At 40.4% G+C, this 269,445-nt stretch overlaps 36 protein-coding genes, 6 long non-coding RNA genes and 1 pseudogene across 60 annotated transcripts; 17 read left to right on the plus strand and 26 right to left on the minus strand.

Moving 5' to 3' along the window:
• Positions 1 to 23,373: 23,373 nt before the first annotated feature.
• On the minus strand, positions 23,374 to 29,350 carry LOC130692357 (3'-5' RNA helicase YTHDC2-like). 2 transcript variants are annotated; one of them, XM_057515472.1, is made up of 16 exons: positions 29,274 to 29,350; positions 28,906 to 29,074; positions 28,758 to 28,848; positions 28,494 to 28,681; positions 28,283 to 28,428; positions 27,378 to 28,218; positions 26,963 to 27,318; positions 26,676 to 26,894; positions 26,513 to 26,607; positions 26,309 to 26,456; positions 25,939 to 26,245; positions 25,501 to 25,852; positions 25,272 to 25,435; positions 24,951 to 25,195; positions 24,038 to 24,870; positions 23,374 to 23,948 (listed from the first exon to the last, which is right to left on the minus strand). In XM_057515472.1, the coding sequence occupies exons 2-16, from the start codon at positions 29,021 to 29,023 to the stop codon at positions 23,816 to 23,818; spliced, it is 4,236 nt and encodes a 1,411-aa protein (XP_057371455.1). In that variant the 5' UTR covers positions 29,024 to 29,074; positions 29,274 to 29,350; the 3' UTR covers positions 23,374 to 23,815. The 2 variants fall into 2 exon arrangements, with proteins under 2 accessions (XP_057371455.1, XP_057371448.1); XM_057515465.2 differs by lacking the exon at positions 29,274 to 29,350 and having other exon boundaries at positions 28,906 to 29,254.
• A 664-nt stretch (positions 29,351 to 30,014) lies between these two features.
• LOC130692654 (acid ceramidase-like) lies at positions 30,015 to 31,952 on the plus strand. The gene is made up of 8 exons (XM_057515796.2): positions 30,015 to 30,061; positions 30,132 to 30,282; positions 30,363 to 30,406; positions 30,497 to 30,581; positions 30,652 to 30,935; positions 31,007 to 31,373; positions 31,466 to 31,702; positions 31,776 to 31,952. The coding sequence occupies exons 1-8, from the start codon at positions 30,030 to 30,032 to the stop codon at positions 31,863 to 31,865; spliced, it is 1,290 nt and encodes a 429-aa protein (XP_057371779.1). The 5' UTR covers positions 30,015 to 30,029; the 3' UTR covers positions 31,866 to 31,952.
• A 311-nt stretch (positions 31,953 to 32,263) lies between these two features.
• Positions 32,264 to 33,614, plus strand: LOC130692865 (endoribonuclease CG2145-like). Its single transcript, XM_057515951.2, has 5 exons — positions 32,264 to 32,456; positions 32,515 to 32,653; positions 32,742 to 32,847; positions 32,906 to 33,232; positions 33,300 to 33,614. The coding sequence occupies exons 1-5, from the start codon at positions 32,381 to 32,383 to the stop codon at positions 33,549 to 33,551; spliced, it is 900 nt and encodes a 299-aa protein (XP_057371934.1). The 5' UTR covers positions 32,264 to 32,380; the 3' UTR covers positions 33,552 to 33,614.
• Positions 33,615 to 33,746: 132 nt separating this feature from the next.
• LOC130693283 (uncharacterized) lies at positions 33,747 to 34,709 on the minus strand. The gene is made up of 3 exons (XR_009001651.2): positions 34,624 to 34,709; positions 34,226 to 34,342; positions 33,747 to 33,972 (listed from the first exon to the last, which is right to left on the minus strand). It is a non-coding gene; the product is annotated as an uncharacterized LOC130693283 (long non-coding RNA).
• A 1,738-nt stretch (positions 34,710 to 36,447) lies between these two features.
• Positions 36,448 to 44,623, plus strand: LOC130692333 (histone-lysine N-methyltransferase, H3 lysine-79 specific-like). The gene is made up of 19 exons (XM_057515427.2): positions 36,448 to 36,868; positions 37,020 to 37,060; positions 37,382 to 37,450; positions 37,512 to 37,575; positions 37,814 to 37,951; positions 38,022 to 38,207; positions 38,281 to 38,455; positions 38,517 to 38,609; positions 38,673 to 38,779; positions 38,837 to 38,893; positions 38,959 to 39,220; positions 39,280 to 39,608; positions 39,671 to 39,820; positions 39,876 to 40,034; positions 40,096 to 40,182; positions 40,291 to 43,294; positions 43,371 to 43,595; positions 43,657 to 43,827; positions 43,898 to 44,623. Exons 1-19 carry the CDS (start codon positions 36,779 to 36,781, stop codon positions 43,921 to 43,923), a joined length of 5,433 nt encoding a protein of 1,810 aa, XP_057371410.1. The 5' UTR covers positions 36,448 to 36,778; the 3' UTR covers positions 43,924 to 44,623.
• An 804-nt stretch (positions 44,624 to 45,427) lies between these two features.
• LOC130693164 (vitellogenin-like) lies at positions 45,428 to 53,089 on the minus strand. The gene is made up of 17 exons (XM_057516291.1): positions 52,924 to 53,089; positions 52,511 to 52,809; positions 51,998 to 52,427; positions 51,793 to 51,938; positions 51,570 to 51,707; positions 51,348 to 51,512; positions 51,049 to 51,288; positions 50,421 to 50,947; positions 50,192 to 50,360; positions 48,352 to 50,118; positions 48,043 to 48,262; positions 47,503 to 47,984; positions 47,268 to 47,441; positions 46,927 to 47,200; positions 46,711 to 46,859; positions 45,974 to 46,630; positions 45,428 to 45,861 (listed from the first exon to the last, which is right to left on the minus strand). Exons 1-17 carry the CDS (start codon positions 53,072 to 53,074, stop codon positions 45,718 to 45,720), a joined length of 6,132 nt encoding a protein of 2,043 aa, XP_057372274.1. The 5' UTR covers positions 53,075 to 53,089; the 3' UTR covers positions 45,428 to 45,717.
• A 2,169-nt stretch (positions 53,090 to 55,258) lies between these two features.
• LOC130693175 (vitellogenin-like) lies at positions 55,259 to 62,868 on the plus strand. The gene is made up of 17 exons (XM_057516301.2): positions 55,259 to 55,376; positions 55,504 to 55,793; positions 55,981 to 56,422; positions 56,482 to 56,627; positions 56,713 to 56,850; positions 56,908 to 57,072; positions 57,132 to 57,371; positions 57,473 to 57,999; positions 58,060 to 58,228; positions 58,305 to 60,065; positions 60,147 to 60,366; positions 60,454 to 60,935; positions 60,996 to 61,169; positions 61,237 to 61,510; positions 61,576 to 61,724; positions 61,807 to 62,463; positions 62,576 to 62,868. Exons 1-17 carry the CDS (start codon positions 55,313 to 55,315, stop codon positions 62,717 to 62,719), a joined length of 6,042 nt encoding a protein of 2,013 aa, XP_057372284.1. The 5' UTR covers positions 55,259 to 55,312; the 3' UTR covers positions 62,720 to 62,868.
• A 794-nt stretch (positions 62,869 to 63,662) lies between these two features.
• LOC130692532 (uncharacterized) lies at positions 63,663 to 67,012 on the plus strand. The gene is made up of 4 exons (XM_057515664.2): positions 63,663 to 64,463; positions 64,889 to 64,951; positions 65,019 to 66,554; positions 66,629 to 67,012. Exons 3-4 carry the CDS (start codon positions 65,022 to 65,024, stop codon positions 66,866 to 66,868), a joined length of 1,773 nt encoding a protein of 590 aa, XP_057371647.1. The 5' UTR covers positions 63,663 to 64,463; positions 64,889 to 64,951; positions 65,019 to 65,021; the 3' UTR covers positions 66,869 to 67,012.
• Positions 67,013 to 67,662: 650 nt separating this feature from the next.
• On the minus strand, positions 67,663 to 73,891 carry LOC130693218 (mRNA export factor GLE1-like). Its single transcript, XM_057516344.2, has 11 exons — positions 73,374 to 73,891; positions 73,127 to 73,290; positions 72,857 to 73,072; positions 72,448 to 72,798; positions 72,210 to 72,360; positions 71,876 to 72,156; positions 71,758 to 71,816; positions 69,677 to 70,157; positions 69,315 to 69,619; positions 69,073 to 69,194; positions 67,663 to 69,021 (listed from the first exon to the last, which is right to left on the minus strand). The coding sequence occupies exons 1-11, from the start codon at positions 73,579 to 73,581 to the stop codon at positions 67,766 to 67,768; spliced, it is 3,594 nt and encodes a 1,197-aa protein (XP_057372327.1). The 5' UTR covers positions 73,582 to 73,891; the 3' UTR covers positions 67,663 to 67,765.
• Positions 71,038 to 71,763, plus strand: LOC130692950 (rRNA N6-adenosine-methyltransferase METTL5-like). The gene has a single exon (XM_057516051.2). The coding sequence runs from the start codon at positions 71,054 to 71,056 to the stop codon at positions 71,702 to 71,704; it is 651 nt and encodes a 216-aa protein (XP_057372034.1). The 5' UTR covers positions 71,038 to 71,053; the 3' UTR covers positions 71,705 to 71,763.
• On the plus strand, positions 71,327 to 91,398 carry LOC130692311 (vitellogenin-like). Its single transcript, XM_057515395.1, has 17 exons — positions 71,327 to 71,331; positions 83,565 to 83,610; positions 83,697 to 83,998; positions 84,135 to 84,558; positions 84,650 to 84,795; positions 84,866 to 85,003; positions 85,061 to 85,225; positions 85,290 to 85,529; positions 85,603 to 86,135; positions 86,197 to 86,365; positions 86,429 to 88,666; positions 88,733 to 88,952; positions 89,026 to 89,498; positions 89,571 to 89,744; positions 89,813 to 90,241; positions 90,316 to 90,975; positions 91,051 to 91,398. The coding sequence occupies exons 2-17, from the start codon at positions 83,574 to 83,576 to the stop codon at positions 91,237 to 91,239; spliced, it is 6,537 nt and encodes a 2,178-aa protein (XP_057371378.1). The 5' UTR covers positions 71,327 to 71,331; positions 83,565 to 83,573; the 3' UTR covers positions 91,240 to 91,398.
• Positions 74,094 to 79,632, plus strand: LOC130692348 (DDB1- and CUL4-associated factor 1-like). The gene is made up of 12 exons (XM_057515453.2): positions 74,094 to 74,217; positions 74,403 to 74,524; positions 74,610 to 74,757; positions 74,822 to 75,497; positions 75,599 to 76,527; positions 76,602 to 76,850; positions 76,914 to 77,135; positions 77,192 to 77,347; positions 77,407 to 77,720; positions 77,785 to 78,671; positions 78,739 to 79,477; positions 79,551 to 79,632. The coding sequence occupies exons 2-11, from the start codon at positions 74,412 to 74,414 to the stop codon at positions 79,455 to 79,457; spliced, it is 4,413 nt and encodes a 1,470-aa protein (XP_057371436.1). The 5' UTR covers positions 74,094 to 74,217; positions 74,403 to 74,411; the 3' UTR covers positions 79,458 to 79,477; positions 79,551 to 79,632.
• LOC130693093 (uncharacterized) lies at positions 79,618 to 80,259 on the minus strand. Its single transcript, XM_057516219.2, has 3 exons — positions 79,944 to 80,259; positions 79,728 to 79,880; positions 79,618 to 79,671 (listed from the first exon to the last, which is right to left on the minus strand). The coding sequence occupies exons 1-3, from the start codon at positions 80,127 to 80,129 to the stop codon at positions 79,618 to 79,620; spliced, it is 393 nt and encodes a 130-aa protein (XP_057372202.1). The 5' UTR covers positions 80,130 to 80,259.
• Positions 91,399 to 91,705: 307 nt separating the features above from the next.
• Positions 91,706 to 94,635, plus strand: LOC130692516 (vacuolar protein sorting-associated protein 33A-like). Its single transcript, XM_057515634.2, has 12 exons — positions 91,706 to 91,858; positions 91,927 to 91,965; positions 92,040 to 92,233; positions 92,293 to 92,380; positions 92,468 to 92,572; positions 92,650 to 92,944; positions 93,019 to 93,145; positions 93,208 to 93,368; positions 93,432 to 93,586; positions 93,650 to 94,034; positions 94,095 to 94,217; positions 94,292 to 94,635. The coding sequence occupies exons 1-12, from the start codon at positions 91,799 to 91,801 to the stop codon at positions 94,384 to 94,386; spliced, it is 1,827 nt and encodes a 608-aa protein (XP_057371617.1). The 5' UTR covers positions 91,706 to 91,798; the 3' UTR covers positions 94,387 to 94,635.
• On the minus strand, positions 94,023 to 95,371 carry LOC130693054 (centromere protein V-like). The gene is made up of 5 exons (XM_057516177.2): positions 95,225 to 95,371; positions 95,029 to 95,152; positions 94,741 to 94,801; positions 94,500 to 94,631; positions 94,023 to 94,202 (listed from the first exon to the last, which is right to left on the minus strand). Exons 1-5 carry the CDS (start codon positions 95,320 to 95,322, stop codon positions 94,171 to 94,173), a joined length of 447 nt encoding a protein of 148 aa, XP_057372160.1. The 5' UTR covers positions 95,323 to 95,371; the 3' UTR covers positions 94,023 to 94,170.
• Positions 95,372 to 96,865: 1,494 nt separating this feature from the next.
• Positions 96,866 to 98,828, plus strand: LOC130693085 (uncharacterized). Its single transcript, XM_057516214.2, has 6 exons — positions 96,866 to 96,999; positions 97,053 to 97,124; positions 97,183 to 97,322; positions 97,393 to 97,576; positions 97,639 to 97,984; positions 98,056 to 98,828. The coding sequence occupies exons 1-4, from the start codon at positions 96,972 to 96,974 to the stop codon at positions 97,546 to 97,548; spliced, it is 396 nt and encodes a 131-aa protein (XP_057372197.1). The 5' UTR covers positions 96,866 to 96,971; the 3' UTR covers positions 97,549 to 97,576; positions 97,639 to 97,984; positions 98,056 to 98,828.
• A 5,510-nt stretch (positions 98,829 to 104,338) lies between these two features.
• On the minus strand, positions 104,339 to 108,764 carry LOC130692390 (exportin-4-like). The gene is made up of 13 exons (XM_057515497.2): positions 108,572 to 108,764; positions 108,396 to 108,501; positions 107,719 to 108,336; positions 107,185 to 107,640; positions 106,655 to 107,127; positions 106,472 to 106,598; positions 105,829 to 106,404; positions 105,589 to 105,764; positions 105,309 to 105,521; positions 105,025 to 105,255; positions 104,892 to 104,963; positions 104,736 to 104,828; positions 104,339 to 104,655 (listed from the first exon to the last, which is right to left on the minus strand). The coding sequence occupies exons 1-13, from the start codon at positions 108,617 to 108,619 to the stop codon at positions 104,461 to 104,463; spliced, it is 3,384 nt and encodes a 1,127-aa protein (XP_057371480.1). The 5' UTR covers positions 108,620 to 108,764; the 3' UTR covers positions 104,339 to 104,460.
• A 149-nt stretch (positions 108,765 to 108,913) lies between these two features.
• Positions 108,914 to 109,959, plus strand: LOC130692884 (gastrula zinc finger protein XlCGF7.1-like). The gene is made up of 3 exons (XM_057515971.2): positions 108,914 to 109,564; positions 109,624 to 109,753; positions 109,827 to 109,959. The coding sequence occupies exons 1-3, from the start codon at positions 108,988 to 108,990 to the stop codon at positions 109,957 to 109,959; spliced, it is 840 nt and encodes a 279-aa protein (XP_057371954.1). The 5' UTR covers positions 108,914 to 108,987.
• LOC130692701 (folliculin-like) lies at positions 109,700 to 111,640 on the minus strand. The gene is made up of 6 exons (XM_057515803.2): positions 111,371 to 111,640; positions 111,159 to 111,305; positions 110,687 to 111,088; positions 110,506 to 110,625; positions 110,241 to 110,448; positions 109,700 to 110,174 (listed from the first exon to the last, which is right to left on the minus strand). The coding sequence occupies exons 1-6, from the start codon at positions 111,524 to 111,526 to the stop codon at positions 109,948 to 109,950; spliced, it is 1,260 nt and encodes a 419-aa protein (XP_057371786.1). The 5' UTR covers positions 111,527 to 111,640; the 3' UTR covers positions 109,700 to 109,947.
• A 1,436-nt stretch (positions 111,641 to 113,076) lies between these two features.
• LOC132088577 (uncharacterized) lies at positions 113,077 to 114,980 on the minus strand. The gene is made up of 3 exons (XR_009422060.1): positions 114,838 to 114,980; positions 113,226 to 114,506; positions 113,077 to 113,173 (listed from the first exon to the last, which is right to left on the minus strand). It is a non-coding gene; the product is annotated as an uncharacterized LOC132088577 (long non-coding RNA).
• LOC130693026 (uncharacterized) lies at positions 114,167 to 115,593 on the plus strand. The gene is made up of 3 exons (XM_057516129.2): positions 114,167 to 114,264; positions 114,338 to 114,533; positions 114,816 to 115,593. Exons 2-3 carry the CDS (start codon positions 114,339 to 114,341, stop codon positions 115,110 to 115,112), a joined length of 492 nt encoding a protein of 163 aa, XP_057372112.1. The 5' UTR covers positions 114,167 to 114,264; position 114,338; the 3' UTR covers positions 115,113 to 115,593.
• Positions 115,594 to 118,866: 3,273 nt separating this feature from the next.
• LOC130692428 (polycomb protein Sfmbt-like) lies at positions 118,867 to 123,298 on the minus strand. 3 transcript variants are annotated; one of them, XM_057515550.2, is made up of 11 exons: positions 122,454 to 123,038; positions 122,305 to 122,391; positions 122,021 to 122,244; positions 121,801 to 121,936; positions 121,608 to 121,728; positions 121,299 to 121,529; positions 121,081 to 121,236; positions 120,197 to 121,019; positions 119,497 to 120,122; positions 119,295 to 119,411; positions 118,867 to 119,214 (listed from the first exon to the last, which is right to left on the minus strand). In XM_057515550.2, the coding sequence occupies exons 1-11, from the start codon at positions 122,510 to 122,512 to the stop codon at positions 119,209 to 119,211; spliced, it is 2,586 nt and encodes an 861-aa protein (XP_057371533.1). In that variant the 5' UTR covers positions 122,513 to 123,038; the 3' UTR covers positions 118,867 to 119,208. The 3 variants fall into 3 exon arrangements, with proteins under 3 accessions (XP_057371533.1, XP_057371541.1, XP_057371525.1); XM_057515558.1 differs by lacking the exon at positions 122,454 to 123,038 and adding an exon at positions 123,161 to 123,298 and having other exon boundaries at positions 118,867 to 119,411; XM_057515542.2 differs by having other exon boundaries at positions 118,867 to 119,411; positions 122,454 to 123,037.
• Positions 123,299 to 124,975: 1,677 nt separating this feature from the next.
• LOC130693231 (ecdysone-induced protein 78C-like) lies at positions 124,976 to 134,588 on the minus strand. Its single transcript, XM_057516359.2, has 9 exons — positions 133,962 to 134,588; positions 131,471 to 132,303; positions 128,471 to 128,607; positions 128,061 to 128,202; positions 127,291 to 127,676; positions 126,669 to 126,813; positions 126,436 to 126,599; positions 126,159 to 126,338; positions 124,976 to 126,034 (listed from the first exon to the last, which is right to left on the minus strand). Exons 2-9 carry the CDS (start codon positions 132,021 to 132,023, stop codon positions 125,840 to 125,842), a joined length of 1,902 nt encoding a protein of 633 aa, XP_057372342.1. The 5' UTR covers positions 132,024 to 132,303; positions 133,962 to 134,588; the 3' UTR covers positions 124,976 to 125,839.
• A 533-nt stretch (positions 134,589 to 135,121) lies between these two features.
• LOC130692906 (uncharacterized) lies at positions 135,122 to 185,350 on the minus strand. 4 transcript variants are annotated; one of them, XR_009421936.1, is made up of 4 exons: positions 185,181 to 185,350; positions 182,570 to 182,689; positions 179,321 to 180,274; positions 135,122 to 135,137 (listed from the first exon to the last, which is right to left on the minus strand). XR_009421936.1 is itself a non-coding variant. In XM_057516004.2 (3 exons), exon 3 carries the CDS (start codon positions 180,252 to 180,254, stop codon positions 179,469 to 179,471), a length of 786 nt encoding a protein of 261 aa, XP_057371987.1. In that variant the 5' UTR covers positions 180,255 to 180,274; positions 182,570 to 182,689; positions 185,181 to 185,350; the 3' UTR covers positions 179,155 to 179,468. The 4 variants fall into 4 exon arrangements, 3 of the variants coding, with proteins under 3 accessions (XP_057371999.1, XP_057371995.1, XP_057371987.1); XM_057516004.2 differs by lacking the exon at positions 135,122 to 135,137 and having other exon boundaries at positions 179,155 to 180,274; XM_057516016.2 differs by lacking the exons at positions 135,122 to 135,137; positions 182,570 to 182,689; positions 185,181 to 185,350 and adding an exon at positions 180,544 to 180,711 and having other exon boundaries at positions 179,150 to 180,274.
• LOC130693342 (uncharacterized) lies at positions 142,231 to 143,791 on the plus strand. Its single transcript, XR_009001669.2, has 6 exons — positions 142,231 to 142,302; positions 142,356 to 142,427; positions 142,485 to 142,624; positions 142,695 to 142,878; positions 142,941 to 143,285; positions 143,357 to 143,791. It is a non-coding gene; the product is annotated as an uncharacterized LOC130693342 (long non-coding RNA).
• LOC130693386 (uncharacterized) lies at positions 147,099 to 147,470 on the minus strand. The gene is made up of 3 exons (XR_009001681.2): positions 147,391 to 147,470; positions 147,266 to 147,337; positions 147,099 to 147,214 (listed from the first exon to the last, which is right to left on the minus strand). It is a non-coding gene; the product is annotated as an uncharacterized LOC130693386 (long non-coding RNA).
• Positions 147,963 to 158,397, minus strand: LOC130692608 (serine proteinase stubble-like). Of its 3 annotated transcripts, none has more exons than XM_059497287.1 (11): positions 158,261 to 158,397; positions 157,147 to 158,206; positions 155,364 to 155,575; positions 154,021 to 154,305; positions 150,522 to 150,707; positions 149,579 to 149,655; positions 149,396 to 149,496; positions 149,227 to 149,326; positions 148,981 to 149,149; positions 148,725 to 148,882; positions 147,963 to 148,648 (listed from the first exon to the last, which is right to left on the minus strand). In XM_059497287.1, the coding sequence occupies exons 2-11, from the start codon at positions 157,149 to 157,151 to the stop codon at positions 148,493 to 148,495; spliced, it is 1,449 nt and encodes a 482-aa protein (XP_059353270.1). In that variant the 5' UTR covers positions 157,152 to 158,206; positions 158,261 to 158,397; the 3' UTR covers positions 147,963 to 148,492. The 3 variants fall into 3 exon arrangements, with proteins under 3 accessions (XP_059353270.1, XP_057371740.1, XP_057371741.1); XM_057515757.2 differs by having other exon boundaries at positions 157,147 to 157,423; positions 157,494 to 158,389; XM_057515758.2 differs by lacking the exons at positions 150,522 to 150,707; positions 154,021 to 154,305; positions 155,364 to 155,575; positions 157,147 to 158,206; positions 158,261 to 158,397 and adding an exon at positions 151,315 to 153,319.
• On the minus strand, positions 158,827 to 162,247 carry LOC130693263 (mitochondrial folate transporter/carrier-like). 4 transcript variants are annotated; one of them, XM_059497290.1, is made up of 7 exons: positions 162,058 to 162,247; positions 161,107 to 161,327; positions 160,898 to 161,051; positions 160,642 to 160,836; positions 160,409 to 160,583; positions 160,188 to 160,333; positions 158,827 to 158,944 (listed from the first exon to the last, which is right to left on the minus strand). In XM_059497290.1, exons 2-7 carry the CDS (start codon positions 161,282 to 161,284, stop codon positions 158,842 to 158,844), a joined length of 951 nt encoding a protein of 316 aa, XP_059353273.1. In that variant the 5' UTR covers positions 161,285 to 161,327; positions 162,058 to 162,247; the 3' UTR covers positions 158,827 to 158,841. The 4 variants fall into 4 exon arrangements, 3 of the variants coding, with proteins under 3 accessions (XP_059353273.1, XP_057372374.1, XP_059353272.1); XM_057516391.2 differs by lacking the exon at positions 158,827 to 158,944 and adding an exon at positions 159,444 to 159,797 and having other exon boundaries at positions 162,058 to 162,246; XM_059497289.1 differs by lacking the exons at positions 158,827 to 158,944; positions 162,058 to 162,247 and adding exons at positions 159,444 to 159,797; positions 161,780 to 161,801.
• On the minus strand, positions 163,134 to 168,009 carry LOC130693186 (polyamine-transporting ATPase 13A2-like). The gene is made up of 13 exons (XM_057516312.2): positions 167,735 to 168,009; positions 167,369 to 167,667; positions 167,105 to 167,309; positions 166,970 to 167,042; positions 166,805 to 166,909; positions 166,701 to 166,727; positions 166,322 to 166,635; positions 166,065 to 166,253; positions 165,815 to 165,980; positions 165,549 to 165,727; positions 165,091 to 165,490; positions 164,581 to 165,020; positions 163,134 to 164,514 (listed from the first exon to the last, which is right to left on the minus strand). Exons 1-13 carry the CDS (start codon positions 167,975 to 167,977, stop codon positions 163,456 to 163,458), a joined length of 3,699 nt encoding a protein of 1,232 aa, XP_057372295.1. The 5' UTR covers positions 167,978 to 168,009; the 3' UTR covers positions 163,134 to 163,455.
• On the minus strand, positions 166,402 to 172,101 carry LOC130693046 (lysozyme-like). 2 transcript variants are annotated; one of them, XR_009421946.1, is made up of 5 exons: positions 171,721 to 172,101; positions 171,157 to 171,345; positions 171,012 to 171,085; positions 170,679 to 170,936; positions 166,402 to 166,414 (listed from the first exon to the last, which is right to left on the minus strand). XR_009421946.1 is itself a non-coding variant. In XM_057516164.2 (4 exons), exons 1-4 carry the CDS (start codon positions 171,785 to 171,787, stop codon positions 170,787 to 170,789), a joined length of 480 nt encoding a protein of 159 aa, XP_057372147.1. In that variant the 5' UTR covers positions 171,788 to 172,101; the 3' UTR covers positions 170,637 to 170,786. The 2 variants fall into 2 exon arrangements, 1 of the variants encoding a protein (XP_057372147.1); XM_057516164.2 differs by lacking the exon at positions 166,402 to 166,414 and having other exon boundaries at positions 170,637 to 170,936.
• LOC130692960 (invertebrate-type lysozyme 6-like) lies at positions 168,707 to 169,681 on the minus strand. The gene is made up of 4 exons (XM_057516062.2): positions 169,525 to 169,681; positions 169,075 to 169,272; positions 168,941 to 169,014; positions 168,707 to 168,873 (listed from the first exon to the last, which is right to left on the minus strand). Exons 1-4 carry the CDS (start codon positions 169,619 to 169,621, stop codon positions 168,727 to 168,729), a joined length of 516 nt encoding a protein of 171 aa, XP_057372045.1. The 5' UTR covers positions 169,622 to 169,681; the 3' UTR covers positions 168,707 to 168,726.
• On the plus strand, positions 172,403 to 174,628 carry LOC130692990 (protein LZIC-like). Of its 2 annotated transcripts, XM_059497272.1 has the most exons (7): positions 172,403 to 172,628; positions 172,689 to 172,824; positions 172,897 to 173,052; positions 173,121 to 173,241; positions 173,316 to 173,667; positions 173,761 to 174,096; positions 174,166 to 174,628. In XM_059497272.1, the coding sequence occupies exons 1-5, from the start codon at positions 172,537 to 172,539 to the stop codon at positions 173,366 to 173,368; spliced, it is 558 nt and encodes a 185-aa protein (XP_059353255.1). In that variant the 5' UTR covers positions 172,403 to 172,536; the 3' UTR covers positions 173,369 to 173,667; positions 173,761 to 174,096; positions 174,166 to 174,628. The 2 variants fall into 2 exon arrangements, with proteins under 2 accessions (XP_059353255.1, XP_059353263.1); XM_059497280.1 differs by lacking the exon at positions 174,166 to 174,628 and having other exon boundaries at positions 173,761 to 174,149.
• A 540-nt stretch (positions 185,351 to 185,890) lies between the features above and the next one.
• Positions 185,891 to 188,206, minus strand: LOC130692837 (doublesex- and mab-3-related transcription factor C2-like). 2 transcript variants are annotated; one of them, XM_057515926.2, is made up of 3 exons: positions 187,474 to 188,206; positions 186,418 to 187,101; positions 185,891 to 186,344 (listed from the first exon to the last, which is right to left on the minus strand). In XM_057515926.2, the coding sequence occupies exons 2-3, from the start codon at positions 187,070 to 187,072 to the stop codon at positions 186,103 to 186,105; spliced, it is 897 nt and encodes a 298-aa protein (XP_057371909.1). In that variant the 5' UTR covers positions 187,073 to 187,101; positions 187,474 to 188,206; the 3' UTR covers positions 185,891 to 186,102. The 2 variants fall into 2 exon arrangements, with proteins under 2 accessions (XP_057371909.1, XP_057371903.1); XM_057515920.2 differs by having other exon boundaries at positions 185,891 to 187,101; positions 187,474 to 188,004.
• A 9,178-nt stretch (positions 188,207 to 197,384) lies between these two features.
• LOC130692798 (uncharacterized) lies at positions 197,385 to 205,897 on the minus strand (annotated as a pseudogene).
• Positions 205,898 to 216,675: 10,778 nt separating this feature from the next.
• On the plus strand, positions 216,676 to 218,123 carry LOC130692744 (protein HGH1 homolog). Its single transcript, XM_057515829.2, has 6 exons — positions 216,676 to 216,815; positions 216,871 to 217,294; positions 217,354 to 217,475; positions 217,538 to 217,728; positions 217,790 to 217,923; positions 217,986 to 218,123. Exons 1-6 carry the CDS (start codon positions 216,731 to 216,733, stop codon positions 218,077 to 218,079), a joined length of 1,050 nt encoding a protein of 349 aa, XP_057371812.1. The 5' UTR covers positions 216,676 to 216,730; the 3' UTR covers positions 218,080 to 218,123.
• On the minus strand, positions 218,112 to 225,275 carry LOC130692373 (bromodomain-containing protein DDB_G0270170-like). Of its 2 annotated transcripts, XM_057515493.2 has the most exons (5): positions 225,146 to 225,275; positions 224,742 to 225,066; positions 220,369 to 222,201; positions 218,876 to 220,297; positions 218,112 to 218,783 (listed from the first exon to the last, which is right to left on the minus strand). In XM_057515493.2, the coding sequence occupies exons 3-5, from the start codon at positions 222,184 to 222,186 to the stop codon at positions 218,430 to 218,432; spliced, it is 3,594 nt and encodes a 1,197-aa protein (XP_057371476.1). In that variant the 5' UTR covers positions 222,187 to 222,201; positions 224,742 to 225,066; positions 225,146 to 225,275; the 3' UTR covers positions 218,112 to 218,429. The 2 variants fall into 2 exon arrangements, with proteins under 2 accessions (XP_057371476.1, XP_057371467.1); XM_057515484.1 differs by lacking the exons at positions 224,742 to 225,066; positions 225,146 to 225,275 and adding an exon at positions 223,773 to 223,899.
• Positions 225,276 to 227,440: 2,165 nt separating this feature from the next.
• LOC130692579 (uncharacterized) lies at positions 227,441 to 230,588 on the minus strand. 2 transcript variants are annotated; one of them, XM_057515718.2, is made up of 13 exons: positions 230,158 to 230,588; positions 229,986 to 230,096; positions 229,695 to 229,913; positions 229,526 to 229,633; positions 229,296 to 229,415; positions 229,122 to 229,229; positions 228,879 to 229,007; positions 228,705 to 228,812; positions 228,517 to 228,642; positions 228,347 to 228,451; positions 228,206 to 228,282; positions 227,992 to 228,137; positions 227,441 to 227,917 (listed from the first exon to the last, which is right to left on the minus strand). In XM_057515718.2, the coding sequence occupies exons 1-12, from the start codon at positions 230,434 to 230,436 to the stop codon at positions 228,128 to 228,130; spliced, it is 1,500 nt and encodes a 499-aa protein (XP_057371701.1). In that variant the 5' UTR covers positions 230,437 to 230,588; the 3' UTR covers positions 227,441 to 227,917; positions 227,992 to 228,127. The 2 variants fall into 2 exon arrangements, with proteins under 2 accessions (XP_057371701.1, XP_057371711.1); XM_057515728.2 differs by lacking the exon at positions 227,992 to 228,137.
• A 1,345-nt stretch (positions 230,589 to 231,933) lies between these two features.
• On the plus strand, positions 231,934 to 232,795 carry LOC130693062 (ribonuclease P/MRP protein subunit POP5-like). The gene is made up of 4 exons (XM_057516189.2): positions 231,934 to 232,033; positions 232,205 to 232,356; positions 232,419 to 232,588; positions 232,653 to 232,795. The coding sequence occupies exons 1-4, from the start codon at positions 232,014 to 232,016 to the stop codon at positions 232,755 to 232,757; spliced, it is 447 nt and encodes a 148-aa protein (XP_057372172.1). The 5' UTR covers positions 231,934 to 232,013; the 3' UTR covers positions 232,758 to 232,795.
• LOC130692996 (mitochondrial import inner membrane translocase subunit Tim22-like) lies at positions 232,748 to 233,711 on the minus strand. Its single transcript, XM_057516100.2, has 4 exons — positions 233,337 to 233,711; positions 233,082 to 233,269; positions 232,984 to 233,019; positions 232,748 to 232,925 (listed from the first exon to the last, which is right to left on the minus strand). The coding sequence occupies exons 1-4, from the start codon at positions 233,548 to 233,550 to the stop codon at positions 232,809 to 232,811; spliced, it is 555 nt and encodes a 184-aa protein (XP_057372083.1). The 5' UTR covers positions 233,551 to 233,711; the 3' UTR covers positions 232,748 to 232,808.
• Positions 233,712 to 234,100: 389 nt separating this feature from the next.
• On the minus strand, positions 234,101 to 236,057 carry LOC130692826 (transaldolase-like). 2 transcript variants are annotated; one of them, XM_057515915.2, is made up of 9 exons: positions 235,773 to 236,057; positions 235,565 to 235,637; positions 235,331 to 235,454; positions 235,132 to 235,239; positions 234,932 to 235,063; positions 234,718 to 234,843; positions 234,524 to 234,660; positions 234,257 to 234,464; positions 234,101 to 234,185 (listed from the first exon to the last, which is right to left on the minus strand). In XM_057515915.2, the coding sequence occupies exons 2-9, from the start codon at positions 235,623 to 235,625 to the stop codon at positions 234,119 to 234,121; spliced, it is 963 nt and encodes a 320-aa protein (XP_057371898.1). In that variant the 5' UTR covers positions 235,626 to 235,637; positions 235,773 to 236,057; the 3' UTR covers positions 234,101 to 234,118. The 2 variants fall into 2 exon arrangements, with proteins under 2 accessions (XP_057371898.1, XP_059352508.1); XM_059496525.1 differs by having other exon boundaries at positions 235,701 to 235,776.
• A 579-nt stretch (positions 236,058 to 236,636) lies between these two features.
• LOC130693359 (uncharacterized) lies at positions 236,637 to 238,174 on the plus strand. The gene is made up of 7 exons (XR_009001674.2): positions 236,637 to 236,719; positions 236,773 to 236,844; positions 236,903 to 237,042; positions 237,121 to 237,296; positions 237,359 to 237,453; positions 237,540 to 237,713; positions 237,817 to 238,174. It is a non-coding gene; the product is annotated as an uncharacterized LOC130693359 (long non-coding RNA).
• Positions 238,175 to 239,778: 1,604 nt separating this feature from the next.
• Positions 239,779 to 241,311, minus strand: LOC130693372 (uncharacterized). The gene is made up of 6 exons (XR_009001676.2): positions 241,154 to 241,311; positions 240,956 to 241,095; positions 240,702 to 240,877; positions 240,545 to 240,639; positions 240,285 to 240,458; positions 239,779 to 240,182 (listed from the first exon to the last, which is right to left on the minus strand). It is a non-coding gene; the product is annotated as an uncharacterized LOC130693372 (long non-coding RNA).
• Positions 241,312 to 242,609: 1,298 nt separating this feature from the next.
• Positions 242,610 to 266,842, minus strand: LOC130692788 (uncharacterized). Of its 2 annotated transcripts, none has more exons than XM_059496522.1 (7): positions 266,720 to 266,842; positions 256,696 to 256,929; positions 246,103 to 246,280; positions 243,744 to 243,892; positions 243,556 to 243,669; positions 243,240 to 243,467; positions 242,610 to 243,152 (listed from the first exon to the last, which is right to left on the minus strand). In XM_059496522.1, the coding sequence occupies exons 2-7, from the start codon at positions 256,927 to 256,929 to the stop codon at positions 243,015 to 243,017; spliced, it is 1,041 nt and encodes a 346-aa protein (XP_059352505.1). In that variant the 5' UTR covers positions 266,720 to 266,842; the 3' UTR covers positions 242,610 to 243,014. The 2 variants fall into 2 exon arrangements, with proteins under 2 accessions (XP_059352505.1, XP_057371852.1); XM_057515869.1 differs by lacking the exon at positions 266,720 to 266,842 and adding an exon at positions 262,587 to 262,917.
• Positions 266,843 to 269,445: the final 2,603 nt, after the last annotated feature.

Below are 269,445 nucleotides of genomic sequence, written 5' to 3' on the forward strand. Positions count from 1 at the left end.
AAGCGTTTATGTTTTTCAATCCAACTAGCGATGGGTCATTGTTTTTTTGTTTTTTTCTTCGTCGCCTTCGTTATTGTCTTCAACTGTAAATATTCGATAGCCCGCACGGATCTTGTGATAACCGATCGGACACGCCAAGTTGAGTTGCCCATCTGGCCCACCTGTTCACGGCGGACTCGGTCGTCCGCTTGCCATCCAATTCGATTGTTCGTAAATCATCATTTAGAAAAATAAGGAAAGGAAAAATATATATAAAAAAGAAAGAAAAGAAAACAAGAGAGAAAAAAAGAGAAAATAAGACGGCCCCAGTTACCCCCCGCCGGGTAAAAATCCATTGTATTCCCCAAGTCCCGAATTCCACAAGGCGATGTGCCGTGATTTATTTCGACTGGCTATCTTCGCAAAAGATAAGCCACAGGAGCAAAATGGGAAACGTGTAACACATAAGCTTGGTAGGAGATTCACAAGTGATAACATCTCATAAAAAGAGTTACTGAACACAGAAAGCTGTTTGTGGGACGCATACTTCCAACTTGAGAAGTCCGGTGAAGAGAAGAGGACGGCGTGAATAATTGGAAACGACACGTCACAGAGTCGCACAGTTCAATCAAAAAAAGAAAAATCCAGTGAGATGGAACCAAACCGAGGATGGAGCCAAACGTTTGCTCAGCCTCGCCTATACGCCTCATACATAAGCGCACACGCATGGATAAATAGCTAAACAAACATCGGCAATATTTAAGTATCCCTTTTCCCTCAAAAATCTTTGCATAATGCAATGCTAGTTTTTTTTTCTTCCCTTTGTCTGTTGGTGACATTCGAGTTTGACATGACTACATTGGAAGTCATTGGAATAAAAAAAAAGAAATAGACGATGGCATAATGCGACAAGAGAACACATGAGCGCGTATAATATTGACGCAAAAAAGTAGGCGAAAAAACAAATCCTTGCCATTTCGCAATCTTTTTGGCGAAACAAACTCTCCAAAGAGTGGGCCATATCTCTTTTGTCTGCTGTCAAGGAGAAACGAAGAAAGTCGAAGAAAAATTCAAAACTTTCCATTTTTTTTTTCTTCTTTTCGGCTGGCATGGGTTTTTTTTTGGGGGGGGGGGGGGGGCTCGAACAATTTTCAGCTCCGGTTCCATCGAAGAGGAAGAACAATGACACTATTCGGCCAAAAAGAAACATCTATGCAATATTCAAAAGCGACATGACGATCCCTTTGACAACATCCCCGTTGTGATGCGACATTGTCGCTGTGATTCCTTCGATGTACTTTTGCTGAATATTCTATTTCTTTAAAAAAAAAAAAGAATTACATTTTGTGTCCCACATAAGCCGCGCTTCGTGACCCCTCTGGTGTCAATGCCGTTCATCTTCCGTTTTTATTGGAACTCTGAGGTATACAAGCGAGAGTGCAAGAGTCAACGGGGCTGCACCGGCGATCCGATTATCAAAAAACGAATAGGGCCGGATAGCGTTCACACGAACCAATCACACCGAAGCCATTCACGCTAGTCTCTCGCCCTGCAAGCAAAAATGCGAAATTCCTTTTTTCGATATTCGAAAGTTGGAGTTTAACAAGGTAACGACGGCCTGATCAAACGAAACAAATTGGCCTTTTGTCGTGTTGCTTCTTTTTGACGTCAGTTAAATAAATTGAGGCTTGACACGCATGTTAAAAAAAAAAATCGATGACGTTTGCCTCGGCATTCAAAATGGCCGATAGTTGATTGCGAAAAGCCGTTGTTATGCGGCCCGATGGTCGCCATTTGATGCAAAAATTCGGGTATAACATGCAGATTTGACAATCACGACCTCCTCTCCGCATTGAGGCCACGGAATTAATTTAAGAGCATGTGCAGGTGGCGTGATGTCATAAGGAATGCGAAAAAGTGAGGAATATAAATTTACGATGCCAAAGAAAAAAAAAATACATTTTTGTAACTCTGCGAAATTATTTACATTTTCGTGATTTCCAATTGTTATAAAGCCCTGATTGGTGAGAATGTTTCATGCAGTCCTGCCTCGGCGAAAGGTACATCTTTGATGACGACAAACGTTCGAGCCACGCGTCTCACATGGGACAACGATGACCAAGAAGTACTTTCCATTTCAAGAAACAGTGACAATATGTAACCCATGATCCAAGTAGTGTGGCAATAAGAATGGCGAGGGTGCACAAGTCACGATTCCACCATTATTTTTTGGCTCTCCCTAAGGTAGGTCACCTGCCAGCCAGACGTTCGTGCCTTCATACTAACTTTTTCTTCACGTTCTTTCACAACTGGGATTTCTTTCTCATCTCAACCGTTTTACTATTTGTGACTAGAATCGTTGCGTAATTATTCAAACTTGTAGAAGCTTCCCCCTTTTTTTTATACCCTATTTTCCATCAAACATCTTTCAATATGCGAAGAGACGCTGTTCGTTCGTATCCAATATTTTTTCTGTATCGTTTAATGCATTTGGCGTTTGTGAGAAATAAAAAGTACGACACGATATAACCTCGATACGATGTCTTTTATGTTTTTTGTTTGTTTGCTTCTATCTTTGGCTTTCTTCGTTCAAATAATCGCAATGGCATTGTGTCTATTTTTTTTTTTTTGCATCCTCTCTATTGTTTTGTAATGCTAAAGACCATTGTCTTCTTTTGCTATCCATCCGACAATGAAGATGCCATTTTGTCGCAGTTACGCTGCCATCCATTAGGTCCCTGTCAGACCTTCTGAAGGTCGAAGTTTTGCTCAAACGGTCAACGACTGTGCGTCTCTACGCATTTGGGCTACTGAAAACGCATAGAAAAAAAAACAAAACAAAAGAAACGCCATCGAGCTCGATGATCCCTTCACGCGTGACAGTTCTAGACATCGTGCGTAATTATGAAATATACGTGAAGGCGAACGAACAACAGGCGAGGCCATTGAGTTCGTCCGGGATGATACCGACTTCCGTGTCGAGAAAGAGAGAGGATCTCAAACTCCAGCTCGGCATCTTGGCTGTGAATAACCTTCTCATATTTAAAAAAAAATTTTCTTTAAGCACTGACCAGTTATCTATCTGATCGTTTGACGTATGAAAATGGAAAATCATTCGCTTTTCTGTGAAGCTTTTAAAAATATGTTTTCTCTCATTTATCAATTGTTTTGGTTTTCAACGGAGTGCACAGCAGGTCGCTTACGAAAAGCAATTCATTTTGTTTCAAATAAGAATTTTTCATAACCTTGCCGATTGCTATGATAAAAGAGGGCCATTTTTGCTCATCTGTCTATTGGCAATGCAAGGCATCATTGTCCTTGTATTTTTACCCATTTTCGCAAGTTTTTTATTTCTCGTAATTCTAGAGATATTTCGTAAGTGTTTCTAGAGAGCTCGCCCACACAAAAGAAGAACCTTGCCACGTCAAATGGGCTTGCATGCTGCCATCCTTGTTAGTCACTGTGGCGCCTTTTTCGTTCGAAAACGGACGTAAACGTTGAGGCGCTTTGAAGAGCGAACAACAATAGAGAACAAGAAATAAGACGAACATTTTCGACGACACGCTCATGGCCGACGATGGCGTTTGCTGCTCTTGGCAAGGTAAAAGACATCATTCCTGCCCTTCTCCCCATACCTGGAGATGGCTACAGTCATACAGCCGGAGAGGAGAGAAATAAGAAGGAGCACGAATATTACTTGGCACGTGACCTTGCTGATGAAACCCTAATCGAAAATGGAATGCTTATGGTTTTAAAAACGTATTTATCAGACCATAAGTCCATCCAGTCATCTCTAAACTGACCAAGAAGCAAGCTGCAAGGTCTGGAAAACCCAGCATCAAGAGCAATCCGAATGCCAAAGTATTTTCCATTGATTGTAACGTTCCCGGAAAAAACCGAGACACGTAGAAAAATTCCTTGAAGTTATTCGTGCCACTATTCTTCTTATCGTTCAAATTGCCGCCTTAACAGAGTCCCTCCGCTTACGAAACGGTTGAATGGGCAACCCAAGGCCTTGCTGGTTTTAGTATTTCCCTGTCGCTTTTGCTCCCTCTCGTAATTCCGTCATTTTTTTACGTGTATTGCATATACTTTTTTTTTTTCTTTATTGTCGTCTTTTCCCTTTAACCAATTGCGTTTTGGTTGTGTGACCTGCCGAAAAGAAGCGACAACCGTCTGCTGAACGTAGCTCACAATGGGATCGTAAATCACAACACCATCGTCGTTTTTTTTTTTCTAGGGCTCTCTTCTTGCATGTGTGTACGCGCCTCTTAATATTTTATGCCGTCGCGTGTCTCGAGCTGATTCTTCATCAAAACCCGTCGTGACGGGACGACTGGAAATTTTGTTTCCTACAGTTTCTTTTTTTTTTTTTTTTATTATTATTATTTTTATCTACGAGAATTTATTTTTTCCGCTTGCCATAGTACGATCCATCCAGTGCGGATGGTAACATGCTGCGCTGAATCTCGTCGATGTTGCCTTTCTTTTTATATCGCCCTTTCCGACTAATTTGTACGATTTATTGCTGCAATGCTTTAATACGAAGAATTTAATTCCGTTTGCTTTAATGCGTGCCTCATAAAATTGTTAAATATCTAGCGTGTTGTTTTTTCTTCATTGTTCGACCTCTAATCGTAAGAGCACACTGCCACTCCCACGCGCAACAGAACTCATTCGCTTTGTGTTTTTTTTTTTTTAATGGTTGTCTCTAGTCTCTCCTCCCCATTTGCAATATTCCATGCACTTTCCACTATTTCGCGTGCCTCGTGTACATGTTGTAGACGTAAATGTTGTTGGAATAATGCGCGGTTATGGAAAACAGGTGCGGTGCCGGTCGTTGCCGGCCTTGGTCTCGAAAAGAGTCGTTCGTTGCACGGCAGTTTGGAGGAGAGAAAAACCAAAATTCCAAATTCAGCGAGTTGAAACGTTGAATCAGCTCAGCGTCGACTTGTAAAACGAGTTGACGCGCGTCGGAAGACGAGTTTCGACATCCAACACGGCTGGCTTATTTGCCCGTGTTGGCTCTATGCAATGGCCCTGACGCCGAACGGATCCGTGAGAGTATTAGCACGGCACGCACGGCCGCTTCTTATTGTCGTTCATTCCGGCTACACAAGCGCAATACACATAAAAACGCAGCGGATACGCGCCTACTCCGCTGGCTGTTCCGCCATGACAAGGCATAGAAGATGGACCAATTCTCTCCCGACACCTGCTCGCTTGAAGAAAAAGGGAAACCAACGTGTTGGACACACACAGACACACAAGCGTTACTCATTTTTGTTGAATGATGATCTTTTTTTTTTTTGCGGCTAGAGAAAACGGTAAACGTCGTGCAAAGAGCGAGCGTCCTTGCCTGATGTGTTTCGACCTAGAAATGGCTCAAAACAAGAAAAATTCCACACAATTGATGAGCCTCTACGAGCTTGAATGTTTACGACGGTAAGGGCTGATGATATTCAACAGCAGCAAACGAGCCATCGTTAAAAGGTGGATCTCTTTTTACATCGCGATTTCCCTTGGCCTTCACTTGCATCGCTCAATGCATTCGTTTAGATTTTACACGATGACACATCTTCTTCAGATACATGTTTATTTTGTAATTGATTACATACGCACGATGTAATCGATGTGTATTAAGCTATTTGTTTCTCCAGTTTGACGATCAAGTCACGTAGACGTCAAAATGACGAGTTGGGCCGACTTGATAATCACTACCGCCATAAATAAACGTAAAATCAAAATAAAAAAATTAAGGAGGTAGATCAAACAAAGTGGTGGAAGACCTTCTTGTACACCCTTTGGTGGTATTGTTTACCCTCACGACCAACAAGGAGAGCTAAACAGAGGCATCAGTTTTTGGACCGGTTGCCAAACGGCTTCGGGGGAACGGCCCTCATCTCTCCGAGTAAACACCGAGGCCATGAAAAACAAAAAGCCCATCCGACGTGAGAGGAGGACCGGTAGGCGTTGGGAGGAAGAAGGGGAATTCTACTAGGGGTCGGGAGTGGGATGGATCTTCGTCCAAAAAGTGAAAGTAGTCCGCAGGGGAAGAGATGCTCATCTCCCAGCCGCAACTGCGATGCGCTTCGGTTGCAACTCCACATCGTCGGAGGAGGAAACCTTGAAACTTTTAATTTTATTTCTTCTTGGGATTCTTCTTCTTTGTTAGCCTCACTTTATTCACCTCATTCTACAGTTTTACATACTAAATAATGACAACATGTCCTTCTTCATTTCTTTTTTTTTTTCTTTTTCTATCTCTAAAATTCCTTTCGTGAAGTCTTTGGCTTTGAAATGTTTCTCTACACGGGCCATAGGGAAAAGCGTGAAAATTAACGAAGCAGCGAGTCCATCTGTTGCTATTTCCATTTCGCCAAAAAATTTACCTCTTTTGGTTGCTATTTTTATTTCCATTTCTTTTTTATTGTTATTGGCTTCTCGTTTCTTCCCCACTTGGTCGACCTTCTTAACAATGGATTTAATTGGGCGCGTGGCACAACCTTTAAGGTTGCACGATTTTCTGTTTTCTTACGTTCATTCAATTACGGCTTTTTATCGCGTTCTTGTATTTCCTTTCAAATGAGTCCACATCTTATTAGACAATAAAATGACAAACAAAACTACCAACAACGATCGAAAATAATAGAAAATTGCTTGGATCCTAGCGCCGATGGAACAGCCGCACCGATAAAAACGCAACACGTTGTTGCGTAACAATTTTTGTAAAAAATATCAGTCACGGCTATTTTGCCACTTGGCGTATTTTTGTTTAAACTGCGACATTGCAACCGGGAAAAATAAAATGACGCAACACACTTGAACGGGATTATAAGATGTCGCCATCAAAAAATTTCTCTCATGTCAATTGCCAAATATCAGCATGCATATTTGTTCTTTGGCCATTTAGTTCTGCTTTTTCCCTTTGCAATAGCCGAGCCCATCCACCACGGCAAACGACCATCCGCACATTCGTCATTGGCGTGATGCGATGCGATATAATCTTCGATTCTAAAAAAAAAAAAAAAAAAAAAAATAGCCCGTTTTGTAATATCCCGTTCAGCCTGTTAGCCTATGACAAGCATCACTCGAGTCGGCTATCCGTATCGTCGTAAAACGAAACTGAAAAAGAAAAAAAGAAAAACGTCGTTTAAAGAGAAAGTAATTGACGGTTGGCTCAGTAAGGATCGTCTCTCTCTCTTTTTTTGCGTGCCGCAATGCATAATTTAATAGACATAGAAATACAAGCCATTAAGGGGCAAGGCCTTTCATGTTGAATTTGTACGTTTGGTGAAATTTGCCGAAAGGAAAACAAGGCAACTGGCAATGACTATAGAAGAATAGAGTAAAAGAAGCCGCGATGAAATGTCATCGGCAAATGAATGGCAAAAAATTATAAAACGTTTCTAAATATATGCAGAAATGCCAGATTACAGTGTACACACAATTTTGTGGTCCGTTTATAGTTCGTCGAGTACACGGGGGTTGTGCGCTATTGTTCTGCTCGATTTTTTTTTTTTAATTTTCGGCTATTACAATTTCGCTTGAGGCATTTAATCGTTTACCGTTTCTTTCAGATTTGACATGTTAAAAGCTTTCGAAGAGGAGAAAAGAAACAGACGTAATAAGCACTCTCTCCTTCCTTTGAGTTCGCGCACGTGCGATGCTGTGAAAATCACGCACAAGTGACCGAACATCGTGTGCATCACGCCAATCCGCGGGCTATGAATTAAGTGTCTAGCAAACACATTCGAGCGATGATAAGTCTTTCCGCAAAACAAAAGGGAAAGAGAAGAAAGTTTTTTTGATATCATCTCCTCTTTTTGCGCGTGTTTTTGTTTGATTTCTTTCGTTCATTCACGCGCGTTCGTCATTTTCTTCATTTGCCTTGATGATTCACACCTGAGAACTTTCCCTCCTTTGAAAAGAGTGTTGATATCAACACAAAGAATAAAAGAAGGCTTCGACAAAGTAATCGAAAGGGAAATATTCATGGATTCAAACGACAGTGAGGGATGGCTATTTACCCATAACATGCACCTGTGAATTTGAAAAATTCTGCGCCAGAGGCAGCAAATATTGGCAATTCGGAAGGATATCGTTTAAAGAAGAAAACAAACAGAGATGGACGTCAAAAGGCCTTTCAAAGCAGCCACGTCGTTGAACAATTTTTTGTCGAATCATTCTTGATCGATGTTGATAAGACCCACATGCAAAACGAGCGTCTTGTTAGTATAGTTTGATCAGATCTCAGCCGCGATCGAAGCTATATCGAAATTTACAAGGCGATTAGGAATGTTATTGGATTTATCGATTGTCCCCTTACGTCGTAAAGATATTAAATTCAAAGAAAAATGTCTGTGAAACATAAGAATTAATACTATTTCGTTGGTTTGATTTGTTTAAGTCTGGTCCAATCTATTTTTCAAACTCGGTCTTGGCGCTGTCCGGCAGCAGGTGCTTAAACCGGAAAAGCCACAGAGCTCCTATATCCTTTCCCATGTTTAATTTGATTGCAACGATGTTTATTTCATGAAATCTCCTTGGGCCAATAATTGCGGCACCTGCATAACACCAGCTCGTTTTAGTTGCGTCGTCACATGACCACCGCACGAGCGGAAAATGTTATCGTGCTTCTTCGAAAAAAATTGCAATGCACACCACTACATTCTCTTTATACCTTTCCTGGATGTCATTCTTTGTTTTTTCATTTTCATGGACGCTTCTTCGATTATGAAATGAACTGATCAAGGACTCGATGGTGGCCAGCGGGCGCTCACGTTTTCCCGTTTCGTCCATTATCCTTTTCCCGATACCGTGTTGCGGTATGCATATTTTGACACAGTCGGCAGCATTGTCTATGACATGAAAAAGGAAAAGTTCGAAGAAAAAAAAATGGAGGCAAAGTGCCATGTCACGGACGACACTACCGGTGAGTTAAGCCACCGACATTTTTTTCGGGAAGGTTTTTTTTTTTTTTTTTTTGAGGGGGGTTTTCTTTATCAGACGAAACTCTAGAAATATTCCATAAAAAATAAATAAATACTGCTTCATCCTGTGTGCGACTTTCACGTCGTCAAAAGCAAACAGCTTAAAAAAAAAAAAAAGAAAAAGAAATGTGTATTCATCAGAAGGGTTGGGTGCTTTAAATATACATTTTCTTCTTCCATTCATCGTCCGATTTTTTTTCCCTCTTTTACAAGACACGATTGAATTATCGTCCTTTGGCCGATTCACGCCAAATCAAAGCCGAATACCGCCTCCTTAACAAATGACCAAGCGACCATTTTTTCTTTTTATTGACTGAATTCCAGTTTCATTTCTATTGATGATAAATCGGTTTTCTTTTTTTGCAGTCATTCTTCTAAATGTGAGGCAATTTATAGTTATATAGAGTTTTTTTTTTGCATGCTCTTTCAAAGTGACCGCCGAGTCATCAAATCACCCGCTGGCATTCTTACATAGCTTTATTTAAATCAATTAATTTTTAGTTCGAATTTTGTGGATTATGACGTGAAAAACATCACGACATAACTGAAATGTCCATTACTCTCATGACTGTAGATTTTTAGTTTTAAAAAAATTTAAAGGATTTTTTTTTTCTCTATTTTTCTTTAGTTAAAAGCAGTGCTTCATAGGAGAGGGAGGGTGTGTTCTACTATCCCATAATTTCTGTATTTCTCACGCTTTGAGAAGCCACCTCACCGTTTTGCCGCCACTCTATACTACTTGTGGCTTTACTCTTCGTATAGTCTAAAAATACAGAAGAAAGTTCACGCCGTGACGGATGATTAGCGTGATTCAACCTTGCATTCAAAAGCGTAGAGGGTAGGTTAAACCCCACGCCATGAGAGCCGCCGCCAAAAGTCTATGTACAAAATGTATGCGGATGCATAATGTTATCAAACGTTATTCTGTTCTCTCCCTCATGTGGAACTCATAGTTTTTTTTTTTTTTATTGAATTATTTGTAAGGAATTTTCTTTTCCTCCTTGTTGTCTATATTTTTTTTTATGCGTCGTGATGACGATGAATATCGTAGAGGCAAGAGGCCGGCAGACTGGCCAGCGGGGGGAAGCGTGCTTCCATGCGGACCCCTCATCACGGCACGGATACAAAAAGAAAATGGATGTAACAAGAACAAAGAAATGTGGGTCATCATGACACTTCCAGTTATGTAGATGCAACACATATTTTCTCCTTCGTCTTTGGAAGAAAACGAATGATCTTTAAACGCAGGAGAATTTCGTTGTCGAATCGTGATGTTCTTTTCCGGTTACTGTGTATCATTTATTCAGAGATGTAAAGAGAAAACGATTGTATTATGTACACCTTTGAAGACCAAGGACAATCAGTACACAGATTACCATCAGCAAATTCGAAAGAAACATTTGATGAGTTCTGAATTTTACAAATGATGTACTTGTAGTAAAGATGGTGAGACATGCAAGTACACGGAGTACGTGTTCCTTTTGTATTTTCTTTTTTAGAAACATTTCGTGAGAAACAAACTTTAACAAAATATAGTTGCGTATAGCATTGTATTCGGAGGTTTTTTCTAAACGCCCCTTGACGAGAAAAACATTTTAGATCGGACATGATTTAGAAACTTTGCCAATTGTACTGCATTCAGACTGTCGTCGGGAGAATGAAAATAGAAAAACAACTCGCTTCACTTTTCTCCCCCATTCATAAGTAAAAGATGTCAGAAGAAGACGAGAGTAATGACAACAATCAACGGTGGGACTGTTGAAGAATGACGACATAAGCAGGTGGACTTGAAGTACCGCTTGTTGACACGGTCGACATGTTCCCAAAAATTATGCCTTTTGCTGTTTTTCTGTTGACGTCCTTGGTCCGAATGCAGCGCTCCGTAACAGACCGTTGTTGATTCCGTTTTTCGTTATCCCTTTTTTGTTATAGACTCTCGTGTACTTCGTTTTGTTGTTTGGTATGTAGCTGACGCGCAACAACAGGGTTGTTAGCGCATCCAACACAGCGCGGGTGAAAACGCAACATTCACGAAAATGTAACAACGTGATGTCAGGAAAGAGTTCGTTTCACTTGAACATGGCTTCCCTGCTACGTAACCAAACACGAAAATGATGGGTCTGAAATGTTGAACAATAAATCAAGACGAGGCGTGTTGATAAAAGGAAAAAATTGTCAGGCATTATATTTTTGAAGCAGGACCGTCTGTGCCGTTTCATTTACTCTTCGGTTTATCTGATTTTCAATAGGGAAAGTATTGGCATTTGGTTTTCTACACGTTTTGCTTCGTTCCCTGTAAAATTGCCGGTCGGCGTCTATATGTGATTAGCAGCTCAGCCATGAATTTGAATAACCCATAAGCCATTGACGATGGTGCCTTAGTAGAAGCTGGATTATCAGTAAGTAAACAAGACAGAGTCTCTACAAAAATGATTGAAATGAACGGCAAACCAGAGAAAAGAAATTGTCTATAAAAAATGGGTCAACTAGCGCTGCATAGAAGCTATTGCACGCAACCCCTATTTCAGAAATGTATTCACAATCAGTGATATCACGTGCATTTAAAGTGAAAATTGTCCCACGATGGATTACCATCAGCTGACCAACAGAGCTAAACCAACAGAATATGGTAGCCAAATTCACTTTCATTTCCTGGCAACCTTTCCTCTCTGATGGCTTTGTTTCACACACGTCGGACCTAGGATACTTTTACCATGTTGCTGTTCAGCTATCTACAGGAATGTTTAACATGTCTTAGACGTACGTTACACTCATCACGCAAGGAAGATTTCCCTGCGCATAGCAAAAGGATCTAACGCAACAAACAGTTAATCAGTGTAAATCAACAGAAACTTAATTCTGATAAAATGCCATTCTGCAAGGTGAACATTCTTCCATGACAAATTTCAGCATTAAGGTCATGTTTAAGCCTCATCTTGCCAAACTCAAACGACATGGATAAGCGCATCATTCTTTTTTTTTACGAGATTCAATCTTTTCATCTTTTTATGTCGACGCTGACATTGCAGTGAATGTTATAGAAGCCAACGCGATGGATTTTAAGAAACGACGATGAAATGAAATGTGCATTGAAAATGAAAACCTACTATACTCTCCCAACACAACTTTCGAGAAAAAAAAAGTTAACGGGACATAATGAAGACCATAATGAGCACAATAAAATTGCGACTTATTCAAACTAGCCACAAAATACGGACCTGCACACTGAAATACCGTGACGAGCAAAACGTATTGTTTACGTTCGCGTTACCTGCTACATTTATGCACCGAAATAGACAGTAGTGAAAAGGAGGATTTATCACATTCCAAAAGCAAGGACGAAAGAAATGGAAAGTTTTCCTTCTAGTTCATCTCGGACCCACTAAATTTAAATCATTGGTTATGATGATTCATTCAAAAAAGGGTGGAAGGTGCAAATACGTCTTTGTTACTTCTGTTAATGAGCAAAATTTCCCTTTAGAAGAAAATACGTCAACTTTTGGTACCTCTTTCATTGAAGAGCGCAATGGCCGCAAAGCTTTTTATGTTCAATCCTCGGAATTTTAAACAAAGGAAAGAAAGATGGAGGAGCCTGGTGTCTGATCACAAACGCTTAATGCGTATATATTTCTAGTTATCAGGTTTAGTCATTGTGCCTAGAAGAACTGCAGGACTTTCTTTCAAAATTAAAGTCATTTCAAAAGGATCACACAAGGAATAACAAAGAAAAGAGCTGTACATTTCCACGAAATCTGCGAATGAGGAAAAACGAACGTGATGAATCTTTTATCACACTATTCTTTTGGCATCGATTGTGTTCTTCTCTTACGGGCATTGTGCACATCGATCCCTATACTTTGCGAGAATAAACACAGAGAGAAGATTCGGCAAAAAGAAAATAACAAGGCAAGAAAAGAGAAACCTAGCGCTCACAAAGTGAACGTTCCCGATAAGAAACTTTGCCTACAGCAAACAGCCAAATAGCTTCCCATTCGTTACGCAGTCAGTAAGACGGAAAGCGAATATTTGCACAGACATGAAGATGCGGAACTTTTTCACGACCGATGCTTTCTTATTTGTTGAACATTATAGTTCGTTTATTTCAATCGGCTTCCAGTAAGCAGAAATGCTAATTTTTTTTCTCTCGCGAACTAATGTTACTACATCCGTGTCCAGGAGAGACTGGGCACGACAACATGCGACACTAAAGCCAGTGGAGTTTGGTGGAATGGCAGGTAATAACAGCGTGAAAAGATTGTTCTTTTAGTTGGGAAGGAACAAAACAATATCCCTAAAGAAAAAGCAAAGCCATATAATTTTCACTGGGAGAAATTCGTTTGTGAGAAAAAGAAAATGAAGAATGACATTGCCGTTCGCTCACGCACCGTACACGCTCCAGTCACTTTAGCATGCCAGTTCATTAAATGATTTCGCACGTTCGACGTAAAAGAAAGACAAATAACGATAAAAAAACACGCACACAAAACCGTGGCTAATATATTAATATTTTGAAAATGTTGAGAATGAAAAGTATACGAAAGTGACAATTCAATCGCACCAGCAGCAAAGGGCTTATCCCGTATGAGACATCCTGGACCATCTTATACGCCCCAAAACACAGACAATCGTAAGTAAATATGATTTGTATTGTGGAAAAAAAAGGTTGCGGGTATTGAAGAGGGTCATTGCTCGATAATTGGTTGCCTGCCCCACCTTGTTGGAGATAGAAGTCTAACGAACAACCTACAAGCTACCAGTTCTCCACCAAGTTAGCGGATTCGATCTTTATTTTGTAGTGGACGGTACTACTAGATCGAGGATCGTCTGTAAACGTGTCGAGTTGTTGTGTAAGTGTTATACGTGTTGTAATTCCTTTTTCGCCTTCATATTAGGCGAAGAATTGAAGCATATCCGTTGAAGAATGGTAGTTGATGAGCGTTGAGGTGTAGAGTTCGATGCGGTGTCGAAGATGTTGAGCGATGTGTAGAGATGTTGAAGCGTCTGTTCCCACGAAGAATGATGTGACAAAGGTAGAAATGGCAAGAGGGTGGGAGGGCATGGAGGGTTCGGGAATTTGGAGGAAGCGGGAATCGAACACGGGACAACGAATTACAAGTGGAGGACTATAACCACTGTGCCAGGACCGCACATCCAAATCAAGTTTGTTTTTGATCGACACCTGTTCAAATAGAGGTCGCTACTACATATTATACATTGTTGAACTGTCGTAGTGCCACAGCTTGTGAATGCCACGCCATTTACCTAGGTTCAATTCTTCCCGACTCCGTTCTGTAGTGTGGTAAGTTAGTTATTTGTTTCAAGCACTGAGAAGCGGAATGTAATCTTTTAGTGGCATCAGATATATTCATGCTAAAGTGTAAATAACGCCCTACACGAGAAGGTAACATTTCAAAATTCTCTCTGCCTCTGTGTAAGCAACTGAAATAATTTAGAAAAACCTTATGCATGAGATTTGCGTGTTACTCCAACAAAAGATTTTCTTATTTCATGTTACCGAAAATGGTGAAACAAAATGATCAAGAAAATTATAAAGCGTTTTGTTAGTTGGCTGGGGGGCCAACTAACAAAAATTAATACAATGTTAATGGGGGTTAACATTGTAATAACACCGCTCGCACAATATACTTCTACTACTTTGCTGATCTGCCCTCACACTGGAATACAATGAGATAATTTAAATAGCATGTCTCGTTATGTAATACCCTTCGTTTTCCGTTGACAAAGAATGGCGCAATGCACAATGCAGACAAGGATCCAGACAAAAAAAAAAAAGACTCGCTAAACAGCTGTTGGATAATGTGTGCGTGCCCGGTCATGCGACGCTCTGGATTTTGTCGTCCCCTTCCTTTTTTGCTCAGTCGTAAACAACAGTTTTTATACAGCCCGAGCATAATAAAAAAAAATGTTTAAGATCTTGAGAAAGGAACCAAACTAAAGAAAAATGAGATTGGGCTCTGTAAATCCCTCATCCACATGGCCGTGTATGTACACCACACCAGTAACGACTTGTTTTGCTTTTTATTCTTCTGAATATTAACTTTATTTTATTTCTATAGGAGCACTTATTGTTTTCGACAACCCACATAGAGAGTCCCGTATTTGCGGCGGGATCCAACTGAGCTAATTGGTCATTTGTTCGCTTCGCTTCTGTGATTGGAACGGCGGCCTTCTTTTCGATCTCTACCGTGCTCTTTTGCCTTAAGCGCTACACCAAACAATGTTATTTAAATATCATAACAACAACCAAAAAGAGGGGAAACAACAGTGAAAACATTGAAAGTCATAAAAAGGGAAAACTAACGATATAGCAACGCGTTCAACTCGCGATTGCCACGGTCTAACTATATCCGTCCGCCCCCCTCTAAAAAAAATATACGTGTTATACAAAAGAAACAAAATGCAGGCGACATCAGGATTACATAATAAGGACACTGGTAGAAAAAGATGCGGAGAGAGATTTGCCATTTCACGCAACGGTGCAACAGATAGTAAAATAAATAGTCCTCGGGAAAAACCAGTGGGAATTTTTCTTTTGCGTTGCTCATAACATCATCTTTTCCACCTTGCCGAACACCAGGGCGAATAGGAATATGAAGGTGTAACAGTCATCGCAAAAAGAAAGATGAAACGATTTATTATGGACAGTAGCAGCTTAAACTCATCAATTCACATCAGACCTTTTTCGGTTTCATTGTCCAAATCCAGAATGTTTTTTTTTCCTCCTTTTCTTAATGGCCTCTCAAAAGGTAACCAATAAAAATGGTCAAAACAAAAACACAACGACAAAGTTTTTTTTTCATATCTAACAAAAAGTGTGTCTGTTCCGTATAGGACGGCGTTTTTCTTTCTCTCTGTGGAGCTGAAACACCGCACGATATTTCTGTGATAACACGAAAGGTTCGTTTCCCGGCTACTCACAAAAGAGATGCGGTCATCCCTTTTGTGATTTCTTTTTCATATTCCGTCTTTTTTTGGAAGCGACATCGACCATTTCGGATACAACGGCCGCGAAAAGAGCTTTCGTTCATGTCACAATCGTGTGCATCAAAGAAAACAAATGGATATAACGGGGCGAAAGAAATCGTCTCTCCTTTGTTTCCTTTCTCTTTTCTTTTTATTCTCGAGTAAATGGTCTTCATCGCAATCATTCGCTTGGCCAACAACTCCGAAAAAAGACAAAACAAAAAAGGGCTATGATTATTCGATTTGACGTGGACAGACGTCGGTTTGATACCGGGACACCGACTTTGCGTATCGTGAGTTTTATCAGACGAGTCATGCCAAAATCTATTGTATTCACTATTCACCTGTCCCTTTCCGAAGTTCATAAGTCAATCGTAAAGAACTTATTTTAGGAGATATCCCACGGCCATATGTTTTGAACATTTTAATTTTTTTTAAGGATTTTCAGTTTCTAATTTACACGGCTCTGTATAACTAAAATTCTTAATGATTTTTTGACCAGAGAAAGGCAAGAAAAAACTGTAGATTAATGACGTAATTATGAAACGTTTTTGCATCTGGCTCAGCGTGCCAGTTTCCAAAACGGCGAAATTCAAATTCAACTCTACTCGTCTCTGTTTTTCCAGAAGATTACGACAGCGTACAGCCTTGACCCAACATTTTCTTTTATGGTTGTACGTATTTTTTTGCAATCCTCGTTTATATGCCAACACGTTCGGTTGCCTAGTTACAAACGAAATTCGACATTACGTGATGTGTTATGCCGATAAACGCTTTGAAGTTGGACGACTAAATGACATATAGATGTCACCAAATAAATATAGCTTTGTAACACCTCGATAATTTGCTATCGATGCTGTCTAATTATACTACATAAAATAATTAAAGGACACGTCTAGCATCCAGCTTGTAAAAGAAACTCTTTCACGGCCTTGAATGCATCCTGCTGTAATTTCAGAGTGTGGCATGTATCACACCTTCTGGTGGAAATCGCTCCTAGTAACTAGCGCACCCGAGCCCTCCTCTAAAACGATGTTACGATGGATATTTATGCATGCAATATTGGTTAGCTCTTGTGAGAAAATCTCCAAATACCGATAACTGCGGCACCTTTCGATTTTTTTTTATAATGATACTAAAAATCTGGTTTTATTACACGCATATTGCTCAGCTTGCTTGACTGCTTTTTGATGTCCTATTTTTTGTTGCCATAGGTAACGGCCGCACCTCTAAAACATTGTGAAATTCTTCATTTTCAACTCAGTGGGATAACTGTATTGTAGGGTATAAATCGCACACTCTAATATTACGAATCTATTATGCACTGTACATACAAAATGAACCGCATATAGGCGATGCCATACAATTTTTACGTGTATTTCTTTTGTAGCATAAAATTTATCTCCGCCAAAACAAAAAAGCAATCACCAGCCTGTAATAAGTGAAAGTTTTTTTTCCAACAGGAAAGCCCCTCTTTAATCTAACGCAATCTTCCAATCCTCTTATTTTCCCCCTTGTCGGTCTCACCGTCGATTGGCTTTTTCAATCGTTGTTCCAGAACCTCACCGATAAATCTTATCACATACATCTATCGTCAAAACGCCTTCAATATCATCGCATTACACAACGTTACTTTAACTTAAGTGAATACACAAAGCCGTTGGAAATCACGTTCCTTTTGTGATTTTCTTTCTCCTTAGGGCCTTTGTTTTCTTTTTTGAGCTACATCATCTTCTTTATGTCCACACGCGCAGCCTGGTAATATATTTTCTTTTTACCTGGACCACCAGAAGCAAAAGAAAGAGGCCGAGTCATAACCCGTCAACGACTGGCGTCATTAAATCTCACCCCTGAGCAATGCTAGCTGCTACTTTACCTCTAGTACACCGATGGCACTTTTTCGTAAGGTTGAAATGTTACCAACACTGTTACGTGCGACAGTAACACCCACGCACCCACCCGCGTAGTCATCCACGTCTTTCTGCGTAAGTCAGTTCTTGTCTTATCGATCAATGTATGGTACATGGCAGCAGTAAGAATCCAAATTGTCACGCAAAGCGAAGAGTTTTAAACACTCGGATACGTAAAAATTGAATACAGACGAATGATAGATGACATAAAAATACGGAGAAACGAATTGCACGGCGCGTTAACCTCGACACAGTAAGGAGAGATTTCAACAGTTGATTTACAATCTAGAAAGTGACCGATAATTATTAGTGACATGCGAAAAGATTGCTTAGTATCCATCAAAGATTTGCGCCTACACTAAGGGAAAGGATGCCTGCCGGCGATGTTAGCGCTCTTCGGTACATTAGCAAGCAAAACTATCATTCTGATAAATGAACAGACGGCATCAATCAAATCAAATACATTGAGACGGTTTTGAAGACTCATTGCAATCACGAGCTCATCATCAAAGCAATACAGTAGATAATTGGAATCTTACCAACGGACGTCAATCAGTCACGCTATGCATCCAAATGGCTTCATATATTTCAATAATGGCTCATCGGTTTTTTGGTTCTTAGCCATATTAGGAATTAACGTTTTGGGCATAGGCGGCGGTTGTTTAAAATCGGGCGTTGAAAAAAAAAGCATAATTGGTAATGAATTCTTTAGCAATTGCCCTACAAATAAAGATAGCAGGACATACACTTGTTATATGCGATTGCATCACAGTCACTTCTCCGAAATTTATGCAAATTGCTTTTTCGGGCAGCGATCGCGTTGAGATAAACCACGACCTTTACACTGCGTATGAGTCAGCTTGTTATACATTTCTTCGTGAGTCGGCAGCGAAGATGGACCTTGCCAACGCAACTTTCTAATCGGATCGTCGCAACCATGTCATCAAAAAAAGGAAGAGCCGGCAGCTGCAGTCTTCTTGTATTAGATAACCATACAGACGTTCATCCTTATCGAGGCCTTGTATATATTCGTAACAGAACAAACAAGGCGATACGCAAAGTCCAACGATGGCCAACGGTCAATGATAGCCAGGAGGTAGCCCACGATCAAAAGAGCCAAACAGCAAATACCCAAAGGCAAAGAATCAAGTCGATGGGGTCTACGGCTTTTCATCGTTATTCAAGACAGAAAAAAAAAATTAATTGGTCAGCTTTTTGTTCCTGATGCTACACGCTTATCTTATCTTTTTCAACGTTTTTCGTTCTGTCTTGTTCGCTAATTTTAGCAGATAGACGTTTTCCGCTTAAATATATGTTTCCATCATTTCGAAGTATTCGAATGATACGCCCAAAGGAAAGGCAACTCGTACTACGTTCAAATCTTGGGCAGCATCTTCACAACTAATAACTCTTGTCTACCTAATTAAGCGGCCTTCACGATAAGCCTCGTCAATGCGATAAATAATTGCGAAAAACACAATGCAGAGAAAGACGTGGAAGATTAACGAATGACTATCATTAACTTCTCCTGGCCGCACCTGTTTTCCTTTAGTTGCTGTTTATTTATTGCTTCTCTTTTCACGAATAGGCATTTCTTTTTCTCAGAAAGCCACTGTGTCTTGTGATATTACGTGAATGTTGAAGCGGGCTATTAAAAGAGTAGCTTCAATGTTTTGTTGTAAGGTCAACTACATAATAAGGTGAAAACTTTTCTTTTCTTTCCTGTACCTTATCATTTTTGGAAATTTTAGGCTGTTGGTCAACTTTTCTTACTGCCAAGTGTGTGACATCACTGTGAAAATACAAATAGAACAAAAGATGGATGGGTGCGACAGTAGTCAAATATATGGTATTGACTATTCCGGCCAAAGCGATTGCTATGTTGCACGTTTGTCGCTGTTTATCCTTGATTACAGATCCCGACCGAGACTCTAACAACGAGCGTGAATAACTGGCTGGTGGCAAATAACACGAGTAAACGACTTTTTTTTTGGAAAGAGAAAAGAGAGAGAGAGAGAGAGAGCTACTGGAGAAAAGGAGACTTACAAGGTAGATATTTACGTAGAACGAAACTGCTGATGGCGCACAATAAGATAATAGAGTCAACATCACTTTCACTCGCACGTTGGGCGATATTTAAAGATTGCTTCTTCATCCACCAAGCAAATCGCCCTACACGGTGGTCATTCTAATGAAGGAACAGCGTAAAAAAATTTCATTAAAAAAAAACTTGGTCCATTCAAGTGAATTATTTCACTTTTCACTACTATTATTATAATTTTCATTATTTTTCTTTTATTTCCGGAGAGACTTTATGCTCGCTACGTGCAATAATACGCACCGTTAGTCAGCTGCCGTCTCATGTTGCGCATGTGCGTATCCGAACGCTCTATTTGCATTTTTCTCTTCATAAAAGGAATGGCCTTCTTTTAGAAGGGATACTGCACGCTAGTTTCACCAAAGTGTTGTCTAATGACACTGATACATCTGCTAATATTACCACCTTCTTTTTCTCTTCGGTTGATGTATTGAACACTTAAGGATCTTTCGCTTTCTTTTGCCCTCAATTCCAGTTGTCTGAATTCTCTTTCTTCTCCGTCTGGAACAATATTAAATGCCAAAATTAAAATGGCTCTTATTTACCTAGGGCAGTAGCCGTACTCGACAGATAAAAAATCAACAAACGGAGTTCAGACGTGGCTTTTGCCGCAACATCTACACAGAGGCACTGATTGAGAGCCGCATTGTCGCAAGTCCGACGGGATTTTCCCTAACTAAGCGTTGATAGTGTTATGTCTAGCGGACAATTTTTCGTAGCCCTCAACTTGTCGCTGACAAAGACGGACCGAGTCATTATAATGAATGCGGCATGTTCAGAAAACTAAAGCAATTAAAAAGCAAGAAGAAAATGGAGAAAATTGCGAAAAGCTTGGAATTAAATTAATGCTAGTCAAATCAAATTTTTTTTGCCCGCTGTGAATGACCAATCGTACTCGACGAAAAAAAACATTGCGTTGTTGAATGCAAGGGGAGGCAAAAACGTGATGAACAATGCGCAACGCTTATTTTGAAATGTCGTAAAAACAAAAGGGCGTGTTTTAAGGCTGCCATCCATCAGAAATTTCGAAGGCCGACCGCACCGACGAAGATGACATCAATGCCTTCATACATCAGTAGCACGCATCATGAACAGGAGCTCCCAAAATGTCGAGCTGGCGTGTTTGCCAGCCTTTGGAACGCGCCCAGTCTCAACGACAGTTTTCCCTTTCTTCTTTGTTTTCGTGACAATAATGGCTAAGACAGTCGACGTCACCAAATTCGAATGCAGAGAGTTCTAATGGCGTTTTGCTCAAAAGCTTAACCGGCGTTTCATGTACATGCAAAACACGTGAATGCAATTGATGTGCGTTTGCATGCAAAAATATCGAAGTGTAAATGAACTAGCGCTTTGGGAGGCTAATTGGAAACATCATGAAAAGAATATTTGATGTTGACCCTTTGTAACCTCTGCGCACTTCTCTTGTCGCTTCTTCTGTGCGCAATTACGTACCTTTCGTGATATTTCGAGTACCATACTCGACGGCTGCCAAAAAAAAACCACAAGAAACTAGTTGTGTCCTTCCGCTTGTTGATACCTTAGTTACAAATTCAGTTAGCTCTTCACCAAAGATGTGGGAAGCTGTACGAAAACGCGAACAAAGTTCGCTTCGTAAAATCATAATCCTACTGCGCAAGTTCAACAAGTTTTATTGAATTCCTATTAATTTCGATTCAAAAATTTGTGTTTTCTTTCCGGTGCAAGTCAACAAAGACCAGACGAAATGGATACAAACGCGAAATGAAGATGCAAGTAGTTAAAAACTGTGCACCGGCATTGAATGCTGAGTCATTAGAAAATATCGGAAATTCCATGTTTTCTCATTATTCTTTTTCACGTTGCCTCAATGGCTTTAATAGTGAATGTAATTTGGATGACAATGTTCAGGCTCTTATAATGAGTCACTGCCCCAATCAACTAGGACGACACAATTAGATTGAAACGATGCTGGTTCTTTTTGCATATTTCTCTCGACATCCATTAAGAGCCTTACAAAACGAATTCTCGCCCTCGTCTGCCTTTCTCTTTCCCGCGTTCGTGCGTACACACAATCTCAACATTCTTGTTGCTCTGCTTCTCATTCAACTCGACTTCGTCATCTTCGTTATAGGTTTCAAAGGCTTCCATATATCACGCATTTTTAAAGCCGACTCATTCACTAGCGGCTCATCCGGACGATCCCACGTGTCAAGAGAGAAAGTTTTTCCCATTCCTCTAGATCACTTGTGATACGCAAATTTCCTCGTAGCCATACAGCGTCTTTCTGTTGACTCGATGACTCTCTCCTCCAGTTTTCACACACGACTGGCTATTTCATACGTAATTTTTATCTTCTCCTTGCGGGGTCCCTATGATGCTTGAAACATTAAAAGTGACTTCGAATATTTACAAAAGTGTAACAGGAGAAACAGAAAAAAAAACAGGAATGTGACGGAATAAAACTTAGGGTAGAATTTTTGTCAATATCTTGAAGCTGGTTGCTACATCAGTTTGCAAATTGGTATCTCGTTTTCCTTATGAGCATGAAGACCCAGAGGTTAAATAACTGTTGGGCCATTTAACAGCGTTTTCTCTCTGAGATTGATTAAGGAAAAGTCATGAAGTTCATGCAGTGTAGAAACAAAATTCATGAATTTATTCGACATACAAGAACAATGTAGATAACACGGAAAACTTCTTAGAGACACCAGACATCCTTAGCAACGGCGAGATTGCATGATTTTGTGAAAGCCATGTCATGGTGGTGTTGGAAAACCGAAATGTGTGGCGCCGTGTTACGCAATTTCGGAAACCACGGTAACGCGGACGTTTAATTTTGGTTATCTGTCTGTCGACGAGTTACAGAATGCTTAATAAGAAGCGGAGAAATGATGGGGATGGCCTGAAAAGTAGGCCAAGGCGAAGACGAAGAAAAACATGATGGAACTGTATTTGGGATGATATAATCAGTATTGCGCTCACGTTACACGAAATGCCAGTTCTTTTCGTTTAATACCGCAGGACGCGTGGTGCCGTTCGCTAACGACAACGATATGAAATGTTTTCTTTCGCCAGTTCTTTTTGCTTTTCATCTGCTGTGTGATCCAATGACCGTTGGCTGCCTCCTTTTTCTCTAAAACTAATTGCGAACTAAGGCGGAGGCGGCAACGAAGATGATGATAGACTTTCGTAGGGATGCCGTCTTCTGAAGGTTACTAATGACGACTGTTGGCGCTTGTCTGAACAATTTGGAAATGTACAACTAGTTGATTTGTCGTCAATCAATTGGCTTGGAAAAAAGAAACGTCGTATGTCAGTTGAATGATTCATTAGATAATAAACGGCTGTGGGTGATTGAATTCTATCAGTGATGTAGTGGTCTAATTTGCTTATTAGGTAGTCATCAAGTGGAACAGTTCGCAATGGCGAATTTTCATAAAGGAGTTTTATCTGTATTATGTCTAGATTAGTGACAACACACGTCAGACAAACCAGAACCAGTACAGATCCAAGAATATACTGGAGAGAGAACAAACGCAGATGACTTCTGAGTTACACATTCAAAATTTCATAAAAAACCAGGCCCAAGGCAATATGAAGAAACATTACAACAGGTCGAAGGATCCATAAACGACAGACAAAAATGATGGGCCCACAACAGCATGGGCCATCACCTTTCAATTTATCATGGAGTCATATGGGGGTGATGCTGAAGGTTCCACTTTGTTTTGAACGTTTTCCTTTTTCAAAAGATTTCTCCGATTTCGATTTTTTTTTTGTATTTTCTTTTTGAATTTATCGGCCCGTTCGTGCCCTTTTTCTTTCCTCTTACCTTTCTCAAGTGACGAAATGACGATTAAGCAATTTAAAATTTAAAATGGAGTGGGTGGATGGACAACATTTAGATCTTTCCGTTTCTGTGGCCTTTTTCTATTCTTTTTCGATAACTGAATATTCGCATTTGGTTCCTGGATCAGCTCGTCGGTACCTCTTTCTTTGGGTTGCCTAAAACAGGGAAATCCATTAGCATCCACGAAACGCAAGACAAATGGATCTGCAATTCCAGCTAACAAAAAAGTGATTTCGGTACTTACCGCGGGAAATAACCTTGAGCATTCTCCTTTGGAACAATCCTTTTGCCCTGATCAGGTTGACGTTTGTTCGTTTGGCTTTCAGAAGCAACTTTGCTAGCATGCTGTTCCAGCCTCGGCGGTAATGGATCCCTATAAAAATGGGACGTTAGATTTGCGCTGCCTTTCCCGGCTGTAAACTGATTTTTCGGCTTGGCTTTCGAGTTGAATCCATTTCTGTTTCCCGCATCCACTTCGTTCCTCCATGCTTTATTAGAAGCGGATGCGCCGTTGTCATAGGTTGCTCGATTTGTGCCGTTTCTCGACCACTGCCCACGCTCTTGATCACCGAGATTGCCTCCAGTTTGCGGTATGGATGAACGCGTCATTAAATTCATATCTGCATTGCCAGTTTGGTATCTCAGATTTCCAAGATCCTTGCCTTTAAAGCCTTTAGGAAATGCGTCAAATCGATTCATACGGTAGGGCCCATTAGCGTTGCGGGCAGAATTAGGACGTGAATTTTGATCGAAATTGTCATCTGAAACATTTGTGGAACGCTGATTGCTCTGCCATGAGTTTGGCATCGAATGGAGCCTAGGGTTGGGCGTATAATTGTTTTTAGATTCCAAGACCGGGTTGATATCGTTAGGTCGGGAATTAGGTCGGCGATGTGTGCGGAAGTGATCGGATTTGTGTGGACGTCGGATATCGGCGATGCCTAGGAATTCGGGCGAAGGCGGTAGGCCAGAGGCCTCTTCTTCTTTTGAAAGGATGCTTAGGAGTGCGTCTAATACTTGTTTATCACCTTCCAATTCGGCGCCAATAGGATCGCGCATTCGGCGAGTAAATAGGGCCTGGAAGATAAAAAAAAAAATTATCGATGCAACAAGTTTCTATAATTGAAAGAAAAATCAAAAATAGAGCTAAACCGCACCTGCCATTTTTGGCGTATTGCAAACAAATGGTGAGCAGCGTTGGTTTCCATCTTCAAACTAATCCATTCATCAAGATGAAATTCACTTGTTGCCTTTGAATTGTTTTTCTTTTTTGGTTTGAAATTTCTTTCGTACGGAAGAGGTGAATGACTGAACTTCTCCGCTAGTTCCAAATCGTCTAAACCCTCACTCAATTCTTTCAAGAGGGCCTCGTCAATGTCCTCCGATTCCTCAGAAGAGTCGTCTGTACACAACAAGAAAAATACGAACAAAATGCAGATAAAAATTGACAGTTAATTTAAAGGCAATTGAATGACTACCAGTCGTCCAGTCATCATCGTCGTCATCCCCATTTTCGCTTTCGGACGAAAGAACAGGATCTTTCAGAGATTCGCTAGATAAGCGGCAATGGCCGCCAAATATAACCAATGCTACCGTGTTAACCAACGTAACACAACGAAGAGAAGCCACAAGTCCACCATACCTAAAAACGGAATGATTTCGAAGATGAAACCTCCACACTGGCGCAGTAATTATTCAAGCTGTTACCTTGATATTTCTTCGTAAACCATCCACTTGCTTGGAAGTTGGCTGATGGCCTTTTTTTGAGAACCATTGCCATTTTCGCCCAAGAGTGCCGATGTCATATGCAAGCGCACCGAGGGTTCACGACGGGTTGTCAATTTGCCAGATCCACAAGCTCGAGCCACTTGAGGGTAGAGACCAGAGAGAATGCATGCTTTAATGGCCACCCAGCTAGAAGCGTTTCTGTTTAGTTCTTGCAAACTGCGAACGAAGCCCGATTTTCGTAACTGATCTAAAATCTGGATGCGTAACTGGTGGATGATTTCCATTGTTGCCGATGACAAGAAGTGACGATGACAAAATTCACGTTCTTTTCCTGTGATTTCGAAAGTAATTAAATGAGCAAGCAAACGAAAGAAAACAAAATGGTAGAAAAAAGACGAGTTAGGAAAAGAAGATTACCATTGGCACGGGCTGCCAGCCACAAATTAAAAGCTCGAAGCATGGCCATGTGGTCGCTGAGGGTGCCTGCGGAAAGTTCAAGCTTACGCGCGGCGGCCACTTTTTTCTCATTGGGTTCGGCAGGCAAAAGAAAAGGATCTCGGTGACTCAAACAGCACACAATAGTTAGCACGGGATCCAGGCAATGAAGCACCGTAGCGGTAAGTAGCATTTTTCCAGCTCTAGGTTCTACCGGTAGTTCCAATAATAATCGACCAAGGTCGGTGACATTTTCCCAAGGATCCAGGGCATCCATCCATTGCAACATCTGTTGAAATGAAAGCATGCATTTTAAAATTTCGAATTGCAAGCTGGGAATAATATATTTTACCTTAACAGCTCGCTGAATTACGTGCAATTTGGGGGCTTCTGGAACTTGGCCAATAAACTCTGCAATCGACAAGCCGATCGGCGCCAAATTTTTAGACTGAAGACATAGTTCTTCAAGTGGAACTCGAAAGATTTCGGGAATCTGGTATCTAATAGAATACATTAGTTCTGGCACTGACAATTAATACTAAATTTATAAGCACACTTCTCAAATAACTCGTAGCGTTGACGGGAGTAAAGATGATAGCAGATTCCTTCCCTGCAACGACCTGCCCTTCCTTTGCGTTGGATGGCTGAAGCCTTTAAGAAAAGAAAAATAAAGGATTTACGGCTACCCTCAAAACGTAAGTGAAATGCTATGTACTTACCTGTGGAACCCATTCGGCTTTTAATGCCGACACACCGGAAACGGCATCAAAAGATTTGACTTTGACTTTACCGGTATCGATAACGTATACTATGTCATCAATGGTGATGCTTGTTTCGGCTAGGTTCGTTGAAAGGACAATCTTGCGTTTGCCGGCAGGCGGTCGAAAGAAGACTCGCCGCTGATCCCCAGATTGCATACTCGAGTGCAGTGTATACACCTAGAAAACATAACCATCAGTTTTTCAATTTCACAACACCATTCGTGAACAATCGTGCGGGGTATCACCTCGAACTTTCCTGATGCCGCGAAACGAGAATCATTGTACATGATACGATCACGAATATTCATGATCTCCTCATATCCGGGAAGAAAGATTAGTACTGCCCCTTCAGAGCTCTGCTGTGCTATCAGATGGAGCACATCCAAAACCAGGTCCACATTAACAACCTCTTCATCGTGGCGATCCTTATAGATTCGTAACAAAGACTCTGCTTTGTCTGACTGGTGCTTTTCCAGGACATCAGCAACGGAATGATGCTGCATGGAACGAGCTAGTTTGGAAGCTGTCCATTGCCCTGCTGTCTGACCTGGATCAGCGCCAAGCTGTAAAAAGCTGTTCACCAAATCTAGACGTCCTCGGGCTATTGAACGACGAAAATTATGAGAGCTGGTAAAATAAGCTAGCTTTAAGAAACGTTACCGGCGGCAACCATGAGTGGAGAAAGCCGCGTTTGGGAATGCCGATAATTTACAGGCAAGTGTGTACGCATCACTGCCTTGCAAAGCTTTTCCATTGCATCGGCATTTTCTATTATAAAAGCTTCCTGGATCCAGCAGTCAAATGTCAATCGGGCACCCGAATCCAAAACACATGGGTTGTTCTTCTCTAGCTTTGAAGTTCGCGGGGCTTGCCCTTCACGGGTTATTCCAACTGCTTTTGTTTCTGTGCTTTTTATTTCGCTTTCTTGCCACACTCCAATTTCCAATGGCGATGAATGGCCGAGATGATCAGTCAGTTCTAAAACATCTTCCAGAAAGTACTCGGTAACAGGAAAACATTTCCCTTGTACATGCATAACTGGACAGCTGCTAAAGTAGTTCGAGAACACGCTAATGTCTAAGGCCGCCGACATTAGAATAAGCCGTAAATTTGGTAGCCTGGGGAGCCGCGATTTTAGTACTCCAAGCAGGAAATCGACGAAACGATCTCTTTCATGCACTTCATCAATAATCAAATGAGTAACTCTTTCCAGATTGCCTTCTTGGTACATCAGTGTTCGGAGGAGAATTCCGGTAGTGCAGAACATTAGCGCAGTTTTGGATGACATCCGACTTTCAAGCCGGATCTGATAGCCCACAGTCCCTCCCAACTGCTCTCCGCGTTCGTTGGCAACTCGCTCGGCGACCGAGATTGCAGCAATTCGTCGTGGCTGTGTGCATATGATACGAACTGGCTCATTTTTTTCCGAAGAAAGCTCCAACAGGTACTGAGGAACTTGTGTCGTTTTTCCTGATCCCGTATCACCGGTTATCATAACCACCTAGGATGAAGTATATGGAACCAAAATTAGCGGATAAATCGAAAGCATATCGAAAACAACTTGCCTTATTCTTTGATATCATATTTAGGATTTCTTCTCGGTGACTCCAAGTAGGAAGGGATTTTCGCTCAGTGAATAAGGCAGAGGCTTTCAAAGGTTGTGGAATGATAGGCATATGATATTTTATGCAATCTGCATGGGTTTGTTTATCTGAAAAAGATTTTTTTTTTAACTAGATAAAAACATGTGTTGGGATAGCAAATGAGTTGACCAACCAGTGGTACTATTGGTGGCTTGGTTTTCAAGTGGCAGGACATCTTGCAGTTCTTCTGTAGTCAAGGGAAACTGTTGGAGTAGTTCAGTTGCCCTTGCAACTGTATTAGGATGTATGTTCAATTTGGAAACTTTGCCTTTAGCATGAATAACTATTTTTTTTACAGTTAATTTCCTCTCACTTCCTTTCCTGGAAAGCAAATTTAAATTTGACCATAGGTTAACAATGAAACTAGGAAACTATGGTAATCAGGAGTTTGAATTACCCTTGACTTCTCGATATCATTCCCATTGTTGGTGCACAAGCATGGATATATGCACGTTCTTCAGTAGAAAGAGTAGATGAAAAAGTATACTCTAAAACATTATGTATGTTACCACTGGCAATAGATTTATTTACCCATAAGACAGTACCTGTTGAAGTGTCATCATCACGAAAGGTCTTCAGCAGAGTATCAAGTCCTTTTTTTACTGATTCATAAATATGATGTTTTGAATTACCCCTGCCATTTTTATTCCTGGCAAAAGCCATAGCAGACACAGAAAGATGTCAACTCGACCGCGTGAATGATTCTTTCACAATCTAATCATAAATCAATTTAAAAATTAAACAATCATGAAGAAGCTATTGTCGTGAAATAGAATGCAAGAAGCGGGGAATGTGGAAGTTATTCAGAGTTCTGAAAATTTAGACGACAAGACAAAAGCATTTGCAATCAAACAACATAAATTACTGTTATACAAATCAAATTGTTACACGTAATTGGAATCACCGACATCACCTTGTGTTGCAGATTCAAGTTGTAGTCATTAGTAGTTAGTCTGCACTTTTGTTTTCAACGTTTCGGTGTTGCCAAGTTTAGTCCATCAGCCATTTAAACCATGGTGTACAAGGTATTACGTTACCTACCGACAACTTTAACCAGTGCAAGTTTGATAAGAGACCTACCAAAAAATCATTTATTACGTAATTGGTGATTTACATTATAATTGACTACGATTTATATTGCCTCCAAGAAACTCGGGTAGGTCATGGGTCCAAAAACAGAAGGGCTGTTACCCATCGGACCAATATCTTAGGACAAGAAGACCTACTACCCGTAAGGCCCAAATACCTACCCGTTAAGACCATTAAAATATTGTAAATCTAATTCTAAATTTCTAATCATTTTCCTGCTGACGCGATGAGGGAATGGTATAATAAAGCATCCGAAATTCAGATACAATTAAACAGAAATACGATATGTTTGCGGTCGTATCGATAAGAAAGCAGAAAAGACAGGATCAGGCTCTATGCTCTATGAGTAATGTAAGCTAATTGAATTCCAAAGAAATTGCCTAAATGGAGAGATTCCAGAGAATTGACGAACAAGGAATGGGCTACTGAGTCAGGTGGATATTTATATACATACTGTATATGTATGAAAAAAAAAGTACACATGAAGAGAGGCAAATTCCGAGCAACTTCACAACGTAGCCCAACGTTGCGCAGTTTTTGAGAGATAGTTTTGTCATTATGTTAAAAATGTTATGATAACATGGTTCTCATTCTGGCATTAACAGTAACTCGGTACTAGTGAAGCTGTCTGGCCGTTTTGACATCGTCATTTGAATTAATTGAGATCGTTTACAAATTGTAGATTTTGTTCTGACATGATGAAGTCGTTTAGCTGGATGCACAAGTTCAAATTGTATCCCATGTTAGTTGTTTTCATTTTCCTTCTGCCTACTCTTTTTACACAAGTTTGGGATCAAGATTTTGACAACGAAAACTTGTTGTATAAAATACCGGTAAGTTAGATTTACTGCTGTCTGCATTTAGAATTGAGAATATTTTAATTAAAATTGCTGAATTCCACATTATATTACAGGAAAATGTCTCTTGTGCAGATAATCAATACCCACCACTTGCCAGGTATACATTTCTCAAATCTGGTTTATGCTGCATTTAAGAAAATTCATACTGAGAGTATTCATTTCAATCTTGTTTTTTTTTGTATTAAAGTGACAGAGTTCCAACATATGTAATCAATCTAGATTTGCCACCGAAGCTACGTTGGGCTCAACTTATGATTGATAAAAAAGAAAGTGTAAGTTACCTTTTACCATTCCATGAAATAGGTTGTAACATTTCCAAGTAATTCACCGCTTTTGCTTTAGGCTTTGTATCTACTGCAAGACATAAAAACTTATACTGATTCATTCTTTCGTGGGAAACTCTTTCCTTTGCTTGACAAATACCTCCCTTTAATGGCAAAGACTCTTCCTGAACCATACCTTAGTGAACTGAAGGGAATTGCAGAGGTCACTGGAATTGAATTGGGAGAAATCACCCTATACAACATCTTCTATGAAGTGTTCACCCTTTGTACATCTGTGATATCACAGGGAGCAAATGGAAAGATTTATCATGGCAGAAACCTGGATTTTGGACTTTTTTTAGGGTAAATACCTTCTTGTAAACATTAGGTTAAGTTTACTAGAGCCGTTATAAAATTTATGTACCATTATTTAGTTGGGACGTAAAAAATCACACCTGGCAAACCACAGAAGCTCTTCGACCTTTAGTTGTTGAGCTCGACTTCCAGCGTGGTGGACGCACCGTCTACAAAACTGTAAATTTTGCTGGATACGTAGGAGTGTTAACTGGCATGAAGCCTGGACGCTTTACGTTAACCTTAGATGAACGCTTTAGCATGGAAGGCGGGTTTGTGGGTATCATCCGTTGGCTTTTAGGTGACCATTCGGCGAACTGGGCCGGATTTTTGATGAGAGACGTTATGGAAAAGGCTGACAGTTATCAACAGGCACTCACTACGCTGACTACAAGCAAACTGTTGGCACCTGTTTACTTTATCCTAGGAGGGAACACCACTGATCAGGTATTGTGTTTGATAATTTTAACACTAAGGTGCTCTTAGTTTCTTCACAAACGTTTGTTTGATTGCCTGTCTCTTGCGGGGTTTTATGTCAGGGTGCTATAATCACAAGAGGAAGAAATGAAGCAGACGTCTGGTTTATGGGCAGAGGTAGCGTCAGCCAGGTTTCGACGTGGTATCTCGTGGAGACAAACTACGATCACTGGAACCAGCCACCGTTCTTTGATGATCGACGGACACCAGCAGTTCACTGTTTGGACAAAATGGGGCGAGAAGCAGCTTCCCTTTCGGGACTTTTTAATGTCCTTGCCACCAAACCAATCTTTAACAAGGTTTGTGTAATTTCGTATTGGCTTTTCAAAGAGAATTAAATTATTAACGAAATTCCTACTTTTACTCCTGCAGTTAACTACTTACACTTGCCTTATGGATGTATCGACTGGTCAGTTCGAATCTTGGATTCGGAATTGTCCAGATCCTTGTAAACCCTGGTGATTAGAACTATAGTATCCACTTTTCAATCGCATTCCGTGCCTTTCGGTTATATTCCTAACAAAAACTATTAAGTAAAGTTTTCGTTTATACGCTGTTACTTTATGTTTATTTAGGTTGCGCAAAAAAGTATTAATTTACATTCTTGTCATTTCTGTATTAAATGGACGGTCAATACAAATGAGCTTCCCGGGAAAAATATTTTTCATGTTAGGCTACAGGGGAAGGTCAGCAGCGGCTCGAAGTGTGAGATAAATTATTTAAATTTCTCCTTTTTAATTTGTTCTTTCCTCTCACCAATTTCTAATCTCTCTCCACAATAACCTTGGGCTTCAAAAAGGAAAGGCTTAAACTGCTTGTTTAAAACCTTGATGCGCTGAAGGAAGAAGGCAAATGTGCAGCCCTGCTGTTTCTGACTGAATTAGTCGTTGTTTAACCACGGAACCGAACGCAGTGAAGCTACCGACGTGTTCGCAACCGAAATCTCATTCGTCGGCAACACCCCCATTCATTCCAGAATGAGTCATTTCATTTTTACTGCGTTATTAACAGTATGTGCTATTATCTGCACTTCATCCGGCCAGCAGAGGAGTGGTAACATTTATACATGGTTTCTGAGATATCATCATAAAATTTGCCTTCTCCTCCTTAGTTAATGTGACGGATGATGCCTTGTTGGAGATTAGTAGTCGCTTATACGCTTTAGATGTGAATGGAGCCTATGATCAACTAGAACTCAACCTTCAAAGCAGAACGTCTTCAGGCAACCGAGTCGACAAAGCGCCACTACCGTCAGTTGGTTTTCTTTTCTGATTATTTTGATAAGCTATCTTTTAAACGAAACTTTCCCGTTTCCTTACGTACCCGTTCTTAATGAAGATTATTTAAAAACGGCATACCGAAGAATGTATTTTCTCGACCGACGTACGCTAAAATGTTGGCGCTGTTCGACAACTATCTGGCATCCGTTAATGAGACCGAACAGGTAATTGTATGGGAACTATTTTGGATTTGCGCTTAACACATCCTTCTCTTTGTAACAGGTAACGCCTCAGGAGAAGGCCGAAGAGGCTGCTTTCTTCGACGCAGTATTTGCAACAGAAATCATTAAAGCAACTCATAAATTCCTAGTCGCCCAGCGGCTGGCAGAATCCAATGTTGAACGCTTCAAAGAACAACTGAGGAACATTTGGTTCGGTCTTTATCAGAGGGCACCCGGCAAGCAAGGATCTTCTGGTTTTGAACACGTTTTCCTCGGCGAATTTAAAAATGGCATTTCAGGGCTGCATTCTTGGGTGCGATTTGTTACTGAAGAAGCTAAAGGAGATATTAACTATTTGGGTTACGCAAGGACGATGTCTATCGGCAAGGTTTAATGATTAGTTATAAATTTAAAATTATTTAAGGGACTTAATACAATTTTTCTTGTTCTCACAGGGTCCTGTAGGGCTTATAGAAATGCCAATGAAATTTCAAGGTATATTCAAACCCCACTCAACACTGATGATTGGAAGTAGTCCAGAACTTGAAATTGCATTGTATAGCATTTGTTTCTTAACGAGACCAGATTCGCTTTGTCCAATTAAAGGCGACGCTGCTAGTGGGATTTCTACTCGATATCAAATTCAAACATTTGTATCCAAGTTTCAGGGTAGGCGTTTTTTGGGATCAGCGTTTCCTACCTTTTAACAGTTAATCTGAAGAAGTGGTTTTCGGATTGTTGGCACAGTGCATATTTACTTAGGAAAGCGATCGTTCTCCTTGGTTATTAACTACGCATTTAACTGATTTATAACATGATTATTGTAGAATTTAGTTAATACAATATAATCTATAGAAAATTTCAATCAATATAATCAAGTAAATTTATTCTGGTTGAGATTTTCCAATATTAAAATAAGTCTGAACTGATATTTCAAAATGGTGTAATATACCAAGACATTTCACACTATACTCCTTTAGCTTTCCATACAACACTTTCTACTTTTAAAACACTTCCACATACAAACTAATTGAAATTTAACTTACCTTAATAGTATTTTTACTTGAGCTAAAATGATATTTCAATTGATGAATTTCCACCTCCAAGCCACATGGTTTTTAGGGTACCCTAAAAACAGAAGATCATTAAAACATCATCGTATCCATTAGGCAGTATACCAATCAGAAAAGGAAATGTGAGTGAGGTGAAATGACTTGCATCCAATGCAAAAGATGCTTATCTTGGAATTCATTCAATTAGTTTAGCAGTTGCCGAAATCATATGCAGCACAAGTTAGCTGTTCTGATATTTTATAGGCCATATTGCAATTCATGCACAAGACAAAAGTTCAAAATTCACTGTTTAATACTTTATTCAATACCTTATCTTTCCAAGAATTAAATCCAGTTTCCACTTCAAATTTTATAAATTTTGGATTTGATCCAAATTAACTTCCCATTTTATCAGCTTGTCATTATCTTCACCGTTGTACATCGTCCTATAAAATCGAAAAAAGCAATATGAAATAAGCAATATTAAACAATTTTTTTCTACCACAACTAAGCCCCAACAACCGACTACTTACACATAGTGAAGTATCCAAAACACTAATTGTAACAGTTATTGCTTAAAACAATGTACCACGTTGAAGCAATGGGAATTTAGATTAATAAAAAAAAATATTTTCTATCCAGCCATTCTACACCATTCGATTCCATTGATTTTACTTGTAATGCAAACGAAAGATCACAGCTTTTAAGTAGAATCCGAAAAATTTACCAGAATTTTTAAGTGTACAGATGCCATCCAGCAAGCGTGTTGAACAGGGATCTCGAAGCGAAACACACGATGCTTTATAAGCTAGGTAGAGGACTGTACGTCCATGCGTTTGCGACGTTGTCGATTAGTGAAACTCAAAATGAAAATAAAGTTGTTGTCCCCAAATAAGAATATGTTTAAATATACAAAATTAATAAACAAAGAAGCATTAATATAATGATTTATTGTCATATTTTATTTTTGTAGTGTGTATTAACACGATCTTCAATCGCTGGAAACCAGAACATTTCGAAGTTGATCAAGAATTATAGACAATGACTGCATCTTGAAAACCCATACGTTTTTTTAACCCAACGAAGTAAAAAACTTCTCCATCAGATGGTAGGCATTTGAATTGCGAATCAATTGATTAGCACGAACAGACAGTAAAGGTGAAATTGTTATAAGTAAATAGTTTGGAAGTGTTATTTGTCATGCCACCAAGACAAAGTTAAAAAATCCAATTCTGTGTGAGACCAGTAATTTAAAACCTTAAGTAATGTTAAGGAAGAAAGTAAATCAGACAAGCAAAATTTGACTTTTTGTTTTCAGAAGTATACTCGATGTCTTGCTTCGATTAGCTCTCGGCAGAAACTACATTTTTTTATTTTTTGGTCACAATTTTCACAGTGAAAGGGCGACAGGGCGACTAAAGTTGACACCAATTGGTCTAGACAAATCGAGCAGGTGCGAGTATCCGGCGATTGGGAGTCTGCTGAAGGTGTCAGAAGCAAGACAGATTTCATCTGTGTTTGCCCGCCTAGAAAGGACGGACAGAGTGCGTTCATCTGCAGGGCACGGTAACAGGAAGAAGATATATTTTGTTTTGTTTTGTTTTTTTGTTTTTTTTTCTTTCAATTTTCAAGTCAAAGATTAGTCAAACAATCCAAAGCCCTATTACCACATGATCAAGGCTGTGAGTCTAATCTTTAAGTAGCTGCCCAAAACTTGTTGCCCCAGCAGCAGCAGCAGAAGCTGTAGCCTGCACAGTTAGTTGTCGAGCAGCAGCAAGTTGCAGTGCAACACTCAATGCTGGCTTCTTTTTTTTTTTTGTTTTTGGTGTGTTGTCGGATAAAACCAAAGTCAAGGAAAACTATAGATGACGGAGTCCTCTAGTAGGATTCAAAGGAACAAGGAAAACCCGAATTCCGCATGCTAGATGGCTTTCGTTTCGTTACGTACAGTACACCCATTTATGTCGCAGGCGCCTGTTTGGAAACGAAAACATACCAGTCGTTGTGTAATCTTTTGACCGACTCTCACCTTTGTTTCTTAATAGGGGAAAGAAAATCTCGTGAAGCTTTCGGGCAAGAGTCATCGACCGAGGAAGTGCACTCTCTCTTAAAGTACCTCTTTCGTGGTTCGAAACAAGAAAAAAAAAACGAATGATGCAATTTTCCTTATTCTTTCCTTACAGTCAAAAACAAATACTCTATGATGTTGCCTTAGTGCTTGTACATAAATGAAGCGAATAAAATAAATAAGTGCAACGTCTTTTATTTGAGAGTTTTAAAGTAAAGAGCAAATACCCCATTTTTAAATTCCATTACAAATGAATCAATACGATACTACTGTACTCAATCACTAAATGTCGCCTAGTAAAACGAAAAGGCTTTAAAGCAGCAATTTTTTTGCCTTATATGAAATGTGTATTGAAAGGGTAGGGCTTTGACGGAAGGCTTCCCTTCAATGGAATAAATTACGCTCACGTTGGGTTCGGTCATTCCCTCCTGAGGGTCAATGTCGAGGCTTGAGAGGCAACGCTGCCCTTGGTCGCCCGCTTTTTATACTCTGTCTGTAAACCTATCGTGTAAAAGATGGCGCTGTTGTAACGCTTACCGTATCATCCTTTGAGTTTTTCTGTGAGATGTGGTTGTTTTGATCGGAAATGTTGTCTTGAAATAGACAAGATTAAGTAAAATTACAACATAACTAGCGATTCGGGGGATCTGTTAGATCCCAGCCAGTCTGGAACCTCACAATTGGCCTAAATTTTCAAAATCAAATCTGCCCGGGAGGATTTTTGTTTATACAAACGTTGGAGCGATCCTTTTTTACCTTGCTTGTTTGTGAAAAGAGTTATACAGACTCGATTGCTTAACTGAAGAATTACATTATGGTCATGGCATTGGAATTAAGATTACATAGCCCTGCTGGTACAGAGCCCAATATCTACAAGTGGCCATTAACTTCTGGACGTGGAGCTGTAAGTTGTAACTGGTTTCATTATTGTTTCTTATGATTTCTGTTGTTTAACTCAACCTATCACTTAATAGTATAACAATAAATATTCTAGTTTTAGTTCTTCAAATAGTATTTCTTTTCAACTTATATATTTATATTATCTTCGTTTACAGGACAAAATTGATGGTGCTATAGAGCTAGTGGAAACGATACGGTAAAATTTGTTATAATAACATTGCTTATCTATGTTCTGTTCTTCATGTAAATTCTCTCAAACAAGTTTTTCATATGGGGATACTAAAAGCATTTGCTGTGTAGTGGAATTCACAAAATCCCTCACAAATTTATCCTTTCATTTTTATGTTATCCATAATTATGTGATAATGTAAGGTACAAGCAAAATATTGAAACACATTTGCAGCATTTTTGTTAAGGGTTACTGGGCAATTTTTTCAAATTCACTTGCATGCACCAAATTTTAGTTTTGCTGATGCTGTGTTTGTTTGTTCTTAATGTTTGCATTATAAACGTGCAGATTGGTGTGCGAGGATTTCCCCGAAATGGCCATGGAGAATAACATCCTTAATAGTTACGATACAAAAAGGTATCTTCCTTAAACTTTAATCCGCTTCGTAAAAATTCAGTCGTGTATATGAACCTTATAGTTATGAGAGTATGAAGAGCTTGGTGGACACGTACAACAGGGGTATCGACGCCATCCTCCAAATGGTAATTCATCGTTCTTCTTTCTCATAACAATTATATTTCCACTAGTAGTGTAGAATGCGGAAATAACATTTTAACTATGAGTGTCGTGCGCAAGAAAAATTAAGCGTAGTTTGGCCTTATTTATGTACAAATAAATAATCTCTTAGTCTTGTACAGGACGACGATCTTGAATTTTACTCGTTAAAATTTTTTCGTTGTATTTTTACTTATTAACCTCTTGTCAAACTGTTGGTAACAGGAGGAAGAAGGGGCTCGGCCAGAAAGATTAGGCCGTCGTCCTTCGCGAGGCCTCTTACGTCACATACTCCAACAAGTCTACAATCAGGCAGTGACAGATCCTGATAAACTCAACCAGTATGAGCCGTTTTCACCTGAGGTTTGGCATCAGTTTTTCTTTTATTTTGAGTAAACGAATTATAAAATTCATATCCATATTGTCTCTGCAGGTATATGGTGAAACGTCCTACGATTTAGTCTGTCAGATGATAGAACACGTTAAAGTGGCTGAGAACGATATTTTTATTGATCTTGGTTCGGGTGTGGGTCAGGTAGTTCTACAAATGGCAGCGTCCACCCCTTGTAAAAAGGCCTGGGGTATTGAAAGATCTGAATGGCCCAATCGCTACGCGGAGGTAGCAATTAACTTTTACAACTTCTTAGCCAGATATGGTGTATCACTTTCTTATGTTTATTGGTACCCTACAGAATATGGATTTCCACTTTAAACGGTTGATGCGCTGGTGGGGAAAGCGCTACGGAGAATACAAACTGATCAAAGGGGACTTTCTGGACAAATGCCATACCGAGAAGGTCAATTCTGCCAACATAATTTTTGTCAACAACTTCGCTTTCGGCCCCAATCTCGACCATCAGCTGAAAGGTCAGTACTGCTCTAGAAACCATCTATGTAAGCTGTTGCTGACAGTTGTGTATCCGTACAGAGCGCTTTGCTGATCTCAGAGATGGTGCGCGTATAGTTTCATCCAAAGCATTCTGTCCTCTTAACTTTAGGATAACCGATCGCAATTTAACTGGTAAGATTAAAATTGAATACTTTTTAAATTGTATGGTCGTTACTCATTTTTCTCGTTTTACAGACATAGGCACTATCATTCATGTTTCAGAGTTATCCCCTCTTAGAGGTTCTGTTTCTTGGACTGGGAAACCTGTATCGTACTATCTCCATATAATTGATCGAACGAAAGTAATAATATATGACATTATATTATTCAAGTAATCTTATACTGATTGTGTAATTTAGTTGGAACGTTATTTCAACCAACTGAACCACCATCAGGTGAAAAAACCCAAAATCAAGGTAAAATTAATAATTGGGCAAATTTTATTCCGTTGGATTACACTTATTTTTCTCTACATTTTCAGGAAGATGAGAATTCTGTAATAGTAGGGGTTGGCCGCAACAAAAAAGATATTAACCGAATGTTACAGAGCGATACCTCGTCAAACGATTCCGTCTCACAGACGCAACCAGCACTCCGTGTTGATTTGGAGGACGGCCTTAGCATGCCCATGACGGAAACCGGTGTGAATGCAGCTGGAGGTCCAACAACACGAAGAGCGTGGCAGGACTGGTGTAAGAGTAGCAATAATAGTAATCATGACAGTCAGAGCGAAGCCGATGAAGGTATGAAGTTAACATCGTATTTAGCAAATAAAAAACTGTAATCGTTTTGGTATAAATAGCAAAGAAAACTGTCAAGACGAAGCCAGGCAAACCTAGTGTTGCAGCTAAGGGCGGGCCAGGTCGCAAACCCCGCGGCCGAATCGGCAAAAGAGGAGGAGGCCCACGGAACAAAAGAAAAATACAGATCACGGGTTTGGACTTGCTTCATACTCAAACATTGCTCAGCACGACTTCTCCTCAGGGTCAAAAGCTCCCGCCTGCACCAGGGTGTATTGACCAACAACTACCGTGGAACGTTTTACCTGGTGTAATTCCTGTTCACGAGGAAATTCCGCCAACGCAACACCTAATGGCTGATGATGCAAGGAATATTCCCCGCGCACTTCAGGTATTTTCTACTTGAATTTGTGTTTTGGCGCAGAATTTCTAGGTTTGAGCCTATCGATTCAGGTGTATCTGGATACAGTCCGTAATCAGATGATGGCGGCAATATCGAAATTCAAGGATCCAGAATATCGCAACACTATATTACGTGAAATAGAATTCGAACGCGAAAGGAAGAATGCATTGAGCTCACAGGCAGCACAATTAGACAAACAGGTATATTATTCCTCTAAAACGAAGTGATTTGTGTTGTTAAAGCAATGTCTTTTAGGTCCAGAAATTAATTGATGACAGCGTAGCGTTATTGCGTTCACGGTTTGCTGAACTAGGAATAGAATTTGAGAATCCTACTGACATCTTAAACAAAGCCAATGAAATCGCCATGCGCCACAAGGAATTGCGAGCTCAAAGCAATAATTTGCAGCATCAAGTAAAGAATAATATTTTGTTATGTGAAGCCAGGACAAAGTAACAGCATGTCTCTCTCTTAGATTTCGTACTTGATGCAAAACGAGAAAGAACTTCGACAGCAACAAGAAGTAATGAACCGTGGCAGAAAGTTGAGTCGGCTTAATGGGGTAAGTCACGAAGAATATTGTGTCGTTCTGTCTTTACTTTTTCATATATTTATATTTTTAACTTTTATTAATATTTTTTGTTTTCTTTTTTATTCTTTTCTTCAATAGGAGATTTCAGACCCTTCTACTGTCAGTCATGAATCGGTTCTCAAGGAGATTTCGATAGCCTTGCATCAGCGCAAAAGGTTAAGTTGCCAAGCGAGCAAGTTAACTTCAGAAGTTACAACTTTGGAACGCATTACCAGCGTAGCTCCTGCGTTCATTTCGCGCCAGACTGTTTCTACCAGTAGCGTATCGCTCCCGAATAGCGTCTCTTCTCCGGGTCCATCGCAAAATGGTTTCACAGTCAGCGGCACGCAAGGTCATGCCCAGCAAGTGCCAATTGTTGCAAAGCCCCCGACTGCTTTCCAGCCACCACCCCGTAAGCCTAATTCAGCAGGAAATATTCGCCGGAATCAAGAATGGCCAGATATACCTGAGATCGGCAAGATTGACGAAAAAAATCCAGAAATACTTGCGAAGAAGATACTTGAAACGGGTAGGCAAATTGAGGCGGGCAAGTATGGCACCGAACTAACATCTCGTGGACAGCAGACAGTTACCGAAAAGAAAATTCAGGCACCCGAGAAGAACCGGAATTCCACCAAAATGCCTCGCCCGCCAAGTGCCACTAAATTACCCAATACAACGATAGCGCATTCGCAGACACCTACTCCGCCACCGTCGCTGCCGACCATTAACAAAACCGTGTCAGTATCACATGCCGATAGCACACCTCGTGGGTATGATTTTGAGGATCGCTTAAAAAATCTCATCACCAGTGTATTAAATGACAAGACTAATCCGCCTACCGCGAGCCTTGGCACACACGATCCATCCGTTTCAGCTACATTATTCAAGCAGTGCCCTACTTCCAAGTTTGCGGAACCGGAACGTGAAGGACTTTTTGCCCGTGCTCCGCCCAAATCGTCTTTAACATCCCATCATCAACAGCTAACAGCACAACAACCTGATTATACCCAGTTTTCACCAGCAAAATTGGCCCTTCGTCGCCATCTATCCCAAGAAAGATCCTACCCACCTCATTATCAACAAGGAACAGAGTCTGACTTGAGCTACATTCGGAGCATTGGAGATCTGGTTACAGGGGAAATTGAGCGTAGCTTGGAATCTTCGGGAAATCTTACAGTTCCTAACCAGCATTCGATGGCACGGCAAATTTACTCTCCGATTTCTCGTCCAAACAGCACTGATTGCCATACAACTACAGCGACTAATTCGTCCAATCATGCTAATTTGCATGTCGTTTCACTTCATCCTTCAGCTGCCACCTCGTCGTCAGAATGCGTTGAAGGATTGGCTGCGTCGCTCCGCGATTGCTTAAGAGCTCCTTCCGAAGAAATGCCAGAACCTGTTGATTCTTCTTCCACGGTTATCGCAAGGGCTGATCAAGAAGAGAAGGCCGTAGAAAGGGGAACGGAAGAACCACCGGGAAAAAGGAAACATCTTAGTGAATGCTCTAATCCTGATGTTTCTAAAGAGAAGAAACACAGTGGCGAAACGCACACGCAGAAGTGGCAAGATAAATTTGACAGCAGATTTGACCGAATTTTTACATTTGCGTCGACGGAAATGGACAAGCGTCGTCAAAGCACAGAGAGTTGTTCGCCGCGTACCGAACCGTTTTCATCACCTCGCGGTAAAGAGGCGATGGCAGTGATGCCGAATGAGACTTTCGTTAACGAAAGAACGCCAGACAGGAAATCTGATTCGAAATCGAGTCACTCTTCGCGAAGTAACAAGCCGAAGGAACAAAAGAATTCAAAAACGTCCGAGAAGAAACAAGACAAGTCAAAAGATCGTGACAAGAGCAGCCGGAGCAAGTCGAGCCGGGAGAAAGATCGAGAGAAAGACAGAGACAAGGAGCATCGCAAGCACAGCAGCAGTAGTGGCAAGCATGGTCAGAATCACGAAAAGAAAAAGACTGAATCCAGTGGCGTGGATAAAGAGAGAGAAAGGGAAAAAGCCAACGAGAAGGAAAAAGACAAAGAGAAGGTCAAAGAAAGAGACAAGGACAGGGACAAAGATAAATATAAGGACAAGGACAAAAAGGAAAGCAGTGAAAAGCGATCAGACGACCGTGCGGAGAAGCACAAGCACCGTGAAAGAGGCAAAGAAAGAGAAAAACATCGAGATAAGCATCGAGATAAACATCGTGATAAAGAGTCCAGGAGTTCCAAAGAAACGAAGCTGCCCAAGTTGAAAGAAGAAAGAAAAGATGAGAGCAGCTCGACTGTCGAGTCGATTGAAGTCGTTGGAAATGTTCCTAATCAAAAGGTGGTTTCAAAAGAGGAGCGAGTCGGCAACGAGGCACATGGTAACCAACTATTACATTTGGAGCCAAGACAAAATGTTGCCAACGAGGATCCGGCCAATGGCAAAGTGAAAATGGAAGCAGAATTAATAGACGAAAGATCGCAGGAACACAACAATGAAGGACATCACCATTTCAAAAAGCGCATGGTCCAAAGTCAAATGGACTGGCAAGGTGCAGATGCTGAACCGCGTAAAGAGGTGAAGCAATACCAAACATTAGTAGACGTGAAACCCGATGCAAGCCGTGCGTTGTCGTCCACTTCCTGTGATGCCACGACTCCATCGGAATACAACAAAGGTGTGTCTGGTCCTGCTGATAGTGATGGCCAATCCAAAAAACAAAATTCTAAGAGTAAACATAGTAACTGGACTTCGCAAATAACCCCGACAGCTCCACAGTTAGATGCGTCAGATCAAAATAGCATGTCTTCTAGAGCGGGTATGACTGTAAAAGCCAGTCTGTCGCCTACACATCATCAAACCAATTGCAATTCATCACATGGAATTTCAAACTATGCTGCGGGAGCTCCTGCTCTGCATCCATCATCAACGAAACCTCAATTGCATCCCCAGTCCCAGCCACCTATTCCTTCAGTTCCAATGAGTACTTCATATTCGACGTCTCACTATGATCATCTGTCGTCTGCTGAAATGAATTCGCAACCTTACTCACAGTACCAACAACAGTCCTGCAGTAGAAGCGGACCTCAATACAGTGAACCAAATTACATAACAGGTTGGTTGATTGCTCGCTCTCCTACGGGGAAGCTCAAAACTAATGTACGTAAAAAATCCTTAATTGTTTTTTCTAGTTCCAAAACCTGGTTATTACCCACAACAACAGCAGCACGGATACGCTGCTACGTCACAGCCATTTTCCGGTACAGGAAACGTGCCACATGGAGGGTCCTCAGTTTTTTGCAATAGTACGATCAATGGTAATCCTTCGAGCCAATTCTACAACCCTCCAAACCAGTCCGCAGCTTACTCCGGCCACCAGTCACATTATCTGCAACATTCACGAACAACCTCAACGGGTGAGGGAAACAAGAATTATGTGTGATGAAAAGCATTCGTTACATATATTTTTTTTTTCAGGCGCGTACGCTGGTACCCCCAATTTTTCGCGCTCCGTATCGGCAGCGCCTGTACAAATTCCTCAATTCCCCGAGTCCAGTCAGGCAATTTACGGAACTGCCCCGTATCGCAGCCGGGAAGCCCCTAGCCAACCGCCTGGTCCCCATCATGCTGGATCATCTCACGCTTCAGGTAAACAATTCTTTAAATATTTTTCTTGTTAGTTTACGCATTTCATTTTATTTGTGTCTTTGAACGACAGGCCGTCTTCCATTCATGCATCAGTGAGTGCCAGCCTGCCCTCAAACGGGTTTAATCCGTGAAGTTTCTTCACTTGCCCCCTCCCTCAAAATATACCGTTTGTGTTCCGATTGCTCAGAGTTGTATCGCGTTAAGTACAGTGCTCATCACTGCCCATTCTGCCGTTAAAATAGCATTGATTCCTAATTTTGAAGGCTAAACATGAAAATGGAAACAAAGCCTTATAAAACGACGAGAGTGGTTTCTTTTGAATGATGATAACTTGATTCATCTTTATGCCATTTTGCTCCCTAGGCATTTTTCTTCACGTTAAATTTCCCTGTATCCCACAGTTTTCTGTTTCATCCCCAATTTGCATTCTTGTTTGTTAACACTTGATACAAGGCACACCATACGCTCGTCTTAAGTGTCACCTCAGGCCGTGTATTGTTACGCGAATTTCTCCGATCTTGTATGAACTGTCGAACAAGTCAGCACAGGCTTATTTCGGTGGGCCTATCTTTCTCGACAGTTACCTAATTCTTTGCTAACACTGACTATCTTGTTTCTTATCACCGTGTTTCTTAATTGAACCATTAATAATAATTTATTCAAGACCAATTTTTTTTTCGTGAATCTGTTAAACTTTGCTCTGTTTTGATCCACCATCGAATAATGACGATCTGTGCTGCCCAGGGATGCAAAATTTGCATGCCAGATAAGAATAAATACACAATATTGTTACTTACCTTTAATAAGTTAGGAAAACATACCTCTCCTTTTGTCGCCATTTTAACTTTTCTAAATAAACTAAGATGTTGGCAATGCAAGCGTAGCAAAGATCAATAATTTAGTGTCAATCTACGTTCTCGTTATTAAGCTACCACACAACTAGAAACTAAACTTGAAATCCGTTACCGTCGTCCCATAAACGAAGTAAGCCTGATTATGGATTATGATTATGGAGCCGTTGAGTATTGTGCTGTACCGTGCTAGCGCATCAATATTTGGTACCGTTTTTTTCCATTTATTTCAAAAACGTCTAACCTCATGGAAAATAGGAAGACAATTATCGTGATTTTCGTTCATATCGAATCTAAAACACATCTCTTCATTGCTAAATTGAAGATTTTAGAAAAATACAAAATTGGGGGAAAAGTCGGGATTTTTTTTTTTGTCGGGCTTATTTTCAAACCCAACAATTTGATGAAAAAGATATACCACTTCGACACAGGTTCAGAAATGTGTTTTGCCGGTTGCCATGCAACGGCCCCGAACTGATTTTGTTGTGCAACGTCACGTTTTCCGATTATTAACTGCCTTCATTGCACGCAGCAATGAAGTTTAACTTTAGGTTTGCCAAATGTTCGTGGCCGCGGCTAGATGGAATTTTACTTGAAAACGTTGCGCCGGGTAATTTAACCAACGGAAACATATGAAGTATGAAAGCTAAAAGAAGTAGTAAGAGTATCAGTACTGAATGAAGAAATTTACGGTGAATAACGAAAAAAGTTAATTCGAATACCAAAGAACAGGTAGAGAACAAAAAAGATTTTGGATTTTGTGATGCTGCTTCTTTATTTATTGTCTTGGAATATGTTTTTTTTTCATATAGATTACATCACCCTGGCGTAGTAACAACAGTAACTGGGCGCCTTTAAAACAATTCCATACCTTGAGTACTCTCGATATAATGAGAGTCTATCCAACTTCTAAATTAATATATCTTAGCATTTTCATAGGTCATTATTTGACGTGGGGTAGCGGGGTCGTTAGGGGAACACGGAAGAATGTAAAAAACAATTTCCTTGCTCGTACAAAAAAGATATTTGATTTGTTGATTTAGAAGGGGAGGCAAGCGGTGGGGACCGAGTAGACACGGACCATGTCGACTTGCTTGCCCATCAGCTCATCAAGAGGACGGCGGAAGAGCTCCTCGTTCAGCTTCTCGGACAAGGCGTTCTGGGGAATGCAGTGGAATCCCAACTAGTGTAGAGAAAGTAATGCATATTTAAAGCATTGATAATGGAACTAACGGCTGTTAAACGAATTAAAATCATAATTTAAAATTGCCAAATTTTGTGGAGGCTTGATTTACCTTCTTCTCAACAGTCTCTTGGGCACGAGCACCCTCAGCGCACTTGGGCACTGACTCGGTGGAGAAGCAACGCTTGTTGTCTTGGACGACCATCTTGTTACGGTAGACAGTCCACTGAGAAGGGCGGCGGAAAGTCTGGCTGGACAAGATGTTTTGCTGGAACTTGGGCAACAAGGGAGAGACATCAGAAATGCCGAAAACAGTCTCAGACTTCTCCTTCAAGCATTCCTCCTGGATGCGGCGGAGTTCAGCAACATCGCTGGAAGAGATATCGCTCTTGCATCCGGCGGGTTGTCTCAGCTCGTAGGCAACATTCATCAAGTTACGAGGAATGGAGCACTGGCGGGGGCCGGTAAGATCGGTAACCTTGTCGCCATTCTGGGAGCCGCACAGACCACAGAGACGTCCGCGGTGGATGGGGGAAGCCAAAACAACGACTTCCTTGGCATCGGTCAAAACACGGATCATGTGAGAGATGGGAGAGTCGACTTCAATGAAGTTATCAGCGGTTTTCTTGATAACAGCCAAAACTTCGTTTTCGGCGTTCTTGACGGTGTAAGATTCGCTGGTTACGGAGATATCCATACCGTTGACGTTGACCTTCTGCTGAGCGGGGAAAATCTCGATTTTCTCCTTGTTCAACAGGACAGTGACGATCTGTTGGAAAGCAAATCGTTCAGTAAGATTGATTAGTAAATAGTATTGTATGATGGTAAGAACTGATTCGTTGCTTATACCTTCTTGTCTCCTTCAACGCGGGAAAGGACGGCGAACTTGTAGCGGCCAGAGCAATCCTTGGTCAAGACCTGATCGCAGCCAGCGAAGGAGGCGTTGTAGAAGAGGCCATCGAAGGTGGTGACGGTCTCGGCGCCAATAACGCAGACACCTTCATTGTACGAAAGGATAGACAAAATGATAATAGTGTTTTCCAGATGAGTTTTTAGCAAAATTACCAGGGGCAGCCAAAACAGAGCGGGGAACAGCCATACGCTTGGGCAAGACGACTTCAGCAACGGGGTGGATTTCGATTCCGCGGAAGAAAACATTGGAGTAAGGCTTGAACACTTTAACATCCATGGATCCAGCCAACGGGTAGTAGACACTCTCGACGGTGATCTGGTTCTGAGTGTTCATAACCTCGACTTGGTTGTCAGACATGTAGGGACCCAACCAGTGGCGGACGAGGTTGGAGGCCTTAATGGTGGCATTGCGAACAAGAGCGGGCATCTAGGAAAGTGCAGTATGGTAGTTATACAAACATTCTGATCTTCAATATTTCATTGCTTGGTACTACCTCGTTGTACTTGATGGTCATGATGGCCTTGTTCAGGATTGAAGACAGACGGCGAGCAGCAATGCATTCATCGCTCATACCACGGCCCAAAGTTTCCTGTTTCTGGCACTGGGTCTTTTCCCATTGGTTGCGCAGGGAAGGAGAGATGTCTTCCTCGCTGCGAGTCCAGGTGGTCTAAAAAAAAAATACATTTGAAAACACTGTCGTCGTAATGCATTAAAACTGAAAAGCGTACAGCAACAGTAATCTTGCGATCATCAGTGCAAGACTTTCCGAAGCCAATCTTGATGGTAGAACGACGTTCAGTTTCATCCTTGATCAGTTCTTTGCGTTTGAAAACCAAGTTATCGGGGAATTGAGCGTCAACTTCAGCGCAAAGCACGAAATTGTTCTGGCCTTCAACTTCATCGCGTCTCTCAACCATAAGACTTCCACGGTGGGACTTTCCGTCCATGCCGTAGACGATGGAGGAGCCGATGCGGCGAGCCTTAATCGATGAAGACTTGGGGAGAAGTTCGGCGGTGAAATCCAAAGAATATCCGGTGGGGTTGGTCAGGGTCTGGAAGATGTGTTGGAACTTCTGCGATTCCCATTGGCTGTCCTGCTGTCTAACGTAGTCCTGGTTCATGATCTGCTCTCCGTAAATGGTGTCGAAGAGAGACTTGGCGTGGAGATGGCCGGCGAGGGGAGATTCGAACTTGGAGTCGGACTTGGTAGCTAATGAATAGAAAAAAGTACTTAGCAACAGTGGTGCAAAATGAAAAACACTGCTTACAGAGAGCCCAGAGGGTCTTGATGGTCTTGGTCTCGGAGGAGGCACCGTCGAGGTACAAGCTCCAGTCGCGCTGGCGGATGGTGGAAGGCATGGACCAGAAGGCCAAAGTACCGAACCAATCCTTGGTGTAAACTGATGGCTGAACAACAGCCAAACGTTCACCACGCTCAACGAAAACGAAGTTCATGCCGAGGTGTTCCTCACCGAAAGTGACCTTGTTCTATGATAGACAGTAAAATGTTTTAAATTTAGCTGTAAGATTTTTTGTTGTAAAATAACTTCAATGAATAATTGAATTTCGAACCATACCTCTTTGGGCTCCTCGACGTAAGAGATGCGCTTGGTCTCGGAGAGGAGGATAGCGGGAGTGAAGTCGGTGATCTTGCGGATGGTGGTGAAGGGGACGACGGAGTGCTTGACGATGCGGAGCTTCTCGCCCAAGGTTTCCCAGGAAGTCTGGATCTTGCCAGTCTTGACGTCACCTTCAATCAAGAAGCGACCGGGAAGAGCAGCGGCCCATTCCAAGTCAACACCGGTGGTGGGGTAAGAGCGGGTGAAGGGAGTCTCGACCATCAGGCGGGTGGTCATCTTGGAAACGATGACGGGCTTCAAGGCACCTTCCAACTTGGCGCTCAGGGTGGACATGCTCCAGCCACCTTCAATCTGGGACTTGACGGAGGCGAAGATGCTGTGGTGGCTGACCCAGGAGTAAGCCAAACCCATGGAAGAGGGGATACGGGCGAAAGAGTCCAAAAGAGGCAAGTATTTGTGGAAGTTGATCTCCATTTTACCGGCGTTCTCGCGGAATCCCTTCTGCAAGATCTGTCTCTCGATCATCTTGAAGACGGTGCTGGGGTTGACGGTGTAGAAGCGCTGGTAGTTGTCCAAGAAGTTCAGGTAGATGTAGAGCTCAGGCTGGCCAGTGGCGCGGGCCTCAATCTTCAGCTCTTCGTGGATTTTCTCCAACTCGGGGCTGATGATGGAAGACTCGTCCTTGTTCTGCTTGAAGCGGAGTCCGGGCTTGCCGACCAAACGATCAATGAATTTCTCGGCGTGCTTGCTGTCAATGGTGATTTCCATCAGCCTAGTGAACCAGGGGCCCATGGCGACGGACAAGCTGCTGTAGTGGTGAGAGGGGATGAAGGACTCGAAGCCGGGGAAGTTGACGGTCTCGGTCATGTAACCAAGACGGGTCTTCTCGGAGTAACCAGCCTTCTGGTAGTTCAGGGCAGCGTGGGAAGTCCAGAACATGGGCTTCATCAAAGCCATAACGGACTCGGCGCGGACAGTCTCCTCGCGGTCGATGGGGTTCTTGTTGGCGACCTTGCTGGCGATGGTGGTGTAGATGAAATGGGAGATCTGGTCGTTGGGCTCGTACCAGGTGCTCAAGGCAACGCGGGTCCAGAAAGCCTGGGGAGGGTTGCTGAAGAAGAGCAGGGAAAGAGCGGCCAAACGGACCTCGGTTTCCTCAGCCTTGTTGAAGTAGATGGGCATCAGCAGGGTACCGACGATCTCCTTCTTCTCAGCAGCCAAAGTGGCCAAAGCGAAGATAGCCTTGGTGCGGACGATGTTGCAGATGGCCTCATCTTCCCAGTCCTCGGATTCAGCACGGGAGAGAACGATATCTTCCTGCTCCTGTTCGTACTTTTTCAAGTTGAGAGTCTTCTTGGCTTCGATCCACTTCTTCCTCATCTCCTTCTTGGACAAGTTGACCAAATCGCGTTGGTTGCGCTCGTACCATTCGTTTTCGTAGTGAGTGCTGGGTTCGCAGCTGGTGATGAAGGGCTTGACGAAGGGAACGATCATCTCGTGGCCAATGTTACCCAAAGCGGTCAGGAAAGCGATACGCTCACCGGCGTCAGTGGCGATCTTAGCCTGTTCGGCCAAGTAGGGAACCAACTGTCTGGCAACGATGGAGTCGCTGGGGTTGCAGAACTCGCCCATAACCAACTTGGGGAACATGTTCAAACCAAGAGTGGTGTTGACGCAGGCCTGGTAGACCAAGCGGGACAGGGAGAGAGCGGTGGTGATCTTGAGCTGGCGGTGGCTCGAGACAACTTCGGATTTCAAGAATTCCTATGCAATGAGGTGAAAAGATGTCGTTCATTGAGATGTAAAATGTTTGAAATTTCTTTATTCTTTCCCTTACCATGAAGCTAGCCAAAAGCTCCTTGGTGGGGGTCTCAATGGTGGGGACGAGGGCAGACATAGCCTGGACGGCTTGCTCACCAGTGATCTTACCCTGGAGGATGTATTCGCGGACCAACATCAACGATGGGTTGGTGCCAGTAAGCATCAAAGCGTCAACAACAATTTGGCTGCATATGAAAACTCATTAATAAAGTTGAACAATTAATTTATAAGCTAATGAAATTTACTTGGAGGTGCTCCATTCCTTGTTTTCCCAAACCTGGGCAACGAAAGCCATCAACTCGCTGTAGTCGAAAGAGGCCAAAGCCCTGCGGAGCATGTTGATCTTGTCGGAGGTGTGCTTGGTGGCGGGGTCGACGTAGTAAGACTCGGATTCAATGTCGCTGACGATTTCGGTCAACAGACGGAAAGCCTCCTTCTTGAGGACCTCAGTCTCGACTTCCATGATCATGGGAGAGTTGACATTGCGGAGAGTGGGCTTGCCCATCAAGGGTCCGTGGGTCTTGTAATCATCATCGTAGGAGTAAGCGAGGGTCTGGTAGATGTGGACATCGGGGGAGATGCGGGAAACCAACTTGGAGTAGCCAGTGGGGGTGGCAGATCTCAGGGTCAAATGCTGGACAGTCAAACCTTCGGTAGCTTCAGTTTCGTAGCTGAAAGGCTTCACGACCAACTTGTCAATGGACTTGATGCGTTGGACGATGAAGTGTCCTTCATTGGAGGTACAACCGATGATTCTAACAGTGTCAGAGTGCTAGAGGGAGCCAATCGAATAACCAATATTTAAACTTAGATATAAGACACAAAAAAACTAGACAAATCCTTATGCCCAGCCTATTGTGAAAATCCAAGTACCGACATTTCGTTCTCGCAACCGGCGCCATTGACCAAGTTGCATTGCAGACCCTGGTTGCTGTTGTAGTTGAAGATGGGCAGAATGCGGCATTTGTCCAAATCGCGGTTCTTCACGATCTCGTAGATGGGGAAGTTCTGGCAGAGCTCGGGGGCGGGCAACAACCAGGGCTCAGCTTCGATAACCTCAGTGGGCAGACGGCTGATGTGGTACCAGGTCTGGCACTCACCAGTCACGGATCCCTATTAATTTCAATGAATTAGCGTTTCATGACAAGTGACTATATTTAGCAGCATATTACCTCCATAGCGTGGTAGACGGTGTTGTCGGCGTAGTAGTTGTCGTATTCACCCTGTTGGAAGACACCAGAGGTACCATCGAGCTGGAGCTGGATCTGGGCAGCCAAAGCGCGCTTGAAGTTAACGATCCACAAGGGCTCTTCTTTGCCAATGGCGACGCTCTCGACCTACAGAAGTATGTTTTTGAAGTGACCATAATTCGTTTCATTTGAAGATGGGTATACCTTGCCAGAAACAAATTTGACTTGGAAGGGTTTCTCGAGATGTTCTTGGTCGATGATGCGGACTTCCTGTCCCGGATCGACTTCAGAGTATTTCTCCATCACGTCTTCGTTGAATTGCTTACCCTTAGTGGCAAGCAACTAAATTTCGGGAAATATACACAGTCGAAAATCATGAATTAGTTTCTTAAGTAAAAGTACTAAAACTGAATAAGTATCCACTTACAGCAACAACGGCGGTGCTTTCATCGACGGGCTCAATGGTTAGACGACCCTTGATGGAACCACCGGAAACCTTGGTGCTGATGCCCATGATACCAGTTGAAGTCCAGCCGGCGTAATCGTATTCGTAGGTGTAACCGGCCATCCAGACTGTAAATTGAAAACACCGTTTTAATTTGAACTAGATAGTTATAGAATAATATTTTTACCTTTGCGGGTGGGGGCAGCGGTTTCGAGGGTCAACCTGTCGACGCTGATGTCGGGGCGTTCAATACCTTCCAAGTTCAAGTTGGAGGGGACTTTCTGGCCTTCGACGGCACCGAAATAAGGGTGACGGACGTTTTCCCAGGACTGTTCACCGTTCAAGATATCCTGTTCGATCTTCTCGAAAGCTTTCTCAGCTCCGTAGGTGGTTGATTCCTTATCGATGGAGATAGGTTCCTCAATTTGAGACAGAGTGAGCAGGCCACAAGCGATCAGACGGTCGTCGGAGCCGACCTTCTTGGAGCGAGCCCTATCGTCGGGGAGTTCGTGGATAACGACGGCACGGCCCAAGATGCTGCGCGGGCTTTCTTCGTACAGGGACACCAGCGAGGAGATCAAGCTGATGTCGGTGCGGGAAGGAGCACCCGAGAAGGTCTAAATAAAATTTGTATGTTTAAGCTAAGTTGTTCACCAACAGTTTCAGCATCTTTGTTATATTTTTTTGCCAAACATTTTACCTTGATGTTGCCGAGATAACCGACAGAGCGTTCGCTTTCGTACTTGTCAGCAGGAACGAACTGACCGCCGACGTTGTCACATTGGTCACCCAGAGTTGTTCCAGCGTGGACGTGGAGACCATGACGACCGGGCTCCAAACCGTAAATGACACCACGGATCTTTACAGGGCTAGAAATCGAAGCTTGTTCCATCATCAATTTGCCACTGATGTCCATACCCTCCATAGTAACAATGGCACGGCGGGGACCCTCAGTGGGCTTATGGGGAGATCGGGCAGCGACACATCCGAGTGCGAAGACTATGCAAAAAACATTTGGTAAAGTAAATTATGAACATAACAAATTATTTTATATTATTCAAAAGTTATAATTGGTAAAGACAAATTAAATTAGTAAAGAAATCTGGAAATTACCGAGGAAGACTGTGTGAAGACGCATCTTGATCGTGCCCGAACCACTGGGTAGGGTACTTGACACGAAAATGGCTTTAACACAAAAGCCTCTGTGTTCTTCTTGGGCTTTTATATCACTGGAAATTGTTCTTACTCGGCAATTTATTTCCATTTGTGTAAAAGAAAATATAGAGCGGATGGCCTCCGCTCCCGCCCTCTTCGTGATGTTTTCGCCACCCCTCAATCACCCAATCAAAGCAGTTGATGTAGCATTTTAGGGAGATTTATACTTGCGAACTTAGCAAAATATCATGATGGTTTATGTCGGAAAAATTGCCCCGTCAGGCAAAATGACTTGGCCCTGTTGGCAACTGAAAATGTATGCACCGTTATGGAACTGAAAGAAGATTTGGTTTCATTTAGTGCCACAACCGTTAATCAAACCAATCAGTACTTAGTTACTATACAAGGGAACCCTATACTCTTCAAGCGTTTTATCTGTAATTGATACGAATTGCATAGATTGAAACTATTTGAAATCTTTTTGTTCCGTAAAACACTTAATTTGGCCGACCAATACTTTGGCATATTAAATTTGGTAATAATAATTGGAGAATAATCAAATTAACAGAGGCATTTCGAAACAATTGCCTGTTCATTGCATTCGAAGGTATCGAGAAAAGATATACATGGGCAAATGGCTTGCGATTTACTATAACAATAGACCTGTATATAACCATTTTCTTTTACAACTATTTAATGAAATTTACAAAATTCGAGCGATGCGAATAAACTCTGAAGTGATAAGAAAATGCGTTTTCAAAATATGCCTGCAGTGGGTAACGACATCCGGTGTTGATCGTGGAGATTTAACAGTGCCAATGCTGACACGTTTTAATTTTATGAAACATGATTCCCGCTATTTGGAATAGAGTAACGCTTTCCATCCCCCGTGCTTGCGATAAACATTCAGTCATATGATACTGCCACTGTGTGGTTATAGAGTTACAAAGGTCAAGCATGACGAAAATGATTAGCAGAACTGCAACGGTTCCAATTGGTGTACTCAAAAAATTTGTTCTTTTAGAATGTTCTTTTAAATAATTGCCAGCCAACTAATATTAGGCCTAAATGTCTACCCCATTTCTGTAGTATCGAAAGGCTGAAACATTCATAAACTTTGCATTCATTGCTTGTACGTATCTCTCTCTGTACACCTCTCTCTGTATTTACCTCTCCCGAAATGTATTTAGTGGTCAAAAATTATATATACGATTGAAGAGGGAAGTAATCGGTTTTGCTTTTTTGTAATTTTTCGTTCCATGGTATAGTAAAAACGATGAAACCGGGATTCAAACATAGTGCATGTAATTTAAAAAAATCAAAGACGGTGATATGTTATATTCTGCATTAAATTCAGATGCCCAATAGGTGGAAATTTCATCTATATACATCAAATTATGGTTTAGTATTGTAATTGCTAATCTTTCTTGGTTTGGCTTTTTGTGTCAGAAGAATGGTCTGCAATACGTCGTTACATCATACTAGGGTACACCGCTAGGCAGTATAAGAATTAATTGCCGTTTATTTATTATCCCGGTAGAATTACTACCATGAGATGCGAGCACAGGCATGGTGAAAATGCTGTGCCCAACGGTGAAAAAGCACGGATTTTTTTATCACTGCGTAGCTACGGTGGCGCACGCCATGGTAGAGATAACAAACACGCCTATGCGGTAAAAGCGTGAGGTGGATGCGGCCCGTGAGTTTACACCCCGCGCAATCCCTAACTCCGCGTCATGGAGGCGTCCTGCTAAGCGTACTTAGAGGCTCGTTACAGCAAAATAAATCAAAGAGGATTGCGCAATTCATATAGGTATACTGGTTTATCCTATCCTGCAATTGCTATGTTCCTTTAAAACCTTCTCCGTTGTTGATTGTGAAAAACACATTTCAAATGGAAAAATTAAAACATTTCTTAAGAGGATAAAATACAAAAGATGTTAGCCATTGATAAAGCTAATAAGCTCATGTATAATATTGGCCTGAGTAACATTCGGGAAACTGCTTCGGCAGCAACTGACGGACTCTATAGTGCTATTAACTGTTTAGCAATGCAAAAAGCGGTCGATGACAGGAAATTTTAAAAATTGTCGTCACATAATTTTATCAAGCCCTCGTACGGCTAGGACATACGATATGATAACAAAAATATTGTGCGCAAATTGAACACGCTGTTCATAAGCGATAAGATTTAGATGACCTCACCTTCTTTTACCGTGCAGCGCATACGCCATTTCTTGGTTTCTTGGACTGTTATTCATGAAAATATGGAATTGCTGAATAAGACGTCTGATTAGACTATATATTGGCAGTCGGTAGAGTCAGAAAATTGTAGTTCATTGAATTCATGCCAAGTACCAACACCGAGTGGTTCGGGCTGATAAAAATGAAACTCCTTGCACTCTTTCTCGGTATGTTATACGGCAGTTTTTTCAAACTTGAACGCTCATTTTTTTAGATCGTGTATTTAGTTGAAATTTAGAATATAGAAGACGATTAAATTCTTCTATTGCTATTTCATGTCTTCCCATGATTTAGTTATTGCCGTTGGATGTTGCGCTGGAAAATCTGTTGAGGGCCCTCGTCGTGCTTTGGTTACCATCCAGGGAACTGGTGATGTTAGCGGCAAACTCATGATGGAACAGGCTTCCGTCAGCAGCCCAGTCAAGATCCGCGGTGTCATTTATGGCTTGGAGCCCGGTCTCCATGGCATTCATGTCCACGCTGGAACATCATTGGGCGTTCAGTGCGAAAATGTCGGTGAACGACTTTTCGATGCTGACAAGCGTGAACACGAGAAATTGGCTGGCCACCTAGGCAACGTCAAGGTGATAATCCCTAAAACTTTAATGTGATCAAAGTAGTAAATTAAAATGTAGTGAAAATTTCTAATATCATTCTTCACTTTGCTCGGAATAGTTTTGTATCAGCAGTAATTGTAATAATTGAAGACCACATCAAATACTTTTCTAGATTAAAAAATTAATGCAATTCAAATGTGATTTTCAATTTTAGACATTCTCGGGTGTGCCTTCTCGCACCGACATCAGCCTGATTTCCTCGTTGGTGTCCCTGTTTGAAGACCATTCTCGCAGTGTTTTGAACCAAGTTCTCGTCGTCCATGCTCTTCCCGATGATTTGGCCCTCGTCAACAAAAAAGTCAAGGATTTGCCTGAAAGCCACATTTTGGCTTGCGGTCTGATCCTCTCCAACAAAGTTGAGGCTTTCCAGTCCATCGAGAAGGAGTCTATCCTTTTGGGTTTGGAGGCTCCATTCCAAATCGGCAAGATCGAACAACGCATCTTGAGTGGAGAACAATCGTGGGAAAATGTTCGCCATCCTCATTACGGAGCCACCGAAGGTCAGAAGGTACCCTCCAACTTGAATTTGGAAGGTATCGAACGCCCCACTAACGTCGATAGCCTGACCCTTGAAACTGCTGCCCCGACTCGCAAAGGTAAAAATATTATTCTATAACGATCTAGTACAAATTAAAACGGTGTTTTCAATTTATAGTCTGGATGGCCGGTTACACCTACGAATACGATTACGCCGGCTGGACCTCTACTGGTATCATGGGCATCAGCACCAAGGTTTCCGGTGGTTCCATCAAGGGACGTTTGACCATTGAGCCCGTCGATGAGAGCACCGCCGTTGTTGCTGTAAGTGGATACTTATTCAGTTTTAGTACTTTTACTTAAGAAACTAATTCATGATTTTCGACTGTGTATATTTCCCCAAACTTAGCTGCTCGCCACCAAGGGCAAGCAATTCAACGAAGATGTCATGGAGAAGTACTCCGAAGTCGATCCCGGACAGGAAGTCCGCATCATCGACCAAGAACACCTCGAGAAGCCCTTCCAAGTCAAGTTCGTCTCCGGCAAGGTCTACCCATCTTCAAATGAAACGAATTATGGTCACTTCAATAACGTACTTCTGTAGGTCGAGAGCGTCGCCATTGGCAAAGAAGAGCCCTTGTGGATCGTTAACTTCAAGCGCGCTTTGGCTGCCCAGATCCAGCTCCAGCTCGATGGAGCCTCTGGTGTCTTCCAACAGGGTGAATACGACAACTACTACGCCGAGAACACCGTCTACCACGCCATGGAGGTATGATACTGTCAACTAAGTTCATCCAACGACAGGTGCTAATTTATTGAACACAATAGGGATGTGCTACTGGTGAATGCCAAACCTGGTACCACATCAGCCGTCTACCCGTCGAAGTTGTTGAGGCTGAGCCTAAACTTCTGCCCGCCCCCGAGCTCTGCCAGAACTTCCCCATCTACGAGATCGTGAAGAACCGCGATTTGGACAAATGCCGCATTCTGCCCATCTTCAACTACAACAGCAACCAGGGTCTGCAATGCAGCTTGGTCAACGGAGCCGGCTGCGAGAACAAAATGTCGGTACTTGGATTTTCACAATAGGCTGGGCATAAGGATTTGTCTAGTTTTTTTGTGTCTTATATCTAAGTTTAAATATTGGTTATTCGATTGGCTCCCTCTAGCACTCTGACACTGTTAGAATCATCGGTTGTACCTCCACTGAGGGTCACTTCATCGTCCAGCGCGTCAAGTCCGTTGACAAGTTGGTCGTCAAGCCCTTCAGCTACGAGACTGAAGCCACCGAAGGTTTGACCATCCAGCACTTGACTTTGAAGTCTGCCACCCCCACTGGCTACTCCAAGTTGGTTTCCCGCATCTCCCCCGATGTCCACATCTACCAGACTTTGGCTTACTCTTATGACTCCGACTACAAGACCCAAGGACCCCTTATGGGCAAGCCTACTCTCCGCAACGTCAACTCTCCGATGGTCCTTGAAGTCAAGCCTGATATCCTTAAAAAGGAAGCTCTCCGTCTGCTTTCTGAAATCATCAGCGATGTTGAGTCTGAGGCTTACTACGTCGACCCCGCTACCAAGTACACTTCTGACAAAATCAACATGCTCCGCAGAGCTCTGGCTTCACTCGAATACAACGAGCTTATGGGTTTCGTTTCCCAGGTTTGGGAAAACAAGGAATGGAGCACCTCCAAGTAAATTTCATTTGTTTATAAAGCAACTGTAAAAAATTACTGATCCGTTTTCCTTTATAGCCAAATTGTTGTCGACGCTTTGATGCTTTCTGGCACCAACCCTTCTTTGATGTTGGTCCGCGAATACATCCTTAAGGGTAAGATCGTTGGTGAACAAGCCGTCCAGGCTATCTCCGCCCTCGTACCGATTGTTCAGACTCCCACCAAGGAGCTTTTGACCAGCTTGATGGTAAGAAATAGATTGACTAAAGATATTTTATCAATCCCATTACAGTGAATAAAATCTTTTCACCTCATTGCCAAAGGAACTTTTGAAGTCCGAAGTCGTTCAGAGCCACCGCCAGCTCAAGATCACCACCGCTCTTGCCGCTTCCCGCTTGGTCTACCAGGCTTGCGTCAACACCACTCTTGGTTTGAACATGTTCCCCAAGTTGGTTATGGGCGAGTTCTGCAACCCCAGCGACTCCATCGTCGCCAGCCAGTTGGTCCCTTGGCTCGCCGAGCAGGTTAAGGTTGCCCGTGACGCTGGAGAGCGCATGGCTTTCTTGACTGCTTTGGGTAACATTGGCCACGAGATGATCGTTCCCTTCGTCAAGCCCTTCATCACCAGCTGCGAACCCAGCACTCACTACGAAAACGAATGGTACGAGCGCAACCAACGCGATCTAGTCTCCTTGTCAAAGAAGGAAATGAGGAAGAAGTGGTTGGAAGCCAAAAAGACCCTCAACTTGAAAAAATACGAACAGGAACAGGAAGATATGGTTTACTCCCAATCTGAGGACTGGGAAGATGAGGCTCTCTGCAACCTCGTCCGCACCAAGGCTATCTTCGCTTTGGCCACTTTGGCTGCTGAGAAGAAGGAGATCGTCGGTACCCTGCTGATGCCCATCTACTTCAACAAGGCTGAGGAAACCGAGGTCCGTTTGGCCGCTCTTTCCCTGCTCTTCTTCAGCAACCCTCCCCAGGCTTTCTGGACCCGCGTTGCTTTGAGCACCTGGTACGAGCCCAACGACCAGATCTCCCACTTCATCTACACCACCATCGCCAGCAAGGTCGCCAACAAGAACCCCATCGACCGTGAGGTGACTGTCCGCGCTGAAGCCGTCATTGCATTGATGAAGCCCATGTTCTGGACTTCCCACGCTGCTCTCAACTACCAGAAGGCTGGTTACTCCGAGAAGACCCGTCTTGGTTACATGACCGAGACCGTCAACTTCCCCGGCTTCGAGTCCTTCATCCCCTCTCACCACTACAGCAGCTTGTCCGTCGCCATGGGCCCCTGGTTCACCAAGTTGATGGACTTCTCCATCGACAGCAAGCACGCTGAGAAGTTCATCGATCGCCTGTTGGGCAAGCCCGGACTCCGCTTCAAGCAGAACAAGGACGAGTCTTCCATCATCAGCCCCGAGTTGGAGAAGATCCACAATGAGCTGAAGATTGAGGCCCGCGCCACTGGCCAGCCTGAGCTCTACATCTACTTGAACTTCTTGGACAACTACCAGCGTTTCTTCACCATCAACCCCCGCACCATCATCAAGATGATTGAAAAGCAGATCCTGCAATCAGGCTTCCGCGAGAACGCCGGTAAATTGGATATCAACTTCCATAAATTCCTGCCTCTTTTGGACTCGTTTGTCCGCGTTCCATCTGCCATGGGTTTGGCTTACACCTGGACCAGCTACCACACCGTTTTCGTTTCTCTTAAGTCCAAGATTGAGGGTGGCTTCTCCATGTCTTCCTTGAACGCCAAGTTGGAAGGTGCCTTGAAGCCCGTCATCGTTTCCAAGATGACCACCCGCCTGATGGTCGAGACTCCCTTCACCCGCTCTTACCCCACCACCGGTGTTGACTTGGAATGGGCCGTCGCTCTGCCCGGTCTCTTCTCCGTTGAGGGTGACTGGAAGACTGGCAAGATCCAGACTTCCTGGGAAACCTTGGGCGAGAAGCTCCGCATCGTCAAGCACTCCGTCGTCCCCTTCACCACCATCCGCAAGATCACCGACTTCACTCCCGCTATCCTCCTCTCCGAGACCAAGCGCATCTCCTGGACTGAAGAGCCCAAGGAGGTATGATCGCTTTTCATTTATTCCATAATTTAAATTATTTCGCAAACAAACATTTACAACATGTTTTTATAACATTAATAGAACAAGATCACCTTCGGTGAGAAACAGCTCGGCATGAACTTCGTTTTTGTTGAACGTGGTGAAACCTTGGCCCTTGCTCAGCCATTTGTTTACAGCAAGGACTGGTTCGGTACCTTGGCTTTTGCTGCCTCGCCATCCACCCTTCGCCAGCGCGAGTGGAGCTTGTACCTCGACAATGCCTCATCTGAGACCAAGGCTATTAAGACCATCATCTCTATCTGTAAGTAGACTGAACATGAGAAGTTAAATATGCTTTGTTTTTTTTTCATGCCTACTACGTCTCTAAAATAATTTCAAAATTCATTAGCTACCAAGTCCGACTCCAAGTTCGAATCTCCCCTCGCCGGCCATCTCCACGCCAAGTCTCTCTTCGACACCATCTATGGTGACAAGATCAAGAGCAAACAGTACTTAAAACAGCAGGACAGCCAATGGGAATCGCAGAAGTTCCAACACGTCTTCCAAACCCTGACCAACCCCACCGGATATTCTTTGGATTTCACCGCCGAACTTCTCCCCAAGTCTTCATCGATCCAGGCTCGCCGCATCGGCTCCTCCATCGTCTACGGCATGGACGGAAAGTCCCACCGTGGAAGTCTTATGGTTGAGAGACGCGATGAAGTTGAAGGCCAGAACAACTTCGTGCTCTGCGCCGAAGTTGACGCTCAATTCCCCGATAACTTGGTTTTCAAACGCAAAGAACTGATCAAGGATGAAACTGAACGTCGTTCTACCATCAAGATTGGCTTTGGAAAGTCTTGCACTGAGGACCGCAAGATTACTGTTGCTGTACGCTTTTCAGTTTGAATGTATTCCTACGACACTATTTAAAAAAATTTTTTTTTTTAGACCACCTGGACTCGCAGCGAGGAAGACATCTCTCCTTCCCTGCGCAACCAATGGGAAAAGACCCAGTGCCAGAAACAGGAAACTTTGGGCCGTGGTATGAGCGATGAATGCATTGCTGCTCGCCGTCTGTCTTCAATCCTGAACAAGGCCATCATGACCATCAAGTACAACGAGGTAGTACCAAGCAATGAAATATTGAAGATCAGAATGTTTGTATAACTACCATACTGCACTTTCCTAGATGCCCGCTCTTGTTCGCAATGCCACCATTAAGGCCTCCAACCTCGTCCGCCACTGGTTGGGTCCCTACATGTCTGACAACCAAGTCGAAGTTATGAACACTCAGAACCAGATCACCGTCGAGAGTGTCTACTACCCGTTGGCTGGATCCATGGATGTTAAAGTGTTCAAGCCTTACTCCAATGTTTTCTTCCGCGGAATCGAAATCCACCCCGTTGCTGAAGTCGTCTTGCCCAAGCGTATGGCTGTTCCCCGCTCTGTTTTGGCTGCCCCTGGTAATTTTGCTAAAACCCCACTGACAAACACTATTACCATTTGTCTATTTTTTCGTACAATCAAGGTGTGTGCTTGATTGGTTCCGAGACTGTCACCACTTTCGATGGTCTTTTCTACAACGCCTCCCTCTCCGGATGCGATCAGGTTTTGACCAAAGATTGCTCTGGCCGTTACAAGCTTGCCGTCCTCTCCCGCGTTGAAGGAAATCAGAAGGTAAAAGCAATCGATCAGTTTTTGCTATTGTATTACTTATATTTTATTTTTAATTCTAACGGTTCAATTGCTGCTCCAACAGATCGTCACCGTCTTGTTGAACAAGGAAAAGATCGAGGTCTTCGCTGCTCAGCAGAAGGTTAAGGTCAACGGTATGGAAATCTCCATCTCCAGCCAGTCCTACGTCGTCAAGAACGCCGAGAACCAGATTTTGGCCGTCATCAAGAAGACCGCCGATAACTTCGTCGAAGTTGATTCTTCCGTCTCCCACATGATCCGCGTTTTGACCGACGCCAACGAAGTCGTTGTTTTGGGCTCTCCCATCCACCGCGGCCGTCTGTGCGGTCTCTGCGGATCTCAGACTGGCAACAAGGTCACCGATCTGACCGGACCCCGCCAGTGCTCCATTCCTCGTGACTTGATGGATGTCGCCTATGAGCTGAAGCACCCCGCTGGATGCAAAAGCGATATCTCTTCCAGCGATGTTGCTGAACTCCGCCGCATCCAGGAGGAATGCTTGAAGGAGAAGTCTGAGACCGTCTTCGGCATCAGCGACGTCACTCCTTTGTTGCCCAAGTTCCAGCAAAACATCTTGTCCAGCCAGACTTTCCGCCGCCCTTCTCAGTGGACTGTCTACCGTAACAAGATGGTTGTTCAGGACAACAAGCGTTGCTTCTCTACCGAATCTGTCCCCAAGTGCGCTGAGGGTACTCGCGCCCAGGAGACCGTCGAGAGGAAGGTAAAGTATATTTGCAAAAACATTTCTTCAAGAGGAAATGACCTGAATGCATTCAAAAGCCGTTAGTTCCCCTGTCAATGTTCTAATTATGAATTTTCTTTTGTATTCATAGTTGGGATTCCACTGCATCCCCAAGAACGTCTTGTCCGAGAAGCTGAACGAGGAGTTGTCTCGCCGTCCCCTTGATGAGCTGATGGGCAAGCAAGTTGACACTACCCGTGTCTTTAATGTTCCAACCTTGTGCATTCCTTTCTAGACTTCACAACTAGGACAAAAAAAAGAATGTAGTGGTAGTAGACCTCTAGGTAGCATAGAAAATAATATTTACTTAATGTCAGAATTGTCTTAGAAATGTTGAGAACGCAAAATAAAATAATATCAAGTATAACAAAGAGAAAGTGTCAATGGTCTAACTTGAGATTAGTACTTCTTTCCTATGGAAAACCTATGGAAACATTGAAGACAGCAAAGCTCACGGTCTTCTGTGTTTTGAATAAGATGCAAAACATCCTTAGGAAGAAACAAAATATAAAAAAACAAACAAACAAAAAAACAAGCTGATTAACAGTTGTACCTTTAGAAACGGGCAGAACTGCCCAACAGCTGGATAGGAGAATATCTGCTAAAATGGAAGATCAATAGACCACACCGATTTAAAAATCCGTTTCTCATCCCAATACATTTCTAGCAAAGTGTGACGTTCCACTGAATGCGGCTATTTGTTTTAAAATAATGGGCACAAAAAGAAACATTAAAAAAGTCCGTAAACTCGTTTTACATTCAACAAAAGCTGTGAGCTATACAATACCAAAACAGTTTATTTCGGTATGGTAGATTGGTAAATTATGTTTTAGCACCAATTCGCGTTTTAGTCGTCAACAAATACACCTGCACACAAATGCGCCTGCAATAACCTACATTGAAAACAATAGGTTTATACTGTTGTATTTATGGAAATGAAAGTATACACCAGCAATCAACAAACGTTGGGGCGAGAGAAGGGAGAGAGATAGATAACACATCCGTAGCAACCATTTAAAATGCTTTTGTATGCCTTCCTCCGGGGCTACAGGAAGAACGATTTCTCTTCTTTCGTTTGTTTACTGTTACCGTATACGTGCATCTTAGTTCTTAAACAGGGAAGTGAGGGAGAATGTAGGTCAGTAAGGCGCGCTAGTGCATCCATGCGTAACATACCTGTGCCAGCGAACCGAGTGTAATATATTTGACTACATTTTAATTTGCTTTGTTAGACGCCATTTAGCATACATCAATGCCTTCATCTCTGTGGCACTCTGAAAAACTCAATGTACGAGAAATGAAACGATTGCACGTTAACCTCATTGCCAACCTAATTGTAAAAATCCGAAATGTTGTGGAAATGCCATTAATTTTGTTCATATCCGTTAAGTTCCAATTTTCGAAATCCGGCCAAGTCACGCGCACAATGGACGGCTCTTTCGAAGTGATGTCATGTTGTATAGCGTTTTTTATTTCCAGTTGTGTGTACACCCAGTGTCCATCGAAAGATGACAAAATTGGGTCAGTGCCCTAAAAGTGAGTCAGACAGCAACTACCGCCTGCTGTTGCTGCTTTTTGAGATTGAGGCAACGACTGTGAGTTTCTCTTTAGACTTCCTGGCGTTTGATATTTTCACGGGAGAGTGCTAGTCTTGTACATTCACAATAACAATTTTACGGTTTTCGGTTTACTCTTGGTGATTAGTTGCTTCTTTCCACACCCCCTCAAGTTCAAGGCTTATTTTGTACCAAACTTACAAGTGAGTTAGTCGTTGATTACACACCGGGCAGTTTGGACGCAGCTTAAAACTAGTGGTAGAAGTCGCTAGACCATTTCGAACATTAGCAATTGCTGAAAAGGATCAAAGTTTTCAAAGGCCAAAAAGTGTCTGTGCGGTTCCATACGGAATATTGATCAATGTGGACAAATAGAACGAAAAAACAAAGAGAAAAACCGATAGAGGACTAAATTGTCCAACGGTAAATTATCGCAAGTTCTTGTCTTCTTTTTTTATTTTACTAACAGTATTCGAAACGGCTACGGCATGAGGCCGATCAGACCGGTCGCAGAGCACAAAACGGTAACATGAATAACTTGACTGTTCTTTTTTCTTTGCTCCCTTTGTTGACACAGTTGCATTTCTTATTGAAAACTGAGTTCTTATTGGTTCCGATCGGAAACACCGAGTGTGTTTAATCTCAGTGACAGTGTAAACATGAAGCCAGTACATAGCAGTAGCTGGTAGCTAGCTCACTTCGCTAAAGTACAAGAACATCTTTGTGGTTGCTTGATTACCTTTATATGTGTCTAACGTCATTTCACTTTTATCCTGCCATCAAAGTGCCAAATTCGCTTAACCACTGCAGTTTATTTCCAAAAATAATTGTCATTCTCATTACTGTAGATTCAATTTCCCTGCAGGAAAACCATTTTCGGAAACAAATACCGACAGCATTCAACGTGTAAGGTATTTTCAAATTAGTTTTATTTATTATAACCGCTTCTTGTTCTTATTTTAAAATACCGTTACAAAGAAAATGGGACGGCTTTTCGCGGTGTTCTTGCTGTTTGCCATTTTCAACTTACCAGCGTTGACTGCTCACCCACTAGACATACAGGTTGGCATTGATCCAAACCGACCATTGGCCTTGTATGAGGGTCCACAAACATATCGCCGCGATGCGCGTGGTCGACCTTTCAAATCTATCATCCTGACGTCTTCCAAGTTATTTGGTATTGGTAGCAACTTGCTGCGGGATAGCTCGACATCTTCTTCAACTACCGCGACAACAACAACCACAACAACGACTCCGCCACCACCTCCACGAAGTCCATTAAATGTTGGTCAACGACTTAAGCCATTCGTCGTTACATCGAAACCTTTCGGTTTCGCCAATCCCGCTAGCAACTTGTTGCGTGAAAGCACTACAACTTCTACAACGACTCCTTCGCCATTCGCTGACAAAGCCACACCAACAATTCCGTTTTTCAGCATATCGTGTACTGTGGGCAGTTCTTGCTCGCAGATTATTTCAGCCCGTCAGACCCAAACGGCAAAGCCAACTTTCAAACCTTATACAAAAGAAGAAATAGACAAATTCAAGGGGGGTTTAGGCTCTCGCTTCCCACCCAAGATTGGATCTTCTTCCGTGAATATTCAAAGCCCAAACGTCAGCACAACTGAAAAACCATCCACTGAAAAGTTAAATAGTTTGTGGAGAATTAGAACAACATTGCCACCGGTCCCTACTATCACATCTTCCACAACAACGATTAGGCCAAATCCAGTCAAAAGTAAACCGGCCGACAATTGGAGCAGTGGATGGAAATGGCCAGCCCATATCGAAAGCGCTGCGTCTGAGAATCATAAACAAGACGAAATCGAATCAAGCAATCAACGGGTGGAATCAGGGACGTCTGAATGGGCTGCGGTTAAGCCATCCTCGCAAGGTCAGACAGGCTTCTCTGTACACCCTGTTCGAACAAACATTTTTAGCGCAAAACCATATTCTGCGAAAGAAAAACATGATTACGTTAAAGGCAGTTCTATTCTGCATAGGCCAGAAGGAAACATGAAAATACCAGCCACAGCTGGAAGTAATCATGCAAGCTGGCTTTCGTTGCTGGCTGCGTCGCTGAGTGTTTTGCATAACCAGAATCATTCGCAACGACCACACTCACATCTGCAAGAAACCAGAACTCCTCCTCCTCCTCTTCCTCTTTCAGAACCTTTTCCAATGAAGACTACTAGCAGACCGTTCAAACTACGACCGGATTCATCTGTTGCCCCAGTTGAGCAAGATAGGTGGCATTCATTAGCTTTGACCAATAAGGAAGAGGAAAATTCGTTGATTGAGCCAAAAAAGCCATCAGGAGTAGTAGGATATTCCATATCGTTGCCGGAGAAGGAGGAGGATTATCGGCATCACGAAGTCATTTCCAGCAAGGGAAACAAGATTTCACTTATCACAGGAGCACTGAATCGTAACAAGCAAACCCAAAATCCTGTGAAGGCAGTACAAAACAACCAACACAAAGCTAATAGCGCTAATCTTCCACCTGAGGTTTCGGTACGGTTGAATAGTGGAACACCTGTGTATGATTTAAAACATTTCGTGTTAAGTATTTAAAATTCTATATTTAGGTATCGAGTCACGTAATAGGATTGCGAATCAAACCCAAATCACTTGGAGGAACCGCTTTTATCGAACACGTACAAGGGACGGCTTTGGAAACCGACGGAGAAAATGTTAACCTGAGCGATTTAATAATGAAACATGATCTTCCCCAACGTCCAGCTCGATTTTTGCCGCACAGACAACGCAGCTTCGTTACGTTTGATGAAAAATCAGGATGGCGGCCGGTACGCTTTCCTAACGCTTAAGTATCACACGGTGAAATGAATCATTTTGAATTTTCTTTTTAAACGATGCGATAATTTTATATGGACTGTACGTGGTTTTATTCGTTTACTATGTCTACCTGCCGGTCCGCAAATATACACTTGGTCGAAAACCAACAATATAAAGTGGTATTGCTATTCATTCTGAGTTCAATTTCTCATTTACGGTTTTCGCTATTGCCATTCTATTGTTATGTAGTCGTTGGGGGGTCTGGGATATAATAGGTGCAATGTACAGTATTTAGAATACGGTACTCATTCGAAGTATAATGCATCAAAAAAAAATTACAACTATTCGGAAATGAAACATCTGTAACGATGCCATAAAAAGATGGAAGGGTTTAAGGGTGGGGAGAGAGCCAAACAGAGGGCCGAGATAGTCCTATTGGGATGTAGCAGTGTTAGGAATAATGTTTCTAATATTTGTTGCGATTGTAAGTGGCACTGGACTTTCCTATGTAGTGTTCCTCGAGATTTGGTAGTACTTTGTAACAGGTAAAAGTGTGTTTCCATTTCTAAAATTGGGCCAGAAAGACCACCAGAGACTAATACGAGGCTGTTTGTTCTCAACACCTAATGTTGCGTGACAACGGCGATTTCAACGAGGCCGTAGAAATCGGCATTAACATATAAACAGGCCGACAATAGCATCCCTCCGGTTACGATTGCTTTTGCAATATGCTTTTTCCGATCTACTTAACACGTCTATAGTAAGCATATTATATATAGAGACTAGGCCGGATTGAACAGCAGCTCAAAAAACACGTGAATAACCGTTTTTCCTTTTCTGATATGTGTAAACAGCACAATAATGGAATTACACAGAAACACTGAAGCATTCTGACAAACTTTACATACAACAATACAAGTTAATTTATTCTACCAAAATCGGGGAGAAAGTTGCCCGGCAGGCGGTGCAATGCCTCCTTTTGTGATAGATTCATGTAGAAATTCTTCAAGTCGAGTAACTGGACCTCCTCCTGAACCTTTGGGGGTAACGTTTCGGATCATGGTAAAATATTCGGTACAGATCAGGTGAAGCATTTTCTGGAACTGTTTTCCGTATTCTTTTGACATTGCAGAACCAGCTACAGTTAAGAATTCGACCAAAATAGCGGATGTAATATCGTTGCGCGGTGATAAATTGAGGAGAGCGGCTAGGTATCTCCAGGCATGTTCTAACCCATGAGGATGAGGTTGATTGCGTCTTGGTAAACTAATTAGAACGGCCGCATACAGACGTACAACCCCCGACATTCTTTTCAGATACGTCGGTTGTTGCTCCACTTTTCCACCACTGTACCTGTATCCTAAAGACTTATAGTAGTCTTCATTGCTTTGGCCCTCTTGCTGGGGTAAATAATATGGGACAAGATATGGACATTGGCGATAAAAATGGGCAAGTACCAAGCGACCAAAAACAGGAAATTCTAACCAAAGTTCGGTAATTATGGCAGCAATTGGAAAAGCTGCCTTTGGATTAACGTTCACTTGATCCTCTCCTTGAGCTACCATTCTTCTCGCCAGCAAGTTAGTGCAATATTCTAATCCTCCAGGATGCTCGGTAGCCCTTACCATTCTTGACCCGACATGCACAGCGTTACCTTGCAAGAGGCTTCTGAGTCTGTCGAGCTTATCCTGAAGGTGCTGCCCAGACTGGTCTGATATTTCGTTGACAGGATGAAGGACGGCTTTCTGTAATTCGAATCTCAATGTCTTCAGTGATGAATCACTGGAAAAGGCAGCAGTGTTGGCTTCATACTGACGAAGTTCCGCTTGCAGTTGTGAATACACTAACAAATCTTCCCTTCTAACGAAATCAAGGTCCTGATGTCCTCCGTTCGAGTCACAGGTCTTCTTCTCAAGGCGACCAAGTTGATCATTTCGCTGTTCTTGCTTTACCGCAGAAGAGGTAACTGGCATTACTGCTGACGAAGGTAAGGCGGGCTCTGGCTGTTGACGCTTAGACGAAGCATTTTTCTCTTGAACAATGGCATTATTTCTCGCAATATCGTCTCTGATGACTTCAACAAGATCTTCGACCTGCTTAAGGATGTCTTCACTGCGTATCGCGCTGTTGAGGGGATCTTCATCGTTTACATTGTTTACAACAACCTGAAACTGAGCTTTTAAAGCTAAAACGGAATTTTAGTTAAGGAAACCACGAGGAAGATCAAATAACGAACCAGCTACGCGGTCGACTTTCATTTGAACAGTCGGAAGAAAAGAATCCCTTTCCTGGCATGAGGTTATGGACTCGCTAAGAAATTTCAGAAGCGATTCCAATTTACTAGAGCTTATTTCTTTCCTAAAAAAACAACAGAAAAGCATAAATAAAAATGCATACTTGTGTAGATACAAACTACATTCAGAACTAAATATGGTACACCAGCAAATACAATAAATAAAGTAAATGCATCGAGAGTACCGTCGTTTTGCTTCCGCTCTATGCAACTCTAACGTCTTCTTCTTCAAACCTTCCTGCAACTCTTTTTCCTGAATCGACTTTATTTCTTTTAGTTTTTGATCAAGTTGATCTTCTTTCTGTCGAAATCGCTGTTTTGCTTCATCTTGAAGGCGCTGGATGGTCCTTTCAACATCTACCTGAGACTCTCTTTTTGGCACGAGTCTTTCTTCAAGTTCTTGCTTCTTCCTAAGACATTCCTCTTCATCACTTTTCCTAGAAACTTCTTTGAAATCTTCTATTTTTTTCATGAAGCTGGTTGCTGTTGACTAAAAATCAAACAAATAAATGAACTCAGATATCAACTGGAATCTCAGCAAACTTACCAAACGCTGTTGTTCTCTTAGCTCAAACAACCGCATAATCATATGATTGCTCAAGTTATAGACTGGTGTTGTTTCCTCTAGCTGATTAGTATTGCGCATCATTAAGAGTTCTTGTTGCCATTTAAACTGGTTGATGCTTTTTTCAGTATGCTGTACCGGAGTATCCATTAACAAGCTAGGTCTGTTATTCAAACCAGGATTTGGATGGTGCACAGAATACTGATGCTGAAAGTATTGACTATTAATAGACTTTTCTGGTGATGGAGCAGGGTTTTGGTCAAATATGTTCTCTGACAAAAGGACACCGGATTTACTATTTGATGTTGATTGTTTGATGGGTTCCAAAGGATCACGGTCATATACTATTTGGCCCTTAGGTGTTCTACTTAATGAAGTCATAGTTTCCTTTAAAGGAGATTTTGCCATTTCGTGCCCATTATTTTCACTCATTTTTGAACAAGTTTCACTTACAACGATAAACCTTAAAAAATGTAAAATAACTTGTTAACCTGCTCGCCTTTGACAACTTCCTTTCAGATAACCCAGTACACAGCATTCACTACAGTAAACAAAAAAGTTTAAAAAATCATTGTCGTCTGTTTCTAACGTTGCCTGATATTTTTTTTGTTTTCTTATACAAGTTTGGCCAATTTGGCTATTAAATTTGAAAAGAAAAACAGACAGAAATAAATTTTTTAAAATAACAATATTCTCCGCCATTTTTTAACAAATAGCACATGTTATCTATATCGATTGAACAGATTAGTCGCTAAAGCACAGAACCAAATTTGACATGAAATCTTTAAATGTTTTATAACAGGTTGGTAGATGGTAGCACAATCGCAAGCTTGCAAGTTGGAACAGGTCTATGCACATAGTAGCCATGAAGAGGGATGTTAGTTTTATTTTTTTCTAATTGGCGATTGCGGTATATTCTTCTGACTGCGAAGAGATAATGACGTTTCAACCTCCAGTTACCCGTCAAGGTATTCTTTTGTCTTAAAATGGCGTGTGATCCGAAAAGTCATAACTTCTTCTAAACATATTCAAGATCAAAGTCGTAAAGTACTTGAGGAAGTCCAGCTGCAAAAAAAAATTTTGTTAAAACAGGGTGCTGCAGTTACCCTGAATCCCACACCAGCCTCTACTGCTATACCTGTGAGTTAAATTTTCCCAACACACTTTCAGTATGTTAACTGTTTGTTATACACTTTGGCAGAGTACATCTGATTCACTGAATCCAGCAATACGCCATGCTTTAACTCATGCTCACACTTCTTCCTTTGGATATTTTGTGGCCCAAGACTCTTCATTTGGAAATTTCATCTTACCAGTAATACCCAGGCTTGAAAAAATTGAACCAACCAAATAAGTACCATGGCTAAATTAATGAAGAGAAAAGAGCTTGAGCAGCATCTACAAGATCTAGATGGATTTTCAAAGCCAAAAATCCTTCTTGAGCAATATGAAACAAGAGCTCATATAGCTGCTTGTATGCTTCACACTATTGAAAGTGCCTATGGAGATTTGTGCCAGAAAACTGTTCTAGATCTAGGATGTGGGTGCAGTGTCTTGGGAGTTGGATCAGTGTTACTAGGAGCATCCTATGTTTTAGGGGTGGATATTGATGAAGAGGCATTGCAAATCTCAAATTCAAACATAAATCAGTTTGAGTTAAATGAAGTTGATTTGCTACATGCAGATGTGAAAATTTTACCTCTGATTTTGGGAGACAACAAAAAATTTGATACTGTTGTCATGAATCCCCCTTTTGGAACAAAGCATAACAAGGGATTAGATTCATTGTTTTTAGAAATTGGACTTCAGTGTTTGAGTGACAAAGGAGTATTGTATTCCTTACACAAATCGTCGACACGCGACTATTTTCACCGGAAAGCGCCTAGTTGGAAAGTGGATGCCCGCGTTTTGGCAGAACTGCGATACGATTTACCAGCTACGTATAAATTCCATAACAAGACTTCTGTTGACATTGAAGTTGACTTTTGGAGATTTGAAAAGAAAAATTAAGTGTATTCCAGCTCACACACACACAAATAATAATAATAAATGACGGCAATCACATTCGATTTTTTATCTTCTTTAGCATGTTGTTCTGTTCTAGGGCTGCTTTTCTTTTGCGCTAAACATAAAAAACACATAGATTTCCTCATATTTTAATCATATTTTGTTTAAAGTTACCATAGGTGTGGCAGCGGAGCCAACAATGTCGATGACTTCAGACAAAGTTTTCGGTCGGGTCGGAATCTCTTCAGGCTGAATCGTTGGGTCATTATTAGAAAGCAAGGAGGGTGGAATCTCCAAGGTTTTTCCAGGTGCTAAAGCCTCATACTGATGTCTTAGAGCTTGCAATTCGTATTCACATGTCGAGAGACCCAGTTTCAATTCGTATAGAAGGACCAAGTCACTACGAAGTTCGTTGAAGTTTTGGCATATATCCTCGGTAGGCATTGGGTTCAATTCTACGCTCAATAAAATAGTAACATGCGAATAAGATGAAAACGTATTTTCTTACCCAATCCAAGTTCTGTCAACATTTGTTCGATCGCTTTTGATTTTTTCTGGCCAACACTAGGAGGTAATTTCATCCGTTGTGAGCGCAGAAACACACCACTGGCTTTAAACTCCGGGAATTTAATTCCAGTATTAGGAGTCTCCACAGAAGGCTACTCTCCGTCAAGTTTTACGATTACCATGGAAAGAAAGAAAGATGAGCTTATGCACGTTGTAGAAAGAGAAAATTGATCAATTACCAGAAGCTCAAGTTTGGCTTTTGGCGTAACAAAAGGGGTATTTTTCTTTCTGATCTGTTGTTTTTTGTCAGGAGGGGTTCCTCGATGTGTTGAAGGGGAATGATCTGTCGCAGCACCCGTGACAGAGCCTCCACTGTCTGCAGCAGTGATAAGTTTTTGAAGATCCTGTGTTTTTCTTTCTCGATCCTTTTTTCGGGCTTCAATCTTTCTTAGCTCTTGAAGTAAGTTAGCTTCCTCTTCGACTTGCTCCGATGTCCGTTCAAATAGTCTTTTCAATTGTTCCTTCCGACGCTTTTCATTATCGGCATCATAAGCAATATTCTTAGGTTCGGGACCTGTAGTATGCCGAGCCTTCAGAACATAAAATTTGCATTACTAAATGACAATGTTAAACAGAAAGGACCCATACTTTGTTTAATATATTGCAGATATCATAATATCTTTCTTTCAATTCTTCAATTGATCTTTTTGAATAACGAACACTGTCCCAGCGGTCTTGGATAACCGTGAAACGTAAATCGAATTGCCGACAGAGATCGAACAAATGATCTGTTTCTTGCCTTGTCCAATTATCTAGCTGGAGTAAATGATACTCTTGATCCGTGTAAGAACAGACATGAACTTGCTAAAAATAAAATATTGTTGAGCTCTGAATTGATTTTGAACAATACAAGCCAACCTTATTAAATTTGGCAAAAGGATATTCTTTTCCTTCATCTGCTGCTCTACGCCAATGATGAAAAATTGCTCCATCCTTCCTGGCTGGATTGGTAAATGGCATCCATTTCCATGGTCTCACTTTACGAACTCCTAATTGAGCCTTTGTTTGCTTGTAACCTTTACCTGTGCAAAACATTTATTATAATTAAGCTCCAGTAAATTTTTTCTCTTAAAACTGATAATCACCAATACAAATAAAATTTTACCTGTATCAGTGGGGAATAGCGGTGCAGAATCTTTACTGTCATTGACTAAGAGATTGAAAAGCTCTCGTGCCATTCCCTCCGGTTTGCGTAAAACTTCATTTTTGGGTTTGTATTTCGGTTTCGGCTTTTGAGTTCCCATAATACTTTCTTTCGTCACCTCTGGTGTTCCCGGTCTCCCCAACTCCAGAATATCCAAAACATCGGCCATTTCTTCTCCTTTTTTTCAGTATCAACTTTATCGTACTACGACTAGCAATACTGACATAAACACGCAAATTAACTTTCAATAAATGAAATGCTAGAAAGAAAGGTATCACAGCTACAAACTCTAAGAAAGTCCAAAAAGCTTTTACAATACAGGTGATACAGCCGACAAACAATAATCATTCAATACGCCATGCGAAAACCGACAGTGCTGTCAAGTCATGAAATCAACTTCTAAATATGTCTTGGTTCTTGAATAACTAGTCTGGAATAACACATAAATAACCCCATGAAAATATGAAAAATGCACGAATGAGATGAGTTGGTCAGAAAATCTTCAATAGAGGTTAAATTCAGTTTTCCTTCATGAATTAAATTATATCAAATGAGATGACAGACGTTGTTTTCTGTGCTTCAATTCTAACAAAACAGACGAAACACAGCACCCAACACAGCAAAAAGAGAAGCAGGGAATACAAAAGACAATGGGAAACAACAGAATCCCTTAAACCATAGTCTGGCAATGCTGTTGGAAGTCTAGTAACAAGAAGAACGTGGTTGAAAATTGGTTCTTTCCTAAAGTTAAAAAGTTTGTTTAATAAAATTAGTTGTGATTTCAAGTAGACACTACTGTCTGAAGGTGAGTTGTTTAACGTTCAACAAGGATACTAACTTTTATATTTCAACTCCTACAAATATCGATAGAAATTGTTTGACTGTGGTTGTGAGTTTGCGGTTGGTTTCGAACGAACATTTTCATTCCTGATTTCAGAATACTTATGATTATAGCCTACTTAAAGTTGCTTAACGTAATCTACTTATTAGAAAATCAGAATGGCTAACGACACCGTCAATCTGACTGAAATGTCAGATGTCAGTGCTATTTTGAGGTTATTTGAGGAACACCACATAGCACCCACATTTGATCCTGTTCCATACCTGTCCAGGTATGTTGTTTGTTTATTTGAAAATGTTATCGTTACTTCATTTAATATCTCTCATTGCGTTTTTTTTTTACATCTATGGTATCAGACTGGCTGACCTTTTGGAGATAGAAACAGAAAACTACCTGAAAATGGATCCAGATCCTTTTGATGACCGTAACCCTTCTAGAAATCCGAATTGCAGTTTTGGACACATGCTGAAAGTCATATTCAAGAAGGAAGTTTTTATGCAAAAAGTATTGTCGTCACCTTTGCTAATCTTAAATAGAATTTTAATGAAAAATCTTTTTGTTGGAACAGTTAGTTGGAGACTATTTACGTGACACTTACTGGACAAGGTTAGGCATTTCAACCAGAGACTCCCGTGAACTAAATACTGCTGCAGCGCGTCTTGTGCTAGATTTAATGCCAGGATTAGAAGTGTCTGTTGTGTTCCAAGACACTGAAGGGCTGATCAACAGACTTTTCAGTTGGGCAGAAAAGGGTCCTGAACCACTTCAAAGCTATGCTACAGGATTATTAGCTGCTGCCATGGAGTTACAAGACTTGGCAGCAAATTTTCGCGAGTTAAATGCTCATTTAGCACCACTTATGTTGAAAAGGTTGTGGGAAATCCAAACAAAATGTCTCGAAGAGAGGAAAAAAGATGATCTTCCAAACGTGAAAAGGTGTTCGAAATTCTTGTGCGACCAACCAAGTACCTCGAGCAAAATTATTAAAAGTACAGGCACGAAAGGCAAAGCAACTTCTAGTTCAAAAATCCTGAAGGACGAAGATGCTGAACTCATGCCTGGGCCAGCCACTGATGATTTGGCCAGTGATAAAGGGAAACTACAAAAGAGTAATAAAGGAAAGAAATTTCAGGGAAGGATAAAAGCAGCCAAAGAGAGAAAGAATGGAAATGCCTCTTTAAATGGATCTGCATTGAATGACTCTAGTAACTCTTCGTGGGCTGAAATGGAATCGTATGTCATAGGTAAAAAAAAACTTCATCCAGTCAATTTTTTTTCATGCATGTATTGTATGTTATCGCATATGATACCATGACTAGGTTCAATACGTTTTCTTTCTATAAAGGAACATACCAAATGCATCCATTGACAGATTCAACTCGGCAAATTTTGATTTTGCGGTATTTAACACCCATGGGCGAATATCAAGAGTTACTAGTCCACATGTTCGAGCAAAACGCCCTCAAGCTAATTCTCAACTATATCAACTTTAGCGCGACGCGAGATTCACGTTTGTCGTTCGAAGCCCTGAAATATCTCGGAGCTTTGCTCTGTCACAAAAAATTTGCCATTGAATTTATTCATCATCAAGGACTACATCGCTTGCTTGAAATTCCACGGCCAAGTATTGCCGCCACAGGAGTAGCCATGTGCCTCTACTACATTGCGTATTGTGAGGATGCCATGGAAAGAGTGTGTCTCTTACCAGATCACGTTATTCAAGATCTTGTCCGTTACGCCCTTTGGCTCCTAGAGTGTTCTCACGAATCAGGACGATGTCATGCCACCATGTTTTTTGGAACATCGTTTCAGTTTCGCATCATTCTGGAGCAGTTTGATGCCCAAGACGGACTTCGCCGGCTGTACAACATGATAAGCACGTTGTCTATACTTTCAATGGAAGATGCCAACGATTTGTTGGATGACGATGAATCTCACGCCGCTCGCCAAACCGTCCGGCACGTGTGTTCAGCATTGAAGCGATACTTCGAAATCCATCTTGCTCTAAAAGTTGAACACCTTCAACGCATCAGGGTTCGTGAAATGGGGGGCTCTCCCCATCCGTCGACGCCGCCATACAAAGCAATTAAACTGAACCCGGATCAAATTATTGACTTGATAACAACGGCGCAAGAACTGCTTCCGTTTCGTGCTAGTTGGTCGCCCGTTAATGAATTTGTTAGCCTTGGTGGTATCCCTCTGCTTCTACAAGTTATCGCCATATCTTATCTATGGAATTTCACGGGCCGGGCAGAAACTGTTCGTAGCGCATTGGTAAATAATAATATATTTTTAAAAAGTTGCAGTACACATAGTTGACAATGAAACTTTTAATTAATATTTCGCAGGACGTTTTAGCGGTTTGTTCAGTCTCGTTCAGAGTTCAGATGCTATTTTGTGAGCATATTCAAATACCTGATGACGCCAACGCTGTAGGCATTAATATTCTGCTTGGGGCAGCCGAAGGAGATATAGTGGCTGATCCAGAAGTCCAGCGCGCCGCCCTTTGCGTGCTTATTCATTGCGTCTGCGCACCTGTTCATCGGGTTGGGGGTTCTGTTGGCAGATTCAATGGTAGCGCTAAAAGGCGCAGTGTGGTAACGTACTCCCTTATTCATATCAAAGGCATTCGATATTTATGGTATTTTTACTTCGTCTAGGCTAGCCGAACGAGCGAGGAAGTTCTCAACCAAGTTTGGGAATGTGTACGATCCCATAACGGAATTATGGTGTTAATGGATCTTTTGTCTGTTAAAACACCCATAACGGATGCCGATTCTATCCGCGCGCTAGCATGTAAGGCCTTACTAGGTCTCGCGCGTAGTGAAAATGCCCGACAGATCATGGGTAAACTACCTTTATTCACCAGCGGCCAGTTACAGGTAAATTACGTTAGTGAATGTTTTTCGAGTTGTGACTGATCATTTACCAAATACAGGTTCTTATGAGGGAACCAGTGTTGCAAGATAAACGTCAGGAGCACGTAAAGTTTCAAAAGTATGGACTTGAATTATTGGAACAAGTTTCCGGTCGAATCAAGTCCAATGTTAACGAGTTTGAATTGTCCTTAGCGAAGATACACAAGGCGGACGTGGTACAAGAATATTTCAAATATTGTATTGTTCTTTTTATGAGACTGACGTGTCGTATTAGGTGGCTCAAACGCGAATCCAATTTAATGAAAAGCAGTTGCTTCAACTAATCCATCAGCATCTACTAAGCAAAAATATGGTTGAATCGGCCTCGATATTAATAAAGGAAGCTGGACTCCCTCCCCTTCCCATAAAACAAGCCAGTTCTAACTTTCCACCCTACCGCGCTACAGGAAGCACCCCAGCTACACCTAGTAGATCAGGTCGTGTTAATTCGCAAGGGGCTGTGACTCTCCCAACAACTCCTGTTGCAGTTCCATCGACTTCAACCCCTACCCAACAAGCCGGAATGATTAAAGTGAATTTGGCCAGCAGGTAAAGCAGCATTTATTATGACAATGTATCAATGCTATTTATATTCCCAGCCTTCTTTTAACAGTCGACGGTTGCGGCCAGGAATGCCATCTCCTAGCACACAGCAAGGTAGCAGTACGCAGCACAGAGCTCTACAAAAGGTCACAAACTGGGATTCTCCTACAACGATGAATAAATCGATTAGTGGAGCCAATGGTGGAAATGCTGAAACTTCTCGTGGCGTTTCGTTAGATGCCATTGTCACCGAGTACTTGATGAATCAACATGCCCTCTGCAAGACGCCTATGGTGACGTGTCCACAATTCGACCTCTTTCAACCACATAAATGTCCAGATGCCAAATCAAAGAACACAGCACCAACAAATTTCGCAGTTAGAGTTCAAAAACGAGCAATTCACCCTCGATTTGGTGGATTAGACGGAGCAAGAATGGATCGCAAACTGGTTTACTCCCGATTCCGACCTGTTCGGACCTTCCGCAACGACTCCGAGACGTTTACTTGTTGCGCGTTTTCTCCTTGTGAGCAATTCCTTATGATTGGAAACCAAACAGGCGAGTTGAAGCTGTACAACGTCAACACAGCAGCTGAAGAGGCAACATATCAATGCCATGAAAACTACCTTTTCAACATTGAGCCAAACTGGACGGGCGATCTTTTGCTGACGTCGGGAATGTACCGCCCGCCTTTCTCTTGTTTGTGGGCTGTCGGTGATTTTTTCGACATGAAGTACTCCTTCGAAGAAGAAGAGTACGTCGAATTCAGCAAAACTGTACAAGACAAAATTGTTGGTACAAAAGGTGAAACCGCCACTGTGTATGATGTAGCTACTGGTAAAAAGCTGTTAAGCCTGACGCCAACAACATCCAACAATTATTCGAAGAACCGTGCCACTTTCCATCCCAGCGACGAGTTGATTCTTTCCGATGGTGTTCTATGGGACGCTGTGTCAGGTAACTTTTTCTAAAGCAAATCACTTTATCATTATGAATAATAACTGATTTATCAACTGCCTTTCAGGAACACAGATTCACAAATTTGATAAGCTGAATCAATCGCTGAGTGGAACTTTCCACCCGAACGGCTTGGAAATTATCTCAAGCTCCGAGGTTTGGGATATTAGGACCTTCCATTTGCTGCGAACAGTACCAGCACTTGACCAATGCCAAGTCACATTTTCAGCCTCTGGTGACGTGATCTACGCCGTCCATTTAGAAGAGGAAAGTAGAGAAGAACCCATGTACGATTCATCCTTCAAGACGTTAGACGCCGGGGACTACTCGTCTATCGCCACGATCGATGTCAAACGATGCATCTATGGGTTGTGTTCCAACAAATATGACACTCAGATAGCTGTGGTGGAGAATTCAAGAGAGTTCAATACCCCCAGCGAGTCTATAGTGCGACTCTATGATGTGGGTAGGCTACGGGATGACGAGGACGTTGGATCCGAAGTGGAGGATGAAGAAGGAGATGACGATGGAGGTGCATCAGAGAATTCCGATGAAGATTTGGAAATGTTAGATGAATTGGTCAACGGCGGTGGTGATGAAGATGGCATCGATGTGGAAATTGGTTCTAGCGATTCCTCCGACGGTGAACAGTTTGATGACGGTGATTCTGATGATGACGACGATGACACCAATTCATATTTTGGTTCTTCGGATGACTCTGAGTTCGACGAGGAGCTGTTTTCATTGAACGCTGACAGTAACAGCAGTGGCAGTAGTTCAACGTGAACAAAAGTCAGTTACGGATTGTAAGCTTCTAATAATACATTGTCTATTGTTTTCAATCACAATTGTATTTGGCTCCTTAAAATTTGATTTCAGAAGGCTGAATCACAATTCTTTGTTCTAGTTCTAATAATCACAATAGGTATGGTGACTCAGTAAAGGTCTATTTAGTGCCACCTCTTTCAAACTGGAGCCTGGCTTGATTTCCACGATTTGGCTGCAAAAAAAAACATGGTCACGATAGGTTGTATAATTCATTTGTATGATCCTTACCTTAACAATATTGGCATGTCTGGCCAATTCTTCATCCATGAGCTGAGATTCCCACTCATTGCCACTCTCTTCGTGTTCCACAGAATAATAAACTGGGGCAAACTGACGTCTTGATGCTTGTTTAGTGGTTCTTCTCCGGATTACAATAAAGATCTGTGTGAAATTATAAATGGTTATGTAAATCATTCAAGAAATAATAATTTAAATTTCATTTACTATTGCCGCAAGTGCAAGGAGGAGTCCAATAATTGCCAATGGTATTAGAACTACGCTAACAGTGTCATCGTGTGCAGGTGAGCCTGCAGTTTGATTGAAAAGAGTATCTGTGCTATTTCCAACATCAGTGGTTGTAGAAGTTTCGTTACTAATTGAAACAAAGCTGCCATTGTTCACGTGATCCATAGTACACTTAACAATACTTTTGTTCACCAGTCCCTTATCCGAAAATGTGAGAAATGAAAGTGCAACCAACAGGTCAAAAATATCTCAGTCGTGGATAACGGTGTTGTTATGTTTATATACTAAAACGCCATCTGATGGTCAATTTTGGTATCGTTTTCGGTCAAATTTCTTCATTTTTCGTCTCTCCTTAATGCTTGAATGTAGTTCTAACAGTTGACGTCTAACAGGTTATTGGAACAAGAGAAGAGGAAAACTACATAAAAATAACAGGCATAGAATACCACATGAATATTAAATGAACAGCCAGCATGACATGAACAGTCCTAGGTGCCTATCCTATACAGCATAAATGTTACTGTGGACTTGGACCTTCGCTTCGTACGGAAATACTGGAGATTATTTTAGTACATTCATGGGAAGGTTACACGGGAGCCCAAACAGAAGAGCTCTTCTCCATGCCTTCTAAAAAACTTCCAGCTGAAAGTGAAAATGAAAGATGGTTTTTGGACCTCATCGAAGCCTTAAAGGAAAGACAAAAATGCTTCGAAATAAAATGTCGCAACTTTCTGCATGGTGTACTAGCATGGTGTAACAACTCTTTGTTATAACGGCCTATCTCGGCTGAAGCCTGTTTGGGGTCTAGGTTATATATTGTCAGAGACGCCTAGTGGCCGATATTGAAGTAAAAGGTAAAGGCTGCACCTACTTGAAAAAATTTCTAAGTCCAAACAAGGGGACGTGTCCCATTATCCCATTACCTGTTACATATCAAAATTAACTTCTAACCTTTGTGTAGTTATATTATCGTATTTTTATGTTTAGTTGGTATAAAATGTGGAAGAAGTGGGAAAAAATCTTGTTTTTACTTGTTGTTTGTACGCGCCGCGCGTGGCCAGGTTACGTTAGGAAAGGAGAAAAAAGAAAGATTTATACTGGGTTTGAACTCGAGACTCCCGTACTGCAATCGAGTGTTCTATCCATTAGACCACTGTATTTGTAATCACTTTCCTATCGCGGTACTAGTATATCTCCTCAGTACTTCTAAGTAGTTCCGATGGTGGCGTCGGCTATATCTAACCTCAGTTAGGCCACACCCACCTCGTCAGAAAACAGGCTTCATTGGAGATAGGCCTTAAAATGGAGAGTTGTTACACCATGCTAGTACACCATGCTTTCTGCAGAAAAAAAAGATAATGGCAACAACGCTGATTTTGAAAATAGGCAACGTCCAAGCAAAGCGGCCTATTGTCATTAAAAAAAACAGTCTTCTGTGTCTTCGTGGGGAGTCACTATTTCTATGTGCACTATACAGATAGATCTGCGTTTTTTTTACAGAAAATACCATAGCTCAACTAGCTTCACCACGAGGTATTGTTCGCAATTTGTGAAGTTCAGCTCAAGGTTAGTTAATGTCTTACATACGTGGAATAATACAAGTAATATTTTACATTGGATATTCTAGGTCTTATTGCAGTACTTTGTTACTTTTGACTGCAAACAACATAATCCAGCTAGACCACCACCTTTTGATCATAGTTTTTGAAGTTGAGCTTAAATACGAATAAAAAAAATACCTGAAAAATGTGTCTTTTTTTTTTTTTTTTTTTAAATTAAGGGTTGCAATTTATACATAATAATATTTCAACGAAAAAAAAGGAATGGATACAAATGGGATGTAGGAGTGTTTCGGGTAGTCTTCTGGAGGTGGGAGGCTTAGTGGAATTTGTGGGAAGTGATACCGGGAGCTCAGAGAGATCCGTTTGGAAAGATTACATCCATTCCTTAGGATGCCCTTTTCCTCCCGTAGAAGTTGCTAAGGCGTGTTTTGTGCCGTCTGAGTAGTTCATCGGGCGATGGAGAAACCGGAATCATCTATGACGAAAATTGTCAACATCTCCATTTTACATTCCTGCACCCAAAGGATAATCTTCAGTTACTCATGGTAATCTTACGTTTATGGATAAATACAGTAAGGTAGTCAGTTAATAGACGTTGATAGTAAAAAAACGTAAGGCGTATTACGATGTGTCAATCCAAAATGGTACAAAATGTTGCATTTTTATATGAGTACGATCCGTTCAGTGTTAGTTGACATCGGGAAGTGTTAAAATAAGTTGTGATGGTGACCAAAGATAGTCAGCTAAACACACTACTAGCTATTGGAACGAAAAGGGAAAATTTGGAACAGGAAACAGGATGATTTGATAAAAACTAAATCCTTCGTCTTCATTCCGAATATGCCGAAAAATATACATTAAATAAGTATTTTAAATAATTAACAAATGTAAAAATAAGTACTGTCGTTCACAATCGTCGAGATAAGTGTCGGGGGGGGGGGGGGGGGGTTACCTTTAAAAAAATTCCAACTTGGTGAAAAAGTTTGTACGATTTGACATTTTTTTTCTCATGCTGTTGACAATATGCTCATCCTTCTTCCTGCTTCTAAAAAAGTTCTATCCACCCTCCCTTGCCTCGTGAGTTTTTTATTAGAAAGTGGTTGCAGTTATACAGATAAAGTTATAGATAAAGGTTTTAGTGTTACAATGTGTCTTCTTTGACTTGACTACAAGTAGCCAAATTAAAGCCATTTGCCGATAAAAAATCGTTTACTCATCCAAACTACTTTGTCAAAAATTTTAGTTCAATAACCGGACATTGTCAGGAAGACGTTGTGTTATTTGATGTGTTCAAAGTGCGCCATTCGAGCTTGGACGATTGCACGCTTGCAAAATGTAAAATAAATAATAATTTTAAAAATCCCTTGAAAGTGAGAAGCATCTTAATGGGACAGACTTTTCGAGTTGGGGGGAAGTTGTTGTGGAGTTCAGCACGCAGTTGGAAAGCGAAATGAGATCCTAGATAATATGGACCGGAAATTAGCTGTTTTTACCAACATGATTCGCCATCAGCGAGGCAAGTACACAGATGAAACTGAGACTCGTTTGCTTTTTCAGGTCATGCGGGTTTGATGGTCAAACCCACGCTGCGTACAGCGCAACTGGAGCTTGATAAAGACGAAAAATTATGTAGAAATTAAAATAGACAACTAATTTTGTTATTGCGGTTCCTCGCGTTTGTCTACAATCGCCCTTGCAAATTCACTGTACACTGATCCCATAATTGGTAAAAGAACCTTTTGGGAAAGCAATGGTGGTGTGATTCTGTAATCGATGAGCTGGGCACACACAGCTAAGCAAATTTTGGAAGCGCAAAGATGTGGAAATTTTAAATTGAAGAGATATATGTCGAGCAGTCTCAGCAGCTCACGATGCGTTTTTTTTTTGCGCATGACCTCGTTATATTAGAGGTTATCTGTGAAGCGCATACGAGTCTAGTTGAAATCCGCTGATGGGCCATCTTTGAGGAAGGCTACATAAGGCGAACTTTCTCACGTGCCACAACTGTGTTTCGTCTCTTTACCCATTGCCGCAATTTTTGAGGCACATGGTTACCAAGATGCGATTCTTCGCTCTTTTTATTGGTATTATACTAATTCATTAATTTTTTTTCTTTTACTTTTAAAATAGTTTTCCTTAACAAACCTGAACATTGCACTACGAATTCTAGTGATTGCGGTCAGTGCCTGCGCTGGCAAATCCGTCGAAGGACCCCGCCGTGCCGTTGTATCGATTTCGAATGATGAAATCAATGGCAAAGTTATCTTTGAGCAGGCTTCTCCTAAAAGCCCGGTAAAGATCCGCGGCACCGTCTATGGCCTGGAGCCGGGCATGCACGGCATGCACGTGCACGAAGGTCACCAGCTGGGAGCCGATTGCCACCAGGTTGGACCTCATTTCAACCCGACTGGCAAGCACCACGGAGGACCCCGTGATCCTAACCGTCATGTTGGTGATCTCGGTAACATCAAGGTAAGCTTGATATGCTATCTGTTGTCTTAAGCTATTGTAATATTGTTCAAATACTGTATACGAACAATTATTTTATTTTATCAAACGATAGTTTTTTCAATTGCTAAAAAATTATTATGATGACAAACAATTACAGGCCATACCATCCGGCCAGGTTTCTCGGGCAGACATCAGCATCTTGTCCCAGGTGATGTCTTTGTACGAAGACCAGCCAAACAGCGTCCTCAACCGTGCTCTGGTGATTCATGCCAATGCCGATGATTTGGGTCGCGGTAACGGCCCCGAAAGTCTTAAAACTGGCAATTCGGGTGCTCATATCGCTTGTGGTCTCATCTCTCTTGTCGACGTCGATGAACAAAATATCGAAATTGACGAACAACTAGTCAGTGGTCATCACCAACATGGACACCACGGACATAACCATAGCCAAAATGTTAACACACGCTCTGCTGAGAGCAAGCCATTGAAAGGTTTGGAGGATTGGTCTTCCTTTGAAACGATCAAACCCACTAAACCCCACGATGGTTTCGAATTGAAAACTGCTGTTCCTACTCACAACGGTATTTAATTTGTTTTGTTTTTTTCTTTTGTTAACGTTTAAAAAACAAATTTTAACTAAAATTTTTCTTACAACAATATTGCTGAAATTAGTTTGGAAAGTTGGTCGCGTCTATGAATATAACTACTCTGGTTTCCTTTCAACCGGTATGATGGGTATCAGCCCCATTATCTCTGGAGGATCAATTTCAGGCCGTCTGACCGTTGAACCCGTGGATCACAGCACCATCAACATTGCCGTAAGTTTTATTAATACACAGTAACGGCAAAAACAATTCCCTCTAATTTGACAAAAAATCAATTTACCAGTTCACCAACTTGAGTGGAAAAATGTTCAATGAGGCTGTTTTAGAAGAATTTATTAAGGCCGATCCTGGCACCAACGTCCCACTGATGGATAAGGAACACCTTATTAAACCAATTCAGATGAAGATTGTCAATGGCAAGGTAAAAGAATATTTGCAGTTTTAAATTTGAAGATGATAAATTCTTCTGTCATTGTAGATTGAATATGTTGCCATCAGCAAGTCGGAACCTCTGTGGACCGTCAATTTCAAGCGCGCCGTAGCCGCTCAACTGCAACTGCAGCTCGATGGAGCTTCTGGTGTCTTCCACAAAGAAGAACACGGTGCCTACTACGCCGAGAATACCGTCTACTACACAATGGAGGTAATTTGGAATGCTTTTTAGTCGTTTTTACTCAGCATTTAACTATGAAAATATTCCATTTCAGGGTTGTACCAGTGGTGAATGTCAGACCTGGTATCACATTAGCCGCATCCCCAAGCAGCAGTTGGTTTCCAATCCGCAATTGCTGGCTGTACCTGAGCTCTGCGAGGGTTTCCCTGTTTACGAAATCGTCAAGAACCGTGATTTTGACAAATGCCAAAACCTGCCCGTGTTTAACTATATCAGCACACCTGGTATGCAGTGCGACGTCACTAGCGGCGCAAGCTGTCAGAACGAGTGGGCGGTAGGTGATCAATTTGCTTAATGTGTATTCAAAATTTGTATTATTCATGATTTTCATCCTTTTTTGTTATTAGCATGTGGACCTTGTTAGGATTCTCGGTTGCAAAATCAACGAAGAAACTTTTATCGTTCAACGCATCAAGACCATGGATCGCTTGGTTACCAAGCCTCTTGCTTATGAAACTGAGGCCCTTGAAGGTTTGACCATTCAGAAAATCGAGTTGGTGGACATCAAGAACCAGAAAAGCGATCATACCATGATGAAGATGCCCGCTGATATCCAACACTACAAATCCTTGACTTACGCTTACGATGAAGAGCATGCTACGGAAGGTTCCCGTATGAGCCAACCAGGTCTTCGTGATATTAACACTCCGTTGGTGATGGATGTTGGTAACGAAAAAGCTATCGAGGAAGCTGATCGCCTCTTGTCGGAGATCCTTCGTGATATTGAAGGCACCGAATACTACACTGATCCCAGTGGCAAGTTTGTCGCTGATAAAATCGAAATGATGCGTAAAGCCATCTCCAACTTGGAGTACCCTGAGCTTTTCGCCTTTGTTTCCAAACATTTGAGCAAGGAAAGTGACGAATGGAGCCCCGTCAGGTAAGATTACTTAAAAATGTAAAATCAATTTCGTCAAGTAAATTTCACTTCATTCGTGCAGCCAAGTGATGTTGGATGCTTTGGTCATTGCTGGCACCAACCCATCTTTGATGGTCGTCCGCGAATGGATCCTCAAGGGCCGTCTTCAAGGCGAACAGGCCGTCCTTTCTATATCCACGCTTCCTGCTACCGTCAAGACCCCCACGAAGCAGCTTTTGATCAACTTAATTGTAATAGAAATTTTTACATTTTTTTCTTATTCATATTACACAATCTGGTTATTTTGTCAATAGGAATTGATGAAATCTGAAGTGGTCGCCAGCAACAGAGACTTGAAATTTGCCACAGCCTTGTCCGTTTCACGTCTCGTCTACCAGGCTTGTGTCAACAGCACTACGAGCACAAATTTGTTCCCCAAGATGATTATGGGCGAATTTTGCTCCGTTCGCGACCCACTGGTGACTCGCCAGTTGGTTCCTTGGCTCAACGAGCAGCTGAAGAAGGCTAACGATGACATTGAGCGCATCGCGATGATGGCCGCTTTGGGTAACATCGGTCACGAAGTTATTCTGCCTTCCATCTTGCCCCACATCAGCAGCTGCGAGCCCAGCAGCCACTTTGAAGCCGAATGGTACGAACGCCATCGCCGCTCCATGCGCGACGACGAAGAGCCGATGATGAAGAAAGAATGGAGAAAGAAGTGGCTGGCCTACAAGAAGAAGCATCACAATAAGGATGCCTCCGTCGAAGAATTGTTGGACCAATTCGAAGAAGAACTTCGCAGTGAGATGGAGGAGGAAAAGGCTGGTAAAAGCCATAAGAAGACTCACAGGCCAGAACATAAAAAAGAGAACAAGAAAGATAACAAGAAATCGGCCAAGTTGAGCAAGAAGGATGAAAAGAAAGAACGAAAAGCTGCCAAGAAGGATGAGAAAGAGTATGAAGAATTAGAGGAAAATATCAAGATGGACGAGAAGGAGGACAAGGAAGCCTTCAAATCCGCCAAAAAGGAAGAAAAAGATGAATTCAAATCAGGCAAAAAAGATGAGAAGAAGGAAATCAAATCCATGGTGAAAGAAGAGAAACAGGAAATGAAAAAGATGAAATCCGAAATCAAGACTGAAAAATCCAAGGAAAAGGAATTCGAACTGTTTAATGAATTCACTGACGAGGAAGACGTTGTTACCGATTTTGAAGAAGCTGTCGAAGAAGAAGAGGATTCGCTATCGATGGAGGATGTTGAAGACAGGGCTGCCTGCAACATTCTCCGCACCAAAGCCATCTATGCCCTCAGCACCATGGCCGTCAACAAGGAGGAGATCGTCTCCAAGATTTTGATGCCCATCTACTTCAACAAAGCCGAAGAAACCGAGATCCGTTTGGCCGCTCTGTCTCTGCTCTTCATCAGCAACCCTCCCGTCGCTTTCTGGGAACGCGTTGCCTTGAGCACCTGGGTCGAGCCCAACGACCAAGTCTCCCACTACATCTACACCACCATCGCCAGCTTGGTCAGCAACAAGGACCCCAAGCGCCGCGACATTACTCAACGTGCCGAGGCCGTTTTGCCCATGATGAAGCCCATGCGCTGGACTTCTTTCGTCTCTTCCAACTACTTGAAGGCCGGTTACGAGGAGAAGAGCCGTCTCGGTTACATCACCAAGACCGTCAACTTCCCCGGATACGAATCCTTCATTCCCTCTAACCACTACAATAGTTTGTACCTCACTTTTGGTCCTTGGTTCACTCGTCTGTTTGACGTTTCCATCAACAGCAAGCAGCCAGAGAAGTTCCTTGACAAATTTTTGGGCAAAACTTTCCTCCGTGGAAAATCCGACAAGGACGAGTCGCTGCACACTCATCCCGATCTAGAGAAAATCCAAAAAGAACTGAAAATTGAAGCTCGTGCCACCGGTCAACCCGAAATTTTCATCTACGTCAACTTCATGGACAATTACCAACGATTCTTGGCCATCACTCCTTTGACCATTGAGAAAATGGCGGAGAAATTGATCCGCAGCAGTGTTGAACGTAGTGTTAAGAGCGAATCTTCCTTCAGCGTACACAAAGTATTGCCCATGATCGATGTTTTCGTGCGCGTCCCATCAGCCATGGGTCTCGCATATTCAGGCATCGCCCAAGTCCGTCTCTTTGCCTCCGTCAAGACCAATATTCGCACCAATGTTGACTTCAAATCGATGAAAACTTTGAAGGCTCAGACCGAAGGTACCATCATGCCCGTCTTCAATTTGGATATCTGCAACAAAATCACCCTTGAGATGCCTTTCAGCCACTCATATCCGACTGCTGGTGTTCATGTTGAAATGATCGCTGCTATGCCTGGTCGTTTCTCCATCATTGCCGATATGGACAAAGCCAATATTGAGACCACCTGGGAATTTTTGGGTAGCAAATTGCGTCTGGCCCGCCATGCCGTTATCCCATACACCACCATCCGCAAACTGGGTGATTACACTCCGTCTTTGCTCCTACCTGAAACCAAACCCATCATGCTTCTGAACAAACCTTTGCAGGTATTTTATTACTCGTTTTCATGAATATCAAAGTGTCATAAACTAACGATTTTATTTTCCATTAAGACTGAAACTTCTTTCGGTGGACAAGCATTGGGCTTGAACATGTTGTTGACTGAACGCGGTGATGTTCAGGCGTTGCGAGCCCCCAACGCTTACAACCAAGATTGGTTCGGTTACTTGCTCTTCAGCGCTCTGCCATCCACTCTTCGCTATCACGAGACCAACCTCTTTTTGGACCAGGCAAAATCTGAGACCAAGATCATCAAAAGCTCTTTCTCCATTGGTAAAGTCATCGTAAAATATCTATGAAAAATAATTTTATTCACTTTGACATGAAATACGTCCTCCTGCTCTAGCTGTTAAACAGGGTGAAGACGTCAACTCTGAGCTGCTAGAAGAAGAAGAACGTGAAAACAAGGGTCTAATGAAGAAGATGAAAAAGGTTGATGAAAGAGACGTCTTCGAGGAATTCGGTAGAAAAGAACGCAAATTCCAGGAACTTTTCAGTCAGATGGCAGAGCCTGTTGGCTATTCTCTCGATATGGCCGTTGAGTTAGTTGGCAGTGCCAGACCCCGTGTTTTCGGTACCTCACTTTCTTACGGAGTTGGAGATTACGGTCGATCACACCGCGGTAGCCTCAAGGTGGAGAAACGCTTCCATTCGGAGATGGGAGAAAACTTTGTTTTGTGTGTCGATGTTGACGCCAAACTTCCCAGGCCGTCTGTAGTCCGTCGCGAAGAATTCTTGCGTGATGATATTTCACGCACATCTTCCATCAAGATTGGTTTCGGCAAATCTTGCACTGACGATCGCAAAATCATCATTAACGTAATTCCCCTATATAAACAAAAGAATATTCGTAAAAAATTATGGTGATTAAACTATTGTACACGTTTTTAGGCTCAAATGGCCCGCAGTGAGGACGAAATTCCTTCAACCATCCAATCCAAGATGCAGGAGCGTGAATGCGCTAAGCAAGAACTTTTCGGACGTGGGGTTAGCGAAGAGTGCTTGTCTACTCGCCGCTTGGCTTCGATCCTGAACAAGGGAGTTATGACCATCGACTACAACGAGGTTTTTAAGAGAATTTTTTTTTGTCCTAATTTTCAATGCAAAGAATTTGAACTAATTTTCAAATGTAGATGCCCGGATTCGTGCGCAACGTGACTACCAAGGCGAGCAACCTTTTCCGCCGCTGGATGGGCGAACACATGTCGGACAACCAGGTGGACGTTAAGAATACGGCCAACCAGATCCGCATTGAAAGCGTTTACTATCCAATCATTGGTTCCATGGATCTGCGTGTCTACAAACCTGAATCGAATACATTCTACCACGGCATCAATATCCATCCTTTGGCCGAAGCCGTCCTGCCCTTCAATCCTCGTCTTACCGCTTTCCGCGCTGTTTATGGTGGTCCAGGTCTCTGCATGGTTGATCGCGATTCCGTTACTACCTACGATGGCCTCACCTACAATACTTCTATCGAAGGCTGCGATCAGCTCATCACCAAGGACTGTTCCGGTCGCTACAAAATGGCTGTTTTGGCTCGTGAAGAAAAGAACGCAAAAGTAAGCGTCGTTTTAAATGCCGAATGTTGAAAATTGTTTTAAAGCATGGAATTTTTGTTTGTATATTTTCTTAGGTTGTGACTGTGTACTTGAACCGTGAAAAGATCGAGATCAACCCCGCTCAAAAGAAGGCCAAGATCAATGAAGTGGAACACGTCTTTAACGACGTTTCCCGCGTTTACCAGGTCAGGGATGTGGATCAGAACATTATTGCCCTTATCCGCGTGACCAGTGACGGATTTATGGAAGTGGATTCACCAAGCCATATGATCCGCGTAACTGCAAGTGCCGAAGAGGTCATCCTCCTGAACTCCCCCATTCATCGTGGACGCTTGTGTGGCCTGTGTGGTTCCCAAACAGGCGATAAGATCACTGACCTGGCTGGACCCAAAAAATGTCCCCTGCCTGAAAACTTGATGAGTGTTGCTTACGAGTTGAGGCAACCGGCTGGATGCAAGAGCGCTCAAACACCCGGAGAAAAAGAGGTTCTGCGTCGTATTCAAGACAAATGCATCAAAGAAGAATCGCATGCTGTTTTTGGACTCACCGATAGACGTCCCATGGCACCCATGTTCCAGCAGCACGTCCTATCAATGGGCATCCGCAGTGCCGAAACTGATTGTGAGCTCTCCCGCAACCGCATGATTCATCGTGGACGTAAGCGCTGTTTTTCAGTCGAGCCAGCCCTGAAGTGTTCACCTGGATGCCAGCCAGCTGAATTTGAAACTGTCAAGGTAGAGTTGAAATCTTAAAAATGTGATTACCATATCCCATTAAACTTGAGTATGTGTACGAATTCGTATGAATAGATGGGATTCCATTGCCTTCCAAGCGGACCGCTATCCGATCAGCTGAAGGAGGCCCTACCCATTCGTCCATTGGATGAGTTGGCCGGAATGGAGGTAACTAATATGGCTGTTTTGCGCGTGCCGTCGTCCTGCGCTCCCTCTAGTATCCGTGTGGAAGATAAAGAGCCTAAATCGCATCGTCGCCATTAAAATACTAAAGTGAACTGTTTGAACTGACTTAGACTACGGAATAATGGCTGGTTCACCCCCATTTATTCTTTTATTTCGAGAAAAATAGTAATTATTTTAACGTGTATTGTAATTGGGGAAATCTATGGAAATATAATAATATACAATGAAACGTTTTAACATGCGAAAATATTTTACCGAGAAAATTACAGTAGGTATGCTTTTCGTAATAATAACCTCTTCTAGGGTCTCTTCGTACAAATTTACTTCCATTTTTCAATAAGATGATAAAACTGAACCACAGGTCTATCACCTCTCAGTTGGCAATTAGTCGTCAACTCAGAGAGCCTCTGTCTATCTAAGGTGGTGATTGAAAGAGACCTAGGACCCGCAATGAACCCCACGCTTTCGCCACCTTCTTCCGCACTCCGCATTCCCACTATTTAATGTGAACTACACACTAGTTAGGGTTTGTTGACAGTTGTTCGCTGCTGTCATCCTGGCAATGTTTGTTAAGATTTTTGCCATTTATTAAGTTATCCATAAATCATTACTTGCTATATAACTTCACGTAAAAGCAATGGCTCACTTATCAGCTGGTAAAGTAAACTTCAGCGCGCTTAGAGAGCTAGCCAGAAAGGTATTGTTATTATTAACGTTCGAAATATGGGAACACACTGATGTACTTTGATATTGTTTGGGTCACAGGATCTTGTTAGCCTTTTGGAGAAATTTAATGGAACAAAGGTAAAAATTTCTGCTTATTCAAGCTTCCAAGACAGTACAGTAAAATTTATCTGTTTGGGTTGCAATTGTGCTAGGCTATTTTTTGGGATGAAGAGCTGACGGGACCCATTGGGTTGGTGGCTGAATACAGCTTTCTAAAAGAACTCGATGTTGTCAAAATGTTCCAGCTAAAGCGGGGACGCATACCTTCTGTCTCTGTTAAAAATATATTGTTCATTACAAGACCTCAAATTGAACTTATGGATTGTATTGCAGATAATCTGCATTGGTATGATAAATTAAATCATAATTTCAGTTATTCTTAAGTCTTACATGTTCTAAATGCAGTGAAGAAAACCAAGGTCACTCTGCCACCAAGGAATATCAACTGATTTTTGTGTCCAGAAGATGTGCAGTGTGTGAACAGAGGCTGAAGGTTGGTCGTAATTCCTTTAAAATAATAACTAAGAAAAAAAATAAAACATACTTCAAAATTAAAAAGTAAATGCATATTAATCATTAGGATAAAGGAGTTTATGGAACACTCACTTCAGTTGATGAATTACCCATTGATTTCTATCCACTAGACAGTGATGTAATTTCAATGGAACTTGATAGCATTTTCAAGGTAAAAAACATTTTTTTTGAGTATGAATCAACTTTTAAAAGGAATGCCATTTGGGAATTTGTTAACTCGCCCCCCAGGATTTGTATGTTGATAACGATACCAGCTCTTTGCACCAAATTGCTCGTGGACTGATGACCGTTCAAAGTCTCTATGGTATTTTCCCTAACATTGTCGGTAAAGGCCGCCATGTCCGTAACATATTCGAATTGATGACGCGAATGCGACGTGATATCGGAGTTGACTGCGATCCTCCCATGTCTCCGTTGTTTGACACCCTGATGATCATTGATCGGACAGTCGATTTGGTCACACCTGTTGTAACGCAGCTAACATACGAAGGTTTAATTGATGAATTTTATGGAATAAAACATAGTAAGCCTGCTTGTTTACGTTAATTGGGAAGTAAAATACTAATCTTATTTCTGTTTTCTGTTATTTACGTTCAGATACCGTCAAACTCCCAGGTGAAAAGTTTCAAGCGGGAGCCTCTGGAGGTCAGTCACCTCGCACAGATGACAGCACAGTTAAATCCATCGTTCTAAACTCAGCTGAAGAGCTTTACGCTGACCTAAGGTGACAATCTCTGAGAATTTTCTGTTAGTTTTATGCCTAATCACTGGTTACTATTTTAATAGAGACAAGAACTTCTCTGCCGTGGGCACCACCCTGAGTCGCAAAGCCAAAGCCATTTCAGCTCAGTATGAAGAAAGGCATGAAGCGAAAACAGTTAGCGAATTAAAGCAGTTCGTAGCAAAGTTACCACAGATGCAAGCTACCAAACAGTCACTTGCTTTACGTAATTGTTAAATAAGATATTTCTAACTATTAATCAAGTTAAGTAGCTCGAATTTCTTTTTAGATACATCAATCGCTGAATTGGTTAAGGAAATCACAATTTCGGAAGCTTTTCAGGAAGCGCTTCAGGTCGAGCAAGACCTTCTCAATGGAATCGATACTGACAAAGTATGTCCTTACATTGAAGATTTTATTTGTAAGCAAGAACCTTTGACAAAGGTACGTAATACTTTAGCTATTGACTTAAATGCAACGTGCTATTTTATTTATTTTTAACAAAAGGTTTTACGCCTAATTTGCCTGCAATCGGCGTCCAACAGTGGCTTGAAACCGCGTGTCCTAGAACACTATAAAAGAGAAATAATCCATGCCTACGGATTTCAGCACATGATCACTCTTCATAATTTGGAGGCGTGTGGTCTCCTTCGGTTGCAACAAAGCAGTCGTCCTTTTACTGTAATAAGGAGGGCGCTGAATCTCACTGTGGACGATGTCAATGAAATAACACCGACTGATATCTCATACGTGCACTCCATTTATGCGCCGCTGAGCGTACGATTGGTTCAATGGGCAGCCAAGCCTGGATGGAAACAGATTTCCGATGTCCTAAATTTGATATCAGGACCTTTAGTTCAAGAAACTCAACCCATTTCCATGGATTTAAGAAGTTAGTAGTATTACATTCTTGATGAAATTATTAATGACTTTCTTATGTTTTTGGTTTTAGGAAATTCGAAGAATAGTATTCACAGTTCGATTGAAGAAACAAAAGTCACGCTAGTCTTCTTCCTTGGTGGATGCACTTATGCCGAGATCTCTGCTCTACGTTTCTTGTCTAAAAGAGATGATGGTCAGTATTCTTCGTCGATCGCATGTGCTATTGATATACTGGTATTGCTAATTGTTTTTTTTTTCTTTTTTCAGCTCCTACAGACTATCTAATTGCCACCACAAATATCACAAATGGTGAGAATTTTCTAAATAGCTTGTCAGAAACTCTAAACAATTCTCTAGTCTGATACCGATAAAGTTGCACCGTTATTTTGTCTTTCGATAATCGATAAACATCAGGTAAAATGCGCGTTATATTTTTTTTGGAGAAATAGTGCATTCTGCGTTTATTCCATATTACTTGTTGATGGGTGTTGAGAAAATTTTTTTATCTCTGGAAATTTTCCCATGCTCTCTTCCCATTGTTGACCATTAAACGTTTTAGTGAGGACTTCCGCAATTGTGCCTTCATCAATACAGTGAGGCATTAACCCTAATTATAAGAGAAAAAAGTTTTTTTTTTTTTTTTTTTTTTTTTTTTTTTTTTAGCTATCATCATGGTTGGTATAGAAGCCTCGTTATGTTTGAGTTTAAATAATTACCTATTCCGTCAGGGTTAGATCTCGGTACATAGAAGCTTTGGACACCACATGTCTTGCAAAACTGAAATCAAATGAAACACAAGTTCGAGGTATGATGAGATGCTCTGAAATCGGGTTACCCGTGAAATAGGACTGGAGAAAAAGAATTTGTGGATGGGATTGACATTTTTAACATTCTGAACGGTGCTGTTTCTCCCGCATAAATTGGATTGAAAAATTCTGGCCGTTTCTCTAGCACAGTTTCAGTCCTATTTCACCGCCGATCTGAAACGGTCTCAAATGAATCACCTGGTGCTTAGCTTGATGTGTGCCAAAAGTGTATGTCGTCAGATGGTTCTCTCCTTGGAGCAAAGTAAAATCGGTCGACGGAACGATGAAATGCCTGTTTTGCTTTTTCGTGCATATGCTACAGCTATTAACCAGACGAACCCATATGCATCAATGTACACAAAATGTAAAGAGAACATAAGTAAAATAACAATACTTGCAATCAAAGACAATTACGGTCGAGGGGGCTATTACTTTGAAACGAATTTGACCACAGTGGCAGCCTCCGTAATGAGTTACGTTGGTTAAACTCATTATACAGCAGAAAACAATGAAACTTTCTGTTTAAGTGTAATTTTTTATAAATATTCTTATTCGATGTTGCGAGACTACGATTGCTAGTTGAAGGCCGCGAGCTTTTGTTGGCAGTCATTTTTTGTCCACGTGTCAACGTCCTCTGGTAAGAAAAATAAGAAGCCCTTCGCCTTTATGGATCAGAACTTTCTGATGTCTATTAAATCAGCCAATTTTAAAATAAACTAAAAAAATGTGCTGTTTTGGCATGTTGCAATGCACCGAATCGAAGAACTTACTAGCGCGCCAGTATGCTACAGCATTAGCGTGACACATCAAAGTTCTTTACCAAGCCATAAACTCTACGCAAAAACAAACTTCATTTTCGTCTTCCTTGTTAAATTTTGAATCTAAACAATACATAGTTATCTAGATTTAATAGCATAATTTTTAAATGAAAAACCTGGTGTTCACCCTTATTTGTCGGACAGTCGCTGTGACAAAATATTTTCGCGAAACGACTTTTTTTGTTTTTTACCGTTTAATTAAAAAATATAAAATGAAAAATAAATTTGGCTTCGTGATCAGCATTCAATTTTCAATCGAAATCATGTATTTTAAGCTAAATTGGAAAATTGGCCAAAAATGAAAAAGTGAGAAGGCCTTCCCACTTTTGTCAAAATCGGCTAAAAAACGAAATCTCTTGGAATCAGATGAAACTCACACCGTATAATGAAAATTAAACGCTGATATCGACTCAGCAGTTAGTTTTCTCCCTAGCCCAGCCGTTTTGAAAATAAAGAAAACAAAGTGCTGTTGGTGATACTTTTTTGCGCCGTAACGTACTGGCGCGCTAGCATTTCCAATATTCGATGTATTTAAAAAACGATTGATTTAATGAAAAAAAGAACAATTTTCCCGGAATCAGCATTCAATTTTGAGTATATTCTGTGATTTTCACCCAGTTCCAATGGGTGTCAGTTTTTGCAGGATAATAATTTTAAGCCCGTCAAAATAAGCCCGACAAGATAAGCCCGACTTTTTTTGTTTTTTAGTTTTAATTGAAAAACTATATGGCCAATTTTGTGATTTTATTATGTGACAAGCTTGATTATGTGACAAGCTTGATTTTTGTGATTAGCGTTCCATTTTGCATCGAAGTCATGTATGTTAAGCCAAATTTGAAATTTGTCCAAAAATGAAAAAGTGAGAAGGCTAGCCTTCCCACTTTTGTCAAAATCGGCCAAAAATGACATCTCTGTGAATTCGATGAAAATCACACTGTATAACCAAAATTTAGATTCAGAAACGTTACTCGTTTTCTTGTCAAGTTAGCCGTTTTTAAATTATACCAAATATTCGTGCAAAATATAAGAAAAGTCGGGTTTATTTAGTCGGGCTTATTTATTCGGACTTCAAATATTTTTCGGCGAAAACTGCGCTCATTATGGCAATCTGTTTTACACACAAAAAAAAAAATTTCGCCAAAAAAAAAAAAAAAAATCACACTTTTTTCTTTTTTTCCGACACGTAGACTACGTGACGTAGTCATCTACCGCTCAGACTCGTTATTACTGGCGTAGGCAATTTCAGTCCATTGGATGCCATTCGCAGTTAGTTAAGTAGCGTGGATGGAGAGAACAACGCGTGGCTGGAGGAACAATTGAAAAATGGATAAGATAATACAACAAAAGGATGGTAAGTATAAACATTATTATATTGGTTTTCAATTATTAATTATTGTTTATTAGATCAAATTATGAAGCTGCAGGCCCAGTTATTGGAACAACACAAAATATTAGATAACAGCAAAGCTAAGGATGGTAAGGCCTAATATGTAATGATTCTATTCATTTGCTTTTATTCATTCGTGTTTTGTAGCTCAAATTTTGAGTCTTCAAGCTCAGCTAGGGGAAAAGAACAAATTGGAACGGAACAGTTTCCAAACAGTGAAGGAGGTTTTTCAAAACTCATCTCTAACTGAACGTGAGGATGAGTTGGCATTAGGTGAACACAGCCAGGTACCTAAAGTTTTCAAATAAGAATTCAAAATAAGTATAGAATTTTAAAAAACAATTATTTATTGCTTAGTTATTCAGTCCACCACATGACAGTGTGTTAAATTTAAATTCTGTTAGTGCTGCACTAAAAGAATCGTTAGTAATAAGCTCATGCAGTGAAGGAACTGAACAATTGTGGGAACGTATTTGGGCTGAAAATGGGTGTGGTACGGAAACCCAGAAATAGCACAAGTTCAACATGAAACATGGATTAGGTACTTTTCGGTTTTTTGTCTATCGGAAAAGTATTTTTAATGCTATTATTTTGCATTCACAGATTTTAACGGGGGATCAAATCAAGTCTGGAAGTGTTACAGGATGGAAGAGTGAGCCTACAGATGAAAAAACACTGAGAGTGCATTACCGTAAGGTGTGAGGTAAATTAATAGAGTAATGCAAATTGCCTAATGAGAAGTACCATCTTGTGTTAATGAATCCAGTACAACAGCAATCCTTTATAGTTCTGTCACAGCTAGAAGCCTCAAATAATTCTGCTTCTCTGTCTAAAGAACAACTTGTCCTTTATGTTCAGAGTGTTGGGGAAACTGGGTATTTAAATGGCCCTAAAGATGTTTTAATTTTGCTGCTATTGCAGAGATGAACATCATACATGGACTCTTTAGGTATGAAAGGATTTTTCTTCAAATAATTTTGAATTTATGACGAAGAATTTCTCCTCCTTTTTGCCAACCAGGTCTTATCTACCAAAAAAAATTTTATCCAATAGGAAAGGATTTTCATGTACTGGGAAAACAACTATCAACAATGCAACATTCTACAGGTGCTAGTTTATCATTCAAGAGCCTTATACAATGAAGTTAATCTGCAATTTGTATGTCCTTTCCCAAGCTTCCACCAGAAGTTGAATCTATGAGTCATGTAAGTTCCATGATCAACAATTGATGTGTTTAACGGTGTTGTTTTTCTTTTCTCAATATAGGTTAATAGTAACATTGGATCTGAAAAGATTCTTGGTTGGGGCAAGACACTGAATAAATTGTATTGATTGGATGGATGACATGACATTGCTATACTTAATTCGGATTCCCCAGACGGTATTTGATATTTAAAAAATTGAAGTGCATATCTGGGCTCCCTTCTTTTCTGAAGCCCCGTTTCCCCTTGACTCATAATAAGCCCGTAGGGGGTCATGCCCCTACTGTACGGTATATATAAAAACAACATATACCGAGGTTTGGAGGGCTCTGGCCGGAAAGGGGACGTGGGGTGCCGCTTAGTCCGATGATGTGTTCACGGAGGGTGATGTGGCTGCCCACAAATCCGAACTAAAGGTTAATCGCTCCTGTAAAAATGTTCCAAATCTTCAGCTCTTCTTCCGGCTTCTCTTAGCCAATCACCGGGTAATCTCCCCGGTGGGTCAACAAGGCAGTGTCTCCCCCTGCCTGGGTTGACGGCAACTTTTGAAAGGGCTATTGTGCCTTTTTAAAGTTGCAAAAATAATTGTAATGTGCAGAGAATTGTCAATAAAATTTTTTTTATAAAATATGTTTTGCAAAATTCGTTTCTTTCATTGTCTGTGTTAGCTTTGTTCACACATTACATTAATCAATTTTTTTTTTTTGGTGTTTTATTGGTTTTTGTCACATTTGATGGTAAGATGACGTGTATTGGTTTATCGTTTATCTGTAAGCATTCTATTATTACACAGGGATCGAACCCTGGATGTTCGGCATACCTCGCCGATGCTCTACCAATGAGCCACGAATCATATGATTTTAAGTTGGCTTTTTTTTCTAGTCACTTGTGGACTTGCATTTACACTTAGAATAAAACTGAAATGCAATTCTGCAATATACTCTTGTACAATATTCTACTTCATTTTTACACATATACTGAGGTTTGAACCCAGGGTAACAGGTATCGCAGATAAAAGCTCTACCACAGAGCTAAGAACCTTATGGAAGCAATAGAAAGATAAACATATAGTTGTGAAAGACTGCATAAACATCCTAGACGATAACATATGATATGCGATAATAAAAAATTTAAATATATCTCGTAGCTCAATGTTAGAGCATCGGCGTTGCACGCTGAATGTCTGGGGATCGGTTCCCATACGAGTAAAACAAAATACAAAATTACTTCATAAAATATCCAGATTGTTCCTTGAATCTAAGTTGAACAGTTCAAAGAGTGTAATAAATAATACTTACAGATAAACGATAAACCAATGGAAGCAATGCTTACCATCAAAGGTGACAAAAACAATAAAGGTGAATTAAGCAAGCTAAATATAAAAAGTGTAACGTGTGAACACAGCGAATACAGACAATGAAAGAAACGAATTTTGCAAAAAATATTTTATAAAAAAAATTTTATTGACAATTCTCTGCACATTACAATTATTTTTGCAACTTTAAAAAGGCACAATAGCCCTTTCAAAAGTTGCCGTCAACCCAGGCAGGGGGAGACACTGCCTTGTTGACCCACCGGGGAGATTACCCGGTGATTGGCTAAGAGAAGCCGGAAGAAGAGCTGAAGATTTGGAACATTTTTACAGGAGCGATTAACCTTTAGTGGATTTGTGGGTAGCCACATCGCCCTCCGTGAACACATCATCGGACTAAGCGGCACCCCACGTCCCCTTTCCGGCCAGAGCCCTCCAAACCTCGGTATATGTTGTTTTTATATATACCGTACAGTAGGGGCATGACCCCCTACGGGCTTATTACGAGTCAAGGGGAAACGGGGCTTCAGAAAAGAAGGGAGCCCAGATATGCACTTCAATTTTTTTAATATCAAATACCGTCTGGGGAATCCGAATTAAGTATAGAAATGTCATGTCATCCATCCAATCAATACAATTTATTCAGTATCTTGCCCCAAACCAAGAATTTTTTCAGATCCAATGTTACTATTAACCTATATTGAGAAAAGAAAAACAACACCGTTAAACATATCAACTGTTGATCATGTAACTTACATGACTCATAGATTCAACTTCTGGTGGAAGCTTGGGGAAGGACATACAAATTGCAGATTAACATCATTGTATAAGGCTCTTGAATGATAAACTAGCACCTGTACAATGTTGCATTGTTGATAGTTGTGTTCCCAGTACATGAAAATCCTTTCCTATTGGATAAAATTTTTTTGGTAGATTAGACCTGGTTGGCAAAAAGGAGGAGAAATTCTTCGTCATAAATTCAAAATTATTTGAAGAAAAATCCTTTCATACCTAAAGAGTCCATGTATGATGTTCATCTCTGCAATGGCAACAAAATTAAAACATCTTTAGGGCCAATTAAGTACCCAGCTTCACCAACACTCTGAACGTAAAGGACAAGTTGTTCTTTAGCAAGAGAAGCAGAATTATTTGAGGCTTCTAGCTGTGACAGAACTATAAAGGATTGCTGTTACACAGGATTCATTCACACAAGATGGTACTTCTCATTAGACAATTTGCATACTCTATTACTTTACCTCATACCTTAATGGTAATGCACTCTGTGTTTTTCAACTGTAGGCTCACTCTTCCATCCTGTAACACTTCCAGACGTGACTTGATCCCCCACTAAAATTTTGTGAATGCAAAATAATAGCATTAAAAATACTTTTTCGATAGACAAAAAACCGAAAAGTACCTAATTCATGTTTTATGTTGAACTCGTGCTATTTCTGGGTTTCCGTACCACACCCATTTTCAGCCCAAATACGGTCCCACAATTGTTCACTTCCTTCGCTGCATGGACTTATTACTAACAATTCTTTTAGTGCAGCACTAACAGAATTTAACTTTAACACACTGTCAGGTGGTAGACTGAATAACTAAACAATAAATAATTGTTTGTTAAAATTCTATACTTATTTTGACTTCTTATTTGAAAAGCTTAGGTAACTGACTGTGTTCGCCTAATGCCAATTCATCCTAATGTTCAGTTAGGGATGAGTTTGGAAAAACCTCCTTCACTGTTTGGAAACTTTTCCGTTCCAATTTGTTCTTTTCCCCTAGCTGAGCTTGTAGACTCAAAATTTGAGCTACAAAACACAAATGAATAAAAGCAAATAAATAGAATCATTACGTATTAGGCCTTACCATCCTTAGCTTTGCTGTTATCTAATATTTTGTGTTGTTCCAATAATTGGGCCTGCAGCTTCATAATTTGATCTAATAAACAATAATAATAATTGAAAACCAATATAATAATGTTTATACTTACCATCCTTTTGTTGTATTATCTTATCCATTTTTCAATTGTTCCTCCAGCCACGCGTTATTCTCTCCATCCACGCTACTGAACTAACTGCGAATGGCCTCCAATGGACTGAAATTGCCTATGCCAGCAGTGTTTCCACTTTCCGCAAAGTGGTATCCCTAGAACGTTGCCAGACTGGGGACATAAATCCCTATTAAAAAAAAATAAAAGCCCCAGAAAAATCCCTGTTACTTTCATGGCATACTCACAGTGTATTGGATTTTAACAAACCAAATCATCAAATCCAATCAAATCCAAATCACATCATTTGTGGATGTGGATTAAATTGGATTTTACTGCTGAGGTTAGTTAAAGCTAGCTTAGGTTAGTTTAGGTTATGTTACTCGAGAACTTTTGCTGTCTTGAATGATTTAAAGATCCAATGCAAATCCGCAAAAAATTGGATTTGCTTCGGATTTCTTTGTTTTTGCGGATTTGATTGGCCAAAATCCAATACACTGCATACTCACATGGCCTACTATAATAACGGCCTGTCAGCGCGCAATACCTCCAGCGCGGAGGTACCTAAAACTGCATTGCCAGAGGGGCGTAATACCCCAACCGAGCTCCACTTTCCACTGTTTGGTAACGAATGCAGAATTGAAATGTGTGGGAAAAACAGTGGAAAGTGGAACCAATGACTAGCGCCGCGCGTGGCCAGCTTACGGTAGGAAAGGGAAAAAAGAAATGACTGAGGCTAGATTCGAACTCGGGTCTCCAGCTTATATATAGCTTGTTATATCGCCAATAAATAATATTACCATAAAAATTCTCTATTTGCACTTACAAAACATACATACAGCTACTTACAAAACCACTCTTCGCTCCAATCACTCCACGCTTGAACTCGTCATCAACAACTAAAATAACAACTAACAACAACTAAAATAAAATTAGAAAATTAAATTTAAAAAAAAAAAAAATTAAAATTTAACTAAAATTTAGATACAAAAAGCAAAAAACAACAAAAACTTACGGGTAGCGAATTGGGTCACATATCCCGATGATAAGCTGCCTGCATCCACGAGCCGTCTTTCAGGCCGTGGGGAGGCTAACGAACAACCTACGTTCAACGATCACCTCTTCTCTACCTTTCAGTTTGTGGTTCGATCTTCAAGGTAGTGAACAGTACTACAGATCGATTTTTAGCCTGGCAAGGCTATTTTTTGTCATTTTTAGCCTGACAAGGCTTTTTTTGGTGTGCCATTTAGCCCCTTTATAGTAGGCATGGCTCTTCTTTTTTCTCTTTTCTTTTCTCTCTTCTTTTTTTCTTTCTTCTTGTTTTCTCTCTTCTTTTTTTCTTTCTTGAGGGCGTAGAATCTTGCGTCTTGATATGTTGTAGAAGCTTGCGTAATCCGATGAATCTTGCGTATCTTGAATGAAGATTTGGAGGGAAAGGGAGGGGGGGGGAGTTGGCGGTGTCGGGACTTGAACCCGGGGCCTTCAGAATGCGAAGCGAAGGTGGTAACCACTGTGCCAGGACCGCACATCTCAAACAAATTTATTTTTCATCGACCTTCGTTCTAATACCGGAGCTATATAATATGTGACTAATAGTATTGTCGCGCTGTGGTAGGGCGCTGTGGTATAGCACTGAGATCATACGTCGACTGTCCGTGTTCGGTTCTTATAGACGCCATTGCTTCAAAAATTTTTTTATTATTTTTATAAATGTAAATAAAAAAAATAAAATAACCCATTTTATTTATTTTAGAACAGTATTAAATCGAACACATTTTTAAAGCAATTAACCAGTGCCCGTCAAAGCCAAACAAGTTACCAGAAAAATTTAAATTGGCTATGGAAATAAAACCATCGGATTGCCCCATCATATTTGTTTAGTTAAGCAATAAAGATATGGTTTTTTCCAAAAATAATTGTCATCGAACTTTCAACGTTATAAAGCCTCAAGAGAATCACAGCGTTTCCCAATGAACAGTGTGTTGCTCACTTAGATAACAAAATTGTGTGAGAGGCCTCGGGTTCATCATGTCTCAACAACAAATTGTTCATCATGGTTGAACAAAATAGATTCGTAATTCCTACGTATATATTCAAGGAACTCTCCCCAGCTTTTGCAATTGGGTCAAGTGCTTGTCAGAAATTCAGTCGGAGACTTGAGTCTTAAAAAATTCGGCGTGCGATATGTTTGGCACAGACGTTTGGAGGATCAAATGGAGTTCGTGGTGTATCCTAGTCAGTGTTACTTTCTGAAAAGCGTACCGTTCACCATTGTCCGCTTTGTGGCTCTTATTGAGGAACGTTTTACTTTTGAAGTTGCATAGAAGCGCCAAAAGCAACAGCGGTTTGGCCAAAAATCTCAAAATCCCGAGAAATCCCCAGAAAATTAAATAGACCCTGGATAATCCCGGAAACCCTAGATTTCCATAACTGCACCCTAGATTCCAAAAATTTTCCTTAAATCCCCCTAAATAGGGTAATATCCCTAGAAGTGGAATGGGTGTATGCCAGTAATAACGAGTCTAAGCGGTAGATGGCTACGTGTGGGAAAAAAAGAAAAAAGTGTGATTTTTTTTTTTGGCGAAGTTTTTTTTTTTTTGTGTAAAACGGATTGCCATATATAATATCAGTCATCTACACAGAATCCCTATGGGCATACTGAAAAGATTTTGAATTCCAATAACTCAAATACTATAAGTTTTACCTGAAATGAATTCGACGAGAAAGTGGGTAACGTCGAACGCTCCGACCTATTGCCGCTATTGAATGCTGGATACTTTTGCATCTACGGTAGTCCGATAAAATTAACCCGCAGTGTATTTGCAAAGTTTACTTTGAAAAGTAGGAATTTTTAAATTGAAACATAAACAAGCAAATCAACTGGCTTTCTTCCACAAAAAAGGCACAATAATTACATGCAATCATTTGACAATCAAAAGACTGCGAACTTCCATAATAAAGGCATCAAAGTTGTCGCGGAATTTCATCCGCCCTATTCGTTCAGCATTCAAAGGTACCCCAACAGTCAAATTATTGAAAGCGTTCACTAAACGATTTCGGCAGGCTTCTTCTTCTTGTTGAGATAACAATTCCTCAACTAGAAGTTGATATTCAGTCTAGACAAATTTCAAGGTTATTTCAGTGTCAACATGTCGTTGAACAGATGTGGGTTATGAACTACTTTTATTCATATTACCTGGTATGCACAAATCAATGCGTAAAAAGTTCCACTAGCAACGTTAAGAAGATCCGAGCTTATTTGTTGATAAAGTATCATCTCAAGTACAATCTATTAGGCATGAAGCATACTTTTAATACCAATCTGCTAAAACAGAAAATCCTAACATGGTACCTTAAGAAATGGCTTCATAGCTTCATAGGCAGAACACGTCCTGTCATTCTTTGCTAAATGAGTAGACAAAACCTGAAAAACAAAAACTTTGTTACACATTACGACAAAGCTTTACCTATTCATTTTGTTTTACCTGGATGAACTCGAAACAAAAAGCAGCGACGTCAGAGCCAAAAGAGTTCATACCCAGTTGCAATGATGCAAAAAGGTTTGATAACATGTCGGATGGTAAAGACACTATTTTCGCAGGACATATTTCACAAGCGAAAGTAATGAGCTTGTAATAATGCCAACATAACTGCGGGAAACGAAGTAGCTCGGCGTTCATCAATGGCATCAATAAGTTCAATCCATGGAGACAAACCTATCATTGATTCATGTGAGTAGGAATCACAAGTACATTCACTATAACCGTACCTCTGATGCAGAAATAGGGGTCCCTTCACTGGCAAAAGGACTAAGGTCAATAATATCTTTGGACAACAAATTCATGAGTAACTCCATAAATAGCAGCAGGTCACGATGCGCATCTTCTTCAGCCGAAGCTTCACGCGTGATTCGCCCACTAGTACGTGTGGCATACGCTTGCGTTGCGGACAGAGCTAAACGATAAAGTTTTTCACTGTCAGACTGAAAATAGAAATGCGTGTTACGAAGATAAAATTATGCATACAAATTTGTAATGTTGCAACCCTACTTGAGATAAGAAAATGAGCATTACACGAGCACAAGTGCTCAAAAGCTCCAGAACCAACTCTACTATGAGATTGTAATTATGTGCTGCGTGGATAAGTTTGGGTAGTTCACGAAGCACAGGTTGTAGCGAGGCAAACAGCATCTGAACGGTTGCCACCTGACTTCCCATCGCGACACCTGAAATTGCAGATCGATAAAGAAAACAATTTTAAATTTATTTATTTTTGTCGAATAAGCATACCTATAAGTGATTCCAATCCTGTGGTAATAGCGAATCGAACATCGTCTTGGTGAACCAGACGATTAAGACTCTCGGACTGTATGACAGTTATTAAACGATCTTCCAATGGCTTCAACACTTGATTCCAAAAATAATTCTGATCACCTAGCCCAACACAAGTGGGGCTATTAGCGCCAGCACCAGCAATCGTCAATGCCTGAAAGAATTTTCGTCTCGCAATCCCCCCAAGCTGGAGAAGCTCGTTATTGTTGTGCATCCGAACTAGGGTCCAAAACGGTCCACTGTTAATAACGACGTTGCGCTTTTCTCTAGTGTCGACCAGCGCCATTAGAAGCTTCAGGGTTTCATTCATTAATCCCGCTTCGGCCGTCTGCGTTCGTAGGTTGGATTCGACTTTATTCAGGAGAAATCCTATTATCCAACTGGCTCCTTCAGAATCACGCCCAAAGGCAGCTGAAAACGAGGGACTCAATTCAATATATAAATTTTCGTTTGGTAGCATGTAAGTCAGTGCGAAACGACGCAACCACCACACAATAGTAGAACCCATTTCGGGGCTCATAAGATGTGCCAATCCTAATAAAAAAAAAAAAAAAAAAAAAATAGATATGAAGCTAAGCTGACACTTCACCGATTTGTATACCAGCATCCGACGCGCGTCGTTCTACTTCGCACAAGCGCAATACCGCCGCAATAAGACGGGCCACGTGGTCACAGGTTTCTTCCATTCCAGCAATGTCAGTAGCACGGTTACCCGGAGAAGCAATAACCTTCACAAAAAGTTTTCTAATTCGAGTAAAATTGTATGCCACTAAGAGACAAATACCTTGAGCGTTGTTTCTACACTGACGGTCGGAGCCTGAGCAATACTGTGCTGCAGAATTTCTTGTGGTATAACAGCAGTTTCTCCATCCGAATCTAGTGTGAGAGTATGACCTGAGATGAGTAAGAGCCAATGGAGATCCTCGAACAGAGATCCTAGCATGTGCTGATCGCTTTGGCTTAACGATTGCCCATGCATTCGCTGGAGTTGCGTGCTGAATCGCGTAATTCGATCTTCCAGTAAACGGGCTAACAAAAGCAAACTGTGGGATGCCACGGAGCGGCTGAAGGTACCGATGCTATTTAATTGGTCACGGAATTTGGTTTTATCATCTTCCTCTGTTTCGTCAATTTCTTCTTCTGTTTCTTCGTTTGCTCCCTCACCTCGGATACCGTCAGGCGCTCCTAAATGACATTTGATAAATGTGTTAAGGATTTCAATGCGCCATTCTTCTTTAATGAACGAAGAGTCCACGCCTAAATATTTAATAAATGTAATCTCCGACATTCTCAATGTAAGATTATGTTAAATACCTAAAGAATCCCATCCTATAACCATATTATCAAAGGCTTCCATATAGAGATTGTCATCAGGCGACAAAGTTGATTCTCTTTCTGCTTGCTCAGCGAACTTGCATGTCAACCGCGTGCAATGCAGAAACACTGTCTGGAGTAGATCGGGGTTCAAAGCTGCCAAAGTGTCAGGTGGAAAGAAGAGAACGAGCTTCCGGAAGATGGAGGAGACACCTAGGGATTCTTGGGGACGTAATTCGGTTCCACCAACAAGGTGAACAAACTGAGTCAGGAAATGGGAGACGTATGAAACGCGTACATCTTTGTTGGCCAGCACTGGTCCATTTAATGAAGCTAATTGAGTGAGGCAGTTCAGGGTGTGATGGCATAAATCTGGCAAATGGCGAACTTTATAGTGAAGTTGATAAAAAAGTTCTACCACATTCGGCTCCATAAATACATCTGACCACTGCGGCCCTAAGGTTGGTTTAAAAAAACATCACAAAAATCTGTTTACTTCGTTTCTCTGTCTTAGTAAATTGAAACTCTAATTACCTGGTCTCAGGGAAGGGTTCTGATCAGCCTCAAAAACGCCAATTAATCTTTTTGGTAGCATAGTGGACGGTACGAAAAACCAGCTAAGGACGGATTCTGCAATGGCAAGTAATCGGCTCAGCAAAAGGCAAGATTCTCTGTTCATTGGCCTATCGTCACTTCCAAAGGTTCGAAGAGCTTGGATAACGAAATGGAAGATCCTTTTCAAATCGGTGCCTTCAAATTGGCGCTTGACCCTGAAGTGAATTTCCCAACGCAAACCCACATCCGACGATTTTACTGAACTTGAATACTCCTGCATGATAGCTGCCAAAACACTACATGCAATCATCTGTTGATTACTATCACCACTGATGACAAGCTGCTCCACATCATTTAATATTTGGCCCCGGTCTGCTCCCAAGTCCTCCACACTTCCTCTTTTGACCATAATTGCAACAACCTGTAGGATTCTTTCTCGAACATAGGCAGAAAGTGTGGTTCTTTGCACCACATAGTTAAGTAGGTATGTTTTTAGACTTTTTAGATCCTGCTCTGACACTGAATTCCATTCTCTTATCAATGAGTCCTTAAGCAGGCCTGCTGCCTCAAAAAGTACCAGATCAGAGGTGCTTGCATCTACGCAGAACTTTTGAAAGTTAAATTATTCAATTTCAATATCAATAGCTGTAATATACCCAGAATGCATTTGCACAAACCAAATGGTGATTTAACTTTGCGAAAATTCATGAAAACTTCTTCTGCTCCATGTCGTTGTTCGTTCGTCACACAATTTGGGGGTGCCTAGAAGAAAGGAAAAATACAGTATTCAGTAAACATTTCAAAATATAGAATTCTATCTTTTGTAGACAACCAGCAGCACTTCGGCAGCAGCTTCCAGTTCGCGTATGCCTTGTTCCATTTTCCCCTCAACGATTGATTGTGTTACGTCTCCAAACTAAATTACGTTGATTCGTACATAAGTGAATCTTTTGAAAAGACAGCTGCTAGTAATCCATATTTTTTAATAACTAATGTTTTGTATAGGTGAAGAAGGAAATTCAGAACAAACGACACAGGAGAAAAGGCACGTTTGCCAAGTCTTTTATTCTGTCTTAATTTCTGTGAAATAGACTTCGACAGGACTTGCACTTGCATATGAATTTGGATCTTTGGATAAGAGAGTCAGCTTCGGATTTGCGCCGGTAGATGGTGAAATTCCTAGCAGACAGAAGAGAAAGAAGGTAAAAAAAAAGAATACCAGTGGAATTTGTTGTGACATTTCGTGTTATGAAAATGGAAGAATTTGGAGAGATTCCGGTTGAAGTTCAATTAAATATTGATTCACCTGCTATAACTGATGAACCTGACAATACTGAACAACCGAGTGATATTAAATCGTCGTTTCAACCAGCCAGAAAACAAAGACGAAGCAGGAGGAGCAAACCGTCGCAGAAATCAGAATTAGTTAAAATGGAATGCAACTTGTGCTCATTTGAAACGATAGAAGGTCGCGGTGCCTTACAGATTCATTATCTCGATGATCATTCCAAAGAAGACCTGGCTTCTACATTGATATCCATTACCTATCCAGATGCACTAGAAGATAGTGCCAATGAATCACCAGATTCCGGACTCAGGAGTAGTGCTACAAAGAGGAGTGCCTCCCTTCATGCCTGTCCAGTATGTCAAAAGAACATAGCAGGAAAGAACAATTTAGAAAAACATTTGATAAGACACAGTTCTCAAAAACCCTTTAAATGTGATGAATGCAAAAAGATGTTTAGCGCCAAAAGAGACCTTCAACTCCATGAAATGAGACATCATTCAAAAGAAAGGCCTCATGTCTGTCCTACTTGCAACAAAGGTACTGCATTGTTCAGCATTAGATCTAATAATCCCCCATTAAACATATACTGTTTTCAGGTTTTGTTGACAAGGCATATTTAAAAAAGCACATGACCTTCCATGATCAGTCAAAGTTCTATGTTTGTGAAACATGTGGAAAATCATTTAACAATGTATTGGGGTTACAGAAGCACTGCAAAACTCACAGGTATGGCACTGGAACTCTTTATAAGGCTATATTATGTTGTAAGAAACTATACTATATATATATTTCTTTTAAGTCAAGAGAGGCCTTACATGTGTGAGAAATGCTCCAAATGCTTTCGGGTCAAGTATGATCTGACTGTCCACAAAAGAAATGTACACAAGGAGGCTCAAATTCAACAAAATGAACCAGATTCATCAACAGTATAGACTCCAATGATGAAGAATGTCAAGGTCTCCTGAGTCATATCCAAAAGACTGAAAAAACTGAAGCACTTTCTGTTGATCAATGTTCTTTAACTCTTGCATTTTTTTGGCTGCAACAAGCAATTGTTCGCGTATGTTTGTTATTTGCTTATGTATGAAAGAAGGCGAGACGTCCTCGGCCAACAAAATGTTCTCCAAACGAGTTACAATACAAGATGCTATTGAAGGAAAAAAAATCAAATACATATTTTTTTAAATTCATATATCGCATAAAACCGTCCTACCTTTATCGCTCTCCTCGCAGCTGTTAAGTATGCAGGTGATTTTTCGACCTCCATTAGAAATCAAGAGACAAGGCTGAGTTGTGGTCTGTAGTGTATGCTGTGAAATAATGAAGCTCTTGGTAGTTTGCACGGGGACTAGGTATTGGAGGGCATTAAAACAACTTTCTTTAAAGTACAGTTCATCTGAAGATATGGATGTACATCCCCCCTATAATGAACACTATGAATAGAATATCACATGTATGATTGTGTTCCGTTGCTTTACCTTTAAAATATGCTTGGCGAAGGCCTTGAAATGAGGTCCGATTTCCTGGCAGATTCTGACCAATGCTGCAATGCTGCTTTCTATCGTATTGGTCGCGGGTACAGTGACTTTTGATTTAACCTTTGTACAAGCATAATTTTAAAAGTAAGATTTTTGATTCAACAACGTTACACTATCGTACTAGATGTTGGGAACAATTGGCGAGCAGCAGTAACCGTGAGAATTGAATGTGTAACTTGAGCAAAATCGCTGGATTTCCTAAGATATCTTGCAATGATCTTGCTGCCCCAACATTAGCTATGTGGAAATTACTTCTCAGCATTCTGTGTGAGCATTGTTCTTCTTCTCTCTTGTAAACTTCAGCTGCCATTTGCTGAAGGTCTTCTATGATACCTTTCATCTCAGGCACAAGGGTGTTCCACATTTTCAATAAGACAGTGCTTTCAGAGGCTAAAGCAATGACACTAAACCATCTTTGAAATCCTCTTGCTGAAGAGTCTTTGAGGAAGAAAGTGTGAGAAATGACATGGATTTCTATGCCTGAATCACTGAAAAAGATTGGCTCTTCCTTGGAAGGGCTCACCTGGATATTCATTGAAGTGAACACTTTCATTAACAAATTGAATTTATGATAGAGGCAAAATGAGGCATACCTCAGAGCTTAAACTTCGAAAACATGCTTGCTGCAGCTTATTTTTTACAATTTCAGAGGTGTACCTGTTTGAGCTTACCATACATTTACCACTTGTTGGTTCTTTGCTAGTAAATCCTGGATGTTCATTTCCAAATGGATTGCACGCCTATAATAAGAAAAGAGAAATGCTACCAACATATGTAGATGGTTATGCTTTGGTATACTGAGCACCCCGCAATTAACAGATGTTGATGACGATGAAAGTTTGTTAGCAGGACTTTCAGACTCGGTTCCCAGTCGGGTGTGAAAAATTACATTTGGTCCGTGATGTTCGCAAAAATGACAGATGGCTATCACACATTGACTCGTATACTGGCTCACTTCCATAGTTAGAATCTACTACTGAAGCATACCATGGAAAAGGTTAACAACACCAAAAATACACCAAAAATACACCAAAAAACACCAAAAAAATACACCACAAATACACCAAAAAACACAAAAAAAAAACACACCAAAAACACCCCAACAACAAATGCAGACGAACTATTTTGGGTACCCTTCCTTTGTTGCCATATTGATAGTAATTAATTTGTCACTGAGGTAAAATTGTAAATTTATTTTGGAAAAGTAAAGCAAAGTCATTGAGGAGATTCTCTCTATGACTCTGGTAAAATGCCAGTAGTAGCTGGCATTAGTAACTATCATGTTTAAAACATTGATTTATTGTTTTTTGTCAAACGGATAAAACCTAACACGCTGCGCAACAGCAATTCGCTGGTGTCCTAACAGATTGTGGATATCGTGATTTTTCACAAAACAGTTCAAAATACGGAATACAATATTATATAAATAAGTAATTACTAGTTGATCATCGCACATGTGGCTTTTGTGCTTGAAGCGACATTCTACGAAAAAAACGCACAATAACATATATAGTATAATCACTAAAAGCAGGTTATAAATAAACAACACGTATTTTTATCTTTCGCGATCAAATGTTTTCAGTGTTCTTTTGGCACGGCTGACAATTGTTTGATTATATATGATATCAGAATCTATTAGTTATAAAGCCTATCACGTACTGTCATCTATTTATAATTCCCTGACGTACAATGGGACACGGAAACGCAGACATAGAAGAATAGTCTCTTTATTCTTTACTCTACTCCGGTAGGAAGATTACAGCGATTTTCAATCGGAACACGACTTTAGGTACGGATCGCGACTCCTCTGTTTTTGATTAGTATTGGTTATACTACGTTTATGTTTGCATTGGTAGTATTACTAATACTACACATATACATTTTTTCAATCGGTTTTATAGCAATAATTACCTATAACTTTTAATTTTGAAGCTCAAATAAAAAGCAATTTCACTGAGCTGTCATTGACCTATTTCATGTAACGGCCTACTCCTGGCCAACTCTCTTTGGGCAAGGCAATAATTGTTTGACCGACAATCAAATGTACTTCACATCCCAATTTGCCGAACCAGCTAATACAAAAATTCCCTTGGTGAAAGAACTTTGTCTTGCCGTGCACGTATGTGAGTTGCGTAGGAAGATTATTTTAGGCGATAATATAGCTTCATGGCCCCCTTTTCCGGTTCGCTGTCTATCCATTACTGTATTATGTCAATATGTCATCTATCGGCCGACTTGGATGTGATGACAAGAATCGACGTGCTGACAAGTGGTGCATGGGCGCTCATCAGCCTGTTGACTACTCACGTCTCCTCTTTATCAAATTACATTCGACGAACAATTTGGACGTCCACCCCTAATACACTTCGCTAATTTCATTTAGACCGCTTCAAGTTACAATTATTTTACTAATAAGGGAGAGTTTAGGCAAAACGATGAAGTTAGATATTATTAATAGAACGTACCTTCAATATCTTGTATCTATGGGAGGCATAAGGCTTTCAAAGGGAAAATATGGCAAAAGGCAACAGCAGATATTTTTATAATTCATATCGTGTCGTGTAATTATGCTGAGGCGATTGATCAAGATGCAAGTCTACGTCAGCACCTATAATAGGCCAAGTTAGATTATGTTTCACGTGCATTGTATATGTAAGGACCTGTATGAGCCGACACAAGAGGAAAGCCCAATATTAAGCCGAAGAAATGGATGGCTTCTTTTGATTGGAGGCTCTGGTACCATTTTGCTCCAAGCTGCCTTGTATTACCATCGTTTTATCTTCATCCACTAATGACCAATTGGGTTCACTTGGATTAGTACATTACACGGTGCTCAGCCACCGACTTTTACAAGAGTAACACAGAGTGTCCCGAAGGGCTACGAACGGTGCTCATCCAATCTAGATTTGAATTAGGTTGTGTGATTACTAGTCTCGACAAGTATTTTTTTTAAAGGCCAATTACCCCAATTATCTTGCAATATAGTCTGATGAGGAGCATTAATCTTCAAATGACTCCACAACGCATTGATACAATACCAAACGTAACTACCGATGTAAACTAAAAAAGGACAATAAAAGCATTCAACGTCAAACTTTAATGATAACCCACGCAGACACTATGTGGCAATGAGTGTCTTGAGACGTATCGTCCCATGGCGAGGTTACCGTCCAATCCAGGGAGCGTGACACCATATATACTTTATGCTGCATTCCCAAACTCCCACCCACCTTGTTTCTAGTCGGAGAGAGGAACAAGAGCTAGAGAAAATTGTTTTGTGTTGTTCCTTGATGCTGCACTGACTACCAAAGGACTGTAAGGCAGTGTCAAGTAACATGAGGTACGAAAAAAAATAAATAAAAAACTAGAGAACGTGGAGGAACGAATGTCAGAAAAAAAAAAAAAAAAGATGGGAGAGATGGTGTCTCGGAGGATTTCAGGATCAGCCAGTCCTCCGATGACGTCCGATGCGCAGCTAACGGCCGCCGTCGTACCAAACCAGCCTATATTCTGCTTGCAGACAATGCAACAGCCAAGCACAAAGTACCCGATCGTCAGGGTATAAAAAGGGGACGGCATCATCCAATCTAGCAGTCATCTCCTCTTGTGTGACGAGACGATCTGTGAACAAACTCTTCAATCAAGCTAGTACACTCCTGACCGCCTGTGGAGTTCTAAAAAAAAAGACATCCATATCAGGTATGTTTTCTATCAAATAAGCTACGGCTACGAAAAAAAAAGGCAAGTTCACTTAATTTGTCATCATCTTCAGTATGAAATTGGCTATGTTGGCGACGATGTTAGCAGCGGCTCTCGTGCTTGGAGTGGAGCAGGCCGCTGCGGCTCCAGCCGATTCTTCATTAGCAACGAGTCGCCGTCTTTTGCATTCGTCGAATCCGACCTCGCACACCAAATCAATGGATTCATGGCTGCGTTGGCTTCTATTTCATGCCCGAATTGGAGAAAAGGTAGGTCATCACTTATTTAAAAAATTGGGGGAGGAAGGAATAGTTTAGAAGCAGCTAACCTTGATAGAAAATGGAGGTAATCTCCATTTACTTTAGTAGTTTGGTTACTTAACTAAGCTACTAAGGTTTTCAGCGAGACTGAATGGGTTGTCTCTAGAAATTTACTCTGTATGCAATTATAGCCCCTTTCTGTGCTAACAATTAGATACCACTGTGCAGGTGGTAGAGGTCCAATCTGTTCACAATGAACATTTTTTGTTTGATTAAATTTGTCTCTAAAAGGAGAAAACCAAGAATGCTGTACCTATGGCCAATTCTTTCCAGTTGGCGAGAACTCAAGTCGACCTCAGCAATCCCAAACAACAAAAACTACCGATCAGCATCCAGGGCAATAACAGCAACGACGATGATGACGCGACAGCATTGGGAGATGAAGACTTCGCAGACGAAGAAGTCCAACTTCTTTTACCGGAAGGGCGTCAAGCGGCCATGAAGCGGCAGCCGGACGACTATGGTCACATGCGCTACGGTAAACGGGACTTTGACGACTACGGCCACATGCGATTTGGACGTCGTTGAAAAAACACACAAAAAAAAATTAAATAAGACAAACGAAAAAGAGTTACCCACGCGTCAGATACAGCACAGCGTTCGCTTCCGTGTTAATTTGTTGTCTTCCCCAAACTTTAGTTATCGGCAGTACTGCGCTTAACCGCTACCAGAAAGAAACTCGTTTTTGTCAATATCTCCGAATTATTGTGGTCTTTTATGGCCTGCTGTTACCCGTCTTCTCCTTGAATCATAATGTTTTCATACGTATTTCCTCTTCGATGTCGGCTAGAGCCAATTCAGCCGCATACATAAATACGTATTCACCGATGTATTTCAATTATGTATGACTCGGGCCTGCATCTTAAAACCAGCACACAAACGACCATGAAACGCTTTCCGTGATGTTGCTAATTCAAAGTTATGGTGAATATATCGAGTTAAATACCAAGTATATCTTGAAGGATGAATACCTATTCTGGCCAACTGGATTACACACTTTGCCGTCCTTCAGTTTATCATTTATTCTATGCTGAGACGTTTGCGACTACGTCCGAAACTCAGACAAACGCAAATTGCTTTCCAAGTTTCACATAGACCATGCCCGCCTAATGAATTTTGAAACAAACATTAATGAATCTAGTACTGGCAAGAAAACCGGTTATTAAATGATCGATAACGATCCAAACACAGAGTATCTAAGAACATTCGCGTTGAATACTCAAGGGGATAAATTACAGAGAATTAAAAAAGCTACAAACACTCTTAGGATATGACGTCGACTGCTGACGAAAACATGGTTTCTCCAAAAATCTTGACTTGTATTATGGAATTATAGCTACAAATTTCACATACTAGAGGGTCATGTTAGAAACAAATAGAATGTCACTTACTGTACCCCAATTTTTCTCTTCGATGCTACTTCACTTTCTGTCAACTCATTCAGCCATTCAACATAGATTGGTAGATTCATCTAGCTTTCACAAAACAAATTGACATGCCAATGGGTAACGACAATATTGGTAACTTAGCAAAATTTTAAGTGGTACAGGAGTGACAAGGGCAAGCTTTCGGTGTCCTCTTCCCAGCAGAAGACACTATGTACACGTATAGTAGCGTAATCGATACGGCACTTGCAACATGGACTCGTGAATGGCACTCGACGTGATCAGGGTTGGAATCGTTTCGTAGGCTCTTCTTTTTTACAGTAACATCAGACCCAGAATCCATTCCCAAAGCGACACCTGAGCAAGGAAGCTACCGTACTTCCTTTGCTATCCCGAATAGAAAGCTTTTCGTTGTCGGCAGATTGCTGATAGCAGTTCATGTAATTTCTTCTAAATAAAGGCCATCGAAGTGGATAAAGAAAAGAGACAGATCCCGGAACAGCAGTGCAGCATCTCCTTTGCGTGGGAAGCGTGAGCATCAAAACAGCTTTGAATCAAAGGGCTGAAGCTAGTTCCATTCGAAAGACTTAGCAACAACTTTTGGACAACGTACCATGACTGGCTTTCGAGCATTTATTTTCATTTTTTTACTCGTGAGTTAATATTTCAGCGTCGATAGTAATAAAAAATAGCTGAGTTTGACACATACTTTAGTTTAGCTCTTTATTTCAGACACTGAGGAACAACTTTTTTCTACGTAGTATTATAGTCATTTACAGGGAGACTTCGACTGGCTTGGTTTACTTCTTGTTCTTAAGTTCAGGACCCCAGTTTAGATAGAATGCACCAGTTTGAACACCCTGTAAGAAAAGACAGATTAATGACCTCTAATTCTACCATAAGCCCAGTATGTCTATATAACTGCATGTCACTTGTCTGCTTACAGGTGACTCACATTTTTTAATAGCTAAAATTTTGTTTAGTATTTCACAACTTTAATTTCAATAAATATATAAATACAATAGTAGTACTACTTAGATTTGGTGTTTTCAAATGTTCTTGAAAAATTAGCAAATACAAGGACCTCTAATGGATATGACATGCTTTAACAGATGTTGATAAGAATTATGAGCTGGCTTAGCTAATGTGTGTGCATCTTGCAAAGCACTACCATTGTAGCTTCAAAATTTATTCCTCATATAGTAAAGTAAGAATTTAAAATTATAAATAAATAGCTTACAGCCAAAATTGTGGCAAAGGCAAGTGCTACTCCAGCTGCTAAATGTAAATTGTAGGCTCGTTGCTTTGCAGCATAATGCTCAGCCCATGGTCCACTAGGTACTGGCATCTCATTTAAAGTTGCTGTTTTAATCGATGAAACATATGAGCCATTACGGGTTTGCTGCGTCGTCAATCGGCCTAAAAATATATTCATTCACACAAAGTAATGGGTTTAACATTGCTTTCATAGAAAACCATAGTAAGGTGAACAATGCAGTAAAAGCTCACTAAATGCACTCTACATTTCCAGACATATACTTCTTTAAAATTTAATAATAATATATATAAATAATATAATATCTTCTTACCGGTTTGGGTGATAAGTTTGGCGAATTGGCGCATTTTTGGACAAGATAGTCGACCGAGAAAATCAAGTCACGTAGTGAAATCTAAGAATTCTTAGTCGCGACTGCTGCTTCTTGGCAACGGGCCAAAAGATAACAATGTTGCCGGATCGACGATTTTTTTAATGCGCAGCTCTTGAAATTTTAGGATTTCATTTCTTTGAACAGGTAAAGTGGTAAACATCCTGATATCTTGATAAGATCGAAGTACGCTTTTACTCGGTTGGCTATAATAATACATCTTTAATTACACATCTCTCTCTGTGTACTGTACGTACATAACAAATATATTTGAGTTAATAGGGAGTAGACATTAGAAATTACATATTACCCATGAAAAGAAAAACACCTAACTGCATATGGATTAGTTGCATCGATTTTGCGTCCTCAAAAATGTAACGAAACTGTATTTCAAGCAATTATCATGCAGCAACATGATGTGCTTACAGAACAATCGAAAAAAGTGCTTTTAACAGTTGCTTTCAAAATTTTATTCAGTTCCCAATACGCAGCAATTCAAAGCAGGTTTATGTCAACTGCACGTCATCCCTAACGAAACGGAATGGATTGTTACGTCCGCGAGTTATTGCCAAACGAGTGATGTTCTGGAACCTACAGTTTGTTATAAATTGCCAACGGCTTATGTTTGGCACGAGAGTTCCCTCATGGGATAACCGGAAGACTGAAAAAAAAGAAATTCTCGCTTTAAGAAAGTTCATTCGGTATTGTTACTTGAAAGAGCTTGTTCTCTCAACTTTCTGGAACGGTTCAAAGTCGCTGTCATTGTCACGACATTTCTTGATGATGAACCAACATGCAGTGACGTCAATGCAAACTAAACATCTATGTTTTGAAAAGTTATTCACGAAAGACAACAACTAAAAGTGTCAATTCAAATCGCATGAAAAACCGTTTCTAGTTTCACACGAGCTGTCAGACTGAAACCGTAACATCTATTTTATGGTGTCATACATGTGTAATCTTTTCTCTATATATCAGGAAACTCTTGATAAAATTTGTACAAAACCATTTTCGTATTTAAGGGTGACCTAACCGTAAAAAGTTAACGTAAACTATGAAATCTTTTATTGAATCCTGAAGAGGGGAATCGATCGATGATGCTTGTTATGAAGATCATATCATTTACCAGTAACTTTTGGAACTGAACTCCCTTTTTTTTGTCAATAATGCTTTACAAAATCAGGACAAGAGAAAAGATAAGGTCAAACCTATTCGACATCTTTACAAATGAGAGGATCATTTAAACAGAGATTGATCACAAAAGGAACACTTTTATTCAATTTCAAGTGTGTCACCAAATATGATTCTTTTTCAATAAAAAAAGATCTTTTTGGTTGTTAGTAAGAAAAGGTTTGTGTTGCTCGGGCCAACGAAAGAAACCGATTCAACGGTTCCACCCATTCGTCACGGGAGATGTGCAGGTGTTAGTCAAAATGGGTGTATGATGTCTTACAAAGGACACGTTGCTACATGTACAGCTAAGAAACAAAAATTTCATCTTGTTTTTGCATTAGACGAAGCTGGCAGGGAAGTAGGAGAGTCTTCTGTGAACCGATAAGGAGGTGAGACAAGAGGAATAACATCTTTCTGTAGTCATTTCTAGGTAAACGAACAGAAAAGAAAAGTCCTGGTGACTAATTGGTAACAGTTTGTTGACGAGAGTTGGGAACGGAGCCAACTTTTGATTTAAGTTGGCTGACAAGGTCGAAGATCTTGACCGACGGTCCCAATTTCATGTTTGTCAGCTTTAACACCTGGTCTTTGCTCAGTGATAGAAGTCCGGGGCCGTCCACCGACTGTGAAAAGAAAAAACAAAATAGGTTAAGCTTGCACGAGGTACAGCATGTTAACCAAATCTATGAGAAATAAAAGAATAATCACCGCTTTGGTAAATGTATCGCAGTAGGCAGTGCAGTCATTGATTCTCAAGAATTGAGCCACATCTTCAGAATTCCATTCAAGAGGAGCGATACCGGAAAGAGCTTCTCGTCGATTAGCTGCGGAAACGTCAATAAGTCTAGGAATCCGTTTTCCACTGCCATCTTTAGATTCTCCTGTTGAGCCATTTTCTTGGACTTTTTGGACAATTGCTGAGGATGACGGCACCGAACCGGACTTCCAAGACTCATTCGTGGGACTACCGAAACTCGAATTGCTAATATCTGCATCTTCGGTATCTGTTTTCCGTCTGCTTGACCGTTGGTACTGGTTTTGAATGGCAGTAGGGGCTTCATCAGCCGGTGAGGGACAATTTTGATTTTGGCCACCACGAGAACGTAGACTCCTTGGACTTTCCTGAGATTTTTTTATCGATGCGGGAACAAGTTTTGCGGCTTTGCCGCGAAGAGGCTTGGAAGAATCCGTGGATGGTGACCTTTCTCTTTTAGTGACGCCGAGAGAAGGTGTAGTCGAACTCGGAGGTCTACCACTGTGTCGTCCACCTCCTCTCGATTTCCCTCTTCCACCTCTTCCTGGTTTCCTGCCTTTCTTGGCGACTGGTGCCACAACTGTATCATATTATAAACAAATAAATTTGGAATCATAAAAACAAATATTTAGGAAAAATTTATGAAATGTTTACCAGGTGCAATGGGTGTTTCAAGGCGGTAGCCGGCCAACTCACACCAACCAACTGGATAGATCTCGGCCGAAGACACATCCATCCATTGATCAAAGTCATCACTCCAACCGTCAAAGTGAATTCTAACGAGCCTGCCCGCAACTTGTGCAAACGTAGCAACACAGACTAAACGTGGATCCATCAAATCGGCCGCCTCGACTCTCATGCCAACACGTATCTGTGGCAAGCTCTCGTCTCGACTGACAAAAAGGGATTCTGGTGCAGCAGTAGCTTTGGTTTGGCGTAAGTAATCACCCCAGCGAAAACGTCCTTCGTAATTCTCTGGCGGTTTTAAGGCGATGGCGTTGGTTTCGCAAAATCCAGGCGGTGCGATACAAGCGGAACTCGAATGGTAACAGAATACGCCGGGGTCATCAATCTGGTCACCATTGGCATCAAACTCTTGTCGATCAATGCGAACCATCAAGTATCCATGCCGCAAGACTTTGACCACAGTTGCAACACAAATGTTATCCAAGTTGAGTGGATCAACCGCCTCTAACTTCATGCCTTCTTTAAATTTATGAGTTCCATTGCCAGATGTCTGTTTCATCTCGTTGAATAATTCGGGTGTGGCATCATTGGGCAAATACGCCTTTCTGGCACATCGTTCAAGGTAACTTGGCAAGGCATCGATGTGATGTCCGACTGTATAAGCCCAGCCAACTGGATGGATTAGACTGGATTCTTCATGACAGCAAAACCCCATTTCGTCCGGAACCGAGCCTTCGTAACGGAGGAACAGCCGACGACCAACAATCATGTCAATGACAGCTACTTTGATCTACGTAGAAATTTCCTCAGTTAAGGAGTTGACATGACAATAGGGTTCACAATTTATTTACGCTAGACAGGCGATTGCGATCTATGAGTTCGACAGTCATTCCTACTCGGAAACGCGACCTACAAGCCTCAAGCACTCGAACGTGAAATTGGTTAGGCAATGAACGGGCACCTGTCAATCGTTTAACCAAGAATTCTCGCCATTCGGTGTATTTGTCCTAAAGAAATGATAATTTTTTAGTCAACTGAATAGCACGAAAAATTGAATATGTTAAACTACCTGGATCGTACGTGGTGGAATGAGCGGCTTGCCTTTAGAAGCACACCAACCAACTGGATGCACGTCTTCGGCTGCAAGATTGACCCAAAAATCTTTCGAATCGTCGGTGCCAAAACCTTCATAGCGAAGTAGGGCTTTGTAACCCATCAAACTAATGACAGATGCCACCCAATATGATTGTGGATCATTACTGCCCGTAGACTGTCGGGTATCTGTGTTTTCAACCTCGACCTGAAAATTGAGGTGCAATCCTCCAGTCTTGTTAATCACGCTTATTCAGTCATATTTCGTCCATTTCATTTGAATTACCTTCATGCCAACGCTAACATCTGAAGACCAGGTATCACATAATGGAGAATGACGGAAGCAGGCGATGGGTGGTGTCACGAAACCCGGCTCCGTAAGCATTTCTACCCAATCGAATCCATATCTAAGAGAAAGACATAAAATATTAAATACTTTTTGTCTAATCCGAAGCAGAACGTGATAATGTCCGACTGACTTGTCTTTGTCCGGTCCAGCTGTTTCTTTGGCCAGCAACAATCGCTTTTTGTTTGAATATACATGAATGTCTTCAGTTGGTTGGCCCAACTTTCTGTTGGTCGGTTGCTGGCCGGGTAGCAGATTGAAACGTTTTTCTAGAAAAGGGAAAGATTTGAGTTGTTTCGGCAGTTTCATAATCAATTTCAAAATCTCTCTACGAGATGAGCCAAAGACGTTACCTGAATTGGTAGAACTCATGTGCGGGCTTTCGTTGAAACTTTTAGCACACGCTTGACTACAAAATCTTCTCTCCTTAGTGTAGAACGAATGTTTAACGCCGATTGCTCCGCACTTTTCACAAACTGCCATTCCCTCTTTACGGATTGGGATCATATCCAGGTCCGAGTCCTTTTGAAAGGCTATAGGTGTCTTGAGAACTAGGCCATCAACAGGCTTAATTTTTCTATGAAAACAACATTTTTTATTATTATTGCCTCAATTACGAATAAAAGTTCAAAGTTACTTAGAGCCAGGATGATTGGCATCTTCCCCGTCAGAATCTTCATAATGTGAATGGGAGACCAGAAGAAATTCAGCCGATTTGGTTGACCTAAAAAGTTTGGTTATTAACAGTGGCATATAAAACAGACATGGACAAACATGCCTACTCACTCGTCTAAACTGGTGGTCTGTTTGACAACTTTACTGACACCATTAGACGCAAGACCCATTCCCACTTTGAAACAACAGAAAGCTCATCTCAAGATCTTGGTTGAATGTGTGAATAGTTTTCTTGTTGAATAAAATTTTATTTGTTTTTCTTTTTTTCAAATTCAAAGATGTGAGTAAATAGTCAAATAGTAGATGTCCAAATTCTAAAATAAACTTAATTGCAGAGCTAAGGCTCTGTAAAATTCTTGTCAAATGACTAGCAGTTACTACGAAACGTATTTTTTGGCGCGTTCCCAGGGCCGCTAAACGAAACGGGCAATTTTGAATTACTAATCACCAACCGCCAACGGTCAAATACTAGGAAGTAGATACAGCCACCGACTTTCCAATATACTATACTCTTTCTACTGAAAATGGCGACAAACCAAGACGCTTTCTTTAGGACAGAGCACAACTGTAACAGGCAATGAAGCTGGACACAATTTGGAAGCTCAAATTGCAAACAAAGTATTTTTTAGTTTTTTGTCTTTTTTTTGTTGGTGACGGCCCAAAATTGGAATCACAACAATTACAACGAGTCAAATTGGCCAATGCGTTGGCGTCCATAGAGGCACTAGTCGTACCTTAATTTCGATGTGTCAAATGGCCAGTTCTTAAAGACCACGGGGCGTGACAAGTGGCTGTGACTGAACAGCGAATTTATTTACCTGTCCAACTAAGGATTGCTGACGCAGATGGCTTGGTCCCTCGAGAAAAACAAACGAAAACCACCCCTTCAATTAAATATCTCTACAGAAAAAAGACCGGAAACCCAACACAACAAGAGAGGGGAGGTCGATAATCAATTTCCCCCCTACAAAAAAATACCAGGGTTGCCACTATTTTTTAATTTAAATTATTTCCAATAGAAATCTTCGAGTTGATCTACAAGTTGTTGAAAGAGAAGCATTCAGTTTTCATTTTACTTTTCCCACCAGAAACCGGGAAACCTTAGAGGAAAGCAACTCAAAACCTTTGGTTTCGAGAGGTTGAACTTGCTCTTTGAATAATTACTTTCTGTGTTGAAGGAAAAGGGAAACAAAAGTTCAAATCGACCGCAAAAACGGAGAACGTTATTTTCCCCCTCCTTAATAACCAAGAAAGTACTAAGCTACAACAATTTCTTATATTTTGCGGAGCTTTTTCTTTTTGATGCAATTCGGGCTTTTGTCATCTACGAGCAACCCCGTTGGAGGGAATAAAAAAAAGGGAACTACTGCAACTATAACGGGGTTTCTCGTGAACGACGCGATCGAGTGGATTGCGGTTTTTTACGTTATTATTTGCTGTTCTGTTGCCACTACGTCAACCTTGCAACGCGACTGACAAATCCACAATACTTTTGTACGGTTGTCATTCGTTAATGTCACTGAAAAACTTGACAGAATTGACATGAACACGTCGAATCTTTTGCAATTTGAAATGCCTTTGTTCTTGTATCCGTTTGACATTCGCGATTGTCCCAAAAGATTTGCCAACGGTCCGTTACAATTTGTTTGTATGGAACCATTGATTGTGTGAATGGCAGCGTCTTGATTGATAAAAGTTTACTAGCGTGTAACACTCTGTATATCTTTGGGTCAAACGTGTACAAGTGCATTACAGTAAAGACGACGCATTTTACTCTCACAAGGGAATGCCCTTTGTTTAAAAAAAAAAAAAAAAGAATTAAATAAGCCTGTCACAGTTTTTTTTTTGGGGGGGGGGGGAGAAAAGAAAAACGTGATTTTTATTATTACAAACGGCAACGGGATTTTGACTTTGGGGTGTTCATTTTGTAATGAGGATCCGCGGTCACGATTCACCCGAAGCTCTCGTCTTTCATTCGGTTTCCCCCGGCTCTCTCTTACGAAATATGCTTGTGTGAAAATGTCGTGAATGCCGACGAGAAAGAAGAAAACAAAACAAAAAAAAAAAAACGCGTGTTATTATCTCTCATAATAGCAGAACTCTATAGCTGTACAAGAAATATAACCTTACGACTCAACAGCAGTTTTGAATAGGCTTGCAAAAGTTTGTTGGATTTATTTTTGTCTGCTATTATTTTCCTTGAAGCTTGGACGCCGCTAGGGTGTATAGTTACATATGACTAGACCCGTTATAAGTGATTCGAGAACCGCTCGCCGGTCATCTAGTGAAATATATAAGTATACATTCATAACTAAAAGAAACAAAAAAAAAAAAAATGCTTTTGACGTCGACCAATTCAAAAGGGAAAAATGTTGCAAGTAGACTGCAAATAGACGTGCGAAGCTGGAGAAAATTCAGGTTTATAATTTTCAGACATGCAAATGAACAACAATGATGAATAAAATGCATGCAATTGCCGTACATAATTAAAGACGCGACACGTTATAAAAAAATATCGTCACTTCTCTTCGCGTCTTTTTCTTTTCGTTCATTTGTTTTGCTTATGTTTTACCGAATTGAATACAATATAAACGAAAATATATGCAGGGAAATGAGAAAACGAAACACTTCAAAAAAAAAAAATTTGTATAGAGAATTAAATAGAGAACAAGCATAATTGTTTTTGTTTTTCACCGTCGTACATCGAACTGGGTTGTGAGTGCGTGTGTTGCTTATATACGTGAATGTGTGGGGATCATGGTATCAGTATTACAGCACTATATATAATATTTTGAAATCTATATTTATGTATAGGTGTGTGTATATATATATAAAGATTATGAAAGTAGCATCGATTCATTATTCATGATTTTTTTTCTTCTCTCCCTTTCTTTTCTTCTTCTAACGTTCGAGTTGGTTGAACAAATCTTTGGGACATTTGGGGGATGGGTAGAAATGCATACAGATTATCGGGAATAACGTCACGTTGTTCCCTAGTAAAATGTGAGGAAACCAGAAGGGCACAAACGCAAAAACAACACAAAAAAACGCATATGCAAATAATGCAATCACCTGTTGAGAGAAACGTGAAAGAAAAAAAAAGGCACTTTCCACAAATATTTCTTTTGAAAACAAATTAGATAGAAACATGGGACGGAAAGGTTTGAACTCGATGAGAATCATACAACAAAAACACCAAACAAAACAATCATGATCAATAAAAAATAATATATGGTATAAATATGTACACACACAGCTATAAAAAGTAAAGCAATCAATGTCATTAAATATGTCTTACAAAACGACCCACGTTAAATATCTTTTTTTTTTTTTAAATGGTGTGTGAGCGCAGAAACTTGATTCGCTTACATAATCCTAACGAGGACCGTTCCAAGTCCTTAAAACTACACGAAACCAAAGTATTCTTCCTTCTCTTCATTTTTCGTTTTCAAATGGAAGATGATAAACGCGATAAACGTGGGGGGCGTCCATTATTTTCAGGCCAAATCTTCTTCGCTGCGGGGAATGTCAAACATTTCGGCAAAAAGTGGAGGCAGATGGACGAGCAAACTCCAGCGACGACGATACCAATCGAGTTGCGATTGGTGGCGGTGGCCGATGGCCCTCAGTTCGACAATCTTTTGAAGAACGGCGTTGATCAGACCCGGATCGCTGGCGTGATTCCGCAACAACTTTTGTTTAAGAAAATGAAATGAAAGAAACGAGAAAAAACATAGATGAAAAAAAAAAATGACGGATCGAAACAGTCTAAAGGAAAGTGATGTGAAAAAAAAAAAAGAACAGAGAGATGTGCACCTGTAACCGAAGGGCGTCCGTAATCCGTTCTTGATGCTGGCCAATGCCTTTAGCGTCGTTGATGACGGGCCGGTCGGGCGATAGGAGAACTGCGGCCGAGAAAAGAGCCATTTCGCTATCATTCATCGACATTTGGTTTAAGCCTTCGGCGAATCTCATGATGGCCTGGATGAAGTCAACCTGTTGCAACAAAAGAAAAAAACGTGCGCATTTTCAAATGATATTTATCTATGAACAAGTTTTATTATAATGAAGAGTTCAATTTTTTTTTATTTACGTCGAAAATGGTGTCCATCTGTTGTTTGGACAGAGTCACACCATCGGCCAATGTTAACGTTCCTTCTTGGCTATTGATCAGCCGACTAACGTGGCCCAGCCACACTTCAAAAAATCCTATTTTGATGAGAATCAGCTGATCGTCCTGACTTAATTCCGGGAAGCCTACAATTTATAAAACAAACAAATTGAATGAGAACCACTTGTAGATTCAAACAAACACAACATTTTTACCTGGAACACGTTTGGCGAATTCGACGACGCGCTGGATGGACGGCGTCATGTGCGTGGCCAACGCCGACCAGGTGGCTATCCGTCTGGCCTCATCCGCGCCGTTGCCTCCCGTAGGATCGTTGGCGTTCCCACCTTCGTCCATCACCTGCCGTATCCATGGGAAATATTTAGCAATTTTCTCCAAAACGAAAAGAATTTATGACTGGTAAAGATTATTATAAAAAAAAAAAAAAAAAAAGCCAGCGCCTTTACAACCCGATAATAAATAAACCAAACGTGAATTTGAACTAAGCCTGGAAAACAAAAAAAAAAAATGGCAGCGCTGGCGTTACATCTAAAAAAAAAAAATGCGGAGAAATTCCAATGAAATGTTTTGCTCGATTATTTCGTATGTACAGTTATGATTAGTCTACGGTAAACATTCCAACGACGGGGACGATTAGCACCGGTTAAACGGAATTTGTCGGTTGTTTGCCTACACAAAAGTTAGAACAGCAACAAGGAAAAACAAAACAAAATACTAAAGCGGACGCAATAGGAACTACAAGACATGGATGAGGCGGGACTACGCTTACGGTATACTTTTCATATAATAGAGAAGGGAAAAAAAATTATGCCTTACGATTGGTATGGGAGTGCGGACTATGTTGCGGGTCTTTTCCTCGGTGTAGGCGCAGTGAGCGTGATGAGCTTGGGACACGGTAAGGATCGTGTCGTAAATGGCTAACTGACGGCTCTCTGGGTCTCTTTGTTGTTGAAGTTGTTGTTGTTGTTGTTGATGGAGTTGCTGTTGTTGCGACTGACTGATGCCGCCATTACTGTTGCTGTTGCTGTTGGTGCTAATTTGCATTTGCTGCTGGCCGAGACCGCAACTATCGGAACTGTCTGGTGTTGACGGATCGGCAAATCCGCCGGGACTGCGGATACCCGCTCCGCCGCTGCATTCGTCGCCGTTGGTCGATCCACCGCGGTCCCGCGATCGTTTCGGTACCCGACCATAGCGTACCGCTAAGTCATTGGGAAAAAGGAAAAAAATTTATTTATTATTTTGATCGCATTCGTTTGGCAAATGCTAGCTGTGTAAACGGCTCGAAGAAAAAAAACAAATTTTAATAATCAAAACCAATGAAATGGTTTTGTTGTTTAGGTAGAGGGAGTTTTAGCGAAATGAATAAAGAAAACCGGAATTGGATAATAAAACAAAACAAACAAAAAAAAAAGACCCAACGGTAAAAAATTCTAGGAAAACAAGAATTTGTTAGTGGGTATACTCTAGATATCTAAAGAATCAAGTTTCTTATGAAACGAGCAGTAAAAACTTCAAAAAAAAAAACAAAAAAAAAAACAACAAACAATTAAATGAAGGAGAAACGGATGCGACGTTGCACTTACAGTCTCGCGACATGCCGACGGCCAAACATTTCTTGAAGCGACAGTACTGGCAACGGTTGCGGTTGAGCCGGATGACCAGGCATTTGCCATCGCGCAAGCACCGGTACTCGATCTGTTTCTGAATACTCCGCCGGAAGAAGCCCTATTCAAGAAAAATAACATTTATTTTTTGTTTTTGTTTTTGTTGTACCGCTATGTTTTCACGTAACAGCAAAATCAAGCAGCGTGTGTTCCAACAATTACACGTATATAGCTAATATTATTTTTCCTTGGAACACAATATTTTCAAGGTGTACGTAAAGTTGGTTTATGTATACTAAATTGGACTTGTATATTATGATCAATAATAATTATGCCAAACGTAATTTTCTTTTATTTTTTCTTGCGTTTGCGTGTTTTGGACAACTCACTTTACAGCCTTCGCACGATGTAACTCCGTAGTGGTAGCCGGAAGCTTTGTCTCCGCAGACTTTACACGGGACGAAAGATTTACTGCTTCCGGCGCCGTTAGACTCGGCCGACGACGACGACCCCAACAAACCGGGTTCTGCAATAAACACAAACAAAAGGTAAATAGAAGAAACGAGAAATGTGTGTACGTGTAAAATTAAGACGATACGGTACATCATCGTAAAAAAAAAAAAAAAAATCTAAACGTTAGTAAACATAACCTATTAAAAGCTTTCCTTGTATTCCTAACTGGATTTCATTTAACGTCGATGGTTCGAAAAGAAAAAAAAAAAGTGAAAAGTACATCGAAGCCATCTGGTTATTGGTGTCTTTAAGCGAGACACTCGCAAATGTCCGTCATTCTGACGTCACCCAATGGATTTGTTAAGAATCTTTTTTTTTTTTTTTTTTCTTTAGTACGTTAACGGAATCCTTTCTATTTTTTTTTCTCTCCCCCAGAAAGTATCTAACGAAGAGGGAAAGAAAAAAAAAAAATAAAACAAAAAACAACGGGACGATGATTGCCACCGGTGATATGCACGTCCCGTTGTCTAGCAAAGAAGAAAACAAACCACCTGTTACGCTCCAGCAATCGTCCTAGAGAAACGGCCAAGAGAGGCTCTCGGCCACTTAGAGGAAGCCAGCCAAATGGAAACCGGTTAACTGTACCAATAACCGTATCAAAGAACAACAGAAAAGAAACAAAAAGTACGCGACCCACGCAATCTCGATTCGCTCTCTCCGCTATCCAACAAAACTAAAAAAAAAAAAAATTGTTCGTTAATTAAAGAAAGAGGGGGGCCGATGAATTTTGATGCGAACCAACCCAAAAAAAAAAAAATATATAAAATGGAAATGACAAATGTTCGTTAATAGCCTTTTTTCATTTAATTGCTTTTTTTTCTTTTATTTATTCGGAAAACGGAGGGGGGGAGAAACTGTCTGCACTTCCTTAGATCGTAAAAATATTCTTCCCCCCAAAGTCTCCTTTAAAAAAAAAAAAACTGGAATTTGAAAACCGGAATATGTTGGTCGTAATCATTTTCATCACCAGGTAGATGAGGGTTTGTTTTAAAGGGTAAAAACAGAAATAAGCCTTAATTAAAGTGACTGCTACCCCCGTTATCCAGCCAACGGTGTCCGATGAACAGTATGTTCACCATTAAGTTCATCCTTTTTGTTTTGGTTCTATCCTTTTCAAAATGGGAAACCACACAAATTCGTCTATTTACTTTTCAATGTTTTGCGGTTGAAGCTCTGTCTATGTGTATTCGCCTTCCCAAAAAAAAAAAACTACTCTTACTGGAAACACCTTGAAAAAAAAAAAAGAAAAGCAGGAAGAAGAATCGAAAGAGCTGGAGGGAAGACCTTGAGGCTGGTTTTCCTAACGGTACACCTTTATAACAAAAAAAAAAAAAAAAAAAACTCCGTCACTCTCTCGGCATCGCAAAGTTCGTCGACCTTCTCTTTCCATCATTTTCTCCTTTTTTTGTTTTGTCTCTAATTTATTCATGCACAAAATGTCGTGTGATGACGGGCCTTGACATTCGTACTCATACGTCTTGTCATCGTCTATTACATCACAAAAGAAGGACGAGTACAAAGTGAATCTCAAAAATTTTTTGGGGGTGTTTATTCAGACGACTGTATGGAATGCTAAGTTTCATCTGCATACGATTTCACGTCGATTGCACATCATCATTCGCTGTGAGGCAATGAACGCGCTGTGTCACGAGCTCGATCGAGTAGGTTCTCCAACGAGACAGGTAAACGCAGTTATGCAGCCAAAAAAAGGGGGCGCCGTTTGTTCCATAGCAACTATATACTACGTTTTTTTTTTTTATTTTTTACTACACGCAGGGCATTCTTATACACACACACACACACACACACACACAGGTGAGGTCGATGAACTTTCCCTCTTTTTCTTTCTACCTTTTTTTTTTTTTTTTTTCTTTTCTCCATTCGTTTAATTTTTCTTTTTTCTACCTGCGACGGTGTGAGTCGGGGCTTGTTCACTTTTTGTTTCCTTTCTCTCTTTCTTTCGTCTAGATTTTTCACCTACCCACCATTAGTTTGTGGAACGTTTTAATAAGAAGAAAAAAAAATGGCTCCCTATTTCGAAATGTGGTAAAAAAAAAAAAAACAAAAAAAAAAAACAAGGCGTGGTCAAGGTGTCTTTTCGTCGATCTTCATCTCGTTAACAATTGGTGCGATTGTTTCGTTTCTAAGAAAGAGGAGAACGCGGCCACAGTCCCAATATAGGTGTTGCTCAGTGCCACCGAAGAAAAAAAAAAAAAAAAAGAAGGTAAACATTCCTACGAATCGAATAGGAGAAAGAAGAGGAATGATGGTCCGTCACGATCTCCCCCCCCCAAAAAAAAAGAAGAAAAAGAAATAACTTGCTTCCGTGAGGTCGATGAACTTTCCCTTCTTCTTACCCTTTTTATATTTTGTTGTTTTCACCTTGTCTTTTCTCTCTCTCTCTCTCTCTCTCTCTCTCTTCTCTTTCAAATGTATAGATATACATACTGCAGTCGATTCTTCTAAAACTTTTGCCTGACTGAAAACACGTGCCTCAGATTGCACCCAACCAATCGAACATGCTTGCCTTTCTTTGGCCAGCCGTTCGTGTGGAGCCTTGACAATGGCGGAAAAGACACAGGGTAGACAACAGACGCACGGTCCAAAATTTTCAATCAGTTCTTAGCAAGTCAACCTTGGGTCGGCTTTCCTGCCGAATGGTGGGGGGGGGGAGACACTGAAGGTCACTGCGCAACTCCTGTTTTATTACACACACACACACGTTGATTTATTCCCTTTTTGTTTTTTAAAATTCTTCTACTAATCTTTTACGTATCTCGGTCAGCGTTCGTTCGTTGAACTTACCGTCGTTCGTTCTAGCGATTGCCAATGAAACTCGCCGATTGTGAATGGAACAAAACGAGAGACGGACTTACCATTTTTGAGCGTGATCGGGGTGGAGGGCGGTGTAGGTGGAGGATTATTTCCGGCCTTTGGTGGAGGGAAGAGGTTGAGCGACGGCCTAGGTGGTGGCAGTTGACGATGCTGTTGCTGGCCACCGTTGAAACTGTTGGTCACGTCAAATTCACTTTTGATTTTGACGCCGGAATCGTTCAGGTTCGATCCGGAATCGATGCCGGCCGGCGATGGCGGCGTGGTCGGCGGAGGGCTGTTGAACATGCCATCGGGACCGAGAGCATCAAACACACCGCCATCCTGTTGTTGCTGTGGCGGAGGCGAAGGTTCGTCGTACTCCTCTTTAAGAACAACGCCGTTTGAGGATGTAGACGAAGACGAGGCTCCTCCGCCAGAAGCGGACACTGTGTTCGGCGGAGGCGTAGGCGGAGTCGACGACGAATCGAAGAAGCTCAGGTTGAAATCCGACGTCGTGTCAAAACTGACTTCGGTTGTCACCTGATGATGCCGGCTGGATTCCCTGGAACCGGATCCCAATCCGCCCATCGACTGATCGATTTTGAACACATCCATTTTTGCCGATTGAATTCAACGAGTTGTTAGGGATTGCAAGGTTTCCTTTCGAAATGTTTCCTAGAACTTTTCGTTTGCCTTTCTTTATTTATTTGGCTATCAGCTGTGTGTGTTTTTTTTTGTTTTTTTTGAGTAATGTTCGTCCAAGTTGGAATGATGAGGTGCAATACGTGAGCAAACAAAAAACGCGGAGCCTGGCCAGCAAGTTCCTAATTGTTCCAGAACATGCAGAGAGTGTGTCAGCTTCTTTTCCAGCGTCTTCTAATCTTCAACATCATTCCTGTGACGAAATTCAAAAAAGGAAATGATAAGATTTAGATGGAGTGCAGCATATTCGTCATTTGCAGACGCAACACGATGTTGTAATAAAGTGGGAGAAAAAAAAAAGGGCTAGGAACGAAAATGAAATGGATAGGAAAAACCTATTATTATTACACGACGTCCATTTTTTATTGTAATTTGCTTATTTTTTCCGCAAAAAAAAAAAAAAATATTTATACATATATATATTTTTGAATATTTTGGCAACGCAAGGACAGCAAGGTCACGGCCAGCGTTACGAAGATGGCGAGGAGTGGTGCAACCTATCCGTTTAGTTCTTTCTTCTTTCTCTCTAACTTTTGGGCAGCACCAGTAACTGGAAGGTCATCGACCTCCACCGTCACTCTCCGGCCCAGCCTTTTTTTTTTTTTTTTTGTTTTTTTTTTCGTTTTTAAACGTCCACTTTCTATTCTTTTTCACTGACCAAATAAACGAGAGGAAAAATATATATATATATGTTTCCTACCCTTTTGTTCAAGTTCAAGTTGATGGTGAAAGTATTAGAGAATTCGACTTTGACTTGGTTCTCTTCCTTGTTTATGTTTTTTTTTTTCAATGTCAATGTCAATCGCACGCAAAAAGAGAAAGCTGCACTGAAAGTGAGCAAAAAATCTGATAGACGCGTCGTGACGAGTACACGCTGATAGAACTCACGTCTAAAAAAAAACAAAACAAAAGGGCGAACATTCACGGCCATTTTGAGACATGGGTCGACTGGAGCGCCATCCTGGTAACGTTCTTTTACACGATGAGGGGAGGACAGAAAAGACATGCGCACTCAATCTCGAAGAATATAAAAGAAATGTTTAAAGGGGGGGGGGGGTATGGATATCAATTCACCTGCTCCTAGTCTCTTCTTATTTTCTTTTTCAGAAGAAGAAAAGAAACAAAGTCTAAAAAAACTAACTTCGTTTCTTGACTCGGACTGTCACGAGAATGTCAGTGGCCACTATTTCTCTACACCAGATTACTATACATAAGCCAGCACCGAATATGGCAGAAGGGGGGGGGGCTGCTGAACGAAGAGAATAAAAATCGCTGCTGTCCCGACAGCTATGTGACAAGACTGGATTTTCTTCTTTCTTCTCAACACAAATGGGGGGGGGGGGGGGGGAGAGAGAAGGAAAAAAAAAAGAAAATCGATTCAAACAAATAATCTCGTCTGACTTGATTCTGATTCTTGTGTTTCCTTTTAGCGTAAAGTTGAATAACACTATCGCTATTTTTTTTTTTTTTTTTTGCAAATAATGCGAAACATTCAATGTACGGGACATAATTCTATGGGGATAATTCGATTTCAAAGCGCAAAATTCGTAAAGTTAAAAGAAATCGATTTCTTTTCGTCCTTTTTTCGTATTCTGCGCTGTCAAGGAAAAAAAGAAAAAGAATAAAAGATTGGAATATTTTTTTTTTTTTGGGCCGATTGCCAAAAGGCCTTGGTCAGGTTCGACGACCTCTGCTATATTCGCTACCAACTTCGACTAACCGGTGAGAAAGAAATAACTTACGATGAAAGAAATGATAATGAAAAAAAAACATGTGACAACTCATCTTACGAACACTGGTTTTGAAGAGAAAAAGAAAAAAAACTGCAGATTTAAAAGAAGATATACCAACCTTGAAATTAAGGAAAAGAAATACTCGAATCCTCGTCGATCGGAGAAATGCGACGTTGTTGAATGAAAAATGGCAGAGAACAGGATATAGGGGAAATGTCAGTTCTCTACGTTTAGATATTTATATCCGGAGGTGTGGTAGTACCGGGGATTTTTCTGTGACGGATGAACGTCAGAAAGGGAACCCCTTCCCCACAAAAAAAAAAAAAAATGGAAAATCAAATCAAAGAAAAATCGAAAGGTGAATGCCACTGTCGACGCAAGCGAGCGTGTTTTGTTTTTTTTCTTTCTAACCGAAAAAAAAAAGAATTGTTATGCTGTCAATGTCACTGTTGATTTCCGGAATAGAAATTTTTTTGGGAGGTGGTTGATGGTGGGCAATTTTTTTTTCTCAAATGTCAACGACTTTGTCCCGTTTAATCTTTTCGAAATTAGAAAAAATGTGTCGACTTTATGGCGCACTGGATGACAAAAAATCAGCTTTGTTTTCTATTTAAGCGGCTGCCTGAATGTGAAAACACGGTACGCACAAGTGGAGACACTAAGACGGACTGAGCTGCGATGTAGACGGCCGCTATGAAAAATTATGAAGCGTCTCGGAAGACGATCGCAACGGGACTGAGGAGGAAGAAGCGCTAGCCGGCCAAAGACTATATACACACTCGCGCGCACACACACACAGTGCAGACTTGAAGAGGAGGGAGGTCTCTGCCTACCTGCCTTCTCCCTATTCACCTGGGTGTTGTGCATGCGTATGTATTTCTCAGCGCGGCTTCTCATATCCTCGCCATCGAAGAGAAAAAGAAAAAAAAAAACACATTGATATATTCCGTCTAGCTGTTCTTTGAGGCTTGCTTTCCTTCCCTATTTATTTTTATATGTATAGCTTCCTATGAGAGAGTCAATGCTTGCTCTTTAGGGAGACCTTCGCACAGCCCCCCCCCTCCTTCTATGAACTTGTCTTGTATATATATATATATATATATTTTTATTTATCATTTTTTTTTTTAGAATAGATATCTGTGTCTGTACCTTTTGCTAAAAAAGAATGTTCTCCCCCCTCCTTTAACTCTGCTCCCCTCCTCTCCATATCCCACTTATTCTTTTTTTTTTTTCCTTTTTTTACCTGTGTGTGTGTGTGCGTTGATGTTATTCAAACACGTTATCCCTCCTCCACCTCCTAAAATCCCTCCTTCTACACACAGAGAACGTTGCGAGTGTGTGAAGACGTCCACCCCATGAAGAACATGCCTAGAGGCTTGAAATCCCGTTCGATGGTGGATGGCACTTTCCTTTTGTTGGGGGGTGGATGAGTTTCGCTCTTCCACCGAATGAAGAACATGTTTCTTTTTTTTTTTTTTTTCGAGTGACACGCCTGGGAAGGAGGGGTGAAATACGTGTGTGTGTGTGCATCACAATCATACAGAGTGACGACAACTCACGCACGTATTCAACAATACGTAACGAGCGTTCAACGAGGCGATAAGAAAAATCTAATTCTCACACAATGTTCAATCGTGATCTAAAACGCGTACACAAAAGAATATGCTAATCTTTGCAATAGATGTTCAGTTCTACCGCATCATGAAACTGAGAATGCTCAGAAATTGCGGTAAAAAGGCCAACTGAAAAGAGACTTGAACGAACGGTTCGGAAGTCGGATCGTATAGTTTCCGCTTATGAATTGTTTTCGATGTTTCCCATCGTTCTTTTGCAGCCATGTTACGGGTTAGGGTACAGTTGTATGATTCAACTAGTGAATTTGAGCGTGGGACCAAGACGTAGGTTTCCTTTTTTTTCATTTCAATTTTTCAACAGAAAAAAAAGAAAGAATATGAATAGTATATTCTCTTTCCGTCTTATTACGCGAAATTCCAGTTCACGAAAGAAGAAACAGGACATGCAAATCGTGAACATTTAGGATCTACAATTTCCTCGGTTTTATAACTCTGTCGGGAATTTCTTTGTGTAAATCGAATCGATTAAATCATTACGTACGTTGATTACAAATTGATGACGCGAAAGAAAGAGTCGGGATGAGACAGCATATAACGAATTGAAAAGGAACAAAAAAAAAAGGAAAATGGCAAAAACAAAAGCTTTCTTAACATTTCTTGTTCTTCGTTCCGTATAATATCGCCATTTGGACGACCACGCCCCGTGCGTGACGTCAGTTTCATGGCCAGGGTCATTGTCCTGCCACCACATCAGCTGATGGCAGAAAGGAAAAACATAAATTCAATGAAAGAAAAGCAAAAAGAAGAGAATATTATCGAATCACGTTGTCCATCATTTTCGACTTGTTTGAGTTATTTTCAAATTTTTCTGAACCAGTTTTTTTTTTTTTTTTTTGTCTTTTCCCTTTGTTTAGTTTTCGATGTGCTTAAATTGTCCACGGTTATAATCGACGATAATTTGGCCTGATCTAAAACACTTGCGGGAATCATTTCTAAATGATATACGAGGTACAAAGAAAAAAAGAAACCAATTGTGATATGCAAATGACGAGATAAAAAGACAAAGAAAAACTCTAGAGGTAAAAATTCTAGAGCTGATTTTTGTTTTATAAGGACAGACGGTACATGATCCGCTAGTTGCGGATGACTGGTGCCGAGATGGCCGTGACTTTCTCCCGTTTTCAGCGGGGTAAATATATAAGAATCGCTTTCCATTTACGTGACTCTCGTATGTGTGTTATTTTGCACGAATTCTAGTCAATAGGACAGAATTCACGGTCGACAGAACGAGAGAAGGAAAACTAACGGCAAACCGAGAGCTCACAAATAAACACGCCGGCCACCCGTACAGCGCTCCTATCGCCCTCCACTTTATTGGCGCGCGACGTTTTTCAGATGACACGAAGCGATACACGAAATGTTCGGTTTCTTGCTCTTGCTGTACTACACAAGACAATTTCCCCAAATCTTATAAAACAAAGAAATAAATGGAGAAGAAAAAAAAAAAAAAAAAAAATGAAAATGAGAAATGCGGTTATCCAATCTCCAATGTCAGGGGCTAGAAAAATACCGCAATTTCTGCAATGCCGTTTCTTTTATTTTATTTTTTCCCGAAACTCTTCCGCGGGATTATTTCACGAATTTTCATTTACCGGTTGTCTTCTTCCTGCCGCTCTTTTTTTTTTTTCTTGAATGTTTTTTGCGGTTTGCTAACGGCCCGTGTAAATGTTGGTTTATGGACAAAGACAAAAAAAAAAAAAAAAAAATCACGAAAAAAAAAAAAGAAGAGCCATAAAGAAGAACTGTGCAAGTATTTTAATTGTGGCCGCAGGTGAGGAAGGAAGGAAGAAAACGCGCAATCCCAGCACTCGAAGCAAATAATGACAAAATTCCCAGTGAACCCCAGAGTGCACACACCTGCGGGACACGACGAACGGTGAATCCTTGTTTCCATCCATTCTATTATATCAATTTTTCCTTTCTCATGATAGTCATGTGCGCTCTGTAATACTGGATGCCGCGCGATGCACCCAATTATCCGCCGCGCAAAGTACCGCGATGCACGACGTGTTAAATACGTGTCTATTGCGCGTTCAGCCTGTGTATACAGTAAATGTAATTCATTTTTTTTTTTTTTTTTTTGGATCAGTCATATGCCTGGAAAACTCGTGCTGTTATTCGGTGGGGTGCCCACAATTGGAGAGAAACAATACGTAAACGCGGGAAGGAAACCAAGTGAACGGAAGTGGTGCCGAACGGGATCCTTTTTATTTCCATGTAGCTTCTTCTTATTGTATGGTTTATTGACGGCATATTATACATAAAGCTTTATCTATATATATATATATATATATATGTACTGCTACATTGTAAAGATTTTCATGGATAAATAATCACAGGAGAGGGTTTTAATATGAAGATTTCACGCGAAGGCTTGCTTAGGGACATAGGGCACAAGCCACAAGATATATAACTGCAAATAGGATACGATCGATTTAAAAAACAAATTGCAATACATTGTGTTTGAAGACGGTAAAGTTAGTCAATTACAGGTGGCTATTTATATAAATATTACCGCTATATTTATTTAGTAAAAAAAAAAAAAAAAAAAGAATGTGGCGAAAAAACGGGACGTAACAGTAGTTGGAACGTTTGGTGACATGTAGAGCAATGATAGACCCGCTTCATTATGAGCAATAGGCGAACTGATGCTTAACAACAAAAAGGAAATTAAAAACAATGGGAATAACCGGAGTGAGACAAATACAATCAGTTGACAAAATAAATAGCAGTTTTTTCCCCTTTTGTTAGACCTACGACAAAAGGAATGTCTTTAGTCTCATTTTGAATGAGATCCCCTCATCCGTAAATTCAACCCTAAAGTGGGTGATTGAGGAGATGGGAAGTGGCCTGTTACATTCAACGCTTTTGCCTCAACATGTTTTTAAGGTCTTTTAAATTTCGTGTGTAGCCACAGGTTTTTAAAGACCAGTTTATGTTATTTAGTGGACCCAGACTGGGCATATCAGCATACGAAAGCACAGACACTTTAGGCGACTTTATATAGGCGGTCATTTGCATATAAACACACACTCGTCGACGAACTGCGGCACCTTCGATTTTTATTCGTCCTTTCTCCTTTTATAGTCCATCTCTATCTACATATTTATAATAGGATTAAATAAGCAGCACTCGCGCGCGATCAAGAATTTTTGATAAGCCGTTAAAAATAAAACAAGATCTCTAGTCTGGTTGGTATGTTATTCATCACATCAGTCAGCGCCATACACAGACGTCCATCTCTTTTGTCATTCTTTTTTCACATCAAAATTTAAGAATGAAACCCGAAAAAAAAAGGAGCAACCTCAAGAATTGTCCGCGTGCTTCTCCACTAAATCAAGACGTGGAAGCCTGTCCAGTTGCATATAATTACAAAAAAAAAAGGAGGAAGGGGGGGAGAAAAAGAAAACCAGGATAAGAAGAAAAAGAAGAGTATCGAGAAAATAAAAGGAGATAGGCAACAGGCGCGAGGACGAACAACGGAAAAAGAAGAACAAAAAAAAAAAAAAAAGAACACGAACCTCCCATCGTTTCGGTTCGTTGACTCTTCAACATAACAGGCAGCAGTGGTATAGAAGAGTGGTGGCTACAAGCGGTATAGACTGTCGTGGATGTACGGTGTGCGTGAGTCTTCAACTCCGTGTAGCGTTCCGATGCACGAAAAGTCGCACAGCAAACACAAATGCCAAGCCACACAGACGAGTTAATACGCTATACGCAGTGCACGCGTATGTGAAGTGCGTGAATTCACGATGATTGAAGCGTGAGAACAACCCTGGCGACCAGTTATGTCCTTATATTACAGAAAATATGTACACAAAATACACGAACAGCTTTTCACGGTCGTCTTAATAAAATATAAAAACCAACGTGTTTCTATTTTTGTTTTCGTTTCTTAGTTCGAGTCGGGAAAAATAAAAACGGCACATTTTGTGACGCGTCTGCCTCTCGATAAACTTTAAACGACGTGAACCTGAATGCCGCTAATAATGCGATAGAACAGGTAAAACTTGACGGCACATTTATCACGTTGGAACTGGAGAATAACACAGGATGAGGTTTCGAACTTTATTGAAACGAATGTTTACAAACAAATGCGAGAGACGGATGCGTCGTTGTTTTTATTGCGCACATGATTTGATTGTTTAGGTCAATGGGAACCGGCAGGACCACAAGAAAACATCGACATGTCGCGGCTGATAAATATTTTTATCAAGATACGAATGCGCAACACGATCGTGTACTTTAATCATTTCATCTTACGCAATGGAATGGAGAAAACATGTTTTTTTTTTCCACTGTGCGGCAATAGGGGAATCACGGTAATCAGACGGGATTTATTACGTGCATACTACATGTAGCCGATATGACGTCACTTCATGCCTGGATCAACGATCTAATAAACATCTGCCACATTAATTCACGTGATTTGTTTTCCCACATGCGGCAACATTTTAACCAATGGCACATATAAATCTGTCTGATAAATACATCAAACGCTTATTGGCACTGATGCGTGAAATCATTCGCATTGAAACAAAACGAAATGCTACGTGCAATCGTCCAGACGTGGCTGTTGCAAACTCATTAAATGGGTTACATGCACGAAAGACATTCAAGGAACAATTCCTCGGGTATAAAAGGATAAAAACTTTCCTCGATTTGGACGTACCACCGTTTCTTTTAAAGGGACGGAAGATTTGAAAAGACGCCTTTGTAAGTGTGCGTACAGCCATTCAAAGATGCAAATACATTTTTAATGCTCGTCGCATTTGAGCGCCTCAGGGTGTAATTCTGGAATTGTTGAAACAAATCAAGACATTTATTACAGACTGCCAGTTCGCTGCGCTATGCATATTTTAATCCGACAAAATGTTACGCACTTTTTTGACTCGACAGTAAGGAACAGAAGAGAAAAATAAGAAATACTTTAACGGAAATCAGTGACTGATTATTTTCTCCCCTGTATGTTTTAGTCACATTATTGGTGGGCTAGTCGCAATCGAATGTTGTTTCGTGATTCGCTCTGTGGCTGTATTCTAGTGTAAAACAGAAAATACCATTAGCGTCGCGTTCTTGAATAACGGACTCTCGTCGTACTAGATGCTACCGAGAACCCATACACAACACGCATCAAGCAACAGGAGAGGAAAGGTTCCGTGAAATTCGAACGGTGTTTAAATAATACTGTGAACGCTACACGAAAATCTCCAGTTGCTGTGTAAAAAACTATAGCGTTTACACATGCCGATGGATATTCTTGGGCGTAAAGGAAAAAAACGAACATGATTTTAAAGTGTAAGCGGAAACATAACGGACAAGAAGAAAAAAAGCAGAAGTCATCAAGGAAGATGTCGTTGAAAAAAAAATTACTGTGGAGCGGCTGGCTCATGCCATCAAACATTACAGGCAATAGCCTTAGGTTAGTTACGCAGTATATTTAGGTAGCAACACAGCTTGTTAAATGTAGCCTACAGAAATAAAAAAATGTGTACGGAACTGAACGTCAATAAATCATCAACATTAACATGATTTTCGACCTCTTCTTTTGATTTTGTGATCCAAATTATGTAATTGCGTAGCAATATCTAAGTTTTTGAGAAGAATAAGCAAAAAAAGTCGGTCTTAATTTTGACGGGCTTGAAGAATTGCCAATCCTTCTGATCAGTCCCTAAGATCCAGTACTTCCATCATTAATCACTACGAAAGGCAATGCTTCGCCATCTATTGCAAAGTACTGTGACGAATTTTCCATTATTTATAATGCAGAAACCAGACATAGTTTTTGGATTTCATTTGTATATTGAACAGTGAAATAAGGAGTTATTAAATGACTGGCAATTAAGTTACCCACAATATTGCCAGGTTGGTAGTAAACGAGCGCATCAAGGGATTCGTCGAGTTTCAAAAATTACATATACAGGCTGGCGCGCTAATACGATGCAGCGCAACCAAAAAAAAAAGTCGGGCTTATTTTGTCGGACAGCCCAACAAAATAAGCCCGACTTTTTTTGTTTTTTAGGTTTAATTTAGAAACTATAAGACCAATTAAAAAATAAACTTGATTTCCGTGATCAGCATTCAAAGCTCAATCGAAATCATGTATTTTAAGCCAAATTTGAAATTTGGCCAAAAATGAAAAAGTGAGAAGGCTATAGCCTTCTCACTTTTGTCAAAATCGACCAAAAAACGAAATCTCTTGGAATTCGATGAAACTTATACAGTATAATTAAAATTTAACGCGGATTTCGATTCAGCAATTAGTTTTTTCCCTTACCCAGCCGTTTTGAAAATAAAAGAAAACGAAGTGCTGCTAGTGACATTTTTTTTGCGCCGTAATGTACTGGCGCGCTAGAAGGTTCCAAAGTTCGGTGTATTTCAAAAACGATTGACTAAATGAAAAAAAAGAATAATTTTCCCTGAATCAGCATTTAATTTTGAGTATATACTGTGATTTTCACGCAATTCCAATGAGCGTCAGTTTTTGCAGGTATAAATTTTAAGCCCGACAAAATATACCCGACTCGTGTTTGTAGGTTTAATTAAAAACTATAAGGCCAATTAAAAAATAAACTTAATTTTCGCGATTAGCTATGGCAATATGGCAATCCGTTTTACATTAAAAAAAAAAATGGCGGAAAAAAAAACGCACTTTTTTCTTTTTTTCCGACACGTAGACATCTACCGCTCAGACTCGTTATTACTGGCGTAGGCAAATTCAGTCCATTGGATGCTATTCGCAGTTAGTTCAGTAGCGTGGATGGAGAATAACGCGTGGCTGGAGGAATCATTGAAAAATGGATTAGATAATACAACAAAAGGATGGTAAGTATAAACATTATTATATTGGTTTTCAATTATTAATTATTGTTTATTAGACCACATTATGAAGCTGCAGGCCCAATTATTGGAACAACACAAAATATTAGATAACAGCAAAACTAAGGATGGTAAGGCCTAATACGTAATGATTCTATATATTTGCTTTATTCATTTGTGTTTTGTAGCTCAAATTTTGAGTCTACAAGCTCAGCTAGGAGAAAAGAACAAATTGGAACAGAACAGTTTCCAAACAGTGAAGGAGGTTTTTCCAAACTCATCCCTAACTGAACATGAGGATGAATTGGCATTAGGCGAACATAGTCAGGTACCTAAAATTTTCAAATAAGAATTCAAAATAAGTATAGAATTTTAACAAACAATTATTTATTGTTAAGTTATTCAGTCTACCACCTGACAGTGTGTTAAAGTTAAATTCTGTTAGTGCTGCTCTAAAAGAATTGTTAGTAATAAGTCCATGCAGCGAAGGAAGTGAACAATTGTGGGACCGTATTTGGGCTGAAAATGGGTGTGGTACGGAAACCCAGAAATAGCACGAGTTCAACATAAAACATGAATTAGGTACTTTTCGGTTTTTTGTCTATTGAAAAAGTATTTTTAATGCTATTATTTTGCATTCACAGAATTTTAGTGGGGGATCAAGTCAAGTCTGGAAGTGTTACAGGATGGAAGAGTGAGCTTACAGTTGAAAAACACTGAAAGTGCATTACAATTAAGGTATGAGGTAAAGTAATGGAGTATGCAAATTGTCTAAAGAGAAGTACCATCTTGTGTGAATGAATCCTGTGTAACAGCAATCCTTTATAGTTCTGTCACAGCTAGAAGCCTCAAATAATTCTGCTTCTCTTGCTAAAGAACAACTTGTCCTTTACATTCAGAGTGTTGGTGAAGCTGGGTACTTAAATGGCCTTAAAGATGTTTCGCTTCACTGGCATTGCAGCGATGCACATCATACATGGACTCTTTAGGTATGAAAAGATTTTTCTTCAAAAATTTTTGAATTTATGATGAAGCTTTTCTTCTCCTTTTTGCCAACCAGGTCTTATCTACAAAAAAAAAATTATCCAATAGGTAAGGATTTTCAGCATACTGGGAACACAACTATCAACAATGCAACATTCTAGGGGTGTTATTTTATCATTCAAGAGCCTTATACAATGATGTTAATCTGCTATTTGTATGTCCTTTCCCAAGCTTCCACCAGAAGTTGAATGTATGAGTCATGTAAGTTACATGATCCACAATTGATATGTTTAATGGTGTTGTTTTTCTTTTCTCAATATAGGTTAATAGTAACATTGGATCTGAAAAGATTCTTGGTTGGGGCAAGACACTGAATAAATTGTATTGATTCGATGGATGACATGACATTTCTATACTTAATTTGGATTCCCGAGACGGTATTTTATATTTAAAAAATTGAAGTGCATATCTGGGCTCCCTTCCTTTCCGTAGCCCCGTTTCCCCTTGACTCGTAATAAGCGCGTAGGGGGTCATGCCCCTACTGTACGGGCTATTTGTATGTCCTTTCCCAAGCTTCCACCAGAAGTTGAATCTATGAGTCATGTAAGTTACATGATCAACAATTGATATGATTAATGGTGTTGTTTTTCTTTTCTCAATATAGGTTAATAGTAACATTGGATCTGAAAAGATTCTTGGTTGGGGCAAGACACTGAATAAATTGTATTGATTCGATGGATGACATGACATTTCTATACTTAATTTGGATTCCCGAGACGGTATTTTATATTTAAAAAATTGAAGTGCATATCTGGGCTCCCTTCCTTTCCGTAGCCCCGTTTCCCCTTGACTCGTAATAAGCCCGTAGGGGGTCATGCCCCTACTGTACGGTATATATAAAAATAACATATACCGAGGTTTGGAGGGCTCTGGCCGGAAAGGGGACGTGGGGTGCCGCTTAGTCCGATGATGTGTTCACGGAGGGCGATGTGGCTACCCACAAATCCGAACTAAAGGTTAATCGCTCCTGTAAAAATGTTCCAAATCTTCAGCTCTTCTTCCGGCTTCTCTTAGCCAATCACCGGGTAATCTCCCCGGTGGGTCAACAAGGCAGTGTCTCCCCCTGCCTGGGTTGACGGCAACTTTTGAAAGGGCTCTTGTGCCTTTTTAAAGTTGCAAAAATAATTGTAATGTGCAGAGAATTGTCAATAAATTTTTTTTTATAAAATATTTTATCCAAAATTTGTTTCTTTCATTGTCTGTGTTAGCCGTGTTCACACATTACATTTATCAACTTTTTTTTTTCTTCGCATTATTTGTTTTTGTCACCTTTGATGGTAACCTTTCCATTGGTTTATCGTTTATATGTTAGTATTCTATTATTATCCAGTGATCGAACCCTGGATGTTCGGCACACTGCGCCGATGCTCTACCAATGAGCCATGAATCATATGATGTCAAGTTGGCTTTTTTCTAGTTACTTGTGGACTTGCATTTACACTTAGAATAAAAAGGAAATGCAATTCTGCAATATACTCTTCTACATTTATTCTACTTCATTTTTACACATCTACTGAGGTTTGATCCCAGGGTAACAGGTATCGCAACTGAAGGCTCTACCACAGAGCTATGAACCTTTTGAAAGAAATAGAAAGATAAACATATACTTGTGAAAGACTGCATAAACATCCTAGACGATAACATATAATATGCGATAATAAAACATTTAGATATATCTCGTGGCTCAATGTTAGAGCATCGGCGTTGCACGCTGAATGTCTGGGGATCGGTTCCCATACGGGTAAAACAAAGTACAAAATTGCTTCAAAAAATATCCAGATATTACATGTTGTTCCTTGAATCTAAGTGGAAAAATTCAAAGAGTGTAATAAATAATAATTGAATACTTACAGATAAACGATAAACCAATGGAAACAATGCTTACCATCAAAGGTGACAAAAACAAATAATGCGAAGAAAAAAAAAAAGTTGATAAATGTAATGTGTAAACACGGCTAACACAGACAATGAAAGAAACAAATTTTGGATAAAATATTTTATAAAAAAAATTTTATTGACAATTCTCTGCACATTACAATTATTTTTGCAACTTTAAAAAGGCACAAGAGCCCTTTCAAAAGTTGCCGTCAACCCAGGCAGGGGGAGACACTGCCTTGTTGACCCACCGGGGAGATTACCCGGTGATTGGCTAAGAGAAGCCGGAAGAAGAGCTGAAGATTTGGAACATTTTTACAGGAGCGATTAACCTTTAGTTCGGATTTGTGGGTAGCCACATCGCCCTCCGTGAACACATCATCGGACTAAGCGGCACCCCACGTCCCCTTTCCGGCCAGAGCCCTCCAAACCTCGGTATATGTTATTTTTATATATACCGTACAGTAGGGGCATGACCCCCTACGGGCTTATTACGAGTCAAGGGGAAACGGGGCTACGGAAAGGAAGGGAGCCCAGATATGCACTTCAATTTTTTAAATATAAAATACCGTCTCGGGAATCCAAATTAAGTATAGAAATGTCATGTCATCCATCGAATCAATATAATTTATTCAGTGTCTTGCCCCAACCAAGAATCTTTTCAGATCCAATGTTACTATTAACCTATATTGAGAAAAGAAAAACAACACCATTAATCATATCAATTGTTGATCATGTAACTTACATGACTCATAGATTCAACTTCTGGTGGAAGCTTGGGAAAGGACATACAAATTGCAGATGAAAATCATTGTATAAGGCTCTTGAATGATAAAATAGCACCCCTAGAATGTTGCATTGTTGATAGTTGTGTTCCCAGTATGCTGAAAATTCTTTCCTATTGAATAAATATTTTTTTTTTTGATTAGACATGGGTGGCAAAAAGGAGGAGAAATGCTTCGTCATAAATTCAAAAAATTTTCAAGAAAATTCCTTTCATACCTAAAAAGTCCATGTATGATGTTCATCACTGCAATGCCAGCGAAGTGAAACATCTTTAGAGCCATTTAAGTACCCAGCTTCACCAACACTCTTAACGTAAAGGACAAGTTGTTCTTTAGCAAGAGAAGCAGCTCATACCTTAATGGTAATGCACTTTCAGTGTTTTTCAACTGTAGGCTCAATCTTCCATCTTGTAACACTTCCAGATTTTACTTGATCCCCCTCTAAAATTCTGTGAATGCAAAATAACAGCATTAAAAATACTTTTTCAATAGACAAAAAACCGAAAAGTACCTAATCCATGTTTTATGTTGAACTCATGCCATTTCTGGGTTTCCGTACCACACACATTTTCGGCCCAAATACGGTCCCACAAATGTTCAGTTCCTTCGCTGCATGGACTTATTACTAACAATTTTTTTAGTACAGTACTAACAGAATTTAAATTTAACACACTGTCAGGTAGTGGATTGAATAACTTAACAATAAATAATTGTTTTTTAAAATTCTATACTTATTTTGAATTCTTATTTGAAAAGTTTAGGTACCTGATTGTGTTCGCCTAACGCCAACTCATCCTCATGTTCACTTAGGGAAGAGTTTTGAAAAACCTCCTTCACTGTTTGGAAACTGTTCCGTTCCAATTTATTCTTTTCCCCTAGCTGTGCTGGTAGACTCAAAATTTGAGCTTCAAAACACAAATGAATAAAAGCAAATAAATAGAATCATTACGTATTAGGCCTTACCATCCTTAGCTTTGCTGTTATCTAATATTTTGTGTTGTTCCAATAATTGGGCCTGCAGCTTCATAATTTGATCTAATAAACAATAATTAATAATTGAAAACCAATATAATAATGGTTTTACTTACTTACATGCCAACTCATCCTCACGTTCAGTTAGGGATGAGTTTGGAAAACCTCCTTCACTGTTTTGAAAGTGTCCAGTTCTAATTTGTTATTTTCCAGTAACTGAGCTTGTAGACACAAAGTTTGAGCTAAAAAACACAAATGAATAAAAGAACACAAATACAATCATTTCATATTACCATCCTTAGTTTTGTTGTCATCTAAGATTCTGTGCTGTTGAAAAAATTGAGCCTGCAGCTTCATAATTTTATCTAATAAACAATAATTAATAATTGAAAACTAATAAAATAATGTTTATACTTACCATCCTTATCTTTTATTATCTTATCCATTTTTAAATATTTTTCTCCAGCCACGAGTTTTTCTCCAGCCACGCGTTTTTCTCCAGCCACGCTACTCCATTAACTGCTAATGGGATACAATTAACTCAAATTGCTTACATGCCTGTAATAACGAAACCGACTGATAGATGGCTACGGGTAGAAAAAAGAGAAAAAAGTACGATTTTTTTTTTTTTCCGCCATTTTTTTTTTTTTTTTTTTTATGTAAAACGGATTGCCATATTGCCATAGTAAAACGGATTGCCATAAAAAATGAAAAAGTGAGAAGGCATATAGCCTTCCCACTTTTGTCAAAATCGGCAAAAAACGACATCTCTTGGAATGCGATAGAACTGACACCCTATAGTCAAAATTGAACGCTGAGTTCGATTATGTTAGTGGTTTTCTCGTTAAACCCCCCATTTTTTAATTTAAAATGTTTGTCTACGTGTACTTCTAATTTGTAAGAGCAGTTCGTGGGCCGCTCCACGATCCGTCTTTGAAACCCCCCTGAAACTTGTGGCGAATCCGTGTTACAGACTGTTAGAAATCCAAATGGTGCCATGAAATGTGTATTTGCTAAAAATTCTTTTTCCCCTTCATTTATTCGTTTGCTTTTTAGCAACACTCAAAATATGGTATAAGATTTGGAAACGATTTGCCCCTTATGCACACAGGCACACAACACATTCAGATATACCTCTAAATTATATGAATGCACAACACGAAGGATTTGTTTGGGCAATGCACGATATTTCGGTAAAAAGGGATAGGGAACAAAAAAGGCACGACTGCGCTGCGGCGAAAGGCAGCTCTAGAGGGATCGGGAGGCTCATAATCATTGGGGAAGGAATGCACTGAATCATTTTCACGTGTGATCGAACTATTTACAGTGTGTTACGGAATCCTGTCCGTTAACTAAAATCGTCGGGAGCGTAAATAAATTGAAAATAAACAAGAATAAAATAATCGAGACAACACTAATAATAAGTGGTAGTATTTTTTAAACATTAGACGGAATAATTTCTCGATTTGTCTTAGGCGAACGTTATCCGATGAATTTTGTGCTTGTGGTGATGAAATTGACTAGCGAATGTTTTGCTCTATCCAGTCAACAAAAACGGGAATGTTGGTATAGACTCCCGGCAGTGACTCCCGAGCGCATCCGATGCCCCACGAGACCAGACCAATCAGCGTGGATCGACCATTACTTTCAATCGTCAATGGTCCTCCGGAATCACCCTATATTTACCACGGGAAAAAAAAATTGTATGTCAGCAAAATATTTAGTGCAAAAACGGATCAATTATATCTTCACCTGACAAGAATCACGGCCTCCCTCTTTGTATCCCGCACACGTAAAGACATTATAGATAGTCTCCCTTCTGCCTGCGTCTTTATACCACTTCTGACAGTCGCTGTTGTCGATGACACGGACGTCAACTGCCTGCAAAACGTCCGGCACTGTCGCTCCACCTTTAACGAAAATGCCATTGAGAAAGAGAAAAAGAAAAATATTATAAATAATAATGATTAATACAATTTCAATGAAAACTGAGGAAGGAGTAAACAACCGTGAGCTGTGCGGCCCCATCCTGTGACCGTTCCTGTTTGACCGACATAACTGGCTTTGGCTGGTGGTAGACAAACCGGGATAATGTGTTCCTTGTACACTACATCGCGTTTGAGCTTCAATAAGGCGATGTCGTTCTGGAAGTCTGCTGGATTGTAGCTAGGGTGCACCTATTGGTGAAACAAAAACATTAATTTTCCGTATTTTTCAATTCGCGTTGGTTGAACAAAGTGAATTAATACTGCACCTCTTTGCGTTCAATGTCGTAGTCTTCGTGAGGTTGAGGTTCGTTGGTGTCTTTCATATTCCATTCGCCTAGTCGCACTCGAATACCCGATGTTGCCGTACTATATTGAAACAAAGAGAAAACGAATAAAATTCCATCCAAATCGTTTTCAGAAGTTCTAAAGTGATACCTGTGCACGCAGTGAGCGGCCGTGATTACCCAGCGGTTGTTGATTAGCGCACCACCACACGACACCCTCCTGGAGAGGTAGCTTGTTTTGACAATCGACGCCTATTATATAAATTCACAATTATAAAGACGGAACAATTTCAATTTAAAAGTTAATTTCACAAACGTGAAGTAGAATAATTACCTGCCATGGAACTTTGCCAAAGCTTGTTTCGTGACCACCGACAATCCGATTCATACGAGTATAGGTCAATCCGCATTCTGTAACCATTAGATATTTTGTTAGAGGAAGATTTTTGAGTTAAGACAAAAACTAGGACAATTATGAACAGACAAGCGAAATACAAGCGTGATCTTTTCATCTTCGACGAGTTAATATTAAAATAATTGCGGTGAAGACCATTGTGGCTAATTGTGTGATATGTCTACAGTTCGGCAGTGATTGCGCTAACTACGTGCTGTTCCATAAATCCGGGTTCCGACGGAGGCTTGTGCTTTGAAATTCCCTTCGGTGCACCATCTCTGTAGATGTCAGTCTACTATTTTTCTCGAACCGACGGATGTGCGAGGCAACCGTAAGCACTAATCGTACGTGCTTCCAAATGTTTTGATTCAGTCCTACCACTGGGTCTTTCATATTGTGAGGGGCCACTTGAACTGGGACGTGTGGGCCTTAACAACAGGTTGAAAGCCGGTGGTCGAAAAAAGACCAAAGACGGACCATTCAACAGTGTCGGTCGTCGTGTTGTCGTCATCACAGGTGTCGTCGTCGTCGCTGATTATTTCAGACGTTTGATTTGTTATGTGTCAGTTATTACGTATACGTCACAACCCAATCAAATATGAATAATTTAAAAATCAAATAAAAAACAACAAAAAAAATCTAAATTTTTAAGAAAAGAAAACTGCATGAGGCCAAGGCCGATGCCCAGTCACAAGGCATTGTGAAAAGTTATTATAGTTGACAATGATGATTGACATGCGATGTGCTATTCAACTACTTAGTCTATAAAGGCCAAGGGCGAAATGATTTGGTTTTGACGGCTGGTCCGAAAGTCACGTCAATTGTTTCGTCGATTCGTTTTCTTCTTCGTCCAAACGGAAGGGAAGGGTGGAGGACAACTTACTTGCGTCATTCAGTGAAAACACTGGAGTCTGGACAGTATTCTCTTTGTCGGCGGAATGGGGCACGCAACACTGCCAGAGAGGGCCACCGTTGCAAAGATCCTTCGTCTTACCGCCTGCGATGGTGCAGGCTAAACTCAGGCCGCAATTGTACTTGACAGCCTTATACTCGCAGTTTGGTTGTATCACTAAATTTTGGTAAGTACCATACAGACGTAAAAATCAGCCAAAATGAAGGCATGCATTAACAAAGAAAACAGGCAAAAATTAAAAACCCCTATAACACAAAAGCACAAAATGCGCTTCGATGTTAACGATATTAAAGAGAGCGAGGGAAACCATCGGCACGCCAAAAAAAAAAAAAATGAATGAGCGGAAAACCATGGCAAGATGGTTGAAGAAAACGCACAGACGCACCTAACCGACTTTCTCCTAAGCGCATATCGTTCTCACCCATCAGCCTTTTACGTGCTGACATGTATATGTAGAAAGAAAGTCACGCGGTACGAGAAGTGTATGGCTGCGTATATAGTTGACCAGCAAAGCTCTCACAGCTAGCGCGTGATGTAATGTTTTCGCTTTCCCCTACTCTCAAAGCCGCATGGAGAAAACGGGAGCAGCGGAACAGATCGGAAATCCGCAATCCGTGATCACCGTCAAAACAACAAAGATCGAGCTAATAAATGAATGCAGAGCCAGGAGGGAATCTCATCCATTTAACCAACAAATACTTAGAACAACACGGGACAAAAACAAGCGTCCAAGGTGATGATCGAGAAACATTGGCCAAAAAACCTTTAAATTGTCGATTCACTGTTGGTTTCGGCTTCGGACGTTTGTTGCTGTTCTGTGTCGGCCGCTGGTCATGAGAAAAATGATTGCCTGGAGGTAGATCAGAAGGGAATTTGATTGTATTCTTGTGTGGAGGCCTCTTGACGGGTGGCCCAGGGAAGTTGAGATGCGAAGGAATCTGCTGTGGCGGAGGAAGCGGCGAAGGAGGACCTTGCAAATGAAAATTGCCTCCGTGCTGATTGTAATGATGGTGGATGTTGAAATTCGGTTCAGGATTATTGAAAAAGTTGGGCACAACACCGTTGAATAGCGGCTCAAACGGCTTCAGAAAGCTGTTGACAGGATGAGGAAAGCGGCCGTTTGATTGTGCATTGGAAGGGTCTCGACGGCCATTTGGCGGATGGCGAAATGCCAGAGGAGGGGAGGATTCATCAACGATTTCATCGTCGTCCTCCGGAAAGAAAACTGTTCCGCTGGAGACCTCCGAGTCAGACAGGCTCGTCAACTGAGCTCTAGTCGTATCCAGGTCAGCGAGGAGTAGGACACAAACGAGGGCCACGGCCGCCAAGGGAGAAATCCGCAGGATGTTCATTATTGTTTACTGCCAAAACGTACAAGTGCACTGAATAGGATGTCGAAGGGATGGGTCGAAAACGAACCACAAAGTCGGAGGTCACTGTTGTTGGATTTTACGCCGAATCATCCGCAACACACAAGAGAAGGCAGGCTGGGGCTGACGAGAGCGGATATAATATTCGATCCTCCCCGTAGTCGCAACTAAGCTCAACTGATCTCAACGCAGATCGGTATACCCCCTTTATAAAGAAGTGCCGCAGACGGAGAAAGAGAGAGGGCGAACGAAGAGGAGAAGGAAGAATAATAAAAACACCACCTTAGTTTTTCCCAACCTGCCCTAACTCAAGGCTTTGCTATTGGGTGGGTATGTGTTTTATTTTTAAGGGTTTCACTTCAAACATGGAGGAGGAGGTCGGCAGTGGTGGTTTCTTTTTCATGCCTTCAAGAGGGAAAACGAATGGGTGGGTAGCAAGGAGAAGAGAAACTTTCACCTTCTGAACGTTGGACGCACAACTTGGGAAATTTGTTGTCTACTACCAACAACGCAAGAAGCAGAGTGGAGGGAAACAAAACACGATCATCAGATATGCAAGCAGGTAAACAAATACGGGCAGCGGGCGAACGATTTCTGGGTCAGCATTAAAATAGATTTTAAAATAAAACTCGAGGCCTCTCTTACCCCAAATTTTGTTATCATTATATGTAAATTAGGCACAATCAGATACAATTTCAATTTGCCTACTACCGTGTACGAGCAGCCTCGATGAGAGAAAGAAAATGATCGGGTGGAACTAACTGTAAAACTATAAGCTCTCACCAATAGGCTGATGAAGCAGAATTTTCCCTCGCTTTTACTTTTCCCGAAATCTAACGAAAATGGTTCGCCATTTATGGAACACAACACGATTCATTAACATTTAATTGTTTCTATGCGTTCATTTACAGCGTTGGAACAAAAAGGAAAGGAAAAAAAGGGAAAGGTAATTTGATTCTGGTGTTACCGGTAGTTGTAAAAATCAAATGAATTGCAAAAGTTAGATAACCGATTGAAAAATTTTATCCCACCTACTAATTGCATTCCGAAATAGATTGCATAGAGTGAGTCGGAAACATGGCAACAAAAAAAAAATCTAGTCCATATATCATATCGATTTCTAGACTTTCATCTTCTAGATCGTTTCATTTTCCCTTCAGGGTAACAATGGCACATGGCGGTAGATTGGCGATGAGGTCTGTCGTCTAAGAAAAAGCTTTCTTTCTCCAACTTTCTGCCTTCATTAATACTAGGACAAACCACCGTAGTGGATGGGAACAAACATATTTACCGCTCGCAATTCGGGATCAACCTAGCTTTCTATTTCCCCCCCATCTGTCTTTTTCTCGGAAACTATGGGGCTCCCTTTTCTGACTTTAGAATAATATAGAACAACGAAATAAAGAAAAAAACATCGACGGAACTAATAGTAACGCACTCTATTCCTGTCGTGACCTTCACTCTGTCAGCTGGCAAATGCCAGAATAACCCGTGTCCGCTTTTTGTACCAATAAACATTGATAGTACAATGTCATGTCGTGTACGGTGTACATGGTCAGTCACCGGATGGTCTGTATTTAGGTTAGAGCTAGTAACTTTCCTTTTCTCTCTCTATACATGTGCATTTGCGTTCCTCTTTGCCCACCCATTTTCTCTCTCTACCTTTTGAAGGCGTCGCTTTTCTTCTCATTGTTACTTTTAACACGCAAAAAATAGCGATACCGAGTCCGGTTTTAGGATGCTAAGATTCAATCAAGGGAAGATTATTAAGACTGACATTTTTTTTTTGCTGGGCGTAGCCGTTCCAAACCATTGGTCAGCAGCTGTTATGAGCATTTATTTTCTGAACCGTTTCTCCAGACAACACGGAGGATGGATGAGAAAAAAAAAAAGTTTGGTGCCAAAAAAGAAAAAATTCCCTTAACTTAAAGTAATTGCCTATTTGTTTTGATGCTTTCCCCTTCTCGTTTTCTCCTTAATCTAAATGTGGCTGCCACCAATGGTTTTCATTTCTCTCTCTTTGTATCGTTAACAATTCTACTGATACTATTTTTTATGCCCACAAAATTGAAAAGAATGAGATCAAAAAGGGGACTTACATTTGTTGAGTGTTTTGACCATGTTGCTGAAAATACCCCGAGCATCGCTCGTATTGCGGATGGTAGTCTGCTGGCCAGGCAAAGATTCCGCCTCATTAGTCAAAGTGTCTTGTTTCCAGAGGTTTTCAGACGTCGTCACCAAGTCCTCGTCGTTTGGCTCTACAATTGCCAAAGAGGTAGTCGGTGTAGCGATCGTCGTGGTAGTAACAGCCGGAGCTTGCTCCTTCTCTTCTCGGCCGCCTTTAGTCGGCATCTCCTTAAGCGTGTTGGCATTATCCCCACTCACTAGGCAAAACGAACAGACCACGTTAAAATAAAATATGGCAATGACAAAAATGCAATGAAGTTATGGACATCATTAAGTTTCTTTAGCGCCGCAGCTGACGCTAAATCATAAATAGAAGAGAACCGAGAGAGAAAGTCACGCGTTTCTTCTATAAGGATTCATTTATGCTAGGCTGTATCGGACGAATCACACGCTCAAGTAGAAAGTACAGTATGTTCCCTAAAAGTATGCTAATAAGCTGTGTGTGCATGAGGCTGCCGAATCGTATGGCTCAGCGAGGTACAAAACAATTTTTTTACAGCATTTACTGGCAAGTGGGATCGCCTAAAAACGGAAATGCACCATCGGAAATATTATAAGCCCTAAACTTTCGCTTTCTTTCTTATCGCTTCAATTGAGAGTGAAAGTCCCCCCGTAAACGAACGTTTTACCATGAAAGATACATATAGTAGCTTTTGTGTTAGGCAGATAAAGAGGTAGAAGGAAAAGTGAGATAAAAAAAAGATTAGCGTGTCGTAGAGCTGGTCGTCCATCGTATTGGAACATAAAGTGGTTGTGCAACAAATAAACAGTGTGAAGAAAAGCGAAAGGGAAAGCCGGTGGCATTATTACCAACGTCCTATTGGATACCTGTAACATTGCACTAATCTGTCCCAAACTTGAACAAACACACGCAGACCCATACACGCCCACAAAGATTCAAAACCAGAAGTTGTCGTCATGTTGGCGGTAGAGAAATCTTTCGGCGGTTAATATTTAAAATTTACTTTCTATCTCTGCGATTTTTTCATCTAACTACTGGACAATCTTTACCGCAAAATTTCTTTTTTATTACGTCTCATGCAAGATTTATCTTTGCCATTGGCTGGTAAATGGCTGCCCGGGAAACCATTACACTTTATGATACTGCTCTCAAAAAAAGCGGAAAGAAATCAATTATAGCGAGGAAAAGATTCTTGCACGATTACTAGGAAACTAATGAAACCTGACGTAAAATATTTTGCCTCTACCACCGATTGGCAGGATGTAATATAAACAAATTAAAACTTAAATTTACCTTGAATGGCTCGTGAGGTCTCGTCGTGGCCTTGGGATGGCGTATCATGAGCATCTTTGACGGCTGCAGCAGAGGCGATCCAGGATGATCGGCGGAACCCCGACCGAAAACCTGTTCGAAGGGCCGGATGTTGGTGCTTGAGCCCCGAAGTCGCGGCCGTTGCCAGTGCGATCAGCTCCAATGTTAGGAGCAATAGAAAGTACCCGGATATCCTATAAAGTAAAGAGTGAAGAAATCAAAAGTGTGCTAGCACGTACGGAATTCATTGCATCAGCAAAAACAATAAACTGAATTTCTTGGCCAAAGTCTAGACTTCCGTTTAATTTCTCTGTTGCTTAAGCCTAAATTTATTTGTGATTAACGCCCCTGTGTCGAAATGGACAGTAACGTCTTGTAAAACAAAAGAAAAAGAGATGGCGCGAGCAATAAGAAAGCCACCACATTTTCATCACCCCTGAACTAAATCCAATGAAGACAAGAAGGGATGACGCCATGTGCGGGTGTTGAATTGAAGTAACGCGTGAAAAGTTTTTCAGCAAAGCTTTCGAAAAAAAAAACGGCAAAACATCTTCCTTCCCAAACAACTGGTGCCATCTAGCGAACAGCATAAAACTCTGACAGAATCCCTGGGTAGAAAGTTGTACCAACCGCGCCTGGTACATACACACAATCGGACACAATTCAACAGTGAAGGTTCGAGCGGCGGAAACAAAACACCTCCAATTCGGTCGGATATTACCTGCTGGTACAAAGAACCTAGTAAACAAAGCACAAAAGCGATAGCAGAGAAGAAGAGCATATTCAGAATAGATATGTAGGAATACAAAGAGAAAAAAGAGAAAGAGAAAGCAAACAAAATACTACATGACCTATATACTATCTTGTCAATGGCTGTCGCTAAATATCCATTTACAATTGCAAACGAGGTCGTAAATTCTCTTTAATGCACATATCCTTAAAAAGAAATAAGCAAACAAAAATTGAGCATCTTCCAGGTGTCTGTTTGCTCCAACCAAAACATTGCAGTAATGGAAAAATTTTAACGCCATTCGCGTGGAACGTCACTCGTCCAAAGATCAGTGGCCGACTTCAATAAGTTTTAGGATGGAGTAAAGTAAGTCAAACCGACGACCTGATTGCTGCTAACCAAGTTGCACGCCATCACTTGCAAAAAAAAAAAGTGTGGAAAGGTAAATGAATACTAGACTCGCTTCCCGACGTCGGTCTGATTATTAAATGGGCGTAAAAACAGGAGGGTTCTACGACACACGATCGAATTTTCACTTCCAGGATGACTGATGATTGTGTTTCTTTCTTTCCATTGTGGAAGGCGTTTCCGGACGAATCCGACAACTGTTAATCCCTCAATGATGTGCTTGACGATCCAGTTTACTAAGCGCTTAACTTCGCATAATAGCGTGGGCGAATAAAGGCCAACGGCATCCGGTGAAAGTCTGATGGGGCATTTAGAAATATTTTGGCAGAAAAGATGAATAATAAGAAAATAATAAGGAAGAAAGAGAAAAAAAAAACTAGAAGATGATCATGAGCTTTCCCCAAGAGTTGGAAAACGCTCGACGCACGCAAAAAGTGGACTGAATTTCCCATGTGGACTGAATTCTTGGTCATGCTTTTGTGCACGCGACACAGTTCCTTTTTCACGCGCTCAACAAACGACCGAAATAAACTTCACGTTTTGCGCGATGTAGTTGGCGTTCGATATCTCACGTTATGACAGTTATGAAATTATTTCAACATAATAAAGTTAAACAAAGTGACTTACCGCATGGTCGAAACGGGTAAAGTTGTCAACTTGTTAAACTGTAGAATTCGTGGTTGCAATTCACTAAGCCGAAGATCCAGAAGTTGATTAGATTTAACAGAAGTGATGACACACTCGTCTCGGCAACAGTCTTCGACGAAATGGATGGTTTTGATGTAGCGTATCGGAGAGCAGACCTAGAAGAACTATCGAGTTGGATCGGTCGGCTCAACTGTTGAACTTGGCAGCAGGTCGAGCCATTGAAGAGTGAGATCGACTGAGAAGAAGAGCCCGAAAGCTCCTAGTCAATTGGAGAAAGCACTGTAGATTAAAAAAAAACACTCCCACCGGTGCAGTGTGCAATGCACGGAATAGTGGGAAAAGTATACTACGCGCTGGAGTCTTCTTTTTTCTCCACCGGCAAGCCAACCCTCTCACTGGAGGAGCGCGCTCCCAGCAGGAGAGATTTTCGCCTCGCAGGCAATGGAGAAAGCGAGTCTTCGTCCTCAATTTTCACCGCCAAACTCCCCTTTTTTTTTTTAGTTGGTTACCTCTCTTCTCAAACGCTGTGTTTTTTTCTTGCAGTATTTTCTCCTTCCGTTGGTAGGAGACGGAAAAATCTATTACAAGAATACCACAGCCACTGCTCACCGCGAAAATAACCAAACGCGATGATGCTACTAATCAGGGACGAATCGGCATAAAAAAGCATAATACGTCGGTTGAAAATAATTACACTCCGCAGGTACCTAAACAACAAGAGAAAGCTTTAACATAAAAAAAATGGAGAATGAAAATTGATGACAATCAAGGTTTTTGTTCTTCTCTTTTCTATTCGGGTGAATAGTAGGCGGTCACGGAGGCCGAGCTCCGACTTGGTTTGTCTGAAACAAGTTAGAGATTTGACCTAAAAACAAATGGCAGAGAGAATACGAAATGAAACGTGTCTAGGTAGGTACGATAAGCGGAAGTGGCCCATCCGTATAGAAATCGAGAGCATAGCCTACGGAAGAAGAATAACAAATGACGTCGTGCTGGTAACAGAAATGCAAAACCATATTACAGGTTTGCGACCCATCGACTGCGGAAATATAGGTTAATAAAAAAATATATATTTTAACGTGATAGAACTTACTGTCAAACATGTTAAGCAGGATTTTCTAGCCTAACGTATAAGGGAAGCATTCCTGTAGTTGTTGGGAGTGGTTTTCGTCCGTATAGTAAACTCACGGCAAAAGGGAAACTTTTTATGTTTTTTCGATTTCTGGGTTAGCAGGACAAACGAAATCCAGCTGGTTATATATATATATATATATTTTTTTTTGTATGTCCGTCCAAAAAAGAAGTAGGTTGATCTTCTTTTCTTTTTCTTCATCGCCTTTTTTTTCCAGGCTGCTCATCCTTCCCCCTCCGCCTCCCCCGTTTTCCTACTCTCTTGCCCCCTTCATTTGGCTCCTCCTTGTCTTCCCATATACAAACCATTTTCTCCTTCCGCCCCCCTTGGCCCATCTTGAGACACCTGTTTGCAATACCCATGGCTAGCCGCCACAATTTCAAAAATAAAATTAAAAAGCGGTCCGTTTGAACACGCAAAACATCCATTTGACACCCTCCCTTTCGCAGTTCAGCCGTAGGGACTGTATGTTGATTTGCGACAACCAAGCCTTTTTCTACGAGCAATGACGGCGGGATTGTAGATCGAGGATGTTGAACGATTCACTTTCCATTCACGGCTGGAAGGGTCCCGCCTCCACGCTTCACCAGGTCATCCCTCACTTCCAGATTCTTTCTTAACCTTGATACTTGACCCATATTTTCCCTAGATAAAAAAAAAAAGGAAACAAAGAAAAAAAAAGAAAAAATCGAGGCTTGCGCCGAATGACCTCATTCGACGCCAGACTCTCGTTCTTTTCTCCACTCCGCATCGTAATATTAATAATAATGGCGCGCGTGTACACTTTTCCAAGTCCAATAGTTTAAGCTGAATAGAACGACTTTTGTTGTCCAGAATGACCCGGAAAAAACAAAAACGATTAGAGTGTGTATAGAAAGGACAATGGAAGAGAGTGATGCGATTTCCCCTTTTCCTTGTTGCACAAAGAAAAATGGGAGAAAGTCATCCTTGACTAAGATTATAAACCTTTGAAGAACCGCACGCCTCAACATCGAACCTTCCTAACGCAATACTACGTTCTGCGAACGGAAGCCACCTAAGCCAAAAACAAACGGCTGTCTCCATTTCTACCTGCTACATCTCTCTGCTAAATACGCCATCTGCATATCCTACATGAAAAAGTAATTAAAATAGAGATTCGGAGTTGAACGTTATAACTTAATGACATAGTAACTTACAGTGTCAGGTCAGCTTCTGTTTAGCTCGTCATCTTTTCATTAAAGAAAACAATAACAAATGTATTCGACTTACTGGAAAAGGGAAAGAAAACAAATGACCCAAAGTTTAAGTTTTGGACGTTACTGACGAAGATTGTGTTTCATTTGGTTTGGAAAGAGTTCGATCCTCGCCTTCGGTTGAATGATTTTCTTTGCCTCTGGATAGCGATTTCAACGCGTAAGAAACATTCTCGTAGACGACGAACGTCAAGGCTGTAGCTGGAGTGACCCTTAACAAGTTAGGGAGCAATCCCTTGTAAAAGCCTCTCACCCTCTCATGCCTGAAATTAACAGAAGAAAAAGCTGTAGGTCACTCCATGCCACTTTCGGAATCTACACTACCTCACAATAGATACAAGGTGATCGTTTCCTCACGAAAATGACAAAACTAGGCCACAAGACGGACAATGCGAGATTCGTTATTGATCTTAGTATGTACAGGAAATTCCAACTAAAATTAGCCCGGCCGAACGGGCCGTACACAAACAAGAGGGAGGGATTCGATTGTACTCGATTCTGCGCAATTTTGCTTTCATTTGTTTTATGAATCAAGGGGACATCACCGTTCGCCAGTGCACATTTCATAAATAAGGAAGACCAGACAAATATTGGGCGTGACGTGGACCATGTAGGGCGACAGGCCTTTATAAAATCCGCGGACACCTTCGTACCTCCACGTCTGCGATATCACATCCATGACGCCCTTGTAGTCGCGGTATTGATCCTGCAATCGGGCTCGAACTACTTGATAGGGGTAAGTAGCAGTGGCGGCAAACAATTTTGACAGGGCGGCAAATGACAGGTACTCAGACGTGGCCTAGATTCAGATTATGAAATTGATTTTATACGAAAACCTACATAACGGGGATAGACTAAATGGTTTTTGACTCACCAATTTGGTGTCGATAGGTAAATTTCGGTAACTATTGTAACTATTTTTCATTTCCTCATAAGCCATAAACTGAAGTGCACCGTGTGAGACGCCAAAGATTCCTGGCACGAATCCTTTGTACAAACCACGAATGCCTTCATAGCGGTACATCTTGACTAGAGCATCAATCATTCCCCTGAAAAGACTATCATTAGTATTCCAACATGCAAGTTACTGTAGGAAATAAATCTTACTTGTATCTCTTTTCATCTGAGAGATGAACTGTTTCTGGACCATATTGCAGACAAAGACGAGTTTTCACGACCCATATAGGATTTGTCAAGATTTGGGTAGCTACACCTGCTTCAGCGGCCGCTAACATATGTTTGGCGGGACTCAGCGCTACGGTTGAATCTCCACTTTGCATTTCTACTTTGATGGCATTGTAACTGTTCAAATACGACGAATAGACAACAAGGAATCCTCGGTAATGAACAGTAAGACACCTACAAAAAGAAATAGGACCCCCACGCAAATCCTGCACCACAAACATTGGGCGCTACACCTCTGTACAGACCACGAATTCCTTCAGTTCGAGTTATGCTGCAAACGGCGTCATACAATCCAGAATACTGAGGTCGTATACTCAACTGACCGTCACTGACTGAAATGATGAAATGCGTTATAATATTGTCATCCCTGAATTCGTATAGACATACCTGCAAATCTGATTTTGATCAAGTCCAAAGGATGAAGAATCAATGTGGATGCAACTCCACCTGATATTCCTGCTATAAGATGTTCATACCTCATGTTTGATAAAAATATGGCCACTCGTGTGCTGGCATTGGGCATGCCAAGGCTAGGGTTTGTCTTTGCCATTTTTGTATGTTGCATGTATAACGAATAAAAGCAAGTGAAGTGTCAGAGACAGCACATCCTAGAAATGGAAGAAAAAAATTAGTTAATAATTTTATCAAATAAAAATATGCCCTATACAAAAAGATTTTGCATACAACACTTCTTTACAGGACAATTGCATTTCCCCTTCCCCTATGGTTTGTGAATTAATCTTCGGCATTAAGCTTCCAAATCAGAATGTAACAACATACCCATGAACCACGATCAGTATAAGACAGAACCACCATAAAGTTTTTCAGCCAAAGCATTACACGAAATCCACAAAACAAATATTACAATTGATTAAGACAGTTACCTAAACCAAAATAGCAAATTGCTGAAAATACTTTTGTTTTTACTTTGAGCAATGTGATTTCTTAAACACACTTAGAAAATGTGTACACAAGTGCCTGGTTGAACAAGTTAATCAAAAATACAGGATGCTAGAATAGTTTCTATGTATGAAAAACTAAATGCCTTTATCCAAATCACCTTTCACTATGAAATCAAAGAAAGTTCTACAGAAATGCTTTCTTTCCAATTCCCGATTTGAAACAAACTCCGTCTTTCACGAATGGCTCAAGATTAGGAGACCCAATTTTTTATTAAGTTCACGAATACTTTTAGAAAATGTGATCAGGTTATGCAGTGATGCAACTCGTATCATGTTACGAAACAAAACGTGACTGGCGATTATATGATCATATGGTATATACCAGACAAAAAACTAAAATATGTACAGCTAGAACTAGGACTAGGACGGTTGATACCTGAGAAAAATTGACACCAGGCACAATGACACCTTGAAGAAAGGCTGTGACGAGATTAAAATGTTACAATCTGGTTATCAAATGGTAACGGCCTTGGGTAAGTTCCCCTGTACAAAGCGTAACGTTTCACTAGAAATACGATTCGCCTGTGGGTCAAGGACTTAGCGTTCATCAAATACACATGCACAGAAATAATTGCTAAAAAAAGCCGCCGTCTGCTCATCCGCTGTTGCCAATTTATTAAGCCAGCAGCTGGCACTAGGGCTCGGCCCCGATCGTCTTTGATCGGGGCAAAGCGCGGTTTTTTCATTAAAAAATCGTCAAACCGTCGGTACGCTTTAGCCAATTTTGCCTGAGGTTTGGCTTTCGGCTTGTAACTGGCCAAAACCGGTTTGAACCGCCATTAAAACTTTTTTTTGAAATTTTGCTGAAATTCCAAATCAAGTAATTATCACTTATTGTTGTGAACGTAATGGCGGTCAACAACTTGTTATAAATCAAATTTCCGATCGAACTTGTCATCGCGATCGAAAATTGGTCGATCTCTCCGCCATCTAGCGACAAAGTCTGTTACTGATGTAATTCCTATGCAAACCGTAAATCCACGGAGCAAACCCTAAAACCGCGGTGCAAACCGTACAAAATCGGGTTGTAAAGCCCGCTTAGGCAACCTTTTCAAAACCTGACGAGGTACGGTTCGAAATAAAAGGACGACCCGGCACTTGTCCGATCCGCCCTGAAAATCTAAATGACCTGCCCGATCAGTAAAAATATCGAACAGATTAACGCGAGGCCAAGCCCTTTCGTAGCCTCGCAGCACTGAGAAATTATTCTGAAAATAGGAATGGTTTGTTTCGTAAATTATCTCATTTGATGTTATGCATATCTTGGCCGTAGTCTGATGCTGCACGTAAAAAATTGCATTGCTAAACCGTTATCCCACGGAGGCCTGTATGTTGTGTAAGTAGGACATGGCCTGGCTTTTAGAAATCAAAGAGATGAAAGACCTAAACAAGTGTTTAAACAAAACAACAACGTGAGCGATAACACAACAATCCCGAAAAATATTTTTTATTTGACTAACAACACGTGAGACACACTTGAAAATGGTTTCTGTCCGATTTTGACACAATATTAGGAATGAATTGCTAGACGAACATGCAAAAAAAAGGGGCGGGGGGGGGGTAGAAAAACCACTCATTCCGTCCATACCTAAAGTAATATGCTTATTGGATAAGCAAAATTTGCTAGGACAATTGGTTACGATAGACGAATATTATATTAAACGCTAGTCAAACACACATTTTGGAATTAAGCACACTTAGAATGAAGAACACAACTATAATGGTGGATTTGAACTAATTTTCGAAACTCACTACGCGATCTGTTTTTAAAGATTTAAAGTGACAAAATTTCACTTGTACTGGCTTGACCCAGCGGTGGCCAGTCCTTTTCCGTGGCTAAGTCCAGCTCTACCTTCTTGTACTTGTTCTTTGGTTCAGAGTTGCGAGGATCATTTGCTGGACGCTGAATGGACTCGTTTTCAGCGACCAAATTTTCAATATAAAGAGCCACAGAAAGGTGCAATATAACTAGAAGTATCAGACAGCTGCGGAACAGGTACATGTTGTCGTCGTCATCAGTCCTTGTGGAACCAACAGGAATCCCACCGTCATCCTCTGAGTACCAGTGAAAAGGATTCACGTTGATCCCCATCACTTGGAAAAAGTCGGCCAGCGGCCCGATCGGCAGCAATGTCAGGACTAGAGAGAATGCCGTTAGGACAATCAGGGCGAAGAGAAAAAGTTTGTTGGTATAAAATGGCTGTCGATAAGGAGGTCCGTAGGAAAATGCAAGCGCAAGAATAAGGTATTGAAATGAACTTATCGAGAAGATGACGGTTACTTCCCAACACGGAATAATGACTTCATCGCCGTCGGGATGTATAGGGTGATACCAGGGCTGCAGCATTAAGAGCAACAGGGCACCGAGTTGTATGGCCGCCGTCAAAGCTATTTGCATAACTAAAGACAGCATATTTGAGCTGGTAAGAAGCGACCCTCTAGGGCGGTGAACCACGAGGTTTGGGTAGGGATCAGTGTGTCCCATTAGAACGGCAACCGTTGTCGTGATGAACAGGTCATGATAGAGAAACATATAGTCGCCAAGAGTTGTGCGTAGCGAGTATAGGATCAGTACGGATATGAACTGAATCAAGCTGTAGAGTGCCATATACTTAAACACCCCGAAACTGGTGACTAAGGCACAACGACCTTCACGGACGATAGTCGGGACACATGAAATGTTTCCAGCTTTAGCAGTGAAGGGAGCAGCCACGGATGCCTCAGCATCCGACAAAGAAATGCCTACATGAGCTGCTTTAAGAGCTCCGCAGTCATTAGCTCCATCCCCGCAAAATCCAACAGCGTAACCAAGTTCTTGAAACTCTTCCACCACCTTATGTGGCATGTAAAAGGAATTAGTAAACGTACATGCATTATGGAAAACCATGACAAGAATTACTTTTGTTTTCTGATCAGGTGTCATCCGAGCTAGAATGGTTGCTCGCACAAGGATTCTTTGCAGTAAATGAGGAAAATGTTTACGAATGACGTCTAGGGTTTTCCCCCCAAGAGCCAAATGTAATCGTGGAGTTAGATGGTTACTGTCCAATCCTCTTTCAGCATCGGAAACAAGAGCTTGTCTGCGCCACATACGCGATATGTTTTCCATTGGCTGGAATACCGAGTCTGGCCAGCTCTCAGTAAACATGGCATCTGACTCTGACGACGACAAGACACCACTCTCTTCTAAATCCCTTTCATACATTTCAGCCAATGAATAGGTAATGGATGCACGGGTAGTACCCTTCGGTGAAGTAGCTGTAACAAGTATCACTTTTTCTCCTACAGGAAGCATGTCACAATCTCTTCCCACATTAATTGCAGTTAGCAGGTTGTCACCTAGATGAAAAAGTTAGAGAATTACTGAAAATTACCAGAAGCGCAAGATTTGTATTTGAATGAAACCTACCAGTAACCATAACACATCGAATGCTAGCGTTACGCAATTGTCGAACAACTGGGGTCGTTTCGGATTTGAGAGTATTATGCATAACGAGTAGACCAAGGAAGTTCAGATTGCATTCCATTTGTTCTCGCTTCATGCGGTGCATTTGGTGCCAGGTCAATCGTCGATCTAATACGCGATGAGCTAATGCAAGTACACGGAAACCACGCATTGTGAATGATCTTAGAACTTTGGCAAAATTTGCTGGCACGGATGCCTCCACGCAAAGTGTTCGAATCATTTCAGGCGACCCTTTACATAGCAGCTCCATGTGAGCGCTACCTAAAGTTCGGACAACTACCGACATTCTTTGTAGGCTGGAGCTGAATGGAAACTGGCGTACGATACCCACTGCATATGGTATCTTCAAGACAATATGGATTATTAACCTTAAACGATTACTCAATATTTTCAAATTGTACTTCGAATCCCGTTTCAGCGAAATCAAAACCATGAACACCCAGGAACGTATCGCGAGTGACGGGTTTGACAACAATAGGAGCCATAACATCGTAACGAGTTATATCTGCTCCCGGTTCTTCCAAAATCCATTGAGTTGATTTGAACATTTCCAGTTCTAAAGGGTCACCGATCAATTGACCTAAGAGAATGTTTTTGTTTGTTTGTTTTTTTTTCCAGCGATTTTCATGGACAATATCTAAAGCAAGCAAAGTGGAAAGGTAAAAACCTTCGATTCGGGTAAGAGTATGGCACGCCGCGAGAGTTACTAAAACTGGATCATCTTGTTTCAGTTGAAGTGCTGGATCACGAACAAGATCAGCAAAAACATTTTCATCTTTTGATCGCGGTGCCACTCCGCAAAATTCGAGACCACCTTCTGTCAGGGTTCCTGTCTGGAAACAAGTAAAAATTGACATTAATTAACCATTGATATGAAATAATTTTTTTTTAGATTTTTGCTTTTTCAGCCTTCCTACTTTATCGAAGCACATGAGCTTTAATTTGCCACACACATTGATGCGTGGTGGCGAAATGCAAAAGATGCCGTTACGGCGCAAACGTGACTGAGCGTACACTGTTCCAACCGTCATTGCGGCGGGCATGGCGGGCGGAACGACGATTGTTAGCATATCACAAGCACGTATGACAATTTCCCAAAGCGTAGCCTAGAATAAATATTATATAATCAGGAGGTAAACATTGTACATGTAAAAAAAACAAATATATTCCTTACCCCTTTCGTGATATAAACGTAGACGCAATAGGTAATGCCACAAAGGGCCACGCCGAAAAGTAACAAGACGAATTTGAGCGAGTCGATATAAAACTTGAAACCTATAGGCTTCGGGTATAAGATCGAGCGGACTAACTCGCCCTTAGCAGTAGTGAAACCCGTCCTAATTACAACTGCCAAGACTTTATCTTGGCCATAATAGCGCGTTTGAAGAATTTGTGTACCACAGAAGAGCGTGTGCCGTTTGTGAATATCGGTACAATAGGGTTCGTCCAGATCAGGAACAGGCGTTTTTGTCTCGGGCGCACTTTCACCTACTGGGAGAAAAAAAGAATACAGTAATTTTGTTCGCAAAGGCAATACCATGTCAATAACCAACCTGTCAAGACACTTTCATTCACAATACCTGTATTTGATTAAGCAATAATACTTCGCATTAGTAAAAAAAAAAAAATGTATCATTTATCTATGATATTTAATTACATGTTCCCGCCACGAGGACGGCATCGCAAGGAACCAAGAAACCCGTCGGAGGTATAACAATAACGTCTCCAGGTACCAACCGGCTGGCATAAATATTTTCATAAACTTGGAACAAATTACTATGAGTCTCGATCAAGGAATATTAAATTTAATACAAAAGATTACCTTCTCCGCCACGAGAAACGGTAACCATGGAAGATATGTGGGCTGCTGTCATATTTTTCAATGTTGAACTTTGCTGCAGAAAGAAATTAATATTTGTATTGCTGGTTATCAGTCATGTACGAAAAGTTGAATTACCCTGCGAATTTCGTAGAGGGCAACGCCTACGGATATAATCGATACCACAAAAATGCATCCGGCATAGTAAATATAATCATCGACTGTCCAAACCACGCAACTAAAGATCTCAAAAAGGTAAAATGGATTGAGAACTTCATCTATTAGCAAACGCCAATAGGACTTGACGTCCACGGACATTGTGTTGAAGCCGTGTAACTGTAGCCTACGATCAATGAAACCAATGTTATTATTTGTATTGAAAATTGAAGTGAGTATTCATACTTTGCTTCCTGAATTTGCACTGATTGCCCTTCGAAAGTGTGAAAATCGCAAAGCTGAATGCCTTGTTCGATTCCCGTAAGCATTTGAAATCGCTGGTACCTTTTGCTCCACAGGTACTTGACATGTTGATGGACAAAATAACGCGAGTAGGGCACAGAATCTTCTTCAAACAATTTACTGGTTTCAGAATCTTCCTCTCTCTCTGAATCATCCTTTGATAGCAGAGAGTATTCATCAGGAAAGTAATCCCCAACAATTTCTTGGTGCACTTTTGCAATATATGTTTGCCCATGGACATCCTTCACAAAGGAAAATCTCATTATTAACTTTACACAAACGAACAACATTGTAAACACTAGATCATACCTCTAACACCAAGACTTGAGATTCATCTATAGGGCAGCGAACATACTGCCAACGGATTCCAAAAACATTGTGCCAGTAGATAAGAACATATGGCAAGCCTATGCATAGTAATGCTATACAGTGGAAGACGAAGGTCTTGAGATAACTTCTTGTGTATCCAACCGCAGTAAGTTGCTCTTTACTGCCATCATCTATCACTGTTGAATTGGGCTTGATATTTAAGTTCATGTAAGCCCCAACCATCTCACTGTAGGCGCCATACAAATAAAATCTAAACAAAAAGTGAATGTAATGAAGGATTACAAACTTTATTATGCTGAGATAAATATAGAATCTACAGGAATGTTTCATATGTTTTTCACCAACAAACATCAGACTCCTATCATGCCAGGACAGTTTTGTTTGTTGGTAGAACAACTTCCAACCTTGTTCTATATCATGCCATCTAAACTTTCACTCACAACAAACAACTTAAGTTCTATTATTCAAAGTACATCCTGAAAGCATAACTAAATAACACACAATAGAAATAATATTACCAATGAACTAATACAATTAGAGCCAACTAACAACAATTTTATCACCTTCAGAAAATGCTAGAGTAGGGTAGATTTTCAAGATTTCACTTTTCTTCTTTTGTGTTTTCTGTTTACTATTGACTTTCAATCCTTTCATATGAAATCCATTGCGTTGCCAGATAGTTTTAGTAGCATAGCGCGATTTTTGGCCAAAAATTCTCTTTATTCTTCAGAGCAAGTGTCCAAAAATGACGATTCATTATAAAACATAAGTGTTCAACAATAGGTGAAATAATTTTATTTGCCAATTATTTATTTGTATCATGAACTTTAACAAATCACGCAAACTCTACCGGTTAATGTGGTACATTGAGCGATTAGCTTGCAATCGCGTGTTACATTGGGAGAATTATCGCAACCGAACTTGATATTCTTCGGCATTGTTTTCGAACAATAATGGGTTTATTGAATATCTTAGACAGAAGCAGGTTTATCTCTGCATTCGCGGAATACCCTATAGAAGGGCAAACCTTCCATTTTAGCAAAACATGAGTCCGATTTCCCTAATACGTGAATACGTGCAAAGTCTTCGCAATCTATGACACCATCTTCGGTACAATCCTAATGTTAAAAAATATCATTACAAAAAACCTATTTTATCTGTCATAACACAGTCTGTCAGTATTACCTGTGCGAATTCTGTCATGTACGAACGAACTGTCTTTTTGGCACATTCCAGGTCTCGCGCGCATGCCTCGAACGCTATTAAACTTAATATTCAAGAAGGTAGTTATTATCATTTGCTAGGTATATTATCACAACCTCCATTGGGATCTTCGTCTGGCGTAAGCATAGGTTGTCCTGCATCTGCCCAATAGTTAACTCCCATTAGGAAAGGACCACATAGATACTGTGAACCAGTAGTGCACGGAGCAGTCAAATTGCAGTAGGAGCTTGCTTCACACAAGCATTGCATGCAGTCATCCGGTATTACAATTTCAGCGAGTTCTTCCTCTTGACCTGAAACATCAGATCAAACGTAGCACCATTAACTGATAATTTAGGTATAAAATTTAAAAATCCAGCAAGTAATTGGTGGAACCTTACATCACCCATAAGAAGCAGTGCAAAACGATCGTTTAAACGAAGATCAGGATTTAAATACAGAAATTACTCCGGTTTACGTTTCGTAAAGACATTGAACAAACGCGGTATCTCTCAGCGTTATAAAAATGGTGTGACTGTGCTGTCGCCTTTAGCAAAATGTTTTACCTTGAATTGTAGGAGAAAATACGAATACAGCGACTAAAAGGTAAGCAGCAGCGAGGCTGTTTAACATTCTTTTATCTTGGGAGCAGAAGAGCAACATTGTTTTGCTTCTGGCTGGAGCTGGTGTTTCTGAATCAGTGGACCGGCGCTCTAACTTATATAGACGCACGGACCAATCATCAAGTGACATTGAGGTAACCTGAAATAAATTCGTGATATGGCCTTTTACGGGAAAGAAGGGCGGCTGTTTCTAGCAAGCGCTTTGCTTCCTGTTTTCTCTTAATTAATGCCACGCGCCTCGGGAAGTTGCTGGACGACAAAGCAGTACGTTTCCAAAGACAAGGTTGCTAGCTCAGAATTTTTTTTCAATTTATTTTACCTCTAGGAATGAATTGGGATGCATTTGTCTGAAAATACATTGTGTGGGATATCTAAGATTTTTCGTTCCCCTATAAATGGCAATTATTCCAGCAACCAAACAAGAATATGTTGTTTTGAATCTTTTAATACAAGCATGGTTAATTTACATCTTACTTTAACGATCTGCAGGCAATGACAGGAGAAAAAAAATAATAATGCGATAATTTACGTTTAATGAATAAAAATTATTGATCGAGGTAGTCTTGGAAATTCATAAAACCATCGTGAGTTTAATTAACATTCAGAAAATTATGTGCCAGACCGTAACGAGGCAGAAAATATTAAGCTTAATTAATTGTGCTTAATAACACATCTCAAATCTAAATAAATAAGGAAACAGAGAGAGAGAGAAAGCTACACTGACCCATTTGGCATCCCACAATTGCGACACACATGTGTTGATTCGTGCAAGTGGGAAATTTCCCGTGACATGAGCTGCAAACATGTACCACCTTGACACAATGGCTCGTTTTGTAGTTGCAAGACGTTGGGTTTCCTGACTGGAATTTAATGGCGAACTTTCCTTTCAAGACATCATTTTTGCGGCTAACCTCGTTTATTCTTGTTTTGACAAATTTCGCGTTTTCGCTAAGCTAACATCACCATATTTCTCTTGCGTGGAGTAATTAACTCCTTGTGTTCAACACATGCTTACCATAAAAAAAGCTTGATTGTTATCGTGGACGACACTACCATTTCGTGGCCAATCGTGTATTTAATAATCAATCGATGAAAACCCATCAGCAATTCCTATTTTTTCGTTTAAATAACTAAATCCCACAGGACTTTTAATACAATGTAAGACACTTTTTCGGCTAGCAACAGCGATAAGTTACGATCAAAAATCAACCCGACAAAGACTGGACTGTGTTTCTACATGCGAGATAACCTTGGTAGAAAGGCGTCTGGGCAACTGGTGCGTTGCAGCCGAATCCGCCCAAAATGTGGAGGTGCGCGTAGTCATCACAGTTAATTACTCCATCTCCGTTGCAATCCTAGAGACATAAATTACGAGACAGTAAATAATTATATCAATGATGCTAAAGTAATATCAAAAATTAATAAAATACCTGTGCAAATTTTGCCATGTATCCACGTACAGTTTCTCCAGCACACACAGCATCTTGGACACACGCCTCGAAAGCTATTTTTACAATTCGTTAAAATATTCTTAGACGTTTCCCCAATTGAGGTGGGAATAAATATTGGACGTACCTCCTTTCCGTTCAGGGTCGTCGTTCGCTAGAACGAATTTGCCTGCGTCTGCCCAATAAGCCCAAGAAATAAGGAAAGGGCCACAAAGGTATTGGTGACCAGATGTGCAAGGAATCGTCATGTTACAACCTGTACTGGCCTGGCACAAACATCCCAGGCAATCCTCTGGGACTACAGATGCTACCTGACCTGAAAACATAATTATTAGGGTAGACAAAAAATTGTAAGAGAATCATTCGGATTCACTTTTATTCATGGTAGTTGAAATACTTTAAGTTGTGTTTCAAACCTTATTGACCAAATTTATTGGGCATTTTTAGCTTATTTGATATTTAGGTTTTTGCCAACGCAATTTTAATGGAAATTGTACGAAGCTTACGTCAGAATACAAAGATTGGTATTTGCCCTGCAGGTTATCACAGGATACTATTGACCTAGGCATTTTACAGTCGCAAAAGCTTAGACATTTTTCTACCTCATTATTTTAAAGCAAAATATGGTTTCGAGAAACTTTTAAATTTGCGTACTAACACTCTGTAACTAAAAATAGAAAGGCAATATTACCTTGGGTGAACGGGGAAAATGTAGCCAAAAAAGCAAAAAGGCAAACAGCAGCGATCTTGAGCAGCATCTTATAACACTGGCGACAGGAGAACGACTCAAGGTGGGCGATGGTACCTAACCCGGGTTGTGTTGGGTAACCGTTCCTACGTGTCAGCTGTTGACTATCGCTAGTTGGAAGTCGACTCAAAAAAAGGTATATCCATGAGTTTTATATAAGCTCATTGTATGGCCGAAAGGCGTTCTAACCACAAAACAATTCATAATAAGCAATTCCGGACTGAAGATTGCACAAGTCGTAATCAATGTCACCGGAAGACCCAAACGAATTTTGAGACACAAACAGTGACCTTCAGCACAGCAGCAATCTTAAGTCTATAGACACTAGATTCCAGGTAGTTTCCTAAGGGTTCTCGTTGTCATGGTCAATGTAACAGTATTCTTGCGGAATATCATTTAACCACACCCAAACGAAAAGTTCCGGATTCTTTTGTTGTAGCTTCTGAAGTTAGCATAGTGGATAATTTTTTTTTAGTGTGACCTCTGTAAACATTCAGTAGAAACTTAAAAACATCAATCTGTACCAAATACATTACTGGTTGTTCTCCAGCCTTAAGAGAAATACCTGCCAATCAAACCTCCAGAGTAAGAAACTGACCAGAATAAGAAATAAACAATAAAAAAAAAAACTTGGACAAATTATCGTGACAGGCAACATTGCATGAATTCATAGTCTGCTACTAGTATTTGGAAATTGAAACCCTGATACTGCGATTTTGACGTAAATCTCAATTCCTTTTTACACCTGTATACCTTGAAATGGCATTGAAACAAACTGAAAAACTAAAAAGCAACGTGGAAGAACAGCTAGAAAGACTAGTGAAACAGTTGGAAGATTTAGAAAAATACAGGTAAATAGATAAAAAGTGCAAAGCATACAGTGCAGATATGTAACTATTTTAAGAGAATAGGGAAGATTTCGAACCTGAAGAGTACCAGGAGACCAAAGCAGAAACCCTGGAACAGATGAGAGAGTTTCAGTCATCACTTGCAAAATTAGCAGCTGGAGATTTATCTCTGACCGATTACTTTGCAGCCATTCAGTTGGTAAAATTATTTATACTATGCATTTAAATAACAAATAGTTCAAACAACTCTGTTATCACTTGGCAAAATTAGGGCATACAAGCAGCTCTCAGTAATGTTTTCAGAACACCAGAAATAATTCTCATGTTTGCAAAAAAACAACCAGAACAATTACGGCTCAAACTGGCCCAAATTCAGAGAGATCTAAAACTCGGAAAGCTTTCCAGCAAAGTTGCTGAAGTGCAGCAGGCATGATAATATTTCTTAAAATTACTTGTATGCCCTTCATTCAATTTTTCCTTTAAAATTTTTGACAGATTGAAGTCCTTGGGGCTCTGAAAGGTCTTGGAGAAGTTTTGAGTACTGAGGAAGCAAACCTTCTTGAGAAGACAAACTCTGTTTCTTTACAGCAATTCATTAAAGTGTCAACTGATCCAAGTAAATGTTCTTGTGTTCTCCCAACTTGGCACCTATCATACTCTAAACATGAGTTTACTGTAATGATTTTATAGATTCAAAAAGTAAATTGCTGACATTAGCTGAGAATTCTCTTAGCCTGGAATAAAAAGGAAAAACGGTGAACTAACTTGACGGAGCATCATGGAATCTGTGTCCTGTTGCCAAAATGTAAGCAGCAGCACTTCTATCCATATGTAAATAGTAACACGGGCTAATACTGGGAAATTTAATGGTGTTGCCCAATTTCATTTTCCCATACAAAGACGAATTATTAATGCGAATAGAAATTCCGTGAGTAAGGAAATTATACAAGACAATTTTTGTTCTGAAAATCTGAATAAATCTAACCGCGCAAACAATATTTACGTAATACCGCTAGATGCCTCTTAGGGTTTTCATGGCGATGTAAGTACACATTTCAAACAACTTAACATATTTTAAATTTTTTTTTTACAAAAAAAAAAAAAGTAATATTTGATGATTTCACTTTCAATTCAGACTATAAGAACAAGTGAGTTTCGATTCATCCACCAGTTATCAGTTGGAGAATAGAGGTCTCCAAAGAGATTATTATAAGCTCAGCGGACATGGCGAGAACATACTGTTGCAATACCGTATAACCAAAACAAATAGGTTAATTCCAGCACATCATATTATACGGAAGAAGAACCTAATTCGCATCGAATGAAACAAATACCCACTATACATGAAAGAAGGAGTCACCACCGACAATGAGAGTACTAGTTATCTTCTATCCGCACAGATAGTTGATATAGTGCAACAGCTTCAGCCAACGAGGTTTCGACGCGGCTGCTTTTTAGTCGTTTGCCATTGGTTCGTGAAAGCTTATCCTCGATATTCACTTTCACACACAACTACACTTTACACACCCTTTTTTTTTAGTTTTAGTTGGAGGAGAGAGATCCGCCCCCGGCACACAGGATGTACGATTTCATCCATATTTCGATCCGCTCAATGAGCTTTGCACGCGAATACCATGGCGACTCCCTCGCGCACGTAATAATAAAAGTAGTAATGATGAATATCCTAGAATGATGTTCTATTTCCTCACATTAATGTAATTCTTAGTAATTTTAGTCTTTTTACTGAAATCGAGTTTCATTTTGAATCTGTGTCGAGTGCAAAAAGCAACCGAGGAACTTTAGAGAGCCATGCCACTGTTTCATTCAAAAGACGTGACTCAGATTGATATCGCAAATTATCGACAGAAAGATTGATGGGTTGCTGTTCTGCCCTGGAAGAAGGAATCGTAAGCTTTGCTAAGCTACAAGAGACGCTCTTCTGCTTTCAGTTCGCCGATGCATAGCATTTGCAATATATCAAGTCCAAGCTGCCGGCCAACTAAGTTGTATATCACTCCATTACGAGTGTGCGTTTAACCGACTCTGTAACTGGGCTGGGCGAATAAACATCAGGGCAAGTTCTCTCAACGTCTGGATTTCTCGATAAGCAGCCAGACCCCGGCCAGCGATACTGCCAAGTTGGACTCGATTCGCTCTGAAAGTTGAAACGAGGCAGGCGCCATTGATCCTTCTTACACTAGCGGGTTCATTCCAAAGTCCAAAGTAGGCAACTAAGTATTTTATTTATTTGTTAAATTAAAGAAATTGAAATTTCAACTGGAGGTAACCCGCGTTCGATTGGTTAGACATCCTATGACGAAAGGCGATGAATAGTGGCGATGACAGACAATATCTACTCATCGTATGCCCTCAAATAGATGTATTTACACGTCAGAAAAACGGAGAGCTACGAAGGAAAACAGTTTGTCTTACTTAGTTCTTGTTTTGTATGGATTAATGGCATTGCTAGATTCCTTTATGATGAAAAACGAGAAGATTTTTGACACCATGTGTGGCGTGTTAGTAAGTTGTTGATTTATGCGACGATCGGTTGAAGGGAACTGGGCAAACGATTCACCGGACTTTTTCTATTGCGAGTTAAAACGGAGCAACGGAATTCGGGTCATAAATAGAAGGGAATCAAATCCAATCTGTTATTGCTTATTGAGTCAATATTGACTTGTTATCGAACACGACGATCTAGTTAATACTATAAGAAAGATGACGCCTCCTGCAACGGGTCAGACTACATACCATTGGTAGAAACGCATTCGATGCCGTTAGATTGGGCACTCTCGATGGTGATGGATCAGTGCGTTTGACTCCATACACAATTCCAAATGTACACGTCTCAAACAGCACGAGTCGCAGCTGCTTTTTCCTGTTTAGTCTCAAAGGCGAACGTCGTTTTCTTTTACATTGCATAGCGATATATATATACGGTCGCTTCTAATGGGTCAATCGCACAAGCCAAAATGTTATCGAACCCGATTTAGACTTTTGAACACCTGACACGCTCTCCACTTGATCCGATTTCTTTGTAGCATATCAAAACGCACGACGCCATTTGATAACGAGTGCGTGTGCATCCCATGGCCAAAAGATATAGCAATGCACACGGAGTACGGTTTAATGATGGCAATAGTAATCGAGCAGATGAGCATTCAAGACTTACAATCTATCATTCGTAGGGACAACCTCGAATCGAGCAAAGCAACCCATTACGATATAATGAGCACCTTTGGAAAGCTGCTGGGGAATTTATGAAATTGGCTCGACCGATATGAACAGTTTTAATTATTTATTGCTATAGAAAATGGGAAGAGCAAACGAACTCGCTGGGAGGGAATGGTGGGCGGATACGAACATGTTAAGTTATCGATGAATGTGCTGATTGTGCTGGGCGGCCCGAGGTCGCATTTTTTTTTTGCAAAGCTCGCAAGACATTTTTTTTTTTTTTTGGCATTCGAGGCCAAAAAATTCATTCCATATTCTTGCCGTGAAATGGTAAAGAGCAGCGCGACGACCGAGTGCAGAAAAATAATTCGATCCAGTCGTCATTGTCATCCGACTTTGGCTGAGAATATTGCGGTTTGGGGCGGCGAGTGCTACAGTATCTGAGGGTGCAAACAAGGGCGAAATCAACACACGTCTCTCCTACATTTGCGCAACTCTCGTCAGCCAACTGCTGCGAATACGTAAACTGACATTCATGTCGTGTTCAAACATAATAACAAACACCCAGCGACTCCTCCTACTTCTTATAAACCTCGAGCTTCATTCGATTACGTCGGATGAAGCAGCTGCCGTGGCAGCAGGAAACGGACGCAGCAACTACACAAAAAAAAATACGGGATACGCGCAATTTACAGCGTAGTCGACGTTATTCAAAAAGGGAAAAAAATAAAATGAAACTTTTTCTGTTGTTCCTTGTGTTGCACGCGCATATTTGTATATATACGAAGGGGTTTGGTAGCTCTCGCCGGAACAATTGGCAATTTAACAAATGCAGCAGGGTTGGCCAAACAAAAATAAATCAACTTGAGGGACTGTGCAGCGTTGAGAATAAATTGTCCGTACACCCATCCGCGCCGCCGTAACAGACGGAGCCATATAAGTGATGAGATCACCATGTGTGCACCATGAAAAATCATAATTTCAATAACCAAAAAAAGGAAAAGAAGAATAAGACGAAACAAATGAAATGCGTTGGATAAATTTCTCTTTCGCAAAAAGAAAAAAAATATGATAAAACGGAGACAGAGAAAGCAAGAAGATGCACAATGAAGCGTCTATCAAGGTTCGCTCTCAACTCTGTGCTGAATTATGGATAAAGGATGACGATTGATTTCCCAAAGGGATCAAGGCTGTAAGTTGTCACCTAATACGTTCGGCTGAGCAAGGAGAGATACTACGATGCTTCAAGGGTTCCGCAACAGCTGTTGTGGTTGGGAAGACTAGGCCAGCAACTGCACCAACATAAATGTGAGCCAGCTTTCAGGGGCAATTTTAAACTGATGGAGAGGGGAGGAGGACGATCACACAAGGAAATGGGTCTTTTGTATCACAGGCGCCAACCAAATGATTGATACTTGTTTCTAGGACTCCATATATAAACTGAAGGAGGTTGTCATGCAAACAAGAAACAAACGAGGGTCGGTCCCGATACAACAAGGTACCGCATAAGCAACTACGTCTCACATGTGATTGAAATAAAACAACAGACAAATATAAAAAAAAAAAAAAATAAATAAAATAAAAGCGAAAGAAAATGATTTGATGGCTGCAAGTGGTATGGGTCTCTTTTTGGCTACGAATCTTTCCGCTTTTTATTGGCTGACATCCAATAAGTCGTAAGGACGGATCTTCGTTGAAAGGACGAAGAAAGAGAAGGAGACAGCCCGCATGACGGGCACAATGTTGTGCACAAGACATGGAGGAAACCATCCGTCTTTCCAGCTTCCTTCGAGAAAGGAAGAAGCTCGGTCGAATAGATATAACCGGTGGCCCGGACATTATTCTTTTTTGATGTGACGGACGCGCATCGCATACGACCACGTCAACCTGACAATCCTTTGCGGGGCTTCCTAGTTGTAGAGTATATATATATAGTACACAAGAATGTCACCCTTTTCTTACATTAGTTTTTTTTTTCTATTTCTGGTTTTCTTTTAGAAAAGCAGCTGTAATTTATACGAGAAACTGCATTCAACCAGAACACGTTTTTCTTACTCACAATCAATTGATTATCTACTAAAACAAAATCGTCTTTTAAAAGATTTAGACAAAAACGATCATCCCTTTTCGTGATTGTACTGTTAATGAGCTCTAACGCTGTCAACACATAATGCTGCCAGACATGACTGTTTTAACATATATAGTCAATGATCAAAGGGTGCTAGTACTCGATTCCCACTGTTGCTGTACATGTCCTGACGTTTATATTGTCTGGAGGAAGCAAACACACTGTGGCCCGCGTCAAGAAGACCACGCCGGCTATTGTCAGATGAATGGACAAGGACTTGTTATCGTAAGAGGCGGAAGCGGATGGGAGGTTGAATAGTGGGGTTGGTGAGAGTGGAAAAGAAAAAAATAAAAAAAAAATAAGTTGGTGACTCGCAATGGGTACTTGCTCTCCCTCATTCCAACTAGCCACATCCAGCTCGTACTCTATCATTTTTACTTATACATTACTCGCGCCGCCTTTCTTGGCATCACTGGCTCACGTATGCACGCTGCTTTTTTACTAGTCCACCAGAGACAATCATATACACGATCTGTTATTAGCCTTCACGAGACTACAGTGGGCAAAGTCCAGAAAATCGCGGGACCAGCGCCAAAGTCACAATAGCTCTAAGCATAAGGGGGTCTTTGGGTATGAGCTGATAGGTTTGTATGCCGTTTCACCAATTAAAAATATTTCCATGGTGTGGTGAAATGAGTATGCGTGCCTAGAAGCAATAAATTGCGTCGCTCTCTCTTTCCCTACCCCGTGCGAGTCCGTTCCAGCGTCAGAGTTATTCATACGTGAAAGATGCAAACGTGTGCCTTTGCGTAGCAACCAGAGGCATTTTTCAGTCGACTGTCTAACTTTTAGCGAAACAAGAAATATGTCCAGCAATAGAAGAAAGGAGCTTTGGCATTCGCCAAATGGGAACTTAACATTACGATTGACGATGGCGCAATGGCCATCAAACTTGGATAGCCTCTAAAAATTGAGAAAGGTAGCGGCAATATTTTGACAATTACACAGTTTTTCAACATCACACAGTTATGACGATTTTGCCTGTGAAAATCGCACCTATTATATTATTCCCTCTTATTGAAAATTTAGCGCGTTCACAAACGTTGCGCAACTCGCATGACGTCTCATTTGATAAAGGCGTATTAACTAATCTCCTATACGACCCGGAAAATTATTTTTAACGTGCATTTTATTCGGAAAACAAGAAAAAGTACAGGCAACCGCTACAACGTGTAAGTTAATAATGAAAAGAACACAAAATACAATAATTGAACACTTTCGAAAAAAAAGAATTAAAAGCCTTAAAAAAGTGATAAAAAAATGTAAAAAGACAAAAAATTTTTAGAACTCGTTATGAGGTTCCAGTTTTCAAGTCATAGAAATCGCCTCGCAAAAAATTGTGCCGAAATGTTTTAACATCCCGTTTTTTAAGGGTTACCCCACCTCCCACACGCAAAAGAGACTCAGCTAACTATACGTTCCAATAGAGCGGTAACTTAGAGGAAAAAAGAATCGACTACATGTAATCGCTTAAAATGGAGCAGTATGGCAGTGAGACGTGAAACGAAGGTACTGTAATTTCAAAATTCAAAACAATTTTAATGCGCAGGCTGCGCATTGTATGGAACGCAACTCTGATCGGTAATACCTACAGGGTTCCTCCTGTCAGTTAACTGCTCCGGATAGGGATAGACATAAAGATGGGAAGGATATGGATACGTAGCCGTGGGAGTTAGCGGAAGTAGCAAACTATTTCTCAATTCGTGAAACGAATGAACAGGGGGACCTGCTGAATTCGCCGAATGAAAAGGAGGACCCGAATTAGACGAATGAAAAGCTACGTGTTCATGTGGAATTTGCTCTTGCAATTCCCTCTGAAAATCATTCAGAGGCACTGCAACCTTTTCCATCAGGACTTCTCTCGCCTTTTTGACATCGTGAGTAAGAGTTTGTAATTCGACAACAGACAAGTCGGGCTTTGACAAAGCGTCTTTTAGTAATAACAGGTATCTCTTCAAAAGCGAACACTCAACGAGAATATTCTCCCCCAAAAGAATAGAATAGGGTTTACAATCGGCCAGATTGGGACTGAACGAGGTCGGAGGGCCATTCAAACTCAACATCGCAGGCGTCAAAGAATTGCTTTCCCGTTTGGCCGCCGACTGGCGTGACGGCCGAGCCACGACATGTGAAACTGACGGCCCAGGATTGCCCAATGATTGTGCCATTATTGTACTCGAAGACGCTCCATCCGCGATCGGAGTCTTTTTGGAGGCAACCAGCTTTTCGTACACTTCCCTTTTCTTGTAACTGCTCTCGCGATGCAGTTGAAAAGCGGAAACAGGGTGCCCATCATCCACAGTCAATTCTTCGCTCTCCGACATTGTCGCTCGGTCAAACAATTCTGCGTAAACAAACAATAGTAAGTCAAAAATAAATTTCGAAATTGCTTGAAGAAGAAAAACTATTTTCGACCTATTAAGAAATAGAAAAGCGTAATCGCTGCAGCGAAAGGCAACAATAGAAAGCTGATTGAAATTCTGTACGAGTGTCACATGCGATTCTTAGAGCGAGCGCAGAGTTAATCTACTAGTTCCAAGAGCCAAACGTTCGAAAAAGTATTTCAAAAGTAACTTGAAAGTGGTCGCAGCGAGAGCAACTTTTTCGACTTACTTTGTCACACACCAGGGGGAAACTAGTCAGTTACGACTTTGAACCTTGCCGAGAACCCTCTGTTACCATGTTGCAAGCCGTCGTGCACACGACCGAGCGCTGAAGGCAACAGAACGCTGCGCTAACAGCGAATATCTTACTCGCTCGACTTTACGCTTGGCTACGAGTATCCTGAACGAACAGCAAAAAATAAAACTCCTTTTTTCTCGTGTCGTTATTTTGAATACGAAACGAGATGGATTCCAATATGAGCTAAAATTGCACGTCTTCAAGTGAAACAAGAAAAGTACTGAAAATCGAAGGGTAACATGGTAGAAATGAAAAAGTAGCCACGTTTCACGCACTGACAGATATTGCATTTTTGGAAGACCCGCGTTGCAAAAAATATAAAGCGCAAAACAAAACGCTGAGAATCTTGCCATCTCTGGTTGGAGTCCTGCATATTCAGATTCCATTTCAAGTCTATAAAAAGAAAATGCAATCTCCTTAAGGAAAAAAAAAGCCGTCTTCTATATCATTACGAGTCCCACAGTTTGATTACAAAGCATCAAAGTCAAATCTACGCTGACAAAGCTATCGTCTGAACTGGCCCGCCTTTAGTGAACTCGTTGACGTTGTGTAGCCGTGGGCCCAATCGAGCCACGCACAAAGTAGTTGGGCCGCAGTCACGCAGTCATGTGAGATTAACGCAAGTCAACGATTGCCTTAATCGAGTGTTTTTAATCTTATACGTAGCCGCCGGCGACAAAATCAACTTCAACCACATTACATCCATGTCATTTTAAAGATGGGCCGTTCTCTATTTCTCAGCGCATTTGGACACTGACGCGAGTTGGGTTCGGCCTCTTAAAAGAAAACGAACCACGGCATCTTTAACTCCCGTAATTAAAACAATTACTTGTTGTTTTAATTTTTTTTTCTCTCTGTTCTGTCTTACGTACCCATCAAGGTCGCTTGCATAGTTTCTTTCACCGTACAACATTCACTGGCGGTAAAGATGAGTTGGAGCGAGAAAAAGAAAACGCGCGTGCCGAAGAGGTTTCTACCGTGACAATCGTTATGGGAAAAAAAAAAAAAAAAAAAAGAAATTGTAGTTTAAGTTGGACGAAAGATTGTTTACCAGAGGGAGGGGAAAGTAACATACAATATATCCTACGTTATTGCACTGACAGAGTAACTTGAAGCAAAGCTCAAGCAAAGAGTCACGAGCTCGACTCGTTGCGAAGAGCACGAAACTCTGTTGCCAAGGTCCGCGGGCTCGCAAGAAGCACCACACACACACACAAATCGAAAAGATTTGCTTCAAAATTCTTTTCTTCGTCAGGATTTTCCTATTCAAAGATGGCGATACTCTGAATGTTTTGACAATCGAAAGATCAGTCACACCCCACAATCGATGATGTTGCCAGCGTATAAACAGACGAAGTCAACGAGTAAATATTGTGATTCTATCGACGATTTTTTAAATGTCGTTCAGCGGATGCCAACTGGACCGAAAAGAAACTAAAAAAATCGCCAATGAATAATTTATGGATTGAAAAATAATAGATGGTATCATCGCGGCAAGAGCCGCATTTCAATCGAGCATAATTTTCACAATAGCTCTCGACTTCCAATTAGGAGTCCACGAGACGGATCGAGGTTGGCGAGAATTCGTTGTCTAAAACGACAGCATTGCGATGAAAAGAGTTCTGACTTTCAAAGAGAAAGGAAGAAACGCGTCACTCACTAGTTCCCACTCCATCGCCATCTCAATCACAGGGTCGACAAGACGGAACAACGGTTGAAGTAGACGAGACCCAGAAACTCCAACCTCACTCCCCCCACTCCCTCCTCAAATAAAAAGAAAGAAAAGAAAACACTCTCCACCAAGCCTCGAACTCTCCTACGCTCGAAAAGAATGATCAGATTGAATTCGGTAAAGAATCTTACATTTCGAACGGAAAAAAAAAGCCAATACATAAATTCTGCTACAGAAGCCGTTGGTAGGTGGAAGCCCATTACACATTGACTGACAGGGACTTACCTTGAAATGAATATTAAAATGACTGCATCTATCCATTTGGTATGGTGCGTTGGGAATGAGAATGTTGCTTCCGACTGGTCAAACTCCTCACGGCTTTTTTCGGCTCATCCAAGAAATAATCTAATAAAAAAAATACCAGTTATTATTTAAGGTGTTAAAAAAACATCCACTAGCAGTTGCAAAGCATTAGGTACATAAAATTGGTAACACCAATTCTAGCAGAAACAAGTGATCATTAGTTACGTCATTAGAAATTGCATTGGGCGGGACAAGATGGAATGGTCCTTCCCTCAGTCGACATAACGAAGCAACCAATGTGGATGCATTCAACGTAGCATAACTATGAGACCGTTCGCCAAATGCGGTTCTCAAACTCTTCCATGAAATATTCAAGTGCTGGTGGAGGAGGGGTGGCCGACCACACAATTCTATCAGAATGACGGTAATCAGCGTTTCATGACAGACTGCAGCGTGTACAGTTCCGGTCCGGTTAAAGTTTGTTTATTTTTTATTTTCCAAAAAAAAAAAAAGGAAGCCGTTCAAAATGGGGTGGGAAGGTTTTAGAGGAAGTTTTGCAAAACCTAGACGTTCATTATAAACCCTTCGTTCCTATTGGTCAAACTAGAGTTTTCGTTCTAAATTTCACCCGTTACATTTTGACGTCTTTTCTTACACCCCTTCCACCATTCCATTTCATGCTCTTGACATTGTAGACACATATACACGTTACCATGCGCCATCTTTTTGTTTGAAAGCTTAAAAAAGAGATACTTGTCAAGGCTCATAATTTCAATTCAGATATAAAGTAGTCTGATTTACTGTAGACATAGCAATACATCAGTGTCGTCAGAGACATCAAGTACGATCGTACGAGTTTCTTACCAGACATAACTAACCCTTATAAACCGTAGAAATATACAGTTCAAAGTTTAACGTATCGCTACTTAAACCAAAACATCGACTTCACAAGAGAACAAGAAGGCAAAGAATTAAATAATAAACATAAAATCATCTACTAAATTTTTCCAAACAAAAACAGTGTTACACAATATGCATCTTCCAACATAACATTGGTTATCAAATCCTCTCCACCACCATTGCCAACATGCCCGTCTTGTGGCAACTTGAGAGAAATGTATCAATAGTTGTGCAGCCTTAAATGCGAAGGCGGCTTCACATGAGGGGAGATTTATGACCCATACCGCTGCTTTAGGCCGTCAAACGTAATCGCTACATTCAGTTGCCGCTGCTCAAAATGAAGAATCGGGGCGAATCCATCGAATCGGATGAACTCACCGTCATGGTCGCCTTAGCAGTGAGTCAGAGTCATCTCTCTTTCTTTGACTTTCTCAAAAGAGGCCGTTGTCTGGAATGAGGCAGTTGAACCGACTGGGCAACAGTCGTGACATCGGAGCCATTCTTTATACACAAAATGTGGCTTGCCCACGATAGGTTGGTAATTTCCGTTTGTTTTGTTCCCCCAACTCCCACATTTCGACATGACCAACTACTCTTTACCAAAAGTCTCACATTTCTCCAAACGACGTCGACTCAAAACACGCTCCATTCCCTCAAGACGTTTGCATCTATGGATCTATGGCGACACGACGCCCAAAGTTTTCTTCCCTGAACCGAGTTTGACCCATACCTAGATCATACTGTCATCCTTCGTGTTGGGGGGAAATAAACGGGCTGATGTTAAAAAGAATGACGGTAATGATAACATACATAAGTATAAACAAGGTTCAACTTTCCACTCCAATATTGTATAGCAAAATCCTGATGCTTCGCCTTATTTAATATTTACATATTTGTGACTAAAAACTGTATCAGGACATTGCATACTTTATTGAAATAACCTTTACTTTCCTATTTTACAAAACTCTCTGTATACTGGGATTCAACATCACAAAGTCACACAGCTTGGTATTAAAAATAGGCTAGAAGAAAATATTCATGAAGTCTTTCAATGTAAAGTTACAACATGAATATTGACTTTCAAGGAGAAAAACTATCCTTTTGCAACATTTCAACTACCTCGAAAAATTGGTGGGTGTGTATGCCAAGTAATCGGGCTTAGTTATATGGAAACAAACCAAACCACAGAGCACATATGGAAAAGGTAACTGCCTGAAATGATTGGCAAAGGCCATGTAAAACTGAAGTTATCCAACTAGGAGTTATTTTAAAGTAATGAAAAATAGCATTTGTGAGTACTTTGTTAAAAACGGTAACAAAATTTCCCACATCTGAATTTGGAATTCCCAAATGGTAATCTATCAGTTTGGAGTTCTTGGGTTTTTAACTTTTCTATAATTAATGAACACAAGATTGGACAAGCATCATTAGAGTAAAATAATTCCTATTAATACTAAATACCAGATTGGAAGAAATCGTGGAAAACTTCTTAGTCTGACGGTAAGCTACACAGTGTGCAGTATTTTTCTTTACTTTAAAACATTATTAAAGTTCTAAAGCCTAGGACATCTTCTTGAAGCCACACATTTGCTATGCAAAGTAACACTATTCCTACAATTTTGTTCTTACTTTAATTCCTGCTACACAACATGAAGCCCTGCTAAGTTTCATAAGCTGTATATGACTTATTTACCTTGAATCGACGTGGATAAGGTGATTACACTTTTGCCTTCGCAGGATGCTGGAGCGGATAATTTCATAGCATTTTTCAATCTAGAGACGTCGATAATTCACACGCTTTTCAGCATGCAATAAGTCAGCCATCTTTAACGAGGTTTTGATGACAAGGTCGACTGCCCGTAAATTTCTGCTGAGCTAGAATCGGCTGATGGTTGCCAAGTTTCTATTATCGAGCGAGTTGCTACTTTTTGGGGGTAATTTTCAATTAAATAAATTGCAGGTAATTTTATTCGCACAAAATAATGTACCATTCCTGTTTTTCTCCAACGCTGTGACGACGTATATATTTGATTTGTTTTTAAAGATTTTGACTTTGCCGAGGGGGGGACACATTTGCGATGAAAGAACTTAATAAATCCGCCAGAAGTTGGGTAAAATAACTTTGTGACGCTCAAATTAAATTGTTAAAAATGTAACCTAACGTTAAAACCATTTGACGGTACCCAAGGCCCGCTCCCCTTCCAGTCGTTTGGGTGGAACTAATCGTCCACAGTTTTCCCAATAATTAATGGTACTTTAAATAGGCGTGACATTGTCCAATTGTCTGTTTGAATGGCCAATAACCAACCTTAACGACGGTGTATGGAACTATTCAGTTATCAGTTTGAGCAATAATTCGCCACGCTTTAAAAATAACAAAATACGTCAACATATTTCTTGTTGGGGGTTTAGTGTATTCAGTCAATATATTCGATTTTTTTTTTCAATCGACATCCAGATTACAGAAAGGGCCGCATAAAGATATTACACACTCATCACAGATAACTGCAAAAATTAAAACCAGGAAGAAAACGAAAACGCCAAGCCAATGGAATTAATTAGAAAGGGGAAAATTACAGGAAAACAAGGTTTTTCTTGTTTGATTAAACTTTCGTTTATAAATACCTTACGGCCCAATCATTGATTAACATAGGGATACATAGGAAGAGAAAGATGACGTGGTGGGCAAATGACGGTGTTTCGGCTGGCGTGACCGTATAGTTGAGCTGCGCTAAACGCATCTTCCGACGTCGCTCGATTGGACTGTTCCGAAAGGATTGCAAACTGGTTGGCAATGTATGGTGGAACAGCCAAAGTGGATTTCGCACTGGCATTAGAAATCTGTTCCCGCTGCAATCTATCGATAAGATATTGATAGATATCGTTCAATTGAGTAGAGACCTCGTCTCGAATGATACAAATCGCCGTACAAACGTCATTATCAAGATAAGCCAAGTGCTCGACGGTAAGTTTCGAATCACGCAAAGAATTTACTAGTAGAGAAGCTCTCCTGCCTAGCAGGAAGCATTCTAGTGCCATGTTTTTCCCGAATTCTTGAGGCCCACTGCCGGGAGCGTAATGAGATGGCATGTATTGAGTCGTATTAGGCTCTGATAACGGACGATCCACGTCTAAAGCTGATCTAGTCGAGTTTCTTCCCAAGTCGGATGGCGAAATAGACGAAGCGAAAGTCCTTGGCGTTGTCGAACCGGAAGAAGTATTAGGCTGCATTGTGGGCCTATCGATTCCCAGTTCCCTGTCTTGTTGCTGAGCTCGCCTGGACGCTACCTGAGATGCGTTGATTTTCTGCTTCTTGCGAGTGACTCGACACAGGTCGCAACTGCAACGCCCAAACGGACAGTAACGCTTATGACCTTTTAAAGGACTATTGATGCCGTGATTTTTGCACAGGGCACAAGTTGGATTGCGACAGGATGCTCCTTTTCCTGTGCCGAACGACGTTGGACTACTTTTTAACTCGTCATCTTCGTCCATGTGTTCAACATCAATCGTCTCTGAATGATCAAACTGGTTTAGCGAGGACGGAGATAACATTTCGAAGGATTCTTCATTGTTGAAGGGCATCTATTTCGGCCAAGGAGATCAGCGTAGAGCTGAAAACAAAATCAAAACTTTAAAATTCAACTAGGACGTTGGGTGCAGAAACGGTGACCGAATTCTGCACAACAGCGGAATGTTAAAACTGGAAATCAACAAACTGCGCAAAAAAAACAGATATTTTTTTTCGAGAAAGTTTATGATGGCTAAAATGGCAAAAAAGACTTTTAATTCTGAGTTACATTCCATCAATACGACAGGAAAAAAAAGTGCTTAAATGCATAGTTTCTACTTTAGATAAAAACTGAAAAACAGAACGTATCTAACCAGATTAAGCCACTAACCAATAAAAGTCAGACACTGGAGTGCAATCTTGGATATAAAAAACTTGAAAAATAAGACGTAGAATCTAAAAGCCATAGACTTACTTGGGAAAGGATATACGACCAAACTGTCCGCCACTAGCTCGACTTAGTCACTGCTTCTGTGTTGCCATGTGAGACCAGGAACTACACACATACCACCACTACGGGGCGAACGAAAAAGCCTTGGGATTAAGGCAGCCATGTTTTCCATTGCTGCAAGTCTTGCCTGAGTTGTAGTATAGGACACACGCACAAGCCACTCAGATTCGGTCGAAGTAGTATGGATGGGAAACCCACAAACCCCTAGGGTTTGTGAAGTCCTAACTATTAACATTTCTGAAGAACTTATTGACATGTCTCCTCCTGCATCTCCTAAAAAGCTGAACCTGGACAAGATCAATGGAAAACACAGAGTGCTGTTGATTGAAAAATACTGTTAGACAATTTATTCACAAAAAAAGGAGGGGGAGAACGAAGCTGTAGATACTGTTTCACCTCTTTTCTGCACTTGTGCTACAATCGCACAATCAGCATGACGAACCAAAGTTCGCATGTAGACCATCCGTCCTATTTGTTCACGGCAAATGGAGGGCTATTAGAAAAGTTTCTTCTCTTCCTTTTGCTAAATGCCGTTTGATCGATTTATCTCGGAGAAAAAAAAAATTGACGAACTAGGCTATGGACCTTCACAAACCACACGCATTCACTACGAGATTAGCAGTTTTTCATAGTGTCATGTCAAAATCAACTGCAAGTCAGCATCTGCGTGTCCGGTGAACCGGTCCGATATGCTTGTGATAAACGTCTTTCGTCCTTCGATGCCCTTGCCCCCCTCCTATCTCCACTGTTGTCAAGGTCTCTGAAATCCAAGAAATCCAATTAAATCATCATTCCCCAAATTTAAATAGAATGAAAACAAAAAATAAATCCTGGTAAAAATATTTTTCCCCTTTCCAACGTTTAAAAGAAGCCCACGTCAAAAGCATTGGAACGTTACACAAGGACTTCGTACCGCTCCGTCCAAATGAGACTGGAATCTGACTTGACAACCCACCGGGCATGCATGTGACAAGCGTTTCCACCGCAGATGGTCATGGCATCAACTGCACAACAAAAAAAAAAAGAAAGAATAAAAAAAAGTGACTAAAAATGGAAAATAAAAATGGTGAAGATACATCTTAGGTCAAAGGCAGCCTACTCGGAATTCAATTCTTGGGTATCGTTGAAAAGAAGAACAGAGTCAAATGTTCACCCTGAAAGAAAACGAGCCAACGGTGCAAGATAATTTATAGCCTGAAATGATGGAGGAACGATAAGGGGAGGAGGGAGAAGAACAGAAAGAGTTTGCTCTTTTCTCAAACTTGGAGCGAGACGGGCGAAAGTCCGTGTGTGCGCACGTAGAACACCGCCTTCTAATTTGGGAGCTTGAGAGAGAGAACTGCCGCATGAATTGGAATAACTTTTGTCCAGCTTCTTCATTATACACAAGATAACCTTCTTTGACTCTGTTCGCGTTGATTGTTAACCGAGTTCACATACACACAAAGCAATAATCTATTATAGACAGAACGTCAGCCGCGAGAGACTTTGAAACAACACGGCAAATAGAACGAAACAGGAAAAAAGCCATATCGAAAAAAACAAAAAAAAAAACAAAGAACGATTGTATTTTACAAGACACACGGTCAATCAACACGAAGTTAGAAGCATAGCCTTCAGTAAACATCGCCAGTGCCTCTTAGTTCGCAAAGTCAAGAGTAAACCACCACATCTCTGCTGCTCACCTAATTAACAAATTGGATGTTGGTTAGGTACAGCCACGCTTAACCTAGATTTTCGTGAGCGAATATTTCCGAAAACCAGGTCACGTAACATCTGATTGCTTGTCAAGCCAAAGGATCGCGAGGGATCAATGATGTACAACAGTATACACACACACAAGTTGATGTTAGATTTCATGACTTGGGGGCAAATGGCTTGTCACTTTGGTGTAACCCAACAGGATCACACACGAAAAAGAGTCATGTTCTTCTACGATTCAAAACTGGCAGCATGTTTTTCTACGCCAGTGGAAGAGATTTAAATGCACGTCGTACCATTAGTTTTAAGATCGTATCACAATGATGTAAAAGTCAACACAAAATAAGTTATGCAATAAATATGTTCCCATTTCATAGTGTGATTTATTCATGCTTTCAACCCATACGTTGAAAAGTTACGAGAACTATAACACCGCTATAACGGTTCCAGATTGTCTATGGATGCGGTCGATAGCGCAGTCACTGTCGGCTAACATTGCCATTCGAAACCGTCATCAGCGGGGTTGGGTAGTACAATGACATGCCTTCTTTTTTTTTTATCGGTTCCCGCACGCGCCTCTGGTCCCTGGACTGAAGCCAACTTTCTGTACACACGCAGGCACAACACACAAAGGTGGTAAAAATGCACGCTACGGTAAAAAAAAAAAAAAAAAGGAAATAAATAAACGGCAACTTTTTGCGTCCAGAAACTTGGTATTGCAATCTCGAAGGGACCAAAAAGGGAGAACCGTGACGGAAAAAAATCAACATGAACAAAAAAAGGGGTACGAAGAAGAGGTGGGTTTCGCCGATTTTCTCTCTGTCGTTTCGCGTGCTGATAGAACATTAGACTGCGGCAATTTCCTATATCACGTCAAGGGCGCGCCAGATCAAACAGCAGAGATCAATATATAGAAACCTAGGCGGCCATCGCAAAGTGATGTAAGCAATAATATCCGATCACACGTCGTAAAATAGCCGCCACCAATATATATAGTCTAGTGTAGGGAAGTAACGCAAGGTGAGAATCGAACCAACGCAAACAACCGTCATAAAAAAAACGAAGGTGCAAATCGGGCTTACAGGAACCCATTTGGGAAAAAGAATAAAACATAAGATGGTGGACTGGAGGTTACCAGTTTCAAATTGGATAGGCGGCGAGTTGATGGGTAAAAGAGCAACTTGCCATGACCGCCAAACCTTACCCTCCCCTCGCTAGTAACCTACCCCACTTTCTGTCGTTTGCCATAAATCACGAAACTGGTCTTTTTAACAGAGAAAGTTTTTTTTTCCTTTGTTCCTTTCTTAAATAACTAAAATAAGAAAGTTTTTTTTTGGTTCTCAACTGGGGTAGATCATTCTACAAATGTAATTAGTGCCAAATGGCGGGGATTCAAGCCAAAAAACGAAAATCCCCACTATATTAGATGATGCAATGTTTTCAACATATTGTTGAAATCGATTGTCAAAGCTATTATTTAACTACTCAGCTAACCACAAAATATGAAGAAAACCGAGAAAAAAAATTTATAGTGAGATAGTCCTTGCTTATATTGTATTAAAAAATAAATAAATAATAATCGTGTCAGGGACAACACGCATATTTGTACCGTCTCCAGGAAATCCAGTAAAATGATAAAAGAATTGTTGGACAATAAAACAAAAATTCTTCAGCGACAGGCCGATGTCCATGAGGTATCAATTTTAATTTAAACTTGAAACTAAAGATATCTAACATGGTGTATGTAGTAAACACTAACGTTTTTCATTGTAGGGACGAGTGTATACTCAACAAGGGTCATAAAGAAAACTACCTAATTTTTCATTTCCCATCACATTTTACAGCTTTTCCATCATCACGAGCATTGGTGCAATATTTCCTAGTACGAGCGAGATAAAAATCGAAACCTCGCGAAGTTGTTGCGGTATTCTCTTTGTTAAAAAGTCGAATTCTTTTGGAATATTCTAAAGTCCGTCTGAAAGCAATCTCGTCGACCAAGATATGGATCTTTGGGTATATGGGAATGCTCAAAAATGCGTACATAAACGAGATAGCAATCTCTCCGGTAGTCACGTCAAGAAAAAGGCCATCGACATTTCGACATCGTTTTTTTTTTTTTTTGACACATGAAAACGCTACAGTACATCGTACTAACATTTTCGCTGTACATCATTTCCCACAAAATCGTTAAACCATACCCCACTGCAATTTTTAAATCGTAAATTTGCGCTATGGTTTGGGTCAAGTGAGTATGAAACTCAAAAACAAATATACTAGACATTCTCTTATCAATAAAACCTTAAACCAATAACAGAATATCAGTCGCAATGGCAAAGAATGATAAAGAACCAGCAGAATAAAAACTTTATACTGGGGTTGAGATTGACAAGCATACACTGAGAAATATGATACCTAGACAAATAGTTTACAGTACGTCTGAATGCTTGCAATCTATCCAATCAAAATTTAGGTCAGACGCTTATCAAAAGAAACTGTTTGAATCCGCAACAAACCCTGCCACCATGAACTGCTGATGTTGACATCTTCTTACCCGATATTACTATCCTAACCTCCATTAGACATCTTCTTTGGTTACAATTTAAGCAGGCTAAAGTTTCAGCAATATCTCAATTATATTTTCTGTAATAACAAAACTCTTCAAGCTCTTAGCGTAAACATGGTTTTCAATGTTCATACCTGATGACCTGTGATAGGTGAGACCTTAAGGTAACAAACCGGCCTTGCTGGCCCCGAATCTAGTAATCGAATTGTAAGGATTTTTCTTACGAAAACATCTAAAGAAACTTATAGGATTACTTCACAGGATTCAATGCTATTAAAACTAAAGTGTTTTCTGGTAAATTACTAACTGAAGCGGAATGAAACTACAGAGCAAGAAGAAAATCAAAGTTTTATAGGTTTAGAAGTGATTTAGGGATGAATTACCTGAATTTCTTCAACAGAGTTCACTTGGCACAAGCAAAATATATTTAATACTTTGTTTAGGCGGCGGCCATTTTCGTATGTCAAAGTACATGGTTGCCAACAGCGCACGGAAAAGCACGAAAGAAATATTAAGAAGTTACGTTCGCAGTAGTTGCCAATAATGTTTTTTTTTAACTCAGCATGTATTAGAAAAACTGTGTCTTTATTTCTCACATTTCTGTTTATCGTATTCCTTTGGCAATTATTCTGTCGGGCTAAACACTCTTGCGTGAAAATAGCTTCGCGTGAAACGTGTTATTTAAGGCCGACATCGTCTCTACCTAAACAAACTTGTAACCGCAGAAGAAATAAATGCAAGTGCAATAAAGGCTTTGAAAACAAAAAAAAAACAAAGAAAAAAAAAAACCGGCGCGTGATCAATCGGAAAGACCTCGTGTTGAAAATAAATATACAAACGTCTGAACATACCCCTGTGGCAAGACTATTAACAGTCTACAATGTTGGACGCTTTACGAATTATCAAGGTAAGTGGAGTAGAAGTCCAGAAGGTGTTGACGGAACAGTTTCATCCGTCGTAAAATCCACGATATAGGGTTGCGTTGAATAGTTTAGCCTTTTTTTCTTTTCAAGTTGTCGTTGTATGGGGCGGTTAGCCTATAACAATCGCCAAGTATGGTTCCCCTCCATTTCAAAGTAGGCTGGACGCGGTGGGAAACCCGGCTTAGGATAAACAAGCGGCAATTTCTCGGTCCGGAATGGGCCCATTGATCCTCCCATTGAGCGATGCCTATGCAAACCTAGAGGTAGGTTCAACAGCTTAAGTTAATGCTTTTGCTCGCTCACTTTACCATAGTCCCACACACATAGTGAATTATAGAAAACCTTACAAAGACTTCCCAATAGAAACTTCGGGTTTACCTATTCACTTTTCTTAATTGCCTAAGACGAGCTTGTAGCTTTTCCATGTATGAAAATGTGGAACAAAATTATTCAACTTTTATTATGTGTACGGAAAATTGCGGTCCATGAGCGTTAGCAACTGTGACGTAGCTTCAAGCTTGTCTTAGAGCCAGCTATCCTCCGGGATTGCACATTATGAAACGGAACTCAACCCATGTAGGCGGAGGTCGTATATCTGTCCGAAATGGGTAATTGAGCTTTCACAAGCGTTCTGTTGCTAAGGGAAACTGTAAGATGACGGAATTGCTAGCCAACAGTAACAAAAAAATTCGGCTATAGTTACAAAGAAGCCTAATAAATAATATTTGGGCCTATAAAGTAGATGTGTATACAACCAATCAGAAACATTTCGCTTTTAGACAAAAATTTATTAATTTCATTTCCCAACATTCAAATTTCAATAGGCCGTCGTAATGACTAGGCTCCAAGGAGGTGAACAGCCATTTGTTATTACGTGCTGCACGACGGTATTTACGATTGCATTTATTCAACTATGAACCTCTTAGTGATTAGTTACTGGCCCGATTTCTGAACAGATAGATAGGTCTACTTGATTGTTAGTCATCCCTGTACAATATCGTAAATATAAAATGTACAGCCAAGTTATTTTGTGCACAAGCACATTTTTTTTCTCTCTCCCTCCCTTATTTTTTGTAAACTGTTTTTAGAAGAAGCAAATGTTTGAAACTAAATACGTACTGGAAGTTTGCCGAATTCAAAGCGAAGCAGCATGCACATACACACAAGGACAAGCTAATTTATGGCATGAAATCATAGGTTGGGTGTTGTGGCTCGAAGGCAAAAAAAAAACGAACACGCTACACGAAGAAGGGTTCTTCTCAGTTCACTTTGAACGGGTTTTGCACGAAACGAAACACGCCTCCTAATTTGGAGACCAGTACGAGATTGAGGCTTTCTAACGTCGGGCGCATAAGGAAAGAAAAAAAAAGATGGTTCCTCTAGTCCAGTGTCGAGTTGCAAGACTTTGAAGCCGATTGGTTAGATATGCATTTTTATTTTCATGTCAAGTAAAAAAAAACCACAGCGGCTGGAAAAAAAAAAATGTGGAAAATTTCTTGACTCGTTTTTTTTCGTGTTATCACGATTTTTTACAAGTTTGTTCAACTTTGTTGGCCGATAAAGTATCGGGTCTTTTTCACTCTTTGTTTCAGGTAAACGGAATAGTCTCATCATCAGTTATCATTCAAAGTCACCTAGACACAAAATGTTCATTAGAAGGCGATCAATCCGCTTCATAAATAACGTAATCCTGATGGATCGAGTGTAAAGAAACCGCACATTGTCTTCTTCCTTTCACAAAGAATTTTTCGTTACGTCAGACGCAGCCGTAGTTTTTTTTAAGGTGCGGTAAAAGTGATGGTGACAGCCAATGTTTAATTTCAATTGCCTACATAAATTCAAGCTAACTTCTGTTTTTACACCAAGTTATTTAACAAGTCCTATTATACGGAAGCGTGGTTTAAAGCATGACGTCACAGGCTGCCTGTATTGGGTGTGAATGTTCCGATTATGAACAGCTATACATGCCTCCCTCTTACCGCGTGGAATCCCCCGCTATCATTCCATTTCTACGTATCCTGTATATCTAACCCATCACACCACAAGAAGAAATGGGCGACAGGCAAAAAAGCTTTTGTGCTTGCTTGCTTGCTTGCTTTGTCCCCCCCCCCCCCCCCCAAGACCTTAAGGGCATAAAGTAGCTTATAGAAGGATGGTAAAGCAAAGTACTTCTTACAAGTTGCAGGTCATAGGAATAACCGTTTGAAACAATAAGTTTCGGGTAGTACAAATTATAATGTGAACTCTACGAACAACCCCGTTGTTCAACCCCCCTCACATAACGTGGCCTAAGCACGCCTTTTATTTTTTTTCCGTTTTGACAAAACCCAACGTTTTTATACTGGTGAGATGAAACATACACAATTGTAATTTGGGTGTTTAGAAAACATGGTTAGGCCTAAACTACATAGCACTAGAGCGATAAATCACTAACCTGACGTTCTGTGTGATCCAATAATACGTCCGACGTTCAATGCAGTCAAAATTCGTCTGCACTTTTTTTCCGAGACAAAAAAACTTGCAATTGCGGGATGGGAGATGACCTTGACAACATTTTTAGGCAAATTAGTCTGCGAGAAAGAACTAGAATGTTTTAAAACGAGCCTATTTTGTGGTAGAAAAACGACGACCTTATACCTCCATTTTTATTCATGGGCAATGAGGGGGTGGGCAAGGAAACATAAAAGGAATGACTTTGTTCGCGCCGTTTGGGTTAGACACAGTATATTTTAAGCATGTTCAGAAATACATTTCAGTTGAACTTTTCCTGCCATCAGCCAAAAACATTGTGTAATAATAATTAAAAAAAAAAACGGAGATTTGAAACTCCAAAATTGATCCATTAAATGGATTAGAAGCTAACATTGATAGTACACATTATTAAAATCTATAGGCCTATCGAAAAATGACGCGTAAAATTGAAAATTAGAAACAAAACAAAAATGCTAAGCCATTGCTCTTCGAGTTATAATGAATCATCTCTTAACAAGACGGTTAGACCATCAGAGACAAGTCGTACTCACAGCACATCTGTCTTCCAATTAAAAGATGTTTTAGGGGGTGACATAACGATCACCACGTGAAACAAAATCAATTAGCTAACGATTATTTATGAACGTTAGACCCCTTCGAATAGTCCCTTTGTACGTAGATACTGAAGGTAACAACCCTTGGAAAGGGATAAACTATACCCCCCACCCTCACATCCCTTGCTCATCTTGACGCATTTCTTTTTACGACCACTGGTTCAGCTTTTTTTCTTTTAGAAAGATAAAAAAAAATTCAATTGTTGTTCGATTTAATGGAGTGCGAAATTTTAACGTTATGCATTGTTGAGCTTCTTTTCATCGAAAGGTTCAAGATTTTTAACTGCAACGCCTCAACAATTTTATATCGTATACTGGCATGATATAAATATTTTTTTTGTAACAATAAAAAAAACATAGCCTGTCAAGAGACGCCTAGTCGTACAACTTCGAAAGTAATTCTCTTTTTTCCGTTTGTTTACTATATTTCAATTTTGAAGCAAATAGCTGCTGATTATGTGTAATGTCACCTATAGGCCTGAATGTTTTTAATGCTAGTTACCTCCAGCTGCTTGATGTCTACATTTTATCTGCTGCCTCCAATAAAGGATGTTGTTCAAAAATGGTCATAGCCTAGTACAATCTTTTTTAAAAAAGGGACATTGTTCAAGGGCAATGAAACGATAAGACGGTGAGCGACAAAGTTGCAACTAAATGACGACGACACTTTTAGTACCGACAATCTATTCTCATATTGAAACAGTAATGCAACGATATAAAATTGTTACCGTCGCTTTTCGGAAACTTAATGTACTGCCTTTTTGTGCTTAGCACCAACACAGGCCTACAAGATTTTTGTCTCGTTATAATGCGTACATTTACGAATTTCAGCGGTCTTTTTTTTTTGTTTTTGCGGCGGATGAAAGTTTTTATTTTTGGGTCCAACTACATCGTGATTCAAGATTTCAGTATGGGAGATAGGGATTATAACATACTTTTATGCAAAGGAGAGAAAATATTAGCGGTCGAAATGGTTATAAAAAAAATTGAATAGCTAGTTTTTTTCTGTAGCGAATTGTTAGATTGCAAACAAAAAAATGGGAGGGTCTAAAAAAACTGTTGGAAAAAGCACAACAAAATCTTATTTTTCCCTATTTTTTGTTAACTAAAATTATGTCCCTTAGTGAAAAAAAAAAACTAATCTGATGCTAGATTGATATCAACTTGTTAGGTACCGGACTATTATTTCTATTATAGAAATTGGGAACGACAAGTGCTGTAACTACGAAACGATTCGTAGGCCTACTAAACAAAAATAATTCCAGAAAGACAGAGGTCTATTATCAGGTCTCTTTTTATCAGTTGTTCGATCCAGAAATATTTTTCCTAGCTCAAATCCTTACATTTCTCGATCAAAGGCCTCGATAATACAGTACGTTTTCCTTCGCGGGTATCAAGCAATTGTATAACTTGGCAAAATACATTCCCTTCCAATTTAGTTTATCCTAACTTTCCTCTATCAATTCCAATTAATGGCGGGTTGTGTGCCGGTTCCATAACAAACAAACAACTGGCTCTTCTCTTTGCGCTTCGCTTTAGCTAAAATTCTAAACGTTCGTCTTGTGCCATCCAGCACGGGCAGTGCAACCGTTTTCAAGTCATAGAATTCACCTCGCACAAGACCACAACTCCATCACAGATTTTTGCAGTTCAAAGATTCACATCGATCGGTCAATTTCAATGGGATTTAAAAATAAATCACAATATCAGTCAAATTCCAAAAAAATATACCCATCAAGTTTTTCTTCCTTCGGGTGACAAGCTCAGGTGGTAATCATCGCACACTTAACAATCACTTGGAGGATGTTTTCATCAGGCTGTGTGAAAAATAGACATGTAAATCGTTCGGTTACTATAAAGATCAATCAAAGCAAAAAGGGGGATTTTCGTTGGCAGATTGGAATTTTTCACTAATTTCAACAATAAAAGAGTGCGAAGAAAGGATGCCATAAAGAAGCAGAAACGATATAAATTCAAAAAAAGAAATGAAACAACATCAAATGTAAGGGAAAAAAACAAACAAATAATCTAAAATAATATCCCTTGCTAGCAAGAAGAAATCAATGAATAATAATAATAATTTAAAAAAAAACAATCAATTGGGATATAAAGTTTGGTGTAGGGAAGGATGGGGGCCGTTAATGACGGTCGCTCGAAACTGAGTCTGAAAAGATGAGGGGATTTGGTAATTATGAATGGATACTGGAGGCGCTGGATTTCCTTTTTGAAGTTGATCTTGACCATACACCAGATTTGGATTGGGTACAAAATTTACATTTCCGGAATGAATCTTGATTTGAATTTCATGATGAATTTCGTTGAGTTGACAAGAGACCCTATCAATCTCCGCTTTGACGTCTTGAATTATCCGGAAGAGGAAACCCAACATTTCGAAGCCTAACCGTTTCTCGCAAACAGAGTGCCTCAGTAAGGAGACATTCTGGCCCATGAGAATGCTGCCAAGTGATAATTGTTGCCCAAAGACTACGGGACTCGATTGGTGGCATCCCGCGGCCGGTGTAGGCCGCGCTGGTGCATCGATTTTCACTTTTGGCGCCCTTTCCTCTCTGCCCGGCATCGAGTGTTGATGCTCGGAGCGAGACGGCCTCGCTTTCCCACAATCGGGCGAAGGCGATTGTTGGATAGAAGAGGGTGTAGTGATTGTTGACGCTGAGGAGCTTGAAATCCTTTCGAGTTGCTGAATAATTCCTTTTTTGCGCAGTTCTTCGTCTTGGGCTTGAGCTCGTCTCAGCGCCACTTGCTCCGCATTGATCTTTCTCTTTTTATTGGTGCCGTAGCACAACTCGCACATACATTGTCGCCAGGGACAGTATCTCTTGTGGCCTTTGAGTGTGCTTATCGTTTGGTGATTCTTGCAGAGGGCACAGGTTGGATGCCGCTGTGACGCACCATTGCTGTCATTCATCGCGTCCACTCCTTCGTTACGGATACGAAAACTTGAAACGCTGCTGGATCCTTCTTCATCGCCATCCATGATAATCATGTTAGAAACGTGGTGATGGCGCTCTTTAGCTGAAATCGGCGACGGTGCCCCAACGGACAATTCTTCTGCGTCGCTATCTGACATTGATGTCTAATGAAAAGCACCTAATGTTTCAAGAGATAAAAAACAAAATTTGGGTTTAGATTTTCTTTTTTGCTTCATGCCGAAAACAAGTTGAAAAAAAAAACGGGTTTGCTTAATGACGGGCATAAAAAAAAATAAAAATGGGCCGATGTCTTAGATAAGCCGAGATTAGGCAATCGATGGTAACTGATCGTGATGTAAGCACCACTTTGGTTGCGTAGGCATGGACTCTTCAACGCACGTCATCGAAATTCTTTAACAAACTAGTTTTTCTTTTCGTTTTTCACAACAAGAATATTTGAAACACACATAATTCTTTTTTTAAAAATCATACATTTAAAACGTATTAAAATTACCTATATATTGAATAAAAAAAAAGAACGTCAACACACACACACACGACGAAAACGAGAGGAAACTGTGCGACAAAAACACGAAGAGCCAAAAAATTCGAGATTCGAGAACGAGCCAACTTACTCGGTAAGGCACCAAAAGGGAACTAAGCAGTGGTTCTACGATATTTTTTCGGTACGAAGCTTTTCCTTCGCGCGGGGATCATGCACTGTTGGTGGTATGGCAATGGCAAGGACACCAAACACAGCAGTCGGATCGTTTTACCCCTTCGACTTGCGAGCCCGGAAAACAAGCTGCTTTTATTTTGGCTTTGACAGAAGTATACCCATACCGATTTGCGCCCCCCCCCCCGCCTCGTTCATCTGAACCGGAAGGGTAGTAGTAAGTTGTAGTAGTAGTAGTAGCAGCATACACACACACACACACAAATTCTGCGCACACGAAACGAAAATAGTCTTTTCCACAACTCGATATGCATATATATATAAATATGTGTGTATAATTACACCCCACAAGTTCACCAAGTCTGCCAGCTTAAATGTGATTGATCGCAACAGAGGCCAATAATGTTAATCGCAAAGTATGTCAAGCCAAACTTTCGAATATACGATACAATTTTTTTTTTTTTTGGAAACAACACAAATTACGTTGGACAAGATTTTAGAATCTACGCAGCCAACTGGGCGAAACATTTTTCGAGGGTTAAACAAACATTTTGATCAAATTACACAGAGATTACCATTTCTACAACTGATACACTTGTTTAGTCTACATGTCTCTTCAAGGCACACGTCTATAAATATTCAAGCACGTCCCTGATCTACCTCTCCGAAATGAAAATTGTGACTCTCACAAGAGGTACGCCTTTCCAAAGAGTTTAATAAATCCTAAAGGCCTATAACTTTTGCTAGGTGTCGGCCAAGATTTTCTTTTTTTAAATCACCATAATTTTTACCGAAACAGTCGTAAGGTTTCCCCAATCTGCTTTTTTTTCTTTTTCTTTTTCGCTCGTGTTAATAACCCATGAGGTCCGTACCATCGTTGTTGTGTCGATGAATCCCCCCCCTATTTTTTTCGCTCTCCCTTTAATCACCAAATTGCTTTACAAAAGGGACTAAACGAAAAATCGATTCATTTCACGTGCGTAACTAAATCACCAAGTTTGACGTGAACGCGTTGCCTCTGTCGTAGTTAATGAAAAAAATCCGTCAACTGCTTTGCCGAGCGGAAGATGGAACGATTAAGGTCGGGTTAAGAAAGATCACGACGATTCCCGCAGCGAAACAAAATGCTTTTTAAAAGAAAAGAGAAGAACAAACTGCCCACCCCCGACTGCGTTGCATACATCAGCCATTTTCGGCCGAACAATAATAAAAAATGAAATAAAATAAGAAGAACAATGTCAGTTCGGGAGAAGGGGGGGGGGGAGAAAAGAGAAAATAGGGATATCAAAGTCGTACGGAAACTAGACTAACTACACTGTGGAAGAACACTACTACCTAGAAAGATGATGAATTCTACTGAATGCACAAGACAATAAAACAAAAAAAAAAATGAAAATGCGGGTTTTTTACTGTTGTATACACTTGGCGAAAAACAAAAGAGAAGCGGAATAGTGCAGGGATGGTAACAAAGTACGGCCAAAAAAGAAGGGCGGCAGCCATTCGGATTGGGTACACAAAGCAATGAGCTGCGGCCCTCAACGCTGTTGCTAGGGTCCTATAAAACCCTGAAGGCCAACACGGTTGGCAGCCATCCAAAAAAGCTCGAGGGGAAGATTTTCGCCAAAAAGACAAACAAAACGGGAAAATAAAATAGAAAAAAAAAAAAAGGAATTTGCGACTGACTCTAGCCTAGCGGACACGTCGGATAATGTCTATAGAATGCGCGATCTACGGAGAAAAAAAAAAAAAGAAGAAAGAAACAAAACAGAAAAAAACCTTCCCATCAATCTGACCGCGTCTTATTGCCTTGAAGGGACAAGGTTAGCATCACAACAATAGCTCGGCAGTGGCTTTATATATAGTCGCGTGGCGGTCGATATGGATGGGAAAGTCTTCTTCTACCCAAATAGAAGAAGACGCTGAATCTGTTTCTTCAACATCGGTGTGAGATTTATGACAAGAGATTGTGGCATTAGAAAAAAAAAAGGGGGGGGGGGGGACCCGACAATGCCGAAAGATCGAAATAGATCGAAAGTACCTCTCTAGAGACGGTGTGTGTAGGTAGGACCAAAATAGTCAATGTGTGCCATTTACTTTTTTTTTAGCCTGTTCCAATTTTTGATACTGTCGCCTCAATGTCCCGTTCCAGCGAAAAACACACATTGCATATCGCAAAAAAAAAAAAAAAATTGTTTGAGTCTGTTGTCAGCAGTAAGAAATGAAAATGTTTTGAAGGATATCTAAAAGGTTAAGGGCAATAACGGATTCGGTTTTTTGGGTAGGTGCCCAGAAAACAATCACGCAACGGTGTGAAACAATGACGGAATCACTCAAAATGCAGCTTACTTTTTCCCCAGTGTGCGTTTTTTTTCGTGTGTGTCTTGCGCATATGCAAAATAGAAGTTGAAGCCATCAATAAAATCAGTACAGTATGTGTGTTCGCACACGCGAAAAGACACAAGGTTGCCAGTTATGGCCTTATATAGTTTTTCTTTTTTCTTGCGGTCTCAAGTTACCCAGCTGTCAATACACTAGCCCGCGTAGACCACACACACACACACACACACTCTTCGTTAGAAAGTAGATAGTTGTCCACAAGTCAAACAAAGTCGGATGCAATTGATTATTTCATCTCCCGCAACCACACGCTGCTAGCAAAACAAAGAAAAAAAGAACGATTGATACACCATTTATCACCGTCTCGAACAGAAAAAAACAAAAAAAAAAAAGATACTCGAACGGAATTTCAAGTGAAGGCACACACACACACGAGTCACGCTTCGAATCCCTCGAGCTATTCGACCGCATTCCCCTAAAAATATATATATATATTTGCATGGCTCGAGGCTATAGAAAAATAAACGCACTATATTCCAATGATAATAATAATAATATCCGGTAAACTTTCTTAACCATTACACATTTTATTATTATTTAACCCTTCAAAGTGAAAAAAAAAACCAACAAAAACAAAAATAAATAAAGATGCTAGTAGAGCGGTTCGTGCGTAATACCGTAGTATAAAAAATCAAAAGAGCTAACATGAAAAGAAAGAAAAAGGAATCAAATTTCGCCATTGGTTCATCCGGCGACCAATAGGCGAAATGGCACATCGGTTTGTGTTGTTGTTCGGGAGGGCTCCCCTATACGCTGTTTCACGTGACACGTGGAGAGACTAGTAGTCACGCAAATACATAACAAGGATCGCTGCTGTTTTGGCTTCTACTACTACTACCCCCGGTGTAACATGAGCTGCAATAGCAACAACAAAAAAATGAAAAGCGAACCAATTCGGCTGGTCAATTTGTACAGAGAATACAATGATGAGGTTGACCAATTGAACTTATTCTTTTTTTTTTTCAAAATCACTGGTGCAGAAAGCTTGACATTGACAAAACTTCCACAATATCGTTCTATTAACTTTCTACACCGGGGGTAGTGAGCGCAGTGTAGAACATAGATTCTAAAATGGCTACCTCCCTCCGAAAAAAAAGTGATGCGCTTCGAATTACAACCTGGTTGAAAGTAGGCGTGACCCACTGTATCTTTCGGAGTAGCTTTCACTCCGCCACGGATGGCAGGTGCTTATTCGAAGGTAACTTTAAAAGAAAAAAACGAATAGAGCCACATCTTGTTGAGGGAGGTCGGCATGTCAAACCATCCCTTCGTTATGAATACTATAGAAAAAATTGACAACGACCCTGACGGCATCAGCCTGACATTTCGATCAAATTCAAAGAAAAAAAAGAAAGAATAAAAAAAAAAGAAAAGAAAAAACATCACGCGATAGTAATGGGACCCCTATGGCCCCGTTTCCATTATAGTAGAGCTAAAGATATACGAGCGGCAACGCCACGGACGTAGTAGATTCGAATAAACAGTTTGAAAGCCGCTGGAAGGGAATGAAAATGAATTGGAATCGTCAACGATGTGCAGTAAATGGGTATATATATATGCAGCAGAAGCAGCCACCACTCCCCCCGGTTAGCATAGGAAGAAACGCAAGGCTATTATAAGGGCGACGAGAGACAAGCTCAGTCGGCATTCCGACTTTTCAACTTCTCCTGGTCCCGTTTCTCTTATAAAACAACACACAGAGAGCGACGTGGCACAAATGAAGAGGAATGGTCGAGAAAACCTGATTGGTCGGCAACGAGAGAAATTTTTCTCTCATAGAAAAAAAAAAACGACACAACTCTACGAGAAACAAAAAAAAAACGTCCATCGATTTTCTCGTTCTTTCTCAATGCCACGTCGTCTTTGTCTTGACGGTTGCCACATTCTCGCTGTCTTTGGCTGTTCCCCTCGTCCAAATGAATAGTTGTCGAGCAGGAAGAAATGTATGATTACAAACATAAAACCACCCGTGTGTCTGTTTCAACCGTTTGTTTGACAAACGGTATACAAGTTTTTTTTTCTTTTCTTTATCTTTTTTTTTTCTTTTTCCCAGATAACTTCCAGTTCCACGCGCTCGAAGTTACCCATCGGTGTAAACAGGAAAGGGAGAAATAAAAAAAGTGGCACGCACATATCCTATAAGTATGACTATGTTGTAGCCATATTGATGTAATGACATGAATAAAGGGAAAATTGAAAAAAATAAAATAAAATAAATAAGGAAACGGAACCAATGCGAGAGTTTTCAATAAACAGAAGGTCGACGAGAGAGATTGTAAGCCCTTTGGCCTTCCAAAGTATTTTGTCTGCTATCACATCAAACACTGATCATGGGAAAGATATCAACAAAGCAGCAGGAGGGGTGAGCCTCACATCTGCTGATGTAATCCGATCAAAGAAAAACTTTGAACCATAAAAGAAAAAAAAAAAAAAAGGAAACTCTTGCACGACAACAAACTACATCTACCCTGCCCTCGTTCGTCGACAAACTTGGCGCAAGAGCGTCAACAAGTTCACTCGTCCGAATAAACACTCGTGGAGGGTAGGAACCCCATTTTTTTTTCTCTCTTTCGTTCACGACCATTGAATCCAGTTTGGGGATGTTTCTTTTTTTTTCCCCTTCCCTTTCATGGCTCCCTCCGTTACAGATGGCGTGAAATCCTTCGCTCAAAGTTTCGAATGCAACAATACGGAGCAACACAAAATATCATTAGCGACGGTTCGCTTCCTGAATAATAATTAAAGGGATCAGATAAGGAACCTTTCGTGTGTCTGGTGGCAGGAATTTTCTTTCCACCACCTCCCGTCTTATATTTAAGAATACAATTTTTTTTTTTTGCTTTTCCTACGTCGTAACAATCAATGGCTTTAGCCCCGTAACCAATTCCAGGCGTGCGGCACATAACAACCACCTTTAAAGACCATCTGCACACACACACACAGGATGATCTAAACACCTTGGCGTAACCGCACGCATGGCATACCTGGGATTGCGTTACGAGGCGCCAATAACAACAAAAGACGCACTCAGCGTTATTAACGTTATAACAATGTAGTTATATAACGATTTCCCCCCTGCCGCGCCTCTTTTCTTTTTCCTTCTATTTCTCGCTTCAGTTTCATTAAACAAACGTCCTAGTTTACGACCTCAGATTTCGTGACATCAATGAACCATTTGAGTTTTTTTTTTTATTGATATAACTCATTCAGACGATAGGGGAGAGAAGAAAAAAAAACGGGAGCTCATTGGATGTTTTCGAATAGAAAAGTTGACGAATTGAAAAAAAAAATAATGTTTTATTTCTCTGCCCCCCTATTGTGCAACAAAAGTGTTTCGGCCCAACACTAATAAATAACACACAAGTTTACGCGTATTGAACACTATCCCCAATTCCATTACAGCCCGCCCTTCCCGCCTCTTCCCTTTTGAACTTGCCGGAGAAACAACGTCTACAAAATAAAATTCAAAAAAAAAGCTTCAATTCTCTCCCCCCTTGTTTGAATGAGAAAGAATTCATTATCAACAAGCTCAGACTAGTCGTTATCGCCACGGCGACTAAAGAACCTCCAAGGAAATAATCACCAACTAAATTATTTTTCCCCTCCCCACCAAAGTTTCTTTTTTTCCCGATGTCTTTCGAACGAAAAAGTTTATTTTTGAAAAGAACAACGAAAAATACAAAAAAATACAAACGAAACCCGAGGCTTTCGGGAGAAAACAGACTCGGGTCGTCGCCATTTTTCTTTTTGTTTTCTCCCGTACGGAAAGATGAGATTTACCACGGAGAACGTGACGTAAGATCCCAATTCCAATCAAAATTCAACAATAATCTAATTACACTCACATTCGATTGGTCGCCACAGACGTGGTGGTGTCGTTTTCTATCCCAAAGTAATAGCGCATTTTCTATAAGCGTAGCCATGGCAGCCATGTTTCACCGTAGACTGTCGGGACTAAAGCCCCTACACACGAATTTCTTCACGCTGCCTAAGGGGTCCCTATAGCATCAAAAAGAATTGACTTGGCGAAAAGGGAGAAAAAAAAATACTAGTCGCATCAAACGCCATCTGTATATAGGCAACGACGTATAAAAACATCAAGGCCTAGGCCGACGCCATCTTGGTTGCAGCCTAGTAGTTTACTAATTTACGATCCAAGGGACACCTTCAGGGACTTTTCCTCAATACAAAAATGATCATTTTTTTGTGTTTCAGACAAATTATAATGCATGTGATTAAACACGGATGTGACAAAAATATGCATTATTATCCACAGGGCATAGAAACATCTGTTTCAACGTTTCTTTTTTTTTAACGCTATAAAGAGGTGGTACTGTTGCTAGGCAAAGTAATTTGCTAAACCCTCCCCTTCTATCGGGAAAAGAATCTCTTAGATTGCCATCACATGGGGATGTCAGGACTCTCTTGAATAATGTTTCAGCTTGATTGCCAGGGTGTCGTAAAGTTAGTTGTCGCCGTTTCCCGACTTTTTCCCATTTCTTTGTTCATCGCCTTTCTCATGTCTTGAGCAAAAAAAAAAATATAAAACAAAACGCCCGAAAAAAAGAGGGGTGGAAGACGTTGTTTCGTTAGATTCCCTCCCTTTGGCGACCATTTACTGAAATCTAAAAATAAATATATAGACACAGTGCAAAAAAAAAAAAAGGAAAAAAAAATACCCTATGATTTTCAAGTTATCGCATTTTGCCAATTTTCTACACGCCTTTCCTTTTGGCAATGGACTCGATATGACGTAATAAGTGTTGATGGTTGAAAGACTACGTTTCGTAAATGTAAGAAACGTACACTTTTTGGCAAACCATGTCCCCCGCCGTAAAAAATTACGATAAAAGCAATGGAAAAGAATCGCTTTCGTAGAGTGGCTTGATAAAAGCGTAATAAATGTCGAAGAATATTTATATACGTAAAGCTTTGGCAGGTGAATTTTCACTCGAGTTTCGAAATCAGTAATGTGATTGAGCCAAAAAAAAAGGGGGATTTAAGTAGACAACAAAATGTTCGTGCTTTGTATGTTTTTAGCAAAAAAAAAAACGTTAGCATGAAATTTGTGAAGGTAAATTGAATTCCAGTTTGGGTTTTTTTCTAAGAAAGATTTGCATGTTTCACGACGCAAAAAGACACCGCATTTCTTTTGTTTTTGACATTGTTATTGGAGCTCTTGTTCATGGTAACGAGCCTCAAAACGGATGAAATAAAGAGAAAAATGGCAATAAAAAGTCAACTGATGCCAATTTACCATAAAGCCAAACGAAACGTCGTTTGAGACACGGACTAGTTTAAAGGCAAAACTTGATACAGTTGGGCAGCCGTCGGCAAGCAAAGCTACGAGATTTAAGCCAATACGCGAAAATCAGAATAAAAATGTGTTGACTTACATTTCGGTGTGAAACGACGTTCATTCAATTGGTCAACGTCATTTTTGCATAGCGACAGGATTGATTTTCGGTTGTTGAACACGCGTACACACACAGATTTCGGGTGGCTCACTGGGCGGCCATTTTGGACGCCGCAAGGAATGGGTGTAAACAGCAACCGTTGGCGAGAGCTATTCACCTAAAAAAGTTGGGTAGAAAAAGCTGTGAAAAACTTTTGAAGCAGTTTTCCTCCTTCACATTGATCACTCGACGCTATAAAAACCATTTGTCATATACGTGTTGTTGCTGTATCCCTTTTTATCGGCCATTAAATTGATAAAACTGAAGCTTATGGCTCTTTCCATAAAACAAAACAACAAAAAAAACGCAAGAAAATGAATACTTCAGCCCTGTCAGTTGCTGTTTAGTATTCATGGCCCTGTGAAAAACAACTGAGAAACGGGACAAATGACTGCCGATTAGGCTGTTTAATAGTTTGAGTAACACAAGATGATGCTAATACGTTTCACCTTAGAGTATACAAATTTTTTTTTCGAAAAACCTGACACAGCCGTGAATGTTTGCACGTGTTGCCGACAAACTCTCGCTTTGAACTTGCGACCCACACACACACATCGTAAACAGCAAGAATGTGAGAGACACTTGTCAATTTGCTAGTTTATTAATCACAGAGTACATCTTGCGGCCAAATGATTGGTATTCAATGCTACAAAACTCGGCGGCATTCTTTCCCTTTTTTCAATAATTATCGACTGCTGTATGCGATCGTGATGTGCCCTTTAAGCAACAGCCGGTTTTGTTCAAGTGCCACATTTTCCCAGATAATCTCCCGTGTTATCGTGTCTCTATGCCGTTCACGTGTACGCCATTATCTAAATAACGCGCGCAAAAAGAAAAACGAAAAAACTTTGGGTGAAATCGTATTTTCCTCGCCTTTCACAGGTTTCCGTCGTGACGCTAGTTGTAACACCTTTCCCGTGTAGGCAAGTGGAAAAGATTCCACGTCTAGAAACTTTCAGTGGTTATACCTGGCCATAGATACATAAGCCCTTTGAGCTGGGAACGAAAACTTGCACATTTCGAAATGGCCGGGAATTTGTAACATTTTTTTTTTTGCCCCATTCTTTTTCTTTCATCGTGCAATTTTGACGATGTGCAAAAGTTACGACAAATCCGTGAGTCTGCGTGTACTTCACTTTGGGGAAAGCTATCTCAAGAATTTCCTTACATTTATGCTTGCCTATACCCAAACAGAAGTTAGACAAGGTATATTTATATCTGCTAAAAATTCTCCACATATGTTTGGCGAATGTAACTCACGTCAGCATTCCCCCTCCTTCTCGCACAGTGATTTACGGCCATTCAAAAAAAAAAAAAGGCCATCGTTGGCTTATATACACGGGAGAGAGAGAATGGCTTTTCTGTTGCTATTTGGGTTGTTTCAATCCCGGAGAGACCAGATGATAATTATCTTCCAAGAATCGGTGAGTACATCGGAAGTGTATGCAAATCAACTTTCTAAAAAAAAAAAAAAAAAAAGGTAATTCGATCCATACTTTTCAATATCAAAATTAAACATGTTTCTCTTCAAAAGAGGAAAAATAAAATGGAGTCATAATGTTGTATGGGACTCGGTTACAGTCTATAAAAGATGTTATGGAAATAACCAATATTTGGCACGTCTACATCCTTGAAGAACAACCAAATGACTCTAGTGAAAAGCCGTAAAGGTATATATCATTTGAAAAAAAAATTGTGGCTGTGTGTTCATCTCGTTCAGTGGAGCAGATGAATTACTGTGGATCACTGCAAGTAGCTCGCGCACATACGAAACTTCTTTGATTGTAGCAATAGCAAACAGTCCCACAGACACCGAGAGGCGAACATAATGAGATTGTTTAAAGAGCGATGCTTATTATGCAGGAGCAAATAATGGCCTAACAATTTCTTTTGTCAAGAAAACCACAGGAAAAACAAAGACGTGGGGGCAATCAAAAAAGCAACGGTTTTGGGATACAATGCGGAAAAAGAATGCCACGGGTTCCATCAACGTATGTTGGCGGATTTGAGGATTTCATGTTGCTATGCAAACAAAATAACATATGGAAAAAAAAATAAAGAAAAAATGACGGAACCAGTCCGGAACCAAACGAAATAACACGTCAAAGCTCAAAAAGAAAATTTCTAAACAAAAATTAAATGGCTCTGAAATCGTGGCGAATTATGCAACTTCATGGTCTGTCATTTACATGATTATCGCAGTGAATTTTCCTAGCCATTTTCGCCTATAAGCCACACAGAGATTTTAGCATTTAATTCCATCAAGTCACACCGTGAAACATTGACTAGCTTTTGCGTTTAATCCTTTTGATGGACGTCGTCTTTCGTTGGGTTTTGGATCCGCACGAACACCCTAGGCGCGTGTAAATGAACTCATCAGAAAGACTTTGCGCAACTCTCGCAATCGTTATAAACCCAACCCAGGAAGCCAAACAGAAAACAGGTACATTGGCAAAATAAGAAAAAAAAACAATTTCATAAATTGCGCAAATGGATTGAAACTTGATTCATCTCATTTCCTCGGGCGTCGCAAAATCGGAGGAGTTGCAGGTAGCGGAGATTGAATCTTACGGCGCAACCCGATAGTCTCTTTGTTTCCTGCCATGAGCATCGGAAACTGAAGATGAACCTGCCAACCGAATGCGTCACTCGATACTATGTGTTCACTTCAAGGTGAAACTCTTGTTTCTATACAATTCATGACGTCTAAGAGAGACACGTAACAAGTGCTCACACGAGCATAATCGAACAGTTTCGTATACCTATAAAGAAAAAAATGATGAAAGCGTTCACCATTCAAACGAAACCAACTAACACATGCACAGCCCATTTAACACGGCTGTGGGGGTTTTTAGCAAAATGATTTCCTTTTTCGTTACCTCGATTCACGCCGACTTCCTCAATGCTAAAAAACTTCCATTTTTTCGATTTTGCGCTGCACGCAAAGCGATAATCTGATCAGCCCCCCATCACTCTCTCTCTCTATATAACATATAGACAGAAAAGGAAACAAAAAGACGAATGTTTCTCGAAAATAAAGGGAGGGAAATATGACAGGCAACATCGGTCAATAAATTACGATGTATTTGCCTTTTTTTTATATATATTTCTTAGATAGTAGAGAGATACATTTTCTTCATAAAAACTGCTGACGCCAGCGGGGACAGCCGTGTGCAATAACTAATTCATGTTGATATTGTCTATCTTTCGGGTGAGGGTATTCATTCTTTTTCTTTGTTCTGATGACAGCAACTCGAAGGAGAATTCAGGATCATGAAGGAAGAAAATAAAAATAAAGAGAACCTTGTGGAAGTCGGACTCTTTTTTTTTTTTGAGGGATCTTACCGACCGGTTCCGCAACGAAAGGCGCATAACAGCAATGAATTCAGAGCCGTCGATAAGATCCTATATTCGTCTTTACGAAGGCCAACGAATTGGCATGCATCCAAAATCCCGGGGATTGCGAATACATATAAAATAATAATAATCATAAAAAAAAGGCGAAAAATGGAAGGTGATTTCACGCTAGTCTCCTGTCTGTCCCCGATAAAATTTAGATGCCTTGATTAACAACTATTCCCTAAAAATAAAATCCTAAAAGAAAACAGGATATTCGTCAGGTTTGTGCTGATGAGTGACAGTCATGATAATTAACAATGAGAAGCGTAGCACGTCTAGACACTGACCATATGGAAATCATTAGTAATGTATAAAAGCGGCAAAATCTTGATGCATTTAAAGAAAAAATATCACAAAAAAAAAACCATTTGACTCTGTCAAACTTATTTGTACCGCTCGGGGCAAACCATGAAAATAAAATTCAAATAAAATTAAAAAAAAAAAAATATGGCGTGGTGCTGTTGCAAATTGATGACGCGGGTTATTGTTGAAAAATGCTACCAAAAACAATTCGAGAAATTGCATACAAAACAGGAATGTTTCCAGATAGTCTCGTACCGACCGTAAAAAGAAAACAAATTTCTATTTCTCCTACGTCTTATCCTGAAAGGAATATAAAATCGTCTCTTAAGCTTTTCTTTTTTTCTTTTCTCAGCCCAAGTCAAAGGTTCCACAAGCCGCTGCGAGGACACAACTGGTTTGTCAGTTGACTCAATGTCTGTCACGGTCTAAAAACGTCCAAAAAGGAGGGGAGAAAACGTACGAGATGCTTATCAACGACGAGTCAAACTCTGATTGGATGCAAGGTTCAAAAAGGAAAAAAATAAAAAACAAAATGCATGACTATGTTAGACATTATTTCTGCAACCAATCGATCGTATTGGGTCGACAACTGCGGACTGCTAACCAGATAAGATGGAGCCCCTTATCACCGGTCGGCAGAAGCGTCAACCAAAGACATTTCATACAAAGGACAATGTAAAAATGGGGGGAAAAAACGGGCATCACGCTATATTCCATGCCATAAACGTCGGGAAAAGAAGAAAAAGATGTCGATTTTTCGATAGCGAACGGGAGGGTATTGGGATGCCACTTGACCCAACAAAGGATTGATATCATCAATTGAAAAGGAGAAAAAAAAAAAACAGGACCAAGTGGTTGGACGCGTTAAAACAATACAAGACCGACGAATCGCTTTTTATTGATCTTACAAAAAAAAAAAAGAAGAAAAAATCCACGATCGATTTCAATCTAATACTAACTGTTTGAATCCATGTTATTCTATCCCGATAATAAAATTGTAATGTCCAACACCAATAAAGGCCATATAAAACATACAAATAAAAAACGAAAAAAAAATGCTAGTTCCAAGATTTCGAGAAACGACGTGGTCCGTGGTAACGTTGGATACAACGGACCTTGAAAAGAAAAAGAAGCCGAGGGTCTCCTCCTCAAAAACGGCAAAATTTCGTCATTGGTTCTTAGGGCGACCAATGGGTAAAATTTCGCATGGGTGGGTGTCCCGTTCACGGCAGATTCCCTGCCCCTTTCCTCGCCACCCCTTTTCTCCCGCACGACACGTGGAGTGGCGGAAGTAGGAATTGCAGTCACGCACAGTACACACATGAAGAGAACCGGTACATGTCGACTTTCCAGTAGCAACAAAATGCGGCCAATCCGATTCTATTCCGTCACCTTTTGTAACTTCACACTGAATCAACCAATTGCGAGTTGGATTCCTTTCATACCCTCAATTATTACTGTGTATGCATACACACACACAAAACCCCCTTCCATTTTTCCCCGAAAAAAAAAAATTAAAAAATGGGAACACAGTCGACGATTTGGCTAAACAGTTAGCGACTAGCAAATTACTAACTGCTGAGGAGGGGGGCGTCAGCTACGAGGCAGAGTACTTATTTGAATTTGGCGACGACTATTGTGATGTGTGTTTCTTTTTAGCATCAAAATCAAATTGGGGCTCGTTTTCCAAATGCCTCAAAGGCAATTACGATGTGACTGTCGGCGTGTTTCACCGGCAAAACTGCTGCCAGTCATCCAAATAATATCGCAGTCGACTCATCTCAATGGAGGACATGATTCCCAGGCTTTCTTTTGCGCAATTTCCGGACGACGAAAAAAAACTTTTATGTATAGTTCATTTGTAAACCGACTCACGAAAGGGAGTGGGGGAAAAAAGACTTGATTTTTTTAATGAAAAGCTAGTCCCCTTTTATTCAAACAATTTGCATCAAAACGCGTTTCAATCAACCAGATTCTTGTTCTTTTTTTTTTTTTCAAAGAGATTAATGCTTTTTTTTGAATCTGTGATTCAGATCAAAACAGTTTGCTAATTGCCTTTCTGTTCCTTTTAAGCTAGAAGGTCGCAAAAAAAAAGCAATCAATATCCGTTTTCAGTAATTGGGGGTATGGATTAAACACTTAAAAGGCAGACTAGAAAAAACACAGCCTTAACTCCTACGAACGAAAATAAATAAATACACGAACAAAAAGAAAAAGCCTTGGGAGGCTCAATCTCAATGACCACATCCTTTCGTGTTGGATATCAGAAAGAAGTTGGGCGCATCAACAAATTCACCCGGCCATTAACAACAAACTTGCCATTTCCTATTGAAAACGTTTTTCGTTTTTTTTTTTTACATTCAGCCTTTCCTCCCGAAAATGCCGTGTTCTTCTGCACAGAGAGCTTTCCATATATTAAGAAATTCGCTGTCTCGCTTGAGGCACTTTCTCAGGACACGACTATCCCACAACGATAGAAACAGAAAAAAAAAATGCAAAAAAGATGGTGAGGCTGTTATTTCGTGGTTTCGAGACGATGAGAACCTCCTCTTCATGAGCTAAAAGTGGCGTAAAATTTCCTCTTCCCGATAGAAAATAATCGATGGCCTTGGTTGCTAGGTCGTCGAGAGCACCACCGAGAGCTCACTACCCATGAGCGATCACGATCATTTAACTATTCAAACACCATATAACACAATTGCATAATAAGACAAGAAAAAATAGTATCGAGCTATAAATCCTTGTGTATCCCCCCCCAACAGTGTAACGACCATGTTCATTCCCCCCTTTAGTCAGCGCATAAAATCGATATGTATGTATAAAAAAACATACTTGTGTCATTACTTTCTCAAAGATTCTTTTTTTTTCGCCCATCACGTTGGATGTACTCTACTAGATACGAGGATAGTTAGCCCGGTTATTACGAGACTAAACGCAATAATCTCTTTTTTTTGCGGCGATACAAGAAAAGTCCCTGGGCAATCAAAGAGCAATCGTTTTCCCGGAAACTTTTTTTTATACAAAAAAAAAAAAGCTACATGAATAAGTAATAAGTTTTTTTTTTTTTACTCTTGCAAGGGGCGATCATTGAATCAACAAACACTCTCGAGCAAAGTGTATTAAGCTTACTATATGTATAGCTCAATGACTGTACAAACAAAAGTGGAGGGAGCGTATCTTCTTACAAGACGCCAATATAAAGTAGAAGTTTACCATACAAACAAGTGTGCCATAATTCCTTAATAACGTTCTCGGATAACTGGCCCCCAACGCAAATAAAGAGTTAAGACTACTCCAATTCCGACGGGCGAAATTTATTGTGTAAACCACGTGTCAAAGTAATTGGAATCTTTTGAGTGAAACGAAGTTTCAAAAGAATTTTTCACAAGGCACTAAAACGCTAACGTCTTTTTCCCAAAAAAAGAAAAAAAGAATGTTAATCATTTCGTGTCAATACATTTTGAGAAGCCGATACATAAAAGCAACACAAAATGTAGGTAGGGGTAACACGAGCTGCCCTACCACATCCTCGACGACCCAAAGAGAATCAAAATTTCCAGGGAGAAAAAAACAAAAATCTCCTAGCCAACGCCATCTCTATATAGAAACTCTAAGGTTTCCCTACATTCCTATCGGTGAAACCCTTTCTTTCCAAATTCTCTATGGCCTCTATGATGGCAACAGTGGAATTATTTTTAAGCACAGTATATAGGGAACCACTAAAAGCAAACAAAATTAAAAAAGAATCCACTGGGACATTTTCTCAAGTCGAAAGTTTTGCGCTAGCCCCAAACCCAATTGGTAGGCGTCGCACTTGACATGCGTTCCTTTATTACTGGGGTCGTGTCGTTAAAAACACATTTCAAACCGAGCGAGCACTCTTTTTATTCAACCCTGTCAAACTTGTTGCTACGCGAAGGGGGCAAATTTATTGGACTCTGGCCCAATCCGACGGGGGCAAGAGGAAGAAGAAAAAAAACAAAATAGAAGTAAAAACTCAGATCGCCATTGGACACAAGACACTTTTGTTGGTCTCTCGTTCTGCTCCGCTTAATTGCTTGCCAGTCATAAAGTTGACGCGCATTTTTTTATATATTTTATTTTGTTTTGTTTTTAAACAGCTGAAAACTTTCATAACCCAATCGTGCTTTTCCTTTCGTCTCCGACACCAATTTTTTTTGAGGAAAAGCAAAAAAATAAATCGCTTATTTCAAATTCCCCACCCCAACAAAACATTTTTTACTGGTGCGGCTGCCGTAAAAAATAAAATAACACATTGGGCAATACAAAACTGGTCGTGCCGCCATTGTGCAAAAAAAAAAAAGTTAAGCATGAAGACATTTTCCAATGAATTGGTAATAAGGTTTGGTCTGACCCCACGGGTGAGAGGTTCACACGTTACAAGCCTGAGGGTGTCGAAAGTTATGGCCGTTTGCAGAAACACGCCTTTTGTAATCCCAAGTCAAGAGGCTATGAACTATGATGGCCGCAAAAATCGTGTTTGCAAATCAATGTGATCAATATTGATGGGATTTTAAAAGTCTCGTGATTTTTTTTTTAGTAAGGCGCCCTGTCAAGTCTTTGAAGTCCTCCCAAAAAGATCGTCTGCTAAAATGAAATGGGAAAAAAAAACAAGACGCGCCAAACCTATTTTCACGAACGACAAGGAAAAGGAGGCAAAGACTCCCAAGTTGAAATCAACTAGTGGTGTAACATTTTATATCAAGGACTATGTGATGAGCATGACGTGAGTTTTTTGCTTATGCAAATGAGCACGTGAAAAACGGTTATTTATTCCACGCAGACAAATATGGTTAGAATGCTTTATTGCCTTTGACTGTTGTGTTTTATAATGGTGAGAATGTCGGGACATTTTGGCCAAGAAAAAGAAGAAAAGGTTTCAAGCACAAAGAATCTATTCACAGCATGTGAAAGAGGAAACGTGACCAGATCGCAAAAAATCTAATCAAGGTTGCAGAGAAAACCATTTATGAATTTTTGCAGCACAAACGAATCGTACGTGTCGAGTGAGATGCTTCAGAACATCTTAATCTTACTTACAACACGAATAAGGATAAATAGGGAATATCAAGGTTGCAAACTTACCAATAGTTGGGGGTGCTGTTGATGATCAAAGATCACTTTCGATTGATGATAAGATAGCCTTTTGGTGAAACCAGCTTCAATGTTTACCACAAGTTTCTTTTTACTTTCTGGGTGCCGCCATATTAGGACCCCAATGAACCAATAGTACAAGGTTGCCATATGAAATGATCACATTTACGGTGAAATATTTCTGTCTGTTCTTGGAAGCTGTTTGTTGTTTAATTTCTGTTACGACAGCAGTTGTAACTTCTTCATGTTATCATTACTTGCAATCAATACTACGCATAAGCTGATGGGTTGGGTTTTTTAATGAATGAGCAAAATTCCCAGGAATTACGTCAAGATGCTTCATATTAGCAACAAACAGGTCATAAATTAACAAGAATTTCAAAGAACTGTATACGATGTTCATCAATAATGATAGCCATTTAAGAGACGTTACGCAATAGTTGTTTAAATTTGCCTTTTATTTGCCCTTTGGTCCTTGGACCATTTGCTAGTTGATTTTTCGTTTTGCGTTTTAGAAAAGCAAAGGCAATGGTGGTGTACCAGTTTTTTTCGTTAAAAACACGAATTTACGCCATCTAGTAGTTCTTTTTTGATTTGCATTGCAATCATGAAGATTCGTCTGCTACGGTTTAAAACTTTTGTAGGACTCATGTGGTTATTATTGACGTCAAAATGTCGGAAATTGAAGAATTATCGCAGTTTCTCGCTTTGGATATGCGACTAGATGTAAAGGCCCTAGCACTACAACAGACCCTAGGTAACTACTGAGTTTTTCATAAACTGTTTCAGTTACTTAATCTGTTTCCATACAGGATTGACAGGTACCACCGATGGAAGGCACCTTTTGATTAACACACCATGCATTGTTAAGAACCTCTGCCAACTTTTAAATGATAGCCAAAACTCAGTTGCAAAAGATGCAAGCTTGGCGCTCATCAACCTTTCAGCTGACGAAGAAGTCATACCAGCTTTGCTTGCTGAAGCGACAAATATTGTCGAACATATGTTGAAGATCATAAGCAATCCTGAACACAACCTTGCTGATCCTGCTTGTATGGTGTTGTCAAATCTTACACGGTCGAAACTTGGAAGTGAAAAAGTGTTTCAAAGTATGGATGGAAATTTAGACAAATATGTTGACATATTCTGCCAAGAAAAATACAACAAGAAAGGTGCACGGCTCCACTATCTTGCATCTGTATTGTCCAATTTGAGCCAACTTCCTGCTGTGAGAAGGTATTTGCATTACTCACCGTATGCCAATTGTTAACTGCACTATTTTTTCTTTCTCTTAGTTATATTCTGGACCCATCTCGGTCATGCCTGCAGAGGCTAGTTTCTTTTACAGATTACAAGGATTCCATCAGTAGAAGAGGTGCTATTCTTGGACTGATAAAAAATTGCTGTTTTGAAACAGGTAAACTGTTGCCAGAATGCTAATATGATTCAATCCTGCAAAATTATTTCATTGCTGTGCAGACCACCACGAATTTTTACTGAGTGAAGCTGTCGACTTGCTCCCCAAGTTACTTATTCCTCTAGCCGGTCCCGAGGAGTTCGACGAAGAAGATAACGATAAGCTACCCATCGATTTGCAATATTTGGGTGAAGAGAAAACTAGAGAGCCTGATCCTGACATACGTAAAATGCTTTTGGAGGCATTGACCCAGGTATTCCTACTTATACTAGATTACTGTGACGCCGTAAGCTACCTCTCAATTCCTATAAAAGTTATGCGCCACTAAATTTGGACGTGAATACTTGCGCTCAAAAAATACTTACGTCATCCTCCGTGAGCTCCACAAGTGGGAAAAGAACGAAAATGTTTTGGTAATTCTTGAACATTTGGTCAACATACTGATTAGGTAATATATAGCCTGTAATTATTTTTAACGTCACAGTTAATAATTGAATCCAAATAATGTAGGTTCGAGCACGAAATCGGCCACGACAATCTCAAAGAAGTAGAAATTCCGGATGAAATAACTGAAAAATTTAATGCTTTAGAGCCTGCTTTGTGATCCATTTTATGATACACACCAATATACTATGGTTTATCTTGTTATTTTATTGAGTTTTGAAACATAGGTTAAGACTGTACATTTCATATAACTTTCTTAATTGCTATAGTTAAAAAGTTTTAAGAGGTTTTTTTTTTCACGAATCTTATATAAATTAATTAAACCGCTCCTCATCGACGTCTCTATACCTGGCCGTAGAGATGCGGGAGGCCCCGTTCTGTAAAACACCATTCCCTTTTTATTATCGTATTTTTTTTTTCTTTTTTATAAAGAGAGGAAGGGTTAATATCTTAGCTTAGGGTTAAGCATTTAGCAACAAAAGAAAGAGAAAGGTGTTTGTGGGAAACTTGTTATGGAAGGTATCCCAAGGAATTTTCTAATTCACTTCGCTTCGAGAAACCATTCTTATTGTTCCGGTTTGCGCCTCGAAAATGCATCGAGCTGTAAGCATCATCAGTGGAAAGCTCAGACGCCGTGTCTTCGGTTGCCTCACTGTCATCAATGACAATATCCGTGGTTTGGTTGAGCTTGATGTTGGAAAACATGGCCGCTATTTCGGTCGTCTTCTTAGCCGAAAGCGCACCTTCTGGCACCGCCTTCGTGATGGAACGATGGTGGTGTTGACTGTGATGAGTCGATCCAGCTGATGAGGTTCCTCGGTAAACAACCTTGCCCTTGGGGTCCACTGCCGACACCATCAGAAACTGGAATAATAGGCTATTATTACAAGGAATCCAATCAAGGATAAAAAGAAACCAAAATAAGGAAAACAAAATCAATAAAAACAAATTCGTACTTTATTGCCACGAAACGAGTTTTGTGACTTTAGTGATCTATCGCTAGAGGAATTCGAATTCCTCCGGCCCTCGCTAACGGAACTCAGATTTTCCAAGCTGAAATTCCTCGATGTCCGTCCGCTGCTGCCCGTCGAATCATAACTTTGGTATCCGACCGATTCCGCTGGGCTGGTTTTACGCTGCTGTCGTTGCTGTTGGCTGGAAATCGAAACTGGACCGCGGACGAAACTGTTGCAACTCGTCGAATCCATTTCCGTCTCGCTTGATAAATACGAACTACGGCTTTTCCTGCGTAAAATCTCTGGCTGTTTAGCGAACGAACTTTTGCCGTTAGCCGACTTGTGGGCCGGCTCAGTCATGGCTACCACATCCGAATCTAATGACGTGTCACTTAAATAAGAGCTTAAACTCTTTTGCCTCAAAGAAGATGCGCTGGACAACGTAAAGCGGGTAGATGGCGCGGAAGGCTTAGTTGTCGTTGCTGGAGCGGAATGTTGCAAATTAGCCGTATTTCTTCGCCAGGCAGTTAATGGAGACTCGGCTCCGGATAAAGCAGACCAGGACGTCATACTAGCCGATTTTCTTGCATAATTCGGACGATTCTTTGTAGGCTTAATGTGAGGTGGATGTCTGACGGCCGGTTCGGGCAAACTGTCGTGGCTTGTGTCTGTGTCATCAGAGTCGAGACGGATGCGATAAACTGGAGCCCCGCTCGACTTGCTGATTCTCTTTAACGAGCAGTAACATCGTTCAGCGTCGCTGTAATCAGTGGTGTCTTGCGACTGTGTTTCGTTGAATGAACAATAGCATTTATGTGAACACGATTCACTGTCATAGCCGCATTCAGAACAGGATGCACTGTAATCAGGCGCTTTGTTGACGATGCTGTTCTTGTTGTTGGCGACAACAGACCTCGGTGGCAACGGCGTCTTGGGATTGAAATGCTTGGTTGGGAAAACCAATGGAGCCACGGAAACAATGGAGGGCTCCGGGCTCTTAATAATTTTAATGTTCTTAATTAGCTGAGGCTCGGATGCTTGTTTCTCTTCCTTGGTAACAGAGTAACCGGTGGATGCGGAGCGGGCAGCGCCCCATTTCGAGAAAGACTTTTTGGTGGCTCTCAAGACGCTACTGATGCGTGAAGAACTGGTACTGTGCTCAGCGTCCGAATCCCGTCCGGCCGATTTATTGGTCCCGTTTCTGGTGATATCTGCTTTGGCTTTCGACTTGGTTTTGCTCAGATTACTCGTCTGGTGCCTCATTATGTTCTTGGAGCGCTGGAACATCTCGTCCTTGCTCAGTGTCAAGGCTAGTTTCATCAGCATCTCTTTGTAGGCCGGCGTCAAATCATTGAAAGACATTCGGTCTTTATTGACTATTGTTTTCAGGACATCGTCTACACTCCGAACACCTTCATGTTTCTGCGCAAAGTAAGAAATGCGAATATTAAAAAAAAAAACCGAACTTTAAATAGAATCATTAAAAATTGTACCTTTAATTCTTCAAAAAGTTCGGAAAAGGAGTAATTTTGTTGTGGAACGGTCATGAAACTCTTGCTTCGCGGAATGGCTACTTTGGTGAGTATGTCTCCATTGTTACCGTGATCCGGCCCGTCCAACCCATCTGACGTTAATACCTCGCCCAAATGTCGCTCAGACACGCTACGTTTAACAACAACACGGCCGGTGTTACTCCGTTGGCTAGCGTTACGCATACTGCGACGTAAATTTGCTTTGCCTTGCGAAGATCTCGTTTTATTTTGACTTCGTCGGATACTCTTCCGTCTTTCAAGGCCTCCATCAAGAGGCTTTGAGGATTTCTTGCGTCGCGGCGGGCGAACGGGCTGCGTGAAACTTGAAGTGACTGAACTCTCGCTCCAATTAGAGACACTGGTCGAGGGCGAGTAGATGGGTTGAGCAATTTTGTTAACGGGAGTAGCAGATGTCGGCGGAGGTGGTGGTGCCTGTTGTTGCGGTGGTTGTTGCTGCTGTTGCGATGATTCATTGTTTTTCATATTGCGCAGCAGGGCCTGGTAGAGATTAGCTGCAATAACAATGGCGTCTTCGGGATTGTCGCAAACGAATGCGTGACATTCCAAGTTCTTTGGAGCCTGCGTGTTGCGCATGACGCAGGTAAACAATGGCGGGTGGAAGGTGGGTGAAGTCACCCATTCTCCGTCATCAGCCGGGCTCAGCGGGTGGAAAAGATTCTGTTTGTCCTGATTCTCCGGATCGCAAATGAGCGGCAAAAAGGCAAACTTTCGCCCGCCGGGCTCGGAACGTGCCACAAACTTGACGGCCGCCCAAACGGCAATAGTGGGAAATGGGTTTAAGATCTCCTTAGGAACAGAGGGTCTACGATTGTCTGACAAATAGTATTGGATTTTCAAACCGGCTGGAGAAATTTCCATTGTACCGCGGTAGATTTTATTCCTGTTCGCATTTTCATGCTGCCGATATTGGCTATAAAGCTCTTTCAATGGAAACTGGAGCGACTCCAGGCTTGTAGCTCGGCCTGGAAGGGATAACGAGCCAAGATAATCAACTTTGTACTGATTGGTATTGGTCATTGATGATGAGGAAGGCGGCGACGGTGGTGGCACGGCCGGAATCGGTGGAAGAGGAACATTTTGCTTGTTATGCACTGCTTTTTGAGTAGGTAACGGGTAGTCGGAACGGACATTGATCACCGCTTTATGATTCGTTATGTTGATAACGGACGAGCTCGGATCATTCACGGTCGATGGTGACGACGTTGAGACGTGATGGTTCATCGCCGTTTTGTTCGATTGCTGGCCGTTGCTATTTGTTGATGCATCTTGGAACATCTTCTCAATTTGCGCTTGAACGGCTGTGCGGGCCTCGTTGAAACGCTGGGCTCGACTCTCAGGTGTTGAATCACGCATCAACGTGTGATTTACCTGATTGTTGACTTGAATGTACGTCGTCGAATTATTTTTGGAGGCCGGAGTGGCTGGAACAGGTGATGTGACGCTTCCGCGTTGTTCGGCCAAAACCTTTTGGAAATGCAGTTGCAAATGTTCCATGGTTGGTTCATCCACTGCCGCGTCATCTTCTTCCTCGATGAGCGTCTTGTGGTTCTCGCTCGTGTGGCGGCGGAGATGTTGTTGCCGGAACAAGCTGTCGATTCTTTCCTTGTAGACGGAGCTGTCCAGAGTCGACGCACCACTGTGATCAGATATGAGAGTTCCGGTTGGGCTACCGCCGTTCACATCACCGTTGTTGCCGTTGCTGTTCACCAATCGGAATGTGTAGCCCCGTTCACCGGCTTCCGGGCGGTATCTCACCATTCCTTCTTCTTGTACCTGTTAAGAAAAATAAACAACGAAAATGAACCAATTGAAAAGGAATTTTCTTCATCAATTCCCAAGAACAAGACAGTTGAAAATAATGGCGAAACACTAAACAAAAAAAAAAAAAAAAAAAAACAGTTGAAGAAAGAAAGAAAAAAACAATTCCGGCTGAGATGAAAGAGTGCGCGGGAAACGATCACAGCTGGCAGGCGGCCAAGACTTGCCGGGGGTCTTGAATAGAAATAATAATAAAATATCGTAGTGAGTTAGCAAATATAGCACCTTTCCTTTTATCGTATAAGAAATCTAGATTCGAATATATGCGATTGGAGAACAACAGAATAGCATCTACGCAAAAAAGAATTAGTTGCCCAATCCCAATAGCACAAACCATTTTGTTGTGTCAATAGTTTATGGCATTCCCATTTTAAGGTAACAAGTCATCTGGAAAGATCGCCTTGATAATGAAAACATAAGACCTGATAACCACCCATTTCAAAAAAATTTCCCATTTTGCTTCATTTTCACAGAACATTTTCTTTTCAAGGTCGATGGCTACTGCGAGTCCACTGAACTTCTTTCGTTTCTTTCTCTATTACACACTCGTTTGCCAGAAAAAAGTTTCTTCTTCTTCGGTGCCTATGGGATGTTGGCAGTGGGCACGGTGAGGCGGCAATCGGTGGCTGCCTCTTTAGTTCCAGACAACAGATGGTCTCTTACTTTTTCCTCGAGACCAATAGCCTTTCTCTACCCTCCCTCTCTGCACGCACTTACACTTTTTTTTCTTCCTGAGCCGAAATTCCCCCCACCAGGGCGCCTTCAGGGCGACATGTCTGAATAATTTGATCTAGTCTGCATTAACGTTTTTTCCTTTCTTTCTAGTATTTTCTGTTTCTTATAAAATATGGTATTTAAAAAGCAATCAGCTTCACACACACAAAAAAAGATACTTTCCGTACTTGAGTATACATTCTCCCTCTTCTACCCTCAACTAGCACCTGCCCGCTTTGCTTTGATTAATAATTGCCCAACGGGACTAATCCATTACTATGAAATAGCCTTGCAGAGACGCATGTTTTGTTTTTTATTTTCTTAGCTTGTCGGCTTAAGGATACGTTCGATGGCTCCCAACTTCAGGGGAGGCATCATTTCGATGTCTTTGACCTTCACCCTACGTGTTGGGATCGTTTCAAATTGAGCGCCACCAGCACCTGCGCACTGCTCCCTATCACGTTACAAAATCTAGACGTTTATATTAAAAAGAGGCGACGATCATCGCAATACCGCCTTTTTTATAACGTAATCGGCTACTCTTCGGTGTCACTCAGTGTCGTTGTAACGCATTGGGAGTGAGAGACGGAGCATTCGAGCGCGACACCGTGATAAATTTGAGTTGGGCGGGCATTGCTTGTCAGGAAAAATGGAAAGCGCTTGGCTGGTCAAGCGCATCCAAGAAGTTCTTCTTCTTCAAAACTGCCGCCCCAACTCATAGTACGGTTATGAATATTTGCACCGTATACGCAGAGAAAAATAAAAATAAATAACACAAAAGCAAACCATACGACAACGGAATGAACAAATACCTTCATCCGCGCCACGGAACACTGGTCAACGCTACTGAAGCTCTCATAAGAAACTAAAAGCTTTCCATCGTTTGACATGGCAAATCACCTTTTGTTTCTTCTTTTACTAACAAACCCGGAAGCCTTTTGGGAGGTGGTGAATAAAAAAAAAAGGCACCTGATTTTGTGTGATTCTTTTTCCTGCTTTCTTGAGTGCATACATGTTTCCGTCTTTCTCCGGACAGTAAAAAAAAAGTATGAAACAATAATAAATGAACTTGCAAACACAGCTGTCGTGTTCCCGAGCGGAATTCAACAAAAGGATGAAAAGAAAAAAACAAATCGTAATGACGAAAAAAAGCGCGACCAAGTTCGAAATGTGGTCTGACGCACACCAGCTGGTCGAACCGTGACCAACAAAAGAAAGAGGGAAAAAAAACGGCGATAGACTCACGAAATTCAAGAACGTTTTTCCTGTAAATCAGCTAAATTAGGAAGGAAGGTAAGAACGGGGAAAAAAATCGGGAAAGTGTTGTGTAATCAAGCAGTTTCGTGCTGTGCTCTAATATGTTTACGTTACTTGCACCGAGGAAAATCGATAAAAATTGATGGGCTGTGAGCTCGTAGAGTAATCGAAAAATGGTAACAACGAGAGAAGCTAAGAATTTATCGAGCACGAGAGTTGTTGCGCCGGCACGCTTCGCTGACCTCGTAAACGACCAGAAAAGAAGAACTAAAACTTGAATTTATCTTTCCCACCGTCAGGTTGAACGACAGCTACTTGTGTTCTCTTCACGTACGAACAATTTCCCGAAAGAGATACGACCGCCTAATCTTCGCCTTTTTATCTGCGCCACTTTGTTCTGACAATCGAATGTGTCAGTGACTTTGGCAACGCTTTAAAAAAAAATCTGAGTGATCTAACTAACTAGCTTCGTTGCTAATTTCGCTTTAGGAACAACAACCGATTATGAAGAAAAACGACTTTACCTTTTAGAGATGACCCCCGTGTGTGCCTTGGATGTGAATGATGTTTGCAGACGAGAAACAACAAGAAGACGGATGAACACGGATCTTTGCTAAGAAATGGGCAGCGGGACATGCGACTTTGTAAGCGGTTCGAGAGGTACTACCAACTGGCTGCAGGGATGTTCCAGGCGGGCAGATTGCGTTTCCTCGGCAAGAAGCAAAAGAGTCACAGAGACGAATCGGGTGGGAGGAGCTCTCAGTTGCTTGGTTCCTTCGGCTGACGGCTGCTGTTGTTTCGGCAAAACTTGCTGGTCGGTCAGTCAGTCGAAAATACGGGTACACTCACCTATACCAAAAGGCATGATGTTTTATTTTTCCTTGAATAAATCACGAGAGTTCCACCAACCGCTGTCGACCGTACAAACCTGCTGACATCAATACAATGCATGCTGATTTTTTGTGAGATCCAATCAGTCCTCCAGGACAAAAAAAGACACGGTACCAAAAGGACAAGGCCCAGCTGTCGTCCAGGATATTCACTTCCGTGGAATCTGGAAAACCGTTTACATTCTACAATTAACGAATTAAATTGCGGGAAAACACATACAATACGACCTTGAAAATGCAAGTTTTTTTTTCTTCTCCTCATTCCCTTGACTGATGAAGAATTTTTGCGATGCCAATGAGGAGGGGCTATTGTCCGTCTTTTTACGTGACAGCCTTTTTTGGATGGTGTAAGATCCACCGAAGAATAAACCTAAGGAATGAAGAAGTAAATGACTGAGTTATAGGTAATGTGTCCTGAATCATCAGAGCGTCTTCTTTCTCAACATAGCTATTGAAATGAAAAATTCCAAGCTGGGCCAATTCTTCTTTTACGTTGTTATTCCCGTCTTCCGTCGTAAATCGCTCAGTCGTAAATTCGTAACACGACCCTCTTAAAAAAAAAAAGGCGAGATTCATCTGATCCGATCAATTCAAAAGCTACTTTTTCCTTGAGGGATGGGAAGCGTATCTACTACTAAACATGACTATTTGGAAAAGTCCACAATAAAAAAAAAAATGATACAAACCTTGTCCATCTCTTCCCCTTCTTTTATTTATTTACATTTTTTTTAAAGCCGATAAAACCAGTGACGCTCCAGGTGAAGTATCTCGTCATCTCGACTGGAACCTTGCGGTCAATACGAAGGTTGAGCAATCTCGTAAAGGTTCCCAGCCCCTGGTGTTTCCAAAGAGAGATTCACTGCTTATTACCGCTACTACAAATATGGAAAAGGATAAGAATGCCATGATGGATAAAAAAAGAAATCGATGAGGTTGTCGACACAAATCGGGTACGCCTATTTTCACAAATCGGAAAAATTCCACGCTAAATCCTCTTCCTTTCCGGCCCAATTATTCGCTCCTAGAATCGGAAAAACATTTTTGCTTTTATCCATCCCATCCGGATGAGGAAGAATCTAAAAAGAATCAATATCCTTGTGGGAAAAGAAGAATGGCGACGGTATGTCGTATAATTACTTGTCCGATCTTGTGCCAATTGGCGTTGAGAATTGTAGAGGACCATCCAGACCGGAAAGGCTTTTAATAGAAACAAACGTCCATAAGAGATAAATCACTTATTGTAGGTTAGATAACAGCAATGGAAATTTATATCTTTACATGTGAAAGAATGGCAGAATTGGTCGAGGCCGGCAAGGATGAGGAAATATTAACGGGCATTGATTACTAGAGTGGGAAAAAAAGCGGTATACACTTGTATAAAAATGTCGTTTCACTGAAGAGATGCACATTTCTTTTGTTTTTCTCTGACTTTTTTCTGACCGTTTGTGGCTTTTTTCTCCATGCGGACGTCAGCCGGTTCTTTTCTTCTTAGACGGGCAAAAACGTTATTCGCAGAAAAAATGTGAAGAAAATGCATTTTATATTTCTTGGGACGTAAGTACAGTAGAGGCTGGTTTTTTTCAAACATCCTGCTGGCCCCAGTGTTGAGAAATCACATAACTAGACCCATTGACGTTCGGGAAACTTCTACGACTGAACAAATTCTATTATCTGTTACGTCTAAGTTTTGAAGCAAAGATGGTTGTAAAACGCAACGAACCAGAGACGACGACGAAGGAAGTAAAATAACGGTGCAACGTCCGCTATCAACATCCATCTTGCTTTAGACCTAGTCTTTGAAGACATTTATTGAAAGCAATCATCGATCGTAGTAATGTTCGGTGATTTAGCAAAATCCTAACTCAATAGCTGTGACTTCGATTGGTACAAGTTTGGGCGTATAACCACATCAAACGATGGTTTTCCTGGTATTCGAAACTTTTTTTTTAACACAAGTTTAAAGCAATCGAAGTATTTTTAATCAAAAACGCGCAGCGAAACCTAATAATAACAACGGACTATCTTTACAACGTTGATGCTCCACCGGTTATCCATAGACATTGTATGCGTGGCGACAAGGGACGTCTTCGTTTCCCAAGTCGGAAACACCTGAATCGCACACTCAACGCACACAGAATCCCATAGCGAAATTGTAAGCTCACCTGAAGCGTTTCCAATTCCCACCATCACCCGATGTCGGTGACGAAAAGCAACAGCGGAAAGAGGGGGACAACAAACGTATCCTAAGCTTTTTCGTCGTTTCCCTATACGATCAGATTTAATACATACTATGATGTACATAAACATTTGTTTATTTTCTTTGTACTTTTTACTTAACAAATTTTTTAGTGATTTATACGGGATTAGAACGCAACACTCGGGAGAGCTCAGCGATGTTTTAGTGTGTAACAAAACAAAAATAAAAAGAAAGCTTAATCTGAGTTTTGAGACTTTTCTATCACATGATAAAAAAAAAGCGGACGAAAAAGGCAAAAACATCAGGACATGGAAGATTTGTTAATTAAAAAATTTTTACTCTCACGCCTTCATAAACCTTTTACTCAGGCCTCTTTCTTTTCTCAAGTGGTAGATATGCTCTCTTCAACTGAATCTTGTACATTGGACGATCAGTGCAAGTGAAAGTGCAATAAAATTAACGAACGCGAACAATGAAGACAAAAAATCTAAACCTATGCGAATTAACGACTCTTAAGCTAGGGCTTCCTTTAAGCCAGCAATCAAAGAATTAGGATCCGGAAATTTGAGACGTCGTGGCGGACCACGCTTAATTCCGCTCCATAATATAGTCTCTGAAAAACAAGATCAAATATAGGTATGTGACCTTTTGGGCAACCCCAGCTAATCTAAACGAAAATTGCCATACCGACACCATGGGAATTGGTCACTATGATTTCGAACGCCCCCCTACGCGGAGCCGAAACATTCATTTCCACCACCAGGTCAGCGCAATGTTGGAGGAACAGCTCTTGAATTTCAAGAGCCTTCCTCTTGAATACGGATCAGGATTTGCTATGCCATAACCACACTATCACGGACAACCTTTCATGCAAACGAAAGTAAGGTATGGTGGCACTTACCAATGTTCCATTGCGACCCGCGATGAAGCGCGAGGCTTCTTCATGTTGCCATTGTCATTATTTTCTCCTTCAGAATCCTACGGAAACGAAGGTTCAATATTAATTTTTATACTAAACGTGGAAACTGGAAAACAAACTGACCCGTTTTTTTGCACGCGCCCATCTCGTCGATGCCCCTTTTTTACCAGCAGCTGACAGTTTCTCGTGTGTGCTTGGTTCGTCTTCCTCCGATTCACCCGCGGAATTCTTTATACCAATAACCAATTTAAAAAAACAGACCGACATATAGACTCCTTAACTAAAAAACTTGCTTGTTGTTGCTGAGCGTGTGCCTTTCGTGTCGCTGCTGCCTTTCTCCCCGCCTCGACCCTAATTTTATGCAATCGGGCAGCTTTTTCATCTTCATTCTCGTCACCCTCTTCTTCTTCAGCCGAACCCTTGGAAGAAAAATTTAATGAAAGATGGCTCATTATCTGTGAATTACCATACGATGTTATACCTCGCCCTTTTCGCGAGCCCATCGGGCTGAGGCTCCTTTTTTGCCGATTGCCGACAATTGTTCGTGTAAAACCGCATCGGCCTCTTCGTCCGACTGCACTCCAGGATCCTATTGAGAAATAATCTTCCATTAGAATGTACTTCTCAACTGGATACATGATATTTAAAAATAAACCTGCTCCTTCAGCCGTTGCTTACGTGTCGCCATTGATTTCTTTCCTGCTTGTACTCTGATCTCATGCATCCGGGCTTCCTTCTCGTCTTCGTCTTCTTCTTGTTCTTCACCCTCACCCTGATCGCCGCCCTTAACATAAAGATACGGAATTAGGCATACATTACTCGATACAATGATATCGCCATTGATTTCGCAAATTAGACGCTGACTAATTAACGTCAATATTTACACCGTCATGCTTACTTGTCCTTTGTCGTACGACCATCTCGCTGCTGCGCCTTTCTTACCGATGGCTGACAACTGGTCGTGCAGGACTGCGTCAGCCTCTTCATCCGACTGTATTCCAGGATCCTTAAAAAAAAAAAATGTTTTCTGTTTAAGCAAACCTATTGGATTTGAATCTTCCAAGTTGGTAACCTGTTCTCTGATATGTTGTTTTCTTGTTGCAATTGCTTTCTTCCCTGCTTCTACTCTGATATTGTGCAACCGTGCTTCTTTATCCTCTTCTCCTTGATTCTCTTCCTCCCCCCCATTGTCCTTTTCAAGTAAAAAAAAAATGGTAAGTAAGAACTGGTACAGTATGCTCCCATGATTGTTTTCGAAAGTGAAAGACCAAAGGAGGGAGGATACTGCGATGGTCAACCTACCTCATCGTTGTCCCGCGACCATCTAGCTGAAGCTCCTTTTTTACCGATGGCTGATAACTGATCGTGTAAGACAGTGTCTGCGTCTTTGTCTGATTTGACGTTAGGATCCTACCAAAAGTAAGATTATGGAATTATAAGTCCAACCTTCTGCTATAAATACTATACAAACCTGTTCTTTAATGTGAGCCTTTCTTGTTGCAATTGCTTTCTTCCCTGCTTCCACTCTTATTTTATGCATCCGATCTTCTTTATTTTCTCCTTCTCCTTCCTCTTCTCCTTCCTCTTCAAAATTTTCTTCTTCTTCCACAGGTTCCTCTTGAAATTCCTCTTTATACGCTTCTTTGTCATCTTCATTTTCTTCGTTCATTTCATAGTCTGGATCAGGACCCTTGCAAAGAATACCAACATTACCAATAAGCACAAAATTACAAGCAATTGGTAAATCCAATGCTGAACTCACTCCTTCTTGTTCTTGTCTTTCTTTTGACCACCTCACTGAGGCACCCTTCTTGCCAGCTGACGCAAGTTTTTTGTGAGTGCTAGGTTCTACATGTTTCCCTCCTGATTCCTGCTATAGAACAAAACATTGCAATTGTTGGTAGTAATAAATGAAGGTCACCATTTCTACTAACCTTTTTGCTTTTATCAAACTTCATTGTTTTCTCTTTTTCTTCTTCATCAGCCATTTCTTCAAGTTGTTTCACCTTTGTGTCCTTTCCTTTTGGTTTAGCAGCAACCAATTTAGCTTTTGCCGCAGCCCCAGCAAGGGGTGGTTTTCCGTTTGAAGATTTTGATTGTTCGGAATTCCAGGATTTCGATTCTGGGATAACATCTTCAATTATATCATCTGCTCGGATGGCATCCGCAGCTTTCTTCTCTGCAACTTCTGCAGCACGTCTTCGCTGGGACATCTTAGTTCCTTTAATTGCTAGTAACAACTTAGCTAACCAATAGTGATACTAACTGATCAAAAATATTGCACGTGTTCTCCGTCTAGACTCTCAACGTGGTTTGAATTTTCTGCCCGCCCTACCTGCAGATCATACCTTAAGTCGCAAATGAGCGCCGAAATAGTGAAATAGTCGTACGGCTTACGACGTTGCCTTTCTTGGATTTTTAGAAACCAACGTTTAGCTGATCGAATTTCACGGTCGTCAATCGATCGAACTGAAATACCAATGAAAATTGACGTTATCAGTTCGTTAGATCAAGGTGTGCGTATTAATAGGACAAAATAAAAATAAAAATAATTCAGGGAAAATAAACGTTGTTGCTTGCGTTTGATGGTTATTATGATACATGAACTAAATTAGCGATGATACGTAATGGGCATTTTATGGTTTCAAGCTGATGGACTATTACATTCATTTTTTATGGTAATCCGTTTTACCCCCCAAAAAAAAAAAATATTGTTATTTTTTCAGTTTTATACTATCGCCATCTACCGATCAGATTTCTAGCTAATTCTCTACATACACTTACCGAATATTTATGCTGCATCGCGCTGGCGCTGTAGCGTACTGGCGCTTGGGCTTTTTGTACATACACTGACCGAAAAAAATTTTAAGCCCGACTAAATAAGGCCGACTTTTTGTTTTTTACGGTTAATTCAAAAAGCAGAAGCCTGATACAAAAATATACCCCATTTTCGTGATCAGCGATCAATTCAAATCGGAATAATGTATTTAAAAAAAATCAAGGATTTGAAGAAAATTGGAAAAATGAGAAGGCCTTCTCACTTTTTCAATTTTGGCAAAATTTTAGATTTCGCTTTAAATACATAGCTTCGATGCAGAATTGAACGGGCAACACGAATATGAGGATTTTTTTCTCGTGGGACTCATTGCTTTTGAATAAATCGTAATAAAAGGTTAAAGTTGGATTAAAAAATAAGCCCGACTTTACCTTTCGGGCTTAAAAATCGTTCCTATTAAAAAATAATATCATTAAATCTCGTTAACTATACAGGATTATCATTCAAAATTAACCAAGGAACACGAAAATGGAATTTGTTTTCACGTAGAGTATATACCTTTGGAATAATCTAAAATATAATTTTAAGTGTGTGTGCGAAACGAAACCATTACTAGCGCGCCAGTACGCCACAGCACTAGCGTGACACATCAAACTTCTTTGATTATTCAAAAACCATAAACTCTACGTGAAATCAAATTTCATTTTCGACTTCCTTGTTAAATTTTGAATCAGAATCATATATAGTTATGTAGATTTAATGATATTATTTTTTAATAGGGAAAAATTTTAAGCCCGACAATATAAACCCGACTTTCTGCTGTATCGCGAGAACGGATTGCCATATTGCCATAATTTTTCACGTTACTTACATTAGCGCGTTGAATTTTTACAATTTGAATTTGTATCTTGCGCCATCTCGAGGCTGCCTCATAAGCCTTACCAAATTTTCCATGCCACTGCAGACTATCCAAGCAGATGTTTATGGCTTGTGCACGTGCAGTTGATTCAAAAAATGGTTAGATTCAAGAACCGGTAAAATATTTGTATTCAACAATATTAACCTTAATAATTTTAACTATTTCCGTCTCTTTAAAATGGATAAATATTGAGCAATGTAAATGAAGATTCATTTGAAGAGAAGTTTATCGTTTGGGTCTCTGATGTATGTTCTACTTGCTCATTTGATTTTTACAATTTTATCAGGTATTTTACTACAGAGATCACACCCCTGGATGATGGACATACTGCGCAACCTCTAAATTTAAAAACGTACGATATCCTGAAATCGGTTCTTGCTGCAACTGAACAAATACATGGAGAGTTTGGGGCTGCAGCAATTAAGAATGGATTAGAGGGTATATTTTGTTTTTCTTGGCTATCGTAAAAGCAGAAATTAGAAAATATTTGCAATCTCTAGTCAAATATTCCAATGAAAGTACCCAAATAGCAATAATCCGATGTAGACATGGCCCACATAGGCTTTTAGCCTCATCTCTTCCTTTCTTGTCCAGTATTGGAAAAAGGAAAGTTCAGCTTCAAAGTATGTATACAGGGGCAACTTTGGTAAAATGCTATAAATTCTTAAAGGTTAGTATGATACAAGAGTTGTTTAGGTAAAGAATTCTTTTCTATAAGTTTTGTTTCTTTGTAGAAATTTCATCAGGAAAAAATTAATGAAGCTTTGAAAACGTGCAGAACAGAACAAGAAAAAAAGAAAGTTTTGGAAATTATGTCCAAGACAAAGTATGGATTGTGAAACTTCTGAAAATGGCCAATACACTTTATTTTCAATTATATTTCTATATTATTAGTGCCTCATATAGTAGTCTATTGCAGTAGAGAATGCTGCAAATCCTAATGCTCCTACAATTCCTGGTTTAAGTCCAGCTCTGAGACCAATCAGTCCACCAGTGATTCCACCAGCCTACAATTAAAGAATTTTTATTTAAAAGTATGTTGTAGGTTATTTCAGAAATACATACATAAGTTCCATTTTTCCAATCTCCTTTTCCTCTATACTATAAACAAAATAATGCATTATGCAAACAATGGTATTTACAGCAACATAAACTGTACTCACAGATTCAATGGTGCACTCTACTGCTGAAAACATAAGACCAACAACAGCAAAGTTTTTGGCATAGCTAAGGGTAGAGAATTTTAAATCCCTGAAGATTTCTCTTGCTGACTGTTGGGGTGCATCAGGTGCTGTGATATTTGGACTGACACTGGCACTGAACAAACCCAATGCAGCTCCCAAACCGTACCCTGCAAAATTCATTAAAAAGCTGCAAGATGTGGAGCTTGTTTCTAAATAAGAGTAATTATGAATTACCCATGACACTTGCAACGAGTGACTTGAAAGCACATGATTCAAAAACTGCTTCTACTCGTTTCTCATCAACACTTTTTATGTGAATTGGACCAACTGTTCTGGGGATGATAATTTGTTCACGATATTTGCAGTTGTTTCCGACGAAGTATTTCATTAAGGAATCCATCTCCTTCGGCGAAAAACCAACGGAAGAATCTGTTTTCGATTCCTCCATGTTCCGTCAAAAAAGTAATCAGTTTCGATATGTAGTTACTGACACACAACCACTTTTAGACAATTCCTACGGCAGCGCTAACGTCAGTTATTTAAAAAATCGTTACTATTACAAACTAGATAAGTTAGAATGCCCGTAGAAATGGGCACCAAAGATGAGTTCTACGAAGAGCAACACAGGATTCGGAGTGTAGTAATATCGTCTGCTGTTTGGCCCAGCATTGCCCATCACAGATAAAAATTTCAAGCTAACCAATCCAATCGTAACGTTACAATAGTCTGCTGCTGCAATATAGTATATTTACGGAAATAAGAAACCCCCAAAAAATGAAAGAAAAGACAAGAAATGAAGGAGAAAGAACCTTGAATTAAGACTCTTCCCGATTCAATGGAACGTAGAACCACGGAATGTTAAAAACACATTTCGATCACCAAATAAAGTTTCTTGATTAATATAACTGAATAGAAAATTATGACGCCTACATTTACCAACTGAATAATGACAAATATATTTACGCCCAAGGAAACCCAGAACGAACTTGGAATTTTGCCTTCCCTTAAGAGAAGAATTAGGCATTGAGTTTCTCGTTGATGAAGGTTTCCAACTTGACTGCGTCAACTGCGAATTTGCGGATGCTAAAATTTGTAGACGTATTAGTTATTTTCTTTAAATGACTAAATGTTAGCTATCCTAGAAACCAAATTACCCATCACTGAGTTTGTCAGTAGCCATCTGATCTTCATTTAACATCCATCGGAAAGCCTTCTCGTCCAAAGAAATGCGTTCGAGATCGTAAGATTTGGCTTGTTCTGCATCTAATTTTCTAGCGACTGTTGTCGTACTAGCATCTAGTTCTTCCAGCAACTTCGGGCTAATCGTTAAAAGATCGCATCCTGCAAGAGCAATTACCTCGCCTACGAATCGATATAATGGGTTACCTCTATTCACAAATTTACATAGCGTTTGGGTATACCAGTGTTTCGGAAGGATGCTCCCATCACAACAGTTTTATAGCCAAATTTTTTATAGTAATTATAGATCTGGGTGACCGACTTTACTCCAGGATCATCTTCCGGAGCATAAGATTTGGTGGAAGTGTTGCTAACATACCTGATGACGAGAATTTAAAACTTTGTTACCCATTTGTACATCTCAATTGTTTTTTACCAATCCAAAATGCGACCAACGAATGGGGATATCAGCGTAACACCGGCCTCGGCACATGCAACCGCTTGACAGAAACTGAACAAGAGCGTTAAGTTGCAGTGAACATCGTGCTTTTCCTCCAGTTCCCTGCGTGATAGCATTTGTTAAAACAAATTAATAAATAAAGGAAACACAAGATGTTACATTGTATAATATAGATAATAACTTTGATTACTTTGCTGCCTGAATTCCTTCCCAGGTCGAGGCCAATTTAATAAGAACTCTTTCTTTGTCGATACCCTCTTCGGCGTACAGCTCGATAAGCTTGAGAGCTTTCTTCACGCTTCCTTCTTGGTCAAAAGAAAGTCTGTGGACGAGAAAACGAAAGTTAAGGGACATAATTCAGTATTCACCATCCACATGGTGGTAAACCACCTTGCATCCACTTCGGTAGAAACGCGACCAGGAACAATTTTCAATATTTCAACCCCAAACAAGACAAACAGCTTATCCATCGTTGCAGCCAACTTTGCAGCATTGTCTCTAACACAAGCAGACATCAGAATTAATTTGAATACTTAAGACTGATGCTTCAATGCATTGGTTGACATCGCAATTGTGTTTTTTAGAATACCCATCCTGCTTTTTGCCATAATCAACAGCTTTCTGAACAAGATGTTGATATTGAGGCAGGGTGGCAGCAGCTAACAGTAAAGATGGATTGGTGGTTGCATCAGTAGGTTTGTACTTGATCATGGCTGTAATCAAAAAATGTGTTTACTAAAAGTGATTTGCCAACTGATTGTCAAGAATTCCAGGCAGTTAAAAATGACAATAAAAAAGATTTTAATAACAAGGGCTCATTTACTTTCAAAATCTCCTGTGTCAGCCACCACTACTGTCATGGTCTTTAGTTGTTCCAATGCCATTTTTGAAGAAATCTAAAGAAAACAGAAATGAGTTAATAACTTTTGAATAACTGGCAAATTTGCAAAAGAACCAACAGCTTTCTTCTTTGATCCAAACAATTCAACACAGCCACAAAACATGAGGATGATTGAAGAGGAACGACTTACCGAATTGACTATAGAGCAGAGAATGTTATAGAGATAGCCGGCAGAGAAACTTCACCTAAACGCGGTGAGAGGAACGTCCGTTCAACGTGAGTAGTGAAGCTTAAAAGGCGACCAGAAACCGATTCTTTGCTCCGAAGTAAATTTTTTTAAATATCAAACGAAACACTACAGACCGCAGCCAGTGGTTAAGAGATTATTAGAGCAAAAGAGAAATTGAAGTACACACATCGACTAGACCTTCACCCATTAAGTTTGACTAGAAACCCGTTATTGAAGTTGATTGGTTAACTTGTTTCCCTTTTCCCCTAACCAGTTTGACAGCATTCTGCCATCTGGCGACAATTGCAGTTTCCCTATAGGGATATTATTTAGATGAGACGCCACAACGAACGACCTGTTTTTTGTATGATATTTCTCGCAACAGATGACGTTAGCTATGAATAGGGATCCACACACGTTTCGGGGGTTTCAAGAAATGTTTTACACGTTTTGTTTATTGCCGATTGTACTTGTTTGTGTGTTTAGTTTGTTTATTGTCAGTTGATGGCTCATAAACCGGTGTTGCTGTGCAAAATTACGCTTCCGTTTTTTAACCATCTTAATTAGGGAAAATGCAGCAATAAAGGCTAATGTTAGCTTTGCCTATTGTTCATGGCCATCGCTAGATGGCGACGATGTGAATACTTTGTATTTATTGCCGAATATTTGATGCAATGTTAGCGCACCAGTACGCTACTATGGCAATCCGTTTTACATAAAAAAAAAAAATCGCACTTTTTTCTTTTTTTCCGACACGTAGCCATCTACCGCTCAGACTCGTTATTACTGGCGTAGGCAATTTCAGTCCATTGGATGCCATTCGCAGTTAGTTCAGTAGCGTGGATGGAGAATAACGCGTGGCTGGAGGAACAATTGAAAAATGGATAAGATAATACAATAAAAGGATGGTAAGTATAAAATTTATTATATTGGTTTTCAATTATTAATTATTTTTTATTAGATCAAATTATGAAGCTGCAGGCCCAATTATTGGAACAACACAAAATATTAGATAACAGCAAAGCTAAGGATGGTAAGGCCTAATACGTAATGATTCTATTTATTTGCTTTTATTCATTTGTGTTTTGTAGCTCAAATTTTGAGTCTACAAGCTCAGCTAGGGGAAAATAACAAATTGGAACGGAACAGTTTCCAAACAGTGAAGGAGGTTTTTCAAAACTCTTCCCTAACTGAACGTGAGGATGAGTTGGCATTAGGCGAACACAGTCAGGTACCTAAACTTTTCAAATAAGAATTCAAAATAAGTATGGAATTTTAACAAACAATTATTTATTGTTTTGTTATTCAGTCCACCACCTGACAGTGTGTTAAAGTTAAATTCTGTTAGTGCTGCACTAAAAGAATCGTTAGTAATAAGTCCATGCAGTGAAGGAAGTGAACAATTGTGGGATCGTATTTGGGCCGAAAATGGGTGTGGTACGGAAACCGAGATATGGCACGAGTTCAACATAAAGCATGGATTAGGTACTTTTCGGTTTTTTGTCTATCGAAAAAGTATTTTTAATGCTATTATTTTGCATTCACAGAATTTTAGCAGGGGATCAAGTCAAGTCTGGAAGTGTTACAAGATGGAAGAGTCAGCCTACAGTTGAAAAAACACTGAGAGTGGATTACCATTAAGGTATGAGGTAAAGTAATTGTGAGAGATGAGTATGCACATTGTCTAATGAGAAGTACTATCTTGTGTGAATGAATCCTGTATAACAGCAATCCTTTATAGTTCTGTCACAGCTAGAAGCCTCAAATAATTCTGCTTCCCTTGCTAAAGAACAACTTGTCCTTTACGCTCAGAGTGTTGGTGAAGCTGGGTACTTAAATGGCCCTAAAGATGTTTCACTTCACTGGCATTGCAGCGATGAACATCATACATGGACTCTTTAGGTATGAAAGGAATTTTCTTGAAAATTTTTTGAATTTATGATGAAGTTTTTCTCCTCTTTTTTGCCAACCATGTCTAAACTACAAAAAAAAATTTATCCAATAGGAAAGGATTTTCAGCATACTGGGAACACAACTATCAACAATGCTACATTCTAGGGGTGCTATTTTATCATTCAAGAGCCTTATACAATGATTTTCATCTACAATTTGTATGGCCTTTCCCAAGCTTCTGTCAGAAGTTGAATCTATGAGTCATGTAAGTCACATGAGCAACAATTGAGATGCTTAATGGTGTTGTTTTTCTTTTCTCAGTGTAGGTTAATAGTAACATTGGATCTGAAAAAATTCTTGGTTGGGGCATGACACTGAATAAATTGTAATGATTGGATGGATGACATGATATTTCTATACTTCATTCGGATTCCCGAGACGGTATTTTATATTCAAAAAATTGAAGTGCATATCTGGGCTCCCTTCCTTTCCGTAGCCCCGTTTCCCCTCGACTCGTAATAAGCCCGTAGGGGGTCATGCCCCTACTGTACGGTATATATAAAAATAACATATACCGAGGTTTGGAGGGCTCTGGCCGGAAAGGGGACGTGGGGGTCCGCGTAGTCCGATGATGTGTTCACGGAGGGCGACGTGGCTACCCGCAAATCCGAACTAAAGGTTAATCGCTCCAGTAAAAATGTTCCAAATCTTCGGCTCTTCTTCCGGCTTCTCTTAGCCAATCACCGGGTAATCTCCCCGGTGGGTCAACAAGGCAGTGTCTCCCCCTGCCTGGGTTGACGGCAACTTTTGAAAGGGCTATTGTGCCTTTTTAAAGTTGCAAAATCATTTATATGTGCAGAGTAATGTCAATACAATTTATTTTTTTAAACAATAAAAGCAAAACTTGTGTTTTCAACTTTATTCTTACTGTGCGCTTGTTTTTCCTTGCATTTTTTTTTCCACACATATAACCACAATTATGAGTTATCTCTAGTTGTTGATACATACCTGAGAGCCTTATTTGTTTTGATTGAGCTTTCAATTTTGACTCATTGGGGAATCGAACCTTGGATGTTCGGCATACCGCGTCGATGGTCTACCAATGAGCCATGAATCATATGATATAAAGTTGGCTTTTTTCTTGTAACTTACGGACTTACATTTACACTTAGAATAAAATTGATATGTAATGCTGCAATTTTCTTTTCTATAATTATTCTGCTTCATTTTTTATACATCAACTGTGGTTTGAACCCAGGGAAACAAATATCGCAACTAAACGCTCTACCACAGAGCTATAGTCCTTATGAAACAAAAAGACAGATAAACATATAGTTGTGAAAGACTGCATAAACATCCTAGACGATAACATTTGATATGCGATAATAAAACAATTAGATATATCTCGTGGCTCAATGACAGAGCATCGGCGTTGCACGCTGAATGTCAGGGGATCGGTTCCCATGCGAGTAAAATAAAATACAAAATTACTTCAGAAAATATTCACAAGTTGTTCCTTGAGTATAAGTTGATGAATACAAAAAGTGTAATGAATAAAAATTAAATGCTTAAAGATAAACAATTAACCACTGGAAACAATGCTTACCATCAAAGGTGGCAAAAACAATAAAGGTGAATTGAGCAAGCTGTGTGAAAACAGCGAATACAGACAAAGAAAGAAACAAATTTTGCAAAAAATTTTTTACAAAAAAAATTTTATTGACAATTCTCTGCACATTAGAATTATTTTTGCAACTTTAAAAAGGCACAATAGCCCTTTCAAAAGTTGCCGTCAACCCAGGCAGGGGGAGACACTGCCTTGTTGACCCACCGGGGAGATTACCCGGTGATTGGCTAAGAGAAGCCGGAAGAAGAGCCGAAGATTTGGAACATTTTTACTGGAGCGATTAACCTTTAGTTCGGATTTGCGGGTAGCCACGTCGCCCTCCGTGAACACATCATCGGACTACGCGGACCCCCACGTCCCCTTTCCGGCCAGAGCCCTCCAAACCTCGGTATATGTTATTTTTATATATACCGTACAGTAGGGGCATGACCCCCTACGGGCTTATTACGAGTCGAGGGGAAACGGGGCTACGGAAAGGAAGGGAGCCCAGATATGCACTTCAATTTTTTGAATATAAAATACCGTCTCGGGAATCCGAATGAAGTATAGAAATATCATGTCATCCATCCAATCATTACAATTTATTCAGTGTCATGCCCCAACCAAGAATTTTTTCAGATCCAATGTTACTATTAACCTACACTGAGAAAAGAAAAACAACACCATTAAGCATCTCAATTGTTGCTCATGTGACTTACATGACTCATAGATTCAACTTCTGACAGAAGCTTGGGAAAGGCCATACAAATTGTAGATGAAAATCATTGTATAAGGCTCTTGAATGATAAAATAGCACCCCTAGAATGTAGCATTGTTGATAGTTGTGTTCCCAGTATGCTGAAAATCCTTTCCTATTGGATAAATTTTTTTTGTAGTTTAGACATGGTTGGCAAAAAAGAGGAGAAAAGCTTCATCATAAATTCAAAAAATTTTCAAGAAAATTCCTTTCATACCTAAAGAGTCCATGTATGATGTTCATCGCTGCAATGCCAGTGAAGTGAAACATCTTTAGGGCCATTTAAGTACCCAGCTTCACCAACACTCTGAGCGTAAAGGACAAGTTGTTCTTTAGCAAGGGAAGCAGAATTATTTGAGGCTTCTAGCTGTGACAGAACTATAAAGGATTGCTGTTATACAGGATTCATTCACACAAGATAGTACTTCTCATTAGACAATGTGCATACTCATCTCTCACAATTACTTTACCTCATACCTTAATGGTAATCCACTCTCAGTGTTTTTTCAACTGTAGGCTGACTCTTCCATCTTGTAACACTTCCAGACTTGACTTGATCCCCTGCTAAAATTCTGTGAATGCAAAATAATAGCATTAAAAATACTTTTTCGATAGACAAAAAACCGAAAAGTACCTAATCCATGCTTTATGTTGAACTCGTGCCATATCTCGGTTTCCGTACCACACCCATTTTCGGCCCAAATACGGTCCCACAATTGTTCACTTCCTTCGCTGCATGGACTTATTACTAACGATTCTTTTAGTGCAGCACTAACAGAATTTAACTTTAACACACTGTCAGGTGGTGGACTGAATAACAAAACAATAAATAATTGTTTGTTAAAATTCCATACTTATTTTGAATTCTTATTTGAAAAGTTTAGGTACCTGACTGTGTTCGCCTAATGTCAACTCATCCTCACGTTCAGTTAGGGAAGAGTTTTGAAAAACCTCCTTCACTGTTTGGAAACTGTTCCGTTCCAATTTGTTATTTTCCCCTAGCTGAGCTTGTAGACTCAAAATTTGAGCTACAAAACACAAATGAATAAAAGCAAATAAATAGAATCATTACGTATTAGGCCTTACCATCCTTAGCTTTGCTGTTATCTAAAATTTTGTGTTGTTCCAATAATTGGGCCTGCAGCTTCATAATTTGATCTAATAAAAAATAATTAATAATTGAAAACCAATATAATAAATTTTATACTTACCATCCTTTTATTGCATTATCTTATCCATTTTTCAATTGTTCCTCCAGCCACGCGTTATTCTCCATCCACGCTACTGAACTAACTGCGAATGGCATCCAATGGACTGAAATTGCCTACGCCAGTAATAACGAGTCTGAGCGGTAGATGGCTACGTGTCGGAAAAAAAGAAAAAAGTGCGAAGTAAAAAAAGTAGCGTACTGGTGCGCTAACATTGCATCAAATATTCGGCAATAAATTTTTTTTCCATGAACAATAGGCAAAGCTAACATTAGCCTTTATTGCTGCATTTTTCCTAATTAAGATGGTTAAAAAACGGAAGCGTAATTTTGCACAGCAACACCGGTTTATGAGCCATCAACTGACAATAAACAAACTAAACACACAAACAAGTACAATCGGCAATAAACAAAACGGATTGCCATACGCTACAGCGCTAGCGCGATGCAGCAGAAAGTCGGGCTTATTTATCAGTAGGGCTTAAAATTTTTTTCTGCAAAAACTGACACTCATCGGAATTGGTTGAGCATCACAGGATATACTCAAGATTGAATACTGATTCCGGGGAAATTGCTATTTTTTTCATTAAGTTAATCGTTTTTGAAATACACCGAATATTTAGCACAGTGCTAGCGCGCCAGTACGCTACAGCACTAGTGCGATGCAGCAGAAATATTCAGCCATCTACACCATCCTACGGTTAATTCCCTCCCTTCAAAATTGGCAGACGAATTCCCTGCAACCAAAAGAGTGTGCTAGGCGGCTGATTCGAATTTTGGGCAAGGAATGATAATACAACACCTTGTATACATTATAAACAATTATTAAAGCACTCTGGAGGGCCAAAAACAAACAAGGTGAGACATTATGGCATGAATGATTGCCTTCTATCCCTAATTTATTAATACGCTTACCAACAGGGCCTCCGTGCAGCGCAACGCCGCATAAAAGTTCACACATGCATCCGCTTCCAATGCGCGTCACCATTAGCTGTGCAGTGGCGTATTTAATCGGGGTCAGAACAATAGAATCGGAATAATCGGAATCGGCGTTGCAATAACCGATAATTTCAGTGCGATAGCAGAACGCTCCTTTCTGAATGAGTCGATGAAAGAGTAGGTCAAACGACGTTCAAGTATCTTGAAGATTTTTGCTTATGCATTCAAGATCAATCAAGATGACTTACTCGTGAAATGAATATATATCTGTATATTGGCGTTGATGATAGGGATGTAATATAGACACACACGCACATTAATTCACAGCACGACATATATAAACATTTATACTCTTCTATTTTTTGTTTTGTTTCTTTCTCTCTTATTTTTATGCTGTTTTTGCTTTTTATTGTTTTATTAATAACGGTGGCTTTGCATATTTATATAGACCTGTCATGACTTATTGATCGGCTTCAGCCAATCGGATTTTGTAACTCTTCCACATGCGAATAAATCAGAAAAAAAATCAACATGATTTGGGCGCTAGGATGCACATCGAATAACATATAGTTGCAGGGTGTGTGTTGCATAATCAATTAGCAAAAAAAAAAAAACGTGCCGGTTAGCTATAAACATCTTTGAGATTATGGTTGTGTTTTGTCAGCAAACATTGACTTGAGTATTGGTAGAATCATGCGATATCCAATATAATATGTACATATACACCGACACATATAAAGCTAGAATTTCCTTTTTTTCCCATTCTGTCTGTTGCTTCTTCTAATTTCTCATGATATTTCTTTAGATGTAGAAATAGTTTTCGTAGTCGTGGTAAGATGAGGAGCGTGGAATGAGTGCCGTTTCCGATCCGTCTGACGTCGAACTGGCCGACGAGGAACTCTCGCTGGTCGAGATATCCAGACTCTTGCTCCATGGCAGCTAAATTCGAATGAAAAAGAAATAACAACTCGTTCACGATTTGCAGCCAAAATTGAACTGCTAGTTTAAAGTAGAGTATCAAATTACCCTTCGTCTGGCCATTTGGGCGCTGTTGTCGGGATTGCGTTTTAGCACGAAGGAGAAGTAGGATTGTGGGCTGGTGGCCATGGTGGCGTTTGGTGCTGCCGTTGTGCCAGTGCTGCTATTGGCGCTGTTCCCGCAATCGAAACGCGTCTTCCATGCCGTCTGAATATTGAGCGGCAGATCGTCTGGATGTAATTTCCGTTCGTGCTCGTAGCCAGGGATATTGCAAACCTGCAGACAAAAATATCGACATGTTAGGTTTCAAGTCAAAATGTGAAACGAATTGATCTCGACAAGAGGATAAAAAAAAAATACGTACCTCGTAGATGGAGAAGCGCTCAATGCGTTCGTTGTTGCTATGGCAACGCAGCAACAATTCAATCAGATCGTCGATGGTGGTCCGTTCCGAAATGAGTAGACTCTTGTACTGAGACTGCATAAAATCAATCACTATTATTAAAACCATCGCTCTTGAAAAAAAATACAAAAACATTTCGAGCGTGTTACGTTGGGCATGAGGACGCTGTCGTGGACGCGGACCAGTCCGCCGCGTCTCATTTGGATGGAGAATCTCGATCCGCCTCGCGGATAGCAAGCTTGCAATTCAGCCGGGCAAGCATCATCATCCAGTACCAATAGGGTCCTAACTGGAGCTCCTGAATTACAAACCAAAACGAAACATTAGGAATAGTGAAATCAAAAACTCTTCATCAGCATCTAGAGCTACGCAAGACCAAGGCTGGCCTTATTCTTTTTCCCGACATCGTTATCTAGCACGACCGTTTCTTCGAAATAAACACATCGCACTCCTCGACACATTTACTCATCTTGCCTCTCCTCTCTCTCTCTCCCCCTTTCTTTTGCTCCTTTCGAACCGTATAATGTTTCTCGATGTTGGCCGCGCTTGTCGGTAAAGCTTCCCAGGGTATCGAAATTCAATTGATAGCCGAGGCGGATGAGATAAATGGCCGTCACGGACATATGCATCTGGCCGGCCGAAGGCATCATCACGAGATATAGAACCTTGGCTAATGTCGGAACCAGAGAGGAGTGGTTCACGCAAACTGACCCCGGCCGTCCAGTGCGGCAAATAATATGCGCCAAAAAAAAAAAAAAAAAAAAAGTTTATGACGAATTTCGGATGTATGCCTTGCAGCTCTCGGCGCAAACAAAAGTTGTTTTATTTTTTTTTGTTTCAACAGGCATGTCAAAATCAATTTTTTTTTAATGAAGGGAGATTTCGTTTCTTTTTTCCCGTGACGTGATCGTTTTCTTGGCTATTTGACCAAAGTGTTTTTTGTTTTTTTTCGTTTCGTTTTCTCTTCTTTTTGTTGTCTTTTTTTTTTCCATCGTTCTCATTGTCTCTTGCCATCATCATCATGACGGGACGCGTGACTCTATCCCAACGACGGCGTCGCAAACATTCGGATGAAGAACGACGCGTTTCGACGCTAAATCTCTCGAGGCGATGTTTCAAACAGCGCATTGTATGTTAATCTCCTTCACGCAAAGTGAACGACCGAAGGAGTGAACGTGCAACAAGGAGTTATTCAAATAAGTGTATATTCAGACTGTAATCAGTTCGCTCCAGGGGCCAGCCATACGTCAGACACCTATGGCTCGTGTGAGAAACTTCGCTTCTGCTGTCCGGTTGCATCAACGTGCATTTCAGTAGAACTTGCGTAATCTTTTACTTTTTATTTTCACGGCCGAATTTAATTACTTTCCGAGAATCGCCATCTGTCCGAATCATTGAACTTGAAAATTGTGGGGTGCGAGTCACTTTGATTCGAAGAACAACTCGGGTGTTGACACGAGGCCGCCAGGTGAATAGGAACTAGAACTAAAACCGCAAAACCCAGTAGATTGAGCAGCGGCTACTCATTTCATTGCGCCCAGCGCCAACGTGTTTCGTTAAACCAGCAGTAATCAAACATCTGGAATCATTGATTTATTGGTTTCCTTTGCGGCCGAGCGAATAGCCAAACGGCAAAGGTTTTCCAATCATCTTGGCCACCCATACAGCACCCACAAATTAACACCGATAAATCATAGTCTTTTTATGTTTGCTTCTTTTTTTTTTTTTTTTTTTTCCTTTCCTTTTCGGCGGTCTTTCCATCCCAATTTGCATACGTCGTTTTCGATGCTGCCGCTTTGATAAAGGACGACTGTTCAGCCTTCCCGTTTTACCTCCCACCTGCACGCCCAGTTCACGCACGACGAGTACCGAATTTCTGTTATTGACAGGACACGACGCCAGTTGAATAAAGTAATATCAAATTATCATTTTTTTTCTCTCTCTCTCTCTCTCTTTCTCCCCTAAACTCCTAGGGAGGTGCAGACCATAATGTTCAAACATCACGACAGCGATGTCGTGACTGGATTCCTTGAAACGATACAAAAGATTCTGTAACCGCCCGATGTACATAGCGCACAGGCAAATTAGTGAAAATAGAAAAATGTAACGCCGAGGTGGAGTTGTTAGTCGGAGGAAGTTTGTGTTTTCTCAGCCACTTAACGCGCCATAGACGCCACAGATGCCAACCGTCTACTTTAACGAACACGGCGAAAATGCAAAGAGAGAGCGAGAAATATTCAATTTTTGACATGCCGCATTGGAGAGAAAAGACTCGCGTATTACTCCACCCATGAATAATTCTTTGAAGTATTTTTTTAAAAACCCGACCTAACATATCTGTTGGGCTAAATATATGCAAGTGACTCAACAGAAATTGCTAGATCATTTTCGAAAACATCGAAAACGAAGCTGGAGGGTCACTTCTAGAATTCTTTTGCCACACACACAACATTGAAAGATTTGGAAGGAAACAAAACAAGAAAAAAAAAATGAGTTGTGTCTATGTACCTGATTTGCGTACGCCGACCTCCATGGTGAGGTAAAAGAGTTTGGGGTCGCGGTGCTTCATCTTGGCCTTGTTGAGCAGCATCATGATCAGCTCCTTGCAGCTCGTCTGGTAGTTGATGACCAGCGTCTTGTACTCGATGTCGGGCCGGAGGCATCGACAGTAGATTTTCACCGTTGTCTGTAAAAAACACAGAGAAAACGAAAAATAAACAATGAGATATTACAATGAGAGAAAGCGCAACATTTTTTTTTTTTTTTTTAACAGCAGATTTCTAACATGTCCGGGGATCGACTCCATATATTAGAGAGGCTCACACATCCAGCGAGAGAGAGAGAGCTAGTCGATAATAAGAAAACAACTAGAGAAGATACAAGGTCCTATATAAGTGTGCCTAACTGCCGTGTGATGTCTATAAAGAACTGAGCGCACATATATAAATAAGCAGGGGAAAATAACAATTCCGATTCATGTATGTGTGTGTGTGACCCCGTCGGGGGTTCAAACTCCGCTCCCATCAAAAATAGAAGTCTCACACGTTCAGGCGTCTGTATAAAGAAAGCTATAGGCTTGTTGGTAGGCTACAGGTTATATAGTGCACGGCACCATTTGGCTTAGATATATAGACCACCCGGAGTGCGCGACTCCGGTTTTCTATTATTATTTTTCTTTTTTTTTTCCAGGTGCGTACAACATTTCTCACAGTAGCTGAGAGGGCTACACGCCTTTAGAGGATATAGCCCTACTCGATACTGTTCCGAGTCTCACATGGCGGCGAAATACATAAGGTACAATCAAAGGAAGAAAAAAAAAAAAACTATCAGCATCTTGGAGAGGTCGTACACAAGTTCATGCTTTCATCCGAGAAAAAAAAAGTCGGCATACAAAGTGAAAAAAAAAAAAATAAATAATTGATAGAATTAAATATTTTGAACAATTTCACAGTTGGTGATAAGGCGACAATAAGCTACGATATGGGATTATTCGTAGATTTATTATCCATTGGATTTTTTTTTCAAGTCAACAATATAATGCGATTTGTTATGCAGCCGTTAGCAAAGGTAACTGAGAAAAGAGAGGGGAAGAAAATGATAGAAGTCAACGGCCAAACAAAAACAGCCGCATCGTCGACCCGGAAATTTCAAAACTGGCAAACGACACTGACCGACCGGATGGCTCTTGTTGTCAAAGTCAATCCTAGCGTGAACTAGATTTATTTTTGTGTATCTTCTTTCTTCTCCTTTTCGACTAGCCTATTCTAATTCCAGCTGAAAGGGACTTCACACAGAAATAAAAATAAAAATAAAAGTTAATAATAATAGACTTTGCCGGTGGGAAATGCGACTTTGTTTTCGTTCAAAAAATTCTTTCTTCCATTATCTTCGTTATCTTCTGTTTGCTTTTCTCCATTCGTCGAATTCATTCACAGATGAGCGGGAGACATTTCCGGACAATACTGGCATTCCCGCTATTTATTCATCGTCTTCGTCGTTTTTTTTTTTTTTTTTTTTAAATAATACGAGAGACAGTCGCGACCTGAATTGGCTGTGCCTTTGCGCATAAAATCGTTGTACGCTATACAAGAGATTTCAAACAACAACATGGGAACCATCGCGATGAACTCTTCCGACCACACCTTCGGTAGCTCCTGGTTCGCTACACTCAACAGGAAATGGCGTAGGCAGAGACGCAAAATAATAAGAAGAAAAAAAAAAAAAAAAAAAAAAAAAAAGATGATATGGCTGATGATTCTCCTTTGTTTCTATCCTAGTTGTCTTGATGTTAGTATCACTAGGTAAACATGTGCGTGCGTGTTTGTAGGCCACCGGTACGTTTCGTTCGTTCAAAAGGTTTGTGGGTCAAATCAAAAGCGGACGGAAATATATTTTTTTGTCGTCCCCAGTGCCCTATAGCTGCAAACTTTGTTAGGCATTGTTTGTGCGCCATCAAAATAAAAAAAAAAAAAAAAAAAAAAAAAAGGAAAATGCGGTTTTCATTTCTCTGGCCTATTGCGCGTTTTAACTTCGCGTGTCACACGATTGCAGTGTCTTTTCTCAAGAACGTTTTCCAACCATTCGCATATATCAGAGACTGCAACTGGTGCATATCCGGCCTGATGAATTTCCATACGAGATTATGATCGTGTCACTTTTTTTTTTTTTTTATTCCGCGGAAGATCGGAGAAAAAAAAAATTTTATTCAAAAAAGAAAGTTTTTGTTTAGTTTTAAGAGATAGCGCGCATTTTTTTTTTTTTTTTTTCGAAAGGTATCCAATTTCTAATGTGGATAAATATGGCGGAATTTATTGGATGGAGAACTTGTATCGAGTGACTTTGACGAGTGAACAAACAAAGGCTTCACAACAGTGTCGGTTACATCTCACCATCAGCAAGGCGGTAGTTGTCGGCACCTTAATAAAAGAGGAAAGGTCCGAAAAAGAAAGAAGAAAAAAAAAAGGTGGAAGCCTTTCAAATCACGTTGCGAGTTTTAGAGCATGAAAAATGCCGATTATTTATAGGTGAAAGGAAAGAACGGAGGAAGAAAGTTTTTGATAAGGCAATCCTATGGTAAATAAACTCCCCCCCCCAAAAAAAAAAAAAATCGAAACACACGTTAGAAGAAATTTCATCTTCTTGCCTTGTACGGCGTGTGCAAAGAGAAAGAAGAAATGAATCAATTGAATAGGAGAAGGTATATAATCTAAAAGGGCTCATCCCAACAGTCAACGGTAAATATTTCTTTTGAGGGGCTGTTGCAGACAGCTCCGTTGGATGGGAACACGAAAAGGTATAATCGTTACGGCGGGATAATAATAATCAAAAAAGAAAAAAAAAAAACTCATCGGACGCTTGCCGCTCAGCACGATACGCTTGTGCACGAAATTATGATCACAAAAGGCGTATTGCAGCGCGTCCGACCTGCAAAAAAACAAAACAAATCCGGAACGGCAGCAAGCGCAATCTATTAAAATGCTGATATTAGCCGTTATTTTATTTTATTTTTTATTTTTTTCATCTTTTTTAGTTTATGTTTACCCATTCTTCAAGTCTGAAATGTTTCGCCCATTCGTCAAGGAGCCATCGCAATAATAGTAAATAATAATAACTGGGCCAATGAGAAACTCGTGTTTCACCCGCTAGGTATATATATATATATACCCGATGTAAATTGTTCTTCCTAACTCTTAAGTTTTCTTTTTGTTCTCTCGCTTTGTTACATCGAAATCAACGCAGAAATGCAACATAAATACACGCAAAAGATAACAACAATGTTCACTTAGCGAAAATCATCTTTGCGTGTTGAAACTGTCAAAACGGGATTCTTCACGTCAAACATTTCAACCGTCAAGACACACACACAAAAATACCGACGTTCATTAACCCATTCGCTTGTACAGCGCACGACCAGACAACAAAAAATTGAGTAGCTAAGCCAAAAAAAAAAAAAAAAAAGAAGAGCTCGATGACCTCTAGCCCCTCCACGACCTTACCGTATTTTCCACGCTCATCGGGAGCGTGTGATGTGTGCTATTGTTTTTGTTTTATTTTCCCCGGAAAATAAAAAAAAAGGAAAAGAGATATTTGAGAAGAAGGCGACAGATCTCGCTTCCTATATTCCCCGGCATTGTTTTATTGCCCGTGAGTATCGAGAGCTGCACGCAATTCGAACGAAATCGGGTCGGCATGAAAAAAAAAAAAACAAAAAAACATTCGTAGATCCGTTCACTAGGCCGAGATGAGCCGACCCCAAGACAATAATCTCGCCCTCAATTTGTCGCTGTAAAAGAAGAGCTATTCGCAAAGAGAAATAAGAATCGAGTTTCACCGCATTAGCTCGTAAACTCATCTGCCATTTTTTACTCGTCATCAAACGACCGTCGGAAATGCAATCGTTAATATTTTCTTATTAGTTTTCTTTTCTTTCCTCTTTCTCACAATAGATTTTCTATTGTCTCATTTCTTTTTTTTTTTTTTTTTTTTTTTTCTATTTGGCCCCTGTCGTTTTTGTGGTGATGCTCGTCAAATTTTTGTTATTTCCTTTTCACCAATAAAAAGAGCGAGGGGGAAACGAGAGAAAAAGAAAAATGACGTGAAAGAATTCCAAATGAATTATGGGCCGTTGGTATTCGATAACCAATAGGCTCGTTACAATTGACGTGCAATTGTTGTGTGTCGATTGTGTGTGTACAGATGACGGAACAGGATGATAAAATAAAAAAAAAATAGAGGGGGAAAAAAGCGGTCCGATTTTCCGCCAGGTTGCCGCAACAGCAGGCGGTATCAGGCTCCTCTACACAATAAAATGGAGGGGAACTCGACAAAAACCTTAAGTTTAACAATACAAAAAAAAAAAAAAAAAAAAAAGAATGTAAAAAAAAAAAAAAAAAGAAGATGCCCTTATTCACCAGCCCGATGGTGTGTCTTTGAATTCCAGAAAAGAAAAAGAGACCTATAGTCAAGTGAAGAAGAGGTGGGAGGGCAGATGAAAGTCAATTTTTCAAGACTGGAAATAGCTCGCGCGAGCCAGAAGAGGAGAAGCAGCGGTGTTTTCGGAGAACCGACTCTTCTTCTTCTTCTTCTTCTTCTTCTTCTTCTTCTTTATTATTATTGTATTGGATTCCGACACACATACACACACACGCGGAGAGAGAGGAGAAGAAGCACCAGGAAATGGGATCCTTGTTAGTAAGCACAAAATATACAAGTTCTTCCCTTTTTTTTCTTTTTTTTTTAAGGTGAAGAGGGGGGCAAAGAAAAAAAAAGGCTAGCAGACGGAGGCAAGCTTGACGAGCAGCTGCTCAAACGGCCCACAACAAAATAAATATCATAAATCGACGTCTTTTTTTTTTTTTTTCTACCCTTACATACATAACCGGAGTATCTACGAAAAAAAGAGCACGTGCCCCGAATTTCCTGCCTGGTGTTCTTTTAGCAAGAAAATGTGTTCCCTTATCCGTGTACGTATATTTATATATAGAGACAGAGTCAACAAAAGATATGTGCGTACCAAATATAATCAACTGGAGGAAGAAGAAGAAGAAGAAATTGAAAGAATCTCGAGACATACACAAACACAGACGTCCTTCTTATCTCCCATGTCTACTCTTCTTAATAACCATCATTTCTCTTCAGCTCAGTAGACAAGAGTGACGTAGAGAGAGAGAGAGAGCTCAAGATCTTAATTTATTATCGTTGCTGCAGTTTGTTGTTGTTGGGCTCTCAGAATTGTGGGGGGGGGGGGGAGTTTAAACTGGACTAGTTAATTGTGTTCTTTTTTTTTTTCCTCATTCTCTTCCTCCTCTAGTTTCCCAGAAGTGAAATGGAAGAAGTTCGATAAGACAAGGTCGTTAACTTTTATTGTGTCACTTGCGATCTAAAATGTACAACAAAAAAAAAAAAACAACAAGAAATTCCTCACGAGGACGTGCATACGGTTGGGGCGTTGTCTTCCTCAATAAAACCGAGGAAAAAAAAAATTAAAATTGGCTTGTCCTTGTTCATTTCCCTTGTAATTGTTGCTAGTTTTAAAGTTGATGTAGTAAAAAAACATTGCGGTTAAATTGTAGCATTAAACTACTTCTGGTTTCAAAACAACCTTTCCATTTTTTTTTTTTTTTTTTTTTTTGCCTTCTCAAATTTCCCGCGTCTCGCTATAATCTTGTAAAAAGACGTAAACGGACGAGCGACTCGTAAACGAAAATACATACACAGAGCGTTCCGTCTGACGTTTAACGTCGTTCGCCAAACAGCCGTCAAGAGAGAAACTGCGCCGCTTTCTCCTGTTTCGGTAAAGATACACGCACGCAGATTGTAAACGGAGAAAGACGGAAAACAAAAAATAAAAAAAATAAAAACTATTTAAAAATGGAATGTTATTCTATAACCCGTGCAAAAGAACGTCGTGTGACTAGAGACGGGAAAAAATGAGGCCAGCTATGTTGCGCACTTTTAGATAAACATGGTGTATGTCTTTTCATTGTCGGGATGTCTCTCCCTCTGACATCCGAATGAACACACGCTCGGTAAATCATGTTCACGAAGGTTACGACGCAAATTCAAAGAGAAAAAAAAAAAAAAAAAATGGCATTTGATGTGTAAATGTAAATCAATTGAAATGCCGGAGCTTTGAGACAGGCGAAGAAAGTGCATCCGAGATATGATAACCCAATTTAATGAGCGTAAAGAAAAAGCAAAATACAAGAAAACGGAATTTCCAAAAAAGCAAACGCAATTTAAGTTGAAAAAATGTAAATCATTTCGAAAGAACTTTCACCCGAGAAAAAGTTCTGCAGCTATTATCAACCGCCAAACACTCAATTCAATAAACCGTTCGTTTTAATTGCGCTCGTTGGATAATACAAACGATAAGGGCCACGGTCCAATCATGCAAGAAAATAAAGAATCCCTTCAGGCAGAAAAGTAGATTCCAGTACGCAAATCATTTTTCCGGAAATAAAATAAAATAAAAAAAAAAAAAAAAAAAATGGGTGGACTGTGGGGTGTTTGATAGATTCGACCGGTTCTTCTTTCTCCTTTTCCTTTTGTCACCCGCTTTCTTTTCTTTCATGTCGCTCGAGACGTAATGAAGCGGAAAAACGCCTGACATAGTTACGCACTATTTACCTCGCATCTTCTTTGAAGAGACTCCCTCCCCCCTTTACAAAAAAAAAAAAAAAAAAAATGTTTGACAATAGTTCGGACCCATCTAAGTGTTTGTAATACGAGCAGAATTCTTCGTTGGTTGTTATACAATTGAATTCCAACACCTGGCCCCAGTAGCAGAAGGAGTAATAATGCTCTGCAAATATTTGCCCTTTTTTTTTTATTCATGGGCGTGTTATTGGGAGGGAATTATAATAATAATAATAATAAATAAAAAGACGCATCCAAGGCATCCGATTTCTTTTTCCAATTGTCCCGTCAGTCGTTATGTCCCCCCTCCTTTTTTGAATAAATAATAGCTCCAGTTATGCGCAAACACACAACTGGGCACAGGACATCTTTGTTGAAATGAAGGGAAATTATTTAAAAGAAAAAAAAAAAAAAAAAAAAGGGAAGGATGAAAAGTGGTGGCTATTACACAGAGCTGGAACGCGCAACCGTCTTTCTCGGAGAGAGAGAGAGTCGTTACGGCCCGCGGCTTCAACTGGAGAACTTGGCGGTTTTTGAAAAAAAAAATAAAATAAAATAAAATAAAATAAAATGATTTTCCTTCCAACGCAAACGAAATTAGTGGACGGAATGTTTTCGCTATGACGGACGTGATCCCTCCAAAAAAAAAAATTAAACAATGAGACAAAAGGTCCGTGAATCTTGTCAAAAAAACAATTTTTGGCCGTCATCAACGCTAAGCAAAAGTGTAATTCAATGTGGCAAGAGTGGTCAAAAATTACATCATTTCGGCTGTCTTGTACGTATCCACTTTGTATTGGGACCGTGAAAAGCATTCGACAGTCGACTGATGTTCACTTGAACTTGGTTTTTTTTTTTTTAGAACCTTACAGGCCCGAGGGGTCTTCATTTACTTGAGAATTTCCTTCTTTCCTTCCTAGTTTTTTTGTTTTTTTTTACCACGTCCGACAAAAGGTAAAAAGAAGAAAGACAACTACAACAACTAGAAGAATCGGGGCCTTTTTTTCTTGTGTGCCATCAAATTGTTCCCTGGAACTGCTTGAATAAAAAGAGACAAAAAGAAAGAAAAAGTACAAAAAAAAAAGGGACATTCCTCTTGATTTTTATTCTTTTTCAAACTACCGTCCACTGTGGTTGCACAGCGCTGCTCTTTTATTGTCCACGACTCTCCCATAATAATCCATTCAAATGTTTGTTTTTTTTTTCTTTCAGTTTCCCAGAACGAAACATGAATTTTAAGTGAGAAAAGGAAAGGGAGACATGAACAAGAATTTTGCACTAATTTTATAATCCCCTTCAAAAAAATAAGAATCTACTCCTCCTTTTTTTACTAATTAGAGCCAATGACATTCAACGTCTTGTTAGTTCTTACCCCCTGCAGATCAGCAAAGTAAAAAAAAAAAAAAACTCTTTTTTAAACTCCCCTTCGAGGAAGCAGCGTCCGAACATCCGTCAACCTCCCAAACGCACCAGTTGATCCATGGCTTTCAAAAGAAAAAATATTTTCAGAGGAAACAAAGTTTTTTTTTTTGTTTTTTTTTTTCCTCTCCTATTTCAAACGAGGTTGCGTGTGTAAAAAAAGACGGGCTCTTTATTCTTAATAAATACCACCGGGATAAAGATTCTTTTTTTTTTTTTTTTTTTCCTCCCTCCCTGAATGTTTATTTGATGTAATGAAAAGAAACGAGAGATCCAAAATAAAACGCCGGAGGTAAAAAAAAAAAAAAGAAGGCAAGACAGGAAGGCGTGCAAGAAAGGGAATGTTGGTAGCAGTCTAACTCTACCCAATGATACAACATGATATTTAAAAAAAAAATAAAAATATCTTCTATACAATACTCACCCCCCCCCCCCCCCTCCCGTCCTCTGTCCCGGCCGAAGAAAAAAAAAAAGATGCGCTTGACCAGCCAAGTGAACAGCCCCCCGGAATACCTGCCCTTGTTTTTCTTTCTAACCCTTGAGAATCCTATTGGTTGGATACCCACCGGCCGAGAATTTATTTTCGTGTTTATTTATTAGGACAGTTGAGAAAAAAATCGTAAAGCATTTTACTTAAAAAGAGAGAAAAAAAAAAAAAAAAAAGGAATAGCTTCTTTACCAGAAGGTAAAAAAAACCTAACTATAAATTCATCCGACGGATTAAATGGTTATACAAGAGATAGGGTTGTTACGTAAATCGCGCACGGTGAAGGATGACGGTAATTATTTTTATTTAAAACAAAAAAAAAAAAAAAAAAAAAAAGAAAGGGGAATTTAAACTGGGGTGTTGTTTGTGGCCTCGCGTACGTATCGACGGGGACGAGGCGTGTCCTTGAATTTGAACGCGCGTGTCACGCCGAAAAAGATTCTCTCCGTTCGCAACTTCCAGCACCGGGTCAGTGGCGTGCCACTAGGGTCACTCACGACCGAGCTATCAACTTCTTGAAATAAAAAAAAAAAAAAAAAGATCTAATAATAAAAAAAAAAAAAAGGTTTTTGAATGCCAAACGAAATACGGCGTCGACGTGCCATGACTTTTCATCGGTAGCCAAACGGCGTCGGCGCCTTGAAGGCGGCATTAAACTTTTATTTTATTAAACTTTTTTTTTTTTTTTTTTTTTTTTCATTTCTTTCGCCGTTGGTTGTCAAAGGCGTAACTTTCGCTCTTCGAACTTGACAGTTTAAGGGCAAAAAGTAATAAATTATAAACGCGCGCGGAGTTCAAATGAAAATAGCGAGAACAGAATGAAGAAGAGAGTCATAATCAGCGACCTCTGCAGAGCGCCAGAACCATGAACCTTTTTTTTTTTTTCTTTTTTTTTATTGCATTTCTATTTTCGTGTAATAGCGGCCGATCGGTTTGTCTCTTAAGAAGAAAAAGGAAAACAAATGAACCATCAGAATAAAAAAAAAAAAAAAAAAAAAAAAAAGTAAAAGGCTCTGCCCTTTCGCTAAAACTTCACGGGGGACTCAAATTGAGCTATTAACTGGCAGTTGATGACGATCGAGTCGCGTTCGTGATTTGTTAGCGAATTCGTTTTATTGTTCAGCCTTGATGTAAGAGACCCCCTATCATCACTTTCGCCATTGTGTTTTTTTTTGTTGTTTTTTTTTTTTTGCGCGAGCCATTCAAAGCAAGGACGTCGCCACGATTTTCAAATGCTTTTTTTTTTTTTTTTTTTTTTTTATCGTGAACAGGTTTTACCGCTTCATTTTCTCTCCTTCGTTGGGGTTTTTGAGGGTGCGTGAGGAATAAAAGCAAATTTTTTTGGCCGGCTAGCAGCTGGCCACAGTTGATGACGTCAAATGTCGAAACGGAACACACGCTTCCCCGTAGCCAATAAATGCAGAAATAGCGACAGACTTCAAGGCAAAAATTCGTAACGTACGCGCTCGGCATTTCCACGTTTTGAGAAAAAGGTTTCAAATACGCAGTTGATTTAATCAAGAGCTCGTGATTAGGCGAGCTACCTTTCTACACATTTCCCCCTCTTATACGATTGCTCCTTTTTTTTTTTTTACGACTTCAAAAAGGAGGCCAATGAAATCATTCGTTTAAAAAGAAAAAAAAAAGCCAAACACAAATCTCTTTCAAAGAAATAAAAAAAAAAGGGGCCTACAAAATCATTTTTTAGAGTGTCTCGACTCTACGGGGGGGGGGGGGGGTTGCGACGAAGCAGACGAATTGATTAGGTTTACCTTCGCACAAGAACAAGAAGGGCGACCCTCAAAAAGAAGAGGAGAGAAATAAGGTTGCTCCATAATTACCTGCCGAGTTATTTTTCAACTGGTTTTAATGAAGGGAATAATGGTTTTTATAAACTAATGGGGACGGACTCGAAGAAAAAGGAGACCAGTTTTTTTTTTTTTTTTTTTTTTTTATGACGACTCTAGTGGGAGCTACCATAATCATGGCAGGCAGCAGAAGGCAGATATAGCCACTCAATAAAAATTGAAAGAATGTTGGCGTTTGTATTCACTTACCATTGGCGACGGTGGGTGCTGCTGATGCAAATGGTGGGACGACTCGTTCAAACTGGTGTAGGACGAAGAACGGCTGGAGAGCGGATCCTGGTTGCTCAACGAGCTGCAGCTCATCGTCGAATTGAGGCTGAGCGTGTCGCTTCGGCCTCCTGCGCTACCTCCTCCACCGACACCTACTCCGTGATGGCTCATCATCGAGCTCCGGTAGGGGCTCAGGTGAACGTGCTTCAACATCTGCACGTACCAAGAAAAAAAAAAAAAAATAGCACACACGCATTAGTTATCATGCCACCAATTTGCTGTTGTCTATTATGTTGGGCACAGAGAAAAGATGTTGATTGAGCGTCGGACTGTTGGATACATATGGCAGCGTTGGAAAGAGGAACACACACACAAAAAAAAAGAAAAAAAATATGAAAATTGAGTAAATATATAATGCGCCTTTCATGCGTTTGGTGTTGTTGTCGAGTGGAGGGAGAAAAAAAAAAAGGAACGTGATGGCGTCCGACCCCGTGACACCAAGCCAACTGTGTTCCATCCTTAACCTTTGACCGGTAGCGTCAAGTAAAAAAAAAAAAAAAAAAAAAAGAACTCTCTGCTGCAAGAGGATGTACGTATAGCCGCTAGTGGATCTTGACGCTATGATTGCGCTCAACGCCTCGAGCCATTTTTGATTATGACCAAAACAAAAAAAAAAAAAAAAATATAAAATACAAGCGATGTGTATGTATGTTAGGTAACCAGCCAAGTCAAACTTACTTGCGCGACCGAGAGGCCGCTTTTGTTTCTACACACGCACTACTGAACACTGGTGGGGGTGGACTTCCGGTCCAGGGGGGCGATTTCGATGTGTCGGAGGGACGCCGTGTGGAGGAATCACGAGCAAAACCACAAAAGAAAAAGACCTTGCTCCTCTCTTTGCTGCCATTTAAGTAGTTGTTAACTATCACGCTTGCGCTTCAAGCCATCCCCCTTTACACACATCTCTTGTAAACCCAACTAATTGGAAGCCCAGATGATGACCTTTTCCTTTTTACATTCAAGGTTTTTTTTTTTTCTTTGTTTTTAAAGTTTCGTTTCAAAATCCCCCCGCACACAAAAAATTGGGAGTTGAAAATGAGATGAGGGGGGGGGGGGAGAACCGTGCCGAGACTACTGACGCTTGTTAAAATCAGTTCGTTCTTATAGTGGAACAACACGGTTTTCGAAAGTGTTTCGGATGCAGCAGCACATAAAACTTTTTGCCTATCCATCGTTTCCCTCCTTATACTAAACAACTAATTATCGCCTTCACGGCTGCATATTACAAGGCAGCCCCTTTTTTTTTTTCTCTCTCTAAATCGAGAGACAAAGAATCGGTCTGGAAAAAACAAACAAAAAAAACTCGTGTTCTAATTGGATTCGCTGTTTGTTGACATCCCGAAGAAAGTTTTCTTCTTTTCTTCAGTTCGTTATTCAGATTTTGTGATGCTTGTTTTGGGTGGGGGTGGAGGACAGGCAGAATACACAATACAAGCGGGAGTTTGACAATTGAGACACGACAATAATAGCAATGATTGTTTGGCCTCTTGTTCTACCTCAGACATTTTTACATTGTTTGGACAAAGTTTTGACATGCTTGTTTGTTTCCTTTTCTCATGTCACAAAAAAAGAAATAAATAAGTTGTATTATAAAGGAAGGAAGAACGTGAGGATTGTGCTGTCCGAAAAAACAAGCAAACGGCTGTTGTTCTCCTCCCCCCCCCCTCTTCGTGACACACATCACTCATCAACTATATAGCCACCCACTTCCTTTTTTCGACTAAAGTTGAAGGCATAATCTTTTCCATGATGTACCAATAAAGGCCCGACCTTCAGATATCAACCATCACAAATAGACAATCGGAGGAAGATTGCGTTCAAGTCGCAAACAAGAAGAAGAAAAAAAAAAAAAATGAAACGTCCTTCAAGAATTGTTTGCCTGTTTTTATCATTCTCAATTTTTTTTTTTTTTCTTCTGTTGTCGTTCATCCTGTCGGTTGTTCTTATCCAGCCAACAGATCCCCACCCCTCTTCTCCGGATGCGGGTCCTCCTCCATGCCGATGGCTTCGAAAGGGATGGGCGCACCCCATGTGCCACGGAGAGATGCAAAGCTTTATCGGACAGGAACATGTGTTAGGCGTTAACACGGCGGCGTTGAAAAAAAAAAAAAACTGACATCCAAGACCTTCCGGTTTGACATTTTTAAGGGACCCTTCTTCGCGACAGTTCCTTCGCCGTTTTTTTTGTGCGTCTTTAATAGACGGGAAACCCACGTGCACGATTTTGTACCGTTGTGTTTTTTTGTTTTTTTTTTCTTTTAAAAGGGGATGACAATCTGTTCAGATCAACTTACGAGCCGATGAACGTGCCGTCAAAGATTTAAAAGAATAGAAAGCTGCGTCTGTTATGGTAGGTCTTTTAAAAACATTAAAAAAAAAAACAGGATGTTTTGTTGTCTGGGTAGGCCCCACGAACGTCGGGACCGTTCAGACTGTGACACAATCAATTTATCTGTTCAAACTCGCTCTAACTATGGGTGTTCGCTTTAAATTTCTCTCACCCCAATAGACCCCACCCACGTTTTTGTGTTATTGCTTTGGTTTTGTTATTGTTCAAAACTTTTCGTTAACTTTCCCTCGTTCTTCAAAACACGTGAGTGACGTACGAGCTTTATACCCTTGCCAATCGTTCACTCTCACTTTTCGCATAGGTAAAAACACGATGACAAACGTGAAACAACTATCCTACATCTTTTTTTCATAAAAATTGTTCATAAAAAATTATGAAATAGTAGGGCTTTCATTTTTTTCTTTGTTTACTCCATTTTTTTTTTTTTTTGCCTTCATTTGTTAACGAAAGAGAGAGTTTTTAAAAAATTTGAAATTTTTTTTGCTAAAAACCAAGTCACGTTTTTTTTTTCTTCTCCCCTCTTTTGTTTTCAAGTTTAGTTTTTTTTTTTTTTCCAGCCCCACCGTATGTTTTTTCTACACTATTGCGATCAAGGGTAGTAGGTCCGAGTAACCCAAACCCGACCCTATTGAAACCTCTTCGTGATTACCAACAGCTGACCAGCGACCAGTTCGTTACAAGAACATGTCTAAAGTTTGGGCAGGGGAGACTCAAATTGCAGCCCCAGAGGGTGGCAAAAGAGAGGGGTACCTTACTTCTTTGTTGATTGTGATGTAACAATGTCCACTCGAGATAATTTTGTTATCCCAAGTTTAAATGACCCCCTCGAGAAATGACCTTTAAAAAAAAAGATGATTTTGAACAACAGCAACAACAACAACAAAAAAAAAAGAAAATCACAAAGAATAAAAGCTGAAGGGCGAATCGTTTCCGCATTGTTTTCAACGCATCCGAGACAGACCTTGCACTCGATTGCAAACGCATTAAAAACAAGTGTACATCTAACAATAAGGTATCAGCTTAACGGGCGTGAGACGCTAACCACCAAGAAAACCTCAAACTCGCGTTCCATTTCTCACGCGAAATCTCGCGGTTTTTTTTTTTTTTTCAAAATTCAGAGTCACAGCTTTTGGCGTGTGATGGTCACTTTTGCTTCGTGTTATTTTTCAATTTCGGTCGGTGTGACTTTGGGGTTGGAAGACGAGCAGGAGGATCTTCTTTCAAAAACCGCATTCACTCTCTTCTATGTCAATGTCACTACATTTTTTTTTTTTTCCTATTTATTCATTCAAAAAAAAAAAGTGGTTGTAGTGGTGGGTGGCAGTCGAAATAGAGAGGGGGACTCTGTGACCGAGTTTGTCGCGGTTCCGCTGAGATGATTCCGAAAAGGGACCCATTTCGGGAAAATGGGGAGAAAAAAAAAGGGACTTTATGTAGTCGGTGGGGGCGAAGTTTCTCATGATGAGGAACATCATGACATATGCATAGACACACCCCCCGAAACATGTGCTGCACCCCCGTTTTACTTTCCCCCCTCAAACTAACCAGCTTATAACACGCATTAAAAAAAAAAAAAAGACAAAAGGAAAGAAGAAAAAAAAAAAAAAGAATGGTAGGTTATAGCCTATAATGTGTGACGAGGACATCTATTCCCACGGAGCAGGTTCCGACAACCTGTGTTACGTTATTGGTTCGCCACCACCCAAAAAGCCCCCTCGATCAAAGCATTTTTTTTTTTTTGTTCATGTTTCTTTTCAAGACCCACTCACGCGTTTCTGAACGATTGTGATCAAACAAGACAAAGGGATTTGAAAAAAAAAAAACAAAGTAAACATCTGTTTAACAGGTTATTGGGTATGTTCGATTCCACCCATAACAGTATGGCAACGTCAATATTTTTCGATATCTTCACGGCCAGAATAAATGGCCACTAACTAAAAAACATGAACTCTTAGGATCCCAGATGGTCCGGAAGGAGGTACACGGATGGATGATTTTTTTTTTTTTTTTTTTTAACTTTTTGCCGTACCAATCCCCCCTCAAAAAAAAAGGGAGAATCCAACAGCGCAAGTACGAAGAAAAAGAAAAGAGTTTTCGGCTCTACGATGTGAACGGAAGTTAAATGGCTGAGCAAGGAAATGGAACGATCCCACGGACGAAAAACAAGATGAGTTTCCCTCTTTTTTTTTTTTTTTTTTTTTCTTTTCTCACTACATGGGGCGAAACGATGTGACGTAGAAACCGGACCTTCAACGAGGCACTTCTCTTTCAACAATAATAAAACACCACACGCCGCAGTGGTTTTCTTTTTTTTTTTCTTTTTTTTTTTCCTGTTAAAAATCTCATAAACGAGGTGGATAGTATAAGAAAAAAAAAAAATATGAACGAAAAGAAAGAAAAACGAACTCGACTAAAATGAGACAAGGACAATTTTTTTTTTTTTGTTTCTTTCCAGAGATGCGTGATACCCACCACCATCGGTCACGGCGAGCTCGTACGAATTACACACACGTGTATGTATCATGACGATTTGTAATTATCCAATCGGAATTTAATAGCTCACATCCTCGAAAAAGAGGGACTCATTTAACATGATGAAACACAGAGAAAACCTTTGATCCATCATTGCTCGCAGTAGTTGGCCCCATCGTCTTAGTTATGCAAGGAAACTAGTAGAGATGAACGCATCGTCAATTTGGCACGAGTACAAACGGGGAAAACGAAAAAAAAAAAAAAAAAAATAGACGTCCAACATCGACAAGGTCGTTCACAGCGCGAAAAAAAAAAAAAAGAGAAAAAACTTTCATCATTTTTTTTTTTTTTTTCCTGACCGGTTTTGAATAAAAAAAAAAAAAAATTCTTTTTGGGGTCGAAGAAATTTCTGAACGCACGAGCCACGAACGGGAGAAAAAAAAAACGAGATTCTAATTTTATCAGGTTTTGACGACTTTACGGGACCGTATATTCAAATAGCCTGTCGATAATGGCGCAATATTCGACGTAACTTGTGAGACGGGTCATTTTGACCCACAAAAAAAAAAAACAAAAAAAACGTGCGAGCAAAAATAATAATAAAAAAAGATAACTTGATGAATCCTTAATTCTTGTTGAAATCCGCTGGCAATTAAAAAAAAAAGAAATTGAGTATCTAACACTGCGATTGGATGACGTTTCGTCTGACTCAAAGGTGTGCATGTTGTGCAACATTGGCTCACGATAGGCGCGTGGGAGTCCACTAAAAATGAAGATCCTCTTTTAAAGGCACCAGGAAACGACTGAGACGACGCCGACGCCGGTGACGACTCACGCGGGACACTTAAAGAAAAAAAACCCCTACGCCTTTTTTTTTTTTTTTTTTTTTTTTTCCCTCAATTGCCATCGATGACGAATTCAACCGCATTTTAATAGAACGTAAAAACAGCCGGAAATCAAAAGGAAAAAAAATCGCTAAGTGACTCACCTTAAATATTGAATTTCAATCCAAATCCACAAAGAGTAAAGATCAATCAAATATTCAAATTTTGACGAAAAATGTCGATGATTGCAAGAAAATGCAAGTAAAAACTTTTTGCACTTTTGGTCGCACTATTTAAATTTTTAACGGAACTTATTTGTCTATTCAAATTTGCCAGGTTCGGGAGTGTCGAGTAGCGTACAGAAAATTCGATACGCTTTTCGAATGGAAACGGGAAAGAAGCAGCAGCAACAACAACAAAAAAAAAAAACAACAACAGGGAAACGTTATTTTAAATAGCAAAACGAGCGTGAGATTGGGAGAACCTTTCGGTAGCGTGGCTTGCCAGCGACTGACTAGTGAACGGAAAGGAAACGGGTCCTATTCACTGTTCCAATGCCCGACCCCATGACAAAAGTGGGTGTGCGTAGTTCCAGCACCCTTAACTTCTTTTTTTTTTTTTTTTTTTTTTTTAAAGGGCTCCTGTGCCCAGTCGGTGTAGTAATGTTTAGCCTGGAGCATCATTTCTCACAAAAAAAAAAAAGTATGTAGTTATTCTTTTGTTTGTTGAATTTGCTCTCCCCCCCTTCCCGTTTTTTAAATGTACGGGGGCCCAGCGCGTATATCTTTCTACATGCACCATATTTTACACGTATCTACCTGTTTACTGGAACTACTGGAGAACCTATGACGTCTATTTCCGACAGAAGACAACATGAAAAATAACAAAAAAAAACAAAAAAGGGGAGCATTTCGAAGAAGAGCTCGACGCCTAAGGAAAAACAAAGTCATTTGAAAAGAAACAAAAATTAAAATACGGTCGAAGCCGTCCAGCACACATCTTCATTATGCAAATGGACTAACAACTCAATAAAAAAAAAAAATGGTAGCAGCTTGGCCCTTTTTTTTTTTTCTTTTTAAATGAAAATCCCTCCACAGTTTCACCACTGTAAAACAAACTTAATTGAAAACAACCATTCTCTTTTTGGCAAAACAATTCAATAATGGGCGCGCGGCTCTTCTTCCATGTCCATGGTCGCAGAATCCTCGTTTTTTAATGTCTTAACAACCCGAAAAACAGAAAGATCAGGCAGCAATCGCAATCACACATTCTTGTCATTTTGTAGACATTCAAATTCCAAAGACACCCTGTCGACTCGACTCACAAAAGTTCGTGTGAAAAAACACAACTGCACGTGATGATGATTGCGTGGTGACGCTTTTTATAGACCTTATAGTTTACATAGTCGTATATACCCATAGAGGGGCTCTGGGAATGAGAGAGAGAGAGAGAGAGAGAGAGAAGACTTTGGGTGTGGTGAGGAATGCGGCAATGAGGTCGGAAAGGTGAGTGATTATTACAATAATGACACGACGCGACCGAATAGGGCGACGAACGATGCGACTCCCTCGCGCGCTAGCACGGGACGGTATCTATCTCGTATGTGCGTGTAAAAGGATTTTTTTCTTTTTTCTTCTTTTTGTTTCTATTTCGTTTGGGTTTTAGGGCGGCTTCGGCACCTGTATACGCTCCATTTGATTGCCGACTTTTTATACGACCACGGGCTATGAAACACTCTCGATGGCTCTGACAGCAGCAAAACAGGAAAAGGAAGGTTAAAAGAAAAAAAAAAAAAGGGACCGACTTCTCTTGGGGGAGGGTTTGAAATTTAGGTACTTGAATGTTGATTTTCTTAGTACCTTTAAAGAAAAAAAATGGCCTCGAGGTTTTTTTTTGTAGGGGAAAAAAAAATAAAAGAAAAACATAATCAACCATTGGTTTTTGTTCAAAAATAACGCAGTGGCTCATGTAAGGTGACAAAAGTATTGGCTGACGAAAGTATTGAAATGGGCGACTCGTTTATGCAAATATTACGCGCTGCCAAGTCGCTTACGTCAGCGAGAACACGGAACCAAAGCATTTGGGGAAAACATAAGTTTTGTCCGGGTTTTTACCATTTTCGTTAGTGTCGAAGAAAGTAAAATGAATTCGGTGTGAGGCGATGGACATCCTGGAAAGCCATTCAATTCACATTCAATCACTGCTACAACCAGTTAGTCATCAATCCTTGACGGATACAACAAAAAAAGACTAAAAAAAAAAAAAAAAAGTACTACGAGAAAAAAAAACAAAAAAACATGTAAATCTTAACAGGGTATACACGTATATACTGAATCGATTAGTGGTTATCCTCCCTCATGGTTTTTGCCTTGTCTGTACAGATACCTTTGATTGACTGCGGCTTTTTATTTTCTACGTTTCCTGTTCTTTTCTCAATCCTTGCTTTTTTTTTTTTCTTCGTCTGGTTGTTATTCTCTTACAGTCCGCAGTGTACCGTATCCCGTTATGCAAATCAGATTGCATGTTGGTAAGCTGTTCTCTATACCTCTTTTCCTACCAAAAAAAAAAAAAAATAAACCATAGGCTACGAAACCCCAAGAAAACCATTCCAAGCAAAAAAAAAAAAAAAAAAATTAAAATAAAAGTATTTACCGAGCTGGCAGTACAACATCAACAGCGAAAGTGATTCGAACGTCGCTCGTTCATCACGAGAAAAAACATCAAAATATATTACTACTGCTATTTGTTAAATCTCAAGAAAATGTACAAGTAATAGAATTTTTCTTTAAAAAAAAAATATCCCTCAAAAACATTCATAAGAACTGTGTACGTTATGATGTATGCAATGTTTCATAAACACAAACTCGTTGGGTTTTTCTTTTTTTTTTATTTCAAGTGCTGCAACTCTCCGAATACAAGAGATAGACGTATAGAGTAAATATAGCAATAGAAGCCTTCAAGTTACCACTAGCGTCTTTCTCAGTGGGTTGTGTTTTGGGTAAAGACATCGGCTAGAAGATCACAATGTTGATGTGCCTCAAGAGCGAAGGACAATTTTCTTCGTGAAAAAAATGCGTAACAAAAAAGGGTCCACAACTATTACAAAAGCCCTAATCCTTTAATTTACGTTCGAACGTGTCACGCAACGTGTGTTGAATTTTAATTTATTACGTATTATGCTATAGAAATATTAGCCCTACCCCATAGGATTGCGTCAAGAAGACTTAGAAGGGTAAAAAAAAAAAAAAAAAAGGAAATCCACCTAATTCTTACTGTATACTACAAACTGGTTTCTATAAAAGATAATCGGCTTATCAATTTTTTTTTTTCGAAACTCACCTCACTCAAGAGGGGAAAAAAAAGCTGTTGAAAGTACATTTTCCCCCCATACATTTATTGATTCTACGTAAGCAAAACTCGAACATAAGACTTAATATCCATAAGAATTGTTGGCTATGAAAAAAATGTAGACATTGTTCAGGGGGAATTGAATTCAAAATACAGTTAAGCAGTAGATAATTTAATGCCCTGAAGATACTCTATGTATGTAGCACGTGGTTAAAAAAAAGACCATCCGTAAACGAAGGGGACGTCGAGAGGAAACGAAGGCAGTTGAAAAATAGGGAGAAATAAAACCAATTATGAATAAGACAGGACAAGAGCAGTCTTGCGTAATAGACAAGGATGTAGACAAGTAGCACGCACTTCTTTTCTTCAAAAAAACCAAAATTCGAGTTCATCCGGAGGTCACGACGCACGCTAAAGCACACGAGACGAGTATATATATATATATATAGATGACCGTTCATTATTTACCATTCTACGACATCCGGAGTGTGTGTGTGTTTGAGGGGGAGGCCGAGCTTTTGTGCGCTCACGTGCCCGCAAGTTGACCAAAAAAAAGATTTTTACCGAAAGAAAAAGGAAAACAAATCGGCCAAGAAACGAAGGCGAACAGGAAACGAAATTAACCGAGAAATACGGGCCACTATGTCGGTTGAGATCGGCCAACAGAAAACCCTCCTTCTCTCGAAAAAAAAAAAAAAAAAAGGAAAAACTATGAAAAAGTAAACGTACAAGTAATGAAGCGATTCCGGTCCCGACCAAAGACAAATATAAATCAAAAGGTATTTTCAGGACGGCGAACGAAGTGAAAGACTTTGCATGAAAAAACTGTCAGCTAACCCGTACGACTCGTTCTACCACATAGACCCCTTTTTAACACGACTTACTAACAAATAAAAATGGAGGGCGTATGTGATACAAGAAAATGATATTAGAAACCAATGAAACGTACCGGAATGACGACACGAGGACCCAGTCTGGATGTCGTTGGTTCAACGCGCCGACAGTAGATTCGTTTCGTAGATTACGCCAACCGCCTTTCTACACTGCACTTTGAATGGGGAGCACTAACAAATGCGTGGATATCATTCAAGCGACTAATAACGACTACACAATGGCAAAAGTGTTTCGAAACTGAGCAAATATTGAACCTTTTTCTTCATTCCCTTCTGTCTGAAAAACCAGAGGTGAGGGTTTTGAAAAAAAAAAAAATTAAAAGAGTGGGGGCACGAAAGCGAAAGAAGAAAAAAAAAAAGGTGTTTCGACGGTCGATGATCGCACACCTTGATGCCTATCCGGCACGTCCGCCGAAGGCATCGTCTGTTTTGTCAAATACGTCGCTCTTCCTCTTCTCTTTTTTACCTTTCGTTCTCCACTACTTTTCCTTTTCTTTTTTCTTTCACCTATTTACTTTACGTTTTTTTTTTTTATAAAGGAAGAGGAAGAGTCTATACTTTTGCTGTCTATGTGTTTCTTTTTTTTTTCAATAGATTCTCGGTCTGGTGAGCCGTAAAAATAGCAATTTCATAGGGCCCCCCCCCGACGGCTGGAAACAGGATTTATTGCTGCCTGTTTAACATCAATGCTTTAGAGCTACTGCCCACATTCCTCTCGTTCAACACTCAACAATCACACATGCGGTTAGCAAGCACAATGACCACACTAATCTATCGATACATACACGTGAAAGTCGATTGATTTTTATGCCATCGAAACTTCTAAACATTAGTTCAGGGTAAAAAAAAAAAAAAAACATCGATCTGGGACGGTTCCAATCTGATTGGATCGGGTTGAATAATTAATGATGACGAGAGTCGGATGTATTGATTGCGATAAACAGCTGGAGATGAAGGACAGATTTTCTATCCCTATTTTTTTCTGTTTAGCTTATTGTGGCGCTCCCTTGCGGGGGGAGACAAAGCGAAGGAAAAGGATTGTTTGATGCCAATGGACCTTCAGTCAAACTAATTGATTTCCTGACTCTGTTTATAGGAGCTCCGGCTGGCCGTGGAGTTAACCGCACGCCTTGAATCGACAGGAAGCACGCAGAGCCCATTCAGAATTTTTCTTCATTTTTTTTTTTTTTTTTTTTTCTCAAGATTTTTCTGTCCGTGTGTCCTGCCTCCTTTTCCCAACCTCGCCCAGTTCCGCCAATCACCGTAGCCTTTTAGCGCGGTAATCGATTTAGCCGTTTGATCCATGGAGAACACGACTGTGTAGTACGAAAGGAGACCGCGGAAGAGACGAATTTCTCGCTATAAATCACCATGAATTGAAGTGGCGCATTCAGATGTCAAGAGTCTGCTTATCATCATAAAAGGCCGCACTGTATTTATGAGCTGTTCCCAGTGCCAATAAACAGATTGAACATTAAACGATAAGATAACACTAGAGCATAGATTGAGAAGAACTTCGCAGAATCTTGGGTCGCCAATTAGCGCGTTTGGCCTCAATATTGGCTAAAGCGTTCAAGGAGAACAACAATGCCTAGTTGAAATGGGATCGTTTCCTTACCAAAGATAATATTGCAGTTAAACGATAACTAAAAAAAAAAAGTACTCCGCCAGTTTGTTGTGGCTTAAATCCAGGTCAACATGTGCGTTTTTCATGTTGTGTAAACATTCAGCTTTACCGGAAGTCAATTGCAAATCGCATTAAAAAAAAAAAAACGGAATGCAATTTGAAATGAGCAGATATGAAGGTCGGTTGATGGCCGATGGTTAATGAACCGAGATCATTATGGGTTCTGGGTGGGTGATGACGTATGCAAAATTATTCCTACAGACATTCGCGCAAAACAAAAAACAAAAGGGCACATCTGCTGAAAATGCGCTGTATAGATAGGAACGGATGGGAATAACGGAGCGGAAATGCTGAGCGCGTATGCAAATAAGACGGAAAAAGACAATCAGATATACAGTGGGAAATAAACAACAAAAAAAAAAAAAAAGAGGGTTGGGTCTTCTATATGTGAGCTATTGTTGGCTTTCTGTTGAAGCCTTACATTATTCGTTTCCAATAGATTTTTTGTTTTGTTTTTTCCATTTTTTTTGTTTTGTTTTTGTTTCCCATCTGTTTTCTCTGTGGGAGCGTGCTGGAAAAATTGTTAGGATTTGACGCCCCTTCCATCGGCTTCCTCGGTCGCTTATCGCTCCGCTTTTTTTTTTTTTCTTTTTCACTGGAGAATATGAAACCTTTTATTGCGTTGAAAACAAAAAGCAAAACAACCCGAAATTCACGATACAGCTTGTTCCATTTTTTTTTTTTTTTTTTTTCCAGACTATGTAAAACTCGACGACGTCTGTCATTTGAGACGTACACAGAAACCAAATGACAGGGGGTCTACACTTCTGTGGCCAACAGGGGAAACCAAAAAGGAATGAACGATTTTGACAAATTGTCATGTCCTATCGGAAATTAGGAATTGACTTTGAGTGGAGCAAGAGCTTCCTCGTGCAGCCGACCAGAAATGAGGAGGGGGGAGCGACGAATGGTGTGGGAGGAAGAAGAATATTATTTCTATCACCGAGCGGACGCACCACACCCATCGTCACGTGACCGGTAGATAAACTTGAAAATGACTCATCCAATTCGCGTACTACTACCAAGTGCTACGCCCTTTTTTTTTTTTAAATAAATTGTTTGAAATAAAGTTTTTTTTTTACGCTATCGAAAAAA

Source organism: Daphnia carinata, chromosome 1 (genome assembly GCF_022539665.2).
Source record: "Daphnia carinata strain CSIRO-1 chromosome 1, CSIRO_AGI_Dcar_HiC_V3, whole genome shotgun sequence".
Lineage (NCBI taxonomy): Eukaryota > Metazoa > Arthropoda > Branchiopoda > Diplostraca > Daphniidae > Daphnia > Daphnia carinata.

What these genes read in the sequence shown, in the direction of transcription:
- LOC130692906 (XM_057516016.2), bottom strand. Translation starts at nt 180,254, where the DNA reads ATGTCGGAGAGCGAAGAATTGACTGTGGATGATGGGCACCCTGTTTCC.
- LOC130693164 (XM_057516291.1), bottom strand. Translation starts at nt 53,074, where the DNA reads ATGGAAATAAATTGCCGAGTAAGAACAATTTCCAGTGATATAAAAGCC. An exon ending in AAAGCACCGCCGTTGTTGCT is followed by an intron (nt 51,708 to 51,792) that starts GTAAGTGGATAC and finishes CCCGAAATTTAG; the next exon opens with TTGCTTGCCACTAAGGGTAA. An exon ending in GTTGCGAGAACGAAATGTCG is followed by an intron (nt 50,948 to 51,048) that starts GTACTTGGATTT and finishes GGCTCCCTCTAG; the next exon opens with CACTCTGACACTGTTAGAAT.
- LOC130693054 (XM_057516177.2), bottom strand. Translation starts at nt 95,322, where the DNA reads ATGAGTTTAACCAACGTAACTCATTACGGAGGCTGCCACTGTGGTCAA. An exon ending in GTAATTGTCTTTGATTGCAA is followed by an intron (nt 95,153 to 95,224) that starts GTATTGTTATTT and finishes TCTGGTTAATAG; the next exon opens with CTGTAGCATATGCACGAAAA. An exon ending in ATCTAACCCTGACGGAATAG is followed by an intron (nt 94,632 to 94,740) that starts GTAATTATTTAA and finishes TCTTATAATTAG; the next exon opens with GGTTAATGCCTCACTGTATT.
- LOC130693062 (XM_057516189.2), top strand. Translation starts at nt 232,014, where the DNA reads ATGGTTAGATTCAAGAACCG. An exon ending in AATTAAGAATGGATTAGAGG is followed by an intron (nt 232,357 to 232,418) that starts GTATATTTTGTT and finishes TGCAATCTCTAG; the next exon opens with TCAAATATTCCAATGAAAGT. An exon ending in AATGCTATAAATTCTTAAAG is followed by an intron (nt 232,589 to 232,652) that starts GTTAGTATGATA and finishes GTTTCTTTGTAG; the next exon opens with AAATTTCATCAGGAAAAAAT.
- LOC130692990 (XM_059497272.1), top strand. Translation starts at nt 172,537, where the DNA reads ATGGCATTGAAACAAACTGAAAAACTAAAAAGCAACGTGGAAGAACAG. An exon ending in GAAGATTTAGAAAAATACAG is followed by an intron (nt 172,629 to 172,688) that starts GTAAATAGATAA and finishes TTAAGAGAATAG; the next exon opens with GGAAGATTTCGAACCTGAAG. An exon ending in AAGTTGCTGAAGTGCAGCAG is followed by an intron (nt 173,053 to 173,120) that starts GCATGATAATAT and finishes AATTTTTGACAG; the next exon opens with ATTGAAGTCCTTGGGGCTCT.
- LOC130692996 (XM_057516100.2), bottom strand. Translation starts at nt 233,550, where the DNA reads ATGGAGGAATCGAAAACAGATTCTTCCGTTGGTTTTTCGCCGAAGGAG. An exon ending in ACTCGTTGCAAGTGTCATGG is followed by an intron (nt 233,270 to 233,336) that starts GTAATTCATAAT and finishes TGAATTTTGCAG; the next exon opens with GGTACGGTTTGGGAGCTGCA. An exon ending in ATTGGAAAAATGGAACTTAT is followed by an intron (nt 232,926 to 232,983) that starts GTATGTATTTCT and finishes CTTTAATTGTAG; the next exon opens with GCTGGTGGAATCACTGGTGG.
- LOC130692348 (XM_057515453.2), top strand. Translation starts at nt 74,412, where the DNA reads ATGGCTAACGACACCGTCAATCTGACTGAAATGTCAGATGTCAGTGCT. An exon ending in CCTGTTCCATACCTGTCCAG is followed by an intron (nt 74,525 to 74,609) that starts GTATGTTGTTTG and finishes CTATGGTATCAG; the next exon opens with ACTGGCTGACCTTTTGGAGA. An exon ending in TCTATGGGACGCTGTGTCAG is followed by an intron (nt 78,672 to 78,738) that starts GTAACTTTTTCT and finishes ACTGCCTTTCAG; the next exon opens with GAACACAGATTCACAAATTT.
- LOC130692373 (XM_057515484.1), bottom strand. Translation starts at nt 223,850, where the DNA reads ATGTCAAACGATGGAAAGCTTTTAGTTTCTTATGAGAGCTTCAGTAGC. An exon ending in GTTCCGTGGCGCGGATGAAG is followed by an intron (nt 222,202 to 223,772) that starts GTATTTGTTCAT and finishes TTTTCTTAACAG; the next exon opens with GTACAAGAAGAAGGAATGGT. An exon ending in ACTCGTTTCGTGGCAATAAA is followed by an intron (nt 218,784 to 218,875) that starts GTACGAATTTGT and finishes CTATTATTCCAG; the next exon opens with TTTCTGATGGTGTCGGCAGT.
- LOC130693186 (XM_057516312.2), bottom strand. Translation starts at nt 167,977, where the DNA reads ATGGTTGGGGCTTACATGAACTTAAATATCAAGCCCAATTCAACAGTG. An exon ending in CCCTCTACGAAATTCGCAGG is followed by an intron (nt 167,043 to 167,104) that starts GTAATTCAACTT and finishes TTCTTTCTGCAG; the next exon opens with CAAAGTTCAACATTGAAAAA. An exon ending in CGTCCTCGTGGCGGGAACAT is followed by an intron (nt 166,728 to 166,804) that starts GTAATTAAATAT and finishes AATCAAATACAG; the next exon opens with GTATTGTGAATGAAAGTGTC.
- LOC130692701 (XM_057515803.2), bottom strand. Translation starts at nt 111,526, where the DNA reads ATGGAAGTGAGCCAGTATACGAGTCAATGTGTGATAGCCATCTGTCAT. An exon ending in CCAATTGTTCCCAACATCTA is followed by an intron (nt 110,626 to 110,686) that starts GTACGATAGTGT and finishes GCTTGTACAAAG; the next exon opens with GTTAAATCAAAAGTCACTGT. An exon ending in CTGCGAGGAGAGCGATAAAG is followed by an intron (nt 110,175 to 110,240) that starts GTAGGACGGTTT and finishes TTCCTTCAATAG; the next exon opens with CATCTTGTATTGTAACTCGT.
- LOC130692357 (XM_057515472.1), bottom strand. Translation starts at nt 29,023, where the DNA reads ATGGCTTTTGCCAGGAATAAAAATGGCAGGGGTAATTCAAAACATCAT. An exon ending in AGCCACCAATAGTACCACTG is followed by an intron (nt 28,429 to 28,493) that starts GTTGGTCAACTC and finishes AATCTTTTTCAG; the next exon opens with ATAAACAAACCCATGCAGAT. An exon ending in CGGCATCAGGAAAGTTCGAG is followed by an intron (nt 26,895 to 26,962) that starts GTGATACCCCGC and finishes TATGTTTTCTAG; the next exon opens with GTGTATACACTGCACTCGAG.
- LOC130692579 (XM_057515718.2), bottom strand. Translation starts at nt 230,436, where the DNA reads ATGTCCCAGCGAAGACGTGCTGCAGAAGTTGCAGAGAAGAAAGCTGCG. An exon ending in AGTTTGATAAAAGCAAAAAG is followed by an intron (nt 230,097 to 230,157) that starts GTTAGTAGAAAT and finishes TTTGTTCTATAG; the next exon opens with CAGGAATCAGGAGGGAAACA. An exon ending in GGTCGTACGACAAAGGACAA is followed by an intron (nt 229,008 to 229,121) that starts GTAAGCATGACG and finishes CTTTATGTTAAG; the next exon opens with GGCGGCGATCAGGGTGAGGG.
- LOC130693093 (XM_057516219.2), bottom strand. Translation starts at nt 80,129, where the DNA reads ATGGATCACGTGAACAATGGCAGCTTTGTTTCAATTAGTAACGAAACT. An exon ending in TCCTTGCACTTGCGGCAATA is followed by an intron (nt 79,881 to 79,943) that starts GTAAATGAAATT and finishes AATTTCACACAG; the next exon opens with ATCTTTATTGTAATCCGGAG. An exon ending in GACATGCCAATATTGTTAAG is followed by an intron (nt 79,672 to 79,727) that starts GTAAGGATCATA and finishes TTTTTTTTGCAG; the next exon opens with CCAAATCGTGGAAATCAAGC.
- LOC130692428 (XM_057515542.2), bottom strand. Translation starts at nt 122,512, where the DNA reads ATGGGTCTTGCGTCTAATGGTGTCAGTAAAGTTGTCAAACAGACCACC. An exon ending in TTCCACCACGTACGATCCAG is followed by an intron (nt 121,237 to 121,298) that starts GTAGTTTAACAT and finishes TCATTTCTTTAG; the next exon opens with GACAAATACACCGAATGGCG. An exon ending in GCGATACATTTACCAAAGCG is followed by an intron (nt 119,412 to 119,496) that starts GTGATTATTCTT and finishes TTCTTTTCACAG; the next exon opens with TCGGTGGACGGCCCCGGACT.
- LOC130693231 (XM_057516359.2), bottom strand. Translation starts at nt 132,023, where the DNA reads ATGGATGTGTTCAAAATCGATCAGTCGATGGGCGGATTGGGATCCGGT. An exon ending in ATTCGCCAAACGTGTTCCAG is followed by an intron (nt 126,600 to 126,668) that starts GTAAAAATGTTG and finishes TATAAATTGTAG; the next exon opens with GCTTCCCGGAATTAAGTCAG. An exon ending in AGATGGACACCATTTTCGAC is followed by an intron (nt 126,339 to 126,435) that starts GTAAATAAAAAA and finishes TTGTTGCAACAG; the next exon opens with GTTGACTTCATCCAGGCCAT.
- LOC130692608 (XM_059497287.1), bottom strand. An exon ending in GTTTTCACTGAATGACGCAA is followed by an intron (nt 149,656 to 150,521) that starts GTAAGTTGTCCT and finishes TAATGGTTACAG; the next exon opens with AATGCGGATTGACCTATACT. An exon ending in GAGGCCGTGATTCTTGTCAG is followed by an intron (nt 148,649 to 148,724) that starts GTGAAGATATAA and finishes TGGTAAATATAG; the next exon opens with GGTGATTCCGGAGGACCATT.
- LOC130692788 (XM_059496522.1), bottom strand. Translation starts at nt 256,929, where the DNA reads ATGTTGAAGCACGTTCACCTGAGCCCCTACCGGAGCTCGATGATGAGC. An exon ending in AGCACCCACCGTCGCCAATG is followed by an intron (nt 246,281 to 256,695) that starts GTAAGTGAATAC and finishes TGTTTTTTACAG; the next exon opens with ACAACGGTGAAAATCTACTG. An exon ending in ACAGCGTCCTCATGCCCAAC is followed by an intron (nt 243,670 to 243,743) that starts GTAACACGCTCG and finishes GATTTTATGCAG; the next exon opens with TCTCAGTACAAGAGTCTACT.
- LOC130692333 (XM_057515427.2), top strand. Translation starts at nt 36,779, where the DNA reads ATGGTCATGGCATTGGAATTAAGATTACATAGCCCTGCTGGTACAGAG. An exon ending in AATAGTTACGATACAAAAAG is followed by an intron (nt 37,451 to 37,511) that starts GTATCTTCCTTA and finishes TGAACCTTATAG; the next exon opens with TTATGAGAGTATGAAGAGCT. An exon ending in TGAAAAAACCCAAAATCAAG is followed by an intron (nt 38,894 to 38,958) that starts GTAAAATTAATA and finishes CTACATTTTCAG; the next exon opens with GAAGATGAGAATTCTGTAAT.
- LOC130693175 (XM_057516301.2), top strand. Translation starts at nt 55,313, where the DNA reads ATGCCAAGTACCAACACCGAGTGGTTCGGGCTGATAAAAATGAAACTC. An exon ending in ACTCCTTGCACTCTTTCTCG is followed by an intron (nt 55,377 to 55,503) that starts GTATGTTATACG and finishes CCCATGATTTAG; the next exon opens with TTATTGCCGTTGGATGTTGC. An exon ending in TCAAGTTCGTCTCCGGCAAG is followed by an intron (nt 56,851 to 56,907) that starts GTCTACCCATCT and finishes GTACTTCTGTAG; the next exon opens with GTCGAGAGCGTCGCCATTGG.
- LOC130692826 (XM_059496525.1), bottom strand. Translation starts at nt 235,745, where the DNA reads ATGTTTTGTGGCTGTGTTGAATTGTTTGGATCAAAGAAGAAAGCT. An exon ending in TATGGCAAAAAGCAGGATGG is followed by an intron (nt 235,240 to 235,330) that starts GTATTCTAAAAA and finishes TGCTTGTGTTAG; the next exon opens with AGACAATGCTGCAAAGTTGG. An exon ending in GTTGGTCGCATTTTGGATTG is followed by an intron (nt 234,661 to 234,717) that starts GTAAAAAACAAT and finishes TCTCGTCATCAG; the next exon opens with GTATGTTAGCAACACTTCCA.
- LOC130693026 (XM_057516129.2), top strand. Translation starts at nt 114,339, where the DNA reads ATGAAATTGGCTATGTTGGCGACGATGTTAGCAGCGGCTCTCGTGCTT. An exon ending in ATGCCCGAATTGGAGAAAAG is followed by an intron (nt 114,534 to 114,815) that starts GTAGGTCATCAC and finishes TGTCTCTAAAAG; the next exon opens with GAGAAAACCAAGAATGCTGT.
- LOC130692311 (XM_057515395.1), top strand. Translation starts at nt 83,574, where the DNA reads ATGGTTACCAAGATGCGATTCTTCGCTCTTTTTATTG. An exon ending in GTGATCTCGGTAACATCAAG is followed by an intron (nt 83,999 to 84,134) that starts GTAAGCTTGATA and finishes AAACAATTACAG; the next exon opens with GCCATACCATCCGGCCAGGT. An exon ending in TGACCATCGACTACAACGAG is followed by an intron (nt 89,745 to 89,812) that starts GTTTTTAAGAGA and finishes TTTCAAATGTAG; the next exon opens with ATGCCCGGATTCGTGCGCAA.
- LOC130692950 (XM_057516051.2), top strand. Translation starts at nt 71,054, where the DNA reads ATGGCTAAATTAATGAAGAGAAAAGAGCTTGAGCAGCATCTACAAGAT.
- LOC130692532 (XM_057515664.2), top strand. Translation starts at nt 65,022, where the DNA reads ATGGGACGGCTTTTCGCGGTGTTCTTGCTGTTTGCCATTTTCAACTTA. An exon ending in ATCTTCCACCTGAGGTTTCG is followed by an intron (nt 66,555 to 66,628) that starts GTACGGTTGAAT and finishes TTCTATATTTAG; the next exon opens with GTATCGAGTCACGTAATAGG.
- LOC130693046 (XM_057516164.2), bottom strand. Translation starts at nt 171,787, where the DNA reads ATGCTGCTCAAGATCGCTGCTGTTTGCCTTTTTGCTTTTTTGGCTACA. An exon ending in ATTTTCCCCGTTCACCCAAG is followed by an intron (nt 171,346 to 171,720) that starts GTAATATTGCCT and finishes TTATGTTTTCAG; the next exon opens with GTCAGGTAGCATCTGTAGTC. An exon ending in ACATGGCAAAATTTGCACAG is followed by an intron (nt 170,937 to 171,011) that starts GTATTTTATTAA and finishes TTATGTCTCTAG; the next exon opens with GATTGCAACGGAGATGGAGT.
- LOC130692516 (XM_057515634.2), top strand. Translation starts at nt 91,799, where the DNA reads ATGGCTCACTTATCAGCTGGTAAAGTAAACTTCAGCGCGCTTAGAGAG. An exon ending in TTAGAGAGCTAGCCAGAAAG is followed by an intron (nt 91,859 to 91,926) that starts GTATTGTTATTA and finishes TTTGGGTCACAG; the next exon opens with GATCTTGTTAGCCTTTTGGA. An exon ending in TGTGTGAACAGAGGCTGAAG is followed by an intron (nt 92,381 to 92,467) that starts GTTGGTCGTAAT and finishes ATTAATCATTAG; the next exon opens with GATAAAGGAGTTTATGGAAC.
- LOC130692744 (XM_057515829.2), top strand. Translation starts at nt 216,731, where the DNA reads ATGTCGGAAATTGAAGAATTATCGCAGTTTCTCGCTTTGGATATGCGA. An exon ending in AGCACTACAACAGACCCTAG is followed by an intron (nt 216,816 to 216,870) that starts GTAACTACTGAG and finishes GTTTCCATACAG; the next exon opens with GATTGACAGGTACCACCGAT. An exon ending in TTTTGGAGGCATTGACCCAG is followed by an intron (nt 217,729 to 217,789) that starts GTATTCCTACTT and finishes TTCCTATAAAAG; the next exon opens with TTATGCGCCACTAAATTTGG.
- LOC130693085 (XM_057516214.2), top strand. Translation starts at nt 96,972, where the DNA reads ATGGATAAGATAATACAACAAAAGGATG. An exon ending in GATAATACAACAAAAGGATG is followed by an intron (nt 97,000 to 97,052) that starts GTAAGTATAAAC and finishes ATTGTTTATTAG; the next exon opens with ATCAAATTATGAAGCTGCAG. An exon ending in CATTAGGTGAACACAGCCAG is followed by an intron (nt 97,323 to 97,392) that starts GTACCTAAAGTT and finishes TTTATTGCTTAG; the next exon opens with TTATTCAGTCCACCACATGA.
- LOC130693218 (XM_057516344.2), bottom strand. Translation starts at nt 73,581, where the DNA reads ATGGCCGATGTTTTGGATATTCTGGAGTTGGGGAGACCGGGAACACCA. An exon ending in TCTGCAATATATTAAACAAA is followed by an intron (nt 72,799 to 72,856) that starts GTATGGGTCCTT and finishes TATGTTCTGAAG; the next exon opens with GCTCGGCATACTACAGGTCC. An exon ending in AAGAAGATAAAAAATCGAAT is followed by an intron (nt 70,158 to 71,757) that starts GTGATTGCCGTC and finishes ACATTTTTTAAG; the next exon opens with GTTTATCGTTGTAAGTGAAA.
- LOC130692884 (XM_057515971.2), top strand. Translation starts at nt 108,988, where the DNA reads ATGAAAATGGAAGAATTTGGAGAGATTCCGGTTGAAGTTCAATTAAAT. An exon ending in CTGTCCTACTTGCAACAAAG is followed by an intron (nt 109,565 to 109,623) that starts GTACTGCATTGT and finishes TACTGTTTTCAG; the next exon opens with GTTTTGTTGACAAGGCATAT. An exon ending in AAGCACTGCAAAACTCACAG is followed by an intron (nt 109,754 to 109,826) that starts GTATGGCACTGG and finishes ATTTCTTTTAAG; the next exon opens with TCAAGAGAGGCCTTACATGT.
- LOC130693263 (XM_057516391.2), bottom strand. Translation starts at nt 161,284, where the DNA reads ATGCAACATACAAAAATGGCAAAGACAAACCCTAGCCTTGGCATGCCC. An exon ending in TGGGGGTCCTATTTCTTTTT is followed by an intron (nt 160,837 to 160,897) that starts GTAGGTGTCTTA and finishes GTATTTGAACAG; the next exon opens with TTACAATGCCATCAAAGTAG. An exon ending in GTGATATCGCAGACGTGGAG is followed by an intron (nt 159,798 to 160,187) that starts GTACGAAGGTGT and finishes TGTTAATTTCAG; the next exon opens with GCATGAGAGGGTGAGAGGCT.
- LOC130692865 (XM_057515951.2), top strand. Translation starts at nt 32,381, where the DNA reads ATGAGTCATTTCATTTTTACTGCGTTATTAACAGTATGTGCTATTATC. An exon ending in ATCCGGCCAGCAGAGGAGTG is followed by an intron (nt 32,457 to 32,514) that starts GTAACATTTATA and finishes TCTCCTCCTTAG; the next exon opens with TTAATGTGACGGATGATGCC. An exon ending in CCGTTAATGAGACCGAACAG is followed by an intron (nt 32,848 to 32,905) that starts GTAATTGTATGG and finishes TCTTTGTAACAG; the next exon opens with GTAACGCCTCAGGAGAAGGC.
- LOC130692837 (XM_057515920.2), bottom strand. Translation starts at nt 187,072, where the DNA reads ATGCCCTTCAACAATGAAGAATCCTTCGAAATGTTATCTCCGTCCTCG.
- LOC130692960 (XM_057516062.2), bottom strand. Translation starts at nt 169,621, where the DNA reads ATGTTGCTCTTCTGCTCCCAAGATAAAAGAATGTTAAACAGCCTCGCT. An exon ending in ATTTTCTCCTACAATTCAAG is followed by an intron (nt 169,273 to 169,524) that starts GTAAAACATTTT and finishes CTGATGTTTCAG; the next exon opens with GTCAAGAGGAAGAACTCGCT. An exon ending in ACATGACAGAATTCGCACAG is followed by an intron (nt 168,874 to 168,940) that starts GTAATACTGACA and finishes TTTTAACATTAG; the next exon opens with GATTGTACCGAAGATGGTGT.
- LOC130692654 (XM_057515796.2), top strand. Translation starts at nt 30,030, where the DNA reads ATGGTTCTCATTCTGGCATTAACAGTAACTCG. An exon ending in CAATACCCACCACTTGCCAG is followed by an intron (nt 30,407 to 30,496) that starts GTATACATTTCT and finishes TTTGTATTAAAG; the next exon opens with TGACAGAGTTCCAACATATG. An exon ending in GATTTTGGACTTTTTTTAGG is followed by an intron (nt 30,936 to 31,006) that starts GTAAATACCTTC and finishes ACCATTATTTAG; the next exon opens with TTGGGACGTAAAAAATCACA.
- LOC130692390 (XM_057515497.2), bottom strand. Translation starts at nt 108,619, where the DNA reads ATGGAACAAGGCATACGCGAACTGGAAGCTGCTGCCGAAGTGCTGCTG. An exon ending in AGGATTGGAATCACTTATAG is followed by an intron (nt 105,765 to 105,828) that starts GTATGCTTATTC and finishes CTGCAATTTCAG; the next exon opens with GTGTCGCGATGGGAAGTCAG. An exon ending in CCCCTATTTCTGCATCAGAG is followed by an intron (nt 105,256 to 105,308) that starts GTACGGTTATAG and finishes AATCAATGATAG; the next exon opens with GTTTGTCTCCATGGATTGAA.